The sequence below is a fragment of the Biomphalaria glabrata genome, chromosome 2 (assembly GCF_947242115.1).
Source record: "Biomphalaria glabrata chromosome 2, xgBioGlab47.1, whole genome shotgun sequence".
Classification (NCBI taxonomy): domain Eukaryota; kingdom Metazoa; phylum Mollusca; class Gastropoda; family Planorbidae; genus Biomphalaria; species Biomphalaria glabrata.
The window spans coordinates 7,212,222-7,480,687 of record NC_074712.1 but is presented as its reverse complement, the minus strand read 5'-3'; the positions used below and the strand labels follow the sequence as shown (position 1 = coordinate 7,480,687).

The 268,466-nt window shown below is 34.0% G+C and overlaps 8 protein-coding genes, 1 long non-coding RNA gene and 1 other non-coding gene across 25 annotated transcripts; 4 read left to right on the top strand and 6 right to left on the bottom strand.

Annotated features, from left to right (window-relative positions):
* Nucleotides 1-6,612: 6,612 nt before the first annotated feature.
* On the bottom strand, nt 6,613-18,817 carry LOC106074819 (crossover junction endonuclease EME1-like). Of its 2 annotated transcripts, none has more exons than XM_056018917.1 (9): nt 18,669-18,817; nt 16,905-17,069; nt 16,266-16,352; nt 14,931-15,046; nt 14,035-14,152; nt 12,084-12,199; nt 10,378-10,561; nt 9,912-9,965; nt 6,613-9,197 (listed from the first exon to the last, which is right to left on the bottom strand). In XM_056018917.1, the coding sequence occupies exons 2-9, from the start codon at nt 17,064-17,066 to the stop codon at nt 9,087-9,089; spliced, it is 948 nt and encodes a 315-aa protein (XP_055874892.1). In that variant the 5' UTR covers nt 17,067-17,069; nt 18,669-18,817; the 3' UTR covers nt 6,613-9,086. The 2 variants fall into 2 exon arrangements, with proteins under 2 accessions (XP_055874892.1, XP_055874893.1); XM_056018918.1 differs by having other exon boundaries at nt 18,675-18,814.
* Nucleotides 18,818-18,872: 55 nt separating this feature from the next.
* LOC106074820 (dol-P-Man:Man(7)GlcNAc(2)-PP-Dol alpha-1,6-mannosyltransferase-like) lies at nt 18,873-33,169 on the top strand. Its single transcript, XM_013235675.2, has 9 exons — nt 18,873-19,072; nt 20,067-20,199; nt 21,024-21,197; nt 21,359-21,553; nt 22,292-22,395; nt 23,565-23,791; nt 24,908-25,077; nt 26,263-26,338; nt 27,939-33,169. Exons 1-9 carry the CDS (start codon nt 18,935-18,937, stop codon nt 28,174-28,176), a joined length of 1,455 nt encoding a protein of 484 aa, XP_013091129.2. The 5' UTR covers nt 18,873-18,934; the 3' UTR covers nt 28,177-33,169.
* LOC106074821 (transmembrane protein 178B-like) lies at nt 32,736-72,514 on the bottom strand. 2 transcript variants are annotated; one of them, XM_013235677.2, is made up of 6 exons: nt 72,278-72,514; nt 49,767-49,999; nt 38,362-38,466; nt 37,611-37,748; nt 36,496-36,593; nt 32,736-35,340 (listed from the first exon to the last, which is right to left on the bottom strand). In XM_013235677.2, the coding sequence occupies exons 2-6, from the start codon at nt 49,993-49,995 to the stop codon at nt 34,990-34,992; spliced, it is 921 nt and encodes a 306-aa protein (XP_013091131.2). In that variant the 5' UTR covers nt 49,996-49,999; nt 72,278-72,514; the 3' UTR covers nt 32,736-34,989. The 2 variants fall into 2 exon arrangements, with proteins under 2 accessions (XP_013091131.2, XP_013091130.2); XM_013235676.2 differs by lacking the exon at nt 72,278-72,514 and adding an exon at nt 60,677-60,900.
* On the bottom strand, nt 40,952-41,023 carry Trnaq-cug (transfer RNA glutamine (anticodon CUG)). Its single transcript has one exon. It is a non-coding gene; the product is annotated as a tRNA-Gln (tRNA).
* Nucleotides 70,879-71,445, bottom strand: LOC129924390 (uncharacterized protein in mobD 3'region-like). Its single transcript, XM_056018604.1, has one exon. It carries the CDS (start codon nt 71,443-71,445, stop codon nt 70,879-70,881), a length of 567 nt encoding a protein of 188 aa, XP_055874579.1.
* A 7,224-nt stretch (nt 72,515-79,738) lies between the features above and the next one.
* LOC106074822 (nucleolin-like) lies at nt 79,739-96,212 on the top strand. 5 transcript variants are annotated; one of them, XM_056018907.1, is made up of 13 exons: nt 79,739-79,878; nt 82,842-83,208; nt 85,044-85,173; nt 86,113-86,249; nt 87,018-87,086; nt 87,645-87,786; nt 88,439-88,545; nt 88,789-89,000; nt 89,706-89,768; nt 91,383-91,773; nt 92,988-93,155; nt 94,487-94,751; nt 95,419-96,212. In XM_056018907.1, exons 2-13 carry the CDS (start codon nt 82,869-82,871, stop codon nt 95,471-95,473), a joined length of 2,079 nt encoding a protein of 692 aa, XP_055874882.1. In that variant the 5' UTR covers nt 79,739-79,878; nt 82,842-82,868; the 3' UTR covers nt 95,474-96,212. The 5 variants fall into 5 exon arrangements, with proteins under 5 accessions (XP_055874882.1, XP_055874886.1, XP_055874883.1 ...); XM_056018911.1 differs by having other exon boundaries at nt 79,740-79,878; nt 94,490-94,751; XM_056018908.1 differs by having other exon boundaries at nt 79,875-79,894.
* Nucleotides 96,213-96,693: 481 nt separating this feature from the next.
* Nucleotides 96,694-123,660, bottom strand: LOC106074823 (uncharacterized). 8 transcript variants are annotated; one of them, XM_056018913.1, is made up of 4 exons: nt 123,241-123,660; nt 118,957-119,705; nt 117,379-117,515; nt 96,694-98,489 (listed from the first exon to the last, which is right to left on the bottom strand). In XM_056018913.1, exons 2-4 carry the CDS (start codon nt 119,377-119,379, stop codon nt 98,414-98,416), a joined length of 636 nt encoding a protein of 211 aa, XP_055874888.1. In that variant the 5' UTR covers nt 119,380-119,705; nt 123,241-123,660; the 3' UTR covers nt 96,694-98,413. The 8 variants fall into 8 exon arrangements, with proteins under 8 accessions (XP_055874888.1, XP_013091135.1, XP_013091137.1 ...); XM_013235681.2 differs by having other exon boundaries at nt 118,957-119,682; XM_013235683.2 differs by having other exon boundaries at nt 118,957-119,628.
* Nucleotides 105,873-108,905, top strand: LOC129924455 (uncharacterized). The gene is made up of 2 exons (XM_056018912.1): nt 105,873-106,540; nt 107,113-108,905. Exons 1-2 carry the CDS (start codon nt 106,449-106,451, stop codon nt 108,797-108,799), a joined length of 1,779 nt encoding a protein of 592 aa, XP_055874887.1. The 5' UTR covers nt 105,873-106,448; the 3' UTR covers nt 108,800-108,905.
* Nucleotides 123,661-126,413: 2,753 nt separating the features above from the next.
* LOC106074824 (uncharacterized) lies at nt 126,414-264,305 on the bottom strand. Of its 3 annotated transcripts, none has more exons than XM_056018904.1 (183): nt 264,024-264,305; nt 251,521-251,640; nt 249,402-249,473; nt 248,694-248,869; nt 246,726-246,815; nt 245,472-245,564; nt 245,146-245,250; nt 244,853-245,002; nt 244,553-244,735; nt 242,362-242,482; nt 239,065-239,207; nt 238,709-238,912; nt 238,470-238,604; nt 237,394-237,555; nt 236,759-236,946; nt 236,104-236,230; nt 235,805-235,896; nt 234,836-234,923; nt 234,540-234,668; nt 234,261-234,337; nt 233,720-233,960; nt 233,227-233,457; nt 232,922-233,038; nt 232,525-232,656; nt 232,238-232,432; nt 231,745-231,876; nt 231,269-231,448; nt 230,992-231,120; nt 230,533-230,724; nt 229,969-230,094; nt 229,630-229,818; nt 229,301-229,429; nt 228,720-228,905; nt 227,822-227,971; nt 226,537-226,628; nt 225,945-226,082; nt 224,472-224,748; nt 223,926-224,045; nt 222,491-222,691; nt 221,100-221,231; nt 220,143-220,331; nt 219,728-219,859; nt 218,769-218,954; nt 218,219-218,350; nt 217,745-217,942; nt 216,589-216,714; nt 216,232-216,417; nt 215,954-216,106; nt 215,541-215,726; nt 214,961-215,092; nt 214,062-214,364; nt 212,681-212,863; nt 212,430-212,567; nt 212,024-212,203; nt 211,781-211,918; nt 211,441-211,629; nt 210,833-210,967; nt 210,211-210,393; nt 209,067-209,201; nt 208,156-208,332; nt 207,551-207,679; nt 206,334-206,519; nt 205,401-205,523; nt 204,553-204,741; nt 203,728-203,856; nt 203,428-203,610; nt 203,052-203,183; nt 200,681-200,872; nt 199,793-199,927; nt 199,465-199,656; nt 198,419-198,556; nt 197,240-197,428; nt 196,794-196,925; nt 195,907-196,089; nt 194,752-194,874; nt 193,731-193,916; nt 193,161-193,295; nt 191,684-191,863; nt 191,207-191,356; nt 190,142-190,330; nt 189,873-190,013; nt 189,561-189,746; nt 189,342-189,467; nt 188,149-188,340; nt 187,219-187,341; nt 186,925-187,110; nt 185,421-185,537; nt 184,363-184,539; nt 184,047-184,178; nt 182,533-182,718; nt 182,167-182,313; nt 180,895-181,086; nt 180,158-180,292; nt 179,376-179,555; nt 178,226-178,363; nt 177,311-177,481; nt 176,376-176,498; nt 176,063-176,248; nt 175,362-175,484; nt 174,499-174,684; nt 174,234-174,389; nt 173,633-173,818; nt 173,130-173,255; nt 172,841-173,026; nt 172,568-172,708; nt 172,038-172,220; nt 171,680-171,811; nt 171,084-171,272; nt 170,833-170,973; nt 170,459-170,641; nt 170,195-170,332; nt 169,637-169,828; nt 169,312-169,434; nt 168,549-168,734; nt 167,853-167,972; nt 167,378-167,563; nt 166,991-167,119; nt 166,605-166,790; nt 166,374-166,517; nt 165,525-165,713; nt 164,868-164,984; nt 164,311-164,493; nt 164,010-164,144; nt 163,178-163,360; nt 162,955-163,083; nt 162,246-162,428; nt 161,913-162,032; nt 161,597-161,791; nt 160,584-160,709; nt 159,345-159,527; nt 158,538-158,672; nt 157,897-158,088; nt 157,652-157,777; nt 156,737-156,928; nt 156,374-156,496; nt 155,903-156,079; nt 155,536-155,658; nt 155,230-155,424; nt 154,771-154,902; nt 154,439-154,627; nt 153,875-154,003; nt 153,597-153,779; nt 152,777-152,908; nt 151,675-151,857; nt 151,455-151,568; nt 150,927-151,112; nt 150,454-150,576; nt 149,825-150,007; nt 148,979-149,107; nt 148,416-148,598; nt 148,064-148,192; nt 147,544-147,729; nt 147,160-147,279; nt 146,869-147,048; nt 146,556-146,675; nt 146,026-146,214; nt 145,238-145,378; nt 144,912-145,097; nt 144,647-144,784; nt 144,260-144,442; nt 143,629-143,775; nt 141,335-141,520; nt 140,441-140,569; nt 140,145-140,327; nt 139,708-139,854; nt 138,988-139,173; nt 138,268-138,390; nt 137,695-137,883; nt 136,697-136,858; nt 136,260-136,469; nt 135,370-135,510; nt 135,106-135,230; nt 133,607-133,716; nt 133,130-133,294; nt 132,296-132,474; nt 131,951-132,178; nt 131,765-131,856; nt 131,426-131,521; nt 130,850-130,927; nt 129,114-129,350; nt 128,251-128,353; nt 127,501-127,646; nt 126,414-127,291 (listed from the first exon to the last, which is right to left on the bottom strand). In XM_056018904.1, the coding sequence occupies exons 2-183, from the start codon at nt 251,606-251,608 to the stop codon at nt 127,228-127,230; spliced, it is 28,332 nt and encodes a 9,443-aa protein (XP_055874879.1). In that variant the 5' UTR covers nt 251,609-251,640; nt 264,024-264,305; the 3' UTR covers nt 126,414-127,227. The 3 variants fall into 3 exon arrangements, with proteins under 3 accessions (XP_055874879.1, XP_055874880.1, XP_055874881.1); XM_056018905.1 differs by lacking the exon at nt 264,024-264,305 and adding an exon at nt 253,382-253,520; XM_056018906.1 differs by lacking the exons at nt 230,992-231,120; nt 231,269-231,448; nt 231,745-231,876; ... (23 more) ...; nt 251,521-251,640; nt 264,024-264,305 and adding an exon at nt 230,904-230,920.
* Nucleotides 264,306-264,353: 48 nt separating this feature from the next.
* On the top strand, nt 264,354-267,775 carry LOC106067193 (uncharacterized). Its single transcript, XR_008776392.1, has 3 exons — nt 264,354-264,824; nt 265,113-265,260; nt 266,120-267,775. It is a non-coding gene; the product is annotated as an uncharacterized LOC106067193 (long non-coding RNA).
* The last annotated feature ends 691 nt before the right edge of the window (nt 267,776-268,466 follow it).

Below are 268,466 nucleotides of genomic sequence, written 5' to 3'. Positions count from 1 at the left end.
CTACTAGGGCAGGGGCTAAATTTTAACTAGGTAACACATAGGCTTTCAACTTTGCTAGCTTTTACACACTCAATTCCAATCAATATTAAATTCTTAATTTATCAATGTGCTTCTCAAAAGGCAGACATCCTAAGAACATGCATTACTCAAAGATTATATAGATGGTATTTATTTCCCCAATATATCCTTTGTTGAGGGTTTCCAGGAATTATTTTTTTTTTTGGAATTCTTTATGTTCTTCTCTATTCTATTAGAAACTAGAACCACTTAAAAACTGCTTGATTTATGAATTACATGTAAATATTTCCCACCAGAATTCGTATTAGTATTCCTTCTTCCATAGTGCTATTAGAGAATGGAATGAGTTGCCTGAATCAGTCAGGAAAACCAACAACTTAGAGTTTAAGTCACTGATTACAATTTTTGACTAGTTGGACATGTAGGATGTAATTATCTCTTTTGAAGTAACGTCTGCAATTTATAAATCAATATAAGAATTAGTCTCCTGTAAAATTAACTTACCTGGTACTGATAAAAGTTTACAGGAAAAATTATCAAACCAACTAAACTCTAGAATTTTCTTTCTGTGATAAGCTACTAGTTTACTATAGATAATATTGGATAAATTGTCTTCATAAGAATATTCAAATATATATATATTAAACTTAGATATGTGCTATGAATGATTGTACAGCTCAGACACGCTGCCCTATTTGATTATTTTTGACAGTTTGGGAAATTCCACTTTTCTTATATATAGAGCTCAGAGTTACAGTAAGAGTCCCTTGGTACTGTAAGAGTCTCTTTGTCATGTTCCTTGCCAAACTGGAGGGTTAATGGGTACACTTTGCTACTGTTAAAGCTTTTACTATCCTTTTTTCCCCGTCACAATTTGAAAAGATGTCTGTCCTTCTTCAATTGTGTCATTGGTCAATAGTCAGTGTTTTTTTTAAAGCTTCAGCTTAATTCCAGTGTTCTAAGCAGGTGCTGGGTTTTGTTACTTTTATTTTGTTTGGGTTTTTTACTGTTTAAGGCTGTGAGCTAAAAGAGTGAAATAAAAAAGACAAACTTTTTAATGTTTAAATTATGGTGTTGGCCTATATTAATCTTTGAAATATCTATTTTCGATTATATATTTTTAATTAAAGTATATAATAATGCAATGTAGTGGTAAAGCCTTGTTCAACTATCTATATATTTTTATCAAGCAAAAAAAAAAATTTTCTTAGCTTTAATACTTATTTTGTTATTTAAGTCAATTTTCTTTAAAAAAAAAAAAGATTAATGTAGGCCATGTCTAAAATACATGTATATTTTATATTTATATTAAAAGAAAGACATTTATGAAAAATCGTTATTTTTCCCTTGAATGATTTTGGCAGATTGTACATGTGGCAGTAAAAGGTGTTAAATGTCATTATCATTTTTCATCATTCCAGTCTGAACATTTTGCTTCATTTTTTTGATCGACAATGCAGTTTTTGCAATGTGGCAAAAAGTTTTCAATAAAAAAATATTAATCAACATAATTGTTTTTTTGTTGTTTTTTTTTGTAAATATTTTATGTTTTATATTAATGAGACATAGATCTGAGAACTATCTCACCAGTTTCTTTGGCCATTACTAAATGCTCATTTCAGCAAATAACATTCAAACTCCATATTCCCTTTTCAGAACCATGAAAAAATACAAGCTCTTACGATTTAAGGACAAATATTGAAATACTAAACTAGTAGCAAACTAGGTCCAATATGAGTACCTGAATTGCTTAAAATTTCTGGAAATGTATCTAGATAAAATGTGTTCAGTAATCCTAAATTTAATACCAAACTCTTGTCTTGTGCAAACACTCAAATCACATATAAAATTTTTGACATCATTACATTTGACAAGATACAATAATTATTTGTGGTTAGCACTTGCACTCTCTGTAAATGCAGAAATGAATATTACACCAAATCTCACAAGGCTCTTATTATTTGGCATTTTAATTTTTTTTATGAAATTAAAGTATTTTCTTTCTCCTTAAATTTTTTTTTTTTTTTTGGGGGGGGGGGGGGCTGTTTAAAGTATATATGAACATTAGGGTGAATGCCTGGTGGTGTGTTGTTCATTCTGGACTGTCATCTTGATAGTACTGGCTTTGAACCTGTGGGAAGTTTGGGTTAAGATGTAATAATCTGACCACAAACAATTATTTATACATAGAATCCAAAGCAGTCCCTTACTGACTTATCCCTAGTTCTTCAACTTGGATAGATTTTATCTTATTGATTTGTATCCAGTTTATCCTAACAATGACTCTGGAATAACAAAGAACATTTCATGTTTGATTACACAATAAAACTGACCCCCAAATTTTTTTTTCTAAATCGAAACGTTTCATTCTAAGTTTTAATACTATGTTTTCATTACTTCTTTTATTAAAAAAAAAAATGCTGAGTAAACACTGTCAAAATAAAAAATAATACTTTCTTTGAAACCATTTGCAAAAGTAGAGTGCTAAATAGTGTCTAACTGATTCTGCACATTAGGATGTAAAGCAAAAGTATTTTATTCTGTTTTGTTGTAAAAGTTTCGAATATCCCTTCAGATTTAAAAATAATTACATCTTATCTTATCTTATATAATACAGACATTACTTCAAAAAAGAAGATGATTACGTCCTACGCCTCATGCATTTACTCATGCATATTAACCAATGACTTAAATTCTGCCAAGTCACTGGTTTTCCTGGCTAGCGCAGGCAACCTATTCCATGCTCTAATAGCACTAGGGAAGAAGGAGTATTTGTACAAATTTGTCCTAGCATATGGGACGAGGAATGTGCCTTTATCTTTGTGTCTTTCAGAGTATTTTATTAAATTTTGTTTTTGTATTTGAAGATTATGGTTCAGTGTTTTATGTAGGCCTATAATTGCTACTTTACTTTTGAGTCTTCTGTCCTGAAGGCTTTCTAAATTTAGTGATTTTACTAAAGGTGTTACTCTAGTCAAATGTGAATATTCGTTTGTTATGAATCTCACTGATCTATTTTGTGTGTCCTCTCCTAGGTTGGTGGGAGATGGCAGCAGGCATTGTTCACGTACATTGTGACAAGGCCGGCCAGGTTAAACTAGGCATAGAACCTTCAATTGGTTGGGGGGGGGGGGGGCTTCGCACAGGACTCAAATATTTTTTTTATAGAAGAATTAGTGAAACTTGTCCTCAATGTGTTTTTTTTTTTAATTTTCTATCTTATATGGGGCCACCAAATTCACTTCGCCTAGGACCTCCAATCATTTAGGGCCGGCCCTGATAGTGACCATCGAATGACAATCCAGAGAGCATACCACATGACCAGGCAACCATCCTCTGTCATCTTTTGGTCTATAGGTCAAAGAAATGTCTATTACTGAATGAGCTAGCCAGGAAAACCAGTGACTTGGCAGAATTTAAGTCATTGGTTAATATGCATGACTAAATGCATGACGCGTAGGACGTAATCATCTTCTTTTTTGAAGTAACGTCTGTATTATATAAGATAAGATAAGATAAGAGGTCCAAATTATGGAGGATGTTCCTCTCAGACTTTTCGATATAAAAACAAATTTAGCACCATACCAAAGCTTTACACGGGGATGCTAAAAAAGTGAAATTAAAATGCTTATAAGTCTGTAAGAATATAATAATAAAAAAAATAATAGCCTCATATGCTATGGTATTGGCAAAAAAAAAAAGGGGGTGGGGGTAAAGAAAATGTTATTGTTAGGAGTTTGTAAAAACTTTTTTTTATGTAGAACTATTCGTTTGGAGTTGATATTTTGGGCAATTTGACTTGATTTTGTTTTAAATAATAGATTCCTATTATAGACATGTCTATGTCTATGAGTATGATATGATAGACCTCTAGAGTACTCTAGATCTATTTTAAAAATTCGATATCTTGACGCACAAGAGTTCCTTAGGACATTATATTCGGATGGGATCGATCGTATTGTCAAGATGCTTAAAATAACGATTGTACAGAGATCTCTATTATAAATCTACAGTCTAGATTGTAGACTAGATCTATCTCTAAATATAGATTATATCTATAAAATCTATGTCATATATCTAACTTAGATCTATTATAACTTGTCCCTGGTGTAAAAAATGTTAATAAGTTTAACCGACCTATATTAATACTAGGTCTATTTAGGTTACAGAAATAATAATATATAGCTCAGTGGTGCTGACCTCTGTTGCATACACTGGCAGCGCAAGAAAGCCTACAATAATACAATACTATAGTTATAATAGTATACTAGATCTAGATGTCCACATCTCTAGTCAGTAGTCTTGACACTAGGATACATATTAATCTAGATCTATCAACACAGACCCAATAGAATAGTAAACTAGATCCTTGTCTAGATAATCTGGATTCGAGATCTGTTTTCATTCCAGTCTCAGATTATATAATAATAAAGATTTAAGCCATAAATATATTTCTTAAGAAAAAAAAAAAGGCTTGTCCTCTGGCTGTGCTGTTTTAGTGTTTATGTTCATAAAAAATGGATAGTATTGTAGCTACTTTGAAGGAGTTTTCTGTTAGCATTTGCGTTACATTGGTAATAGCAACTTTTCTTATGGTTTTAATTTTGGCTAAATTTTCTCTAACCAATAAATTTCGTAAGAGAAAAACGAATGAAGAAATTGATGATCAAAGCAGACCTCATTTATCATCTTTGGAAACTGATACTGATGATACACTAACAGAAGCCAGACACAAGAGATTCTGTGAGTTGTGAAATACCAAAATACTAGAATATATTATATATATTCAAAGTTCAGGTTGTGCTGAAAGGCACTTTTGTGCTTTATATTTTATATACATTTGATATGAGACTAAAACTTACGAAATACACAATATATAACATTATCCATTTTGACACATTCAAATTTTTTTTATTAAATAAAAGATGTAGAAAATACTAAGCCATTTTAATTAGTTATAATTCATTAAAAACGCACCAACTCTAAAATAACACATTCTCTAGAAGTATTGTAATACACTTCATTTGATTGAACACAGTTAGTATACAAAACATAACGACACTTTAATTTTATTATAAAACACAAAATATAGTACTTTGAGACCAATGCAGATGTGGAACAGATTGTCTATGGGAGAAAATGATACCATTGTCTCGCACACAGACTGAACAGCCTATATAGTATCATGTCCATTCTTTTACGTTTTCCTGCAAGCTTTTCCCAGTGCTCTCTCTACTGTACCTTGAAGGATGACTTTTGACAGTGAGTCATTCATTACAGTATGACTGAACCAACTCAGCTTTAATTTCTTCATGGTATTAAGGAGTTCCTCCTTTTTGCCAGCCAGAGTGTTGACATTTGGTTAGGCCAATAATAGAATATGCATCCTCTGTTTGGGACCCCTCAACTCAAAAAAACATTAAGAAACTGGAACAGACACAAAATAGAGCAGTGAGAATCATAATAAACAAATATTCATATTTGACTAGAGTAACACCTTTAGTAAAATCACTAAATTTAGAAAGCCTTCAGGATAGAAAACTTAAAAGTAAAGTAGCAATTATACATAAAACACTGAACCATAATCTTCAAAATACAAAAACAAAATTTAATAAAATACTCAGAAATACACAGAGATAAAGGCACATTCCTTGTTCCATATGCTAGGACAAATTTATACATATGCTCCTTCTTCCCTAGTGCTATTAGAGCATGGAATGGGTTGCCTTTAGCTAGCCAGGAAAACCAGTGACTTAGCAGAATTTAGGTCATTGGTTAATATGCATGACGCGTAGGACGTAATCATCTTCTTTTTTGAAGTAATGTCTGTATTATGTAAGATAAAAGTACAAATTAATTTGTTTGACTTGAATCAAATTGAAAAAGCTTCATAGTATGTTTATTATATTACAGTACATATTTTAGGCAATTTAAAAAAAAAAAAAAAAATTAAATATTTTCCCTCTGTAGCACAAGAGCAGACGACCTGTTCGCCTCGCTATCCAGACCCAGTGGACTATTGCGAGCACATTCAAGGGGAAATAAAACGTGTGCAACAAACGGTAGCCACAAGATCCATTGCCAAGCGTTTGACAGAGGAACAACTGAAAGAAGAGAGAGAAGTCCAGAGAAAACAGCTGGCAGAGATTTTCAGACTTATGCAAGAACAACAAGACCGATTCGGCATAGGTAGTATGGATGATATGCAAGAACAGATGAAACTGTATGCTGTGCAATAAATATAGATCAAGTGAAGAGGTGTGTGTTCCACTGACAGTGTTTTTACTTTCAATTTTTTCAAATAATTTTAATGCTTGTGCACAAAATTTATTGTAACATATTAGAGGTAAGGAAATATTTCTTTGCAAATCTTAGTCTTGGTGTAACAATATAAATTTAGCACAAAAGTTGCTGAGAAATAGACACTATAAACTCATTCAGAATACATTCATTCTGTCCAAAGCAATTTTTCTTAAAGATTATAGCTCAATATATCAGAATGTCTACACTGTCTTTTTCAAATTTATACTTTATTCTGCTAGTTAATAATTTTAATTAATTATCATATTTCAGTTGATCTTATTTCATCAGCTATTTTTTTTTTTTTTTAAAGATTTTTAAAGTTTACTCATGTAGTTAAGACTAAATGTCCTGCCTTAAATAAATAGTAAAAATATGTCTCGGCTAAAACCTTTGGCTTGGTAGAAAAGCAATCTACTACTAATGCCACCATATCCCTGAAATTTAAATGTTGTTTATAGTTATTGTTATAGAACAAAAAGGGAGTGATTGATTTTGGACAAGGCTTTTTAACAAGAATCAGTGGTTAAAAAAATAACTCTACAATGTGATCTTATTGTCACAAGGTAGTGTCCTTTTTTTATTTATAGTAAGCCTTGTGTAAAAATGTTCTATGACATTCCTTTAAACTTTATTACTGTGCTGTGAAAATTGCCTATGGGATTATCAGTTGATTGTTTAGTTAAGTAAGAAAAAAAAAATGTAGCATGTATATTTTTGTACACTGCAGATGTCAATGCATTTACTTATAATACAGATGAATTTTTTTAAAGAAGTAATCTCTATGTAAAGAATATGAAAAGAATGATGACATTGGGTTATTTTATGTTCACTTTTTATTTGTTTTGTTAGGAAAATATGTATTTATTTTATCCACATTCCGTCCCATTTTTATCATTTCTGTTTGAGTAGGACAACTACTCTTACATTTTTTAATTTTTATCTGGGAATAAAATGTCACATTACTTTTTTTTTTTTAAATTTTATTTGCATAAATTCAAGTGTTTAATTAAATATTTTTTGTTCTAACCAAAATTGAAAAATGTTTATAAATATTTTATATTTGATATTGCAAAAAGTTTGTTACATGTACAAGCCCTGGGCAATAATATTTAATAGTTTAATCACATTTTTTTTTTAGAAATGTACACAAATCATTACTATACTGTATCTCTTAGGATTTTTTTTCCTGAAAAGATTAAATGTTAAACTTATTTTTGTTGTTAGTACTTGTAATCATGCTGATGTTCGTGTTAGACTAAAGGCTAAAATATTTTGTTTCCTTTGATTGTAACTACTTGGAATTACTGAAATCATAGCTAAGTATTTATACCCATATGTTATAGTAAAATGTCATTATATAACCTCAAATTAGCCTATTCATTATATCATGGACTGGTACAGTGATAAAAAAAAATACATTCATTTAAAGTGAAACATCAAATTCTAAAGTGCAAGTAGAGCATGCAGAATAGAATAGTGTTTTGAAATTTAAAAAAAAAATAAATTTCTGGAGACATTATAGATTACACTATCTCCGTTCTAGTATGATCAAATGTAATGTGATAGCCTCTAACTGGTATTGCGTGACTGGCGATGACCTAGTCATAGCATGTTGTTTTAGCTGTACTGTTTTCTAAAAGTTTGCTGTACTTGTATTTCCTGTTGGTTTTTATTTTGTCTCTACTTCTACTGTAAAAAGAATTATACACAATTTTTGTTCGTCAAAGTAAACTTGTTTTCTTTTAAAATTATTTCACTTGTTTGTTCAGAAATGCAGTATTACTATCAATAGTAATGAAATCAGTATAGTATAGTATAGACATGAAGTTTTAATGGTAGCTCTATTTTTATACATTAACATAAAACCATAGACAATTATTCAAACATTTTATTGTAACCATTGGTACATGAATTTTTAAAAATATGTACAAACATCAAATAACATTTTAAAAAAGGGACAGATACCCCTTTCTTATGGAGTGTGTGGTCATGTGGGAAGAGGTTAGTGATTGGTTGAATTATGTAAGATAAACAGCGTTTCCATCAGCTGTCTTAGATAAGGGAGATGACTTCATATTGCAAGACTGAAGTGTTTTTGTAGTGAGTTAGATTTTGTTCAGAATAGCATTGTATTACTTCTAAAGTCTACTACATTAATTTCATTTTATCTCAATTGGAATTTGTTTGTATTGTAATTAAAGTCCTATTTAGTTTTGTTCCCAAAGAAGTCACTCAAGTTATTTCAAGTTAAGTTAAGATGTATTACACCTACAGCAGTTTGGTTCTACAAGTCAATGACGACCAACAACTATCACACCTTGTGATCTACAGGAGCCGCAGATGATGTAAAGTTTATGTTTCTATGGCTGAGGGTAATGAGTTTGACTTTAGGCACATCAGCACAATTTAGGCCATGTCGTGCCCGGCCGAGGGTAATGAGGGTGTCACATGGCCAGCACCCTGACCAACAATCTTTACTCCCTAATGTACCCATTAAAGTTGGATAGACTTAGGGGTGTCCTAAAAATCCGTCTTCAACAGGATTTGAGACACTTTGGTTCTGAAGCCTAGTGCTTTATCACTTAGTCACAACACCTCTGAATTGACATTTACAAACACTAAAACACTAAGTAAATACTCTCATAACCAAAAGCCTGGGTTGGCACCAAAAAGTAAACATAACAAAAAAAAACTGTAGTCACATCATTTAAATCATGATGCAGTTTTATAACATGGTTCAGAGGAAGTGAATGTTCACATTTTGTTTATTTAATAACCTGGTCTGGATCTTTGGATGTCATAAATGTGTATATTCTTCGAGCTTGTTCTTTTCCTATCTTACGATTAGTGGATATGACACTTGCATTTCTTCGTACCTAACATAGAAAGGAAAGAAAAAAAAAACTAAAGCTATGCATTGTCAATTAATAAAAAAAAAAAATTCCAGAAAGTTAAAAGATTATAGTATTAGAAATGTACAGAAACCAGTCTTCTATCTATGGAGTACAGGTAATGTTCTAAATAAAATGAATTATCAAAGTTTAAAATAGTAAAGTTTAATTTCCTGGTCTTCTTCAACATAGAGCAGAGAAAAAGACATTTTAACAAATAGTCCTCCTGCATCTTTAGGGATAGTCTTGTTCTGGTTCTTATTACTGATAGAGAGTTGGTGATCCTTGAAATCATTCAAATATTAGAACATTTTTGTTTTTAAATCAACTTTAAAAAAAAAAAAAGGAAATATTCAATTAAAAAAAATTTTTTATTGTGTGTACATAACCCATTAACAAAACAACCTATAATATTTTAGAGCGGTAGTCATGTTTTGAAGGATTTACAGATCATAGCCATTACTAACATTCTAAATAGGTGTTAATAAAAGAAAGTTAAATGATGTCGTATATAACATCCTAAATAGGCATGATAGTCAAAAGAAAAAAAAAATTAATTAAAATTTTCACATTGTATAATATTCAAATAAAGTCATTATTAACATCCTAAGTGTGTGAGTATAAAGAAATCATAATGAATTCATAAAGTCTGTGAAGTCATAACTTTCTGAAAATGCATATTAAAAAGAAATCACTTACATTAATATCTGCAATCATTGCTTCAGCTTCTTTGTTATTTTTCTCTTTACAAGCCTACAACAAATAAAGAACAAAGTTTTTGGCTACCATTTAACTTTATCAGTTTCTTCTTTTTTAAACAATTTAATATATAAATAAAAAAAAAAATGAATGAAAACTTTAAGTGAAATGTTGGTTATTTCATTAAAAAAAAGTAAAATTCTATTCAAGCGGATGGTTTTCTTAAATAAATGTATGTAGTTTGAGGCTTAGAGCTAGTATTGAGATAGAGTTAACATTATTGTGAGAAATTTGAAGAACAGTCTACTGTAGAGATTTGTTTAGGCAGCATAACATCCAACTCTTTAACAAGTTAAATGAATGTGGAGAATGTGTTACAAACGGATTGCAGTTTTGTTTATTAATGAACCTTTTAAAAGTTGAAGAAGACGTGACTGAAAGTATAAATGATGAAATACTTTGTTACCTTGTGTAATAAATAGGGAGAAGGATAGACAGCGGCTACTGCTTCTGCCATTTCAGATCCAAAGTTTTTGTACTGCATCAGTTGGTGCTTCCATACTTTACTGAGCCCTTGACCTTGTTTATTTACGTAGATGCCACTGGTAGCTTCATCTAAAAACGACAAGACACTGTCAAACCGATCTTTTCTGAAAGCAAAAAAATTTGCCATATCAACTGAAAAAAAAAAACCACTTAAAAATTGGCACAAAATTTTCTATCTAAAAAAGTTAATCAATTTATTCTTGTCACTTTTAATGAAAGTATCAAATAAATTATCAAGCAGACAATCCTGAATGCCAACTAGTCAATGAATAGTTATAGTTTCATTCATTTCTTTACTCAAATTTACTTGTCAGCATTTTATTTATGGCACAATTTCTTAGCCGAGCCCAGAAATGTGATTACATTTTATTCATGGCACAATTTCTTAGCGCAGCACAGAAATGTGATTACATTTTATTGATGGCACAATTTCTTAGCCAAGCCCAGAATGAGATTACATTTGATTTATATCACAATTTCTTAGCCGAGCCCAGAAATGTGATTACAATTAATTGGGCAACTGTAAAACATATTTCTATCACAACAATAAAGTTAATAAATATTTAAAAAAAAAAAAGATATTTAAGTATATGCTAGAATCACATTCCTACTGACATACTGTGTAATCTGTTACTGCATCTTTGTAACACAATTTGTAACACACAAGTGTCATTAATAAATTAATTTCCACCCCTTACAATATGAAATATTTTAGTATAGGAAAGATGCTTAATACCGGTACTATTTTAATGATTCCGAGAGGTGGCAGAATTGATGGGAGAAATGGGGTTCCTAATACAATATATTTGCAGAGATTTTCATCTGATGATGATGTCATCACCTCTGTAAAGAATGAAATGGAGATAATACATAACAGATTGTACATGGGAGCACCGCTGGGAGAATGGCATAGAGAGAAAAAAATATATAAAAAAAAAAAAAAACTACATATATAAATTCAAAGAAAAACTTTGCATTTTTCTTTCACAATAATATGTAACAAATAATAAACACAATATAATAAATAGATCCTTGCTGGTAGCTATTCTCTTTGATCCAAAGCTAGAAACATGATTCTGTCATGAGGAGCGATCAAGAGCTAGGATCTCCCAATCATGGATATTGATTCTGTATTCCTTAAAGGAGCTCTTGAGACTGTATCTATTGTGTTGGACCCCATGACAATGGTTTCCACTGCACAGGTCGCAAACAAAATTTGTTAAGGGAGTCGATCATTGGACATGCCTAAGAAGTTAGAGCAAATACTGAAATACATTCATCATACCCATGTCCTGATTGTAATCTGCTTTTCAAGTGAAAATCAGACTTCACATCCATCTTCAAGTAATAGAAAATGGGGCTAAGCTCCTATTGGACCATGAAGGAGGAGATGTTATTAATAGATTGATCTAGGTCAACATTCTTTTTAAATAGAATTTGTGTTTAATGCTAGTAGAGATAGAGAGAAAAAAACTTTTTTGAAATTTTTCTTTTATTTTAAATAATGTTGTTTAACATGTTTCAGGGTCAGCATTCAGTAAGATCAAGTTTGAATTGAACATTGAAAATAAACCATTTAAAAAAAAAAAAGGGAAATGAATGCTTAGTTCAAATAAGTGGACTTACTTTGCTGGCTTTTCTCTAACAGATTTTGTGAAATATTTCAACTGTCCAACAAATTCTTCAAAAGTGGCAGTCTGTTGTACAACACAGCCAGTAAACAATTGGAGCTCAACAAAAGCCTTAATGGAAAAAAGCCATTACACTAAAGTGAAGTCTTGTTGAGAAAATATCGGTGTTACAGCTAGATATCTTTAAAGAATACCTTGTACACTACATCTAAAAATTGATTTAAATCCATAGTATTATACTTTATTTCAAAATTTGTATTTTGAGTTTGACAAGCAAGTTAACTTAATAGTTTCATGGTGAAAGTTCTGTCCCTTAATATAAAAAAAAATCATGTAAGTCATCTTTCCGCTTATAACACGCCGGTTATACAAGTTTTTACTTTTACAATCGAATAGCAGCTGTGCAGGGTTAGCAAAATTTATTTTACTCATAAACATAGCATAATGGAAAGTTTGGACATACCGGTGGGTCTTTATACCTCCTATAGTTGGAAAGCTTTATGAACCATCTCATTATAAACCACAACAAAACAAATAGTACCAGTAATAGTGAGAAGTAAGACAGCAACTGAGATCGGTAATGTCGAAAGGTGCACTTGCGAGTATATAAGGATGCAGGTTGTATGATTTTGTTGTTACTTTTTTGTAATTTGTGCAGGTATATGTGTTATGAAGTGTGTGTTTTTGTTTCTATGGTGACGGTGGGAAGAGATTAGCTATGCAGTGTAAATGATGCAAGATAAGTGACATTGTTGTCAGCTGTCTTGGTTAGCCACAGACGAATCTAGAACGCAAGACTGAAAAGACGTGCTTTTGTAGTGAGTTAGATTTTGGTCAGAATACCATTTTATATTATTACTCTTCTATATTGATTTCATTTTATCTCAAGTTGAATTTCTTTCTGTAAACCATATTCTCTTTGAATGCCCCTTCCTAATCCACCTCAGGCAGACCCTACTTCCACTACAGCCCAACATAACCAACACCCTGTACGGCAGTGCTGAACAACTGAAGAAAACGGCACACTATTTTTTCCTTGGCACAGTCTGCAAAAGAGCTCACAGCTCAGCAGCAAAAAGATGGCAAGAAGAAGAAGAATTTGTTTATTTTGTAATAAAATAAAAAGTTCTATCCAGTATTGTTCACAAAGAAGTTATTTAAGTTATTTTAAGTTAAGATATAATGCGCCTACAGCGGTTTAGTTGTCTACCATCAGTTTGATGTTACAAGGAAAGAACCATCAACAACAATACGCATGTGTGGGTTATTCGTGTTTGCGGGTACGTGTACAAAAACATGGTTACTCTACTTCAAATCTGTCCATACTTAATGTAATAAATAAATAAGAAAAATCTTGTGATATTCTAGTGTATGATATAAAACGTACTAGATTGTTTTAGAGTTAGGTCACTTAGTTATGATGTGTTTGAAAAATTCCAATTCAAGGAAAGGATCCATTAGGGATAGGTATAAAATAAACTAATTTGAGCAATGAAATATAATAAATACATTGGTCAGAGTTTGCACCCTGTGAAAACCAGCTACCAGTGTTGCAAGGCAAGCACTTGATTGGAATGTGCAAGGAAAGTGGGCAGACCCAAGCAAACCTAGAAGAGGTCAGTCATCAGTGAATCTTAGGATACTGGAATGACATGGGAACAGATGAAGAAAGCTGCTCAGTTCAGTGGAGAGGTGTAGTTGTGGCACTAGGCTCCCCTGGGAGTGCACAGGATTAAGTAAGTCAGTTTGCATTTCACTTCACTTTAGACATATTTTCATTCATTTTGAGTTTATTCAAATTACTGTAAGAAAATATGAGAATCAAGACCAATTTGCAAAGTAATATCAACCTACTGGCAAATATAGTGAAGTACTGTTTTCTTGCAATTAATCCAAAATAAATTTCTAGCATGATACCCAGAGTTGAAGCCCAATAAGAATATTACCTCTTCTGCTTGTTGAAATGAAATTGATTCATCTAATCTTTCATTTTTTTTCTTCCGCTTTGTTGCTTGGCCTGTTGCGGCTTCCTTGAAGTTCCTTTTATTCTTTAATTTTTGATTGCTGAAAGTAAAAAAATAATTTCAGCAGTGAGAAGCATTATGTTTAATAAAATTATCTCATTTTTGATTTTTTTTTTCTTTTTACACAAAATGTGATTTAGATTTAATCTAACAATATGTATCAGAATTTATTATTATTAAAAAGGGATATAAATGCATAGATAATGAGAAATGAAGAAAACAAATTTTGAAAATCAAAATGATTTTCCATTGAAAAAGTTATGAAGGGGTAAATATGTAATATTAAGTTGTGTTTTACTGATTTCAAATAGCCTCTACAAAGCTGCCATGAAAACATGTCAAATTTTTTAGCTTTATTTCATTAGGTGATATTAGGCATAAGGGTAATATCTGCAGTGTTTCTACAAGAGATATCTAAATAAAAGAAAACCAGTTTTCTGCACTAATCCTAAATCTCTGGAATCGAAGACATAGCCATTTTTATTATTATCCAGTTTTCATTTTGGTGCCAGAGAAATAATCCGTAATTTCCTTCTAGATTAGTTTCTGGGGCCAAAGTTAAGCAATAGTGTTACCTTACAGGGACAACCCTCCATTTTACTTTTACTGATACCTTATAGAACTTCAATGATACAAAGATATACAAAATCTCAGAATGAAGAAGTTAAATAACTCATCAATAATTTCAAACCCAGAAATCACAAATAATTACTCTCATTTTAAAACTTAGAAAACACTTTACTGAATTATAGCTTCTCTTAATTAAAATGTTCTTTTAAGACTATTTCTAGATTCATGAAAACTAAAACAGATAATACCTGAAGTATTTGGTCAGACCAACAATAAATACAGTTATGTTGTGTCCTGGCAAGGATGCTTGTAGAGAACTGACCCACTGGGTTAGTGTCATGTGTTGGGCGTCTCCATGTTTAGACTGAAGATAAACATAAACACCAAACAAAGAAGGCATGTTTATTTTTATATTTAAAAAAAAAATTACTCTTGTATAGCACATCTTTCATGCTCAGTGTGTTCTAGTCCAATCTCTTTAGTGGACTTGTTAATGGAAGGGGTATCTGGGAGAAAGTTCCTGTGCTGCAAAAAACACAACTCAGTTGAGTCTGGATTCAAACCAGAGCTCCCTTGCTAGGTAGCCAAGCCACTTCTACATCCCACTTAGTTGTACCTAAAACTTTTCTCAGTTTTAACACAGCAAATAATTCATTTAAAATGTTTAAAATTCATGAGTAGGGGGGACGGTGGCTGAGTGATTTCCGAACCTGGGGTCCTGGGTTTGAATCTCGGTGAAGACAGAGATTTTGAATTTCTGGATTTTTAGGGTGCCACCCAACTCTAATGAGTACCTGAAGTAAAGGCCTTTGGTAGTTGTGCTGGCCACATGACACTTTTCTTGTTAACCGTTGGTCAAAGAAACAGATGACCTTAACATCATCTGCCTATAGACTACATGGTCTATAAGGGGGAAACATTTAACTTCATGTGTATGTTTATATTCTTTTTTTATTGTCTTTAAATTAATTGAATAATTTACCACTGTTTTTTTTTCCATCTAAGTTTTTAGTGACCCCTGAAAGGAGAAAAGAGGCTACTTTAGTTTAGTATCCCAGTAGTTGTGACCTTCTCTGCAACAGGGGCGTAGCTAGGAAGTTTCCATCATTTAGGGGCCCGGGGGCTTGACCTCTTTGGGGGCCCCTGCATTTTGCGTAATATTTAATTTTTAAAGTAAAAAACACTTATTTGGGGGCTCTGGGGATTTTCAAATTCTCCCCCTCCTCCCTAGCTACCCCACTGGTCTGCAAGAATAGAAAAAAGTGGTGCTTGTTCTGAATTCCCCCCCCCCCCCAAAAAAAAAATTGGAATTGAGTTGGGATTAAACTCTAATCTGGAAATTAAATGTCATGAAAATCATAAAAATTACTAAAGTTTGTCCAACAAAAAATGAATTTTTTTACTTGAAGGAACAAGTAGCTAAGACGTGAAAAATGAAAGGAAGATAGTAATTAAAACTCAAAAGGTAACCACTTGGAACCAGATGGAAATTATGTCATGTTTTAAAGAGCTTATTTTTCAGCAAGGGTGATGGGTTGTTAAGATGATGAGGCAGATCCAAGGAAAATATTAGAAAGGCAAACCTGTATGTATGCTTGTATCATCTGAACAGCTTCTTCAGCATTGAGCACGGCCATAATTTCTTTAGTTATATCTTCATAAACTGAAGACTAAAGAAAAGCAATTAAATAATAATAATGACCGTATTCTCAAATCTAGTTTATGATGAAAACATAACATGATCATGACGTTGTGACCTCCGTGTTTTTCTATGGGGGGCCAAAGATGACTCGTCCAAAGTGGGGAGCTGTCATTGTTTTGGCCACACCAACACTGCTGTTAACTAATTAAAAAAGTAACAGATGGATACTCCGTTTCTTAACAACTTTTGTAAGTATAAGGAAAAAAAAGTAAACTAAGATGTAATTGGTCAGCACTATAACACTTGTCCTAAAGATCCCACATTTTAAAATGTCAAAAATTTTACTACATTACATAACATGAAGTTGACTATTTATATTTACAAAATATATTTTTTTTTTGGTGCTGTTTACCTTTTTACTTTCATTTACAACTTCTACCCTCTTGATGAAAATATAACCTGCCTACATAAGCAACCATTCTAGTCTAGCCTTTTTAAAGACACAATTCTGATCATCACCACAGGCACACACAAAGTTAAAGCTCTTATGTTACATCATTAATATCATCAGATGGCTTACTGAAGCAGAAAGTGGTGGCATCCATGAAATTGTTCTTTCACATCGTTGTGGAACAAAATCGCACCTAACATTGATTTCCAAACATGTGTTTGAGATCAACTCTTTCTGTTTTTCTTGAGGTGTGATGGCAGGGTCTACCAATACGGTCAGTGGTTCAGTCATTTGCTGAAAAACAAAACTAAAAAAATTATATTCACTAGTCGACCGGCGGCGTAGCATACGCCGCTATTTTGCAGGGCCGGCCTTAAGCCACTGCAACCTATGTGACCACAGTGGGCCCCGCAATTTCATAGGACCCGCGCTAATTCTAGGTGTATAAATTAAATCATTTTATTACTTATAACATATTTCCCGCTGCCTCCTGTTGATTTACCATGAGCTCCTGGAAATCTCCTGAAATTGCAAAATATACGAAAAAGTCCTGGAAATATCCGGAAATTATTAAAACTTTCTGAAAACTCATACAAAGCTCCTGAAGTATATAGACAAAAATTGTCATTTTGGGGTGTCATTCAATAAGGAAAACACCTATCCTACACAACATTATGCCATACCCGTAATTGTGGAATCTAATGAAAGAAGCTTTTCATGCCTCAAACTAATGAAGAATTACTTGAGGTCAACAATTCTCGTAGATAGATTGAAATATTTGGTAATTCTTGCTATTGAGCGTGATCTAGATAGGAAATAGAATTTTTATGATATACTGTATGACTTCGCTACACGCAAGGCTCGTAAAGGAATTCTGTACGTGGTAAAGAATGAATAAAATGCAAAGACGATTATATTTCCTAAAACAAACTCTTAATTTTCACTTATTATCCATATCCCTACCCAAACTTGGCCCTGTGAAATCTGTTTCGCATAGGGCCTCACAACGGTTAAGTCTGGCCCTGCTATTTTGTGACGGGTGAATACTACTTGTTCTCCCCCCTTTTTTTTTTCGTATGGTAACTCTAATGAACTCTAGGCCGTATAACTTGCAGAAATAACAGAATGATCTTTCCTCTACTTCTTGTCCAAACTCTTGAGCCATGAAGAGAATTATATAGCGTCATAAAAAGCACTGTATATAACTATGTGACTATAGTTAAGTTAGTTAAGTGTAGTGATATAGATATGATTGATAGATATCTTAAATATCTAATTGTACTAATTGTAGTGTTACTAACTAAGTGTATCACTGTAACGGCTGTAGTGTATTCATATGTATACACGTAATACTATTACTAGTAATACTGTATTGTAAATTGTATTATATTTAATAATATTTGTATCTAATAATCTATCACTAAAGTTAAAGTATCTACTGATGTACTGTAGTGTATGATTTAAGTCAAATAAGTGTATGTACATCATGAATAATCATGTAGATCTATATAATAGTACTATACAATACAGTATTTTGATAATTTTGTATTGTATTGTAACTTGTATCAATGTAATTTTATGTATGCCTGCCCAGTGCTTTAGTTTAGTTTAGTTGTTAGATCTACTATAGTCTATATTGTCTATTATATTTTAAAATTATAATATAGTATTAGTATTATTATATACTATAATATTATTAATATAGAATCTAGTCATTATTATTAATATTATTATAGATTTAGTAATTTAGTCAATTTAGAATCTTAAAATCTTAAATGACTTAATAAAAGTTAAATCTAGAACTAAGAATCAAAGAATGACTAGTCACTCCGACTCACTAGAATAGAAAGAGAAAGATCTACGAGTCTACGTCTAGAAACTTAAGTAACTTACACTCACTAGATATCGAGATTTAAATTTAATCTAGATCTTTTATTATTAGGTAGATCTAATAGGTCTAGATAATATATGATAGATGTAAATCTAGATTTAGATCTAGATTCTAGTTCTAGACCTAGACCACAACTACCAAATTTTGTTTTGAAAGGTACCGCTCTACTCTCTTGTTAAATTTTAATAAACAAGAATTACCTACCCTTACTTCACTTCCGTCTTCCACTCGTCAACTGTTTACAATTTTTCATAACAAATCCTTCATCATGATAAAACTTTTGGAAGCCGGTGTTGTGTTTACAATGATTATACATTTAATATTTTGCCCCTATACTAAAGTTGAGGAAAGTTTCAACATTCAAGCAGTTCACGACATCATCAATTACGGCTTTGATCTTGAGAAGGTTTTCTATTTTTTTATTTAAATATTATAGAACTAGAGTTGAAGTTAGGTCACCACTACGCACTAGCTAGAGGTGCTGAAACAAATGTGCTACATTTAAATGAATAGCAGCACCAGGGACCAAGTTTTTAAGAGAGAAAGTAGTGAATTAAATGCTACGAAAATAAGGGACTGCGCCGACCAAGGCTCGAACCAGTGACCCTGGAAACGACAACACCACCTAGCCCTAGCGATAACGCACTAAGCGAACTTAACCTCTAGACCATCGGAATGTCCAGAAAAAACATTCTTCTGGTCCAGAGTCATTTCGCCCGTATGCAAATTACCACTCCAATGGTCAATGGTCACATGCCCTAGCTAGCTCCTCCCCCCACCTCGCAGCATCCGTTTACGTTCACAGCTTAATTGCTCATACCCATTGAAGCTTCTATATGTAATATATTTATGCTGTCCACTTGTCATTATGAGAGATACACAATTAGATAGAGCCATTGTTTGTCTAATACATGCCTAACGGCTGTCTGTGTCGGCTCTATTGAACTTGTGGGTGAACGGTGCTGCGAGAGCTTGATCTATCTCAGGTATTTCATATTGCTGATATAAAGAAGAAAAAATAGAAGGGGGATCAACTATTCCAGTATATTTGATCACATTCATCACTTCCTGATTAGGAACTATTTTTCCATCAGTACTCAGTTTATTATTCTTTTTTTTTTATTTCTGAGATGATATTTTATAAAAATCTGATAATTTTACTCCAACTATTGGCTTTGAACCGTTTTTAACTTATCCTGTGGAATTCAAATTTTTAAAAATTAGAGTGCTTTTGACTATTTATGTGAATGTTTCTGTTGTCTTTATATGAGAAAAGAGTCCTTGTAGTCACAACAAATTTCCATAAGGATCAATAAAACAGTCTTAGTCTCAGTCTTATATTTTCTCTTTATTAGCCACTGCATTTTGCAACTATAACAAACAACTTTTTTTTTTGTCAGTATGATCATCTGGAGTTTCCTGGTGTAGTTCCACGTAGTTTCTTAGGACCACTTGCTATAGCAGCTCTCTCTTCTCCTTTTGTCATTCTTAGTAACCTGACTGGTGCCACCAAATTTGCTCAACAATATATAGGTAAGTATTGATAGAAATGTAACTTACACTCTTAGACTTTTTTTTTGTATAAGTAGGTCAATTTAAGAATGAAAACAATACAATTGATACCTTTCTAAATTAAGTAAAATTTCCTATTTATTCTCTAGAATATGTTCAACTTTCAAATTTTTTCAAAGCATAACTTTTCACAGTGTTATTGACATTATATTTGTTCGAATTTTTATTATTGATGTAACATACACCTATATTATATACTTGATTTATTCTAAACATATAAAATATTTTGAAAAATAAACTGTTACAAAAAGTATATATACAAATTATTTTTGTAGTGAATCACCAATTAGGAGGATGCTATGTAGTTAGTAAAACAAACAACTACGTTAAATTTCCAAAACAGAAGTCAAGAACTCATTAGCGCTGAGTGAACACAAGAATGTTTCCAATTTGTGGGTCATAGATCCTATCCTCTACTCAGATTTAAACTGACTTTTAATTCAGCAGCCAGGCTTTTACCACTCAGCAACCATGCCCCAGTTTATAAATACATTACATCTATGTTCATAAAATGTACATAGTTGAAGCAATTTATGTTGTGAGTGTGGTTATCCCTAATTAATTACAAATTATCCAAACTTACTAAATACAAAAGCATAATACATTATTTAGTTAGAATATATTCCTGTTTGTGTTAGCCATTTAATAAACAGCAAGAATATTAGTTATAAAGTCATCACACAAGAGGGTCAATATTAAATACTATAAAACAATTGAAAGTAATGTTGAAAATAAATGTATTTATATTTCTTGTTTTGTAATTGCAACTTTCTATAATTCTCTAGCCAGGGGAACTTTGGGATTAGCCACATCCCTCTCTTTTGTAATTTTCTGCCGAGCTATAGAGTCAGGCTTTGGAAAAAGTATCAAAAGATGGCTGATTCTCATCACTATGACACAGTTTCACTTCATGTTCTACATGAGCCGGCCACTGCCCAATATTTTTGCTCTTATTCTAGGTAAAAAAAAAGTGATACATTTAAAAACATTTTTTTTTTCTCTTTATTCACAAAAGTTTCTTTTTTTTTTTTCATGTCCGATAATTTTTTGCATTTATGGTAGATATCTTCCTTTTGACAACAACTTTTATGATAAATAATTGTCTTTTGATGTCTCGCAGTCATGCTGGCCCTGGCCTGTTGGCTGTACCAGAAGCACAAGAGTTTCATCTGGCTGTCAGGGGCATCAATCATCATCTTCAGGTTTGACTTGATTATGTTTCTTGGACTAATCGCTCTTCATGAACTTGTTGTTGGGCGGTTGGCTGTGGTCAAATTTATAGTCAACACTTTCCTAGCTGGTGCTTGCTTGCTGGGTAAGTAAAGAGGTTTGATTTTTGGCTATATTTTATAACGTTCTCGATATATTAAAGTATTTACTATACCATAGAGCAGTGTTTCCCAAACTTTTTCCTTAACTGAACACTTCACACATTCTGAGTATTTAATGGCTCACATTCAAAATTTTTAGAGAGATTAATTTATGTGGTGGCCTAGAAAGTAAAAGTTTCCCGTTCAGACCTTGCAATCTATGGACAGATGATGTTAAGGTCATCTTTTTCTTTGGCCATTGGTTAATGAGCAGGGTATCATGTGGCCAGCACAATGACCAACAGTTTTTACTTTCCCCAGAAAAAGTCAGGTACCCATTAGAGATGAGTGGACTAAGGGGTGCCCTAAAAATCCTGAAAATGTAAAATTCCAGTCTTCACTGAGATTCAAACCCATGGCTTCTGGTTTGGAAGCTAAATGCTTAACCACTCAGCTGCTGTGCCCCCTATGTGGTTGCCTACTAGTTTATTATTCCAGTAGTTTGTGGAACACCTATCAGGCCTCGCAGAATACAGTTTGGGAAAGACTGTCATAGAGCATTTACTAATATCACAGGCATAGAGCATTTACTTACAACATTCACTATATTTTAGAACATTCACTATATCTTAAAACATTCACTATATCTTAAAACTTTCACTATATCTTAAAACATTCACTATATCTTAAAACATTCACTATGTCTTAGTACTCTATAATTTTGTTCTTTCTTTACTGTGTAGGTCTGACTGTTGTTGTTGACTCTTACTTTTGGCAAAGATGGCTGTGGCCTGAGGGGGAGGTAATGTGGTTCAACGTTGTTCTAAACAAGAGCTCTGAGTGGGGTGTATCCTTTGATAAATTGGGTTTGTTCAGACAACATAGTCTCTGTAAACATAGTCTCTGTACAATCTCTGATCGATGCCATTTACTAAGTTATTTTCTTTACAATCTTTCTAGCATGATGTTGGATTTCTAATAACTCAATAGGAAAGTTTATGAACAGATAATTCTTTAATTAAAGTCAATTTGGTTTGGAGAGATAATGTCAATTCTAATGTTACAACATTGTAGACATAAGAAATTCATATGACCTCCTACCTTATTTAGGATGACTCATCAAATAGTAAAGTTAAGCCATAAAAGTTGTTTCTGAGTAAATAACCAGAAGGAACAAAAACTATAGCTACATAAAGACACATTTTAAAATAATGTATAGCATTTAAAAATATCCTTTTTGTTTTTTGAAAAAAAAAAAGTCAAGTTTACAAAATTCCCATAACCCTTTATTTTTTTAATATTTGTTTTTGTGGCCTATAGATTAATTAAGATCAAATTTACAAACTCATTTTTTTTTTAGCTTCCTGAGCTAAAATTCTTTTGATGACCACCAAAAACCTTAGAAATGTTAGTACATTAAATAGTTCCTGCATAATAATCCATTATCCTTGAGTTTAAAGTTTAAAGTAAGAGTACAGACTTGACCTGTGACCTACATAACATAAAATTAACAACAAAGACAATAATTTGATTCCAATTATGCTTCAGAGAGCTGAATGTGTAAATGTATGAGCTAAATCACTGAAAATCAATCTCTGACTCCCATGGCTTAATTTAAAAAAACAAAAAACGATTGGAAGCTGTTTGCTAACATATGTCTATTTAATATATTATAGATTACAGACCTTACTTCAAAAGAGGTGATAATTACATCCTACGCATTTCAGGGGTCAATCTAGTCATGCATGGTAACCAGTGACTTAAATGTATTATAAAATTATTTTTCAATAAAATTTTTAAAAAAATAGCAAAATGCACGGCAAAGAATCAAATGAAAGTTGTTTTTTTTTATTGTTGTAAAAGCATATTTTGGATATATTTTTGAATTTTTTTTTTTTTATTAAAGAGTGTGTAATGCAGCATCAAACAGCTATAGCTTTAATTATGAAGATGTCTACAGTTCTTTAATAAGTACAGAATCTTGGTCATCCATTTCTTTAACATTTTTTTTTTTAGACATCCCCTTTTCTGTGGTATTTTTATTCAGTATTGCCAAGAGCTTTGTCAGCATCTTTTATTCTAGTTCCTGTTGGGGTGTATCTGATGCGGCATGTTACAGTTTTGCTTTGGCCTGCAGTCGGGTATATAGTTCTTTTCTCATTCCTACCTCACAAGGAATTGCGGTTTATTATCTATACATTCCCAGTGTTCAACACGGTAGCTGCCTGTGCATTATCAACGCTGTGAGTATTCTTGGCTTTTTGTTGATTATTTGTGGTATAGTGTTTGTATTAGAAAAGATTTGAATGTTTTAGATAGTAAAAAAAATGATTGAAGAAGCTTGTTCTTGGTGATGATTAAAATCTATGGCCTCCTTCAGTTGTGAAGCCATGATGGATCATGCAATAAAAGTAACGAGATCAAAAGTATGGTTGGAATGATGTCACCTGAACACCCCCCCCCCTCCTGCATGCCGCTGAATGGCAGGTGGATACAGTTTGGGATCAGTGGCATTGCACAGAGTGCCCCACTGTGTAAGGGTCACTGTCTCCTGATTTTTTCTTGAGGATTGACTTCTGAAGCCTTTCCATTATTTGTTAGGCTGCAGAGATTTGGATTCAAAGTTTGCCTTCTTCTAGGTGGGTAGCCACCAAGGCTACCGAGCCCCTCCTGTCTGAAGCTTACTGGTTTAAGCATCAGTTGCTTGACTTTGCCCCTTCTCCTTTTAGTGAGAACAGATCCTCTGGGCTCAATATTTGAGCCACACATGAAGGAGTTGACTGGTTGTCAGAGGCTATTTGGAACACCTACCTTTGGAAGCATTTTATAGGTGGTGGACTGTTTATATCTATGGCAATAACAACCTTACAGAACCAATGATTAAAATTGTTTCATCCATTCCAGGATCACTAGAGCATATGATGAGCTCAGATTTGTCCAATTTGTTTTGCCATTCTTCTTCAAGTACTGATCCCTTTTATTAGTCTATAAAAACATTCTTGACCCATCTGATTTGAGGTCAACCATTAAGATCATGCATTTGATTCAGTTCTATTTTTCTGGGACATACTTTTAAGAGAGTCCTGCAGGTTGCGGCCCTTTTTTGTTTCTCCTATCAAGTGGTGTCCTCAGATGTTCATAGAGCTATTACAGTTAGCATAGTTATACTCAGTACAGGTTCTTTGTCCAAAATCTCTTGTTATCATCTTAGAATTTTACCAGCCCATGTAAACATAATTTTTCTTGTAGTTTGTGTTTTCATTGTATTCATATTTTAAAAATAATCTGTTTCTGAAAGCAAGCAAATTTTAATTTTAAATTATTTTCCTATTAATTTAATTTTTAAAATAATTCCTCAGAGTGCACAATAAAGACAAGTCTGCCCTGAGAAAACTTGTGGCCCTAGGAGCTATTGGTCTACTTCTGCTGAACACAGCCACAACTCTAGGGTTTCTGTTAATAGCTCATCACAATTATCCAGGTGGAGCTGCTATCAAACTCTTACATCAGCTGGAAAAAGATTCTTCAGGTTCTTTAATTATTTAAAATTACTAGACGTTTTGCACAATTGAAATAACATGAATTTTTTATTTTAATGCTGGTATATGTGAGTGGTCACAATTTTCAGACGTAACAATGAAAAAAAAAACTTTTTTTTCTTCAAATTCATTTTATTTTCTCTACATAATCTCCATTTTAATCAATGCATTTCTCTCAGTGATGTTCCTACTTCAAATTGTCCTAATAGTTGGGAGATTCAGTGTCTTTCATAAACCAAACGTTGCGTTCAAATGACTAGAAATTTTTATCTAATGATCTTATCATCACCTATTAAACAAATATTTTATGGAGAATGATACTAAAACATATTTTCAGCTGGGTTTTGCTCAATATATGAATCACAATCCCATTTGTCCAGGAGAGATAGCTTGTTTATAAAGCCACCAATCAAATTACATGTATCAGTTAATTTTCCTTTTTTTTTTTTTTTAAGATATGTTGGATGTGCATTAGAGTACTTTATTACCTAGCAGTGTGTTAATTCAAATCATATTTTTTTTAGGCTTCATAGTCCTAAATCAAGTAATAACATTTGTGGCTCCACTATGCAGAAGGCTAAGTAGATAAGTGCAGCTAGGTCTCAATGATGTGGTTACCCTCCCATGCTGTAGACTTCATAAACTGGTGCACCTTTATTCAAAGGAAGGGGAGCCAGGCCAGCCTTAGGCTGATTTGAACAATGGCTCCAATCTGGGCTCTGAGCCTGGCAAAGGCCCTGCAATTTACATTAAGCATATCACTATCAGTCATGGCTCTTGTCACAGGCTTTTAAAGATGCATGACTTATAAGGTTAACATATTTAGTGTAGGCCTATTGTACGATTGACGTTACTTTAATCAACCCACTGGCACCTATTGCGTTTGAGATGCTTCCTATTTTTGTTGTATAACAAATGTTGGTATAATAATCTAATTAGTAGTAGCAGTTCTTAATGTAATAAAAAAAAAAATTTAGAAGAGGGGGCCTTGCAAGCATCCATTAAATTGGGCCCCGCAATTGGTAAGGCTGACCCTGCGTGGAGCATACCCTAACTGAATGCCCTCTAAGATGAACATATAGGCTACATACACCTGCACCTAGGTTTCTGTGTAGTAAACTCCTCAATTTGTAATATCAAACCTTTTCTTTTATCTTTGTGCATTTTCTCTTCAGGTGTACATGTCCACATTGACGTATTCACTGCACAAACAGGAGTGACCAGGTTCACCCAGTTACGGCAGGACTGGATGTGAGTAACATGGGATGTAGTCAGTTGAGTCTAGTAGTTCTCAAAAATTTTTAACGTTTGACTAAGAGTAACACCTTAAGTAAAATCACTCAATTTAGAAAGCCTTCAAGAGAGGTGACTCAAAAGTAAAGTAGCAGTTATAATTATACATAAAACCTTGAGCCATAATCTTCAAATACAAAAACTAATAAAATACTTAGAAAGACATAAAGATAAAGGCACATTCCTCGTACCATATGCTACAACAAATTTGTACAAATACTCCTTCTTCCCTAGCGCTATTAGAGCATGGAATGGGTTGCCTGAGCCAGCCAGGAAAACCAGTGACTTGGCAGAATTTAAGTCATTGGTTAACATGCGTGTAGGGCATAATCATCTTCTTTTTTGAAGTAACGTCTGTATAATATAAGATAAGATTAAATGTGAGCATCTTGTGTAGTGATTTGTGTGACATTGATTTCTGTATCAGAAATGGTTATTTTAAAAGCTTAGGTTGTCAAGATAAACTGGTTAATGCAATTTCCCATTTGATTTACTACTACTTGGTATGCCAACATTGAAAAAAGAAGTTTACACTTGTGATATTTTTACAAAATATGATGTCAGCTATTTACAATGGCTTGCAGAGATATGAAATCTATCATGTTTTGATAAAGTACCCTGTGAATAATTTTGTATGCCAACATTGAAAAAAAAAAACATGTTATAGTTATTATTATAGCTTTTATATAGCGTTACTTTCATGCTTATAGCAGAGCGCTTCGGTCCAATCTCTTTTGTGGACCAGTGGGGGGAGGGGGTATCTAGGAGTTGGTTTTCTGTGTTGCCTTTAGGCGCTCAGTAAACACAACTCTGTCCGAGTCGGGTGTCGAACCTCGAGCCCCCTTCAAGGTAGCCAAGCCAAGCCAAGTTCAAGCGCACTTGGCCTCTCTACCACACTTCTTGGTGTCCCTGATGGTGCAAGCAAAATGGTAGAGATTTCTGATGTTTTGATGAATGACCCTGTAAATACTTTGATATTTGTTTGTTCTGGTGTTGGTTTAAGATTATAAAACTGATCAAACCAAAAGCCTTGAACACAGAACTAAAAGAAACATGATATTTGCTTTGGAAAGTAATGGCTAATTTTATTTTGCTGGTCATATGACAACTATATCAACTGTTGGCCTCAGAATAAGGAAACCTTTTTTTTTCCCCTGCCCCATGTACCTGTAAATCTGGAAAGGAATTTTTTTTTACCTAAGGCTCAGTAGCCTAGCACTTATGCCATCAAATAACTTCTTTTAAATAATAAACTTACTTCCTAATAGACTTCTGCTAGAATAGTTGAATCTGGTTAATTGGAGCAGATACTTATTTGGACCAAATGCTCAAATATTGATACCGTATGGGGTAATACAGGACATTTTTGTGTCATCAAACCAGCCAGTTATTTGGTCAAAAAATGAAAGTGTCCCAATCTGCTCCAGTCAACCAGAATTAACAGTATCTGCATGTTTCATTTAAACACCCTTAAGTCTCTGTAGGGAAACTACGTACCATTATTGCTTTTATTAGTGCTCAAGCATATAAAACAAAGGCCTTATACATTTATCTACAGCTATAACAAGACAGAAGACTTGGCTCCTGGAGGGCCAGACATGATGCAGTACACACACCTGCTACTTGGTGTCCCTGATGGTGCAAGCAAACCACTGGCAGTGTACGCTGACACCCACACTGTGCTGGCCACAGTCTCAGGGTACAGCGGAATCAGCATTGACAAATCAGCATTCCCACCAATTCGTGTTCAATTGTCAGAGAAGTGTTATATTTTAAAAAAGAATTTGATCCATTAAATGCAATTAGAATGTCAAATTCATTTTAACATGTTGCGTCAAATAATAAAGCTAGAGATAGCACTGACTGATCTAGTTTTACAACTGGGATTATTCTGACCAATCTAGTATTAGTATGAGATTTTATTGACTGATACAGATTATTATAGTATGGTAACTCAGGGGATGGCTTAATTGACTGTCCATGTTTTTAATAAGTGGTATTTTTTAAACAATGGGGGGAAAAAAGCACTCTGACAATATTTCATGTGGCAATGTTTTTCAAGTGAAGCACACCACACTCTTAGCTTTTTTGGTGTATTCCAAATCATCTCTAGTCAGTTTCATTTTGGGAAAACCTTAGCTTGCATTAAATGCTTGGTAATAAATAAAATCTTTATAGTTTAAGACCTGTTGAAAATTATCAATGTATTTGTTTTTTTAATTTCTAAAAATGTGTAGTCAGTAATGCTTGTTATGAGATCATTAATCAGCATTACACATCTAATTAGTGATATAGTATTTTAAAGTCAAGTTCTGAGTATAATTGACTGAAGAATGCCTGTGAAATCCAAGCGTTACTTTGAAAAAAACTTTTGTGGGGAAAGTGGTATGTGATTGACAACTGCTCTTAGTGTCTATACCTCTGTCTTTTGGCTGTTATCAATTTGTTAATTTCAACACTTGTGTAATGAAAAAAAAGGCACAGTAAAACCAAAAAAAAAACACTTTGAATGCTTAACATCTACAGAAATTCTAGATAATCATTGGCTGTAGAAGATCTAATTTTAATAATGACTTCTGGCTCATTATTTTAAATTTAAAACACTAAATTGGATTGGTTTTGTGTTTGAAATAAGGGAATTACTGGGTTTTTTAAAATTCCATTGTTAGGTTTAAGTTGTTTTTTTTTATGTAATGATCAACTAGCAGCCCATTAGTTCAACAAAATCCCACATCCTGGTAGCTGTTTGATCCATCCTGAGTTACTGACATATCATTAACCGAAAAGTTAGTGATTGACCCATAAGAACTGACATTGAATTGTGATTAGTGTTTATAAAAGATCATTGTGAATGACCTAAGACTTACCAGCATAAATACATTTCAGATGTAGCTGTCAATGACATTGAACTGTAACTGACTTTTAAGATTTGTGTACCATGTGATCTGTGTCCATATTTTTTCCCCATCATTTCATGTTCTGTTGTGCAATAGGTACATTTCATTCATCATCTAAACAATGGCATCTTATCATGACAAATTTGTGTTTTTTTAAACTTCCTGTTGCATTTGTTTTCTATATTAAAGGACAGAACTATTATTGAAACTAAATCAACTAGCTTAAAAAAAAAGAGTTAAACCTGTAAAGTTTTAAGCATGTGAATTTAACCACAATTATTTGTTATTCCATTTTTGTAGTGTAAGTTCTTTGAATTTCTTGGAAACAGATTTTTGACATCTGATAAAATTAATTTTTTTGACCAAATAGTGCTACATGTTTGTCCCTTAGCTTTGATCTCTGGTGTTCCTGTGAAAAGGTTGATCTGTTTGAAATTGTTTTTGGAATTGGGTTTTCTTTTTTAAATATTGTTGTGTTGTTTTTTTTTACTTTATAAGTATTTAATATTTTTATTAGTATGGAAATATTAATTTTTAATTTAAATGTAAGTGATTTCAGTGGGCGTGTTACTTAGTTTCTTTATTAGTGGACTTGGTTGGTTGTGATTATTGATTTCAAGTAAAAAGTCTGTTGACTGGTGAGCAAAAAAAAAGTCATGAATGCATTTCAGCAGTAAATATATATATATAACTTTCACATTATCTCACCAAATTCAAAAATGAAATGAAGGTTTATTTAAATGACAGAAACAATTTGATTACAAAATGATATAGCATCTAGTGATGATTTTGAAGTTCTGTAAAAGCTATTATAAAAAAAAAAGTGTTTTGAAGTAAAAGCATTCATTCCTCTGTCTTTTGCAAAGAGAGTCTCATTAACATATCTATCCTTTCTTGATGTTATTGTGCCATCGCTAGCAGTGACATACATGGCCACAAAAACCTAATGAACTAGATTATAAGTTCCTTGAAATGAATGTGACTAAACATATCTTTTTTTTGTTGTGTGTTGCTGTTGAACTGAACTCCTGATAGATGTCTTCTTCAACACCTGATAGAATTTAGATGTTTTCTTCAACACTAGGAATATATGTGTGTGAACTATCACAAACTTAGGAAGATATGAAGCAGATGTCATAATATCATGCAACCGTTTTTTTTATACAATGAGTAAATTTAGATATAATACATAACAAGTTTCTTTTTTAAAAATTACATGTGACAACAGAAAACGGAAAAACTTTATATTCAAAATCAACGGTAAAATGTTTGATTTAAACTGAAATTAAAACTAAAGATGACTTTGGGTGATCCTTTTATTTTACAGTTGAACTGCCCACATTAAAAATTAAAGGAGAAATGTATCCACTTGTACCTACATTTCTTTCAATCATGGACTGTACTTTTGCTGAATCTATAGCATTGCTGGGGATAGGGTGCAAATGTGGTTAGTGCTTTTGAGAAAACACTTTGGGAACCTCTTTGTTAACTCACTAATTGATCCTATATTGGGAATGCACTATCAAAGCTTTAAGTTCAGATGAAATGAATAGTGACATTCTTGAACCGACTTGATATTATTGTTACTGTTCTGTTCCATTTGTGAAAATTTCATGTTACTGTGTCTCTGTTTACATTTTAAATTATTCCAACATTTTCTCTTTTCCTTTTCATTCCAATAGAAGTGAATGTTAGTGGTAACTTCTTTATTTTATACAACTTCTCTTTTTATCAAATTCTTTCATTCTGTGTATTAAGCATTGACAAATCCCATTCTTATATTGTATGACCAACTTTTAAGGAGTCTTGCTATTAGAAACATTCAGTACGTTGTTCTCAAACCTTCATGATCTCATTTTGTAAATTGAAAGGAATAGTCATTAAAGCAGCGGTTCTCAACATTTTAAGCCCCGCGACCCATTTTTACAACCCCTCATTCTTCCGCGACCCCACACCCACACAGCAATAGAAGAATTGACAAAAACAATCCATTTATCGATGGTCTTAGGCGACCCCTGGCATATTGTCAATTGACCCCTAAGGGGTCGCGACCCACAGGTTGAGAACCCCTGCATCAAAGGCTTGTAAAAAACAACTTTGAACTTCAGAACACTAGGAAATATAAAAAGTTATAAAGACTTTTCCAGAGTATTGCAACATAGCGTTGGTTTAGCTATTTCTTCTAGGCTTCTACAAATGCCACAAGCACTGTGTTCCAGTTTTAAATGTAAAGATTGGTTCAATTTGTTTTAAATGTAAAGATTGCTTCAATTTGTTAATGGTTTAGAATTTGTAAGATGTATTTTTTTAAATATGTATTCCTAGTTGAATAACTTTTCATTCCAAAGAAAACTACACTATTGAAATATGTCTAGAATTCAGTGTAAAAAAATGTGTTGACATTTTTATTTTTACTATTTTAAATGTTTACACTGTATGTTTGTGAAGTAATACAAAGTTTTGTTTTTTCCCCCCATAAAACAGCAAACCATGTAAATTTTGCCCCGCAGTATAGCAAAAGGTGGTAATTGTGCCCCACAGAACAGCAAAAAGGGTTAAAAGTGCCCCACAGTACAGCAAAAAGTTGTTTTTTACCCAGCTTTAAAACAATCAGAATTAGTAAAAAGAATATTTTGTCTACATAATGATATTTTAATTGTTTTATCCTTGAACTTTAATAAGGAAACAAAAACCTGTTATTCTGAAGCTGATGATGTATGCATTTTAAATTTGACAACTGCTGCTCAGCCAAATCAAATGTAATCTACGTTCCTAGTGATATTGTTCGACATCACAATTTGTAAACAAAGAGAATTAAATGTGCTAAAATACATAAAATTATTTCAGATTTTGTTTTATGCCATTTTTCATAAGAAGTCTTTCCATTTCAAATCTGAAAATTCTGTATAAAATTTGTCAATGTTATTCTAAGTCCCAGATATTTTCTTAGTCAATAGTTTATGATGTAGATATATGTAGTGATTTCTAAGAAAAAGAAGAAAACTTTAAAATATTATATTTACAATCATCTTGTTTCTCTTTTAATAGCGTAGTATAGAATTGCTGCCATGTTATGTGATTTGCCTTTTGGACTGCCATCACCATGGTGCTGAGTGTGAATCGTGGTGACAGCTATCGTCCATAATCCTGCAGGAGGTTTTGGCCAGGACATAATTATTTTAATTTCTGAATAAATGTCCTAAATAAACAAAGAAAAAAAAAGTGGGATGGATAGAAGCAAACAAGAGGTCTACATTGGGAAAAGAAAAATCACATTACCTTGTAGGAAAAATGTTGGATAGTGTTATTCCATTGTAGCATGATTGCTAAGTAGAAAATAACAGACTGGATAAGTATTTTTACCTAATCACGATATTAATGACTTCATTTTTTTTTTAAACCATAGACATTAGTTTTATTTCTCATGCATTTTAATTAGTAAGAAAAGACAAAACACATTTCAAAATTTGTTTCTGCTGAAAATTTTGAGAAACGTTTATTGTTTGTAATCATATAGTTGTATATAAATATGTTTCATTATACAGAAGTCAAAACTGGTACTAGAAATAAAAACATAATCTTTCATATAAATCATTTCACAAAGATTGAAACACTTGTACATTTACAAGAAATGGAGATATGAAAAAAATAATAATTGAAATGTCAATGACATTTGATTAAAATAGGTTTGTTTAGATGGCCAAATATTTTTCTATTTTAAGAAAATGAATCCAAATATTTAAGTACAATAAATTGTAAAAGTTACAGAGTGGTAAGTAGTAGTGATTAAAAAAAAAAAAGGAATATTTTATAAATATAATTATAATACATGATTTATTGTTTTATTCATTTAATGTCAGAGTTAAAATTTAGTTTTAAAACAAAAATACCCCCCAAAAAAAAAAAAAAGATGTCAACATCATAAAAACTATACATAATTATTGTAACAATGACTTTTCAAAATATTATTTAAAAAAACGTAACAATTTTCAATTAGGCTGTTCGAATATTTCTGTTCAACTAAAATAGTAGGTGCCACCAATCTAAATAACTTAAAAAACTTCACAGCCAAACCAGCTACTTTCTACATGTGGAATGTATAAATATAGTGTAAATAGATAACAAAACAACAAGGTAACACTATATAAACAACTTTTTTTTTTATAGTTTCATTCACGTCTCACTCACAATTATTTTCTGCACCTTAATGGCACAATTTATCAGATCTTGAGGATATAACTTTAAACTAAAAGTATATATATATATATATTATATAAATACAAATGTATAAGTAAATACACAATTCACTCACCAAGGCACAATTCTTAGCAGTTAAAAAATATACACACAAAATTATATTACATATAAAAAAAAAATTTGTTTAAAATGACTTCTTTGTTCCTAATTTCAAAGAAAAAAAATAGTTAAACACGTATTACTAAAACAAGTTTTTATAAAGGTAAAGTACAACAAAAAATATATATATATAAACACCAGAAGTGATAAAGTAGCATTTGAAGATGGAACTTTGCAATAAAAATAAAATAAACGCTGTAGTTATGAGAATTGTAGCATATAGATGTCAACGGTTATGCAAATCATAAAAAAAAAGAAACAAAAATTCCTTTTTACCAAAAAATGGTATTGCTAACACTCATTATTTCTTGCAAAAAAAACATTTACAATGAAAGGAAGTTCTGTTTTGATGATTGGAAGTTATTATAGAACAGCACATAATATGTTAGACGTAAACATTACTATAGACTAATAACTTGTATCCCAGCTTTTTTTTATGGAGTCTAGTAAAAGCTCATGACAAATGATAGTTGAACCCTTTTGTATGAGAACAGCTTAAAACATTCAGGGGCAAGTCAAATTTTTCATTTGTCACTTTACTGCTATATTGTCTTAAAAAAGAAGTTTGCTTTAAGCATGCCTAAACATATGTGTTAAGTTCCAGTTGGAACACATGGGCCAAACATAGAACACATGGTAATAACAGCAGCAGTCTGAACTACATAACACATTCTCTACCTTTTCATAACTCTGCTTCAGATCACAGAAGATGTTTAATTCTGATTTAAAAGTTTTATGACTAAATATCTTGATTTTGTCAATCAGAACTGGGTCATCTGTCTGATCATGATGACAAGAAGACATTAAACTCATGTTAAACCTTATTTGCCTACATGATTTAACTTACTTACAACCAGTTAAAATTCAGATTTCATCAAAATGCTAACATTTTGTCTAATTTATAATCAATTCTGGCTATTTGAATTGTGAAAAGAAAAAAAAAGAAATTTAATTATAAAAATATGGCATTTTCATTTGATAAAATAACTAATCCCTTATAATAAAAAATCTAAATAACGAAACACTTACAATATCATTTGATGAAACTATAATAGTTATTTAAGTTTTTGATTTATCTCATTAAAAAAAATATTTTTTGGCAAACTGGCAGACCATCATTTATATTTCATTTTTTTTTACTCGTTTATGTAATTATATTTAGATGCTGCAGTTTAGAAGAATGTGTCTTAACACAATTTTATGACCAAAAAAAAATGTTTCACAATAATTAAAATTTGTAGATTCCCCTAGACTTCAAAAAATATTAAGTAGAATAATGGGTAGATTTAAGTTTTTTTTAAATTTGGTTTTAAGTAGTTCCACTGAATAATTTGATTTAAAATCTCTGAATGCAATTTAACTTTCCATCTCCCTCCAATGCCACATATCTTTACTAGGATCACCATAGCCAACTGCTGGGTAGGATCTGGCGTAATATTCAGGAGCCATAGGGCCCAGGTAGGCACGGGGGTATCCGTAACTCTTTGTGTAGTAAGGGTCAGTGCCAACTGCATAAACAGGTTCCATAGCAATGGGGTAGTCACGTCCCTTTTGCTTCTCCAGAACTTCGCGGTCTTCGTATTTCTCGCTAGTTATATAACATCCGGCCAGAGAGTAGAACGTTGCGGAGAGAGCAGCCAAGATCATTCCAACCCAGCCCAGTGCATAGGACCATCCATAATTACGTGTAGTGTACGTTTTTAGAGGCTGAGGACAGAAAAGACCAATCAATAATCTCTACTAACAAAAGTAATAACATTAATAAAAACAGTACATTTTTAAACACTTCAACACACCAAAGACTAAAAAGATAAAAATGAATAATAATGCAAAAACAATAAAATATAAATTTTAAACACATTAGAATACTGCTGCAAAGAAAAACTAAGATGTTTATTAGCATTAAACATTGAAAGTTGGAGAAAAAAATTGCACATCACTGTCATTGAAACGCTTAAAATCAAAGGAAGTGTAATATTATGCTAACAAATGCCAGCATTTCGTCTTTGAAAAAAACAGAAAAAAAAAAATGGGGGGGGGGGGGGACATATAACACTGCAATTTTGATCATGAAAGGTGCTTAGTTGTTCTAGGTACATGGTAAGTAATAACAAGTTATATTTTCTTTTCTTTTTTTTCATTAAATTAATGATGATTGAGCTACACAATGGTTTCTAGATCAGGCAGCTCTTCACACAGTCATTCTTTTAAGCAGGTGTTCTGCACGGTTATGCTAATATTTTTTTTCAAAGCAATCTATCATAAATTGGGATGCATGAGGTGGAAAACTTTAGGACACTATTGAGCATAAGCTGCTTCTCAAATGAGAATAGATCTTCTCTTACCTTATAAGTTACTGATGTTACTTCAAAAGAGAAGATGATTACATCCTACGCATGTCCCTGTGTCAATCTAGTCATGCATGTTAATTAGTGATTTAAACTCTGCCAAATCATTGGTTTTGCTGGCTGATTCAGGCAACCCATTTCATGCTCTAATAGCACTTGGAAAGAAGGAGCATACATTTTTTAGTGAGAAGGAGGTGAGGTGGCTGAGTGGTAAATTGCTTGACTTCCGAACCAGAGTACTCGAGTTCAAAACCTGGTGTAGACTGGGATTTTTTATTTTGAGATCTTTAGGGTGCTTCTGAGTCTGCCCAGCTCTAATGGTAGCTGGCCACCTGACACTCTCGTTAAGTTTGGTATTTGTAGACATACACAACAATGAGTCAGATATTAAAGGTGACAGAAAACAAAACAAAATGGAGGTACTAAATATTGTACTCAAACAATTAACTACAGATTAAGGAGAAAACTTCGGACTTTGTTTTCAATGAAACGTGATCAAGCAAGTATTTCCTACCTCCTCCCACGTCAAGTAAAAGTATGGATCTTTCAGTTTATTTCTCTCAATGTACTCAGCACCATGGAAGAAAGCTATAGCAGCAGCCAGTGAGAATGCTAAACATAGACAAATATTTAAAAACTAAAATTAATGAAATTTTTTAAAGCAGGTAAAAGAGCTAAAAGATCTTAATTTAGTTTTAAAAAAACATGTAGATCTTTTAGAAAATAGAATATTTTTTGTATTGGTCATTTAATCCCTTTTTCTCTCAAACATTTGTGTAAACTGGTGTTGGATGGTGTCCCGGGCAATACTTTTCAGCCTTATAGCAGCGCTTGCGTGGAAACGGTGGTTACAGCAGACAATTAAGCCAATAGGGATGCAAATCAGAACCTACATTGGCGTGTTTAAGGACAGCGTCCATTGCATTGGTGGAGATAAAAGAAAAACCCAACAAGCATCTCACTATCCACACACTGTTCCTTAAGGACCGTTATTATGGTGGACACCTGCACGGCTGGTGTGATACAGAAAAGGAACATGGGGGGATTTTACCGATGTGCAAGTCCTTTGGCTTTGCTTCAAATAATCTTGATTAGAGGGATGTACAAACTTACATCTGCTTGGATCTATCCCAGACAAAAGTTTGTGTTCAGACAGTTATAAGGAGGCAAGCTTCCATAAGCCTAGAGTTTCAAGAATCTTTAGACTCAACTCTTAGGACAGTAAGGTAGAAGAAGAGTTTGAAGGGGTTACATTTATAACAAATTCTTTATTTCATGGCACATGAAAAAAAAAAACCTAAGCAAATTAGATTTGCATAAAATTGTTTTGACATTTCTTTAACTAAAATAATTCAGATACATTTAAATGCTCTAAAATTTGAAGATAACTAAAGTGTGAGCATGATGAGATATTTCAATCTAATTAGACTATGGTGTCTGTAAATTTATACATTCACAGAATGATCCACTCAACATTTAGGTAACAGAAAACTTCAAGCACTTTTTACAAATAATTTCCAATAAATGAAAAACAATGTAGGTATAGAGTTAAATTTTGCAGATAGATTTTAATTTTGTTTCATTATGCAGGCATATTGTCTTCGGCAGTGTACAAAATAAGAACCTCACCTGCTGAGTAGGAAAATAATCCTGCAATGTAAGCCCATCTGGAGACCCTCATGCAACACAAAATCAAACCAAACACATAAGCCAACAAGAACAAAACAATGGCAATGATGAAGAATGCCAAGAAACATCTATTTAAATCTGAAAAAAAATTTTAACAATTTTGTTTACATGTATAAATATTTACAGGTCTAATTGCTTAAAATCAATATTGAATATTCTAGATGTCTCTATAGAAAACCATATCATAAACACCATGTTTAATCACTGCAGTTTTGTCTAGCATTTTTGTCTTTAAATTGAGGTGTGATAAAAAGCTGGCATTCTTTCTTAGAGCATTAAAATGTTTGTGAAATAGTCCACCTAACTCTGATGGGTTCCTAACGTTAGATGGGGAAAGTAAATGCGGTTGGTCATTGTGCTGGCCACATGACACCCTTGGTAACCATCGGCCACAGAAATAGATGATCTTTACATCATCAGCCCTATAGATTGCAAGGTCTGAAAGGGTTACTTTGTTTTCATTATTGATGTTTATGTCTTTCTTAACAGCATGTTCAGTAAATGTGCGTCTAGTTTTCTTCAAGTCAAATTTATACAGACAAGAAAAACTGTCAAAGAACATGTAAAATTCTTTTTTTTTCTTTCATTCTTCAACTTACTTTACCCTATGAATAAAAAACATAAAATAATATATTACAATAATAGAATATACATAATTTCTTTTTTAATAAATGAATGTTAATCATCTTACGCAATCTGGAAATGTATTCGTCACTTTTGGATCCTGAAATTTCTGGCATGTCATAGTTGATATTAAAGCAGTAGCCATCAACTTTACCATCAGCTTTGTCTAGAACTGTTAATCAATAAAGAAAAAGAAACAGCTTATTAGTAATATTTGGGTTTACATTTCAAAAAGATTCTATATTAAAATTTTTAAGATTAAACCACTTTTAACATCGTGTAGGCCTATTTATGATTGATATTGAGATCTTTCTTATCAGGGAAAGGCGCCCCTGCAATGGTGTCCAATCAATATATCTAATACTAATTTATATAGTAGAATGTAAGATGTATGTATGTAGCCTATGTAGGTCTTAAATAAAGATCTAAACTGCTTGAACAATCTTGACAAAAATTAGCATGAACACTCCTTGGATAATAGGTGTGATTTTAATTGGGATATAATATGTAAAGTTGCCTAACAAGAGGATCTACTAGTAGATTACATTCAATGAGGCATCATGACATATATTTGAACTATTCAAACACCATACATATAGATTCTTTTTATAATATAACAAAACAAAAACAAAACTAAACAAGAAAAATATAAAAATACTTTAAAAAAAAACTTAAACAAAGTGTAGAGGTATCAATTAGTTTGGATCAGTCATGTAGTTAAATTTGTAATAGATCTAGACCAACAACAATAAATCTGTGCGATTAGAAATATTTTTACCAATTGTTTTTGTTTAGCGCTATTACATGCTTTTAGCTTTCTCAATACGCTATAATCCAACCACTTGTCTGGACCAGTGGGGGAAATGGGGGGGGGGGGAGAGTAATAAAAGAATATCTGGGTGGAATTTACCAGAACTGGTTTTTAAAAGCATTTACTGGAAAAAAAAAGGCGGGGGGAAGGGCAATTTGAACTCTTGGCTACAATGCCTCCTTGGACAGGACAGATGTGCTAACCACTCTGCTAGTGAGGTACTTATGACTACAGAATATTGTATAGTTATGCATTGTTTCAATTTAGAGTTGCGACCTATAAAGGGGACTAATTCAGCTAATAACACCACTTCAGTACAATTCTTTCCCTTGTTCAAGATACCAAACACAATTATTTACCAATAGGTAATTAACTAATTGTTGTTTTTTAAAATTATTATTGATTTTTTTTTGTTGGCATGTTCAACTGTAAAGAAATAATTGTGCAACATTTCAGCGTGATCCAAGATAGGGTGTCGGAGAAATAACGTGTACAAAATTTTTACCAGACAGACAAGAGTCGATATAAATAAGAGCTAAGAGTTAAGGAGGTCAGATACAAAAAAGTTTGTAGCTCTATAAACTATATCTATACTGTCTATAACTATAGATCTAGATCTACAGAGTAGAGACAGTAGAGTCTGGCTAGTAGACACTAGAACTTACGTAAGTGTCGTGATACAAAAATGTCTACAGCATTTTTTTTTATTATCATAAATAATCATATGCCACCCCTGCTTGAAATCGCTGCTGACCTCAAAAGGTGTTGATTGGCGATTACAGATGCCCAACCAGTGACCGCAGCTGTATATCAAGGATTGGCCTCTTAAGTCACACAAGAAGTTGCAAAGGGAGATATGCGTCCCTCGAGACGTAAAATACCAGATATGCCATAAACAAGAAACATGTAACAGTTTTAGCAGTTAAAAAATGCTTGAGAGTATGCGTGTATCCATTCTTTCGAATGATAGTATTAGATCTATATTCAAATATTCACTGTTCAATAAATGAGGTCTCAATAAACTTGGTTCAAGCAACTTCTTATCTTCTTCTTCTTCTTAGAACTTAAACTATATTACTTTCATTACAATAGATTGAGCCTGATTTAAAAAAAAAAATCAAAGTACCTAACTATTGCACAATCTTAGATCTAAACGTTGTGTAGATTTAATCTTATAATTTCAGTGTAGGCCTATATGTCCATAGTAGAATAACAAAATAAAACTACCTAAGTGATAGTAAAGATTTACCTTCATTAACTAAGAGAATTAATTAAACCGATTATGAGAATCAGTTTATCAGAATGGTTGTATTAATATTAGAATAGATTTCAATGAATAAAAGAAAGGAGACATTTGAAAACAATTATGAGCAGTACGTTCGAGGCCCTATGTTCCATGAGGAACTCAAAGGAGTGATGATGATGATGAGCAGTACGTGGGTTAAGCATGACCACCTGGAAACTCTATTTATGTGTAGGCCTACATTTCTTTATCTACATGCAGGAAATTATGCCAAGTTCAAGCTTACAATACCTCTGGAACCTGGACACTGTCATCGAAACGGCTTTAACGATTTTCCTAGAAATTTAACGTTATGGGAAAAGACAGGATTGTGCTTTGTAAATCCGGCTGTTTTAAATCTACATGAATCAAAAAGGTAGCATATAAAATGTCAAACGAATATGTTACCGGTATGAATTTAAAAGATTATGAGGGTCGATTCAGAATTGTATGCGTTTTATTTTATTAGCAATCTTTATCTAGATCCGCAAATGTTCACAACATTCCGTCCGTCAGTTTGTATTTAATCGTGTTAACTTACAATTTAGAAGAAAAAAAATTATTAGGTCCCACCGAGATTTGAACTCGGATCGCTGGATTCAGAGTCCAGAGTGCTAACCATTACACCATGGAACCTGTTAAAGGTGAGGTTGTACATAAAATAGTAGGCCTACAGTTTGTTTGTTTTTTTCACTACCTGGTGTCTGTCTATATTTACCCATGACTTACCTGTTGGTCAGGTGTTTGATTACAACAAGATAACACGAATAGACCAAAAACTTGTAATCTCAATCTATGGATAAGGACCTAGTCTTTGGGTATGCGTAAAATTAGGAAGAAGTGTTGTAGTTTTTTTTTTAAGTATGCTTCCTTGTACGTTTGTAATCTCTTTTATATTCTAAATGGATTCACGCACAGATAATGTCTTTCAACATGTAAAATAGATCTATAGTCTATACACCTTTAGTAAAATCACTAAATTTAGAAAGCCTTCAGGACAGAAGACTCAAAAGTAAAGTAGCAATTATACATAAAACACTGAACCATAATCTTCAAATACAAAAACAAAATCTAATAAAATACTCAGAAAGACACAAAGATAAATGCACATATGTCATGCCATATGCTAGGACAAATTTGTACAAATACTCCTTCTTCCCCATGGAATGGGTTGCCTGAGCTAGCCAGGAAAGCCAGTGACTTGGCAGAATTTAAGTCATTGGTTAATATGCATGACTAAATGCATGACGCGTAGGACGTAATCATCTTCTTTTTTTGAAGTAACATCTATATTATATAAGATAAGATACAAGTAAAATTTTTTTTTTAAATAGTACCTTTAAAATAATCTTATATTGAATGAAATTGCATCCATTATTTCGAATCAACCAAAAGCTATTTTTCTAAATAGTTGCTCGAGGTCTAGAGCCTCCATGATGGATGGCCGACGTGTATAAAGATGCGTAGAGTGCAAAAAAAAAGGGGGGGGGGAGGGGGATTCCAGAAAGAGAGAGAGAAATAGCGAAGGATAGAGAGGAAGAGATAGAGAGAAAGAGAGAGATGAAGAATGATGAAAGAAATATGAAAAAAAAAAGACAAAGTTAACTCTTTCTCTCCTAGCTGACGATACCAACGTTGATTCCACCAGAATGTGGTAAATGATTACGTAGAGAAAGAGTTAAAAATACGGATGCACCAAAAAAAGAGGGGGGGGGGATCCAGAGAGAAATGGAGAGAAAGACAGGAGAGTGAGAGAGAAGGAGTGGGAGAGAGAAAAAGAGAAGAAGAAGATCGAGATAAGGAAAGAGCGAGAGAGAAAGATTGAGAAAGAGATAAATAGATAAAAAAGAGAGAAAGCGGGTCGTTTTAATTCAGTGTAACAGATCATAGAATTGACGGTCTAAAAAGTAAAGGGGATCGTTAAAATGAGGCCTGTTTATTGGAAGTTAAAAAAAAAAGGAATGGATGTTCCGGCCCCAAAAAAATATATCAGCGGGTGTAGCTGGTGTGTAAAGCTGTTTTTTCTAATATGTAATATGCATATTTTGTTTTAAATGTTTTATTTTTTTAAATGTGAATACCCCTGAGCGGCAGGACAGTCTTGTACAATGGTAGATCCGGCACTGGATAAACGTAGGAACTAATACAAAAGAAATGGAAGTGAAGATACAAAGAAATAAGCGTAATGTCACACCGTGAGTAGTAAAATAAGCCTATTTAAAATCTGATCAAAGTTACAGCAGGCCTATGTATATTGCTGAGAACTTGAACCTAGCAAATGATCTCATGCTATGTGTTTAATATGGCAGAATATGACTTTGATAGGCGCCGTGATTCGGAAGGAGATGCCTAACAGATGCGCAAGACGTTGGGACAGTTGGAGGGACTAGCCCTGAACAGAGATGCTTGGGAGATGCTGGTATGTGGCCTATACCACAGACAGGGCCGGCCTTGGATAATAGGATGCCCTATGCGAAGTGAATTTGGTGGACCCAAATGAAATAAAAATAAAAAAAAACAGCGAAAAACTAAAAATCTACGTTATTTATTAAAAACTTGCCCGTCTATATCTAAATCGACTAATAACAGAAATTCATATATCGCAATTTCCGGAGTTGTGACATAGTTAGATCATAACTATACAAATGGTTAGACTAGTAAACATAGAATCACAGTCCTCTACTATGTTGAGATCTAATCCAAGTTTTGCTTTTTTTTTTTCTAAAATATTTTTTTTAGTCCTGTCCGAGGACCCCAACTATTGGAGGCCCTAGGCGGCTGCCTAGTTTGCATGAGCCTCGCACATGACTCTAAATTACTCTAAATATTTTTTTTTGAAATAAATTGTTTTTCTTTTTCGCTGTTTTTTTTTTCTATTTCATTTGGGAACTAACAAATTCACTTCTCCTAGGGCTTTCAATTATCTAACTCCGGCTCTGAATCCTCTGATCAGTTGTACCTCACACGATCCCTGTCTTGTTTCAGATAAACATAAAGTAATGTATTATAAGTTATATTGAGTTGTAGATTTATCGAGGCTCAGTATTCATGTAGTGACAAGTTAAGCGTAATATAGTATCATTTCATTTATGGCCAATGTCTTTACTTTCCAAACCCATAAAAATTGGCTAGAATCAGAAGCGTCCTAAAAAAAAAAATCCCTAGGCTCAAAATTCCAACCTTATCTTATCTTATATAATACAGACGTTACTTCAAAAAAGAAGATGATTACGTCCTACGCGTCATGCATTTAGTCATGCATATTAACCAATGACTTAAATTCTGCCAAGTCACTGGTTTTCTTGGCTAGCTCAGGCAACCCATTCCATGCTCTAATAGCACTAGGGAAGAAGGAGTATTTGTACAAATTTGTCCTAGCATATGGGACGAGGAATGTGCCTACGAGGTTCAAGCTCGATACTCCTCGGTTTGGAAGCCAAGCATTTACCACTCAGCCTCCACCCCACACTTTGCATCCATCAGCCCACTGGATTTAATCTCACTCGGTGACTCATTAAAAAAATAGCACCTTTTTTTTTTTGTTTAACTTGTGTCAAAACACATTTCGTTATGCAAATCGAGCATGTTTTAAGTAAACACAGGTAGGACTCACAGTCACGTGATAAGAATGTAGACAACCATGCATAGTCTCGAAACCTAACCCCCGAGAAGAAAACGGACATCCCTGCTTTAGCAATGGCTCAATGTATGATGTTTTACATGTTTTTTCAAATGCTTCTTCCGATTCTGGACACAAATGCATATTTACATCCTAGCCCACACCTCCCGCAGGACGACGGGAAAGGCTGAGGACAGGGTTTAAACCTTGGACCATATCATATACTCCACAGAAGGATAGTCCAAAGACAGCCATCCTGGTTTTAAATAAAGTGTTCCTTTCAGACCTTACGATCCATCTTTAAGAGGGGGGGGGAAGGGTACAGAAACACGGGAACAAAAAAGTAGCTCTATAAGTAGTAGGCCTATAAATGAATTAGGTCTATAAATGAATTAAGCCTATAAATGAATTAGGACTATAGATTAATTAGACCTATAAATGAATTAGGCCTATAAATGAAGTAGGCCTATAAATGAATTAGGCCCATAAATGAATTAGGCCTATAAATGAATTAGGCCTATAAATGAATTAGGCCCATAAATGGATTAGTCCTATAAATGAATTAGGCCTATAAATGAATTAGGCCTAGCCTTTATAAGTTTAATTTAAGGGGAATTGTTGATGGAAGTAGTGCAGCGTCTGTGTTACATGAGTGGAAAATATGTATCACATCTACATTACTGTAAAGACAATGTTTTCTTAGTGACTGGATTTTTATATGTATTTAAATTGACTAGAACATTGTCTACCTTAATCGACCTTATGCGGGGTAATAACAACTATGAATATGCCGACTTTCGAAATTACAAATAGCGAGGGAACTCAGACGTTAGCATCCATACGATGTCAAGAATAGAATTCTAAGGAATAATAAAGATCTAGACCTTATCTTAAATGTCTATGGTCCTTATCCAATTTTTAATTCCAAGCTGGTCAACCATGTATAGTTCCATGGGTCAGCCCAAAAAATACATGAAATCAAATCATAGACATGTTTGACGCAATACTTCCTGTTTGGTTTTCTAGAAAAAAAAATCGTCTTTAAAAAATACATTAAAAAAACAAACATTTGGAACAAAATGTTTACATTTTAGCATCAGGATCATAGAAGATACAATGTACGACACCGATAAAAAAAAATAATATAATAAAATAAACATGACACAAGAGCTCTTTTGTTCCCTTGGCAAATAAATCAGTGAATAGAATAAAACTTTCTGATGTAAACTTCATGTGTGTGAATCAGTGAATAGAATAAAACTTTCTGATGTAAACTTCATGTGTGTGAATCAGTGAATAGAATAAAACTTTCTGATGTAAACTTCATGTGTGTGAATCAGTGAATAGAATAAAACTTTCTGATGTAAACTTCATGTGTGTGAATCAGTGAATAGAATAAAACTTTCTGATGTAAACTTCATGTGTGTGAATCAGTGAATAGAATAAAACTTTCTGATGTAAACTTCATGTGTGTGAATCAGTGAATAGAATAAAACTTTCTGATGTAAACTTCATGTGTGTGAATCAGTGAATAGAATAAAACTTTCTGATGTAAACTTCATGTGTGTGAATCAGTGAATAGAATAAAACTTTCTGATGTAAACTTCATGTGTGTGAATCAGTGAATAGAATAAAACTTTCTGATGTAAACTTCATGTGTGTGAATCAGTGAATAGAATAAAACTTTCTGATGTAAACTTCATGTGTGTGAATCAGTGAATAGAATAAAACTTTCTGATGTAAACTTCATGTGTGCATTTCATTTGCTACTGTTGTAATGTTTTGGTATGTTTATAGCAAATTTGTAAGACAAATTTCCTCAAGGATAATAAAGATTTATTATTATTATTATTATATTATTATTGTGACAAAATATGTAGATCTTGGCCGCAGCTGGGGCTGGGTAGCTACGGGAAATACTGCATTCCTCATCAATCTGACTCGAAGACAAGCCTTATTATTGTTATTGTAGAAATGGACTAATTCTTTGGTACTGGAGGGTCGTTATTATTATTAGGCCTATTAGTTTAGAAATGAGCTAATATTCATTCTCTGACACTGACAGGGCCAAGCTTCGTATGTGTGAGTGAAACAAAGGTCATTGTAGTCTCAACTGTGTCCACTAAGAAATTTTCTGGTGATGTGGCAGGTCTGCAGCAGTACCGCCCTCTGACAGGCGAGGCGTGTTGTCATTATTCCTTTGGTTGATATAACAACAGGGCATATTGTTATTTTAGTTAACTTCCTTAGTCGCTTAATCTCTAACCTTAGGTTCTCATCAAATTATGGGATAGTGGTACGGCGATGTCAATGATGGTTGCGGATTTTTTTTTTGCCAATATAACTGTAAATCAGGGTGATTAAAATCCACCATAGAAATAACAAGTAGGAACTTATCTAAGCAATTGAAAAGGGGGCTGATCCGTTAGTCGATGTGTAAGGGTTTATATTGTAGTCTTATCTTTCGGAATGAAGAAAAACAAACGTAGGTTTTAAATGTTTTATGTTTCAAATTATATGGAGTTAAAAACACTAGCACAATTTGTATTTGATGTCAAGGCATGCTGAAACAGAAGGACACTAACCTATTTAAAAACTCCTTTTAAAAAAAACTGCTTTCAACTATACCTTCAGTGTCAAAGCACCGCGCATACTATTTCCCAGATGAGACATTTGTTTGCTCGTTAGATGCCAGGGATTTAAGGCTGGGTTCGAGAGTACATATGAAGGCCTTAGAACTTAAGGGAAAGGTCTTCTGCTGGGACGAAGAGTAGGATTTGAAAGTTTAAAAAAAAAAATCCAAGGGAGGCAAGTTGTTAAAAAAAAAATTGACATTGAGCCCAACTCAAACACGTATACTTTTTTTTAGGGACAGTTGCACCCTAGGAAAACATACTGCACAAGAACAGATGGTGGGCAAACTAGAACATGTTGATCAGAACTAAACTTATGTCCGTTTTGAAGGGGCCGTCTACTCAGGTTTGATTTTTTTTTTAAAGATAGAGAACTGTTGAAATCCATATCATATTTGTTGATGGAGTAAAAAGAACCATCCAACAAGAGGCGGCATTTGGCTTTGGTTGGCGCAAGCCCCCGCGATACGGAGACATCATTATACAAATATGGGGGCGCCTCTGCCAAACATCCTAATGTGCTGCATCGATACGCAATAGACTGAAATACAATGTGTGGATGGATTCAAAAAAACAACTCTTCGCAACAAGGACTGGAATTATTTCAACTCTAGTCGCTTGGCTTCCGGAGCACGGAAGTCCCGGATTCGAATCCTAGTGAAGACTGGGATTTTTTAATTTCGGGATCTTTAAGGTGCCTCTGAGTCTAATGGGTACCTGACATTAGTTGGGGAAAAGTAAAGGCGGTTGGTCGTTGTGCTGGCCATATGACACCCTCATTAACCGTGGGCCACATAAACCGATGACCTTTACATCAGCTGCCCTAAAGATCGCAAGATCTGAATGGGAAACTTTAGCACAACAGGCCGCACTGCCTCCTACCTTATAGTGCAAGTATTTTAAGCTAAAATAGGGCGACATTAGTAGTTATTTGATAAACTATATTCATTGCAAAATATCAAGAAATATAACCACCGGCCCAAGTAGGCCTACACTGGATAGGCCTATGTTATGTCATGTTTTTCAGAGTCTCTGGAACGTATATATTTATATTTGAATATATCATTTATTAATATAATGTCTAGTCTTTCTTCTAGCACAAAAGCCAGACAAGACACACTGCCGAATTCCGCGATGCACTTAAAAAACAAAACAATTTTAAAGGCAGTGAAAAATGACAAAAAGAGAAGTGACACTGTGACGAGACGCTGTCAGACTAAAGAATGTGGCACACAGTACGAGCGTGTTGGTGGCAACACACGTTCCCAGATGCCTGCATAATACACACCTCGACTAGAACAGGTTCTAACAACAAAGTAAACACCGTAGAGTACAGTTAATAGCAAGACTGAAGGGAACACTAAAAGGGGGGGGGGGGTCAGACTAGTTGATTTTATTGGTACTATACACTAAGGTTTCACTGTAGATAAACTGATAGGCCTACGCAGACATCCCCCCCCCCTAAAAATAGATCTAGTCTACGTGTTTTGTTGCTTTTAGGACTTTTCTTCTTAGATTATGATCAATTCGTCCTAGCTAAAAACTCCTGCATGACGGTAGAACAGCAGGATTCGAACTGGGAACCATCGTGATAATAAAGAAGCGCATACCACACGACCAGGCAGTCATGTTGACTACGAATATATAAGATATATTTTTCCCCGACACTGATGACAACTTACAGGACAATAGAACCCAAAATCAAAACATTGGTCATTTCTGAACTCACTTTAAGACCAAATGGTAATATCTTCCAGGCAGTTATGTTGACTACTGTAATATATAAGATGTATACGAATGATGCTGTATATTTGAACGGCATTATTAAATGGGTTGCTGCCTGGTTGGGTAGTAGGAGCTGTTGATTTTCATCATTTTTGTTTCGAATTCGAAAGATAATAATAATCTTTATTATCCGAATCGGTCAACAGATACACAATAAGGCCCCTGGAGGAGGGGGGGGGGGCTCAATATTTAATGTAGAGAACCTTGATGTATCTTGCAAACCATTAAGGACAGAAAGACAGCTCATTCCGTATTTTTATTACAAACAGAGGGGGAAAATCATTACAGATGACCCTTGATAGTCCGAGCCTTTTTAATCTGACTAAGTCAGTAATCCGACGCGGAGCCCTCTCGGCGACAATGTATGTTTCGCGCTAAGTCTCGTCTCATCTCGTCTGCTTCTTGAGGTGATACTTTCTTGATTGTCTCCCTGTAATCTCATATTATCTTATATAATACAGACGTTACTTAAAAAAGGAGATGATTACGTCCTACGCGCTACTATTAGTTTACCAGCTGTAGATTTAGTGTTGAAGTTTTTTTATTTGCAAAGTTGGCAAACGTGAGCCTAAAACATTAGGCCTATCTCTTCATGAAGAATCGGAAATTATCAAGAGCTATGACCATGGTGAAAATCCCATTGACATGTAGTCGAGTTACGGTAGCTAGCGACTGTAGCGACCTGCCGTTATGAAAAATTGGGACAAAATAGAACTCATTGTGAAATGAATTGAAGATCACAGAAAACACTTAAATTGATTGAATATCTCCAAGTTAAAGAACAAATTTTAGATCAATAAATTTTTACTTTTCGTCTATTGTTTATTTTATACCATTGGAAGTCAAGAGAATTTCTTATTACTGTACACCATAAATATAATTTTCTTGACATTAACGGCTATATTTTTTGAAGTACAGCTAACTTTTGCCTTTTGGTAATCCTACACCACCAACCGGTCCCGTAAGCGTCAGTCTATCAAGGTTCAACTGTATTTAGGAAAAGACAGTTCATGGAAATGTAGGACTTTGCAGATTTAGTTATTTCAATTCAAGTAATTTGGGTAGAAAGTTGGCATGAATTTCTTATAAATATCGTATTGAAATGTAACAAATGTAATATTAATCTCTTTACACCTGAAATGCCTTGGAGTTCAATCTTTGCATCGAGCAGCTGATTACTTTTGGGGCATTAATAGATTTCGGCTTGATTCAGCCTGACTTGCTTAAGCTTAGAGTTGGTTTATAGGATTTTCTTTGCTTCGTAGCGAGAAACACAGAAACCAGAGCTGACAATATCTTACAAAACAGAAATATAAAAATCAACAACAAACAATAGACTTACACTGTGTGTCGTTGCCAGGGAAACACTCTCGAAACAGTCCCCGGTCACGTGAGTGAGCTATTTTCGCCATCTCCAGATCTGTGGTGTCACGCAGGTTAGCGGGCAGTTTACTCCTGTCCACCCGAAACTCCAACCAGTGGTCGGTGCCAAACGAGACAGACATGAAAACCAAGGTGATTGGTCCCAGGATGGTAGCTATCACGATGAGGATGGTTGCACACACGCTCATTGTGCTGCGGAATGACAAGCAGAATTAATTTGTAAACCAAGTTTTTCATTCATGTATAAACGAAGTATTCATTAATCTATAAACCAAATATACATTAATGCATCAACCAAGTGTTCATGTAGGCCTATATTTAACAGTTTCATTTCTATCTATATACGCATAATTCTCTTCGTGGCCCAACCATGCGGGACACCACGATGAATAAGGCATGGAAAGATAACTTTTATTTCTGTAAGTCGAACTAGAGTTACTCCACGTAACTTTCGCGGTGACAGAGAGCGAAGTTCAGAAAAAAAAAAGAGTGGGGCGTATGTTACGCCGCGGGTCGGCTCGTCCTGTATAATTTCTCTCTGGCTGATGATATGGGCCATGAGCATTATGACTTTTGTTTCTTTTATATGCTTAACAGCGACGAAATAAAACATTATTAAACATCCCGCAGGACTGTGGGAGATGGCGGGAGGGAGGGGCAGGTTTCGAACCATGGACCATCGAGACATCCAGAGCGCATACCACACGACTAGGCAGCCACCCAACACCCCCTATTAGAGGAACAAAACGAAGTGTTGAGTAATTAGTGTAACTATATTGAAATGAACTTGGACATAGAAGGGCATAAAGAAACGATGTGCTCCTACTAGAGTGAAGACAAATCTGTGCCAATGGACCTCATTCACCAATCGTAAACAAACAACATTTAGCCAAGTGATTCTATATATCTTCTATACAAATTGTGTAATCCATAAAGGCTGTCACGTGATACGTATTTTTCATTGTTTTATCAATATTATGACGTGGCTAAATGTGTTTATTTACGATTGGTGAATGAGGTCCATTGCTATCCCCGTTCATATTTGAGCTTTTGAGGCCCAACGTTTCGACCTGTGACATGGCAACGAGCTATTGGTCTAAACTGCCCACTAGCTGCGACGTCGCAGGTCAGTGTTCAGGCATTCTATAACGATTGGACGTGGTTCAGAAAACAAAGCCCACTATCTGAGATACTGGTTTCCAGATCAAGCATCTCGGCATGAAGTTTGTCTTTTAAAGAGGGTTATCTGGATAGCCTACTGGATTTCGACCGCTGTCTCTTGATAAAATATGCAACTTATCAACGGACAGCTGTGCAACAGAGGCGTAGTGAGCAAAACGTGCGCCCGGGGTAAGATACTTTATTGGCGCCCCCCTCCCCCATTTATCATTAACATCACATAGAAATATAGGCGCCTCTCTGGGTGTGGCGCCCCCCACCCGAGGGTAACGCCCGGGGCAACTCCCCCCCCCCCCTCACTGCGCCTCTGCTGTGGAACCTCACAAAATTAACAGTAAAAGGACTAATTGTTTGCAAGTTAGCAAGTTACATGCTTTCAGCATATTTGTCAAATAGTTCACTGGTTAAATAAACTGCCCAACACACATCTCTATTATTATGTAGGACTACTATAGACCTACGTGCCTAGGGCCAGTCCTACAGATTGCGGGGCCCCATGTGAAACGGATTGCGCGGGGCCTAGTCTGGGTAGAGATAAGGATAATAAGTGAAAATTAAGAATTTTTGTTAAAAAATAAATTCGTCATTGCATTTTATTCATACTTTATTAAATGCAAAATCACGGTCAAATTAAATTACGAGCCATCTACAATTGAAGGTAGTTTTCCAACATTCACATCTGCCTTTTAGATTTACTATAGACTATCAAAATATCGCTTTTTATTGTTTTTTAAGAGATCGAGATAGATTTAGATCTACATTTACATGCCACTGACTATTACAGATGATTACAGTAAATTAAGTATTGGAACTTCCTGTTTTGGTTTAAATTCGACAAAATTATTTTTATTAAATGAAAGTTGACAATGCTGTTGTTTTTGTTTTTTTTTAACGCGATTAGGATTGGCGTCTTCCATATTTAATGGCACCCCAAAATGACAATTTTGTCTATTTTTCAGGACATTTTTATGAGTTTTCAGGATAATTTAATAATGTCAGGAGATTTACATAACTTTTTTTTTCGTATACTTTGCAATTTATGGAGATTTTCATGAGCTCCAGGAAAATCAGGAGGTTAAGGAAACCCCGTTATAAGTTAAAATGGTTTAATTTAATTATTTACAGTTAGTGGTAGCGCGGGGCCTAAGAAAGTGCGGGGGCCCACTGCGGCCGCATAGGTTGCAGTGCCCTAAGGGCGGCCCTGTACGTGCCAATATTTTTTTGTAGGATACTTAGCAAGCCGTCAAGCTAACAACTGACATGACATGAAAGAGGCCTACACTTTTAGCCTTTCTTGGTTACAAATCAATTACGACGAAACTGTGTCAACTCGACGATCAATCTTAATTTGAGGCTCAATCAACCAATCTAAAGACGCACGAATAGCATAGCGCGATTTGTGAAGCGAAAAGAAAGAAGAAGAAGAAGAAGAAAGAAAAACATTTTCAAAAAGAGAATACCTCCTTTATACAAATTATAGCGCGATTATTTTTCTTTTAATCACTAATGAATGTTATATTTTTTTTAAAAAAAGGAACTTTTTTTTTTTCATCCCGCTATACCCCCCCCCCACCCCCCCCCCCCCCCGAAAAAAAATCATAGTAAAGCGACTGTATAAATCTCCTACAATTTATAATATTCTAATGATATGCCTTTAGATCTAGACCTAGAATAAGATGCGCAAAATGTTCCTAAATATTAATTTAATTAAATTCTTGGATAGCGGTATACCCTTATGCAAAAAAATACTCGAAGACGTAGAGTCCGTTTAAAATAAATATTTTCTGGTTCTCTAGCCAAATTTAAATTTAGTTCTTATACTTTATTTGAACAATTATAATAATAAAACTACAGTTTTCCCAGTGTGCTAGTAATTCGTTTCCCAACGATCAACATCAACTGTTCAATTTTCTAGGAAAATCGTTACAACCGTTGTGTATATTACTGTGTTCTTTGTTTCTACAAAGTTACGAGTTGAATAGAGGTAATGTAAAAAGAAACAAAACGAGTGTACGATGTTGTGAATTTAACCTGTTTAATGCTAGATTTAATTACCCTTGAACCGAATACATTACTAGTCGAAAGAAATGTCTAGAGCAACACAACATACGAAATGTAGCAATTAAAGAGTGAAACGCAGTCAGTGTTTTCTTTTTTCAAGCGTTTTTAGTGCCCTCGCCCCCCCCCCAGGCCACAAAAAAAAAAAAAGGGGGGGGGGAAGAGCTGCTATTGGTTTTATGTGGTCTGTCTGTCCATCAGTCACGTTTAGATCACAAAAACTAAAGCATCATTGAAAATCAATTACAGAATAGCCAGGAGAAATGTTGACTAGACAACGACAAGGAGAAATGTTGACTGGACAACGACAAGGAGAAATGTTGACTAGACAACGACAAGGAGAAATGTTGACTAGACAACGACAAGGAGAAATGTTGACTGGACAACGACAAGGAGAAATGTTGACTAGACAATGACAAGGAGAAATGTTGACTAGACAACGACAAGGAGAAATGTTGACTAGACGCCAACAAGGAGAAATGTTGACTAGACAATGACAAGGAGAAATGTTGACTAGACGACGACAAGGAGAAATGTTGACTAGATAACGACAAGGAGAAATGTTGACTAGACGACGACAAGGAGAAATGTTGACTAGACAACGACAAGGAGAAAACTTTAGTTGTTTTTTTTTGGATAGATTTAAGAAAAAGGCTTCTAACCAAAGGAGGTGGAGAACATTGGTTACTGTCACTGCAAAGATGCAAAGTGATGGCTGCATGATGATATGTATCACGTGATCAATTTTTTTAAAAAGTTAACCTTATTGTGGTAAACCACGAAATCTACAGACGTGTTAAAATATTAATGTTAAAGTTTGTTTATGTAACAGTGCCAACTGCATGTTATAACAATGTTTATGTAACAGTGCCAACTGCATGTTATAACAATGTTGATGAGACTGCATTATACTCCAACCAGGATACATTATCTCTTGAGCCGTTTGCGATATACATGGATAAAGAAACTTAAGATTAAAGTCAAATAGCTGCCTGGACACTGAGCAATGCTCAACAATATAGGAGACGACAAGGAAATTGATAAGTCGTGTCAGATTATTGATTTTTATTACAGGCTATCGATCTATCAATTATATTGCTATGCCCCCCCCCCACTTGTTCTCAATCACATTGTTTTTTGTTTCTCTTTTTCCCGACCTCATTATTCTGGGAGGGCTAGGTGGTTGAGTGGTAGAGCACTTGGCTTCCGAATCGAGAAGTCTCGGGTTCAAGTCTCGGAGAAGACTGGGGTTTTGATTTTCGAGATTGTTAGTGCGCCCCTGAGTCCACCCAACTCTGATGAGTACCTAACCCTAGTTTGGGGAAAACTAAAGGCGATTGGTCGTTGTGGTGGCCATTTTGCATCCTCGATAACCGTGGACTACAGAAGGGGATAACCTTTACGGTTACCAGCAGAATAATTTTTGGCAAGCTCCAAGGATCTTATTAAGTATCCCTGCAGCCTTAACATGCGTTTTGTTTTCACAGTGACTGTGAGGGAACGGTCATTATGATGTCCAATCGCCATTGTGAATTTATTTCGTATTTCCATGTTTGAAATGTGGTCTATGGTAAACCTAGAATCTTTTTGTAACATCTCGATTCCATGGCTAGGATGTTCCTCTTTGAGTCTAAGATTCGCACCTATACAGGACTGTGGCCATGACCAAGGATCGCATCAGTCTGATTTAGTGCTGAAGGCTACTAGATCAATACGTATGTGTTAATGTAGCCGTAATAATGTAGCCCTTTTGTTCAGTTCAATAGACAATACGACATGGTGAAGTCGTGTGTATTGGCACTTTTGAAACTGTGTGTGAAGGGAGCTATATGATCACGTGACCACACATTGGCCAATAGACACTTCCAGTGAGATGATACAGACTGCATTTCACACACATAAAAGCGAGACCATTTGTTATAGAAGGCGTCAACACCGACCTGCGACGTCGCAACCTGTGGTCAGTGGAGACCTATAGCTCGTTGCCACTTCGTAAAGAGTTAAATTTGAGATCCAGCGAATGTTACTTGTTGGGGTTGTCTTTTTATATGTGTAAATTGTATGTCAGTGATGGCCCACGCTTTGGGGCGGTGTAGAGAAAAATTGTAAACCCAAAAACTATGTGACAGACGAATATGAAAACTAAAAAAAAAAAAAAAATTAATCTAAAAAAAAATTAATCTGAAAAAAAAAAGAAAAAAAAAACAAACTAATTAATCGCAAAAAAATAAATTGACATGTATACATATTAACAGATCATCGCTTCACTTCTTTACAAGTTTCGGATGTTCTCTCATAATTGAGGATTACATCCTAACCCATGCCTCAACCAGGCCCGGACCATCGACACCAAGTCACAACAGTCCAGGGCACACACCACACGACCAAACAGACACTCCTTTCATAAGCCCTCTCTCTCTGCCCTACCAATTTACTTAGGACAGTCCGTCGGAATGGTACTATTTAAAACCAACTCTTTTTCTAACAACTTGTCTTGGGTATTAAGTTTCTAGTCTTTAAAAAAAAGATATTTGACAGCCATCTTTGTAGCTAGCACATTATAACACCTTGTAAGGTTTAATAGTCGCAGCTCTACCGTTTTAAACGATGCTTTAATGTATCAGGTTTCCTTTCATTCAAGTATGTCGCCATAGAGGCAAGGCGGTGTGGGTTTTATTATTCTATGAAGTGTCTTTAAGGGCTAATCTCGCGGGATTTCTTCCTAAGTACCGTGTAACACGATGTCTGCTACGCCAACGCCCTCAGTTAACACCAAATCTGTTAGTCAAATTTTTCTAAACTGCGGGCCACAGTAACCGTATAAATGCAAATAGACCCACTACACTTTTAACTCTTTCTCTCCGTAATTATTTTTTCCAGGCTTCGAAGGAATTCTTCATTTTGCTCATTACTATTTCACTACCCCTGTTATGATTGGGCTTCAATAGCTTTGTTGTTTGTTATCAGAAAATGTTGTATTTGGTATAGAATTAAAGGGAAATGCATGCTCTTTTTATATAACACAAAGTCAAGGTTATAAAATTAAACATAAACTTATTTTAATAAAGTCAAAATCAACGATGGAATCGTCGATTAGGAGAGAAAGAGTTAATAGTAGTAGCCTACATAGATTTATAAAACAGATGTCTGAAGCAAAGGTAAATAAAACGTAGACCTATAGCCTATACAGAGAAGACACTATAAAACGACCAAAGAAGTCATTATTAATTTTTTAAATAACATTAATGCTCTTTTTGTTAAATTTATATAATCATTTCAAATAATCCCCCCCCCCCCAAAAAAAAAATTTTTTTTTTTTTTTTAAATCAGTCTACTACTAATAACATGATGTGTTTTTTTTTTCCAGTTCACGGTGTGTATACTACAAAATGGTTTATGCCCACTCTGTGTTTGCTGAAGCTGTACTTCAGAGTTGATATGGTTGGTCATAGACTATTGCTAAAGGAAAATAATTCATTTAAAACCTTATTTCATATTTTGTTAATTTAAGAGAAAAAAATGTATCCCCTCGCTCCAGCGTATTTCTTTGTCATTTTTTTTATATTTGTAAATTGTATGTCAGTAATGGCCCACGCTTTGGGGCGGTGTAGAGAAAAATTGTAAACCCAAAAACTATGTGACAGACAAACATGAAAACTAAAAAAAATATTTTTTTTAGTGTTTTAAGGAAGATATTTAATTATTACGATTGTCTGATAGAGAGAAGTGCATTTAGCTTTAAAAGAAATACAGTTGGCAGTTTGGTGCATGGAATGGGTTGCCTGAGTCAGTCAGGAAAACCAATGGCTCGGCAGAGTTTAAATCATGACTACATTGACCTAAGGACACGCTTAGGACTTAATCATCTTAATTATTGAAGTAACTGTATTTTATAAGGTAAGATTACACGAAAGAAAGACGAGAATATATGACACATGTAAGTGGACTGAAAGTAGCTATGATATGTTATGCTTGATAAATGAAAACATAACTTTTAACACCCAAATTAATTTGACATCCTACGAGACACAACAGGTTCATGTGCGACGCTCTAGTTTCGTCAACAACACGTGACACACGAAACGTAAAATGCAATAGGTCTAAGAACAATCGTAAACAAATAACATTTACCCAGGTGATTCTCTAACTCTTCTATACAAATTACGATCTAATTTTTAATACACAATGGCTATCACGTGACAGTTTTTTCCCGTAGTTTTATCAATATTATCACGTGACTAAATATTGTTTTTTTTTTACGATTGGTGAATGAGGTCCATTCACAAGTCCACACATTTCGGAGGGATTTCTTCAGCCAGTCCACTTAAAGGAGAATAAATAGGTTAAGTCGCTTATTGGTCATCCAAGCTTAGTAGATTTAAAAAAAATAATTTAATGAATAGAATGGTTAAAACGCCATAAATACGATGGAGTGACGATGTCGAGGCAGACCTACCACAACTGAGAGTTAGGGCATGGAGACGATGGAGTGACGATGTCGAGGCAGACCTACCACAGCTGAGAGTTAGGGCATGGAGACGATGGAGTGACGATGTCGAGGCAGACCTACCACAGCTGAGAGTTAGGGCATGGAGACGATGGAGTGACGATGTCGAGGCAGACCACAACTGAGAGTTAGGGCACGGAGACGATGGAGTGACGATGTCGAGGCAGACCTACCACAACTGAGAGTTAGGGCATGGAGACGATGGAGTGACGATGTCGAGGCAGACCTACCATAACTGAGAGTTAGGGCACGGAGACGATGGAGTGACGATGTCGAGGCAGACCACAACTGAGAGTTAGGGCATGGAGACGATGGAGTGACGATGTCGAGGCAGACCACAACTGAGAGTTAGGGCATGGAGACGATGGAGTGACGATGTCGAGGCAGACTTACCACAGCTGAGAGTTAGGGCATGGAGACGATGGAGTGACGATGTCGAGGCAGACCACAACTGAGAGTTAGGGCATGGAGACGATGAAGTGACGATGTCGAGGCAGACCTACCACAGCTGAGAGTTAGGGCGTGGAGACGATGTCGAGGTAGACCTACCACAACTGAGAGTTAGGGGATGGAGACGATGTCGAGGTAGACCTACCACAACTGAGAGTTAGGGCATGGAGACGATGGAGTGACGATGTCGAGGCAGACCTACCACAGCTGAGAGTTAGGGCATGGAGACGATGGAGTGACGATGTCGAGGCAGACCACAACTGAGAGTTAGGGCATGGAGACGATGAAGTGACGATGTCGAGGCAGACCTACCACAGCTGAGAGTTAGGGCGTGGAGACGATGTCGAGGTAGACCTACCACAACTGAGAGTTAGGGGATGGAGACGATGTCGAGGTAGACCTACCACAACTGAGAGTTAGGACATGGAGACGATGTCGAGGTAGACCTACCACAGCTGAGAGTTAGGACATGGAGACGATGTCGAGGCAGACCTACCACAGCTGAGAGTTAGGGCATGGAGACGATGTCGAGACAGACCTACCACAACTGAGAGTTAGGGCATGGAGACGATGTCGAGGTAGACCTACCACAGCTGAGAGTTAAGGCGTGGAGACGATGTCGAGACAGACCTACCACAACTGAGAGTTAAGGCGTGGAGACGAAAAGCTGAAGAGAGATCTGAATGGAAGGATGTGTTGAAGCAGGCCAGAGCCCCACATGTTGCTGTAGTGCCATTGGGATAGATGGATGGAATGGTTCAAAAGAAATCCTACAATTGACAGTGTTCTATTTATGTAGTGCGAAGCATTGAAGACATCTCAAGTATTTAGCAATAATGGAAATAAGTTTCTTGTCTTGACTACTAGTGGTGTAATAAATAGACATAGATATATACATAGAGAGTTGGTTGGACTAAAAATCCCGAAATTCAAAATCTCAGATTCGAAACCAGGACCCAGGTTCGGAAGCCAAACGCTTGACCACTCAGCCACTGCGGCCACATAGATATATACATTTTCTGAAAATGAGACTTACGAATCTGTGAGTGGATCGATCCTCGAAGTCTCTGGTGACTTATTAGGTCTTTAAATATAGTTAGACGCACCTGGTTTGGTCAACTAGACTGTCTGGTCCGAATTCTATTTCAATTCAAACTCTTTTTTATAAATTCTTAAAACACTATTGTAATTTTCTACTGCTTTGAACATGTATTAGCTTTTTGTAACACTATTGTAATGACAAGGTAGACATATAAAACAAGGACCATAGAAATATAAAACAACTTTGCTGCTCTCGCATTTTCCCTCAGAAGCGAGAATTGGAGAGTTTCAAGATACACTAAGCAATGTCAAGGACAATACATTGTACTTCGAAAATTGCCAACTAAATAAATGTCATAAACAGAAGAGCTTTAAATAAAAATTGATTCTGCAGTGCTAAGCTACAATTTACACAAAAACTGATCCTGTAACTTTTTAAAAACCTAGATTCTTAACACTTCCTTTATTTTGTACACCACACATATTATCTTATAGATTACAGACGTTACTTCAAAAAAAGAAGATAATTACGTCCTACGAATTTCATGTGTCAATCTAGTCATGCATGCTAATCTAATCAATGACTTTAATTCTGTTAAGTCCTTGGTTTTCCTGACTGTTTCAGGCAACCCATTCCATTCTCTAATGGTAATAGAGATGAAGAAGCACTTGTAAGGCTTTGTTCTAGCGTATGGAATAAGAAATGTGCCTCTATCTTTGTGTCTTTCTGGGTATTTTTTTTTTAAGGTTTTCCGCCATGTATGCAAATCTCCAATAAGGAACAAAATTCTGAGGTTTGTATTTTATTTAAAAAATAGATTTCTAATTAATCAATAAAAATATGTTCTATAATTTCATATATCAACAGAAGAAAAGTCAGAAATTCTGAGGTTTGTTTTTTATTAAAAAAATAGATTTCTAATTAATCAATAAAAACATGTTCTATGATTTCACATATCAACAGAAGAAAAGTAAGAACTATAATATTTGTAGGAGACGTATTATCAATGACACCGGGCCAGCTTATAAACACTCATAAATAGCATTGATCTATTACATTTTAGTTTCTAAGTCACATTAACCCATTCCTCTCTAACTTATCTATTTCCACTGCATGACAAATCATCCAATCACGTCGTTTCTCAATCCCGAGTCTATATTTCTTTTAAAAATATTTGAAAACTTTTAAATTGGATTTTTCATTAAATTTTTGACTGGTAATAGAAGAAAAAAAAATTAAATAAAATAAAATAGGAAAATATTTATTTAAAACGTGAAGACCGTCAACATTATCACAATGATTAGGCAACTTATAGAGCAAGCATAACTTTTCCTATCCTAAAAACGTTACTAAATATCGTATTTTACAGGTATTGTATATGTATAGTTTATCAATCTTTACAATAAGCGTTCTGAGCCAGCCGGGAAAACTAATGACTTGTCAGAATTTAAGTCATTGGTTAACATGCATGACTAGATGCATGACGCGTAGGACGTAATCCTTCTTTGAAGGAACGTCTGTATTTTTATAAGATAAGATAATCCTTGAAATTGCATATTGTAGAAGTATTTAAGTCCTGTAACGAAATGCCACATAGCATGCACAAATAAACAATTATAAAATCATCAATTACCTGCGCATAAATTTTAACTTGAAGCCCATGTTTAATTAAACTTCAGGCAACAAGAATTCCACAATGCGAATAAAATGAACAAGGATTCCACAAAAAGAAAGCTACAGTCCGTGTAATTGTCCCCTCAGAATGCCACCACTAGATGTCAGTATCACATTTGAAACAAAAACAAAACTTCTCATCAACACTTTTTCAAACGAGTATCGAGCATGGTAAATCTATCTCTGGGGTGGAAAAAAAAAAGGGTAGAATTACTTTTGAAAAAAAAAAATTGTTTTGACGTAATCACTTTCTGCTTACTCAATGACGACAGTTGGATTTTTTTGTCTCTAACAGGAATTTCTATTGGCTGAATCTTTTTTTGAACTTTGCATATGTGGCAGACGTATTTACTTTGCGTCTGTTGTCGAGTAAATAGAACGACTGAAGAACGTTTGCATGACAAAAAGGAGCTTTTAAAATGGGATGGTCGACAAGACAGTAGCTAGTCCAAACTGGGGTCTTTTAAAATGTACTTTACAAAAGATGAGCATGTATACCTATTGTTAAACACAAGCAAGAAGGATTATTTCATTGATCTTAAAGGAAGTGATATGTTAACCCAGACGATGGTCGCGGTTCTCTCCTGAACATTTCCAAGACAAACTGTAGGAACCGAAGGAGAGTTATTAGGGCTGTAATGATTCCACGCAGTGGCGTAGCTAGGAATTCGCCATTATTTGGGTCCGGGGGGGGGGGCTAGACCTCTTTGGGGGCCCCTGCATTTTTCGTAATATTTAATATTTAATGTAAAAAAAATTTCCAACACTCATTTGGGGGAACCCTTCAAGTGGGGCCCCAGGGGGGGGGGTCAAATTTCCCCACCCTAGCTACGACACTGACTCCAAGATTGTTCTAACTGCGCGGTAAGACTTATTTTGTATGTGTGAGTGAATAACAAAGTATTTAGAACCGATCTGTTTTAGATAATTAGGAGTATTAGACATAGTGCACAAATTTACACTTACACCAATCTAAGTTTTCTAGTTTGATAACGGAAAATTTCTTTTGGGTTTTTCTTAAGTGATGTACCGAGTAGATCTGGGTTTAAAATGATGGTTAGTTTGAAACTAAAATAGCATTCATTGAAGTGTTCAATGTTAAGCCGTGTAGTTAATACAATCTTGGAGTCATTACAGTCCTAAAAATGATTTATTAACTTTTTTTTCCATATTAAAAAAAAAAGGATTTTGCAAACTAAATAATTTAGATATTTACAAAAAGAGATACCTTTATTAGTCTTAGTCTTATATGCAGTTTTTAAATGCTGTCATTATATAATGCGACATTAACCAAAAAAAGAGTAGGCCTACATAATGCAAGTAGAACTTTGGTAAGTCTTTCTGTTGTGTTTAATGTGACAATATCTGGCTGTTCGTGTTTCTTACCTACAGTTATTGTCATAACAATCATAACAAAATGTGCTATTTCATTAAATACAATTAGACATAATTAGACCTATATATTTCAGGGAATATGTGAAAAAAAAAGGGGGGGGGGAGCTATATGTAGTGTGCATGAGACACTTCATTTTGTTAATAGTTGAAACACCCTTTTATTAGAGGACAAAGATTTGAAATGTCATTTTAGTTGGGGGACAAAGATTTGAAATGTCATTTAAGTTGGGGGACAAAGATTTGAAATATCATTTTAGTTGAAGGAAAAACACTTGAAATATCATTTTGACGGAGGACAAATGCTTGGAATATTTCATTGGAGGACAAAGACTTGAAATATCATCAGGGCCGGCCTCAGATAATAGGATGCCCCAGGCGAAGTGACTTTGTGGCCCCAAATGAATAAGAAAAAAAATATACACAGCGAAAAAAAAACGCAATTTATTTAAAACCTAGTGTAGGCCTACTTCAACAATAACATTGGGCACAACTCTCGCTCTTTCTTCTCTAAAAAAAGTGTTTGAAGTCCAAATTGAGGCCTAGGCGGCTGCCTAGTATACCTATGCCAAAGGCCGGCCCTGATATCATTTTGTTGAAAGACAAAGACTTAACCATTAAAAGCCGCACACGGTTTTAAAATAATACAGACCTAATTGTCAAGCCATGATTATAAGCTTGGGTCAATATAGGCCAATAATAAACCGTTGGGGGTTCGATAGTTGGGGATCGATCTGTTGGAATAGAAATGTTTGGGTCAAAGGGTTGGTTTATCAATTAAACACAGTGTTGAATTTAAAAAAATAACTAGTAGACAATCTCATCACACTTGTACACTTTAAAGAACGATGAATGCAGGACAAACATTCGCGTGATTCACATACCTAGGAGGAAAAAAGAAGTTCATTCTGATAGATAGAATTATTATAAAAAAATAGAAACACACTTTAAAGAAACACGAAAGAAACAGTTTTAAAAGATCGCATTTATAACGAACATTCACTGAACTCTAGCACTGAACTGCGCGGTCCACACACAGACTGAAAAGTTTTTAAAAAAAGCCAAATGAAATATAGTTCAGTGATATGTTTAGAGCAAGACGTAAACATTACATTCGATGCTATGACGCCCTAAACATTGAGGGGATACAGTTCCCTACCCACGCCTCAGTTCTTAAGTTACAAACATGGGACTTGATAGCCACGACGCCCTTCAGATAGATATCAGCTTCTTACGTACCCCCCCCCCTCCCTCCAACGTCTCCAATCAGGTATCCCAGGGACGCCCAAACTACGACCTCCGGGCAATATCCGTTCCGTGACTCGGTTCTATCCGGCACTTCTGCTTATTGAATGGGAAAATTGAAGCCGCAGACGCTGAATTCACGTGACACGCCGATTTTTTTTTTTGGCCCGAGACACGTGTATGTGAAATTGTATGGCATGTGGTATGTGTGGGCAATGGTATTGCATGTGGTATGTGTTGGAAATGGTATGACATATAGTATGTGTGGGAAATGGTATGGCATATAGTATGTGTGGGAAATTGTATGGCATGTGGTATGTGTGGGAAATGGTATGGCATATGGTATGTGTTGGAAATGGTATGGCATATAGTATGTGTGGGAAATGGTATGGCATGTGGTATAAGTTGGAAATGGTATGGCATATGGTATGTGTTGGAAATGGTATGGCATATAGTATGTGTGGGAAATGGTATGGCATATAGTATGTGTGGGAAATCGTATGGCATATGGTATTTGTGGGCAATGGTATGGCATATAGTATGTGTGGGAAATGGTATGACATATAGTATGTGTGGGAAATGGTATGGCATATGGTATTTGTGGGCAATGGTATGGCATATGGTATTTGTGGGCAATGGTATGGCATATGGTATGTGTTGGAAATGGTATGACATATAGTATGTGTGGGAAATGGTATGGCATATGGTATTTGTGGGAAATGGTATGGCATATGGTATTTGTTGGCAATGGTATGGCATATGGTATGTGTTGGAAATGGTATGACATATAGTATGTGTGGGAAATGGTATGGCATATGGTATTTGTGGGCAATGGTATGGCAAGTGGTATGTGTGGAGATGGTATGACATATGGCATTTGTGGGCAATGGTATGGCATATGGTATGTGTGGGAAATGGTATGGCATATGGTATTTGTGGGAAATGGTATGGCTCCAAGACCGAAACAAGTTGAGCACCATTGACCTACCTTATACTACCTCGGAACAACCAAGACTATGATTTTTTTTTCTTCATTACACACACTTTCAAAGAAAAAAAAACAACGTATTTGATGGTAAGAGAATAGGACTCTCTAGAAATAGAAGACTGGAAACTTACAGTGGCTTTGAAATGTTTGTTTAACATTTATCCTATGAGGGTAAACAGTAAGTGCAAAGGCGTAGTGGGGGGGGGGGCAAGGGGGGAACGATGCCCCGGGCGTCATCCATGGGTCGGGGGGGGCGCCACACGCAGCCTATATTTCTATGTGATGTTCATGAAAAATGGTACCTTGCCCCGGGCGCACGTTTTGCTCACTACGCCTCTGTGTAAGTGTTACTCTAGGCTTTCTAAACAACTTCATATAAAATTAAATTAGCCGGGATAAAAAAAAATGTAATAATAGGACTACTCCCTCAATAACAAAATCTTTTTTTTCATGATAAACATGTGGTTATATTCCTCGCCTCTCCCTCTCTCAGAATCAGTGGCGGGATTCAAGGAGGGCATCGGACAAGGGGCCTCCATTTTCGTAAATTTAGTTCTGTTCAGCCAGTGCAATTTAAAAAAAAAAGCCAGTCTTGCATACATGTATGTCACTGACAGTTGAAAAAAAAAAAGAGGGTATCGGTATTGGGCCGATACGTTAATAAAAGACAAACGAGGATCTAACAATCAAAATATTACCCGCTTTAAAAGTAGTAGATTTCTTAACCCACTGATAAAGTGGGTCATGAATGAAGGTAGTTACGCATATTTTTTAAACGTTTTCCTCTTTCAGTCTCAGCCATTTGCAGTTAGTGGGCAGAGCATGATAGGCTCAGGGTTAAAAAAAAATACTAAATTTAAATGTTTATCAAAACAAAGTTAGTTGAATGGGTGTGTGTGAGGAAGGGGGGGGGGGGAATCAAGTGCATTGATGTAATGTTTGGTCATAACATCTATCGAGATAACATTTGTCTACGCCTATCTCACAAGAAATGGGTGCAGTCTAAGGATATTACTTTTTTTAAATATATACATAGAGGCGTGACTGTGATACAAGCAATTGGAATGGCATGATTTCATGAGCCTAAAATTAACGCATCGAACGTAAGACGTAAGAAATTATATACAAATGTGAGTTTAAAACAAGGTTACAAAGACAGTTTGTGTGGAGACACAAACTCAAAATCGGCCCCCGAAGTGGTCCACCCAGGCAGGTAAAAAGGAAGGTTTCAATATTTTCAGAAAGAACATCAGAATAAAATTCTATCAAAGACAAACGACAGAGATGAATGGAGAACGAAGGATGACAGATCTTGTGTAGTGCCCCAGCGGTCCAGCAGACCAAAGGATAGTTGAAAGTGAATGGATAGTCAGATGTGAATCTGGCCTAACTGATGTCTTATAATGAATATCTAATTGATCTAATTAATGGTATTGTAAGGGGTCAATCTCTTATTCAAATCCTCAAGAAAAAACATTTCCGTAAAGAAAAAAAAATTCTCCTTTAGTTCGATGTTTTATTGTGTATAGTGAGCATTGCGATTCACGCAATAATGTGGAAAAAAAACTACTTATTAATTGTTGTTTTAAATTATGTCCAACGTATATGCATGTAAATGTAAAAAAAAAAAAATTAAAAATTTGACAACAAATCTTAAACCATTTGCAGAAATGTGTTAAAATATGGCTAATAGTCATCTCCCCTACTAAGGAGCCTCTCTTGATTTTTACTATTAATAGTGAATAGTAAATTTTTATGAAAACACTGCTAGCATAAGTGATTTTAAAAATTAGATTTTTCGCTTTCAAAAAAGAAAAAGTAGCCGTTGCATCAGAACTTTGAATGGTCTAAAATATTATGATGGCGGATTTTCACTCTTTTCTAGTTTACGAGATCTAAACGGGACGGACGGACGGACAGACATTCCACACAAAACTAATAGCGTCTTTTCATCTTTCGGGGGCCGCTAAAAATCAGACAAAACTCAGAACTCAAATGACGTTAGCACGCTCGCAAGGACTCCCAAATTTTAACTTCATGTTCAAGTGATCATGGGCAAACGGCGGTAGACACATGACGATAGAGGCAAAGATAAAGTGAATCTTTCAATGGTGCGGATAGTCTTAAATCCCTGCACACACAAAGTATACTTTACGAAGGTTGGTTAGGGTGCAGATACAAAAGTCATCCCCAAAGTATGCTTGACGGGGCGGGCCGCCCCCCACTGCCGTTCCCACACCACGCCAATTAAGAACACGAAGTCCAAAAAAAAAAAAAAAAAACACTATAAAAAACTTGAACTGGTGTGTTCACTGTATAAGATCAGGACGATAAGAATGTACGCTATTCTACGATCGATACACCAGATTAGCGGTTCCCCTTCATGTATAAATCATGGGGCTACACTGAATGTTATCTTGCCAACGGCCATAGACTACGCAGTTTTAAACTCTGAAACAAAAGAGTTACACATCCGAAGTCGTCTGCTCACAGTAAAGAACTTATTTATTGAGTATTAAAGCACTATATTTGGATGAAGGGTATTTACGACAATGCTTTAGATTAGTATAAGAGTGTAAAAGATTTTTGTTTTAAAATCACGACGCTCAAAGTGTTGCATTTAAAGATCTATCTATCTATCTATCTATATATATATATATATATATATATATATAATTCTTAACATTAGGCAGTGGAAGATGTGAACAACTTTTGGGGGGAACCACTGGTTGAACGCACCTTGATTTAGTTCGCCATAAAATGAAGAAGTAGCTTAAATTGTATAAAAAGTGGGGTAGTTGCCCATTGAGGATATTTTATTTTTTAGACATATAATATATATATATATATTATACAAGGTAGGCTATATACAACTATTGTAGAAAAAGAAAAAACAACTTTTGGTTTTATAACACTGAAAAAGTTGGCAGACGTAACAGTGCCTCAGGTAGCTTGATGGAACGACCTACTTTCATTGTGGTCCAAACAATGTTGACATTGTCAACAACATATTCGTCTCTCACATTCCCCTCACACAGACACACCCGCACACACACACATACACAGACATGTGTTGTTTAAATCAAGGGATTATGTCTTGAGAGTAGGGTTACACGCGTGTCTGCGTGCTTAAATGAAATATGTGTGTGTACAGGAAGGTGAATGCATATACATGTAGATCTATATCCACTAGTTCATGGTGGTTTTGCATTTTAAAAGCTTATGTAGCATTGGGAGAGCGGTGGCTGAGTGGTAAAACGGAGGTCCCGGGTTCGAATCCTGGTGAAGACTAAGATTTTTACTTTCGGGATCTTTAAGGCGCAACTGAGTCCGCCAAGCTCTACTTAATATTAGTTGGGAAAAAGTTAAGACGGTTGGTCGTAGTGCTGGCCACTTGACACCCTAGTTAACCGTGGGCCACAGAAACAGAGGACCTTTACATCATCTGCCCCATTGATCACAAGGTCTGAAAGGGAAACTTTACTTTTTACTTTATGGAGTACATTGTTATTTAATAAACTCGCTTCTGTAAAATAGCCTAGTGCTATTTTCGGTACCATCAAAGACTGTCATGAATAGTCTAGATTCTAGCAAGACGACATAGGCACTTAGCCCCAAGTACATCATTTGTACAGACTACACGTGGATATGTTTAAAGAAAAAAGTTTTATTTGGAGTTGTTTTTTTACGACTATAACCAAACAATGTCAAGGACGATAAACTAAACAATGTCAAGGACGATAATTTGAACCTCAGTGTTGCCAACTAAAAACACACACACAGACATACAGTAAGTGCATTTATATTGAAGCTTGAAGAGGTAGGGGCCCCCACAAAACCTCGCACAGGGCCTCCACGTACTAAAATCTGGCACTTTCATTTCCGTAGACTTTCTTGTAAGTTATTCAAATTAGATCAGGTGACAAAGTTCATCTCAAAGTAACTAAAAAATTTTAACCTTTAAGTCGTTTCAAGCGCATACACGGAACAAAACATTACGCTTCACTTGTTTTTTGTTTCTTCAAAGAAGACTCTGATATAAGGAGTTGTCAAGCAGAAGTGAAAAGTGTATTCCCTTAAACAACTCAGCTCTGAATGCCTACCACAGATAGAGATCCTACTACTTGATCTTCCATTGCATACAGGAAGTTTAATTCCCCTATTTGATCAACTATTTCAGTTATATTTCTGTAACTATAAGTATGTATGTGAGAGGGATTATTAGCCTACAAGTCTTGTTCTATGCAACGTTTACGTACAGTGACTGTCTGTTTTTAAGGAGTTCACTAAGAACGCATTGTGAACGGTCTACTAGAATGATGTGTGGATAGCAGAATGACCAATCGCTTTTACCTACTATTTGCCGCAGACGTTAAGCACTAAACGTAGTAAGCACTGATGGACGCTCTCAGAAAACGAGATAATCGCTATGGAAGGTTTCAAGCCCAGATCCCCTTGGTTTTAGCAGCCGAATTCTAACCATTATGACAATTTTATGAACAGGGGGGGGGGGGGGGGTAGAACAACTAAGACAAGATACACCTGCAGAATTGATTGCCTTAAAAGAGTTGGTATAAACGTAATGATGGTCAAATTCATTGGGAGCAATGTGGCTCAATGGTAAAGCGCCCAGCTTCTGTATCGAGAAGGTCTTGCATTCTAAGCCCGGTGATGACTGGGATTTTTAACCCGGAAAATTTTTTTAGGACACCCTAAGCCCGACAAACTCTAATAGGTACCCGACATACGCTGGGGAAGTAAAGGCGATTGGTCGTTGTGCTGTACTACATAGTCTGTCCCAATGATCTGAACTACTTAAGTCGTAACTCAGTTTTGCCGAAAGGAAAAAAACAACAATGAATGAAATATTTTGTTAAAAAGTGGTGGTCTAAGTTTACCTTCCAATAAAGCTAACATTCAAGTCTCAAGGGTTTGATATGAATGGAATGAGGCTTATAATATTGAGCTATTCGTTAAAATTCATTGGATTGTTAACATTTAGATGTAATGGCCTAGGAAAAAAAAAAACAATGCCGGACTTAACACTAATTCTGCTCGTGTATAAATCGTACCAATGAAACAGCTAAATCTGCTATGTGATTTTTTAAGATAATTAGAAATAAGAAAAGAAAAGAAATGTTTATAATTTTAGAATAGACATTAATTTAATCGTTTTTTAAAATAAACTATTAATCGCAATCTACAAAATAAGAACAAAGGTGACCTCCCCAATAGGATGGTGTGAAAAACTACTACAGGAATTAGAAAGATGAATCAACCCAAGATGGTGTAAACACAGGTGTCACAGGGGACATAACTGGGTGGAGCAGACGACTAAACTCTTTACAGCCGTATTTATCTCATTGCTAAAAAAAGGCGAAAGTTCAGTCATGGCTCTGTCACCTCAGCTCTGTCTGTTTAAACATACTTTTAGAAAACAGAAAAGACACATATAAACGGTTTGTAAAAAAAAATGATCTCAAAACTTTGTTTCCGAAAAGAACAAAGTTGGAGAGTGCTACTAGTTACTTTTATAGATACAGGCATAATAAAGGGCTTACAAAAATGTGGACCTTAACCTCTCTTATTCACAGACCATACAAGAAACATTTAACAATAATATTGAAATATAGTTATACTGTGTTTAAACTATTTGTTAATAGTGTTAACTGTTTGTTTTTTTTTAAAGTAGCCATATGCCCCACATAGGCCGTAACGACCAAAAAAAATGTTTTACTTTTTGCCGACAATATAGGCCATTAGATTAATTTACAACATACAGTGAAAAACTCTATAAAATGCACTAATTGTGTGGAATTACTTGCCAGGGTTATTGATATACTTAGATACAGAAATATTCCAAGAGAGTGTTTTATGCCAATAATTGTTTTATGTCAGGGATTTTGTTTTTAGCCAGGGACTTTTTTTTATGCCAGGGATTATGTTAAAGATTATGTTAAAGATTGTGTTAAAGATTGTGTTAAAGATTGTGTTAAGGCATGATTTTGCTTTCGCGGTTGCACTGTATTTTCTCGCAAGATAAGCCAAACAATCTAAATTAAAACATTGTAAAATAAAAGAGAAACAAGTTCCGACCAGTCAGGGGATCGAATCCACGACATTTCGTTTTATCGCGATGCTCTTTCAGCTTAGCCATCCAGCAATACTTCTATGTGCGAAATTTTTTCTTGAAATAAATTATTCAAATTTTTAAAGCTTTATTTTTGTTTTCAAAAAAACTAGCAACCTTTAACTACTTCCTTCCACCTTTAGGGAGCGCGGTGGCTGGGTGATAAAGCGTTTGACTTTCAAACCAAGGGATTCCGGGTTCGAATTTCGGTGAAGACTGACTTTTAGGATGCCCCTGAGTCAACCCAACTCTAATGGGTACCTGACATTAGTTAGGCAAAGTAAAGCGGTTGTCCGTTGTGCTGGTCACACGACACCATCGTTAAACGACGGCCTTACAAACAGACGGCCTTTACATCATCTGCCGTATAGCTCGCAAGGTTTGGAAGGGGAAACTTTTCCACATTTTAACCATGAAGTTGAAACAAAGCACGATTCACATCTGAGACATTCACGTCTGAGACATTCACGTCTGAGACATTCACATCTGGGACATTCACGTCTGAGACATTCTCATCTGAGACATTCACGTCTGAGACATTCTCATCTGAGACATTCACGTCTGAGACATTCACATCTGAGACATTCACATCTGAGACATTCTCATCTGAGACATTCACATCTGAGACATTCTCATCTGAGACATTCACGTCTGAGACATTCACGTCTGAGACATTCTCATCTGAGACATTCACATCTGAGACATTCTCATCTGAGACATTCTCATCTGAGACATTCTCATCTGAGACATTCACATCTGAGACATTCACGTCTAAGATATTCACATCTGAGACATTCTCATCTGAGACATTCACATCTGAGACATTCACGTCTGAGACATTCACATCTGAGACATTCACGTCTGAGACATTCACATCTGAGACATTCACATCTGAGACATTCACATCTGAGACATTCACGTCTGAGACATTCACATCTGAGACATGCAAATAAATCAATAGGGAGACGCCCATTTTTTTTTTCTTTAAATTTGACATATCAACCACAAATCTACTTTTCTAGTTAATTGTGAAACACTACAAGGTACGAAAACATTGTCAAATTGAAACTAATGCTAATGTGGTATCAAAGATGCTTAAGGATATTCTTCAAAGAATAACATTGGACAGATAATACGTCTGCTTTTAATACATCCTTAATCTTTAGAATCGTAGACATTGCCATTATTATAATACATGAAAAGATTAAACATTTTAATCAAGACTGAATGGATCCCCCTGAACCACTTAGGCCACACCCTTGCTTGTTGCCCACACTTCATTAACCGCCTTTGCAAAATATTTTAATAATCAAAGGGAAGACAAACAGACGGTGTGGACCGGGAATTGTTTAATGATTGAACTATTAAAGGGAAATAAAATTAAATCTACTCAAAGTACAACCAATAGAGAACATAGCTTAGATTTACAATCTACGTGTATAAATTTTAAAAAAATACAAAACGAAGAAACCTGCTAAAATATTGATAGGAATATTTTAGAAGCATGCGTAATAATAATTGTAAATAAAAGTAAATAAATAAAAACATAATAATAACAAATAAATCAGTAGGCCTAATAGTATATGGGTAATTCATAATGATTTATTCAGAAACCAATACTATATTTACCAAATCTATACGCAGACATAATATAATTAGGGCAATAGGAATCTACATTTAGATTAGATACACAAATAAATAGATAATAGGATAAGAGATAAAGGAATGACAGTTTCCAATTTGGAAGAAATTAACTAGAAGATCAGCTCGCATTCAATCTACTTTAAAGAGGCAGTTTTTTTTACCTGTTCTGTTGTCAGTAAATATACAATCCAAATTTGATTAAAGCCAAAAAAAGAAGAAAGGCTAAAATAAATCCCGAAACCTAAAAAAAAAATTGTTCAAATATATTTTTTTACGACATAGAAATATATTTAGGGCTCTCTGCCTGCACGAGTTGTCCCAATCCAGTTTGGTGTGTCGCAACAGTAACAGGTTACCGCCCTTTTCCCCTCATTCGTTGAAAGCTCGTGGCCCAAGCAGAACCTTTGGGAGGTGTGCATTAACGAATTCAACACTCTTCGTTCGATACCTGGCACGCAAACACTGTCACACATACACACACACGCAGAGACATGCACCTATGAGAGTTGACAGGAGGAAAAAAAACACATATACCTCTACGAACCCCCGGCGACACACAAGCGCGCATGCGCAGAGGAAGAAGCCAAAGTAGTGTTTTTCTTTCACCCGCCTTGTCCTCTGCTTGCTTTACTGTGACGAAAATAAAACAATGTCTGCGTTGAATCACATTCCAGTAGCTTTGAAAAGAAAGATCATCTGCGTGGAGTTTAGAAGTAGAAAAAAATAGACAAGGAAGTGCGGCTCTTTTGTCCCTGTGTGTATGGGCTAAAATATGTGTGTGTGTGTGTTAAGGTTCGACAGTAGGCTGTGTAACTTCTTACAAACAAGATTAAATAGCAAAAAAAAAAAAAAAAAAACGAAATTCTATAGCTTTATAAAAGCAGTGATTGATAAGAGCTTAGTGTTTGGGCGAAATCCAGACCCGAAGAATTAGGTATCTATTTTATTTAGACGATACTCAATTCTGAGATTGACTAACTACTTAAATTTTACTTTGGATTGGAAAAGGTGTGTTAGTTGGGGGGGGGGGGGGGGGATAGTACGCAAAACAAAACAAAGGGGGGGGGGGGGATAAAGTACTTATGTAAAAAAAACTACAAAGCTTGGTCGCTAATTTGCTTGATTTCAATACAGATGTTAAACAGCTTTTTTAATGCTACAAAAAATTACTTAAAAGATCGGCAAAGAGAGTTTTATTTTTCAGAATTAATTTGGTAGATAATTTGTAGCTGGCTCAAATGTCTACATAATAATAAGGTGTTTGATCTTAATCACTTGGAATTAACATTTAGAAAAATAATGGACTTTAGGGTAGAGAATTATCTAGTTTGATTTTCATATACCTGTACAATGCTCATGTAGTTTTTCAGACATAGGGTTTTGGGGGTCAGGGATATCTGATATTGTGTTGATTGTTCTGGAGTAGAGTATAGGCCTACTTGTATCATTTTTCTGTCTTTAGGGGTTCATTGGTTAGGTAGTATGTCTTTGATATTAAATAATATTTCTATTACTATTATTATATTTTAGGTTAATCACTTTTCAATTGTTTATGATTTAACACTTGTGAATTATGCTAACTTAAAAAAAAAAAAAAAAAAAAAAAAAGATATAGCGCCTACATGTAGGACTACACTCAGTGGCGTCACTAGGGGGCTGCGGGGAGTGCGGTCCGCACCGGGTGACACCCAAGTAAAAAAAATTCACTTTTGGAATAACTGACAATTTAAAAAAAAGTGTCAGTGGCTAAATATTGGTACATGTTATTCACAATTGATAAAAAGATGTATATATATTTTTTTAAAAATTCGGCTAAACATATTTTTTAAATGAAATTCTACAAATAGTCCAAAACATTACATCATACTTTATATCAAAAGCAGTTGTGAAACCTTACTTTCAGCTGTATATTAGCTGCATGTATATAAACACTGCTTTGATTTTTAACAATGTTTTCATCGAATCTATTGAAATAGTTGCAAGCATTGAAGTATCATTGAAATGTGTGAGCCAAAGTCCCAATCCAATCTATCCCTTAGTCTGTTGGACCGTTGGGGCACCAGGCAAGATTTGTCGACCGTCTTTCTCCATTCCTCCCTTTTTTTTTTGCCTTGTTTAGAACCTCTCTCAATGGCAGGCCTGTCCATTCTTTAATGTTGTCCTCCCATTGCTTTTTCTGTCTGCCTCTTCTTCTTTTCCCTGGCACTGTTCCCTGAAGGAAGGTCTTTGCGAGCCACGTAGATCTTGTAATGTGGCCAAAGGTTTTAAGCTTTCGTCTTTTTACAATAGTTAGCAGGTCGTCAAGGGCTCCGATCGCTACAGTAACCCTGTCTCTGATTTCTTGGTTTGTGATGCGGTCTTTGAATGTGATGCCTAGGATCCTTCTGTAGCATCTCAATTCCATTGCTAGGATCCTCCTCTCAAGCTCTGCATTCAACGTCCACGACTCGCAAGCATATAAAAATGTGGCCATGACCAGAGAGCGCATCAGTCTGATTTTGGTGCCGAGGGCTAAGCCCTTATCTTTCCATATTATTTTAAGTTTTGAAAGGGCTGCTGTGGACTGTGCTATTCGGGCCAATAGTTCGGGTTTTGTTCCCTCATCTTCTTATCTTATATAATACAGACGTTACTTCAAAAAAGAAGATGATTACGTCCTACGCGTCATGCATTTAGTCATGCATATTAACCAATGACTTAAATTCTGCCAAGTCACTGGTTTTCCTGGCTAGCTCAGGCAACCCATTCCATGCTCTAATAGCACTAGGGAAGAAGGAGTATTTGTACAAATTTGTCCTAGCATATGGGACGAGGAATGTGCCTTTATCTTTGTGTCTTTCAGAGTATTTTATTAAATTTTGTTTTTGTATTTGAAGATTATGGTTCAGTGTTTTATGTATGATTGCTACTTTACTTTTGAGCCTTCTGTCCTGAAGGCTTTCTAAATTTAGTGATTTTACTAAAGGTGTTACTCTAGTCAAATCTGCGACAATAGCTCCGATGTATTTGAAGCTGTTAACACTAGTTAGCTTTTCACCTCCAATACTGATGCCTCTTTTAAAGCCCCGATGGCTATTGGTCATAATTTGAGTTTTTTCGGCATTTATTTGCATGCCATATGTCACTGTTTAACAAATGACGACATTCTTCAGGCATAAAATATTATTGAAATCTCACATGCAATTAATATAAATTTTGTAGAATAGGAAAATAAATGTCAATTGAGATTTCTGAAGATGATGATGTAATTTCAGATGTTGAATGTGATAGAAACTTTAGACAAGATGAAGGAAATGTTCCAATGAATCAGATGAAAGACTTCGATATTTTAGGAGATAGTTTCTTCTTGTCGTGTGCCAATTTCACATGAATTGCGTAGAAAATTATCCAGAGCAAAGGGAAAAGTACACCAGTTGTAATAAGAATGGTTTTGATGCCTCCTATTAGGGATGATTTAGTCACTTAATAGCAAGACATTGTATGTTTTTCGTTGTCAACTTTTAAAACTAATTCTATAGAAATAAAATACTAATGAGTAACTTAATTAAATAAGTGTTTGAAATTAAGTCTGAAATTGGAATATCAAAAGACAAATACAATTGACAAGGAAGTCGTTGCTATGATTGATGTAAAGAAGAAAAACAATGGAAGGAGATATTGCACGGTCTGTTTTTATAGAATCAGAATATTTAAAATTTCGTGACCATATTAACAACAAGTCTTTGTTGAATATAGAATTTCCATAAGATGATGGAAATATTTTGCACAATACTAATAACTGAAAGTGTATCTATAATGTTGAAAAGTTTATAAATATTTCAGAAAACCACGTAAAAGATACCCTTCAGAATTACTCTAAGCACCTTTGTATTTTGTTTGACACCACACGAAACACAGTACACGCTGATTAGATTCATAAGTTATAAGATTTTAAGGGAGAAAAAGAAGATGATTGTATCTTAAAATGTATAGAAAGGAGTGAGCTTGAATTTAGCATACGTCGAGCTCAGGAATATAAAAAATGCAACTTCAGTGTATGGAGCCATGGAGGCATACAGAATTTTTTTCCTCACCAAGGCTTTCGACACGGTCAGTCGCAATGGTTTGTGGAGGATTTTGGCCGTTCCTATCCATTCTCAAGCAGTTTCACGTGGGACAAAGAGGCCAGATCAGACACAATGGTGCCCTTTCTGATCACTTCCCAATAGAAAATGGCGTGAAGCAGGGCTGTGTACTTGCTCCTATTCTATTCACTATCTTCTTTGGCGTAATGTTGGGTCAAATGAGGCAGTGATTGCAAGAAGGCATCTATATCCGGTTTCGTTCTGACGGCAATGTGTTCAATCTTCGACGTCTACTATCCTATACAAAAACAAAGGAGATGGTCATAACGGAGCTTCTCTATACCGATGATTGCGCCTTGCTAGCTCACAATGAACATGACCTCCAGAACGCAGTAAACGAATTTGCATACGCTGACGCCTCTTTCAGTCTATCTATAAACCTCGGTAAAACAGAAGTCATGTTTCAGAAGTCTCCCAATAAAACATAGCCCCAAGAATCACCGTAAACGGACAGCCCCTTAATGTGGTAGACCACTTCACATATCTAGGTAGTATAGTGTCAAATGACGCCTCACTTTCAAGGGAAGTTGATAACCGTCTGGCCAGGGCCAGTAGCGCTTTTAGACGCCTTCATGCGAGAGTTAGGCGGAACAGATCGCTCCGCCTGTCTACAAAAATCAGTGTCTACCAGGCGGTGGTTCTCTCAACCCTTCTGTATGGCTCTGAGACATGGACACTATACAGGAAACATCTAAGACTTCTTGAGCGCTTCCACCAAAGATGCTTGCGCATCATGGACATACGTGGCAAGACCGCACTACTATCAGCGCCGGTATGGACAATATAGAGGGACTTCTTTTGGTCCGACAGTTGCGCATATCCCGTATGGGAGACGAACGTATGCCAAAGGCAGTCTTTTTCTTCTGATGTTTAATTTTTTTTTTTCATCTGAATCACAGTGCTTTTTTTTAGAAGAGCCTTTTTGTATATAAACACTTTTCGCTAACGTTTTATGTTTTGTTAAAGAACAGGTTTAATTAGTCACCACATTGTCAACAGTTGTGTATCTTTGGCCTTCTAGAATATCTTACCCCAAAATAATGTAAAGATAGGTAAAATAAATGATCTTAAGCTATGCCTCTAGTGGCTATCATTTCAGAACGAAAAAAGTATTTCAGTTGTACCAAAAAAAATTGCTAGGCAAAAAGCATTTTCTGAAAAAGAAATCTTGAACACATTAAAGAAATTAAGTGAATGTTTTACACATCTTTTAAATAGCTTTTCTGTTGGTTCTGAATAATTTCCTATATTCGTCCATGGTTCCAGACACTGAAGCTGCATTTTCATACCCCTAAACTTTTAAGATATTAAGTGGATCTCATTAGCTTTTTTTGCTCCCCATAAAATATTATAACTTGTGAATCTGACCAGTGTGTGCTATGTCAAACAAACTACAAAGGTGCTAACATTCATTCTGACTCAATATCTTGTACGTCTTCGCTAAAACATTTATAAACTTTGTAACATGACAGATTGTACTTTCAGCTACGGGTTTTATCTACATAACATTTCAGTCATCTCATGGAAAATCTGTATTTTAATAAAGAGTCGTTGTTAATATGGTCACAAACTGTCTAATTTTCTGCTTGTATAGAAACAGTTCGTGCAATATCTCCTTCCATTGTTTTTCTTCTAAACATCAACCATAGCAACGACTTCCTTGTCAACTGTATTTGTACCCGGATGTTCTTGTTTTCCAATTTTCCAATCCAGATAAAATCTTCATACGTCTTTTATTATTCCAATTTCGAAAGTTTATTTCAACCACACATGAAATTAAGTTACATATTTCTATACAAATAGTTTTAAAAAATCGACAACAAAAGAATACTGTTGTGGTTTTTTTTTTTTGTTTTTTTTTTGCTATAAGAACCATCAGAACCATTCTTTTGACAAATAGCGTACTTTTCCTTTTGCCCTAGATAATGTCCGTCGTAAATCATGTGAAATTGGCACTCGTCAAGAACAAAATTCCCCTAAAATATTCAAGTATTTCATTCGACTCATTGTAACATCTTCATCTTGGCTAGAGCTTCTATAGATCTATTTATTAATTGTGAATAACATGTTCCAATAGTTATCCACTGTCGTTTATTTTTTTTTAACTGTCAGTTATTCCCAAAAAGCATTTTTTTTACTTGGGTGTCACCCCCCCCACTAACGGGTGTCACCCGGTGAGGACCGCACCCCCCCCCCTAGTGACGGCACTAGCTCTCACCATAATTTTGTATGGCTCTGAGACCAGGGTGCTCTGCATAATGCCTCTAACGCTTCCATCAAAGGTTCCTTTGCTCCATAATGGGCATACGCTGTCAAGACTACTTTACAAATAACCATGTACTGCTGGAGGCCGGTGTGGACAATATAGAAGCACTACTTTTGACAGCTGCGCTTGGTCGGAATGTTGTCCCACTTGGGGGTGGGGCTGACTGTACGTAAAAGGCGATTTTTTTTTCTGGCGCTATAAAGATCAACTTTGGCGAAATTTCGCCCTTACTGGCATAGAGGAAAGCACATTGCAGCAGATGGCTTCTGAAAGAGACACCCGGAAAGCTCCCACGAAGGCGCGGGACACGCGCAGAAAACCCTTGCAGGAGACAGGCGCAGCATAAGAAAAGAAAACTTGGATCTCCTGCTGACAACGGCTTTGTCTGCATTAGATGTTGCAAAATGTACAGGACCCAACTAAGTTTGCGCAGTCACGTGAAACACTGCACTCACCCTTATATAGGCCTACTTACTCTTTGGAAACGAAGACCTTTTGTGCCTTAAAGGTTACTTATAAATATATTTGAAAATAAATAGGCTCATAAAACAATTATGCTGAATAATAATAAAAATAATAAATCTTGCTTAAAAAGTCAAAAAAAAAAAAAAAAAGAAAAAAAAACACGAACATATGAGCCTAGATCAGGGTTTCTCAACCTGTGGATCGCGACCCCCTTGGGGGTCGATTGACGATTTGCCAGGGGTCGCCTAAGACCATAAAAAATAAGGATTGTTATTGTCTATTCTTCTATTGCTGTATGTGTGTGTATTGGGGGGGGGGGGTCGCGGCAGAGTGGGATATTGTAAAAAGGGGTCGCCGAGCTTAAAAGGTTGAGTACCGCTGGCCTAGATGTTTTGTTTTTGCTTTGTACGTTTCGGGTGTTCCTTCGGGATAGAGTTTCCTTTTTTTTTTTTTCCATTTTAGTCCATATTTCCCACCTCCCACAGGACAATGGGGGATGGCAGTAGGCAAGATCCATAGAGACGACCGAACGACAGTCCAGCGTGCATACTGCAAGACCCGGTAGCCTTTATAGATAGGGAGGTGTCGGGGGACATAGATCTACAAGGCCTGAAATCCCAAATCTGATGAGAAATAAATCTAGATCTACACCGTTGATAAAGCTCTGCTGTACTGGTCAGTGTCTATTTAAAACACATTTCTTTAAATAGCGTTCTAGCTAAAATATCGGAAATATCGCATTTAGTATGCACAAGGTTTGAAATACCCATATCTGATTAGAAATACCCAGTTTTTAAAGAAAGCCCTGCTTTGCCGGTTTCTATGTCTATTTAAAACAAATTTTGTTATATAGATCCAGATTCCAAACGAGAGTACATTTTCTTTTTCTATTGTATAAATAGTCAAAGTAAGGTTTAAAACAGGTTAATGTTGGTCTATCTTAAATAAAGTAAAAAAAAATAATAGATCTACAATATTTATACATTCATTATTAATCTAGCAAGCAGATCTTTGAAAATTAATTTTGTTGCATTTAAACATATCTAGGTGATTAGTCTAATCTATCTATAACCTACTAGGATGTAATACTAAATTCTAGGTCTACCTAATCTCGATAGACATCGGAGTGGACAATGAGTGATGACACAATCACAATGTGAATGATCGGATAGAAATAATAGAATAGATCTTTATAATTATAGACATTCTAGATCTAGAGTCTAGTAATCTAGAAATAGACTAAAGATTATTAATATTATAGAGATTCTATTCTACTAGAATAGGGCTAGTAGTTAGTAGAGATAGATTTCTGATAAAGATTACTATACTAACTATAGTTGTATAGTAAAGTGCGAAGTTCGAGCGCATTAAGCCCGCTGGCAGCAATTTTCAAGTTTGGATTTTTATAGCACCGTAACAGTCTGACCTATGAAAAAACTGATGGTATCTCTGAATTCCTCGTCCTTTTTTCTATAAAAATAGATTGGATTTAATGTATCACTAGGATTAGTTAAAATTAAATACGAAGTCAAAGAGGTGTAGGGTAAGTATCGCCAAGCGTACTTTTCCTCGAGCGGATTTTTCCCCAGTTAGTAAGCTCGATCGGGTTGGTGGAAGGTTCGAGCAGATCAAAGAAAATATATCTAAAAAGATGTTTTAATATTTAATTTTTACTATAAAGTCATTTTCTTTTTACTCCAGCGCAAGAACACCATCCATTGCACCATTTCCCACCCTCCACAACTTCAAATAGTCTCTATAAGCTGATCAACAATCAGACTTTAAAATAGCCTTAATCCCATTACCCATTTCTTTCACTACCGGGTAGTAAAAAAGAATAATTCCACACCTCCTGAGCCTGAGTTTGACCTCACTATGAACTTAGCCTTTACAAGGAAAAGGAAATAGTATGTGTCGGAAGTAAAGAAAAAAGGTGCATGCGCATAGTTTGCTTGGTATTGATGGTGTCATAGCCTAGGTCTAGACTCTATAGGCTATAATTATAATAATAACGGGCTCCTGACAAAACAGTCCTTACAACTTACAGCCCGCTTACCAACCATCAATTTATAATAATAAGCTTAAGGCTTAAACTGAGTTAACAACACTACAGCATCTCTTTTGTCTGAGAAGGCTGTATTTTGGTTTTGAAACCTGACATGAGAAGCTGTTGTTAGTTAAGACTATTGCAGACTGTGCCAAGGAAAAATAGTGTGTTTTCTTCAGTTGTTCAGCACTGCCGTACAGGGTGTTGGTTATCTTGTGCTGGAGTGGTAGTAGGATCTGCCTAAGGTCAGACTAAGGTGGATAAGGAAGGGGCATTCAAAAAGGGTATGGTTTATGGTTTTATAAAGGTGGGCGCAGTGTCTACAAAGGGGAGTTGTGTAGGATTTATTTTATTGAGATGGTAATTTAACAGAGGTGTGTGTCCTGTCCTTAGTTGGAAGATTGTAGATTGCTTTTTGTGGGGGAGGAAGTTAATACTGTCCAGTTTGTTAGACATGTTCATTTCTTTGTACATGGCTCTGCCTGTTTTTCCTGTTGCCCATTGGTTTAGCCACTCCTTTTTGTGGTGTTGATTAATATTGAGATTAACAGGTCTATCTGGTTGTTCCATAGATGATCCTGCCTTTGAAAGCTTATGTGCCCTTTCATTTCCCATGACGCCAATGTGTCCAGGGATCCACTGTAATGTGATGTTGAATTTTTATTTTGTCATCATCTGGTGTATTATCACTATTTGTGTTGTCAACTCTCTTGGGCTCTTTGAGTTGCTGCTGTTAAGTGCTTGAAGAGTGGATTGGGAGTCTGTAAAGATGGTGATTGTATCCCTTCATATTATTTGTTTTCGACTGTCTGCAAAGCTTTGGTAATTGCCTCAATTTCGACTTGGAAGTTTGAGTAGTAGTCGCCACTGGGTGCACTTATTTCAAAGTGTTTATTTTTTCGGGAAGACCAGGAAGGCACCAAGACCAGCACTGATGGTGGCTTTGAAGGCTGATCCATCTGTGTATATATGGATGGCTGTTTTTGTATAGCATTCAATTGTTTCGAGCGTGCCTACTTTGAGCTCCTGTGGATTTGATTCTTTTGTAAGTGTTGTTTATTAAATGTGTTTAAATGGTTGGTTGTTTGTAGTTAAGTCCAGGAATTATGTTTGAGAATCTGGTAATTTTTTCTCTGTTATTGGGTAGATGGTGTTTTAGGGCTAGTTCGTCAGTAAGTTGGATTAGAGTTCTTTGCTTGTTTTTCTTATTTCTCTGTGTTAGTAGTTTATTTGGATGGTCGTCCTCCAACCTTCTGTATCTCTCAATAGCTTCTAATGCTGCTCTGTTGCGCCTTAACTTAAGAGGTTCAATATTGGAATTTATTTCACAGGCTGCTGTGAGAGTAGTTCTTATACCTTCATTGATTAGACGCAAGGCTTAGTTTTGGATTGTGTCTAAAGATGATTGATACGTTTTATAGGCAGCTATTTGTATGGAGAGACAGTTATGCATGACAGATCTGACGTATCCAGTGTATAACTGTCTTAAGGTTTTCTTTTGAGCTCCACAGGATGTTCCTGCTAGGTGTTTTATTATGTTTAAAAAAAAAAAAACGTCTAAGCATAGTAATATATAGGCTATAACATGATGAGCTTTCACTTCCTGTCATCATAACCTTCACCTTTGGCCAGGGTTTGAGTCTTTTATAAGTCTTTTTCTTATAAAATGGTTTTTACAAATTTAAAGAGTTTCCTAATTAATTCTGTCCACAGTAACTTCATGGAGCAATTTAGTTCATATGAACAGTGAAGTTGAATAAAATAGTTTCTCTATAAATTATCGCCGCATCATAATTATTTCCTATAATTTATTTTCTTCACAGAGTTTTTCTAAATAAAAGTGAAAAACAATGTCTGACCCAACAGTTGCTGAGTCAGACAATATTGAGACAGAAGCAGAAAAGCAAACCGATGAAGACAAAGTTACTGATGTTGCACTTGATGCAGATGCAGATGATGAACAAAAAATGGATTCAGCGCCAAACGATGATGTTAACCCTACAGTTGAAGAATCTGGTGAGGAATCTAAAGAGGAAATGATGACAGGAGATGGAGAAATGCAAACAAAACCTGAGTCTGTGAAAAAAGATGATAATGATGAGGAAGAGAATGAGGATGATGAAGATGAGGATAGAGACCCTAATGCTGATCCTAATGTGATGCCTCAAGTAAATGTTAGTTTACTATCAAGTAAGTCGGAATATGTATTTAGATTATGGATCATATCCATAATAATTTAGACTTTAGTTAGTTTGTCATATAAAAGTGGTGCCCCCTGGAAGTGCTATAAAGATCTCTCAGGTGCCATTTTGCCCTCACTGGCATAGAGGAAAGCAACTGGCTGAAGATAGCTTCTGAAAGAGACAGCTGTGTAACTCTCACCAAAGTCTTTGGACACACATTGGAGGTTCATAGGCTGTTGTTGAAGACAGGCGTAAGCAATGAAAAGTAAACCACTAGCGGACAACAGCTTTGTCTGCATTAGCACGTTGCAGCTGGGTGTGCATGGTCATGTGAAATACTGCATTATCTTAAATCTTGGAATCGGAAACAAGGCCTCAGAATTAAATATAGATTTTTTTTTTTACATCGAAAAATATTTGTGCAAAAAAAATTAACATGTTTTTTTTTTCAGTTAGCTTGATAAACACTTTTCCTAAGAGTTATTTCTTACAAAATCTTATTGACTTGCCATCAACTAGAACTGTAAGGCTTGTGTGTGTATACAGTAGACAAAATGTCACTATTAACTCTTAAAAACTGTAATTTTTTTCTCATTCTACCGGAATTTTTTTTCCCCCCACAATTTTTATCACATTTATAAGCATTTTTATAAACGTCATACTGTTTTTTCTGTTTGTTAAAACATAGACATGTTATATAAAATTTTGTTGGAAATTGAATGTACTACAGGATAATTTATCTTTCAATGTTATAGATAGTCACTGGAAAAAAAAATTAGGTAATTTCAGAGATGAAAAAATTTTTTTTTTTAATTTGATCTTTAAAAACTGACTTTCCCAAGTAAAAAAAAGAATATTCCAACAGTCCTCAATCATTATTATTGTATGAAATATTAAACTCTATCCAATTATCTATTTAAAAAACATAACTTTGTCAAACTTGATCAATATTTACACTTTTAGTGAGGTTTCTTTCTAGATCTACTAGGGCCTGGCTGGGGCGACGCCCCCTTTCGTTTACTACTTTTACTAGATCTAGGGATGAATAATTCACTATCAGACTGCTTGAGTCTGAAAATCGCTTTCATTATAACTTTCTAACTCTAGAATCTCTATCTAACTCTAAGACTAAGTCTAAGTCACTCATGTCACTATCATTCGTATCTAAAAAGATATTTAGAGCCTGATCAGCAGTAAAATGGCAAGAAGGCCTGTCAGCCATGATGTCTGATGCAAAAAAACGAAAAATTCACTAGTCACTTACAAAAAAAAAATATTTAGAACAATAAAAACAGCTTAGATCAACAAAGTATCAAAATGAAAAAACTTTCAAAATGGCCGCTCTAGCGTTTCCTTAAACCATTTAAGGGATTAAAAACGTGGATTAGAAAAGAAAAAGAAGTAAATAGGGAAATAGTGATCGGACGCTGGAAGCGTCATTACGTTAGCACGGCCGGGAGACTGGTCGCTGTCAGCGTCATTGCGGTCTTGAAGAGTTAATAACTCCTTCACCCTGGACTCATCCCCCCATTTTCTACCAAAAATAAAATATTGAAAAAAATAATTAATTAAAACTTCTCATTTATGAATGTTTCTATGGGTAATAGTGTCACTAACTTAAAAGTGTCCCTTTTATTTTAAATATTATCAATCTTTTTTTTTTTCTTTAATCCGAAATCACTTGGCATTTAAATTTGTTTTTGAAATTGTTTCAATATGGTTCTATAGTTTTCTAAAACAATCTGGTGTTTACATTTTGTATTTAACAGCTTACCTATGTAGGAAAATTTTTAAATTATAAAAAAAACTAATGAATGTATTCTGTAATTTTTTTTACTCTAGAGCGTAAATGGCAGGTAAAAATTTTCCCACTGAAGTGTGGAGATTTCATGAATGGCCAGATTGGACGTGTCTTTAAATATGCTAAAGAAAGTTTGATGTACATTCTTAGCCCTGGCAGATATGCAAGAGGGTAAGTTGTTCTGTCTTCATCAACTCATTCATCTTGTTTATAGTCACTTATATCTGTTATCAGTTGTTAGATTCTTAGCCCTGGCAGATATGCAAGAGGGTAAGTTGTTCTGTCTTCAATCAACACATTCATCTTGTTTATAGTAACTTATATCTGTTATCAGTTTTTAGATTCTTAGGGTAAAAACAAAGAAAGTGTTTTCCAGGTCTAATCAAAAAAATATATTTAATCATACTTACAAAATATGGTACCGGTATTTACAAAACAAGTGTGTTACCATTTTCATTTTTATAAAAAGGAGAAAGTGAACCATGTTAATTTTTTTTTTTTCAAAAAATCTTCACTTTTACTGGTCTGATCACTTCCCAGGTCCACTTCATCTTCATACTGAATCTAGATTGTTAACTTTATACTGTTTCTAGATTGTCCACTTCTTCATACTGGATCAAATTTAGATTGTCCACTTCATCTTCATACTGGTTATATATTTATTTATTTATATCTCATATCCTATGGACTCGAAGATAGTCCACTATCTTCAACGTAGTGTTGTTTTTTTGTTGTTTTTTTTTCAACCTGTGATGGATCAGCTCCTGTATCAAATTATTTTTTATATTAAATAAAAATAATTTCTTTAGCCCATAGCTAAATAATTTTTATTTAAATGACATTTTTGTAGTTATTTCTTAGTACTAACAGTTGATAACTATTTTTTTGATTGGCATTGCTCCAAAAATGAACTATTCAAAGTTGGTTGTATTTATTCTTCCAAAATAGTTTTATGGATTAAAATTCTTCCTCCTAAGTACATCTTAAATATATTTTCTTATATTTTTTTGTAGGGAATGTGACTCACAAAAAAATATTTTTATACTGTTTGTATCAAATGACATGTACTGGTAGTCGTTACTTGATTGCAATGTGTATCATTTCTACTAGGAAAGGAGAGCTGTATATTTCCAGCGCTAAGAATGCTGCGCAAGTTGTTCACAATCTGATGAAACTAGACTTTCACTCATCAGAAGTCAACATAGAGATTATCAAGAAGAATGATCAAAATGAAGTTGAACTGAAGGGTATGTTACTTGCAATACATTCATACATATGCTGGAGAGATGTCTTCTGTGAGGCACTCACACAGTTTGGATTAAAATAAGAAAATTATTTTGTTCTTATCAATGAAGTTGTAATAGCATATTTTTTTAACTTGACGTCACTATTTGTTTTGAAACACTTTATTTAGCTAACTTGAATATGAAGCAGGAAAAGGTTAAATATTCAGCTTTTCAAAACCCATATGTGTTAGTCTTTTTTTCTGTCTACACCAATTTGTAACTGAGAACATGTTGACAACATTTTAGATATGTGTATTATGCCAGTGTATTAAACCATACAAGAGGGACATGGTTTAAGTGTTTTAAATATCTTTATAATATTTATTTTGTTCTTCAATACCTGCTCATTTTCGCACATCGTTTGGTCTACACCTTCCCCCTTGCATACCAAGCCTCATGCTCCTCTCGATTTCCTTCTCAACATAATCTTGCCTTACTTCCCCCTGTCAATTATTCGAGCAGCCTCTCCTGTTCTATAACCAAATTTGGCCAACAACAAAAAAAAAACAGCTCTATCTTACCCTCACATTATTTTGTAAAATTACTTTTTTATATTTAAACTTAAAAGTTAGTTTGCAACATATTTTAAACATTATTTGTCAGGCCTATCATTTTTTGTATGGAGATATATTTCTGCTATTTCCTGATTGTTTAGTTATTGATATCTAATAAAATATTGCTTGAATTAATACTTTAAAAAGTAACAAGATCTTTCTTTTATTTGTCCAGGTTTCTTGCGGTTTGATACAAAACTTGTTAGAATGTTGTGCATTCCAAATGTTCCCCTCAGACGACTAGGTACATCATTGACTTATTTTACTTGCTATAATTGATTAGTTATGTTAAATAATTAAAGGGCTTAATCCATTGACTCCTACTATCATTTAGCATATTATAAGTTTCTATTTCTTCTTGATTATTGACTCAAATCTGTTTTATTTTATATAATATTATCATATTATTATTATTTTTTTTAAACTTAACTTTTTTTTTTCCAAAAATATCTGTTTAAAGATAGTTCTGAATCCCCTCCCCCACATGTCCACTTAAGTAATTGGACCATCGTGCATTAAACATGCTATAAGCATGAAGTTTGTGCTATACAAAAGCAATTAAAAAAAATAATTTTAAAAGAATTTGCATTATTAATAATAGGCATTCATTGAATGCATTTTATTTGTATGTAAATTCTTGTTTTAACTAAGTGTAAAAACTAGCTCAAGACACTCCTTCAAATACTTAATTTATGCTCACTTTTTATTTTTATTTAGCCTAGTATAATTTACTTTTAAGATTGAACCATTTTTGTGCATGCTATGCTCATGTAATTTTTTTTTTCTTTTTGGCTGTGACCAGGTATAAATAGAAGGATAAGACATCGTGGCATTGGCTCAGTATTTGTGAAAAATCTGCCTGAGGGCACAACCAAAGAAATGTTGAAAGTATTGTTTCCCTTTGCATCAGAAGTAAATTACAACCCTGAGAAATTTAAAGATGGGTAAATAACAAAAGTTAAACCTTTTCTTTAACCCTTTGGACCCTCGCAGTACCCTGCCCTTAGTTTTCTATTCCACTAGGCTCCTGGGGAAAAATGATGCTTTACACAAGCATGCTTAAAAACAAACTAATGGTATTAAAACTTTAAAATGAACTATTTTATTTCGAGATAAATTTATTAGAATCTTTATCTCCTATATTCTTTCTTGGTATGCCACAAGTAGAATAGTCCTCTGTGACATGTTTTTTCTTTGGATTTTTAATTACGGACATTAGGTTTAAGGTAAGGTGCGCGAGACCGATATGTCTGGCTGGCGGGGCGTGGAGTTTTTATGCGCAGACCGATAAATCGGGCTGGAGGGTTCAAAAGGTTAATCTGCCTGATTTTTTAGCTTTGTATCTTTTATTTACGTCTTAAGTGTATTAAATTTTTTAGTTAAAACATTCTGCAGTAAATATAATTGCAGGATTCTCTATAATTGCTTTTTGTAATTTGACATTTTAGATGTACTTGTTGATTTACAAATTCTTTATTAAGAAAATCATTCTTGAGTTAACTTCAACTACTCTAGCTAAGTAAATAATGTATCTTTTGATGTGATTGGTTTCAGCATTAATTAATAAATTGTGTATTGTTTGCTATGTTCTAAAAGGACTGCTCGCTTAGTTTTGGACAACAGAAATAATGTGTTCAATTGTTTGAAGGCGTTTGCTAAAGTGGAGCTTGGAGGCAATGTCTTAGAGTTGCACCCCTTAGAAAGTAAGTGCGACAAATGTAATTTTTTATTGATAAAAACATTTTCTGTTCATATTTTAAATTTATATCTAGATTAAAACAATGTAATTGTAAAATAGTCTTCTTTTTCTTCTATCCAAACATTGCAATACTTCATAACTGAATGAGATTGGTTTACATTGGAACACATGTGTTAGCAATGTCCATGAACACCCATAAAGGCTAGATTGCTGAGATTTAATGATCAATCTGTTTAACTATCTACAGAAAGAAAAGAATCCAACAAGACCACAGAGAAGAAAACTGAAAATAAAAAAGAGGCGGCCGCTGCGGCTCAACCCAAAGTTGTCCAGGAGGAGAAAAAGGAAGCTGAGAAGAAGGAAGTTGAAGAGACCAAAGAACAAAAAACACAATCACCAGAGAAGAAAGAAACAAAGCCAGAACCCAAGCCAGAGACTCCAAAAACAGACATAAAAAAAGTAAAATAAAATTTAATTTTTAAATGTTATCATTTGAAAGTATAATAATAATAAGGCTTGTCTTCGGGTCAGAAGATTATTGAGGAATGCAATATTTCCCGTGGCTACGCAGCCTCAGCTGTGACCTACTCAGATATTAAAATTGCAATGAGACATCCATAGTCATCATATGACTGAAGGCTGCCAATGATTACGAAGAGGGTTTAAAATAACATACTTGATCATTAGCAAATTAGTTTTAATCTTCAGACTTGAAGTAAAGTCTAATTATTTGTCAATGCTTTAATCATATAAAGGTTCTCAATCAAAAAATATACTTTGATAAACTGAAGTTTTTCTGAAAATGTTCAGGAACAAATTATGCTCACTGTTCAACTGTATAATTTTGCCCCCAACACATTTTTTGCGCATCATAATAAATTACTCCTTTTTGTTTTGAAGCACTCTTTGATCTAAAAAAAAAAGAATCTCTTTATTCTTTCCTCCATAACCTTGTCTCTTATTCTCTATGGTCTGCTTGCTCATCATTCTTTCTTCTAAGCAACTTTGTTAGTAGTGGGGGTAACTCAAACTCTGGTCTCCCCTCTTCCTCATGTTTTCCTAATAATTGCCTTGTTGCAACAAATGCACATTTGTTATCATTACTAACTTAGGATATTATATTATAGCTGTTGGCTAGTTAAGTGCTATTGTTTCAATGTTCAGGATGTGGTCAGGAATCGACGCAGAAACTATTGGTTTAACAGAAGGAGAGGTTTTTACCGCGAGGTATGTTTGTTGAGCTAGAACTCCTTGACCTGTAGCTATTTTTTTGTACAATGCCTATCTTTTATTTTTATACTGGTGAAGAGCTAAACAAATAAAACAATGTTTGATTATGTCAACCCTGGGAAAATACTGAGCTTTATCTGGGAGGTGGGGTTGACTACGAAAGTTTGATTTGTGGTAGGGCAAAGAAATTGTAAATATATATTTACAACATATTTTATTAAATTATATAAATTTTTACTATTTGAGCTATGATTGGACCTTATTTTTAATAACTTGGCTGTATAATATTTAGATCTTGAGCTAAAAAGGATAAGTAACCCTTGAGGATTTATGGGTACCATATGGCCTAAATTGTGCCGATGTGCCAAAAAAATAAAATATCAAATAAAACAGGTTTAAATTTTTTGTACTAGTATAATCTATAGTAACAATTTAGATTAATTTCTGTCCTGGCTTGAAAACTATATACATTAAACAGTTTTCTTTACATGGTGAATAAGCTTTTAAAAGATCTATAATGAATTTGAAATGCAGTTCACAAGTAATAAACTTTTTTTTTTTTTAATTTTTATCCTGTAAATGTTGGCTAATAAATATATGTTAACTAAAAGACCTAATCATTCTTTATCAGCCATCTATTGGCTTCTAATCAACTTCAGGTTACTTCTTTAAGTCCTCTGCAGTTCCACCTGCTACTGTGTCTTGCAGGTTTGTGTGCAAGGCAAATGTGGATCTTCTAACTTAATACCAAGCTTTATGTTTAAATTGCGCACTAATGGGCAAATACACAAGAAGGACTTGTGCCAGCCAACTCAATAGGTTTTGTGTTTGAAGTGTTAGAAGTGTTCATGAAACTCAGGTCCATCTCTTCTGTTCTAAAGAGTGTTGAAGAAAATACCAACACATTTACAGAGAGGAGAGTAGGGAGAGTTATATACAATTGTTATGGCTGTGTAGTCTTGTGTTATGCGCGCTGGAATGCCGTCTCGGTTCGAACCTTGCCTGACGCTTCCTTCACCGTCCTGCGGGAGATAGGGGCTAGGATGTAATAATCTTCAATTTTGAAGGAACATCTGAAACATGTAAAATAAATAGAATCATTATACTGTGCCTTGCCAGTGGCTACAAAACTGTAGATAGCAAAAGTAATCTTGGAATCATTTCATAATTAGAGTTATGGCTTGCTTCTCTATAAACCAATACAAGTGAGCAGTAAATTATATACTTAAGGCAATTCAGCGCATGAATTTCACTTTACTTAAATTTTTCCTTTATTGGTTTTAATTATTTTAGATTTGCACAATAAATTAATATGAACATTATTTTTTTATTCTTTCGTCTTGAGATGAGCTGTCTGCCATTTCAGATGTTGAAATGCATTCAGCATTACACTTGCATAGCTCATTTTGTTTTCGGAGACTGTTTAAGGTTGACCACACAAGAACATGAAAGGAAAAAAAAAAACAACCCACTAGCAACCATGGTCGGTGTCCAAACTTGGTTTGCATTGGGTGGACATGCTGAAGTTTGGTGACCATAAGCAGTGCTGAAAGTGAGCGCTGGTGTATGCTAAAATTTATTGATATTCAGGGTCCAATACTTTCTTACCAGGAAAAAAAGGCTGAAGGCCCTGCTGCAAAACCAGTGTACCCAAAGCCAGAAACAACCCCACGTGGTCAGAGACCAGAAACATCTTCACGTGGTCAGCAAAGCAGAACAGATCCATCGCCACGTGGTCAGATAAGCAGACCAGAAGCATCTCCACGTGGTCAGCTAAACAGACCAGTAAGAAGAGGTCCCCTTGGTCGGGACACTGCAGTCAACAGAAGGCAGAATCCAGGTGGTTCTGGCAATCGAAGCTTCGGCAGGAATAACTCCAATTGGAACTCCAGATCTGCTGGGAGCAGACAAAGATTCGGATCTGGCGGAAGCTTTGCCCGCAGTGGTAGAGCTGATAGATTTGATGAGCCAGGTTTTGGTGGAGGTATGGCAGGAGGCTCGGGTTAGTATGATCTTTAAACATTTAACAAAAGAGTCCACCTAGTCAAGCAACTGCTGGTAGCAAGCAGTGCTGCTTACAGTATCTGCTATCATCCAGTGCTGCCCTGATAAATGAGATTGTGTCATAATCTTTTTTGAACAACATACCACTTGCTGTATGTCTTTTGTGAAGTAGCTTCACTGTATTGCTAGACTGTTATCAAGTTGTAGATCTGTGTGAGAGAGAGATTTCAAACGAAATCCAAAAACCTATTATGTAGAAATAATTGCCTATTTCTAAAGACTATAGAGTTTAATATTCATCTAATTGAAAAATAGCTTCCACTTCTGCTGTTTTCTGACTTGCAGTTTGGATTTCACATAGCTATGCCGTTGGCCCCATTTGATAGTAATATATTGTAGAGAATTGATAGTACTTAGGAAAGAAAAGACTGAAAACGAGGGCAGTTTTGTTTAGATCTTTTTCTACTGTAGTAATTGTCTCCTGAATTTTGGTATCTATTTTTAAGAAGTATTTTCTCTGAGTGAAAGCCTGAAGCCTGTGAATAGCACAGTGGAACAATTGTGCATCGCAAGAGCTAAGCTAAGCTTTTACTCTATGCTTGGGAGAGTTTATTTTGTGACTTGAGACAGTTTTATAAGTACTTTGGTTTTTTCCCTGCTTGTTTGACACTGTTTTACTAAAAGAGCATTTGAATGTAGACAGTGTCAGCCTGTCTTTGAAATGTCTGAAATTCTAAAGTTAGACAGTGTCAGCCTGTCTTTGAATTAACTCAAATTCTAAAGTTAAGACAGTATTAGCCTGTCTTTGAACTGTCTCAAATTCTAAAGTTAGACAGTGTCAGCCTGTCTTTGAACTGTCTCAAATTCTAAAGACTCGACAACTTCATGTGCTCTATCTGGGTGTTCTCTACGGAATCTCTGAAGTGTATAATTGAAAGATAATGAAATCGAAATCCAAAAGTTGTCTTCTATCAGGTCCTTGTATTTTCCTTATGTATATACTTAGATATTTATTTCTAGTAAATTATTTTATATCATATCGTTTATTATTTAACATTACAACATTATTGATAATCTATGATTTACTAAACAAATCTATTTATTACAATTAAAATTAGTGCCTATAACTAGCTTTAAAACCTATGGTAACAGTAAATGTTGTTTTTTTTGTGCTTTTAGCATGTTGTGTTCACCATGTTCCTCTATGTGTAGGTGATATGGGTGTAAATGCTGAAACCACAAAGGAAATGATGATGCTTCAAAGCCAGTTGAGTTTGGCCATCAAGAATCAAATAGCCATGCTGAATCAGACCCAGTTTGCTGTAGAACAAGCCAAGAGAAGTGCATTAACCTCAGACTTGGGCACAGGAGCTTCCCCAGGTAGGTGATGGCATTTATTAAACCTGGGGGTTACATATCCTAGGCAATGAAACTAATAGCTGGTAGGGGCCTGTACAAGGAAATTGAGATTTAAAAAAAAGGTTTTCAGACGTAAAATAGTGTTGGGAAGATCGAAATTAGATAGGTGTACTCTAGAGATATCTTATGATTTAATAGGACTATCTTGTATACTTGTTGGTATAAAACATCTGTCATTGTTATAAACCTTAAAAATGTACAAATGTTTAGTTTAGTATTAAAACTGAGAAATTAATTATTATAGCTTTTTTATATAGCGCTACTTTAATGCTTATAGCATGCTCAGAGCGCTTTTGGTCTAATCTCATTTGTGGACCAGTGGGGGGCAGGGGGTATCTAGGAGTTGGTGTTCCGTGCTGCCTTTAGGCGCTCAGTAAACACAAATCTGCCCGAGTCGGGTGTCGAACCTCGAGCCCCCTTCTAGGTAGCCAAGTTCAAGCGCACTTGGCCTCTCGACCATGCTTCCCACATTGACAAAATTTGGGTTTTAACTCAATAAAATGGAAATGCTCCAAATGCAATCATAGTAGCAACTCCAATTCTTCCATTTTATGGTCTCTAACCTAACTTACAGAGTAATTTCCCATTTTATGATAACTGGAAATAATGGGTCAATGACTTCTGAAAATGGTCTAGATTTCCTTTCATTGTCATTTCAGAAGACCACCCTGAAAATATAATCATTTAAAAAAATATTATTGTATCTTAAATTTCTGTTTTACACATTTGATAAATGTTTATCTTTGAATGTGAAAGCAATTCTGATTTTAAAATGTTGATATTTTATACTGTTACCCTCAATGACAATCCATTAATAGTCAGCACCTGTTGATTTGATAACAACCTTTTTGTTTTACTTGGTTATGTGCTTACCTTGAAGAAACTACAGTGTAGCACTAAAGAAGCCATCTTCCAGGTTTCAACTCCCTTACCTAAACCGCAGTGAATGTTGTAGTACAGTTGATTACAGTCAGCATCATTTGTGCTCCAACATTCTCTTTTTTTTTTTGGTAGCAGTGCTCTTGAGACCATCTCCTAAGCTCTCACAAACATACTCAATGTTTGCTGTGTTTTGAGCAGACAGTGAACACATTATGCTTGCAGGTGAAGTAAGCAATGGGATTAAAGTTTAACTATTAAATTTAGGAAAGGATTTATTTATTCGTTTTCAACCTTTTGAATTTTGTTCATAATTTTTTTTTTACATTTGTTATATTCAAAGATCATACTTGTCAAACAAACAAGAAGACTTTTTGAGTACTTATTTGTTAATGAACCTCTTTATGTCAAAGTAGAAGTCTCCAGAGCATTTGGTGGTAACAAGCGAAGGGCCAACCAATCAAGCTTCAGTGCTGACTATGGTGAAGATAGCTTTAGTCCCAAGCGACAAAATATGAGCCTCGGAAGCCAACAACAGTCAAGTTGGGCAGAGGAGAGTGAGGATTATTACGCATTGCAGCAACAGCAACAACAACAACAGCAACTTCAGAATTTGTATTATGAGTCTGACAGACAGTTAGAGAGTTCCCCTGCTTTTGGATCTGGGTATAACTCAAGGTACTACATGTTGTCTGTCTTGATTTGAAGTTGAAATCTTTGGTTCCCAAGCTCTGGATTGAGGCTTCTTATTAGGTTAACAGTCTAACAACATAGAAGATAAGATTTACAATGTTGCCAACTGCTTTAGATTGGGTCAATAGTTCTTTATAGGATTACAATTTTGTTAACATTGATTTGACTTTCTTATAGAACTTTGTCACAACAAACTGAGAATTCAGAGTTTTGAGTTGGGTTGTTACATAAAGCTTAGAGCAGTGACTCTGAATTTTAAAAAGTTTACACATTTATATTGTAATTGATGGAATGAAAGGACATTGTCTAAATGTGACATTATTTGTCTATTGTGTTATCTGAAAGTTTTGTTTTTCTCTTTCCAGACTATGATTTCAATGACATTAGTACAATGTCCAGTTCTAATCTATTTCAGTACTAACTTGTCTAGCAGATTTTAGTTAGAATTTATTTGGCTTTCAGACACATTGAAGAATTGTTTAAAATTATTTAGATAAAAAAACAAATGAGTAGTATCAACTTTAGTTACAACTTTTTGTCTTTTGCAACATTTCTATGAACTTAGAATTAAAACTGATACTATAGTTGTTCAAGCTTTTACTTAGCCTCTTTCAACATTGTATAAATGAGTCGCAATACTTTTCTGTTTCAGAAACTCTTCATCCTTTGGCTATGATCAATCATCACACTACCGCTATAACTACTAGAAGTGGCTGGACCTGGGTGTAGAGGAACATAACTGACAGACTTTGAAGTGGTAGATTCCAAGTGGATGTTGGCTATCTTATGAAATTGATGCTTTTGTTGGAGTCAGCTGTACAGTATGAGCACAAAGTCAATGTTTCTTGTCTAGGTGTGTCTGTATATACAAAGAAGAACTGAAGAGAAATAACTAAATATTGTATATGGCAATGTTCTTTCTTTAAAATAGGTGTCTGCTTCATTTTATACCTTTATTTGACACTTTTTAATTGCTTATTATTAAAACTATAACAAACAACTTCTATAAATCTATAATTTTAAACTTGTTTTTAAACAAATGATTTTAAATGGCTTATTAATTAATTATTTTCTTAAATTGTCATTTTACTTATTTCTTCTAAAAAAAAGTCATAATTAAACTTTTTTTTTTTTTTTTTCTTTTTTGCTGAACTCTTTTACTTTAAAGTCAAGTCTAGACTTGTCCTATTAATTTCGTTGGGAAGTTGTGTGCATGTGAAACTCCTAGATGTATTGTGTTCACTTAGATAATGTAGACGATAGGCTTCATACTGTTAAGTCCATTCCTACTTTGTTTCATGTGTAGTGTCCATGACTGACCTTCCAGGCTACATTTGGTCTTGGGTATTTCTGTCATTTCAGATGTTAGTAACAGTCTTATATGGTCCACATTTTTGTTGTATGTTTTTTATTGATTTGTATTATTAAAGTTAACAAATATCTTAATCATTTTGTTATGTTTCTTTTTTTTTTTCTTGGTTAACATTTGTTTCCTTGTGAAACTGTAGAGCATTGCAATGACCTGCCAAGTACTGTGTATATATAAATGTTGGTGTAAGTACCAGGTAATACAGGAAACTACCAAAGAATTGTTTGTGTGTAAATTGAAGACTATGAAATAATTTGTTGTGTGTAAATAGAAGACTACCTGCTACCAAGATTGTTTGTGTGTAAATAGATGTCTACCAAGATTTTGTTTTTCATGAATAGAACATTTTAGTACAGGTACCCAAGATTGATGTAGAGGACTAGTATCACATCACATACAAGATTTTTCACACTTGTGACTATCATATCACAAGATAACTTCTATTCAGTTAATATTTTTGTAAACCAGAGATAGCATCTCAATCTGAACTTTCATTAGCAGAATACTATCATAGTATTTAAAAAAAATATAGAGAAAACTTGCTTGCAAAAGTTGAACTCAGTTCTAAAATATGTTCATTTTATTTCCTCTTTCCTGAACAGTTTTGGCTAACACACACACATTAATGTAGGTCTAGTACTTTGAGGTTAAACGTATGCATTCTAGCAGAAACTACCACTAATATCTCTTGTACAATTTTAAATAGTGAAATAGTCACTCTTGTTACATCATTATTTCATGTGTAATCATGAAATATTTAGACACACTCTCAGAGGTAAACTTACACATTATTAACTTGATGCCCTGAACTCTGCAACCTAGATTCCTTGACCTTTATTTTAATAAATTCTAATGTCAAGCGCGCACACACACAAAAAATCCTGGATCTAGAGGAAACTACTTATAGACCTTTAAAACTGAAAGTTTCTTTTCTCAATTTGTTACACATTCACCACACGATACAACCAAACAAAATACTTATTTGCCTCCCCTGGACTCTTGTTATGGATTACACACAATCTTTAGGCTCAAAGAAAAAGATTGGTCATGGCTGTGTCCGTCAAGTTAGAGCTACAGTACTACAAAATGGAGTTCAGTTTATTACCCGGTATTTTTTTTTGTTTAAATGCGATGCTATTATTACTTGATTGTGTTGAAATTGAGATCCACCAAAAGAAGTGTTGGTGTCCATGCTGCAACCCAACGTCTGACTGTAGGACTTAATTTTCAACCAGCACTAATTGAAGTTTTGTTTCCTATCCTTTTGGTGGGCATAGTGGCTGAGGGGTAAAGTTATTGCTTCTGAACCTAGGGGTCTTGGGTTCAAATCTTAATGAAGACTGGGATTTTTAGGACGCCCTCGTGTAGACCCAACTCTAATGGGTGCCTTACTTTAGTTGGGAAAGGTTTAAGGGTGAATGGTTGTTGTACTGGCCACATGATACTCTCCTTAACCGTCGATCACAGAAGTAGATAATCTTTACAATATCTGCAATATATATCACAAAGGGATACTTTGCTTTTACTTTTTTTTTCTATATTTTTACAATTTTAAAGCAGATACAAGCCTCGAAGACTTATAGAAACACTCTTTGAATCTTTCAAATGCTATTTAACGAAACAGTCCCAATGTTTTACTTTCTATGAGACGTTCATTTTTGTTAAGAAACGTAAGCGTCGTTCATTTCACCAAAAGTCTCTAACAGCAATTGAATCAGTTCAACTCTGAGTAAAATATCAAGAGCATTACAGGAAGACTTCAGTGCTGTGCACTTGCTAGTGTGTGTCAAGTTTTCGAGACCACCTCCGAGTTGTGTAGTAAGAATAAAATTCTATGATGAGCCATAACGTCATTTTTTTTTTATTTCTCTCCCGATTCTACCCCGAAGTTTGTCTGGTGTTGAATATTGTATACAATTTTTCCGCATCCAGTATTGTTGACAGTGTTCCTGTGTCCAAATTGTTTAGTGTCCTGTGTCCAGTTTAGTTTACAGTGTTTCTGTTTGTGTCAGCTACAATGTTCCTTCAACTGTTATTCTGTTAATAACATTGTTTCATGTGTTTCTTTCGATGAAAGTTACTTGATCTGTTGGTCAGATAGGGTCAAATCATTCAAAGATCCTGACTTGAAATAACGTATATAAATTTTAAAAAGTATGACCCAGATCTTACAAGATGGTGGAATCCCTGATTCGGGGATTGCAAATGCTTAATTAATCATAATACTGTTTCCATTATTGACAACATCTCAAAATTAGTCATACATTTAGCAGGCCTGTCACTTGGAAAGTTGCAATAAAATAGGACTTGGAATTGGATGAATGCTGGGGAGATTTGATTGGTTCTGAAGAGATCTGAAAAGAAACAAATGAAATAACGATAGAAAAAGATTTCGATGCTTTTGATTTGCAGAGTTAAAAAAAAAAAGCTTATGATCGAAGGCAGGGATGATGGGCGTGGCAGGGTTAGCGTGTCCCACTATTTACCAGTGTGTTGTGTAGAAAGTGTTTGCGGAATGGTAAAGCGCTTGGCTTCTGGGTTTCGAATCTGGGGTTTTGAATTTCTGGATTTTTAGGACGTCCCTGAGTCCAACTCTATTGGGTAGGCTACCAGACATTAGTTGGGGAAAGTAAAAGAGGTTCGTCGTTGTGCTGGTCACATGACACCCTCGATAATAGTAGACCATAGAAACAGATGATCTTTACATCATATCTGCTTTGTAGACAGGGGCGGACTGGGTGTCAAAATCGGTCCGGGCATTTGTATACAGTGCGGCCCACAAATTGTATATTATAATGATGGGCATCCAATCATACCTGTCCTTATAATCATTATGTTAATTTTGATAATCTATCGATAACTGCATAGGGCCTACAGTGAACTCTTTATAAGAAAGTTAGGCCTTATGTTGCTTTGTCATGGCTAAGTGTGTAGGCCCCAAAAGGATGAAGCCAACTAGTAGCAATGCCATGTCTACGGATTTAGGCTATTACATTATTTTGGAAAATGTTTTGGTGCCATGTCTACGGATTTAGGCTATTACATTATTTTGGAAAATGTGTTACATTAAATTAGTATCAGACTGTAAAGCCAATGTAGAGCATGTATAAGGTGTTTGTTATTTTAACACGACACTCAGAGGACCACTTTTATGAGAGAATATTATAAAACCTTTAACAATTTAGTACGTGCCATGGTGGCATCCATGCGGTCCTTTCGGTGGCCCACCGGGCTTTTGCCCGAATACCCATATAGCCAATGCGCCCTGTCTTTAGATTGTATGGTATGGCATGGGTGCATTAATGTCTGTCTGTCTGTCTGTGTGTGTGTGCGTGCGCGTGTGTAAGAATATTTAATTTTTCTTGGCTCAAGAAAGGTCCACTAGTACTTGAATGACTTCACTAAATACCTTAAGTCTCAAGTGGAATTTCCACACTATCCCTCCTTGTCACAGTTCCTATAGACTAGCTTGTTCTAAATTTAGACATACACGGGATTTTAAAAAAATATATAGTTTAGATTAAGCGTTTTGGATTGAGTCAGGCTTAAAGTTCGGACTAGATGTTTTTTTCGTGCATTCCCTACAAACCTGCCAGGTTCGGTCACCAATTATACTGAGAGTTTTGGTGTGTGGGTCCCTTTATTTAGAATTACCAATTAGTCAATAAAAATGTACATTGTTAAACGCAATACACAGTTTGACATTATGCCCAGACCGAGAGACAATGGATGCTATTTCATCAAGCCTATTCCCCGAGAGACTTGCCATTTCGTTCTTCCAGCTGAGCACTGAGAAGGGGCTGGGGAGGGCAACAGAATGAAATTATGGCGGAATTATTGGCTTTTTTTTTGTATGACTGTGTCTCGTTGTCACTGATACTGTCACATTGAAAACAAAATGTAGAGATCTAGATCTATCCATCCAGGCATCCATCCATCTATCGCATGATGTACTTAAAAACAAAGGCTTCTATTGTGAGTTCCACATCATGTGTCTCATTGTCACTGATAGCCCTTATTGAAAACAAAATATAGAAACCTTGACCTATTTATCCATATGATCCATCCATCCATTAATCCACCCATTGCATGGCACAAGAAGGACACATAAACTAAAACGCTTGGCTATTTTATTTAAAGAATTATGAATATAACAAGTCATAGAATTATTTTTTAGATTTAGTGCTGATTGTTACATTTTAGTGAAAGGGGAGGATCTAAGGATATTGGGAAGAAGGTTTCCGTGCTGTATGTAGGCGCTGAGTCAGATCGAGTCAAATCTCACATCAAAAGTTCCCAGTTCTTCATCAGGATTCGAACTCCAACCTCTTGGGTTAAGCAGCAAAGCCAATCCGCCTGTTGAATCTATCGAGCTTCCGAAGCCTTTAAAAATCAAAACTATTGTATAGAGGCGGACTTATGAGGTAGTGAGTGGGGCAACCTTAGGGAGGGGGGCATCTATGATAAAGTGAATCTTTTGATATCGTACAAATATTCGTGGCCCTGTATGACACTCAGCACTTCTAAAGCCGCTTCTGCATTCTATGAATCTACCTACCAAAACTAGGTGCACACTTTCCAGTTTTCAACGATCCTTATGCAATCGTAGCCTACACAGCACTGACCTACGACCATGCTTTAAACTCTGACTGAACCACGAGTTTTCGTGTTTGTCCGTGAGAACAAATGGAAACACAATTTAGCCTAATTTATTTTTCATTGAATTTGTTTTTGGCCACACTCTTGCCGAACATGAAGTGTGAATATTGTATCAGCAAATTTAGACGCCAGGGGAGAGGTACAATTCAAGGGACATAATACGCCACACCACGATAACCTCCCTTTAACGGTTGAACAATAAAAGTTTAATGACTTGTTGGAATGATCCTATCGATCTTGCGTTCACCTAATACCCTGACGTTTATACTATTGCTACGTAGCTGGGTTATTGATACATATAAACCATTGCATTTGAATAGATCAGAGGTTCTCAAATAGCTTTGAGGGGAAGACATGACCATGCAAAATAGTGCAAATTAGTTGAGACTTGTTATGCTGGCGAATGCGCCTAACAGATTTTTGGCATTAGCCATTTATTCAATAAAAAAAAAAATTACAGCTGACTATGTTTAACTTCAGCCATATTATCAGGGGCCAGTACCCTCGGGGCCGGTGGTGCAGCCGCGGAACGGATCACTTTGAACAGGATAAACAAACGACAATAGGCCTGGCCTATATTTCTTATGGTCACAATTCTTCTTCTTTCTAATTGTCATAACAGTTTTACCATTTTAAAAAGAGACGTCAGCGGTGTCGGAGACGTAGAATATTTCTATGATTTGGTGGATGATGTGTACGTGTTAAAGCTCACAGCCATAGACTTATGCTCACAGCATATCAATTTGAGTGCTTCTGACATTCAAAAAGGCGAGAAGAATATCAACATTTGAGGCGGTTGTCAAGGAAGGATGGTCTAAAAGTCATTTCCATTTGGATGTTAACGCACATTTCTCAGTGTTCTTTTAAGGATAAACAACACCAAGGTGCATGCATCAGGGACAAAATTAGACTAGTTTGATACGTTGCTCGGCTTACTGTAAAGTCCAAAAGGATTTAGTAGTGGCTCGAACGCACAATGTTGATTCACACCAGTGTCTTCAATACAAGATTTGACAGGCTTTTTACAATTTAGACAATTATTTTTTTATCAATAAGGGTTTCAATGATAGTCAATGCATGCACACTATCTGTTACGTACAGATGAGACTTTAAATGATACAATAATAGACTCATATATGGTAGATTATGATGACTTTAATCTTGAGTTACAATTAATAATGTGTTAATAATAACTTTGATTACATTCCTTCATTTTCGGATTCCATCTTCTCTCCCTTTCAACACGCATTCGCACCATTCCACATGTACACTAAGATGCGCACGTAACACTGTCTCTTACCAGTGATCGTTGGTTCATCAGAGTGGCCACATTTAAAGTTGCTATTGATACAAAATGACAAAGGAAGCTCTAACATACAAAGCTTGTGGACTTCATTTACTGTTCTTTTTATTTTATAGTTTTGTAAGAGTTTTACGTGTTTTTGTCTTCGCTACTCAAAAGGTTGAGAAAAACGCAGTTTCACTATTTTAGTACATTGACCAACTGATAAAATAAAAATCTGATCTCAATAAACAATTGATGTGCACAGAGCTACATTTTGGTAAATATTCATCAGCTCTAACAGTTCTGTAAGTGTATCAGAGCATAAACTATTTAATGAAACACTTTGTTTTGTTTTTTTTCATACGAAAACTTAATAGTTGCTTTTAAGAAGTCATGGCACAATAAGTTAAATTGTTTTTTTATAGCGCATCTCATTCTAATAGCATCAGTGCGCTATGGTCCAATCTCTCTTGTGGACCAACCAGTGTAGGGGGAGGGGGTATCTGGGAGAAGGTTTCTGTGCTGCCTTTAGGCGTTCAGCAAACACAACTCCGCTAAAGCGTGACCTCCGTGACTATGTCGAAGGCGCCGGCTAAAGTCGGGATTCGGACTTGGGGCCTCATTGTTGGGTGTTACGGGCTACGGCCTGGCCTCTCAGCCACACATCCCACAAAAATAAGAAGTTGTAACTAAATGGAGAGTACTGACGCCATTGCTTCTAGAAGGTAGTACCTTCATTTGAATGCTTATTTTATGTTCTAATGCATACATGGAGACTGTCTTTATCAAGGTAGACATATATAACTCTCTTTTTATTTCCCTCTGATCCTTTGCTTTCGCACAAAACATAAACAACAAACAATGACGTAATATCATATAATATTAGCACATCCTTCCTTTTGAAGCTATTATCACAGACGCCATTGCTTCTAGAAGGTAGTACCTTCATATGAATGCTTATTTTATGTTCTAATGCATACATGGTGACTACATTTGTTTTTATCATAGAATACACAATCAATTGAAGGGGGCCCGCCGCTCTTTACATGAATTGAAGCAAACTAGTACCTTTCTATTACATAAAGGTCTACATAGAAACATGTACATAGACTTGTGATCCAGTGTCATAATTCCCACCCAAAAAGATACAATAATAATTATTTTATAAGTTCGACATTCTAAAGTATTTTTTCTTTAGTCTTACAATCAAATATTTGCTTACAAGGCAACAACATTGTTGGGACGATGAGTAAGCTGCAGCTACACTGAAATGCGAACATTCCGCAAGCACGACGCCGTTTTCTCCCCTGTCTTATCCCATTAACGAAGGCTGCGTTAATTAGAACCAAATACAATAACTGCCGTGCACCATCTACCAATATGATATTATCTTTTAGCCTTTTTTACGAGTCAACATTTCATTAGTGTAATAGTCTTTTCAATACATATACAGATAGTTAAACAATTCAAATGGTAAACAATTATTTTCAACGGTTTACAAGGAGCTCAGACGTTGGCGTTAAGTTGATTCTGGGTCTTCGTTTACAAGAGCAATCCCATTGTGCAATGTATTTAAACATATTCGGTACGTTCTGTAAGGGATCCCAGATATGACGTAATAATCTTGAATTCCCCTCCATAGCATAGTCAACATCTAAAGAAAAACAAAACTGTTGGTAGATCTAAACTTGAAGAAACATAAATCCGTTTGACAGTATTCCAATTCCATATTTTCTAGTTTAGCTTTGTTGGTCCCATGGTGCCAAGTAACACGCTATGCAGACCAAACATACACAACATATAAAAACATCTGCTGGGAAATGTTCTATTATCGCTATTTGAGTTAATGTAATTGCCTCCCTTGCCTGACCTCAGTGAAAACATTGTTATCTCCCCTATCCTCGCAATGCTTTAAGTACACGTACTAAGTTAATCTTCCTTTCCCCCTCATTTGCCTTACTTTTTTTTCCTTGCCAAATTACAGGTAGACGTTATAGCTCAACCCCCCCCCCCCACTCTCCGCTCCCACATTCACGAGTGCAAGTTAAAAAAACAAACACAAACTGTTCTAATATGTTCCCCGGGTGACCTGACAATGACAATGAACACTACAAACCTCGACATGTAGCTGAGTACATGCCTATTTGAACATTTTTTGTTAGTTTCATTGTACACATGAAATATTGTCGTAATAACTTTTTTTAAACAAAAATTGTGAGAGGGAGAGAAGAAATAAAGGAAATTGGTAGATAAATAGATAAATAGAAAGACAGAAATAATTTGTTTAAAAAAAAAGGGAAATAAATGCTACTTAATGAGAGAAATGGCTGTATATGTGTGGTTATTCCCGTCTTTGCTTTTTGTACACGTTTTTTTCTTCCATTTCCCAATTTTGGATCAAGTTGAAATTTTGCACAATTATTGAAACTCGATAACAATATTTGAATCAATAATTTAAAATACCGGTAACCAATTAGTTAATCTATTAATTGTAATTACAGAACTGAGATATATGGCAGTGATATTTACGGTTCTTTCTGTTAGATAAGCTTTGTTTAAAAAATATTTTGCTTGTTTGTTCTATATGCCAGGAAAGTGAACGCCCAGACAGGAATTACTTTTACTTACAAAATTTGCTTAGTGAAAAAACAAATATGAGTAAACAAGTTTTTCGAAACGATCTACAACACAGTGTTTCTTTTGGTTTCGGATTTTCCTTCAGATTTGTGGATTACACCTTAGGCGTGAGATTGTCAAAAGAGTTAAGCCGAAGGCTCTACGAACTCTAGGCCTATATGCCTGCTTAAACAAACCGCTGTCTGGAAGAGGTCCAAGCCAATGTGTATATAAAACATTGTTATTTCCAATGTGTCTGACACTCCGGGAGAATGGACTAGAATTCATGGCCGAAGGCCGAGCTCACCGGGAACCCCCCCCCCCCACACACACACACAAGTTAAACGTGCATGATTCGCCCTTAGTGTAACGGTCCCTTGAGGAACGGCGCAGGGATTATCGACAGCGACGTGGATGCTCTCTTTCATCTCCACACCAGGCAATGGGAAAAGCTCTCGCATTCCCTTACACACTTTCACAGGAGTCTTGTTTTACTATTCATTTAGCCTAATCACTTTCTCTAGAGATCGTTTCATCCCGTGTGCCACGTTGAGGCAGAATAGCGTAAGTCCTAGCCCAAACCTCCCGTAGGACGACGTGGGATTGCAAAGGGCACCGTTCGAACCCGAAGTGACAGCCCAGAGCGCATACCACATGACCAGGTAGTCAGCATGGGAAAAAAAATGCAAAAAGTTCTAGCCAGTCAAAGTTTGAGGAACGTTGTCCGGTGTGTTCTGGTGCGTTCTCTTGACGGACTGCAATTCAACAAAATAAAACATCTCAGGCAAACAATGGGTCTGACTTCATCTCTCTTATGAAGCAGCACTGCATAGTTTCAATGCGTATCCTTGCTAACTGCGTTGTCACTTTCATCGCCACGATGCGCTCATGTGTTTCTCTGGGATTCGAGAGACACTTGTAGCCTTGCCATCTTCATTTTCATCATAGCTTTGAAGCTTGTAGTCGATGAATAAGAAAAGAACTCTTCGTAATTTTCGGACCTGTTGAAGTTCCCTATTTCTCTGATCATATTCACTTTCGATTGGCATAATAGCAACCAGGGCGAACTGGCTACATGGGCATTCGGCAAATGCATGGTAGGCCAGTAACCAAATGGGCTTGCAGGACCACAGAAAGGCCGCAAAAGATGACACTATGTTAAATGTTTTATAATATTCTCTTATTAAGGGGGATGCACAGTGAGAAAACATAGATTTAGGTCAAAAATATCGATATTTTAAAATTAATTGATTTTAATAGTTTAAAATGTCTAGAATACGAATTCCCTATCAGAATACTAAAAAAAATACGTTTTATACATCAATTTTGTATTTTAAATGTAGATATATAAGCAAAATTTTGATGTTTTGGTGAAAAATCAACATTTTGTAAGCTATAGTTGATAAGCTAATGTACGCTCTCATCCCTAACAGATGGTATCGATACAAAGGTCTACTTTTCTAGTTCCGATTATGTGCATGGTTTCTCATTCTATAAATAAATAGTACTGCAATGAACTTTCAAAATACGTCACTACCTCTTTTTTTCCCCTATATCCTCATATACACACCCACAAAGCCATATTTACGCATGCGCACCATCAAAGCTTCTATAGTTACTGTAATTACACGCATGCGCACTGAAAAAGCTTCCGTAACTACAAAGTATGCACGCATGCGCACATGACGTGAACCGGTCCTTCTTCTGTAAACTTCCATCACATCAACAATCGATTCATTATTGAAACTCAGAAATGCCAACAAAAGGTTATATGTTTGGAAAGAAAAAACGTTACTGTAAGCCCAGAGGACGACATGCTTCAAAGACAAATGCACAATTACAAAGGTAAGTCTAGATCTAGAGTTTGCTTTTTTTTTTATTTACTAGACAAGCGTGTGCTGACACATAAAATAATGACTATGAAACCTTGGCTCTTTGAGTTCGACAACGTGTTTATCCAATGAATCACATCTAGATCTAGATCTAGAATCTAGATTCTATAGACATTAAATAAATATCATGAAAATGATTGCAAACATAGAGATCTATCCTTTTATAGATCTAGTCTATATTAGGAGCATAGATCACATTAGAACTAGATAATCTCTAGAGATTAGATTATCTGATTATCGTGTATGATGATGTATTGAACAGTATTGTAGGACTTCAACTTCAACTCAAGTCTTGGTCTTAGTTGTTTTTTTTTAGATCTAGTACATATTGTCATATATAGATCTATATTACATGTAACATGTCTCTATACATTCTTTACTTTTTATGATTAATACAATATATGATTTCTAAAATGCATTATAAAATTTAAAATAATCTTCATGTTGTGATAGATGTGACGTGTACTTTCATACTATTGAATTTTTTTTTAAAGACCCTCTAATTTATTTTTTATTTGTTTGCAGCTCTGTTTTGGATACAGCTGGATCTGAAGCAGCAACAACACAGCCTGCAAGTGCAGCTGAGCGAAAAATATCCCTAACTGCAGTTACTAACGCTGATAACACCAATAAGAGGCTGCCTGAAGATTTCATATACGTCATGATGAATTCAATGCAATTGACCACAATGGTCTCCTTGTTGTGCTGTCCACATTGCTTTGACAACAAATTAACTATGTGCATCACACAATCAAAAGGCATGGCTCATTTGATTAAAATCAAATGCCTAAATTGTGAAACATATTTGTGGTCCGACTGGACCTCAAAAAAAAGTAATGATGTTCATCTGGATATTAATGTCCGCGCTGTCGCTGCATTAAAAGAATCTGGAATCTCGCATTCTAAATTTGATAGGTTTTGTGGACTTATGAGTATGCCCTGCATGCACAGAAATACTTATAACAATCTAGCTAACATAGTCAATACCGCTATAATTGAAGCTGGTGAAGAATGTATGATTAGGGCATCTGCTGTTGTGCATGGAAGAAACATTTCACAACCTCTAACTACAGATGAAAGAATAAGTTCAACAGGCTGTCCTGTTATTACAGTTTCTTTCGATGGGACTTGGCATAAAAGGGGCCACTCATCTCATTCAGGAATTGGCACAGTTATTGATTTTGATACTGGACTCGTCATCGACACCGAAGTCCTATCAAATTATTGCCATGTTTGTGATTCAAACTCTGCAGAACTAAACTTTGATGCCTCTAAGCATATGTGTCAAAAAAACTTCAGTGGCTCAGCAAATGCAATGGAGGCCGCAGCAGCATCCAAAATCTTTTCGCGCTCTGTGGCATCCAGAAAACTTGTTTATGGCACGATGCTGTGTGATGGCGATAGTAAATCGCATTCATCTGCCATTACCAACTCAGGATATGATGTAGAAATCTTAAAAGAGGACTGCATTAACCACATCTCAAAAAGAATGTTTAATGCTTTGAACAATTTAAAAATGTCTAACAAAAAAGAACTAAATTATAGGCTTACAAAGCCAAAAATTGAAAAAATTACAAATTACTATTCCAAAGCTCTGCGCCAAAATGCTCCCGACATTCAAAAAATGAAGCTGGCTGTTATGGGCTCATTTTTTCATATGATGAGCTCAGACCTAGATCATAACCACAGGTTGTGTCCTGATGGCGCTACATCTTGGTGTCACTTTAAGAGATCAGAGGCACTAAAACAGCCATATAAAAAACACAACCAGACCATCACATCAGAAATAGGTAAACTGTTATTTCCTATAATGAAAAGACTAACAGACACAGATCTGTTAAAAAGATGTTCTAGAATGGGAACACAAAACGCCAATGAATCTTTTCATTCCCTCATTTGGCAAAGATGCCCCAAAACAGAATTCGCAACATTAAAAACGGTAAGGGCTGCGACATACCTTGCTGTTTTAGCCTTCAATAATGGACCTGTTGGCATCAGATCAGTTTTTGACATATTAGGCATTCCCTGGACACTAAAGAACATTTCTTCTAGTGAGAAAAAGCAAAATGTCAAACTACAGCTTGTTAGAAAAAGAAAATCAATCGCATTAGTGTCCAGGAGAAAAAACTTGAAAAAACGAAGAATTGAGCATGAGCACCGGGCAGAGGTTCTAGAAGGTCCAACCTATCAATCAGGCCATTTTAATGAATAGTTTTTTGTTTTTTTTATTATCTATTATGTTGTTTTATGTAAATATTCCCTTTTTTTTCATTTTTATGGTTACAATAAATATTTTATATCATTTTAAAAACTTTAAATGCGTTTTTCTCAAAATGTATTTTTAGGTGCATGTTGTCCACAAGAATCTCAAAATCTTTAGTTCTGTATAAGTTAGACTAATAATTTTTCACATGTAGTTTATTGATAGTATATCATAGGTAATAGGCTGCAAAAATTTTCAATATGTATAATAAATTTCATAAAAAAATAAAAATAATGATGTGACCTCAGATGAAAAATGGGGTCGGAAAAAAATAAAAATTTAAAAAATTCATAAAAATTAAACCAGTAATAATTTTCAAAACAAAATTAGCCAGTTACCTATGGGATTCAAATATCTATCAGGTGCAATCAAAAAATTAAAAAAATTTTGAGTACTTTAGAATATTTTAAGAATTTTGTAAACATTGTTTATTTTCAAGATGGCCGCCATTTCCATAGCAACCCAAAAGGCTACACTCATAAAATGTGTATGGTTACTCATGTCTCTATATGTTCTATCAAGTCATGCATAAAGCTTTTCTATTTATCTGTAAATTACAAAAATTGAAATTTCATTGTGCATCCCCCTTAAAGAGGTCCTCTGAGTGTCGTATTAGAAAAAATATTTCACAGACTTTTCAGTGTAAATATAATTTAATCGAACACATATTCCGAAATAATAAAATAGCCTACATCCTTAGACAGTTTACTAGTAGGCTTCATCCTTTTAAGGCCTACAAACTTTGCGATTTTAAAGCAACATGAGACCTATATTTCTTATAAGTAGCCTATATAGATCTAATTCTAGTGCTCACTGTATGCATGTGTAGTTATCGATACATTATCAAACTTAACACTGACTTTGAGTACAAGTAGACCTTGAATGGGCCAGTTGGTATAGAAATGACACCCAGTCCGCTCCTGGTAACAACTTAATTTTCAGGACAGGATCTAGATCTAGATCTAAATACTAAGAGGTGCAGTGAGTAAATAGTTACGAACTTATTTTCCTGCTATGTAAACAATTATTGTGTCACTTGTAACGTACTAGTTTAGAGAGTAGGTTAGTTTTGTTAGACAAATATGTTGTGTATAGTTTTAGCGACGGTAAAAGTAATGACGTAGTAAGACAGACTAATGACTTGTCACTTGTAACGTACTAGTTTAGAGAGTAGGTTAGTTTTGTTAGACAAATATGTTGTGTATAGTTTTAGCGACGGTAAAAGTAATGACGTAGTAAGACAGACTAATGACTTAGTAGACTTAGGCGAACAGGAGATCAACATGGCGTTATGTTAGAAGTAGGTTGTTTTGAATAGTAGTTGAATAGTAATTAGATAAAGCGACGTTTTAGGAAGACTGGACGGATTTCCCAGTGTTTAATAAAGTATCATTTTATAGAACTGAATGTTGTTATCAACTATATTCAACTTGTAATGTTTTGTGGCTAATGTTAAGTAATAAATGATACATAGCCGAAGTCAGATTAGATTAGCTAACCAATGCTCCTGCTATTCCCCATAGAGACATCCATAAGTCTGTGACTGGGTTTATTTTTTAAAATAAAACAGTGCACACCTCTCTACAGATTCTTTTAAATCGAAGTCTATCTCTAAAGATTATTGTCTTCCTGTTTTTTTTTCCCGTTTTTTAATACTCCAAGTGAAATTAAGACATAAAACATTAAACGCAGTCATCCATGTGATTTTTTTATCACTTCAATCTAGAAAACTTTAATTTCCTGCGATTTTGGTTTGAGGCTTTGATCTCCAGGCAGACGACAATTACTTCCTGGCATCAGCGCAAGGTTTGTGAACAATTTAATTAATGTAAACAAAAATAACATTATTAACAAGTATTGATATAAGTATTGATAAACAAAGATCTCCACCCCTTTCTCGCACTATATATATATATATATATTTATTATTCACATGATACGTCATGTAGTCTGTAAATAAAGTATTCAAGGGCGAACTAAGTATCTGGGCACTCGGACAATTGCCAGCTGGGCTGGCACCAAATGGGCCGGTCGGACCGCCGCCAAATGATACGCTTAGATTTCACCATAGGAAAAAAAAAGTACTTGTGCAAAGCAGACACTTCAAAAAAAAAGAAAATCGACAGATGGACCTTGCGATATGGCCATTAAGTTTTAGTTTGCGCTTTTTTTTGACAGCAGGTCATCGTGAGGCCCAATTGTCATTGTGATCCAATTTCGAATCTCTTCATTTGTGATGCGGTCTTTGTGGGTGATGCTATAGCATCTCATTTCCATGGCAAGGATCCTCCTCTCTAATTCTTCAGTTAGTGTCCAAACGCAAGCATATAAGAATGTGGTCATGACCAGGGAGCGCATCAGTCTGATTTTGTGCCGAGGGCTATGCCTTTGTCTGTCCAGATTTTTGTTTTAAGCTTTGCAAGTGTTGCTGTAGACTATGCAATTCTGGCCAGTAGGTGCAGGTTTGATTCCTACGTCTGAGACGTATTTGTCCTAGCATGTGGAATAAGAAATGTGCCTTTATCTTTTTAATACGAAGAGAGAATGAAGAAGAACTATAGGACAGAAATGGAAGGAATTACTCCAAACATTAAAAAAAAGGCAAAAAACGAAGAAGAAAATAAATGAAATTGACAGAGAAAAAGAGAGAGAGAGAGAGAGAGAGAGAGAGAGAGAGAGAGAGAGAGAGAAAGAGAGAGAAAAGAGTTGAAGGCAGAGTAGGAGCTATTTAGACATCTTGCCAAATTACATCATAGTTGTCTCACCTAGCAGTGATGATATGTGGTGTGGAACTCTCTCCCCTCACCCACCCCCTCCTAGCTCTTGTGTCATGTCAATGCTATATTACATTTGGACTTGTTCCAGGCACGATGAACGTGAGTGCTCCCTCTCCACACGAACACACACAGACACAGATTTGTGAAAAAAAAAGAAAAAAAAAAGGGGGGGGGCTTAGTATCAATACGCTATACAATACACACTAACTTATCATAAATCAATTCACTTCTATGCATAGAAGTATGACCCGAAAATAGTACTACGGTTTAGGTAATAGAATTAATGGTACATCTTTTCCTATTCGCTGAAGCTATAGACTTCTTATCCTCATTTCTAAAACATAGTCAAATACTCTGTTTTAGTGTCACCCAATAAAACCTACTCGGCCCCAAGGATCACCGTAAACGGACAGCCACTCAACATGGTAGACCACTTCACATATCTAGGTAGTATAGTGTCAAATGACGCCTCACTTTCAAGGTGAGTTGCTAACAGTCTGGCTAGGGCCAGTAGCGCTTTTGGACGCCTTCAAGCGAGAGTTTGGCGGAATAAATCGCTCCACCTGCCTACAAAAATCAATGTCTACCAGGCGGTGGTTCTCTCAACACTTCTATATGGATCTGAGACATTGACACTATACAGAAAGCAACTAAGACTATTTCAGCGCTTTCACCAAAGATGCTTGCGCTCCATCATGGACATACGGTGGCAAGACCGGTATGGACAGTATAGAGGGACTTCTTATGGTCCGACAGCTACGCTGGGCAGGGCACGTTTCCGTATGTGAGACGAACGTATGCCAAAGGCAGTCTTTTTAATTGAGCTAAAAGGTGGTCGACGTAACAGAGGCGCCCCACGGAAACGCTTTAAAAACCAGCTTAGGCGCCAACTTGCCTTAGCTGACATAGAAAAGAGCACCTGGATGCATGCGGCGTCGAGACAGCTGGAGGTCACTCACAAAGGCCGCGGGATACACATTTGAGACCAAAAGAAAATCTGCTGCTGAGGACAGACGCAGACGGCGAAAAGAAAATCTAAATCGACCACCTGCGGACAATGGTTATGTTTGCCCTTTGAGTGGCAAAATATGTAGATCATAGCTGGGGCTGCGCAGCCACGGGAAATACTGCATTCCTCACAAATCTTCGGACTCGAAGAAAGCCTTATTGTTTAGTGTCTTTGAATACCGAAGGACAAACAAGTCAAATATAAATACAATTCTTTAAAAAAATGTTTTTATTAAGAGTAATTGTGTCAATATTTTGTCAGTAATGTATGTAATTAATTTGAAATAGATCTAGAAAAACAATAATACATTTGTGCGATTGGCTATATTTTTACAAGGCTTATATCAACTCACTATGTCTGTCTGCATGGTAAAAAGTTTGTACACGTTATTTCTCCCACATCTAATCTCGGATTAAGCTGACATTTTGCACAATTATTTCTTTTACCTGACAACCCAAAAATCAATTAAAAAAAACACTATTAGTTAAGTAACTATTGGTAATTAATTATTTTGTTTTGTACCGTATCTTGAACAAGGGAAAGAAATCCTACTTGACAGATGTTGTGGTATAAGTTGAATTAGTCCTCTTGAGTAGTCTTGAGGACTCTTGAGCCCTGAGTGAATTTTTTTTAATGCATTATAAAAAAACGATCATGTAAACATTCACCAAGATACCCCCCTCTTCTTCCCTCCCGCTTTCCCAACTGGTCCAGACAAGTGATAGGTCTAGGGTCATAGTGCATGAGAAAGCTAAAAGCAAAACAAAAACAATGGACCTCATTCACCAATCGTAAACAAACAGCATTTAGTCACGTGATCATATTGATAAAATAACGGAAAAAAAAAACTGTCATGTGACAGCCGCTGTGTATTAAAATTAGATCGTAATTTGTATAAAAGAGATAGAGAACCACGTGGCAAAATGTTATTTGTTTACGATTGGTGAATGAGGTCCATTGGTAAAAATATTTCTAATCGCACAGATTTATTAAGTCTAGGTCAATCGTGCAAATAAAGATGACTGATCCAAACTAATCGATACATTTACACGTAGCCTAATATAAGCGTTGTTTAAAAAAAAGTGTTTTAAAAAGTTGTACTTGTTACCAGTAGTTTTCGTTTAGTGTAATTTCATGCTTTTGGCAATCTCAATTCACTTTGGTCCAATCAATTGTATGGACAAGGATTGGGAAAAGGGGGGGGGGGTGGAGTATCTAGGAGAAGGTTTCTGTTCTGGCTTTTTTTAAAGTATTTTTTTTTAAATTGTCCCAATTCATTTCGGAAGCGAAGGCTCAAGCGTCCTCTAGGTTTTATAGCTATCTATTGTTAGGTTTACATTTTTAGGCGACGACCTAATTTTCTACACAAGGCCTATCTCCCCTTAGTTAATACTGTCTCTATATAAAACAAAATAAATTAATAATGAATAATTGATAAAGTAATTGGTCTTTTTTTTCTGATTGATTCTTGTTTTTTTGTTGTTGTGATAATGAATGATTGTACAAAGTGTCAACTTGACCCGAGAATGGGAAATGAGAGAAAAAACTTGTACAGATTCCATCCAGAGCGACTAGATTTATAAAAGCTTTATTTTTAAAAAATGCAGAAAGGTTGTAACAGACAGATAACTGAGTAAATACATAGCAAGATAAATAGATTGATACATAAACAAATAAAGCATACATAGATAAATAAAAGAAATACATTGCTATATATATTAATAGATAGATGGACAGACAGACAGACAGACAGACAGACAGACAGACAGACAGATAGATAGATAGATAGATAGATAGATAGATAGATAGATAGATAGATAGATAGATAGAATATAGATAGATAGATAGATAGATAGAATATAGATAGATAGATAGATAGAATATAGATAGATAGAATATAGATAGATAGATAGATAGATAGATAGATAGATAGATAGATAGATAGATAGATAGATAGATAAATAGATAGATAGATAGATAGATAAATGGATGGATGGTCAAATAGAAAAAAAGAAACAAAAGTAGACAAATTAGTGGGGAAAAAAAATTCTGCCATCCCTCTCTCATTATTTTTTGTTTCTTTTCTTTTCTCATCAACAGTAAACCTTCACATTTTTACTTCTTTTTAAAAGGACCTTCCCAGAGTCCACTATTTGCACGTGACAAAGTCAACAAGGAACACTTAGCTAATACCAAGTTCAAACCCAAGGGATGAACCAAACCAAACATTGAACCCTACAAGCGTTAGACCGCCACCAGCCTCACTGTAGCTCTTAGCAATACAATTGATTCAACTTCGAACTGCATCAAAAGAGAATTAGCAACCAGACTGAATATATATTTAAAAAAAAAAAAAGTTTGTTGTGGCAGAAGTGAAAGGTGACTAAGACATAGCAGACGATATTTTATTATACATTTTTAAAATGTAAACATAACTGACGCCGTCTTGTTGGTCAAAGAAACAGATGACTTTGATGTTATGTGTCATATAGATCGGTAGATCTCAAGGTCACGTAGATCGATAGGTCTCAAAGGGACATTTCCTTAAATAGACAATGGATGGCTACTATGAAATGTGGATTATTAACGTTTGTTCACATTAAAACCATAAAATTTTATAGCCGCTACCACGTAAGCAAATGCCATTGCTTGTCCACTCGAGACCACTGAACACTGACCTGCGACTTCGCAACAGGTGGGCAGTTTAGACCAATAGCTCGTTCCTACGACACAGACATGTGAAGTTGCAACGAGCTATTGGTCTAAGGTTCCGACAGGTTGCTACGTCGCAAGGTATTGTTTAGGCCTAGTCTAACGGTTAATCACCTGGCTTTAGTGAGTAGTCTGTATGCACGTACGACAACGTGACATCTTCTGGGGGGAAAATATAAAAATTTGATCATTGTACTGGCCACATAACACCCTTGTTAACATTTTGTAATATAAACAGTGGAAATCTACTGTGTTATATCATTTTCTCTTGCACTAAATTCTAGTTTGAATCTACTGTGTAGAACGTGTTTCAACTAAACAAAAAATGAAAAGGTCATTTGGCGCATTGATCTCATCTAGATATTGCATCGCATTTTTATTTATCTACCACACGTAATCAACGCAGAAACACACATATACTCTTCCACACATTAACATAAACAGGGCCGGATTTAGACTTGAACAGGCCCTGAGGTTTTCGAGATATGAGGCCCCATTATAATCAACATCAAAATGATTGAAGGTATCCCTGGAGCCATTTTTATTTCATGGTGTGTGTGAAGAGATCCAAGCAAGTGGCGGCCCTTAGCTATAAAAAAAAGTAATTAAAGTTTCTCTTGCAAACAATGTGGTCTATAGGGCAGATGATGTAAAAGTCATCTGTTTCAGTTTCCCGCAGTTAGCGATGGTGTCATGGGGCCAACACAACGATCAACCGCCTTTACTTTTCACCAGGTTATGTCATGTTCCCATTAAAGCTGGGTGGAATCAGAGGCGCCCTTAAGATTCCGAAATTAAAAATTTCCCAGCAATAGGCTATAGCACGACGCGTAGGACGTAATCATCTTCTTTTTTGAAGTAGCGTCTGTATTATATAAGATAAGGTAAGATAAGCTTGTGTAAGAAAAGTTATGTTGCCTATAGGTAAATCCAGCATTGCACACATAAAATCATAATTACATACGCGAACTCAGAAAGACCTGTGGACTAGAACCTACAAAAAAAAACAAAAAAAAACCTCAGTGACCAATGGAAACTACGGACAACGTACTAGCTCAAGTAGCGACTACCACACGAGGACATCACGTTCTAACAACATATCGTCAAAGTAAACCGAGGTGGCTCCGATCTGGCCAAATACTTTGTCTAACGAAATCAATGTCCACTATGACCCCCACGTGCCAGGTCAACGAGTTCTGAGCTTAACATCCGGTTTTTTTTTGGAACTCTCCTTGGGGAAAGACGATAAAAGTACTAGACATATTGGTCAATTTGTACACGTATTTTTAAAAGGTGAAACTATAATTGTATGTAGCAACGTTATTTTAAAAGCGAAATCAAATTTATGGGAGAAAATAATATATTTTTAAAGGAAACAATATTCTTCTAAGTAAAAAATCTTTAAAGGATGAAGACAATGCCAGGAACCTGAATTTGATCATCTTTCGAGATCGAAGATGAGTACAATCTAATTTCCCATGAACGCGAAGCTGATCTAAACTTGTCCAAACACGACGTGGCAACGAGCTATTGGTCTAAACTGCCCACAGGTTGTGACGTTGCAGGTCAGTGTTGAGGCCTTCTACAATGAATGGAAGTCATATCTTATAAGTTCGCCTATTTACTTTTAACCCTTTCAGATCATTAGGGCTGAGGGCGTGCGGTGTTAAAGAGTTACATGAATTTTTGCTGAGAGAACAAGGGCATTTAACTAACTCGTTTGTTAAGGGGAGGTAATGTCTACTGGTCAGACGTTCGTAACGGACTGTCATGGATGCATATAGGTTTTGAGTATTATAGTATTTTCATCAATCAGCCAGGAAAACCAACGACTTAGCATAGTTTAAGTCATTGATTAGATTGACACATGAAATTGGACTTAGGCTAATTATCTTATTTTTTGAAGTAACATCTGTAATATGTAAGATAGGTTTAAGAGATACTTTTCCTGGTAACCTCGAGACTTACTCCTGCTTTGAGTGTCTTGATTTGTTATTATTAAGAATATAAAAACGGCGCTTGCTTCTTACCTGGGATTGATGTAAATTTCCTTGAGGGGCAGATCTCGTGGACTTTCCGGATGAACAGTCTTCTTTTGTCGATGGGGCTCCGTCCTGGCACCTTGCTGGACACCAGCGGTGGACCCATTTATGAACTCGGCATATCTCTGATCATGAACATAAACATTAATTAATGTTACATATTATTCTACCATTATTCATTATCGGTAACATATATATTCTCTTATTTACAGTATAAGGAAATTCTTCTTCTTACTTTTGCCAAACTCTAGTTGGTACAGTGCCGGCCTTAGGCAGGATTTTTTGGGGCGGGGTAAAAAATGTTCAATTTTTTTAAAAAAATCTAACATTCATTAGTCATAAGAGAAGAATAATTACTGTATAGGCTGCATAATGGAGATGTTATCTTTTTTTATTTTTGAAACCGTTTTATTGTTTTACTAATTTTCTTATATTAAGTATGCATATTTTGTTAAAAATTATGTAACTTCTTTTGAAACAGAGGCGACCTTAGCAGAGCGGGGGCCCTGGGCGAGTGTCATACGCGGGGTCCTAAGCTGTAAGACTAGACTATATATACCGTACCACATAAAACTAACGGGCTCGTCCACCTCTAACGCTGTAGGCCTTATTTTTGTTCCAAAAACATAGGACCTTACTACTGACCGTTGGACTACATTACGAACTGTATTGTAATTGTTCTGCATGTAAGATTTTGACTTTAATAATCAACGTAACCAACGATTCAGAAACATTTTGCATGAAAAATCAACAAACTAGATAATAATAATTTCTGCTAATCCTGCTGGAGTCGGAAAGTAACTACTAATTACGGATGAAAACCGGAACAATTACGATAAAACAACGCCAAATAGTAGCTTAGACGGTCTCAGACGGATTTAGTGGAGGAACATTTCTGCCTTTTCGCTTTGCAAACTGGTGGGTTTTTTAAAGCCAAGATGAACTGTTAAACAATGATAGCCTCTTAGAATCGACAGGTCATAAGATGTTATCTTTGCCGAAACTGTACGGTATTTCGAAACCAAAAGTGTCACGTTAAGAGCCTACACGGTAATTTATATTATATATATGCTTCCGAAAGGCTTCCAAAATATGGAGTAACAACCCTAACAGGTCCGAGTTTTTGAGAACTGGTCTGGTTTTCGAAACTGAAGGTGAAAGGGAATCTCCGTTCGCGAGGCCCCCCCCCCTCCCGGGCCTGGGGCCCTAAGACCGCTACTGTTTTGAAATGTCGAGGATCCCTTATTATAGGGTTAGGTCCTGGGCAGCCACATAGTCTTGCAATGAAGTATTTCGGCAATGAGTTAGTATAACTTTTGCTAAAAGCTTTAAGCTTTTAGTAAAATTTATATTTAAAAAAAAAGCGAAACGGAAAGAAAGTAATCTAAAGATATGATATTTTAAGTTAAAATTGTTTGAAACAAGAAAAGCAATTTTTGAAATTCCGAGAGCACTAGAAGTTTGAAAGGTACATTTAGTTTTTTCCCCTTAGCAACGTATCTTATCACGATAAAGGGAGATAATACATTGACAATAAAACCCCACGCCAGCATTCTTTATATTTACCTGAAATTCCGGAGCTGCAAACATTTTCAGCGTAAACTCTGGAGTTGGTTGAACCTCTTTAGCCTTGGGCTTTCCAAAAACGCTCATTCTCGAGGGGGCCTTGACGCCGCCGGCCGAATCTCCGCCGCTGACCTTTTTGACTGGGGCAGACACGCAGCAACTGCACGTACAGCACAGACAGAGGTCTCTCTGAAGTCGGTGCTGCCGGTGGGCGTACCACGAGGCCAGGGTGGCCAGCACCCCAAGGGTGATGAGTCCGATGCCGAAAGTTTTTATCACCGCCGTGTGGGGCGTCGCCCTCTTTAGGGCGTACACCATCAAGACTATGCCGATGTGAAGAAACAGGAGCCCAGAAAGTGCCGTGTAGGACCATAGCTCGTCTCGGAGGTTCTGGGCCACAATTCGAGAACAGTTTGACCCCATGTAAGGTCAGGGCCAACATAAGATTGATGAGATCATTAACAAACACTGAACACTATTTCACCACCATATGCGAAGCAATTTTAGAAATTTAAAATACATTTTCTTAGGAGCCTCTTTTTTTACTAACAAGTCAAGGAATCTATTTAAAAAAAAAACACGATTTAATGTCTTGTCCTAATTTGCAATAATATTTTTAACATCCAAATTGATTTGAATAAAAAAAAACACAAATGACGGTAATATTTTATCCTTTGAAAAAAAAAAAGATGAAATTTCCTGACCGTAGGCCTATATGTCTTTCACCTTTACAGAATACACATTGTAGGCTAATGGGAAAAAAAAGTTAAAGATTGGCAATTTAAAACATGAATTCAATCACGTCTCTTCTCCGGCACAACCCCCAAAAAGTTTAAGCTCTTAGATCTAGCAATTTCTTCGTTATTTAAATGTTGCTAAAAATTTTAAATTGAAATTTTGGCGTCGTGGAACTAAGCGACATACTAATACAGACTTGTAGTTCTCAGAAAAATCTGGTACATACAAAATAGAGAAAGGTATATAAATACAATATAAACGCAACACACAAGAGTTAAAAGATTAAAAACAACACAGTATATAGTTTGGCAGACGCAGACGAGGTGCGTGCTGAGTTTTACGTAACCGAGAAGGCAAATATTTTCCTGACTCGTACCGCCAAAAAACAAAAGCAGCAGCAGATTATAGTTGTCGGTACTATAGCAATGCACGTGAATACTGTTGGAGTTAATAATAACTCGGAGGGTTACATAAGTGAGAAAGAGGGGTGGGGAGAGTGTGCATGATGGCAGATGATCAAAACACGGTTCATTTCCTGTAAACACTTCGCTGCAGACGATAACATGAACACAGATAACCTTTTTTTTTCTTTTTACGATTTATTTGGCCTGATGAGCTAAATTTAATATAGCTTCAATAGTTGCCAGGTGTTTTGAGAAACCATCGTGAAAATTTAACAAAAATTAACAAGAACATATTTTTAAAACATTACCTTACCGAAGTGGGACGAAGATGCAACTTTAACCTCATATGATTGAATTATTTTTTTTAATGTCTAATACAATGTAGTGTTAGTTTGAAAATTCCCTTCGAAACTCAAAAGCTCATTTGAAACGACGGGTGAGTTTTGAGCTCTGGCCCATGGTGATGACAATGCAAGGCGCAAAGAATGCTACGAGGTTACCATTCTATTGTCTCAAAATTCATTTGAATCGCGAAAAATACTCTATTATGTAAGCACAGTGTTTCTCAACATTTGCATGTGCCTGCTTCCCCCCTCCACTCAGACAATAAAAAGTTCATTAGCGCACAGCTGGAGGGTCTGGAGAGAGGGTTTTAAAAATGTAATGAAAATGAAAATCAAATGTAGGCCTGTAAGATGAATGTTCATTGAAGCTAGTGCGTCCCCCCCCCCCCCGGGAGGAGTGTATCATAGAAATTTTTTCTCGTCTTTTATGCATTTGAAATTTTTTTTATTTTTTTGTGTATGTGCAATTAGTCTTGAGCAGTGAGATGGTAGCTTATCTCCCTTCCCCAATTCAGCAAGGAAAAGGGGGGGGGGTCTAGTGAAGAAATGAAAGCTCCCCCAGCAGAGTCCAGGGCGGAGCCTCAACGCCGAGTGTTTTCGCTTTCCTGCTTTTGTTTCAGAAAGTCATTATGGTGTCCATAACGACTTTTTCTCATAGAAGGAAGAGCGGGCTATTATTGAAGCGTTTTCCTACATTTTGAGCTACACAAGGACATTTTACTACCATCAAGAGTCTAGAGAGTACTTAATATCCAAGTAAAAACACAATTAATTAAAAACAAACAAACACAGAGCTCATAAATAAGATATGTGTTGCAAGTGAGTATTCACAGAGCTCATAAATAGTACATGTGTTGCAAGTGAGTATTCACAGAGCTCATAAATAGTACATGTATTGCAAGTGAGTATCCACAGAGCTCATAAATAGTACATGTATTGCAAGTGAGTATTCACAGAGCTCATAAATAGTACATGTGTTGCAAGTGAGTATTCACAGAGCTCATAAATAGTACATGTATTGCAAGTGAGTATCCACAGAGCTCATAAATAGTACATGTATTGCAAGTAAGTTTTCACAGAGCTCATAAACATAAATAGTACATGTATTGCAAGTGAGTATCCACAGAGCTCATAAATAGTAGGCTACATGTATTGCAAGTGAGTATCCACAGAGCTCATAAATAGTACATGTCTTATCTTATATAATACAGACGTTACTTCAAAAAAGAAGATGATTACGTCCTACGCGTCATGCATTTAGTCATGCATATTAACCAATGACTTAAATTCTGCCAAGTCACTGGTTTTCCTGGCTAGCTCAGGCAACCCATTCCATGCTCTAATAGCACTAGGGAAGAAGGAGTATTTGTACAAATTTGTCCTAGCATATGTATTACAAGTGAGTATCCACAGAGCTCATAAATAGTACATGTATTACAAGTGAGTATCCACAGAGCTCATAAATAGTACATGTATTACAAGTGAGTATCCACAAGCTCATAAATAGTACATGTATTGCAAGTGAGTATCCACAGAGCTCATAAATAGTACATGTATTGCAAGTGAGTATCCACAAGCTCATAAATAGTACATGTATTGCAAGTGAGTATCCACAGAACTCATACATAGTACATGTATTGCAAGTGAGTATCGAGGTACAAAAAGCACACTAAAGTCTTCAATGGTGTGATCTTCTTAATCATCTTTGTGTTAAGTAAGACATCTTGACACGCATGTCTAACTATTTTATTCCACGCGAAAGCTGTCAGCAAAAACAACGTTCGACAGTCGGCAGTGGCGTAGCTATGGATTTGTGGGCCCGGGGGCTTGACCTCTTTAGGGGCCTCTGCATTTTGCTCCATCCCCGGTCCGCAGGCCGCACTCCTAACTTCGCATATGAATCTGATTATCGCGTTACGAGGCTGTTGCGTAACTAACACAACGATTAACCAGTTTTGACTTTCCTAGCTTATCGCAGTTACACATAAATAATTAGAAACTGTAAAACGCGAAAACGTTTTCAAATGCCATTTATTCTATATATACAAATTCAACGAAAAGAACTGGGCTATCTTTTTGAATGCACCCCAGGATAGGGAAACTAAAGACAAGTATGACTTCACTGTCAATGTACGCAGTAAGGCACTCACGGAGACTGGCAGGAAGAAACGTCAAACGATGTTTGAACACAGTACGTAGTTTTACTTTTCCACGCTGCCTATTATGGCAAAGTTCTCAATGCAATTATAGTGGACTGAGCTTTTTTTAAAGCATTTTTTTTTGTCGATGTTTGAGGGCCTTAGAAGAGGGAATCCTTAGCACAAGAAATAATAAGTGTCATGGGTATCACTGACTAGCCTTATTACTCAGGCAGGCATAGATTTGAATTATGAAGTCTTGTTTTATTGATTGAGTTTTAATCTCAAACTCCGGCCCTTTGACTCACTTTTATGCCCCAGCTTAAGCCGACAGCTAGTGTAATCTTTGTGATATTTTATTTTATCTCATACATTAAAGATTTTCCTTCAAAAGAAAAGATGATTACCTCCTACGCAGAAAAGATGATTACCCTCCTACGCAGAAAAGATGATTACCCTCCTACGCAGAAAAGATGATTACTCTCCTACGCAGAAAAGATGATTACCTGCTACGCGTTTTATTCTAGTCGTGAATGTTAATTAAACTATTTAAACACTTTCACACTCCTACGTCATGAGTTTTCCAGGCAGCCAATTCCACTCTCAAAGTATCACTGTCCCTGAAGCAAAACGATCAATCAAAAATGCATTAAAACTTACCAACTAAGAATTCTGACCATAATTATAAAACACGTTCCATAAGTCTGATTGACCAAACACTGCAGCTACTTAGATCTACATACTTGCACAGAACTCATTCAAAGAAATGAAGTTTTCCATGTGCTAAGACTGCAGCACAAACACAAACCATCGCGGTGAACTTCGGACCAACATCTGTTGTCGAATGGGCAGGGCTCAATTATCGATCTTGCTCCTTTAACCGATCTGATGTCAAGACTCGCCCGATCGTTCTCTTTTATTTGAAGCGCCTCATAAAGTAACAGTAAAGCATTGGCTGTTTCTAACAAAGTATTGGCTCTTTGTTACACTGTAAAGCATTGGCTGTTTCTAACAAAGTATTGGCTCTTTGTTACGCTGATTGTAACAAAGTATTGGCTGATTTTAACAAAGTCTTGGGTGATTGTTAAAAAAATAAAATAAAAAATATAATAGCTAGATAGTCTCCCGCCGCGAGTTTCGCCGGTTGAGAATAGAAACAGAAAAAAAAAAACCAATGTTAGGACTAAAAAAAAAAGCGTGCTATGTCACATATAGGCCTACACCATTTCACATATAAGTCAAATGTAACACATGCATCACATATCAAAAATGGCACACGTAAGTCAAATGTCCAACACATAGGGGCAAACGTCATATTTCACACATAGAAGTCGCATGTCATGTTTTTGTCATACGTACGACCCCTCCCCGCTCACCTTTTTATAAATTGCACTCGACTTACTAGACATAGGATGGCTGCCTGGTCGTGCGGTTTGCGCGCTGGACTGTTAGTCAGATTTATCGATGGTCCCGGGTTCAAACCCTGCCCGCTCCCATTCCTGTAGTCCTGCGGGAGGTTTGGACTAGGAAGTAATTATCTTCAACTCTGAAGGAACATCCAAACATGTCAAACAAACAAACCATTTTAGGGACTACGTTGGTAATAACAATGGCAATATCTTCGATTCCGAAGTTAAAAGGTAAAGAGTAGTGTTTCACATGACTATGCCTACTTAGTTGCAACCTGCATAGTTTTAAAGGTAAAGAGCAGTGTTTCTTTCATATGACTATGCCTACTTAGTTGCAACCTGCATAGTTTTAAAGGTAAAGAGCAGTGTTTCTTTCATATGACTATGCCTACTTAGTTGCAACCTGCATAGTTTTTTCACAACTGATGCAGACAAAGCCGTTTTCCCGGAGGGAGTCTTTTTTTTTCAACATTTTCTTTTCGTCTTCTGTCTTCAACGAAGGTTTTTCTTTTGGGTCTCAAATGTGTCCCACGGCTTTTGTTTGTAAAATTGTTTACCATCTTTCGGAAGTTCCTTCAGAGTTGAAGATAATTTACCTCCTAGTCCAAACCTCCCGCAGGACGACTGGGGATGGGAGTTGGCAGGGTATGAACCCGGGACCATCTACAAGTCCGAATTTAACAGTCCAGCGCGCAAACCGCACGACCAGGGAGCCATCCGTTAGAGCTCTCCATCTGGTGCCAGCTACTTTCCACTATGCCAGTGAAGGCGAGTTGATATTTATATACCGCATTACTATCATCTGATTCATACTACTCTTTGAAGCTCTCAAGCTTTTTTCCCAAATAAAAAAAAATACAACTTTAATAACCGTTCTATTACAGATTACTGCAACAATTGTTTAAAAAGTATTACCATTAACTAAAAGAAACAATCTTCTCCATAAGTACATCGTAATCGTTATCGCCATGCTGTGATAATTATTGTGAGGTGGTTCTTCTGAGGTTCTAATCAAGGACAATACTTTTCACTACGGTATAGAGTCAAACTATTGGATTTCCGTCGAACACTGTTGGACATGCAAACTTAAAGTGCATTTACTCCCTTTGATTGAAAATGTGGAGAAATAAGTGTAAAAGAAATTATTTGGCGCAGCGTTTAAACCGTTTATGTTTCCACATCTGTTGGACCAGCATGCTCAGCATAAAGAGCTAAATACATGTACAATAGACTAGCTTTAATGTTCATCAATAAAAATGTGAACAGATGAAGTTATTGCGTTTCACTGTCGTATGATCCCTTTCTATTCCAACACGGCTGTACCAGAAAAAAAGGTGTAGACCTCCACATTTTATTTAGTGTACATATCTCGAGAGGGTTAGTCCTCCTAAAATTGGAGAGTTCATAAGGTTCCATAACTCGAATTCTATTGCCTCAATCTAGGTTAGATATTTATAACTACTGCTCAAGAAGAATGAGAAGTGTGTCTGTGGATAATAATATACCCTGGATATGGATGTATTCTCTAACTTATGGACAAATCCCTTAAAGGAATGCACTTCAGAATAACGAATTAATTGTTTTGTTTCTTCTTATTTGAGCTTGCATTCTAGAAAATAATAAATAACTTAAAGTTGTTTTTTAAAATCCATTCCTCGCTTATGAAGCTTTAATGTATTTCCTGTAATGCTTCACCAACAGTCTTTCCTGTGAGCTTTGTACAATCAACTTCTATTTACAGTCCAGCTAATGATTTTACAAGGTCATGTGAGCTGGAGCAACATATCTACATAGGTCTGTGCACAAAAATGTTCACGTATGTCTATTTATTCATTCCTTCTTACTGAATACAAAGAAACATTTGAGATGAGTTCGGCAATTCTCACTGAAGAAGTGTAAGCCAAATGTACTTTTAAGAGGCTTATATTTTGAAAAAATTTAACAAGTCAAATCAGAGTTTTCACTGTGTGGCCAGTTATGTAGGTATTTTTTTTCCCAAAGATACATTAACAGTTAAATTTGTATGAACATTGTTAGAGCTGTTTTCAAAATACCCATCCAGTGCTCACCCATGAAGAATGTGCAATCTGATAGAAGGAATGTAAAAAAGCAAAAATAAAAAGTATCATTTATCTTTAACTTAAACTCTTTACAACATTTAGATTTAACAGCATTCAATTCTTAGCTGGTCATATTTAAGCCTTATTAAAGAGTAACTAGTAATCGATACAGATGCAGGTGCATCACTGTTCTGTCATCACGTAACTTTCATAAGGAAATGGGCTTTAGAAAGGGTGAAATTCTACTTCACTTACTTCCAAGTTGCACAATTTTTGTTTAAGGTACCTAAGCACTTCAAGTAGCTGGGCACACTTGTAAATCAATGTGCATCAAACAAGACACTAACACAATGACTAGACAACATTTGTGTAAATGTAAGGAATGGTTTTATTCATATATAAATAAGTTGATATGAAATAAAGATGCATCAATGAATAGGTGAGTTTATCAAAACAAAAAGAACCACAACATATCTCTCTGAAATATATTTTAGTTTCTTAGGATATCACACACATACACAAAAGTTTGATCTTTTTAATATCACAACTTTAACATTTATCACACAATAATTTTTTTTAACAATTTTTGTTACAATAGACAACAGGAATGTTGCATATAAAATGCATAGCAGACAAATTTTGAAGCAATTTTTGTTACAATAGATAACAGGAATTTACATGTGGAATGTATAAGAAGCAAATGGTATACAAATACATGAATTGATTTACAGTAAATTTTAACAACTTGTAAAACAAGTTTTGTGTAAATAACTCTACAATTCAATAATAAGCAAAGAGAGAGATCCAAAGTCAAAAGTTCACAAGTTAATAAACTCACCATATTGTTGAGCATTCAGTATCAAAACAGTTAATAAAAAAAAAGTATATAAAAATATTTCTATAAATAATAATAACAATAAAAATGAAGGCAGCAGTGGTCTTGTTGTACAATGTTTGTTTTGTTAAAAAGTCAAAACTAAAATTTCAATTTTAATTAAAAATTATGTTGAACAAGACAGTGATTTGTTTGGCATTAACAACATACATAGCGTGATATGTATAATCGATCATTTGTAGAATAACAGGTTTGATTTGTTCATTGTTGATTCTGAAGTTTCTAAATGTCTTGGTCAAAACAAAATAATATATAAAAAAAAAACAAGCTACATGGAGAGTTGTTACAACATGGTTAAGTTATCTGGCCTAGAGTGCTGGTGGGGTTCTAAGGGTTGGTTCACATCTCTGAAAGTGATAAAAAAAAAAAGATTAATTTGATCAATAGTGCCCTTGTGTTAAATAGATAGAATATTTTTTTAAAAAATTTGCAAATGTTCCTTTAGAAAAAATTCCTCTAATCAAGTCACTTAAAAAAAAAAGAATTTCCCACATTCATCTAATCAAGTCATCATTCTATATGCAAAAAGATCTACTTGTTATTCTACTTTACTTACCCTTGGAATATGGGATTCACAGCCGCAGCTACTCTGGGGTCATGATTAGTGTGAGTAGCATGTTCAACTCCTGAGGAACCTAATGTCATGTTGACTTCACCGTAGTCAGGAATGGCTTCATCAGGAGGGACATACATATTTAAGCTCTGTGGATGTAAGCATTCCAATTAGAGGTCTAATATTCAAATCAATGCCTTAAGTCTGTGATTCTCCAATAAAATGACAGTAGGTTCTTCTTCTTCTAGCCAGCTTTATTGCTGCTGAGCTGTGAGCTCTTTCGCAGACTGTGCCAAGGAAAAAAAGTGTGCTGTTCTCTTCAGTTGTTCAGCACTGCCGTACAGGGTGTTGGTTATGTTGGGCTGTAGTGGAAGTAGGGAGGGGCATTCAAAGAGGATATGGTTTACGGTTTCAAAGGTGTGGGCGCTGTGTCTGCAAAGGGGGAGTTGTGTGGAGTTTATTTTGTTCAGGTGGTAATTTAATAGTGGTGTGTGTCCTGTTCTTAGTTGGAAAACAGTAGGTTAATAGTGATTCATTCATATCAGTTATTATATGCAGGTTGTGATTCATTTAAATTAAAGGCTATAATCGCATAGTGTGAATCAAATGAATGATTTTATTCTGGTAGTGATTCCTTTTAAATTAGACTATAACTCACTATACAACACATAATTAGGAAAGTCTTTAGTCTTTTTTCATGTTAACAACAAATGAAATTATAGAACATGTTTAACTAAGAAACTAAAAGCCCACCTGTGTTTCATATTCTCTAAATGCTGCTGGCTCTACAAAGTCAGGATTATCAAAAGCTGAATTTTCCATATATTTTCCATACTGAGCAATGTACTTCATATATCTGAAAACCAATTCAAAATAATGATAACATTCAATCATAGAAATAATAGAAACAAACTTAATATAACATGCCAAAAAACTTTTTGCAGCAGTCTACATTGCTTTTTAGTTAACCCTTAATGTACCAATTTTATTTATTAGTAAAATTTAGTGTTTTGTATTTGAAGAAAGGGTTAATTGATATGATTAAGACAAAGCTGAAAGTTCAGATATCAAGATGCTCAAGTCTGAAACTTTGTGTCCACCTAGCTGAATAGGAAATTAGACTTATTCCCTGTATCTGAGTTGAACTCCATTGAAAACCAGTGACTTGGCAGAATTTAAGTCATTGGTTAATATGCATGACTGAATGCATGACGCGTAGGACGTAATCATCTTCTTTTTTGAAGTAATGTCTGCATTAGATAAGATAACTCCAATTGGTAAAGGGGCATGAAGGCTTAGGCCTCCTGTAGTGCCCTAACAAGAAACTCTGCTGTTTAGTATAGTGCCTCATAGCTTATTCAGTTCGCAAACTATTCCATTTATTATTTAAAAGTTAAATTTTTTTTTTAAATTTTAAGCTTTAAATTTTGATGTTACTTTTTTTTTACCCACACATTGCAATCAAACTAAAAATGTATGTGGGAAGGAAGATCTTGCCAGTGACATGGGTTTTAGTTATGATTTTATGAAGTCTTTATATAATACTATTTTTAAAAAATAATTTAACCAAGCTAGTATACACAAAAAAAAAAACCAACAAAAAACAGACAACTTACCTGGCATAAGTGAAGATGATGACAATAATGCCCACAATGCAAAGCAAGATGATGATGGCGGCTAGGGCAATGAGTGCTGCCCAAGGATCATCCATCCACCAGATGTAGGACTTGGTCAACATGTTACGAATTACTAAATTGCTGCCGTAGGGTGGACGGATGGTTTCAATAGTTGTGTTTAGTGATCCCCCTAGAACATTCCTTATTTTAGTGATGGCATCCAGTGATGTCAAAAGGCTGTGAACCAAGAGTGAAATGATTGAAATGTGATCAATGAGTTATCAAAAAATAAATAAAAAGGAACAACTTAAAATGAATAGTTTATGTCTTTGAAAATTATCCAGTATCACTGATTTAATGAACACAAATATTTTGTCTTCATTTTATGAACATCTAGTACTTAAGATTCTGCATGCCAGTGAAACACAAAGGGTAAAGATCAATGATCAACATTTAAATATATTCCAACTTGGTTGCCATTTATTCTACTTTTTGGAACATGTTGAAATCTTAATAAATAAACATTTTATAACTACTAAAACACAACTGCCTCAAAATCGCCCCCAACAAAAGGAACTAGACAGTCAAACCATGATAAACTGGAATACCATATACAACAAAGTTTTGAAGACAATAACATTGAATATGATAAGTCAAAAAGGGTTGAAGTACATGAGTGAACTTGAGTATTCAATGAAAACTAAAGCACAAAATTGAATTGCTAACAAAAATAAGGAAAGATGAGGAGAATGGAAAGGAGACATAATGAACAGATTTATGTCATAGATTAAAGTTGCTTAGTTATTGCACATTTGAGCTAGAAATGTGTAGAAGGAATAGATTTGATTGAACCTATCATAGAATTAAAGTTGCTTAGTTATTGCACATTTGAGCTAGAAATATACCAGACAACTAGAAATGTGTAGAAGGAATAGATTTGATTGAACCTAAAAGTTGACAATCTTGATTGTATGTTAAAAGTTAGAGAATGAAATGTATTTACCTACTTTATAAAATGTAACACATACTTAGATCATATCCTGGTCAAGACATCAAAATAATTGTAGATCTAGATAGGCTAATTGTTAGTACTCTATATTATCTAAATTGTTTCTCTCACCCACTTTCAACTCAATGTAACCCTATGCTAAAAAAAAAAACTCCCAGTAACTTGGTAACAATAAGGAAAGAGAAAACAAGTGAAACCCAAACATAGGTGGCCACCACATCTGCAGTGTTGACTTTATCACTGGAAGACTAAAGTCAACACAACAGGTCAGTGTCAGTAATACACAAAACCCTTGCTGAGGCACAGGTAAAACCTTAGTGGCTAAGAAAAAAAACTAGTACAAATTACTCTCCTATGGTTTACAAACAAAGTAGAAAACACCAAACTGTGGGAGATGAGTGGACAGACAAATATAGAAGTGCAGATCTTAGACAGGAAGTGGAGATGGATTGGTCACACCCTTAGAAAAGATACCAGCAACAGAGCTAGGCAGGCCTTAGAGTGGAACCCCCAGGGAACAAGACGCAGAGGAAGACCAAAAAGAACATGGCGACGCTGTGTACTTGAAGAAGCAGAGAAGGCTGGGAAACCATCAAAAAGCTAGCAAGAGACTGTGGAGAGTGGCGTGTTTTTTTCAAGGCCCTATGTTCCATGAGGAACTCAAAGGAGTGATGATGATGATGATGGTTTACAAACAAAGAGGTAGCCATGGATACACTATACTCACTTGGTAGCCTCTGGATCAGTACGGTTGACCAACTGATACCATTCTTTGGTCACAGCAGCTACAAATGTAATGTCAGTTCTGAAAACATAAAAAGATTCTTTGATTGTATTTGTATCTTCATTTTTGTCTTACATTTTTCTGATCCATAGCTCTATCTTCTTCCATTTTGTTTGACATGCTTCTTCAGAACTGAAGACCATGACATCCTAGCCCCAACTTCCCACATGATGGCAAGAAATGGCAGGTTCAAACCCCGCCCCCCCAAAAATAAAAAAATCCAGACCACTTGACTAGGCAGCCATTCATTTATTTTTAAAGCAAAGTAAAGTACCCTTTTCAAACCTAGCAATCTGGTCTTTGGATTTATCTATGGTCCCGGGTTCAAACCCTGCCTGCTGCCATCCCCCATCGTCCTGGGGGAGGTTTGGACTAGAAAGTAAATTATCTTCAACTCTGAAGGGACATCCGAAACATGTAAAACATTTTACAATATTGTCTTTGATTTTTTTATCAGTATTTCTATTCTTGTTATAGTTTCATTAATATCTTAAGCTACAATAAAAAACAACAACTTACGATTGAGAATCTACTTTGATTTCCCCATTTTCAATAGTTCTCTTGGGCTCAATTCTCTCTATTATTATAACTAGGTCTGAGGCATTCTGTATGGCTCTGTACAAAGTAGAAAAAACATTGTTGCAAAAAATAAATGTACACCTTTGTCAGCTAACATTAGCATAGCTTAGATCAGACTTTTGATAGTATAGCTTCTAAATCAAGTAAGTTTACATAGTTTAGATCAGACTTGTGATAGAATAGCTTCTTAGATAAAGTAAGTTTACATATCAGGGTTGTGACGGTAGGCTACAACTTCTAAAAGTTGTACACTTAAAGTATTTTTGATTTAAATCTTACGATCTGAATATTTCCTTTTGTGAGATGACATCTGCGTAGGCTTTCTTATTCAACACCATTACAAAACGATTGTTGTCTCTAATCAGGTTGACCTAAACATAAAAAATGAGATGATAAGTTGGCATCAAACAGTGTTTTATAGACTTCTTTAATATAAATAGTAATAAATAGATATTTGTCACTTACATAAACATTGGCTCTGACAGATTTAGATCCAAGGTCTTGAACACTTAGGTCATAAGCCTGAGCCATCAATGTGTATGGGAGTGCCTTGCTGGCCCTGTCCTCTGAAGTAAAGTCTTTGGTGTACAGGTTACCACTGACAGTGTCTATCCTAAAGGGTGGTGGGTTAGATGTGTCAATGTCCAGAGAATATCTTACTTCACCATTTAGGCCTTCATCAGGATCAGTAGCCTGTGGTAGGTAATTAGCAACAAATAAATAATTTAATATAAAAAAAATATTATTTGGTTAAAAATTGGTACAAGTAATTTAAATATGCACAACAAAAGTGACATTTAAATTATGAACCTTCAGTTGAATGGCAACTGTGTCTGTGGATGAAGAGTTATCTACAGCAGTGATAAAAATGCCTTGGGTGCCTGATGGTGGGTTGACAGTGTTTCTAGGATATGGTACGTAAACCCATTGTGGGGCATTGTCATTGACATCAATAACCTGTATTACTACTCGAGCTTCTTTCCAGGTATCTGTGGAGTACAAAAAATAAGAATCTTTATAGTGACTCGAAGCATTAACAAAAAAAGAATATGAATCACTGAAGTAAGAAGAATATAAATATTAATGGTAAAAAATGGCATTCATACTAATCAATTATATGAGTTAAATCTATTTTTGCAGCAATCATGAATGAATCAAGGAGTTATGCTAACTAAAAGACCAAGATTAAAACACCATCAATAAAACAAGAATTCACAATTCAGATCTATGCCTGCCTGAGTGATAAAGCTAGTTAGTGATAACCATCATCATCCTCATCTTTCCTTTGCGTTCCTAATGGAACATATGGCCTCAGTCAAAACAGGCCACCCTCTACGGTCTCTTGCTAGTTTTTTAATAGCTTCCCAGCTCTTTCCTGTCATCACGGCTTCACCTAGTATACTGTGGTCTTCCTCTACATCTTGTTCCCTGGGGGTTCCACTCTAAGGCCTGTCTAGCTCTGATGTTGTTAAGTAATAACCATAACACTTAATATTTCTTATGCTAAAGATTCCCTCTTCTAAGGCCATCAAACATTGTAAAAAAAAACTGCACCCAAAAAAAAAGCCCACTATAATTGCATTGAAAACCTAACCAGCTTAGAATCATTCCTCCTCAAAGATCTGAAACAGTAAAACTACTTACTGTATTTAAACAACGTTTGACGCTTCTTCCTGCCAGTCTCCGTGAGTGCCTTACTGCGTACATTGACAGTGAAGTCATACTTGTCTTTAGTTTCCCTGTCCAGAGGTGCATTCAAATAAATAGCACAGTTCTTTTCATTTTCTATAGCTCTCACAACAAATGTATCTGGTGAACAAGAAAATATTCATGTTAAATCCTGAAGCTCATACAGAATAAGAACAAGCAATAGAAAGAAAAAAAACTTTTTACAAATTAAAAACTTATCTAAGGGGAAATAGCAGCTAATTACTACCATTTATCTTAAAATTACAGGGTTTAGCTCCCTTTATGCTCTATTAAAAAAAAAACACACACTAAAATTAGTACTAAAAAATATAACTTAATTGGTTAATTTTTGGATTGAGTTGTGTATTCTGATTGACAAAGATAATGTAAAAGAAGTGCACTACAATTGAGTGGAGGGAAACAGTCTTGTACCTATTGACTCAGTGATTGTACACAAAACTTGATTGTTTTCTTGATTCTCAACTTTCATGTACACGATCCGATTGATATCACTGACAGCAGTGTTTTCTGTAACACTCTCCCTGAAACAAAAGATACATGGTCATTGGCTATATGTCACATAAAACAATTACTTTAATCTGCACAACTCAAGAACCTGAATTAATGAGCATTAATCTAGCAAAAACATACTTGTTACACAAATATTTATGAAACAAAAAAGAAGCTGATAAATGCTTTCATTTGTTGAGAAAATCAAAATAGTAAAGAAACAAAAAAAAAAAAAGTCAAAGAAACAGATTAATTAAAAATATCACCATACATAGGACATCAAGAATTAATTATAAGGGTGGGACACTAATTCTAGTAATGCTATGTCTCAGTGCATAAGCCAGGGGAGAGAGGGGTGACCGGGCTATTAGGTCACTTTGTGTATGTGTACAAAAAAACAACTACTTGTTTATGACAGAGCAGATTTTTTAAAGATTTTGAATACATGCAAACAAGCCAAAGTTAGAAAGACTTTCAGAAAGATGGATGGTTAAGAAGATTGAAGAAAAGACTAAAAATGACGTTCAAAACTCAGAAAAGTCTTTGTACAAAACTACATAGGGGAACAAAAACTAACCAATCAGGGGTCATTGTTCAATACCAGAAGTCATTAAATGTGATGGTTAGTTAGTGATCGTCTGTATCTTCACTTCGCTTTACTTATTAAACAGCAAGAAAAATAGAAAAAGTCTTTTAAAAAACAAAGCGAATGTAAGGGAAGAAATCATCCACAGTTACAACTATATTCAATAACAAACTAAAATAATTAATTATCAATAATTAATTGACTAATTGGTTAATTTTTAAAATTAATTCATGTTTTGTTACGTAGAATAAATAATTGCCATTTTAACATGATATGAAAATGGGTGTGGGAGAAATAATGAGTACAATTATCTAAGGGGACAAAACCCTAAATATTTAATATTTGTGAATACCAAAGGATTAATTTCACTTGTTGGTATCAAATAAACTGATTAATTACTAGTAATTAATTGACTAATTGGTTAATTTTTTAATTGAGTCATGTATTGTCAACATCAATGAACAATTGTGCAAAGTTTCAACTTTATCCGAGAATGGGTGTGGGAGAAATAATGTGTACAAACTTTTTACCAGACAGACAGACAGAGTGAGTTGATATAGGCTTTGTAATAATATTTTGTCAGTCAGGTTGTTTTATTTGTTCAAGGATTTATGTTTTCTCTAAGTTGTTCATTGTTGGATTAATTGTTATATTAAATGATTTTGAAGACATTAAGATCAATGAAACGATTTTCTACTCTGTGTTTTTTCAGTGTACTTAAATAGAGGCCCAGAGGCACCTCCAAACTTGCAGATGCCAAGAAATCTGGAAGACAATGCTACACTCCTGACACCATACATAAGTGTGAGCCATTAGACTTGTAAAAGGAACTTACAAGAAGATAGGCTGTATGAATCCAAGTTCTCCGTTAGCATTACCAACATAGCTCACTGTGATACTGACATTGGCAACTGAAGATGAATTTCTTTTCCAGTTATTATCACTTGCGATAACTTGGAACTGAAAGCATTACGACATGGCATAACAATCATTAATTCTATCTACCTAATAAACTTTGCTATTGTAACTATATGTCTATTGCAGAAGACTTGTAGTTAACTAAAAATGTTTTTCAAATCACTTGAAAAGCAATGCTTACTGAAAAGGTCTCACTGCCAGTGTCCCCTGTTGTTGCTTGTTTCTTGTAGATCATGCCATCGCTAGTTACTCCAAAGAATCGACTCTGTTTGTTACTCTCTACAAAATCTCTGAGTTCATACAGTACTTGAGCATTAGGCGTCTGAAATACAAAATTTTATGTACTAGCCTCAGAAATATAGAGTAGAGATTTAGAATAATATAATGTTAAGATGTGAGATACAGCCTAAAGTAAGTAAAGTACCCAATTACCCCTTCCAGACCTTGATATCTATAGGACAGATGATGTAAAGGTCATCTGTTTCAGTGGTGCACGGTTAATGAGAGTGCCATGTGGCCAGCACAATGACCAATCACCTTTACTTTTCCTCAATTAATGCAAGGTACCCATTAGAGCTGGGTAGACTCAGAATTGACCTAAAGATCGCAAAATTAAAAATCCCAGTCTTCATCAGGATTCAAACCTGGGTCCACTCTGTTTGGAAGCCAAGCATTTACCACTCGGCCACTGTGCCTAACATACAGGGCTTAAAATATTATAATTATGTTAGATTTAACATAAAATGTAAACATTTACAACTGTAACATTGAAATGTTGAAATCAATATATAAGCAGTAAAATTATAATTTAAAACAGAACACTACAAAGTAAACTTCAAAAATAATATTTAACACTCTTAATGTCAGCAATTTGCTATTTGAAATACAACAGGTAAATCCATATATGTATCATTATTATGTTAACTGACTACAGCAGCCATCCTGTTGCATGAGACCCTAAAGATCTGTAAACATGCAAGTGACTGTTGCATGAGACCCTAAAGTTCTGTAAAAAAATCCAAGTGAATGTATGGTGAGACCCTAAAGTCACATGACTAAGCGACTACTTACTCCTTTGCTCAGTGGCACATTTGTGTCATTGTCAACAGCCGAGACGCTAAGAATATTGGAGTTGATGTCTTGTGTCTCGCTGATGGTGGCCACAAAAGGACCAGGACCAGACACAAACTCAGGCTTGTACATGTTTCTGACAATCTTAATGTTGACTCTTGTGATGTCAGACTTGGGGGTCACTGCGCCATCCTGGGCTCGAATGTAAATCTGTGGTAAAACAGAGAGTGCACATCAACAACAAACCATTGTATTTATAATATGATTGAACAGGATAACAAACCTTTCTACAGTACAAAAGCTAAAATAAAAAAAAAAAACAAGTAGGTCTACTTATATTGTGCTAGTAGGTATATTTTATATCTTATTCTTCCACAGTCTCAAGTCTGAAAAACTAACCAATGAACAAAGCCTCCTGTACAAGTAGGTCTACTTACATCATATTCATCTGCTGAGTCTAATGTAGTCAAAGCTTTAGACAAATAGATCTGTCCATTGTTGGAACCCACAGTAAAAAAGTCAGTATTAAATCTACCTGTGGGTGTAGGGCTGATGGCTGTTTGATTTACAATTGAATATGTCACTCTTCCACTGTCACTCTATAAATAAAATAATTTGCAAAAAAAAAATATCAGAATTACAAATTAACACAAAATCTTCAAATAATGTTAGTATAATATTAACTAGTTGTTCATTTATCCCACAAGTGCAAGTACAAGTACTCCTTCTTCCCTAGTGCCATTAGAGAATGGAATGGGTTGCCTGAATCAGCCAGGAAAACCAATGTCTTGGCAGAATTTAAGCTATTGATTAACATGTATGACTAGATTGATCTAAAAACCACATGTAGGACGTAATCATCTTTTTATTTGAAGTAATGTCTGTATTTCATAAGATATCTGATCCAGCTTTGTTAATGATGATAGTGATTTTAAATGTTTACAGTAACATTCAGAGCTAACAGAGTTGAGAATAGTGAAATAATTCATTTTATACTCTAAGTCTTAGCATATCTATTGATTCAATTAGTCTATTTGTGTAACTTGTAAATATAAACATTAAAAAGAAAATCTCATTCATTTTTTTAAATACATAGGTCAGTTTTATGTATAAACAAATTATAGGAAGAAGCTGGATAGTTTTAATTTACAAGGTGCAAATTACAATAGTCTCTCTATACCCTCCTTTTCTTCTTTCTCATTTTTATGTTGGAGGGTTTAGATAACTCATCCAGTATTTATTAAATGAGCAATAGTTTCCAGATTAGACAGCTCTCCATAGTTGTTTTTTTCTAAAATGTGTGTTTTGTGGCCAAGTGTCTTGTTCAGACCTTTGGATAGCGTCTGCAGCTTTGAAGTACAATAGAATCTAGGCCCGCCCACATTGTGATAAATTTTCACTTTTAAATAATGACACCTGAATTAAATTGACTTACATTAGGAGAGTCAAGATCAATGGCCAACACTGACATTAATGGCACATTGACTTCCTGATACTCTGAAATGTTCTTTATCCACAGCTGCTGGATGAAGGCGGGTGCGTTGGGATTTCTGGACACAAAAATGTTGACATAGGCTTCAGCAGTCCTTGGTGATGGCTGGTTGTCACTGGCTATGACAGTCAGCTGCAAAACAAAAAGACAATACATCCTTACCTCAAAAGACATAAACCAGATTTAAGTTCTAGTCATTCAACTTTCCATTCAGATATTAGCAACAAGATTAACTTTCTAAAGCAAAAAATTTTGTATTAAAATAACTGAGAACAAAAGAAGAGGAACTGAACTAGTGGCATTGCACTGAGGAAAACACATTTTTTAAAGCCTGAAAAGTTAAAGCTATAACATTCTAATTTATATTGTAACATATAGTTTACTTTGCCTTTAGTAAGAAACTGACTAGTTGCACTATGACATTCATCAGATAGACTTAGACTTTTTAGGCGGTCAAACATGTTTTTGATATTTATATATTTAATACTACTACTAAAAAATACTATCTCAACTTACAGTGAAGAGAGAGCTAGGAGCTCTCAGCACAGACTCTGCCAGTGAAAGGATTCCAGTGGTGCTATTTATACTGAAATACAAAGTGTTGATACCACTCCTGTCAATGGTGTAGGTGACTGGTTGCTGGAATTTATAAAAAGTCAAGTTTAAAGTGATAACAAAATAAAGCTCTGTAAATGAAAAAAACACCAGCAACAATCCTTTACGCATCCCCTCCCTTAGGCAAACATTTCTTGTTGATCTCTCATAATGAAAAAGCAGTTTGCGGTGGTGGTTAGTTCAAGATGTATTAAGGACTTTTAATCTGCTGCATTCAATTTTGTGTCTTCTGTAGTGTTTCCTCAAGCAGGAGATTGCCTAATGGAGTAATCTCTTAATGGCATCACTCCTTCTTAGAAGACCTAAAATCAGTAGGCACTAGTTGGGATGAGGATATGGAAATTGCCTTTGATCAATCTCTGAAGAGAAAAAACTTGCCACTATATGGCATAGGAAGATATAAGTAATAATTTAACAGTAGCTCTAGCATAGTTTTACACAAGCTATGTTGCAGGAAGCACAAGAATGCAGTTAAAGTCAATAATAGTTATGGTTAGAGTGCAGGCTTACTACTTTAATGCTTCCTTTGTGGTTATAGAACCAGAGTTATTATGCATAAATAAAATAGAATATTATTAAGATGTGGCTACAGTAGAAAAAAAACAACAGAAAATTACTAACCCCATCAGCTTCTGTTGTATTCAGGTCCAAAAGTAATTTTCCCACTGGGTCATCCTCTTTGATGTAAACATTGTAAGTGTTATTGGGCACAAATACTGGACCATTCATGTTTCTCAACACATTCACTGCAACTGTTGCAGTAGCTGACAATTGAGGCACACCATTGTCTGTCACAATGACAGGGAACTGTACAACAGAAGAAAAAAAAATAAGATCCATATAAAAAAGCTTTGGCAAGAGGGACTTGTTAACCCACCCAGGAGAAGACACCTCTGCTGCTTTGTGGCTATACCCAAATATGAGAAAAGCTTTGGAATTCAACCATTAAGAAAAATCAGGAGCCGATGACCTTAAGTCAGCCTGCAGCACACAGTACTACACCCTGGCAGAACCTGCAATGCTACATATCTCAAATAGTATAGGCACCTGCCCTTACAATAGGTCCATAAGCTGCTGTGTGAGTGACATGGTTCCCATGATTGCTAATACCCAGGCTTTCATCTCTATATTTCTATGAGATGATCTATTAGTCACTTTGTGACTGACAAAGGTGACATAAAAATTTACAAGGTCATTACTATTTAAAGTAGACAATATTTAATGGGGTTTGAGCACCTGACAATCATTTCATCTGCCTGAGGCACATTTATATAGGCAAAGTACACAATGAAATAAGATAAGGACATTAAAAATGTAAAATAGTTATGTTACAAGACTCACAGTGTACAAGTTAGTATTGCGATCATCCAATAAGCTGCGAGTAAGAGAGATGTCACCCGTGGATGGGTTGGTATAGAAGAAAGTGTAGCTTGTCAATGGGTTGTTGTTGACTCGAGATATTGTGTAGGTCAGGTCACCAGCTGTACCCTACATTTGGATAAAAAAGTGTGTTTATTAATTATGTAGTAACAAAATATAATACCATTATAATGGTTATGTTATAAGGAGAATCTTCCATTATACTGAACAGGAGCATTAAGATAAGCATCAAATAGTAAGATTAATGACAATGCTGCCAATGGCCTTTGTTAAAATAAAGTCTGCTATTAAGAACAATCTTTAAAAAGTTATCTTAGACTGGTCCATTACTAAAAAAAAATTGGCTGCTATAAATTAAAATAAGTCTTTAAAAAGAATATTTGCATGAAGACGCTTACAGAGTCTGCATCAGTAGCATTCACATTGCCAAATACACTTCCTAGAGGTTGGTTTTCTGGAATGGTAAAGCTGAAAGAGTTGAGTTTGAAGACTGGTGTGCTGGGATTCCTATCAATATTGATCCTGATAGTTTTGTAAGCTTGTATTGTTGGGTCACTCTGTCTGTATGCACGTACTGTCAGCTGAAAATGTAAAAGCACAAATAGTATAGAATTGAACAAGTATAAAACTTTTCTTTACTTTCTAATATAAATAAAATAATAATATTTTTATGCTGTTTTGTTTTAAACCTTACCAAGTAGGACAAAGACCTCAGAGGATCACTGCTGAATGGGAGAATCTGTGTTATGACACCTGTTGTATTACTTATGTTGAAAGCAGTCTTGGCAAAACCATCAGCTATGAGCTCATAAAGGATGGGACTCTGTAATGACCAAATTCAGGATGAGTAGCTTAAAGTTCTTTTCATGCATACAAGTAACAAGATTATGAGTTTATTATGGGTATTAAGATTATGGGTAATATTATATATAACATATATTCTTTACATTTTCATGCTGAGAATTAATAATCTCAGTTTTTAAAGTCTTTTGCCAGATTGTTTTGTTTTATATGCTTCTGACAATTACATTCTAGACCAAATCTCCCGCAGGAAGGCAAGGGCCAGGATTTGAACCTAAGACCATCAAGGCAAGGGCCCAGAATGTTCACGCCACAATGAGGCAGCCAAAGCATTTTATTTAAAATCAAGTTTTAGTAATTACAAATGTATTCTGGCTTGTGATCTACCCAGCTCTAATGGGTACCTGACTTTAGTTGGGGAAAGTAAAGGCTCTTGGTCATTGTGCTGGCCACATGACTATTTCCTCATTAACTATCGGCCAAAGAAATAGATGAACTCAACCTCATCCGCCCCATAGATCCCATGGTCTGAAAGGGGAACTTTTTTTTTTTTCTGGTAATGCTGGACAACTCTTCCATTAAAATGAATGAACAAAACAAAGACATGAACAAAACCAAAGCATTTAGTTGAGCAGTAAGACATTCAGAATAAAGTTAAAATCTGCTACTGGGAAATAAATAACAAAATAAAATGTACTATAACTATCCTTACAATAATATTGGACTAAATATGATATGATACTATAAGAAGTCAAAGAGTAAGTTGAATCTGTGATTTGATACTTACAGTGGCGCCACCTTGATTAGTAGCATTAGCAGTTTCAAGTACTGATGGAGTTTGAATATTCTCTGGTTTATTGTAGAAGGCAGTTGAAGGTATAAATGATATGCCAGGACTGGATGTAATTGTGACAGTTACTGTGGCTGTGTCTGACAGTGATGGGACACCTCTATCTGACACTACTACTTGGAACTAATAATAATAATAATAATAATAATAATAATCTTTATTATCCGTATGGAAATTTGTCTTACAATTTGTGCATTACACCAAACAAAAAAAATGTAACTATAAGAAACCAAAATGTACATTCATACCAGACTCACTCATAATTTACATGTGACAAAGTTTATACCAGATTGTTCTTATTTAATTATTTGATTGCCAGGGGAACAAAAGAGTGTTTGTGTCTGTTTGTCTTTGCTATCGGTGTCTTGTATCTCTTCTGTGATGGTAAAATCACAAAATCTTGACACAAAGGGTGATTCTTTATTTCGAGGATCTTGTTAGCTTTTTTATAGATGTTTGTCTCAAACAACTGCCCAAATGGGGTTTGTTTTTTGCCAATGATTTTACCAGCAGCATTTAGGATTCTATAAAGTTTATTTTTATTTTTAATGCTCAGATTGCCACACCAGGCAGTGATATTGAAACTTAAAATATTGCAGATGTGAGGGTGATAAAACATAGCCAAGGCCTTTTTAATGAAGAACAAGCAAAATAAAAAAAACAACACTTACAAAAAAAAAGAAAGCTTATATAAGGGATATAATCAAATAATTATTGCCATTTATCTCAATACTGCATGATCCATCTCCCTTTTCCTGTATTAAAAAAAATTAATTAACTAACTTTTTGGTTAATTTTTTTTATTGATTCATGTAATGTCATTGTCAATGAATAATTGTGAAAAGTTTCAACTTGATCTAAGAATGGTAAGTGGGATAAATAATGTGTACACGATTTGTACAAGACAGACAGATAGACAAGGTGAGTTGATATTAGCTGCGTAGCTTGTTTAAAAAAACCACATAAAACAATTCTGCAGGTTATTAAAATAGTTTTTTTTTTGCTTTTGTTACTTTAACTAATTTGTATACTGTCCACCCAAAACCGTTTCTTTATTTGTACAAGAAAGACACTTTTATAATTAAATAATAAACTGTACTGAGACAAGTTTTTAATAGTATAACCCAAACAAATTTAATTAATTCACAACATGGGTAAAAAAAATCAGTCCAAATGGAAAAAAATTAACTCAAAATTTGGAAAAGCCATTTGGAAAATAAATAATAGATGTAAGTCAAAGAACTAAACATATCCAGCAGGGACCAAGCTATTCAGCAATTGAAACGTCTGCACACAGTGCATAATTAAACCAGAAAGAGACTCAGTGCCTTTTTTTTAAGGTAACACATCCCTTGACAAGTATGCCAGAAATGAATAAGGTACCCAGATTAAATAATTTGGGCAACACTGATATAAAGCTATAAGGAATCAGGCTTTAGTGGGTCTCTTGATGCTCTCAATGAAAGGCTAATCAACTTCTTTATGTAATGAGATAGTTAATGCTTAGGACCCAAACCATACCATCAATATATCCCAGTAACACAAAAAAAGGCAGGCTTATCTTTTAAGAGTCTTAATACTGCAATGGCTTTAGGACTGACTGAATAATTCTAAAGCAGATAAAGGGCTACCTCAAGTACTAAAGCATATAAAGGGCTACCTCAAGTACTAAAGCAGATAAAGGGCTACCTTAAGTACTAAAACAGATAAGATCATTTTGTTATGTAATGAATTGAGGAGAAATACAGAGAACTAAACGTGGACCTACATCAATAGTAGTAAAAATTTGTATACAGTGACCTTAAAGTGGCTTATAAATGAATGTCTCCCATCTTAGCTTGGTTGAACAAGGGACAAACAAATTCAAACTTAACAAATGATGTTTCTCTGAGTGATGTAATACAGGATCGTTCATGTCACAGCATGTTTTTTACAATTTTCTAAATACAAACAAAAAGAGGTAATCTTGGAAACCCAGACCCAGATAGTTGAGGGGGAATTTATCTTTATAGATTAATACTTAGTTTGAAAAGAAAACTCCAGAAATTATGCACCAGAAATTTCCACAAAATTTGTTACTGTCAATGTCAACATAGTGAGAGAAACCAAAAAACTTAGTGCTTCCTCATTATCTGGAAGTATGACAATCCATGTAGATCTGTTCAGTTCTTAAAGTAATTGACAACTCTAATACATGTGTATACAAAACAATTTTTCTACTGTTTACTTACTGAATAGACTGAGGATGGCAGATTCTGAAGTGATCGAACTGGGAATATTTGTCCAGCACTGTTAATGCCAAATATTTTCCTTATGTCTGTAGCATTGTTGGTGTTAATAATACTGAAGTCTAGTTTACTGTTCTCTGATTCTGGTCGCTGGAAATGAATACAAAAGTTCTGATTAGACAGGTGGAATGAGATCAGTTCATCACACTAGAAGTAAAACATAATCACTTTTTACTGAGTTGCAGAAAGGAAACTGTTATCATTGCAAACTCAAGTAAACAGTTATTATATTTTTGTTGCTCCTTTAAGTTAAAAAAACAACAACAATTGCTCTGTGTTTATTGAGAATAAATTCATTCCTTTAAGACTATTTCTAATCTTGAAAAATGTTAAAAATCCTTTAGTATACATAAAAAAGCGTTATGATTAAAAAATAAATATAATAAAAGTTCATTTCTTTTTCCAACGAAACATCATTTTTGTGAGTTTACCAAAGAAGTTCATACTTTAAAAAACTGGTGTCAATCTAAACAAACACAAAGACTTAGATTTCAATGACAAAAAAAGATTTTAACACTCTTTTAGTGAGTTAAATACCTTGCTAAATATGGAAGCTTAACATATCTAGCCTTACCTGTGCATCAGGGTCAGCTGCTGATGCAGTCAGGAAAGTAAACAAGACTTCAATTGTGTCCGAGATGGATGCAGTGTAAGGATCATTGATAAAGAAGGGTGCATTGTTGCGATACACAGTGACAAAAATGGTGGCTGTGGCTGTCTTAGGCTCAAGGCTTGGATCTTGTGCAAGTACATAAAGCTGGAATTATTTTACAAAAGTTATATTGGCTTTGAAATCAGCTGTACTGCTCTTTCTGTACCTAAACATACAATGTGGCTTGGTCTTTAAAATTAAACTTACTTACATATGATATAGATCTATAAGGTAAACTTATTACCATGAGATATGTCAACTAGTTACAATATTCTTAATAACTTAACTTACTGACACTAAGCTACTTACCGTGTAGTTATTTGTTTTTGAAGGATCTTGGGAAACCATCTTCGCGACCGTGATAAGACCTGTGTAGCTATTAATAGTGAAGTAATCAGCAGGATTTCTATTTGGATCCAGCCTATATATAATTGTGTTCTCTGGTTGCTAAAAGAAGATATAGTAATGAAGATCATTTTACGTCTACATCAAATAAGAAACTATTCATCAAAAAAAAGTTCTAGCTCTAACACTCTCAAAGGGTAAAAGCAATTAGAATTGTACGATAACATACCAATGGATCATTGTCAGTAGCACTTAAGGCAATAACACTCGTGCCAGGAGGATCATAGTCAGTGATATTTGCATAATACGTTGTAGGTATGAAGACAGGTGGACTAAGGTTACGGTTGAAGTAAATAGTGACTGAACTACTGATCACCTCTGAGGGGACTCGGTCATCAAAGCTTTCAATGAAAAGCTAGAGTGAAACATAGAAAACATATGTAAGGATTATAAAAAGATTACAGGCCAATTCAAATTGAATAAAAATATAGGATCAATGAATAATAAATAAATATTATTACAGGCCATTGTAAACTGAATACTAATACTACTTACCACAACACTGGAGCGGGCATTCATGGATGGACTATTCACCAAGCTGTTAGTCAAAATGATACGACCGGTAGTGTCCTCTATTCTAAAGAAATTTAATGCATCACTTGGTACACCACCTATGATTCTATACTTCAAGGTGCCCTGAGAGAACAAATAAACATTGTGATCAACATTTTAAAAAAAAATGTTAAATGGATTCAACATGTACCTTCCATTTCTTGACACATTAAAATGCAAAATATTTTTTTTTTACTTTTTTTCTTTTTGGTTTGTTTAATATTAAATTATCATATTGCCTCAACCATTAGCCCTAAATAGACTCAAATATGGTTTTTTGAAGCTTCTTTATATAATATCATGGTTATCAATGTGAGCTGAGAATTTTTTTTAGTTTGAATATAATTTCACCAAATTAAAGCAAGATCATTAGAAAATCAGTAAGAATAGAACAACTAATTGGTTCTAGTAATTTATAGGTTTTAAGTCAATAAGTAGTTTAAAATTTTTTTTTCTTCTCCAGATTAAAAGACATTTTAACATCAAACTAAGAAAAGTTAAACGTTTTTAAACGTTTTTCTTTATATTTTCATATATTTCAAACAGAAAATAGAGGTCTTCTAACAGATAATTTAGCAGATTGTGTTTAACAACAGTCTAACTTATGGCAATACAATGTACAGCTATTAAAGTGTTACCATTTTTAGTGCAGAAAGGATAAATGAAAAAGCCAATTATCACACATATATGCTGAAAAGGCAATTATAAAGACATAAAAATATCTATTTTACCACTGGACTCTGCTTGACTGCTCTGACGTTTGCTATTACTTCACTGTTGATAACAGCATTAATGTTGACTGTAGCATTGTATGGCGCGTTGACCCAAGTTGGAGGGAAGGAGACATTAGAGACATAGATTGTTACTGTCTTGGTGGCATTCTTGGCTGGATTACGATTGTCTGTGACTCTAACATCAAACTATAAAGAAGAAAGCATTCAGTGCATAACAGTGCATAACAATTCAACACTACTCAAGAGTTCTGTTCCTAAAGAGAAAATCTATTCACTACTACTGGAATTCTATAACATTACAAAAGTATCACTTATGCTAAATTTTATTTTCAAGATAACATTTTTATCAATATGAATTAAAAATTTCATCTTTAAACATTGCAATTCTTTTCTGAAACTGTAAAGTAGATTTTTTTTTTTTTAAATGTTAATCAGACTAGGCAAAATAGATAGTTGACAATTTTTCTAACTGCTACTAGAAGGGTCAGGAGCAGAAAGTTAGCTAATTTGACATCTACACAACTTACAGTGTAAACCGATGGTCCAGACAATGGCTTGACCAAGATGATATTGCCAGTGGTGCTGTCGACAATAAAACTACTAGTGGCATTGTCATTGGGATTGACTTTACTGAAGGTCAGGCGATCCTGTGAAGTCAATTAAAAGCCATTAACACATATAAATTGATTTGCAATATGAAAAATTTCTTTCTGAAGGAGCGTTTGATTTACGTTAATGTGTGCATGTATTATTCAAATGAAATGTTGCTTCCTGTTGGTACGCTGATTTCAGACTTTACATCCAAATTAAAAATGACACTAAGATGGTTGAAGCTCTTACCCCATCAGCATCAGTGGCAGTCAACATAAGAACCGTATCCCCTGGCGGGAAGTTGTTAGCAATGGTAGTATTGGAAGGTCCAGAGAAAACTGGTGCATTCAAATTACGGTTCACGTTAATTGTTAGGTATTCAGTAACTTTATTATTAGGCCAGTTAATGTCGTAGACCTGAATGGGCACCTAGACAATGAAAATAAAAACAAAAATTAAGTACAACCAGTGGTTCTAAAACTATTCTTAATAAGTCATGTATGTTTTAATATACTTATTAGGAGAGTACTAGGCCCTTACCTGGTAAACGGTTTGATTGTCAAACATTATAGAATTACGAAGAAACAATTCACAAGTTGAAGAGTTGATCTGGAAGAACACAATGGTTGAACTTGGTGCCAACTCACAGACAACTTGACTCTGTCAAAAATAAATAAATGATTGAGAATGAGAATTTAAAATGATGGTAAAAAAAAAAAATAATTATATATCATGTCTCATTGGATTCCCATGTTCCTGTAAGTTCCCACTATATTAATAATAATACTAATTTATTTACAGAGCGCTGTTAAATGTAGGGTCAAGGCGCTCAAGGCGATAGTCTGTAGGTTTCAATATACTTATTACAACAGTCCCACTGATTCTGTAAATTCCCACTATAAAATAAACAAGACAGACTATTACATTTGTATCATTATCTCTAGGTTGTCCTCTGAAAATGAAAGTTCCAGGTGGTATGTTTTCATTGATAGTGGTAGTCTGTGGTAAATTGATAATGTCTGGATTGTTGAGATCTCTGTTGACTTGCACCTCCAGGAGAGCAGTTGATTTCTGAGCAGGAGATCCATTATCTGTGGCTTGTACTGTGATCTACAGTGGGAGATAGTAAATACAATTAAGTAAATTTTTAAATATATTTTTTATAGTATATAAACTAGTAAATAAATATGTAGATCTACATAAATAGAGAAGCATGCAACAACTTTTCTAAATAATTCTTTTCTAAAAATAAGAGAAAGAGAATTTTTTTTTAGAGACCAATACCTATTAAGAACTTAAACTAGTAAGAAATTTTAGAACCTAATGGTCTTGCTACTTGACATAAGTTAAATCATGTCTATTAACATCAGTAACACTGCACTTCAGTACGCCTGCCAGAATTTTAACAATTGAAATTTCAAGTAGTAGCAAAAGGAAGACTTACGGAGTACAATGTGGTTTTATCTGGATCATCTACCAAGGACTTTCTTAAAGTGACAACACAGGTGTTGGGGTCTACCTTGAAATACTCTTGAGCTTTGGCATTTCCGATGATGGAGCATGTCACTTTAGACTGGCACAAGTAACAAATATAATTAGCAACTTTACAAGGGAATTAAAAAAAAAAAAAAGAAAGTACTTTGATTTAATTATTTTTAAAAATAAATATAAAAAACAAAATTCAAAACAAAGAAATATTGCTTTAGAATCTTCTTGCTAGCAGCTGAATATATATATAAAAAAAGAACAGTAATCGCAAAAACTTTTATACTGCAGACAATAAGAATACAACTTACGCTGTCAGCATCAGTTACATTCAGTGGACGTGACCACGATGTGATGCTGGTGTCTACTGGAATGAACACTTTATCCGTGGGTGGATAGAACACTGGACTAAACTGGTTGCGGTTAACATTAACATATTGATCAGTGCATGTCTTTATGAGAGGGAAACCAGTGTCCACGGCACAGATCCTAAGCTGTAAAAATAGAAAGAAATGGTACCTTGCTAGTATATCATTAAGATCAAATGTTTACAGTAAGAAGGATAAAAGTCTAATTAAATACACCACTGTAGTAGGGGACAATATATACACTAGAGTTTACATCACAGATTCTAAGCTCGGAAATAATAAAAGTTCAGAGATAGTAAATCAGACAAAATTTAAGGTAGAAAGAAATAATCTATAAACTAGAGTTCATAGTTGGAAAAAAATGTACATAAGGCTGTATATCATGTAGATTAAAAGTTTAATTACAGTAGGATGGTAAGTCTATATAATTAACTACATCAATACAGATGAGAACGAAGAAGAAGAATTACATCAATACAGATGGCAACAATAGATACATGACTTACTATATACTGTGTAAGTTTAAGTGGGTCGTTTCTCAAATCATTTGTGACGGTGATCACACCTGTCGTTGAATTCACTGCAAAGAAAGACTGCGATGGGTAGACCCCTTCAAGTGTGTACTGAATCTGCCCCTGGAAGTATAAAGAACAATTCACCTGAGCCAAGGGACAGTATACGAATGTTCCATTAGGAGTTGAAGCTTCTACTATTTGTCTTGAAATATAGCTAATCAGAGTAGAAGTTCCTTATTACAGTCTTCTGATGCTATATTCAAAACAAACAGTTTAAGGATAAAATAGTTGACTTTCATAAACAGTTCAATAGAAAATAAAAAGTTTTCTCTTTAAAGTTACCAACTATGGTACTGATTTTTGATAATTCCTAAAATGGCACTATGCAACTAAACCTATTTTTCTGTACTTGTCTATTACATGAAAAAAAAATGTGTCAGAATCTAAAAAATAATCAACCACACATATAGCCATTCCAACTGTCTACTTCCATGTGTATTCATAGACTTTATTCATTATGATTATGAACAAGAACCTTAATGGTAAGTCTAGACTTTCACAAGCCTTAAGTTAATTTTTTTTATGATTTGACTTTAATAAATGAAGACTTATATTAAGAATAAGTTTTTTAAGTACAACTGAATAGAAAGGTGAAAGTTTGATTGATATGAACAATATTGAACTTTATTAGCTCTAGAGCTAGATTAATAGCACAAAAAAGAGGGATGTGGCCCTTGAGAACTCAGGTATAGGGGACAGTTAAGGTTTAGGGAGTGAAGTCTGGTAGGGTTCAAATGTCAAAAAATGCATTTTGGATGTGAAGTTGCTTAAACTCACTGTGACTTTAGGCTTTGTGGCTGTCACTTGACCCAGACTGGAGTTTGGATTGGTAGTGTCAGTAACTGTGATGTTTAACGTTGGCTGGAAAATTGGTGAGCCTTCACTGGATATGGAGACATGAACTGTCGTGGTGGTGTTTTTTGGAACTGGATATCCATTGTCTGTAGCTTCTACTATACACTGTAAGTAAACACAAATAATATGGTCTATTTAGTGACTTGTATAATTTAAATTTAGATGTATACATTTAAATCACGATTACATATCTTTAATACTGTTTCATTATAATTTCAATAATCAATCATTTTTCTAAAGTTCCTCTTTTTCAATGTTCCTCTCTTATGCTCCATTCTTATATTCCTCATTGTAAAAGATAACTATAGTTGTATTAGTTTCCAAGCTAAAACATTACATAATATGAACTGATGATTTTGACTTTAAAAAGGATTAAGGATATGTCCTTACATGTAATAAAAGGTGAAAATATTACTATTGATATCATTTGCTATACTATTATCACTCATCACACAATATTATTGCACACACATCTTAGAATAAAATAATTATAATTGCATCAAGTAAATTTGGAATATTTCTAACACGCTGAATGAGACATTTAGACTTACATCTAGAGTTCCATTAGGCAAAGTACTTGGTGGAACAACCAACAAAAACTCTCCCGTTGTGGCGATTACCCGGAAGCTGTTCAAACAAATTTGTGGTCCAGTCAATCTGTAGGTGATGGTGTCCTGGAGCGACAAGACAAAAATGTTACTTTTATTATTACTTCAGGAGATTTAATTTTTTCTCTAGTTGTCATCAATATTTCTTTTACTTCAACTAATTATAGATGCTTTTATTTTTAAGCATTAAATTAAAAATTCCCATTAGCAGATGAATGAATTTAAAATGAAAAAAAATAAATTTTAAAAGTGTTTTTCTTTTTAAAATTTAAATGTCAATTTCTTTAATATATATAAAAAAAGAGTAAAATCTATATTAATTAATTTTTTTTTCATCATTTTACAGACAACTTCATGAAATATGTGATGCAAGTTCCACTTATTAACATAAGGTTAAATGGATATAAAACCATTACCCCATCTAAAGTGTCATTGGCCTGAACATCAACAAGTTTTGTGTAAGGGACAGTATTCTGTGAGACATTAGCATAGTAGTTGGTGGTTGTAAAAACTGGTGTGTTCACGTTCCTTTTTACATTAATGGTCAGCAATGCTGGAGTCTTAAACTGTGGGGCAGCGGTATCAAACGCATTGATAGCAAGCTGGAGAAATAGAATAAAGAAAACAATAATCAACATGAACACCTGAAAACCAATACAATTGTTAAAAAAGTATTTTAAAACAGAATTTTTTAAAAAGTCAATGTTGAGGAAACCTTTTGAAATCTAACTATTAGGCAGAGTAAATATTATAGGAAACTGGATACCACTGAATCCAATAATCATTTACTGATTCTTTAAAGAATCACTCTTGCTAAACATAACACTTAAAACTATATTCTACTTTTCAATTTAGTTTTACTACAGTATGAACTCTTTATCAACATTTTTTATTTTATCAGAATTAGTCTAACTAATTAACAAAGCAAAGATTCCATTTCTTACTGTGTATGACATGTCCTTGAAACCTCTGAGGCTATTTTTAACAATGACAGTGCCATTGCTCGAGATGTCGAAGAGATAAGGTGCAATGCCATTACCAACAACTTCATAGCCGATCTGTGGAGATTACGTACGGAGACTGGTTAAATTGTATTCAATTAGAGAGCACTAAAATGTGTTTGAAAATACTGTATGTTAATGTTTATTAGCATATCATATTTACAGTAGCTCCAGGCTTAGTTGCCACAAAGTTGTAAATAGAGCTCCCAATGGCTTGGGTCTCTGGAATAGAGATGGTTTCTTGATTAATAATGAAGACAGGTCGTTCCGCTCGTTTAATGGTCACAATAACATCAGTATCATTTGACTTTTGTGGGTTGCCTGAATCTGTTGCTCTTACAACAAGCTGAATAGGATAAAAAAAATGAGAATTTATTTGGTTACATTATAAAATACTACAGACATTGTATTCAGGTTTTGATAAAGATTTTTATTGAAGATGTTCTTTTTGTGTTTTCCAAAAATAATATTTTAGCATGTATAGTCACAGGAGATTATGCCTCAAAACCAAAACCAGTCATTCATCTAGGTGCATCAATATACTAAAGCAGATTTTTAAAATTCAGCTATAAAGATAGTATTGTCTATTGAACATTGCAACCTAATGAAATAATAAGGCTTGTCTTCGAGTCCGAAGATTAGTGAGGAATGTAGTATTTCCTGTGGCTATGCAGCCCCAGCTGTGACCTACATATTTTGCCACACCCAAGGCAAGCATAACCTATTGAAGACTGGATAAGTTGTTACTGCTGTTCCAAAAAAAAAAAAAAAAAAAGTAAGCTTAAAGTCTATGGCCATATCACAAGGTCCCAAGGCCTCGCAAAGATCTTCTTTCAAGGAACAGTACCAGGAAAAAGAAGAAGTGGCAGACAGAGAAAGCAATGGGAAGACAACATCAAAGAATGGACAGGCCTGTTATTGAAAAAATTTCTATACAAGACAAAAGACAAAGAATGTAGAAAGATGGTCAACAGATGTTGTTTGGTGCCCCAAAGGTTCAACAGACTAAAGGAATTGAGGAAAAGTTGTTAAGGAGTTGTAAAAGAATTACATTCTAATCATTTTTAATATTTTGTGCCTGAACGACAAAGCCCCCCCCAAAAAAAATTTATCCCTTTTTAACCACTATCATTTTAATTCCTTATTGGCAATTAATGACAAGATCAAGACAAAAATAAGCAAAATCTTTTTTTTTTAATGAAATTCTGTTAGGTAAAATAAAGAATAGGCAATAACAAGATAATCCTTGATGATATGACACTTACAGTGTAAGCATTGTTAGTACTCTCAGTGAGTGGTCGTCTCAGGTAAATCCTGCCAGTGTTGGGTTCAATGTAGAAGAAAGACAGTCCATCACCTCCATTTTTGTCACTGACAAGAAGATAGCTGATTGTGTCCTGATAAGAATAAATAATAAGATAAGATTTGTTATGTCTATTAGTTGCTTACTTATATAATATGAAGCAATGTGCAAGTTATAGCTAGAAATTAAGATCTGAAAGTTTTGTATGAAGAATTATATGAGAAACTTGTTAGCCATTGAAACACAAATTGGAAAGATTAAAAACAAAAAGAAGGAAATGTTCCTTTTGGTAGTAAATTAAAAATATCAGTTTCAGTCTAGATAGCTTCCTAAAAAATTAGTTTGCACTTTCAGTGTAGATAGCCCTTGAAAAATTAGTATTTATTTTCAGTTTGGATAGTCCCTTAAATATCGGTTCTTCCTTTTCAGTTTGGATAGCTCCATAAAAAATCAGTTTTTTCTTTCAGTTTGGATAGCCCCATAAAGAAAATCTTTTCAGTTTGGATTCATTTTCAGTCTGGATAGCCCCTTAAAACATCAGTAGGCCTATTCTCTTTCAATCTGGATGATCCTCTAAAACAAAGAATAAGTCAGTTGCACTTACAAAAAAAAAAGCCCACAATTATTAACAAATTCATGACATACTGAATAGTTACATTTATTTTACATATAGCAATGACATTACTTTTTTTTTAAGGGAGCTATGGGAAATACGCAGCATCACAATAGTATACATTTCTTTATGAACAATAAACAAAAAGTGACAAAATACTTGTTCTTACATTATCATTATCTGTGGCATTGACACTGACAACGATATCTTGTGTTGATTTAGTTTCTGAGACAGTAACATATATAGGTGATGTTGTAAACTGAGGGCTGTTGACATTTCTAGTGACAGTGATATACACAGTGGCAGAGGCTCTGTTGTTGGGGAATGTGCTGTCGTAGGCTACAAGAGTCAACTGAAAAAACAACAACAAAATTACAAGTAGCAAATGATATGAATTTCATTTAAAAAGAGTGCTTAAAATACTATTAGAAAAAGATAATTCCTTACAGTATAATCTCTTCTGGGTATAATATCCAATCTGAGATCTCTTTTGATTGAAAGAACTCCATTTGTAGCTCCAACTGTGAAGAAACTGTCAGCAGGATCAATGCCGGTCACCAGATAAGTTATGCGCCCCTGTGAAGTAATGGCAAGCATTGGATATAATTTTTTATGAAATAGAAATGATTGGCTGCAAGGTGAAAATACATAGAACCTCTAGCTATAACTTTAAACAAATTATCTTGAGTAATTAGGAATAAAAAAACATTCACAAAGAGAGCTACCATAATTAAAACAATCAAACCCCAAAAAACATTTAATGACATACACACTCAACCTAAAAACACATGTCTTATTTCAAAAAGGTGGAAGCACAGTTTCTTTACAAGATCCTTTTAGCTCATCAATTTATACTTAATTAATACAAACAATTAGGCACAAATTAATTTTCATAGTTTCATAAAATACTCTTTCTTAATCCACAAACTCTAAAAACTATTTACATTAGTATCAGTTTTTGATTTTTAATTTAAAATAGTGTTCAGAGATTAGCTCTAGACATTGGGTTACCTGTAAATTGCTATCTGTAGCCACCAGAGTAAGCAGTGAAAAACCAACAGGTCTGTGCTCATCTACTGTTACATTAAAAATATTGGTAGATCCAAATGTTGGAGAAAACTGGTCTCTAACCAGGTTGACTGTGACTAATTCCTGTGCTGTCTGTGGGAGAATGAGCCTGTCGGTGGCCGTCACATAGAACTGAAGCATAAATGAAACAATAAAATTATTAATAGAATACAACACCAGTGGTTGAATACAATTTCATAAAGTGATCTAGTGTTTCTAAATTGGTTTACTTAGATTGTAAGATAGAGAAGACAAATGAATCTAGAGTGACCAACCCTGAACAGAGTTTGTGTAGCTGGAAGATTAGCCAGTGAGTTGATTAAGTAAATGTTGCCTGTGTTTCTGTCCAAGAAGAAGTAGTTGCCAGAGTTATCTTGATTACTTATCAGAGTGTAATAGGGGATGTCCTGAAAGAAAAACATGATTAAATAGATTAAGTAAACTTAATGAGGTAATATAAAAAAGGTCAAAACCATGAGATACAAATCAAAATTGTAATTTAAAAAAATTCTGTCTTCTTGCATTTAAAGAGTATATCTATTTACACAATTATTTTATCTCTAGATGATAGATTTTTTTATTTTTTTTTAAATCTTAAATTATTTAAAAAAAAAAGATTTTACATTTGAAGTACATTTTATCATTTGTGCTCATTTTTATGCATTCACATTTACAGTTAACAAAAAAACAACAAATTCTTAAATATGCACATGTATAATACAAAAATAACTTACACCATCACGATCAGTTGCATTGACACGTCCGACCAACAGGCCCAATGTGTTACCATTAGTATCTACATCAATGGAGAAGTTGTATGGCAAGAACTGGAACACAGGAGGGTACTGGTTGCGTATGATGTTAAATCTGATCACTCCGGCATTGCTCCTTACAGATGGCAGCACTGAATCATAAGCGTAGATCTCAAGCTACAGAGAAAGAAAACCTTCTTAAGTAGAGGAAACTAAGTATAGCTAAGTATGTACGATGAAAACAACAAAGGAAACACTAGAGAAAAAAAGTTTGAATTATTTACTTACATCGTAAAACCCACTAATGTCAGTGGACAGATTTCTTAGCAATGTAATGCTTCCAGTGGAAGTGTTGATCTGGAAGAAGCTCTCTGCCAATCCTCTACCAGTTGACAAATATTGAATCACACCCTGTTCAAACATAAATAACATCCCTCATGACTATAACTAGCAAATGATGAAGCACCATTTTAAAATGTAGAAATACTATAATTCTGACATGGAGGATCAGGATTTGAGAGAGTGGCTGTTATGCCAGATAAATTAAAAGAAAGTTGACAGAAAGAATAAGATATTTAACTATATACGTTTTGCTCAACTCAAAGAAATATTCAAATTTAAGGGTTAATCAGATAAAATTCATGTATGTATGTACCCTTCGATCATCATCTTGAGCTGTGACATTGAGTACACTAGAGCCAACAGCTTGAGTCTCTAGAAGATTCACTACAGTCACCAAGTTCACAAAGTATGGGATCTTGTCTCTGATTACATTCACAGTGACTGAAGCTGTAGCATTTCTGAGCCGTCCATCATTAGCAACAACATTAAACTGTGAAGGAGGCAAATATAACAATTGGCAAGTCTAAATAAACTTCAGTTTGGCTTGAATAAAACAGCTTTAAGTGTTTTGACCATTTCATATCATCCAAAATCTATCTATATATAACATATTCACAACCATAACTCTCAATACTGTAAGATTTATTTTTCTTTTTTGATATCAAACAAAATTTAATTGATTACCAATATTTAATTTACTAATTGGTTAATTTTTTATTGATTTATGTTTTGAAAAAGAATACTTGTACAAAGTTTCAAATTAATCTGAGAAAGATTTTCTAACCTGATAAGTATTTCTTGAATTTCCATGTAGAGGCTGTCGGAGAGTCAGTTTACCAGTGACGTCATCCACTTCAAAGAAGGCATTAGTCACACTATCACCATCAAGGTAATAGCGCACAAAGTCCTTAGAATAAAAAAAAATCATGTCAAAATCAAAGCTAACAACAAAAATTTAAGAAACAAAAAACGCTAATAAAATAAACTAAGAAGTAAATAAATAAACATAGAATAGTGAGGGAATAAAACCAATATTTGTTTCTATGGACTAGAAGAGCAGAAAAAAAATCAAAACTACAAAAGATAAGACAACAATATAAGACAACAATATAAGACAACAATATAAGACAGCACTTTTGCCACTTACATTTACATCTGCATCAGTGGCGTTGAGGTCCAACACTTCATAGCCAAAGTTTTCATACTCCCAGACATTCAGATTGAAGGTAACTATATTTCTCTCAAAGACTGGTGGGTTTAAGTCTCTGTTGACTGTGATTGTAGCATTGCAAAACCCTTTCTTTGCTGGATTCCTGGGGTCATAGACAGCTACTTCCAGCTGCAAGGTAAGACATACACCACAAGGACATGAACTACATAAACATGATTTCTAATAGCAGAAATTCAATGAAGTACAAAAATATAGAACATATAGAGTTGTTCTTCAGGCAGAAGACACGCGCAATAATATTTAAACAAGCTCTGAATACATAATAATAATAACCTTTATTATTCCTGCTACGGAAAGATCCTAGGTGTCACTTACAAAGACCACATCACAAATGAAGAAATTAGAAACAGGATTACTATAGATATTGGACCTCATGAGGACCTGCTAACCACTGTCAAAAAATATAAACTTTTAACTCTATGGCCACATCACAAGGTCTTCAGGGCTCACAAAAACCTTTCTTCAGGGAACAGTACCAGGAAGAAGATGAAGAGGAAGACAACATCAAGGAATGAACAGGCTTGTCAGTGAATGAAATTCTATCCAAGGCAAAACACAAAGAGGAATGGAGAAAGACAGTTGACAAATCCTGTGTGGTGCTCCAATGATCTAACAGACTAAGGGATAAGTGAAGGTGAAGAAGATTTTCCATAAGGACATATGTCTTTAAAATGCAGAGGATTAAGGTGGGAAGAAGGACTAAACATTTTAGTTTAATAGAAAACTGCTTAATCTGGACACACTTGAAAAAGAACACGTTTTCATAAGATAATAAAATGAAACAGATCTAAGACATACAAACTATATGATAACAAAAGAAAAATAATGTACCTCGAATCTGTTAACACTGGTTGAAGTTAAGGGGATATTCACATAGACTCCTCCAGTTGTTGAATTGATAAAGAAGAAGACTCTGCCTAATCCATTACCACTTGCCTCATAGACTAGTGCGGGCACCTAGGTGAATACAATTTTATGTTTCATTCATCTTAATCATGGTTTGTATTTTAGCCCATATTAATTGAATCCTATCCTTCAATTATTCGTATCTGTGTCTGTAATTTGTCTTTACTTACATTCCCATCTTGATCAGTGGCTACAAAATTAAATAATGGATTTGGGCTGTTGACCATCGCAGTTTCATCCACAGATGTACTGTTTCGTCCTGATGGACAAGTTGGAGCAAACCTATCTCTAGTTATGGTTATAGTAACTGACGCTGTGGCTGTTTTTGTAGGAGTAGCAGAATCAAAAGCAGTGACAAGGAACTGAAATGGAGAAAAATGTATTACAATGATATAGCGCCTTTAAATTATTTAGGTAAAATATTGTGGCTGTCAATGATAAAAGGTTATGTGGATGCGATTATTTATGTGTGTGGTAAAGCTTGAGGTTTACTTGCTGAACATATTATCTACATTTTTTAAAAAGAATTTTTGGGTCACTGAAATATGCATATGTAAAAATCAGATAATTTAATCTGGCTTGTAAAGCAACTATGAACTATGTCAACATAAATAAAGGAGATTTTCTGTTTATAAGTCACTTACTTGTTCATCAAAGAATGGCTCAACAATAGAGTAGAATGTATAAAAATGTGAAATAAAATGATTTTTCTTATCAATCTTCATTTAAATACGACTATGAAGTTCTATGAATAAATGCAAAAAAATCACGAGGAATATCAAGAGATTAAAATGCGTCCAGAAAAACTTACTGTGTATAGATCTTGTGGAGCTAATGCAAGATTCTGAATGACACGAACTATTCCTTCATTTGGACTGATGTCAAAGAATTGATGAGCAGCTGCACCATTTGCATCCCCCGTGAGCATGTAGTACTTGACAGTATCCTAAATAAAGGGAGGCATATGCATATCAATAAGCATCTTTCCTAAATAATTTAGGCTTTTCACTCTGGAACTTAAATAAGCTTTCTGACTGACTACATAATTAAATAATTCTAAGACATGACAAATTGCACATACATTCAAGTGGATCCTTTAAAAGTCCTAATAAATAATATTACTGAATCATAATCTTCAAATACAAATTCTAATAAAATACTCAGAAAGATACAAAAATAAAGGCACATTCCTAGTTCCATATGCTAGGACAAATTTGTACAAGTGCTCCTTCTTCCCTAGTACTATTAGAGCATGGAATAGGTTGCCTGAGCTAGCCAGGAAAACCAGTGACTTAGCAGAATTTAGGTCATAGGTTAAAATGCATGACTGAAAGCATGATGCATAGGACGTAATCATCTTCTTTACTGAAGTAACGTCTGTATTAAATAAGAAAAGATACCTCACACTAATTCCTGATAAGTTCTAGAAAAATAGCAACACTTCTGAAAACTTTATCTTAAATAACGCTGGTGATGTTAAATTATAAATCTAGCATCTCCCCACCCCTTCTTTGTGTGAATAATAAGTTGCAGGTCAACATTTAAATAGAAGTACAACCTCACAAATATTTTTTGTTATAAGAATGAATCTCCTTCGATGTTTCAGATGTCTACTTACATTGTCTGCGTCTGTGGCAGTAACACCAAGTACGCTGCCTCCTAAACTGAAGTAATCTGGAATGGTAGCAGAATAGCTTGGTAGAGTAAACGCTGGGGCATTAGGATTGTGATCCACAAAGATAACAGCATAAGCTTTTCCCTTTAGAGCTGGGTTTTGTTCATCAAAAGCATAGAGTTCCAACTGAAAAATACAAGTGACAAAATGGAATTAGATCAACAATAGTTTGTATAATCAAACATAAAGAAAGATTATTTCATTAAACAAGCAAAATATAAAAAAATCCTAAAAAAAAAAAACAACAAAGTTTATCTAAAGGGGAATAACTCTCCCCTTAGAACTATATCTATCAATAATATACAAGTTATTTCCCTTATTTGATATCAAACTAAAAGATTAATTATCAATAATTAATTGACTAATTAAGTATTTTTTATTTATTTATGTTTTCTTTGGTACAACAAATACTTATTTAAAGTATCAACTTGATCGAAGAAATAGCATAAACAATTATTTAAGGGGACTAAACTGAGTAAATTTACATATCTGTAAATGCTGAAGGAATACTTTTCCTTTTTACAAGTAATTAATTGACTGTTCCTTTACTTTTTTTTTATTGATTCATTTCTTTATACCAATAAAAAATTGTGCGAAGTTTCAACTTGATCCAAGAATGGATGTGAGAGAAAAAACGTGTACACACTTTTTGCAGAAAGACAGAGTGAGTGGATATAAACTATATACAAAAAAAATTCCACAAAATGATTGTATTAGTTCTCAAAGCTTTTTTTTTTTTATTTATTCAGATGATATAACCATCACTAATTTTCATTGTTATTATACAAGTGAAACAGTTACAGTTTCTAGTTTGGGGGAACAGAATAAAAACCTTTTATTTTATAAGTTAAGAGAATATTACTAGACAAGTACTATGTCCAAACACTGTTTTCTTAATAACGCCAGGCCCACCTTCTGCTAAGAGGGAATAAATTCTGTAGTCAACTAATTTATATATGAATGTAGAGCCTTTTGATTTTAATAGGAAGATTTCTGGCCACCACAATATTGAAAGACAAAAGTTGTGCATACAGCATACAATAGTAGATGATGAGTAGACTCAGAATATAAATAGAAAATACAAATTTGAAGTCAAAAGCTTAACTCAACTGATGTGTGCACAAGCATGCAAACACACACAAATGCAGGCAAACAGAAAATTGTATTTAATATCGAACTTACAGTGTAGAAGGCATTGTTGTATGGATCAGATCGAAGTGACTTGTTGACACTTATGACACCTGTGTCTCTGTTGATAGAAAAGTAGTTGGAGTCTGCAGGAGCCACCAATTCATACTTAACTCGGTTCTGGAAAACAAAAGTTGTGTGATTAGTGTATGGTCTCACATAAACAAAAGAATAAAAACAAGTACAAGAACATAAACAAGTAAACAATGTCAATAACTAAACAACGTAAATAACACAAAAAAAAATAAACAAGAAACAAGAAAAAACATTAAAATAATTTTTTAAACAAGACAATACCTCCTTTGTTAGATTTAAAAACATTTCTTTTATCCCGCTCCTTCCCCCTTCTCCCAGAGAAAAAATCCTGGTTAAGCGAATGCATAGATCTAGTACACATTTTAATATTCCAATGATAAGCATTTAGATCTAGACTTTGAAGACAATGAGCTAAATTTTGCTGAATATTAATTTATTAAACTCTTGAATTATTTATACCTTACATTTGGAAATTTCCGAACATGATAGTCCTGTCAAGTACACAATAGTCCTTTCAAAACACCATATAGGATCTAGACCTAGATTTAGTCTCTAGCTAAATTATTTATTTTTACTTTGAAAAATTATAACAGTCAAATTAGAGTTTTCCCCAAATGGCCAACAATAAAGTAATTTTTTTCTCAGTGACATACAGCAACTTTTAAATTTCTAGTAATATCATTAGAGCCATTTTTGTGATCAGCTGTCTGCCCACTCTCAATGAAGGAGGGACTTGAATGAAGGAAATGGAAAAAAAAACTAGGCTAACATAAACAAGTAGAACAACAAAACAACAGATTTATATTTCACATTTATTTTCTGTACACCACAAGACTAAATGGAAAGGTAAAAGGTCAAATGTTTTATTACAAACAATAGTAGTTTAGTAGCCTCCTAACACATACAAGCCTGAACAAGAAATAGTTAACACTTCAACATCTATTGTGACAAATATAGTGAGTTACACTTACTGGTAAAGTAGGAATATCTGGATCCACTGCATTGGTGTCTATTATCTGCACATTCAGTGCCTGGTTTTGGTTGATATTTGTAGTGTAGGGGCTGAGATCAAATACTGGAGCACGGTCCCCTGCCACTCTAGTGATGGTGATGTCTGCAAATGCACTAGAAGTTCTTCCCCTTGGATCTGTTGCTGTTATAGTCAGCTGTTTACAAACACAGAGATAATTCAAATAGTTTTTTTTTTTTTTAAAGATTTAATTCATAACTTATGTAGAAAATACATAATAGTATTTGAAAACAAAAGATAAGCAATTTTTTTCCTACCGTGTAACTATTGTTCTTTGCAGATCTAAGATCAGCTTTAGTTCTGAGTGTTGGGCCATCCATGAAGAAAAAGTTCAAACCATCATCAGTTGAGGCTGAGATGTTGTAGCTCAAAGTCTCCTAAAATAAGAACAAAAACAATTCTTATCAATCAGAGCTGGGTCAGTAGAAATTATGATGTAGGGAATACACATTTACTAACATAAAGTAACAATGTATTGTAAAGAATCAAATTGTGATAAAAAAAAATACTAGAAACTCTAGTGATGAACTGAATTGCAAATTTTGATAAATTTTTAAAAAGTTTTTATTAAATGTTAATATTTCTCTTACATTATCTTGGTCAGTGGCAGTTACTAAAAGAACAGATGATGCCACTGGAAAGGTTTCTGAAATAGTCTGAGCATATCGCTGCGGTGAAAACACTGGTCCATAGGAATTGCGAACAACGGATATAACAACATCCTGAGTGGCTCGACGATTTGGGCGCAAGCTATCATAAGCTTCAATTCTTAACTGGAAACAAAAATTAACATTGTTATAAGGCATTTACTGCACTGAGAGATTTCATAAACAGCATATTCTGTTGATTTATAGCTAATAAATAAAATCTCAAAACTTGTCATGTTCTATATTTAGAAAAACATAAAACAAACAGAAGATTTCAATGGAAAGATAATCAAGACAATACAGTGTTTATCCTTTTATTTGTCCCTTTCTATATTCTTAAATATGTCTGCACTGGATGTGGCAAAATATGTAGGTCGCAGCAGCGACTGCATATCTACATGATCCACTGTACTTTTCATTAATCTTTGGACTCAAAGAAAAGCCTTATTATTTTATTCTTAAATATAACAAATTTTAGAGTCAGTAATATGTCTATATCAAAAGAGTGACAGATCGGGGCCAGCTTCTATTATGTGACCAAAACAAAATAAAAGTAGCCAAAGACCCAATGTAAAGACACCTGGCATGAATGAATCAGGTTAAAAATATGTTCTGCTTGTAGATATTTAACTGGACTAAGGGAAATACTTACAGTATATGATGCCTGATTGACTGGATCAGTTGTCAAAGAGCGTACTAAGCTGATATCTCCAGTTACTGAGTTGACAGAGAAGAAACTCTGGTCTGGGTAAAGCCCAACAAGCGAGTACTGTATCTGACCCTATAGACAAAATGTGATAAATATAAATCATTAAAAATATAGAGTTAAAAGAAAAAGAAACAAAACAAAGTATTATATTTGTGAATGTACATACCTGTAGGTCTGGATCTGTGGCCTGCACTCTGCTGATGACTCCAAGGTTAGTAAACTCACTGATGTTGCGGTTGGCATTGGGATTGGTATAAAAAGGAGGCTGATCTAAAGTTATGGTTACTATAATGTAACAGAGATCTGACTTGGGATTCACTAGACGATTGTCTGATGCTTGAACAGTAAGCTGATGAATAAGAAAGTATGCATTGTCATATAGTTTAGCAGACAATAAATATCAATAATAAAAATTACTTTTTTAACACAGTCAAGTCAATGTTAGCCAGCAATTATAAAGAAGAAAGGCTCAATGAAAGGGCATTAGAAAGCACAGGCAAAGATATTTACAAAATAATGACCATGCAAACCAATTGGTTTGTGTGGGAAGCGTGGTTGAGAGGCTAAGTGCGCTTGAACTTGGCTACCTAGAAGGGGGCTCGAGGTTCGACACCTGACTCGGGCAGAGTTGTGTTTACTGAGTGCCTAACCTAAAGGCAGCATGGAAAACCAACTCCTAGATACAAATGAGATTGGACCAAAGCGCTCTGAGCATGCTATTAGCATGAAAGTAGCGCTATTACCACAGCCACTAAGCCTAACCAATACCCTGCATTGCAGTGCAAAACAACTGAGAAAAACAGCACACTACTTTCCTTTGGCATAGACTGCAAAAGAGCTTACAGCTCAGCAGCAAAAAGCTGACTAGATGAAGAAGATGACAAGAATCCCTGCAGATAATTACTTTAGTAAAAAAAATAAAAAATTATGTTATTTATTTCATGGCAGTCCCGGCAAGCTAAAAGCTTGGAATGAAATATTTGTCTCGTTAAACTTACATTGTATAAAGTTGTTGTTGTTCTCTCTTGACTCTTGAATAGCCAAAGTTGACCAGATTTAGCATTCATAAAGAATATTGGATCACTGTTGTTTTGTGGAGGTGAAACATTAATGAGTGTATATTCTGGAATATCCTGAAAATGAAATTATTGGAGTTAGAAGATCAGTATCACTTCAATATGCAAAATAAAGGGCTTTCTATAAAAAATAATTAAAAAAAAAAAAAGATTTGTATAAAAATATAGTCCAAAAAAAGTGTGCCTTTGTGTACAAAGTAAGTATGTATATATCAATTCTTACCCCATCTTTGTCAGTGGCTGTCAGTGTAAATACCAAGGATGGTACAGAAGTGTATTCAAAAATGCTAATGCTATTAGACTTGAACCGACACGCTGGTCCTTCTTGATTTCTGATAACAAAAACTGTAACAGCTGCCGTTGCTACTCTGTCTGGATCAGCTTTGTCTATTGCAGTCACATAGAACTACACAATAAGAAAAACACAAATCTCGTTATAATCATACAAAACCATTTTGTTAAACAAAACAAATAGAAATAACCAGGTGTAGTTAGACAAATTTATATGTAGTTAGACAAAAAGACATAAATAAATGGTGTAGTTAGAAAAATAGACATAAAATTATGTGTAATTTTAAAATAAGACATAAATTAAGGTGTAGTTAAACAAACAGACATATATTTGGGTGTAGTTAGACAAATAGACATAAATTTAGGTGTGATTTGACAAATAGACATGTATTTTGATGTAGCTATACAAAGAAGCATTTTTCTTTTGTATTTTGATGTAATTAGACAAATGGACATGTATTTTGTTTAGACAAAAGGCTATGTACTTACTTGGTATGATGGAGAATTATCATAGAGTACAGATTTGGCTAAAGTTATGTTGCCAGTGTCTGGATTTAAATTAAAGTAAGCTGGTGGTGGATTCACAAAGCCATACTGAATAGAACTCTGAAAAGTCAACAAAATTTGTGTTAACTACTTAGGCTACAAGGAACAAATTAGTTCAAATCAAACATTGTAACAATGGAAAGAAATAGACAACTTAAATAGACCACTGTGGGACATGAGATGCAGAAAAATTTGCAGGTCACAACTGGGTTTGCAGTCATGTGAAACACTGCACTCATCCTTTATCTTCAGAATTAAAGACATTGCCATTATTCAAATTTTACATTGTTTGTTTTACAATTCATTAATATTCCTTTGGAAATGATTTTTTTTTCACTTAGTCTAAACTTCCTGCAGGGTGGCAGAGATTGAGGAAGGGGAGATTTGAATTTGGGACTATAGTAACAACAAGCCAAAGTGCATAACACATTATAAGCAGCCCAATATATGCAATATAAATATAAAAATATATTGAATTTATTAAATAACACAATGAAAGAGATTTTTTGGTGAACTTTAAACCAAAAACATAATGAATCCATTCAATCGGCATTATACTCTAGATATACTCCTGAGTAGGTCTTCAAAACAAGAACTTACTGTGCTAGCCATGTCTGCATCTGTAGCTGTAAGCTGAGCAACCCAACTGTTAACAGCTAAGGTGTCGATGATTTGTGCAGTCTCGTTCTTTATGAAAACGGGGTAGATACCAGTATAGTTCACCGTGATGGGAACATCAGTAGTTATACACTTCTGTGGGTAGCCATTGTCACAGGCCATGACTCTTAGCTGTAGATAGAGAAGGGCATACGTCATTCATTTCACAAAATGTACAATTCTAACACATGAATGGGTCTATGAATGATATCAAAGACAATTAAAGACATTCTATGGTGGCCATGGGGGCACAGTTGATGAGTGGCAAAATGCTTGGCTGCTGAAATTTCTTGATTTTGTAGGGTGCAGAAATTTAAAAATCTTGCGAAAGTAAAGGCAGTTGGTGGTTGTCCTAGCTATATGACACCCTCTTTAACTGTGGACTGTATATCACAAGGTCTGAAAGGGGTATTTTTCCTTTTTTTACTTTAACTATAATTCTAACTGTAACTATCATTATCTACTCGAAATCAATTAATTCACTACTGAAACTAACCTTGAGCCAAACCTAGTACTAAGAACTTAAAAAATATGTATATTTAGTAATGTGTGACTAAACTAAAACCTAGTTAAGATTGAAAAAAAAAAAACTTGTGATGTGATACCAAAGCAAACATAATTATGTAACACAGATATAAATCTAGTAATGAGAAACAGAAATAAAAACTACTAATATGAGACGAGTTGAATTTCACTATGTGGGATTGACATAAATAAAGCTAGTGATGAGAAATAGAAATCAAACTAAAAGAGACAGAAAAATAAACCTAGAAAAAAGGAAACAAAACTTACAATGAAGCTTTTAATGTTTGTTCCCTTGACAGATTTTCTCAGACTGATGAGGCCAGTGGCAGTGTCAATGAAGAAATACACTGAAGGTCCAGAGTTGAGGTCTCTTTGTTGGGTTTCATTGATGATAGAATAGCTGATGACATCCTGAGGAAAGAATACATCAACATAAATTTGTGTTAATGTGATGTTAAAACCTAAACATTGACTTAAAGAGTGAAGCTAATATCTTACCCCTGGGTCTAAATCAGTAGCTGTCACAACCACAACAGATCCATAAACAGGGTGGCTGTCTTTGATTTCAGCACTGTATGATGGCAGTGTCCATGTTGGAGCATATTGGTTTCGCAGCACCGTGATGTTACAGAGTATTTCCACTCTACGATTTGGTCTCAAGGAGTCATACACTCTCACAGCATACTGAAACATCACATGACATATTCTTGGATGTTTTTATATATATTTATAATTATAGATAAATGAACAACTTTTCTAAATTTTTTATTTAAACCATAGTTCTAAGATAAGAGATACAGAGTTTCATATGTTATATCTATATGTAGTAAAAGCTGAGCTTTTATAGTAATTTTAAAATGTTTTACAAGAAATCACAAACTTACGTTAAGCTGGGTTTCTTTCATGGAGCTGTTTCTAAGGTTCTGAGTCAGTGAAATGAAGCCCAGGTTACTAACATTGAAAAAGTAAGGGGCTGGGTAGAACTCACCAGTCTCTTCAAACACTAGCGGACCCTGGAGAGAGTCACATTGGAATGAGTTTACAAATATATATAAAGGCATAAAAACAAAAGAAAAGTATTTGACCTGATAGTAAGTAACATGACAGTTACCTATCACACGTATTCTTAAAATATTTACTTTAAACTAGACAAACTACTCTGACCTAACATACTATACTGAATACTGAAATTTTATGTTGCATATAGTTTATGACAACCTAACATGTTGTGTAGACCTAAAACTAGTCATAAATGTACATTGCTTACTAACCAAGTTTCTGGTATCGGTAACATTCAGTACATAATTGATATTTCCCAATGGTCTATTCTCACTTATTGTGTCCACACATGGGCCATTGTTAAACACTGGGTTGCCAGGGAAACGGATAACTGTGATGGACACTGTGACAGGTGTTTGTCTTTGTGGAGTGCCATTATCTCGAGCAAAGACATTCATCTAGAAACAAGAAACATTTTATATCATGCCAGATTTTTATAAAAGTTAAAAGCTTTGTGCTGCTATAACTATTGTTTCAATAATAGAGAATACAGTTGAAGAAACTGAAAAAAAAAAAGGTCTAGAAACAAGAAAACATTTATTTTATGTCATGCCAGATTTTTATAAAAGTTAAAAGCTTTGTGTTGCTATAAATATTGTTTGAATAATAGAGGATAGAGTTGAAGGAAAAAGCCTTTAAAAATTAACTTTTCTTAACCATTAATATTCAACTCAAGACCAAACTTACTGTGTAAGTGTCTTTTGGTATTCCTAGGAGACTGTTGGTGATGATGATCTGTCCATTGCTCAGTATGTTAAATAAGTTCAAGGTATCACTTTCTCCAGTGGCATAATATGTAACAATGTCCTATTTAAATAGAGAGATAAACAACAAAGATGGAGCTTACTGAAGTTAAAATAAAAATGTTTTCCATATGTAGATTGAAATATTTCATCATTCAGAATTAATAAATGATTGTTGAACTTTAACAAACTATAGTCTAACTTTATCGTACCACTGTCTAACTTTAACAAATATAAGTCTAACTTTTAACAAATATATTTCTAGCTTTAACAAATATATGTCTAGCTTTAACAAATATATGTCTAACTTTTAACAAATATATTTCTAGCTTTAACAAATATATGTCTAGCTTTAACAAATATATGTCTAACTTTTAACAAATATATTTCTAGCTTTAACAAATATATGTCTAGCTTTAACAAATATATGTCTAACTTTTAACAAATATATTTCTAGCTTTAACAAATATATGTCTAACTTTAACAAATATATGTCTAACTTTAACAAATATATGTCTAACTTTAACAAATATATGTTTAACTTTAACAAATATATGTCTAACTTTAACAAATCTTCCATCTAGCTTAAACAAACCATTGTCTTACTGGGAAACTAAAAATACAAACCAACTTTCTTTACCTGAGTGTTATTGTCCTTAGCATTAACAGTTAAAATATTTCTGCCTACTGGGTCTGTCTCATTGATAGTCACTGCGTAGGAGGCACTGTCAAAAACTGGAGCGTACTCATTACGATTGACCGGGATGTTTACAACTTCATCGACATAGTCTAAAGGATACTCTGGATCATAGGTTCTTACATAAAACTGTAGGAGACAATGTGTACATAAAAAAATATTTAAATATGTTTTCACAAGAAATCAATATTTTAATTCAATTTTAAAGAGAAGAAAGTCCATTAGATTAATAGGCTCTAATTACTCAAAGATTTCTTGCTAACTGAAACTGGCCTACAATGTCATTACTATTATCTGATACAGCCAATAAACACAAAATTATTTCTGAACCCTTCTATTGGGGAATAGTTATTAGTTGCAAGAGCACAAAATTCAAAAAGGTAGTGGGGAGGGGAAGGAGAGAAATGTCTGATAAGTATACGCAAATGACAAGACAACAACCTGGCATCATGCTTCTCGAGGCTTTAAGGGAGAATGAATTTTGTTGCTTTCCCCCTTCATCTCAGATGGAGAAGATGGTGACTGTGTCTCGGATAGTGCTTTATAATCACCACAATGATATCTCTTTATCATGCTAAGTATGATTAATAAGTGGTTAGGCGAAATGATGTACACGCCTTTCAACAAACAACTTTAGTGTGTGCATCACAATTCTTAATTATCTAGTATGCCTGTAGGGCAATTAAGTACTACAACTTCTACTTACCTGGTATGTTTGTAAGTTTCCAGCAAGAAGACTATTGACCAATGTGATTGAAGCATTGTTCCTGTCAATGTTAAAGTAGTATGCAGCAGTGGTGTTGCTGATCTCTTCATAAACTAATGGACCCTGAATAAAGAATAAATAAAATTCACATTCAATTTACAAACATAAGCATGAATCTTTTTACAAACTCTAGTGTGACTACTACACTAATTCATAAATGACTGTTATTGCTACAGCTATAAAAAAAAACTGTAAAAAAATTTCAACTACTGAAACTTTTCCAATATCCATATAGTTTGAGTGAAAGAAAAAATCATTAACTTACTTTGGCATCTTGATCAGTGGCAGTGACTGTCCTATAGACAATTGTCCCAGTGGGAGTGCTTTCTGACAGTGTAGGGACATTGTAAGGGGTTGACCTGAATATCGGGTGGTAAATGTTTCTTATAATGAACAATGTGACATTAGCTTGTCTAACATTGGGTGGCTGCCGGTTGTCACTGGCTTGGACTGTCAGCTAGAAGCAGAGGCACAAACAGGAATTTTATTGAACAGTTCTGACATTTCTTTTGCTATAGTAAAAGGCTTTTCTGAGCTCTATTAGAACTGAATAAGGTTATTTCATCGAAGAGTTACATTTCTTTTTTTTTATTGTCAGTTACTGCCCTTTTCTAAAGTCTCTAATCTTTATTTCACGGTAGCATTGCTAACCAAAAGGGGAAAAAAAAAAAACAAGAAAAGAAAACTATTAAATTTGGAATAGGTGGAAGAAAAATTTTTGACTTTCTGTTTCGAATCTTTCCAGAGACTTCATTTGGGCTAAAGAGATATATTCTTTAAAAATACTTTTTAGTTGACAATGTCATGTTGACTATGCACTCACAATGTATGAGCCTGATTTGTCTGGATCTTCATAAACTCTTTTCATGACAGAAATTCTTCCAGTCAGAGGGTGAATGTCAAAATATTGTAAAGGTTTTTGATCTACGCCAGTTCTTACAAAACTGTATGTAATAGTATCCTGCAACAAAAAAAATGAAATTTAAAAAAATGTGCATCAATATCAAAAATATTTAATAGATAAGCATTAGAAGCTTGACATAACATAAATAAGAAAAGATGTTTAGTTTTATGTTTTCTAGCTTACACCATCAGCATCTGTTGCGGAAACATTCACAGGGTTATATCCAATAGGCTCCAGCTCATGGAACGTGGCATTGTAGCTGGGCAATGAAAACACAGGGCTGCTTGGGTTACGAGTCACACTGACTGACACTGTGGCTGTTCCGCTCAGCTGTGGTCTGGCATCATCATAGACCACTACTACAATCTGTAATAGATATTAGATATAAGTATGAATGTATTTTTACATAACAGAACTGAAAGATTGCCCACTAGTAGGATTTTTTACAATTAACAATAATTACAATTAACAGATCATTCTTCACAGTGCTTCCATTGGACAAAAAAAAAAAAGCCTATAAGAAATAAAATATTAGGTACAAACAATTTTTAAAGTACCTGATAGACAAGGTCATTATCTGGCTTAATGTTCTCTTGTACATAAATTGTTCCACTACTGGCAGGTAGAGAGCTATTTCGCCTTACTCCAAAATATAATGGAGCAGAATAGTTTCCAATTATTCTGTATTGCAGGTTACCCTAAAACAAAAGAAATATAAACATTAAAATTTGCAAAATTAACATTTCTAATTTTCTTTTAAAATGCCTACAAAGACCTAAAGACAAAGTTCAGAGTCTGAATTTCTTACCACTCGGTCATCATCGAATCCATTCACTGTAATTTGAGGAAGAGTGAAATAAGCAGTTTCTGGTATGCTCCAGTTGTAAACCACTGGTACGAAATATGGAGCCTTGTCAGCGGCCGTTACAGTGAATGACATAGTGGTGGCACATGTCAATGGAGCTGGGTAGGCTTGGTCGCTTGCAATTACAGTAAACTTTAAAAAAAAAAAAGTAATACAATGTATACCTGAAGTCTTTGAAAGTAAATTTAAAACAAAATGTAACACAATGAGCAAAACTGAGAAACATCTTAAAACAACTGGATGCAGAAGAAGAAATATGATTCACATTTAAATTTTCAATCATACTTAAACTAAACATTTTCAATATTATAATTGTAGCATTTTGTCACCAGACTAACAGCGGTCTCAAAAAAAAGCCTAAGCCCCAAACTAATCCTAAACTAACTCAATCATTACCTATATACTTAACATTGACCTACATACATCACTTCATGCTAAAGTTTTTTTCCATTTCTAAACAAAATTAGCCAGATTTTTTCATCCACCTACTACATAAAACTCATTTGTCTTTGCACATCATAAATTCATTTTAAACTTACAGCAAAGCTGGTGATTCCTGAAGTGCTTATGACATCGATAAGCTTGACCTGTCCAGTAGTTGGATCTACATAAAAGTAACGTCGATCATCTGCATCTGTAGTGTTAGCATCAAAGGTGTATAGGATTGTGTCCTGAAGACGTAAAACATAACGATGAGTTTCTTATCAGTAAAACATAATGATGAGTTTCTTATTAGTAAAATGCGGTTATGGTTAGTTTCCTATAAACTATAAAATGCAATGGTTTCAATATAATGAGTTACATACCAAAGCCTTCAATGAGATAAAACAGTTAATTCTGCTAAAAAAAATCTTTAATTGCAAACTAGTATACATTGAAATAAATTTGAAAAGTTACCCCATCTAAATCTGTTGCATTCATCGTGTAGATGATGTCTCCTATTTTGGCATTGACGTCAATAGTTCTAACAACTGTAGGATCTTTACAAACTGGGCGGTTGGGATTTCGGACAGTGGTCACAGTCAAGACTTTCTCATCAAAACTGTCAGGGAAGACGTTGTCATAAACTCTGAACCTCAGCTGCAACAACACAATTTTAAACACTGGAATGAAACTCTCATCCTCTGTGTTCATTGCAAAAAAAATAAACCCATTTAATGCTCTAACAGCACTAGGGAAGAAGGAGCATTGGTACAAGTTTTTCCTAGTATAGGGAACGAGGAATGTGTCTTTATCTTTTTGTCTTTCTCAGTATTTTATTAGATATTGTTTTTGTATTTGAAGATTATAATTGCTAATTTACTTTTGAGTCTTCTATCCTGAAGGCATATTTGTATTTTTAAGAATGACTAAGCTTTCATTTACATGCATCAAAGCTATTCACAATGTAAATAAATCTGTAAGAAACAAAATGTTTGGGTACTAACCTGGTAAGTAGTCTGTCTTAATGCATCTTCTCTAAGTTGACGTGCAAGCGTGACAAGTCCTACTGCATTGTTGCCAACTCCGCTGTTTGCAAGACTAAAGAAATCAGCATAGCCAGATATAAGGGTGTATGTCAGATTTCCCTGTAATGAAATTAAGACTGTGTTCTTCAAGTTTAAAAAAAAACAAACCCTAATAACTTCTTTAGACAAGCAGCAAACCAAATGATAGTGTAAAAAGGTTAATTTTGTAATAAAATCATAACAGTTGCTAACCTTGATATCATCATCAGTAGCACTAAGGGTAAACACTTGACTTGCTGCTGTTCGAGCAACGTCAATATTTATGGTGTCAGGAATGTTTGTAAATCTTGGAGGTTTCGTATCTCTGATGATGTTGACAATAGCTGTAGCACTTCCAAACCTGGCTGGATTCCTTTGGTCTGACACACTGAGTTGAATCTGAAACATTTAGCAGTGTATCATTAGTTGGGATTTGAGTTATGTGCAAATATGGCTATTTATTATGAGAATATGATAACAAAATGAAAGTGATCTCCCTTACAACATCTCTGACGGAATTACTGTTGAGCAGTGATGTCTTAAGTCTAATGACTGCAGTGTCAGGGTTCATTTCATAGAAGTTCAAGGCTGTAGCATCTCCACTGATAGTATAACGGAGTGGTGAGTCCTACAATAGGAAATATAAAAAAAGTTTAAAATTTTAGCAAAAGAAAATCATATAGCTAGGATAACGAAAAGTTAAGAAACTAAAGAAAACCTTTGCAAAACATTGTTAAATTTGGCTATGCATAATAATATCTGAAGTATAATGTTAGTGAGGATCAGAAGTAGTTCAATATTCAATATACTGTTTAAACTTTGAAAAATTGAATCCGAATTCCAATAATTTTTTTTTCTTGCAAATGTATACATCTTCAATTTTCAAAAATTTACATGAAAAATAATTATAGTAACTAATGATTCATGTTCATAGATATATGTCTACAAAATTATTTTTGGTTTCATGTTTGTTTGTTTGAGCATAGAAGGAGATGAGTATCTTACTCCATCTCTATCTGTGGCACCAATGTTGCCAAACAGTACTGATCCCACTTGTTGAGTTGCATAGATTGTTATCTCATAGTTGGTAATGTTGAATGTTGGTGCATTGGGATTCCTGACAGCTGTGATGGACACTGTGGATGTTGCTCTGCTGTTGGGGTAGGCTGTGTCATATGTGATCAGACGCAGCTGGAAATTTACAGAGACAACTGGTTAGTATAAGAATCAGGTGTAGCATGGATTAAAATATTAAGTGTAAGGAAAGATTGAATGACATAAACATGGAACAATTGTGCTCTCTGAGCAAAATTTTCTTTGTGATCAAAAAAAAAGTAAAGTACACCCGACTTTTAATCTATAGGGCAGATGCTGTAAAAGTCATCTGTTTTTATGGACTACAGTTCACAAGTGTGTCTTATGGTCTGCCCAACCGCTTTTATTTTACCGACTAATGATTGGTACCCATTGCTGTTTATTGAATTAAGGTTAGGTTAATTTAGATGATCATCATAATGCTTTGCATTATGCATGGTCTCATTCTAAAAAATTCTCAAAAAGAGATTAAACTACAGAATTGTACGTTTAAATTGAGCTTCAGACTTACTGAATAATTTTGTGAAGTATCCTGACGCAGGTAGGCACTATCTTGAAGTATGATGTCAGCAGTTGCTCTCTTATTCAAAGGATCTTGATTGATTGTTGTGAAACCAAAGAATGCTGGTGCTGTACTGATACCAGTCACTTCAATGGCCAGACGTCCCTGTTTACCAAAAGTTAAAAAATCAAATTTGAAACATATGAAAATAAACAGTAAAAAAAAAACAACAGCTAATAATTTTTAAAAATTCTTTTAAAAAATTAAGTCTTACTTTAAGATCTTCATCAGTTGCAGTTACAGTCGTAACGACAAAGCCATTCTGAGAAGTTTCATTGACAGTACCAGTATAAATTTGCTGAGAGAACCGTGGAGGGTAAAGGTCTCTTAAAACACTGACAGCAACACCTGAATAGCAAAACTTTTCTGGTTGCTTGTTGTCACGAACTTGAACTTGGAACTGACAGAAAATGATTGGAAAGCAATGTCAACTTTATATGTTATCATATGAAAAAAAAAAGAACTTTAACTGATTATTGTAAATATTGACAAAAATAATGTATTATAATCTTTTTCTTCTTCCTCGTTCTCATTATTATGTTGGAGCGTTCAGATGAGTATAACTCAATATATGAAATGAACTGCGCAGTGGTTTCCAAATCAGGCAGCTCTCCATATAGTTTTCTTTCTATGGGGTGATTGGGGCCAGTGTCTTGTTCTTAGTAAAGAATGCCGTTTAGAAGACATGGTCAGTATTTTATGGTGATACTCCACATGGGCAGATTTCACTGGTTCCAATTTTGAGCTTCTGATACATATATTGTCTCATTCTGTTGTGTCCAGTTTTGAGGCAAAAGATTAGACGTTGATCTTGTCGGGATAGCTTATAATAGTCATCATCTTTCTTGTGATTTGGATGAGAGCTTGTCCATTCATTTTTATGAATTATATGAATCTGATGGGTTTTTTTAGCAGCACATTGTTGAAGTTTTTATGCCTCCTGTTTCAATTTCACGTACATTGTTTCACCAGTCAACTTTAACAAAAGGGAATGATTTTGTATTACATTTATATCTTATATAAATTCAATTCAATACTGATAAAGTGTAAAGTTTGTATAAAGTAACACAGACTTACATCATAAGTGTTGACCGTGGTACCAATCAGAGATCGGATGAGCGTTATGACACCAGTACGTGGGTGAATATAGAAATAGGAGAAATCACCAGAATTGGCAACAAAACTATACTCCAAGACATCCTATAATGAAAAATTGTATTGAATGTGTTAAACTCTGAAAAAATCAAAAGCCAGCATGCTCAAATGCCCATTAAAACATTGGCACAATGTTGGTAAATGCATGTTTGAATATTTCTGTTTTGTTTTTCAATTTTAATAATAATGTCTAATATGTAAGCAAGTTTCAATTTCTAATCTGTTGATTAGTTTGTAATGTTTAGGCCTAATTAGCTGACTAGTTTCACTTTAAAAGCTTAAAATACAAAACAATACAAGTTTGAGTGAAAAAAGTTTTTCTTTAAACACATAATTATTTGTCATTGTTAATTTTAATATCAAGATAGGAATAATGTTCTATTCTATGGTATTTTACTTCTCAAGCAATGATCTTTTCCCTTTGCAATTTCTCAAGTGACTAAAGAAGTGAATACTACTAATAAACTTTTCAATATCTGGTAGCCTTCTTTAGAAGAAGAATAAGAGTATTGTTTATTTTGTAGAGCTCTTGTTCAACTTTGAAACATATTCCATGACTAATAAAGATAACTTAATGTGTAACTATAGTCTTTGTTTTGATACTTTCTTAAAAGTAACATTACCCGATCAGCATCAGTAGCAAACACAGTAGTAACAACTGATCCAATGTCAGTAATATCTGGGATAGGTACGTTATAAGTGCTGGTATTGCAGACAGGTGCATTCAGGTTTCTCAAAACATTAATCACCACAGTAGAATCAGCAGATTGCACAGTCAGGCCAGTGTTGCGGCTTGCTCTTACTATCATCTATTGGAAGATACAATAGTGAACACATAGAAGTCCAAAGAATCTTGAAGTGATATATAGAACAATAAGAAAGGTAATTATTCCTTTTTCTTAATGATTCATTTTCAAAGGCTCTGATTGAACTTACAGTGTACTGTGTGATAGGATCTCCAGTTAAGTTTCTGATGACCACAATCTGACCACTAGATCCACTAAGGTTGAAGAAGTTAGTGGCAGGAGGGAAGCCTACAACTGAGTATGTGACAGAGTCCTGTGCAAATACAAGCAACATATCATAACATACTTTACAATATAACTGTATAATGAAATACAATGAAAATACATTACTTTTAAATATGATATAATATATAGGCAGGTACTTGAAGACAAAACCTTTTATCTAAATGTAATAAACAGTTTTACATAGTTATAATAAAAGTAAATAAAATAAATATATTATAAAATAGAAATTTTTAGAATCAGTTCATGTTGAATTTATTCCCTTTAAAAATAATCTTATCAAAAGTTATTAACTCGCACATATAAAGTGTATTTGTGTTCATAATAGATGATGAAAATGCTAAAAACTATTTAGAAAATTTACTGGAGATTTTGTAAATCACAGCCAAGCTGGAGAAATTAGAGTAGAATTTTTTTTGTCATTGCAAAAAAACAAACAAACAAACCCAGTGATTATTAGATACTGATGTCCCTGTTTTTTTTTATGTTAATCTCCTCACTCCATATTAAAAACCTGCTGCTGTATTTATAAAAAAGAAATATTCTATAACTCTATAGGTTTCTTTACTTCCTATAATAATAATAATAATAATAAGGCTTGTCTTAGAGTCCAAAGATTAATGAGGAATGCAGTATTTCCCGTAGATACGCAGCCCCAGCTGTGACCTACATAATTTGCAATATCCCTCATCCCACATCCCTTGTTTTCAAGGGAAGTTGATAACCGTCTGGCCAGGGCCAGTAGTGCTTTTGGACGCCTTCAGGTGAGAGTTTGGCACAATAAATCGCTCTGCCTGCCTACAAAAAAAAAATACTTCCTATAGAAATATTTCAACAACTTACACTTGGAAAGGCTAAAACTGATCCAACAACTGAAGAAAGAGAAATATTTTCATTCACTGTCCAATTGTAGTTTGGAACTGTGAGAGTGGAGACATCTTTCTGGATAACTACAGTCAGGGTGGCAGTGGAGTCCAAAGAGGGAGTGCCCAGGTCATACACTCTGATGATCATCTGAATATAACAAAAACCAAGCTGAATAAAACTTTAAGTTAGCACCAGATGTGTCTATGATTTTATCTTAAACTTCTCTTTTTGATCTGTTAATGAAGAGACAGTTAAACAAAATAAGCTTCCGAACTTGTAAATTTTTGGTAGCAAAAAAAGCAAGGGAAGCAATTAAAATTTATCTGACATATAGAAAATATAACTCAGCATTCATTACTCACATTATCAAGATGACAGTGTATAATACAGACATAGAATTATTCTGGTAACAATTATTATTGAAAAATGAATGATAATTGAATTAAAACAACAACACAAAAAAAAATAAAAAAATTTTGAATTTTGAGTTGATTACTTATTCCAGATTGAAACAAAAGTCAAATTTTGAAATTTCTTGCTTCGAATGAAACACAGATCAAAATTAGAGTAATATAAATGATAAATACAGAACATTAAGACTAACTGTAACCTTATTATAATTGTAAAAAAACAACAGCTTTGTAAAAACAAAAAATAAGACTACAATCTCTGTTCACAAATAAGCTTAACAAAAGTTTAATTAGATATATTATTTTGGCTGTTGAATTGTTTCATTTTCAAAGTTGCACATTTTTATATAAAATATAGATTTTCATTAATTCAAAAGATTTTTTTTACTCTTAGAATTAAAGCATTTAACCAGTTGAATCAATTTTCACTTTTTTAGTTGCACAACAATTCAAATTAAACATTCTTAGCTTCAATACTTACAGTGAAGTTATCAATATTGACCAGATTTCTATTATCTATCAATGTTACATCTCCAGTCTCTGGATGCAGGAAGAAGTAGTTGATGCTGTTTAGTTGACTTCCACTCACTATTTGGTAACGAACGGTGCCCTCTGGACCCTGAGGATAAAAGTAAGTAAATTTTTTTTCAAAATTCTTTAAAAAAAACTGTACCACCTAGACCTTTAAGTCAAGTAGGCTACACATTCAAACTTCATTTTGATTGGTACAAATGTTAATTCCAACTTAGGTCCTGAGATCAAATATAATTTCCATGCTCTCATTCACTGCTGCCCTGCAGAAAGTTTGGGATAGGATGTAATACACATTTCTGAAGGAAGATCCAAGACACAAAAGTGAAGTGAAGAAAAAAACTGAGAAGTGTTTGTTGTTTGGAAGTGTATGCATATGGTGAACATCACATTGGGTCAGGATGTAGGGGACTAGGATCAACTCATTGGAATGAAGCTGGTTAAGTATTTTGATTTGGTCAGTTTTACACTGAATTTGTTGAAGCTGATATAATTCTAAGTACTGCATGCAGCTTACAAAATGGAACAGAAAAGTAAGACAAAAATGGTGTTGAGGAAGGTGCAAATGATTGTGTCTTGATTGCTGCCATCATTTTCAATTCTTATTACATGTATCAGAGTGATATGCAAGCTTGTTCTGCTATAATAATGACATTAAAAAGCAGCACAGTTATATACCAATTCTATATAATGTACTAGTAATCACATCTAAAGATAATGTAATAGTATGAAATGTTGTCTTGTGTGGATAAGTTCAAATGGAGGTAACACTCAAACAGCAAAATATATCATAAGTGAAAGGCTAACAATACAAACGTACCGTACTCAATGTTGTTAAACTATGTTGATTAACAAGTTTAATAATAATGAAAATAATCATCAAATGTCATCAAGCTAGAACTCTTATGTCCATAAAACCTGCCTCTCTCTAAAGCCAACAAAACTAGTCTGTTTACTTTTCACTATTCTTCCTCAAATCCTAGTTTTTACTAGTCATGTCATTGTCTCTAAGTAAAAAAAAACTTTCATTTTTAATGAAACAAAAAACATCCCATCTAGGAACTAATCTAACTTTAACTATAAAACTACTTATGTCTTACAGTAAGATCCGGGTCTGTAGCCTTCAATGAAGTAACCAGAGATCCACTGCTGGATGTGTATGGAATTCTGACAGTAAGACTTGTTAAAACTGGGGGATTGAAGTTTCTAGTCACATTGATATAAACAAAGGCTTCGGCAGAGAGTGGGGGTATACCAGCATCTTGTACTTGTACGCGAATCTTAAGTAAAAAAAAACAACAGTATTAAGCAAATTTAACATTTTGTACATTGTTAAATAGTTGTTGTTTTTTTTAAAGATCATCTTAATGAACTGTTTGAAATGTGTATTCACTTAAAGATGAACACACATTTCTAGAAGAGGCTGAGAAATTTCATCAACAAAAATGATTATAATAATAAGCTGTCTGAAAGTCAATAGTTAATATCAATATAACAAATCACACTGTTCACAACATTTTAACTTTAACTCTTTCTCTACATAACTTAGTGCAATGGACTTCCTAAAACACTAATTTGGCAAAAAAGATCCATTTTGAGCATTTTTCCTTTTATGACAGCCTATTGATGTTAATATCATTTCAATTTTAATTTAAACTAGTTCTGATGAGCTCTGGCTAATTTATGCCATGTTTTAATAGTCCAGGTTGTCTATAAATATATTCAATTTCCTTCATGTTATTTATAAATTGATTTTTTTTTTTACACTTTTTGTCTATTGTATTTGTCAAATGTATCTATTTCAACTAAACATAAATGCATCACAAATAAGAACACAACAAAGACTAATACCAGATGCAAGTGAAAGTAAAAGACTACTCACTGTAAAGTTGTTGATTGATGATGTCAGTAAGTTGGAGCCATTCTTGAGGCTAATGACACCATTTTGATTAATCTCAAAGAATGATGGAGCATTGCCATCACCTCTAATGCTCAATGTGGTCTTATTGAATGGGTCCTGTGTTGTTTTAAATTCAAAGTTGATTAAAACATTCACAACAAGCTAGATGAATACTTTCATACTTTTTTTTATTTCTATTATTTAGTAAAAAGAAAAACCCAGCTTTTCTGATAAACGTTTTTCATATAACCTGATATACTAAGTAATTTAAACTTCCCCTAAGAGTTGAATGGGTTAAAATATCTTCTAATATTCACCCAGAATCATGGTTTACAACAGGACTCAATCTCAGGTATCTAATTCAGCAGTATAAGCCTGTGTCATTTTGTAAACCTCGTACAGAATGATGGGCATGGCAGTGGGCATGGTTAGAACTTGGGACAATCAAGACCATAACTACAGCCGAGAGCACATACCCCACGACAAGGCATCCACCTTACCAACCACTGAGGTCACCATTTCCTGAGGGAAGGATTCATTTCTGCCCTAAAATTCCCAAATCTATAGGGATTTAAATGAAATAGATAGCCAGGTTCTTCATCATATCCCATTGTTACACTAAGATGCTAAAAAAAGAAATGTTTTAATGTATTGTTGGTAGGTTTAAAACATTCATCTTTTAAATTCTGATTGTGATACTAAGCAAAACTTTTACTCACTACTTGATCATTGTCTCCATAAGTTACAGTAAACACTGAGGTTCCTTCAGGGTAATTCTTGTTGATAGTTCTCTGATAAGTGTTGGTGTTTGTAAAATATGGAGCAGTATTTCTAATGACTGTTATGGTGACTCTAGCGTTGGCTGTTGCAGTCAGTTGTGGCACACCATTGTCTGTGGCACTCACATCAAACTGTATCACACAATATCAACATAAGCTTAAAGACTCATCGTACTGACTGTTGTATACTATCTTAAAATTTCTTTGCTTTTTTTTAACATACTCTGTTGATTGATGACTTATAGACACATTCACACCCTGTTGTAATTTAATTTATAGTTCAATAGTTACTAGATCTAGAAAAGAAAATGAAAATATTGGAGCATCTTTAGCACTTTGTACAATAAAAATAAATTTGTTGTTTTCCTTTCCTAGGCATATGAAATGATGAATTCCAGGTTAAAATGTGGGGTGCCATTTTTTCTTTTCTATGCTGTATAATGACTGGACATCCCCAAACAGATAAGGGACAGTTCAAAATAAAACTATTCGTTCATTACAGTAGGTAATTTTTTTATATCACTTATAAAGCCATTCATTTAGTGCTCTGAATTTACATATTTGCAGAGTGGGACATTTTGACGCAGCCGTTTTTAATGCTGTGGTTGCTTTGACATTTGGGTGCTCAATTATCCTTGTTTTGTATGCTTGTTTGTATGCAAACATATTTTGATATGTAAAGAACTGTATAGTTATTTTTGTCATTAAGATTTTGGCTTTAAGCTTGTTGTGTAATTATTGTTTGGTCACTTCTAATGTTTTTAATGTCACTTCTAATGTTTGGGTTTTGATTTTTCCAAAAAAAAAAATAGAGTGGGAGAGTATACTAAATATAGAATACTACAGTAATAGTAGAGTGACATTTTTTTTTTTGCCAATTACCATTAGCATCTTTAAATTTACTTATCTATATCTACAATCAAACAAATGTTTGACTTGTATAGTATTAGCACTTAGGCCATGCAAAGAAAAAAGTAATGGATAAAAATGTGGAGAGTATAAGTATGTGTATTGTAATGATCAATTACTATTTATAATGTAACAATATTTATAAATAATGTTAATTAGTAATACATTTGAAAATGTTACTAACTGGTATTTAATATTTAATATTTTATGACAAATTTTTATGTTTAGTTTAAGAGTGATAAGATAAGATCCAAGTTACACATGTGGAAACAGTATTTACAAAAACAAACTATCAGTACTTACAGTGAATGTTGTGATAGTTTTGTCAGGGAAAAAGACTTGCCACCTCTTGGAGTACACTGCCCCAGTTACTGGATTAACCTCAAAATAGTCTGCAGTTTGTGATGTTCCAGGGTTCACCAAAGCATATGTCACTTGATTATTTGGTGCCTAAACAAAAATAAATAATGTTATAGAATAAGATATATGTTGATACATTTTTTTAGATCACACAGTTTGAACTATAATTCAATTTTTTCTTTAAATTAATTAAGCACATTTCAAAGACTTATTGAAAGACTTGTTCAAAGATAAAAAACTATTTCATAACAAACGATATTCAAGAAATACAGCTTCAAAACTCTGGCATCAACATCTGTGACCACTTACAAAGACATCACTATCAGTAGCAGACACATTCAGAATAGTCTCCCCTACAGGTTTTATCTCCAGGATTGTCTGAGTATACTGGTTCAGTGTAAAAATTGGTCTAGCCAGATTTCTGTTCACATTGATGTTTAAGCTTTTTATTTCTCCAAGTTGGGGAGTTCCATCATCCAGAATTTGAATTCGAAGCTGCAAAGAGAAAAAAAGTATGAAGAAAATAAGATGAAGTTGATCCATGTATTTAACATATTAAGATACAATTTAACTAGCCCAAAAGTTATATCAAGATACAATTTAACTAGCCCAACAGCCATATTAAGATACAATTTAAGTAGCCTAACAGCCATATTAAGATATGATAGCACAACAGCCACTGCTGGATTGGATGTGTCTACTTGATGACTAGTGTGTCAGGATGTGATAGGAAGTAAGCAGCAGATTTTTAACTTTCTTTCCTAATCTATGATACCTTCGTTGATTTGACCCCATTCTTTCAGATGAATTGACAATATTATCGTTGATGCTTAAAAAATCAGTTGTTTTGTTTTCTTTCCTACCAAAATTTTTAAATTCCTTATAATGAAATCTTGAATAGTTTCTTGGAAAAACATATGAATTAAAAAAATTTTCAGTATGCTTCTACCAAAAACAATGTTTTTAAAAACTAAAAAGAAAGCTTTTTCTATATTAATTTTCTGCATGATAGTGACACGGGATAGTGAGCTCACGACAATTAATTTATATGTTTTATATATGTTATACTTTAAACTTTGTGAAAATATGAATAACTATAAATAAAAATTCATTTAGTTCAAATTGTATCAAAAGGTATTGCATCCATCTAGTCTAGATTTAGTTCTAAAGAGATTGTATATAGGTGGCAAGTTTTTATTTTTAAAATTTCATATTGTTTTTTTATGAGCATCAATTTGTTTTATATAAAAATGGCATGCCTTCCTCTTTAATTCTATACCAAATATAACTTTTTTGTTTTTATAAAAAAAAGTGGTTGAAGTTTAATCATGACAGGGTAGTATTATATAAATGAGAAAAAGGGATAATTCCGCCGGAACGTAGAAAATAATTATGGAGAGAAAGAATTAATCTTTCATATAAAACGAGCTCATCATATTCAAAACAGAATCAAAACACAGTGTGGAAACTGTGGATGTGTATAGCTTTTTTATTTATTTTTTTCCTTAAAATGTTTGAAATGAAAGTGCTGATACTTCAGTGCATAAGACCTTTCCCCGGAAGTACAGTATTTTTTAATTCTTATTTTATTCAGAAGATATTTAAAGTATATTTTTTTTTAAACTGACATGTTTTTATTTTTAAAGTTGTTTATTTGTTTGCATTAGACCTATATCAAATTTTTATTTTGATTTACCTCTCTTTGGTTAGGGTAATTTGGTATCATTTCAAACTGGATTTTAGGAGCCATTGGGTTAAATAGTTATATTTAGTATGATACAACAATTAACTATGATAGGCAGTTAGCAAGCTCTAATACTAACTGTGTAAGTTCCTTGTGAATTGAAGTTCAAAGAGTTAGAAAGTCTGATGGCACATGTGACTGGATCCACTGTAAAAATGCTTGATACTGGAAAGTCAGGCAGCAGAGAAAACTTGAACTGGCTGAATGGTACCTAAAGGGAAGAAAAAAGCACAATCATAGATTCAGTTTTGGAAACTGAACATGCAAACATGATTATCTTATCTTATAAATACAGATGCTACTTAAAAATAAAAGAAATCTTTTAAACAGCGCTGAATGTATAAACAAAAACAATTGATGCTAAATTAATTTTTAAAAAATTGTAAAATATGTACCACTGAGTCAGGGTCACTTCCATTACACCTGAAAACTTCTGTATTCAGAGCCGTGCTACTATCAAGTGTGATGGACACTGGATTGATGGTCAATGTTGGGGCATGATTACGAATGACATTTACTGTAAGGGTGAAGACACTGCTGGTTAAAGTGCCATCATTCAGTCGGAACTGAACCTGAAATAAAAATACATTCACAATGTCACAATTTTGTTACAATTTTTTATAAACATAATCGTGTTAAAAAAAAAGAGTACTTTTACTCAATTTAATTATTTTACAATAGTACAAAAGCATTTGAAGGGTTTAATGAGGTCAAAGGTTTACTAAAAGTGTAATAATACAAAAATACATAATAAAATTATATTTAAATATATACAGTCATACATTTGTTAAGACATTCTAATATTGTTTTCCTCTTCCCCATTGCAAGAACTAATTCATAGCAAGAATCAATTCATAAAACATTATATACTTAATGAAAGAAAGAGTCGGGAAAAAACAATAAACAAGTAACAAAGTGAATGTTTTTTGTTTTAACCAACTAATTCTCTTAAGCATCAATTAAGCAAGGTCATTGAAAGCATGTACAAGATGCACTAATTACATTTTTATCCTGTAACAATATTTCTATTATACAAAATTACAATGAGATTAAAAAAGGATTTGTGTAGAACTATTTCAGAATTCAAGACAGATCATCAATTACATACAAGACAATTAAGACAGATCATGTGCTACATATGCTATTTAAGACAGAACATCTGTTACATACAAGATTTAAGACAGAACATGTGTTATATACGTTATATAAGACAGAACATCTGTTACATGCAACATTTAAGACAGAACATGCGTTATATACATGATTTAAGACAAAACGTGTTACAGCATTTAAGACTGAACATGTTGTCACATACAACATTTAAGACAGAACATGTGCTGCCTACAACATTCAAGACAGAGCTTTATGTTTTCAAAATCCAAAACAGAGCATCTCCTAGATACAAATACAAACGAACAAAGATATCTATCTTCAATTCTTTTTTTTTTTTTACCTGGTATGGGTCCCCTGTTTGTCCTACTAGAGTCCTACTCAAATAAATACGTCCTTGTGTGTCAAAGTAAAACCTATTTGTATTTGGACTGCCAGAAGCAAATTCATAGCTGAACACCTGGAATAGAATAAAAAGTATTCAGCTGATAAAAAAAAGCAAGCCTTTAATTTTTAAATAATGCCGAATTGTTTTAAACTTTAATATTTAAATATTTTAACCTGATGCTAATAGTCATAATGTCTCTAGAAACAAAAAAATGCTATGGTTAATTAGCAGGCTAATGGTTGATTATATTATGTGGGTGATACAAAACTTTATTATTTCATATTTAAAATAATGAAATAATTAAAAAAATGCAGTACAGTACGTAATTTACAAAATATACAAAAGTATTTTACTACATTAAGTGAAATTTGTTTTGGAAAACAAAACATAAAAGGGTGGTAGGGTAAATATTTAATTGTTGATATTTTAATAGATATTTTTTTTTTAAAAGTTATAGATTCTCATTTTAACCTAAATTGAAGTAACTAGTAATACATTTAAAGAGTTATGTTTCTTGATTACTAAAGTAAGATTAGAGTAGAAAGTACGGGGGGGGGGGGGGGAGTTAAAGGTAAAAAAGCAGCTTTTCTGGCATCTTTACATATCTATAGATAATCCTCAAATAATAAGATTGCATTTTAAAGTTTCATTTAATTCTAGACTACATTTATGCATATTTCAAAAAAGCTTCCAAAAATTTTCCTGAGTATGCCAATTGTTGCATACAAAGGCTATATTCTTCTTCTTCTAGCCAGCTTTTTGCTACAGAGCTGTGAGCTCTTTTGCAGACTATGCCAAGGAAAAGAGTGTGCTGTTCTCTTCAGCTGTTCAGCACTGCCATACAGGGTGTTGGTTATGTTGGGCTGAAGAGGTAGTAGGGTCTGCCTAAGGTGGATTAGGAAATGGAATTCAAAGAGGATGTGGTTTGCAGTATCATAAGGCTATAGGTGCAGTGTCTACAAAGGGGTAGGAGTGTGGGATTTATTTTGTTCAGATGGTAATTTAATAGAGGTGTATGTCCTGTTCTTAGTTTGAAGATTGTAGATTGCTCTCTGCAGGGAGTTAATACTGTCCAGTTAGTTTGGAATGGTAATTTCTTTATACATAGCTCTGCCTATGTTTCTTGATGCCCATTGGTTGAGACACTCCTCTTTGTGATTGTTGACTAACATTGACCTTAGGGTGAGTTAGTTAACAGGTCTTTCTGATTGATCCATAGATGATCCTGCCTTTGATAGTTAATCAGCCTTTTCATTCCCTATGATGCCAATGTTTCCAGGAATCCACTGTAATGTGATATTGATATTTAATTTTGACATCATATGATGGATTATTAGAATTGGTGTTGTCAAGTCTCTTGTAATGTTTGAGGTGCTGCTGTTAAGTGCATGGAGTCAGTAAAGACAACAATATACAATGGCCAGATAAGTTTTTTAATGAAAACTCTAAGATTACTTACTGGACTGTCTGGATCACTGGCTATAGAATTCAAGTTGTAGATGGAGGAGCCTGTGTCTTGTATTTCTAAGATTGTAATATTATCACTGCTTTTAGACCATTGAGGTGGTGACAGGTTGCGAACAACATTAACTGTCAGTAAACCAGATGTGGGATCACAATAGCCATCTCTTGCCAGGAATCTCAACTGAAATATTGCAAAAGATTTTAGATCTTGACAAGAAGTAATCGCCATTTAAAGTATATCTTAAAGACAGCAGTGGTTAAGCCATTGCTGAAAAGAAGCATATCTTACCAGGTATTGGCTAGAATCCAGAGTAGTTTTCACTTTCACATCACCTGTTTGAACATCAAAATCAAAGTTGGCAAATGCCAGGTTGTCATTAAATCCTTCTAGTGTTGTTCTGTTAAAGCGACTCTGAAAGATGATTTTAAGAAAATGCATATGTAATCTAAAACTAAACAATATAACTTTATAAGGATTCTTATTATTTTACTTTTTTTAACTGACCAAGTACTATTAACATTCCAGATATGAACCTTTGACTAAACAAATTTTGAATTGAATAGAAATCAAATCTAAAAATGTTTTACTTTTTATTTTTTTTTATTTTCAATATATTAGATGGGGAGGTGAGTTATTGGGAATTCAACTATTTTCTTTGAGCTTAGACTCCCTTATAGTGACTAAACGAAATCAGGTTCAAAATATTTATTTTGAAATATTTTAAATATTAGTTCAACCATTTTTTTAGAAAAGTCTGAGCCTCATTTTGATACATACAATGATTCACAATATAAGCAATGAATAAAATTAATAATCTAATTTTTTAAAAATTAATTTAACATTAAATTGTGATAAATAAAAGTATTACACAGTTTTAAAACATTAAGAAAACATATGACAACTTTTCCAAGAAAAGATATAATTTCTTTTAGATTTAACTGTCTTAAAATTAAGTATTAAATTTTGTGAAATGTTATTTGCTGGATTGATTACACTCCTGGCTGTTGTTTATAGTACAGAAAATAAAAGAAACATCAAACAAATAATAAGCAATAATTTTTTTTATATTACCCTTGGATATATTACACATTCACATAATATAAAAACTATCTATCAATAGTGTCAGCATGTAGTCACATAACGTAAAATAAAAAAAAACAGCTTTAAAAAAATAATTTAAAATTAATAAAAAAATAAATTAAATCATAATGTTCTTACATTTGTGTCATTATCAACAGCCTGCACTCTGTAAATGACAGTACCGACAGTTGTATTCCTGTTGATTGTGATACTGTTGGGCAGATTTGTAAACCTGGGACAGTTCCTGTTTCTGAAGACTCTTATGTTAATGGTGGCATTCTGACTTCCAACTAATGAAGGAAATCCACCATCATAGATTTGTGCTGTAAGCTGATGTAAAAAAAAAAAAATTAATTAAATTAAAAAATTAATTTTGTAAAATAGAGCCTTTTTAGCCCCCACTCTTTAAAATATCATTTTTTGTAAAAACTCAATGAAAGTGAAAAAAAATCTGTATTTTTTCCAAAAGTAAACTACTCAAGATTTATTTATAAGCAATTTAATGTATTTTGTTGTCAGGAAAGAAAAAAAACTACTGAATTTTTAAGCATCAAGGATAATATCGTTGATTAGACTGCAGAATGGGGTAAAATCGACGATGGTATCATTGATTAGCAGAGAAAGAGTTAAGATGCTGTTTCAATTTTGTCTTCAATCTACTTTTTTTTTATGTGTATTAAGTGATTATATATATATATATATATATAGGCTCAACTGATAGTATTTCATAAGTAAATTTTTTTATCTAGAGGGTGTGACATGGGATAGTGGTCTCTAGACAATTAATATACATGTTTTATATATGTTGTAGGCTACATTACGTTTTTGAAAATATAATTAGCTATCATTAAAAATACTTTTTATTCAATATGGATCATAAAATATTTCCTGATCTCGTTTTAAGGGTGACTTGTCCACAGTCTGTAATTTTTTATTTATAAATTCCATTATATAAAATAAACTTTTTTTTGGTGTTATAAACATTAATTTTTATTATCTAAAAAGGATGTGCATTCCCCTTTAATTGTATACAAAATAAAACATTTTCTGATAACAAACAAAAAAGTTCTTAAAGTTCAATCATAACAGGGTAGCGAAATATAAATGAGCAAAATGAATAATTCTGTTGCAACGTGGAAAATAATTATGGAGAGAAGAGTTAAACAGAACTAATCCCTACCAGAGTCAAATGATTACCTTTCACATCATTTTCTTTACAAGTAAACATTAGGCATAGAAGAGGCTCTATGAAAAATAAATGAACTGTACTTTATAGCTGACTTATACAACTTTATTGAAAGAGAAAAAAAAATTATATTATAACAACTTACAGTATATGATTCAGAAAAAGTATTATCTAAGGTCAGATCTTTATAAGCATACACTGCACCATTGGGGCTAATAGCGAAATAAGAATCTGCTGACAATTGTCTGAAGTAGTAATCTTTCCAAGGAGACTGAAAAATAGGTAAAAGAGGATGAGGATGTGTTTTTAATGTGCTCTATTACAGAAAATTTTCTTGGCATAAAAATAGTTTTGAAAAACTTACATAAAGATCATTATCAGCACCAAGTAATGTTCCTATTGTTATACCCAGAGGATCATTTTCATACGCCTGGAAGTTGTAGACTAGCGTTGTAAAGAAGGGAGGATTGAGGCCACGGTTTACATGGATGTTTACTTCAGTCAAGTCTTGACGACGTGGAATGCCACTGTCTTGTACAAGAACTAGAATCTGTAAAGAAAGTATTAATAATATAATAGTCTAGAATGTTAATGAAAAAACTGACATAAAAAGACTTAAGACTAAAGGCTGAAAGTATTTCACCTTGATGACAAATCAATACAAATGTAGTCATACCTGGTAGTCCTGATCAAGTGTGTTGCTGACAGTGTTAGACAAGATCACGTTGACATTATTGTTATCAATCGGGCTGATAGTAAAGTAAGTGTTACCATTGGCACCTCCTATGATAGAGTAACTCAGTGTACCAAAAGGACTCTATAGGATATAAGAAGATCAAGATTTATCATCACTAATCATGTAGTCTATTCTAACATAAATCTGGGTATTAAAAACGATTACTTTTTAAACACAATTTTCAAGTGAATACAATCTAAAATACTGACCAGAGGGTCTGCATCAGTTGCTCTGATAGTCCCAACTACTGTGTTGACAGTCAAATTCATGGGAATAGTGAAATTGTAAATTGCTCTATCCCATCTTGGAGGATTCTGGTTACGAACAATGGTAATAGTGACATCTGAAGGGTTGCTGGTCAATACTGGGCTACCTTTGTCACTACAGCGGACTTTGAACTGTAGAAAAAATTAGATAATGATTATTTTAATGCAATTGTGTTTCAAGTAGATTCCTTTCTTTTGATTCACATACATATTTAAAAAAGAGGAGTTTGAATATCTGAATGCAGCCAAACTACACTTTGCAATCAGCACATTTGGAAAAATAGAGGAGGTGGCTTAAGCCCTCAAATTTGAATTAAGTCAAGCAAATTGCTTTTAAAAAGCTAGCAAGGAAAACTGATACCACCTCTCCTCCCCCCAACTGGTCCACACAAGTGATTGGACCACAGCACATTGAGCAAGCTATAAGCATGACATTGTGCTAAACAAAACAGTTGGTTGGTAAAAATATTTCCAATTGCACAAATTTATTATTGTAACTCTAGATCCATTAAAAATGAATTATATGATTGACTCAAACCAATTAGGCCTATATAAAATTACACTTCATATAAGCTTTGTTTTTTCTTTAAATAGTATTTGTTAAATTTCACTTTTGTTATGTTCTACGAGCTAAGAAAAGGTAAAGAAATATTAGGAAATTTTAACAATAATTTGGCTTGAAAAGATACTTAGTGCATTTAAAAAAAATAATATCTAAAATTTTAAAAAAGATCTATTGATTTTCATAGAAATATTTAACGACAAATATTTTTCTCATGATTTCGTAGTCAACTCTCTCTTTTTAAAACTGCATTGGTTGAAGAAAGCATTTCTAAATGTGTAATTATGGTAATGTTTATTCTATGAATGATCAACATTTTATTAATATACTTTTGGTAAGAATATTGCTTTTTTTTCTAAACACAAAATACTCCACCAGAATAAAAGACCACATGTGTTTCCTTTAACAAGTATAGTTATGAATACAGGATACAAGAAAATACCTACATTGTATTGGTCACTGCCATTACAAGGTGGTTCTCTGATACTTCTCTTGGCAAAGATCAAACCAAATGTTGGGTTCACACCAAAACAATCAAGGCTTCTATCATTGGATGTACCATTCAGGAGCTCACATTCCACTACATTGTTTGGAGCCTTCAAGAAAAAGATTATTTATTAGGGAGAAGATATCACACAGAATTCAATTATGATAAAATTAAAACACTTAAAACAAAATAATTTTTAAAATGTCAAATTAACAATATAATTAACAATATGGTATTAAGAATATACAGTGTAATGCTAATGTAAGAAGACTGGGGACTTAGAAAAAAAGAATTGCAGATGATAAAGTGACTGGAATACAAAAAGAAATAAGAACTTAACTTGCCGAAATTTTGATTAAATAAATACAATTTGGAAGAAAGAAAAAGAACAATAATGAAATACTTAGAGACAGAAATTTAATAAAAAATATCTTACTGTAGCATCTCGATCATTGGTAGTAACGGTGATGATGGTTTCTCCATAAGGTTGGGTTTCGGGGATCTGTTGGAGGTAGCTTGTTTTATCCAAGGTTGGAGGATAGAGGTTGCTACTGATGCTGACGATACCAACAGTGGTGTTGCACAGATTACCCCCATCACATACTCTGATACGAATCTATTGGGAAACAAATGATAGCTAACAACTATGTACAAAGAGTTCTTCAGTATAAAAAAAAATTCAGACTATTGTTACCAGCACTATAACTTTTACCATGATGTGTTAAAATATTTGAATGAAAAAAAAAAAGGAATGCTCTAAATCTGAGTAAGATTGTAAAAAGGTTGTAATTGTAAACTTAGGAAGAGGATTTAGTTGCTTAATAAAAATTAGGTCTTCCTTCTGATATTACAATTTCTATTTCCATACCAAAGCTTGCAGCAGATTGGCAAGGAATGATTTGTGATCAGTATTTGCAATCAGTAATATTCATGAAAAATACAGTTCTTGTATACCACATTACACTACTTTTAAACAAAATTATTGTAAATATTCAAGGGTGATCGGACTTAACAATGAAACATATAGGTTTTTTTAAAAATTAAAATTAATTTTTATTCATCTACATGTTTGATCTATTCATTTTTCTCAGTGATGCTTCCACCTCTCCAACCTAATCACATAGCAGGCCATTTTAACCTCTTTCCCAACCTAATCACATAGCAAGCCATTTTAACCTCTTTCCCAAACTAATCACATAGCAAGCCATTTTAACCTCTTTCCCAAACTAATCACATAGCAAGCCATTTTAACCCCTTTCCCAACCTAATCACATAGCAAGCCATTTTAACCTCTTTCCCAAACTAATCACATAGCAAGCCATTTTAACCTCTTTCCCAAACTAATCACATAGCAAGCCATTTTAACCCCTTTCCCAACCTAATCACATAGCAAGCCATTTTAACCTCTTTCCCAACCTAATCACATAGCAAGCCATTTTAACCTCTTTCCCAAACTAATCACATAGCAAGCCATTTTAACCTCTTTCCCAACCTAATCACATAGCAAGCCATTTTAACCCCTTTCCCAAACTAATCAAATAGCAAGCCATTTTAACCTCTTTCCCAACCTAATCACATAGCAAGCCATTTTAACCTCTTTCCCAAACTAATCACATAGCAAGCCATTTTAACCTCTTTCCCAACCTAATCACATAGCAAGCCATTTTAACCCCTTTCCCAAACTAATCAAATAGCAAGCCATTTTAACCCCTTTCCTAAACTAATCACATAGCAGGCCATATTAGCCTCTTTTTTTCTAACTAATCACATTGCAAGCCATTTTAACCTCTTTCCCAAACTAGCAATTGTGCTCAGGGGATAGAGATTTTCATGTAATGATGGCGTAATTCCCATAAGTATAAAATGAAAGCTGGAGTAGACGAGAAAATTTAGAAAGAAAATAAAAGTCTTACTCTAAATACACCTCCCTGACTTCCTCCAGTAACACTGGTTGCAGTAATTCTGCCAGTTGTTTTATCAATAGAGAATCTGCTCTCAGCACCATCATCTCCAATAAGATCAAAACTGATCTGTCCAAATCTTGTGGTCTGGAAATAAAGAACATTTCTTTAGTGCCTTGTTGAGAAATATACTAAAAAAAAAATCAAGAATCATTAATATTCAAATAAAATAACACAAACCGACAAATAAACACACCCTTTGCATTTAAGTTTTATCTAAATCAGAATAAAACAACAAACTTTAAAATTTGATATGATACCCAGAAAACCAAAAAAAACTGAACAAAAAATAGCTCTATACATCAGAAGTTTACACATTAACAAAAAAAAAATACATAAATAAAAACTAGATCTTTCCACCTAAAAGTTGATATCATATTTTATCACATTTGGACTTTACATTAAATACTAAACAAATATTAAGAACAAATTGGTCAAACACAGAATGTATTAGATTTTATCTTTCATCTGTAAAAGATGGTGTAAAATAGGTGAATGATCACAATCTGATAAATATCTTACTATGTCATCATCATCCTTTGCAGTTGCGTTGAGCACATTATCCCCTACTGAAAGAGTCTGTAAGGTTCTAACATAAGGTGTATTCAGGAAATAAGGTGCATGATTACGGATAACATTGATGAAAACATAAGCGTCTTGTAGTGAGCATAAAGGTTGTGGAGCCAGGTCACACACTCTAATCTGTAGCTGTAAACAAAACACAAAGAAAAGTTACAAAATGGCAAGAACATTTCTTAAATAAGATCAAAGTCAGCCAATAGCAATGAATAAACTGCCTTAAATCACAAGATACATTTTTTTTGTCTCTAATAATAATAATAATAATAATTTTATTTATAAAGTGCTGTTAACAAACAAAATGTAGGCTCAAGGCGCTGTAATAACATTACAAACACATACACGACATTAGAAATCAAAACTAATCTAAAAAAAGTTTTAAACAAGTAGGTCTTAATGTTCTTCTTAAAAGTGGTATAGCATGTCTGTCTGAGATCAATGGGGAGAGTGAGTTCCAAACCTTTGGTCCGTTCACTGAAAAAGCCCGCAGACCGTAGCTTTTGAGGGAGAAACGTGGCACCACTAAAAGCGTTGAGTCCATTGAGTGCAGGGCTCTCTCTACATTTGTAAAACAAACTTCCTCCAGCATAACTAAGAGATTATTATTATTGTTGTTATTATTATTTTGTAAGTCAGGAATAAAATTGTGGACCATATATTTTCTAGGACGAAAATTATTTCACTCGTCCATTTCATTAGGACCAACTTGTTTGGCTTCTTTCAGATGTAGAACGACTATGGCTCATCTCATTTTTTTTTCTTTGGATTGTAACGCCCTATTCTGGAGAGACATCCTCATCCACATGTGGTGGAGATGAAAACCTGGGCATTAGTTAAGGTTGGAATGATATTACCCACACAGCAGTTACCCCTCTCCATGCAGCAGATGTAGGCACAACTTAATGTTTTAATATACATACATATAATGAAGACATTGCATTTGTCTAATAAAATTTCTACTTACTATGAAGTTGTCTGGAGTGCCAGCTAAATTTAGTGGACTCTTGAGGTAAATTTGACCCAATGAGTCAGTAGCGAAATAGTTGGGTAATGTTACTTGAGTGAAGACCAATTGGTTAAAGGGAGACTAGGAAAAATAAATTTATGGATGAAAAGTTTATAAGTAATGAAACATTAATAATTATTAATCGGAATAGATTGTTTACAATTTAAAGTAAATATATATTATTTAAAATTTAAACTTAGAATATATTGTTTACAATTTAAAAAAAAAAGTAAAGTTTTCCTTTCAGACCTTGCGATGATGCCAAGGTCATCTGTTTCAGTGGCCCATGGATAACAAGGATGTCATGTGGCTAGCAGAATAACCAACCAATTTTACTTTTCCCCGACTAATTTCAGGTACCCATTAGAGCTGGGAGGACTCAGGCGCCCAAAGATCCCGAAATAAAAAATCCCAGTTTTCAAATAGATTCTAACCATGGACCCTCTGATTCAGAAGTCAAGCACTTTACCACTCAGCCACCGCACCTCCATTTACAATTTATACTGCACAATTTGAACTAAGAATATATTGTTTACTATTTAAACTAAGAACATAATGTTTACAATTTAAACTAAGAACATAATGTTTACTATTTAAACTAAGAACTTGTTTACAATTTAAACTAAGAACATGTTTACAATTTAAACTAAGAACATATTGTTTACAATTTAAACTAAGAATATATTGTTTACTATTTAAACTTAGAACATATTGTTTACAATTTAAACAAAGAATATATTGTTTACAATTTAAAATAAGAACATAATGTTTACAATTTAAACTAAGAATATATTGTTTACTATTTAAAGTAAGAATATATTTAAAATACATTAAAATATTTTTAACAAACATGCACGTTTTTAACAAAAACTGCATTTAGTTAATTAAATCATTGTAAAATTTCAAGAAATAACACTTACATATTTTGATATACAATGCATATGTAAAACATCAATGTCACATCATTATTTAGTAGCTATTGTGACATGTATTAGTTGGGAAGCCCGAAGTACATGGTATATTCATGCTAAGGATGTTTCACTCATGATGCTTACTGCGTAAGCAAGTCTACATTATTTATCTGTTACATTCACAAACAAAAAGGAAACTTACCAGTACATCATTATCCTTGGCTGTCACTCTGGTGATCACTGCTGTGGCTTGATCCTCATACAGAGTTAAGGTCTGATTGCCCACTAAGAACTCTGGCCTGTAAAGGTTTCTGTTGACATTGATGACCACTGAGGCTACATCACTCAGCTGTGGTGTACCACCATCCAGAACTCTTATCTCAAACTGCAGTTAAGTAAAATAACACCATCACAATCATTGCAAAGAAAACTCAAATGTATCTGAATTACACATGAAACTCACAGCAATACAGCAACAATAATCAATATCACAAAAAAAAAAACAATAAATTAAGACCCTCATCATCATAATCATCATTCACATTCAATCACAATCTCACACATTACATTCAATCACAATCTCACACATCACATTCAATGCTTTGTAATAAAATAAACATCCTTGATGAAATGCTATGACACACATCCTTATCATTACAGGAAAAGCAATGCCTATGAGACCATGTGATATATGGGGGCAGATAATGTAAAGCTTATCTGTTTCCAGTAGCATAGCTAAAGTCTTCACCAGGATTCAAACTCGAGACCTGTCAGTTTGGAAGCCAAGTATGCTACCACTCAGCCACCACACCCTTTCATTCGCAGTATGCTCACACAATGTCACACCACCACAGGGTTTGTATTTTAAAAAAAAAAAACATAAAAGTCATAATATTAACATCGTATAACCAAAGTTGACAATAACATTTTCTGATACTGTTAAAGCACTTTTTTGATACTGTTAAAGCACTTTTTCGGTCTGTAAAGAGTATGTGAAGATTATTTTTTTTAACTGAGCACTACTTTTAGATGACACCATAAAATAACTTAGCTAGTAAGTGTAAGCTACAACTGAGAGCAATGATTTACCTTGTAAGTGTTCTCAGTTCTTTGATCTATTGGTTGGATCAGTCTAATTAGCCCTGTTGTGTTTTCAATACTGAACAGCTGAGAGTACACACCATCATTGATAATTTCATACTTCAAAACTTGATAGCGTGCCTATATAAAACAGAAAAAAAAAACAGAAATATAAAGTCAACACATTCAACAGTTTATGCCATAGACAAAAAGTGAAATATTTTAATAGTATTATTTAAAAAAAAACATTTTAATTAAGTTCCAAAAAAAAATAATTGTTAAATGGTAAAGGTCATTTAGTCTGGATTGAATAGAATTTCTTTTTGTTTCCACTTTATTTGTTGACTAATATGATTTAATATTTTAGTAATTGGTACAAATGATTCTGAAAAAAAAAAGAAAATTAGATTAACTTTTTAGTGATACAATGTACTTAAATTGACAGTATAACTTACAAAAGTATCCTGATCACTAGAGGCCACTCCAGCAGTGACTACTACTGGTACTGAATTTGAGCTACTTATATTGACAGTGTAAACAGATTGACTGAAACGTGGTGGAAACAAGTTACGATTCACATTGACTGTACATGAGATTGAACCACTTTTTCCTGAACCATCATTGTTGGTCGCTGTGACAGTGAACTAGAAAAAACAAATTTTTAAAATATTTTTTTCTTTTATAAAAAAAAAATAATATCTCCGAAGATAAATTTATTTCTCTATTAACATATGTGCAATGTCTACAACAAATTGGTAAGTTTCATAATCAATACAAGGCATGGGCCCATATGAAGAATTCTATCTAATATCAACAAGATGTCAGAAATACAGTTTATAACGAGAGTAAAGTTTTATACAATTTTTGTTTGTTTGTCAAATGTTTTACATGTTTCAGATGTTTCTTCAGAGTTGAAAATAATTTACTTCCTAGTCTAAACCTCCCACAGTATGACCAGGATGGCAGTGGGCAGGGTATGAATCCGGGACCATCAACAAGTCCAAACAACAATCCAGTGCCTATACCACACCACCAGGTAAATTTGTATTTGCCACTAGTGATAAATGCCAATTTTTTTGTCAGCATGTCAAAATAATAGCAATGACTTATCTTATATAATACAGACGTTACTTCATAAAAGAAGATGATTAGATCCTACGCATCATGCATCTAGTCATGCATGTTAACCAATAGCTTAATTTCTGCCATGTCATTGGTTTTCCTGGCTGACGCAACCCATTCCATGCTCTAATAGCACTAGGGAAGAAGGAGCATTTGTAAATCTATCCTAGCATTTAGAACAATGAATGTGCCTTTATCTTTGTGTCTTTCTGAGTATTTTATTAGGTTTTTGTTTTTGAAGATTATGATTTAGTGTTTTATGTATAATTGCTACTTTACTTTTGAGTCTTCTCTCCTGAAGGCTTAAAAATTATATTACAAGTTTAAAATTATATTATAAGCTTAAAGTTATATTAAAAACTTAAAATTATAGTAAAAGCTTAAAACTATATTAAAAACTTAAAATTATAGAAAAAAAATTAAATTATAGTAAATACCTAAAATTATATTAAAAGCTTTAAATTATAGTAAAAGTTCATGAACTATGTCAGATACTACAAAGAATTACTTACAGTGTAAGGAGTCTTGTTGGAATCATCCCAATAGAGAGGTACAGAGATATACACTTGGCCTTGTTGGTTGATAGTGAAATACCTTTGGTCATTAACAGAGTTGAACTGTATGCCCCATGTTACTGTTTGTTGTGGGCCCTTAAGGATAGTAAATTAAATGGTGAAAGCATTGGAATCTATTGCTTTCATATATTAGATGTTTTGCAAAATGTTATGCTTCATACATCCCCCAGCATTTGGAGATAGTCCATTTTTCTCATATTACATTTTTAATATTCTCATTTGGGGTGAGCAGAATACAGAATAAAGTACAATACTTGAAATTCAAGGAGTTTGTGAGAGTTTGCAGGGGGACGGAAGTGCAGACTCAGCCACCAGAGGAAAGGCTGCTTGGACCAGATGAAAGAGAGGATGAAGTGCACCAGCATGGCTGTTGATGCAAGTCAAGGGTAAATGATGTGGATGAATATTCTCATTTTGCCTACTATTTGACCATTGGCTGTACATGATGTATGTTTAGTGAATATAGTCTCTCGGAGTAAATTAGTCAATCAACAGGACATTTTACAAACTGCTAGCATATTGGTTCAAACAATTATAACTAGTGCAATGAAAATAGAAGCTAAAAGAACAAATATTTTAAGTTCTTCTTTCAAAGTCTACAGCAAAAAAATTGTAACAAACTTTCTTACAAATCTTATATCAACTCTGTCTTTTGGGTAAAAAGTTTGTACATGTTATTTCTCCCACACCCATTCTTGAATCAAGTTGAAACTTTGCACAAATTTCTATTGGCATAGACAAGACATGAATCAATAAAAAACATTAACCAATTAGTCAATTGGGAATTAATTATTTTATTTGGGAAATTAATCCTTCAGTATTTGCAGATTATGGCTAAATATGTAGGGTTTCATACCCTTTTATAATTGTTCACATTATTTCTTCCACACTCATTTTTGGATCAAGTTGAAATTGTATGAAATCTGTGGATCAGGGGGCAGGGGACAGTTTTTTTCATAACAATGCCACTATGTTTAACTTACAGCACTGTCCTGGTCTGTAAAGTTGAAGCTGAAAATTGGATTGACTATAGGATCATCTTCAAACACTGTGATGCTAATAGTTCCTTGATTGTTGTTAATTAATGGTGAATAGAGATTGCGGTTTATATTGATATGGACTAAAGTTGTGCCACTTAGACGAGGCTGGCCATTGTCCCTGGCAACGACACGCACCTAGTGAAAAAAAAAAAGCAATGAACACACTAAATCAGAAAAAAAATAAGAAAGAAAATCTGATTTACATACCTGTTTAATTATAAAATCAGTTTAAATAAAAACCAAGTAGAATTAGTAGAAAAATAATATTTACATTGAATCGAGGAGTGTTGTCAGTTCTCAAGTTGCCGATTAATGTTATAACACCATTAGATGGATTTACAGAGAAAAAATTGGATGCAGCATCATCTCCGATTGCTAGATATTCTATATCCCCAAAGTCTTTCTCCTGGAATAAATTGTTACACAGTAAGAGTGATTACAAGCTAGTACAAATGAATATGGTAAAACAAAAATTAGTACAAAGCTAATGGCACAGATACATAGCTAAAAAAATATAGTGTATTGTTCAATGTATCATGAAAACTTGAATAGGTCTTTATTACAATTTGATATATTAGAAATAGATTTCTAAAAAAGAATCATTTTTGTTTTATTAATATTATCATATTTTTTAATTACATACAATTCTGAATAAGGAGTTATGCATTCTGTTGTGTTGTCTTTATATGAGAAAAATAGTCCTTGTAATCACAACAAATTTCCATAAGGATCAATAAAGCTTTCTTAATCTTAACAGACAAAATCAATTGAATTTAGTCTGAAATCCATTAGCCCATTAATCTGTAATGAGTACCCGACATCTGATTAGAAAGTGAAGAGTATAACTTATTGTGATTGTTTAAAAAAGAACTTAGCATTCAAACTAGAAAGTTATATTCTGCTAAAGGTACATTTTTCAGAAACACTTTCAAAATTAGAATGAGCTGATTAAATATAAGAAGAGTATATTTGAAAAGTAAACCCTTCTTGCTGGATATTAACAAGTAACAAGAAAATCAATTGAAATTGACTATAAACATTATTATTGACTACAAGACCTAATGAAAGGGACTATAAGAACTAATGAAAGGGACTATAAAAACTAATGAAAGGGACTATAAGAATTAATGAAAGTGACTAGAATAAAGCAAGTACTTACTGGAGCATCACCATCTGTGGCATTGACATCAAACACTTGTGATAAGCTCGCCAAGGTTTCATCAATGGTTATGGTGTATTCAGCATTAGGGAAAGCTGGTATGAAATCATTTCTCACAAATGTAATGACACCAGAGGCCTGTACATCTCCACTAAGACTTGGGGTGGCCACATCATTGACAGTGAATTGGAACTTTAAAACAAAAAAAAAACCATTAATTAATATTGATAACATTTTAGAAAAGTATCCTAAGAACTAGTGGTCATATTAATACATAAGAACAAAAAACTTGTTAAAATATTTGTCAGAAATTGAGTTCACAAAATGTTTCAAAATATTTTAGAATATGAGTCTAAAGTTAATATAGTTATTGTGTTTAATTTATTGCAGTCTAAGAAAACTGATCATCATGAAATGAAAAAACTATGAAAACTTTGTGGCAAATAAACGAAAAGAATTCATTTTGTTCTAACTATGGATTTCATTATATTGTTAGTGAGCCAAAAATAATTCATTTTGTTCTAACTATGGATTTCATTATATTGTTAGTGAGCCAAAAAGAATTCATTTTGTTCTAACTATGGATTTCATTATATTGTTAGTGAGCCAAAAAGAATTCATTTTGTTCTAACTATGGATTTCATTATATTTTTAGTGAGCCAAAAAGAATTCATTTTGTTCTAACTATGGAATTCATTTTATTGTTAGTGAGCCTCTCTCATCTGTAAGATGAATATCAAACAATGTCTAAGTGCAAATTATTGGTGACCGGTCACTTCATCCCCGGTCACTTCATCCCCGGTCATTTCATCCCCAGTCACTTCATCCCCGGTCATTTCATCCCCTGGTCATTTCATCCCCCGGTCACTTCATCCCCGGTCATTTCATCCCCGGTCACTTCATCCCCGGTCACTTCATCCCCGGTCATTTCATCCCCTGGTCATTTCATCCCCTGGTCACTTCATCCCCCGGTCACTTCATCCCCGGTCATTTCATCCCCTGGTCACTTCATCCCCCGGTCACTTCATCCCCTGATATTTTCATCATCTGATAATTTTATCTAACAAATTGTAATTTTAAAAAGCATTAAATGAGCAATATTTAATGTATTCCTTTTTTATTTAAATGACAGAGAGAGAGAAAGAGATAGAGAGAGAAAGAGAGAGAGAGAGAGAATCACACCCTAAATATACATGCAAGATTATTTCCAATAAGCACTCAATTAATTTTAAGGCTATAGGAACCTCATCATGACGGGTATGTTCACATAACTAGAGGCCCCCCACCAGTTTCGCTATCTAAAGTGAATATCAATAAACAAAATACATACTTACATATACATGCAGAAATGAAATATCGATAGAACTAAAGTCATATAACACAATTTGTAACTTTAATGTTTATAAGGAAGTCCGCCTTTATTAGAAAAACCTTATTACAAGGCTAAAAATGACTCGCCCATTTTCAAGAAAGAGTGATTGAAAAATAAAATAAAGTGAAACATGGTCGTACTTTCACCACAGCTTGGCCTTTGATGATAAGTTATCAGCGGCAAGGTCATAATTATTCTAATCGCACTTCTATCTCTCAAAAGATTCCCACTACTTGCACTACACCTTGGCCTTTAATCATTACGCTATAGATAAGTACACATCCAGATTTACCATATAATATTAGATTTCTCATTAAGAATACAAAGTGGAAGAGGAAACACTATAAACGCATTAGTAATATGTCATTAAATGTCAAAAAGAAAGCATTCTACATAATCATATTTATATATAAAATATTTAATTGGGGATGAAATGACCGGGGGATGAAGTGACCGGGGGATGAAGTGACCAGGGGATGAAATGACCAGGGGATGAAATGACCGAGGATGAAGTGACCGGGGATGAAGTGACCGGGGATGAAATGACCGGGGATGAAGTGACCGGGGACCAAATTATTCACTGTACGTATAAATTTCAACAAAATTTTTGGTTTTCCATTTAAATTTATGAAACAACCCATTGTTTTCTCATATAGTATTTAGGAACTTAAATCTAGCAAAGCCAAAGAAGTTTGGGAATCTCATGTGAAGGATTAATCTAAATTTAAAAAAAAATTAATTCTGAAAAGAAATTCCCCCAAAAAGGATTGCAAATATTGTCAAAATGAAATTCATTTAATAAATTCTCCCCCTTCCAACATTACCAAAAAAAGGCAAATGTTTAAATTTTAGGCAAGAGTATTTAATTAGTTGCACACATTTTTTAAATTTAAAAAAAAAATGCAGCCATCAAAGTTTTATCTGAGTTTCCCCATTGAATTCATAAACCTACTATATAGAATAAATACATATTGCAGGTGATTAAAATGAAGACATTACTGTGCATTGTGTGTTACTCCTTGACAGATACAGATTCCCTGCTGTTGTAAACTGGCCAGTGTTGGGATGCAGATTGAAAAACTGGATACAATTGGAGGGATTCCAACTCAGCACTTTATACTCAACACTTTGCTGTAAAATGAAGAATAGTATTAACATTATCAGTTAACCACTAAACTCAAAGAATGCTTTAGCTAGATCATATCAGATTGGAAGATCTGGTAGAGAGTTTAACGTCGATAAAGTAGAGCTAAAAGTAGTAGTACTAGATCAGTTCAGAACTCAACTCAAAGATTTTATCCAAACAACATTAAATTCTGTATTTCAGTTACAAATTATATAAGTTATAATGATGTTGAAGAAGATTCATACTAACCCCATCTGGATCAGTAGCTGTTAGATTAAACATGTTGGTACCATATGGTGCAGTTTCATACACAGTTTGAATGTAATTTGTTTGTGTGAAGGATGGTTTGCTTGGGTTACGGTTGACACCAATGGTCATAGTTGCTGTTGCTCTGTTGTTGGGCCTCACAGAGTCATATGCTACCAAACACAACTAAAGAAAGAGAATTTTTTAAAATGTCAAAAACAACATATTTAGCAGCAAACCTTTATAAAGTCTAGATATAGCCCTCAGATGTCTGATGAAATACAAAGAAAGCCACTAGTGTACCTGGTAGGAAGTGGTGTATGGGTCAGTTGTCAAACTTGATCTGAGATAGATTGAACCAGTGCTGCTGTTGACTCCAAAATAACTTGGTGCAGATAGTAGACCACAGTTTGATTCATACACAATGGAACCCTGGATTAGAAAATGAAACCATGTAGGTCCTATATTTTTAATCAACAGACATTCAACAGAATTATTTAGTTTTAGCAGAAATTATAAGGTTTAATCAGAAGTTAAGTTTAAATACAAATTGATGTCAATATTAAAAACTATATAGATCATTAAAAGGAAAATACTTCTAATGTATTTATTTTTAGCTGTATGAGATACAGATAGCTCTCTATGAAAAGAATATGACTACAATAAAAATAAATTGAAATTAATCTGCATATGGTCTATCAAGATGTCACTACTATTATTTCACAAAGAATATCCCCCTATAAAATAGAGAAATAAAGAAAAAAAAAGTATTTAATAACATATTACTAACAAAGTAGTAGTAAAAAGTAAAGTTCCCCTTTCAGACCTTGTGGTCTATAACAAAAGAGGAAAAGTTATTTTACTTTGCTAACTTTAGTTTGATAAAGCATTTGATAAAGATAATGACAGTCTGTATTGAAAATAACAGCAATAATAAATTGTGATTGGTAAGAGGTAGGCATTTTTTTTTTTGCCATTTTACACCTCTGTTTATATCACCCTCTAAAAACCTATCCTTGCAAACTGACAACTGGAACTTGAGAAAAGATATAAAAAGTTAAGAAAGTCAGTAAAACATGTAGATTTAGATCTTTTGGAAAGAATGCTAAATATATTTTGTAGATTTACCTGTAGATCTGGGTCTGTTGCAGTGACTGTGAAAACGTTGGAGTTGGCAGCTTGATTGAAGTTGATGTTTGTATTGTAAGTGTTGGGATTGACAAAATATGGAGGACGATCACCAACAATATGGATGATAATGGTTGCTGTGGCACTCTTGGGAGTCCCAATGAACTGATCACTTACAATTACATTGAACTGAAATAAAAACAAAAAAGAATCATAGGTAAGAAAAAATAAATAAATTTTGGCATAAAATGAGAGTTTTAGGTTTCTGATACATTAGGCCTTTTTTTATGTTTCTGATATTTTTTCAGAATTGAAGATTATTGCATCTTAGCCCAAACCTCTAGAAGGATGGAGGAAATAAAAGTTGGCATGGCTCATACTCGGGACTATGGAAACAACACACCAGAGCACATACCCCAAAAACCAAGATAACATTTCAAGTGCCTAAGATTTAATATCAAAGTTGATGTATTTGACAGATATAATATTGTATATTATCTTATAAATTAGTTATTTCCTTCAAAACAGAAGATAATTATGTCCTACACATATTCACTTGTTAATCTAGTCGAGAATGTTTATTAGATACTTAGAGACTGCTAGTCATTGGTTTTCCTGCCTGATTTAGGCAACCTGTTCCATGCTCAAATGATACTACGAATGAAGTTTTTGATGTATTTGAAAAGCTTTAAATTGTATTTAATGTATTAAACAGGTATAAAAATATTGTATTTAATGTATTAGACGGTATAATATTATATTTAATATATTAGACAGGCATAATATAGTATTTGATGTATTTGAGAGGCACCAGGGATCATAGACAAGTAAGAAATGAGTAGGCCTACCTGAGTTGTGTTGACTGGAATAGTTGACAGTGGCCTAGCTACGCTGATTAAACCAGTGGTTGCACTGACACTGAAGTAGTCTGAGCCGGCTGTAGGGGCCTGCACTGTGTACAACAATGTGTCCTGAACAGAACAGAAAATGTCTAACATGATTGTTTTATATCAGTTTTGAAAATTCTGTAGAAATGAAGGGCAAACAAACATATGACCTCATGGACAAACAAAGAATGTAATTTTCATTTGAGACATAGCATGTGCATTTTAAACATCAGAGAAAACTTTTTGTTGAGGGAAAAAAAATACTCTAAATTTTTAATAAACTTCATCTCTTAATACCGAATGTAAGGCTGAGTGGCAAAAACCACTTGGCCACCTATTAAGGGGGCTCAAGTTTAAACTCTGACTCAAGCTGAGTTGTGTTTGCTGAGTGTCTAGGGGGCAGCACTTATGCCTTCTAGGTATTCCTCATCTCATAAGTCTGCAAAAGAGATTGGACCATAGCGTACTGACAATGCTATAGCATGAGAGATGCATTACTTGCCTACACAAAAATAATTTTAATAGCACATAAAAATACAAATAAATAACTTAAAATTTCAAGCCAAAAATAAATCTTTGAAAGTGACCCTTATAGAATATTACACAGCTACATTACATCATCTAGAACAGTTTCAGATCTTTGAATCACTATCTGGGGAAGATAAACACTTTGCCATCAAGAGAAATGCTGGTCAATTTAACATGACCACCAGACAACAATTAGCTACAAGTTAAGATAAATAAAATGCATAACATTTTTCAGTGAGAGCATAGCATTTAAAATTATGGAACAATTAAACCAAGCTGGCCATTCCTGACTAAATCAATCATGTTATTAAGACAAACATTTAATTTTCCCCAAGGACAGAAATTGTTATCTGAGTTAAATCTTACATTATCTGCATCTGTGGCACTTATTTGTATGGTAGACGTTCCGATGAAAGCATCATTGTTAATAGTTGTCTCATAGATAGAGTTGCTCAGAGCAGGACCATTTATGTTACGCTGTACACTGATGGTGACCGTGCCGGTAGCTTCCTGTGTGGTGACTTGGAACGTTTTTACTGCTTTCACTAAGAGCTGAAATAAAAATGACAGACACACTGAAAGAGACTATACTGTATTGAACCATACAAATATTTTTGTGAATTATTCAAAACTCCAATTATATCTATGTAGCATCTCTTGAGAAAGTTAAATCTTGGGTACTGTCACATGTTTATTATGTTTGATTGACTTGATGATCTTAAGATAAACTTGTGACATATGCGGATTCAGAGATGCCGTAATTATAGTTCAAACACTTTAAAAAACAATAAAGTGACAAAGTGCTGATATATTTTTTCAAGAATTTAATTCTTTTAAAATCAAACTTGAAACAATAAATGTATGTACAGTTCATATATAAAGTAGATACAGGATACAATAATAATGATCAATAACTATTTACTTTCAAACTAGCAACTTCTAGATCTAACTTTCTAGCTCTTTCCTTTGTCCCAAGCTACAACTTTTCTTTTTATATTTTTCTTTAGAATAATCTAGAACCATGGCACCTCAATATCCTCAACCCTTTCACATTTAATTTTCTTCATTTTTTGTTTTTAATTTAACCTATGTTAATTATGTTTCTCAACTGTAGCCTTGAACTACGTTTTAATCAGCGTCTCTCTGGCATCTAAGTGTGATGATGTGTGACCTATTTTGAGCTAGGTAAACTGTCCTCATTTAGTGAACGATGAGGTGTCACCAAGGATGTGACAGCTACATAAACAGGTCTTTCTAAAAATTTGGCCATTCACCAAATGGATATATGTAGCTAATAGGTGAATAAGTTTTAATTTTAAACAAAAATAAGGAAAACAAGGTATGTCTTTCTGGCTGTTATAAAAAATATTCAGGGAGTGGGAACAGAATATTTACTAAGAATTTCTTGATATTCTTAATATCTCCTAGCTTAAGGGTAGATCATAGTTGAAAAAGTTTAAGTTTTAGATGCCCTAGACCTTAATTAGAACAAAAAAAAACTGGCTAAAGATCAAGTATATATATGTTAAATCTTTCCTATTCTCATGCAGAATGTGTATGAAGCTCAGAAGCTAATAACTTACAATGTATTGTAACCTTTTGGCTGGATCACTACGTAGGTCACGGATAACAGTCACTTGTCCTGTTCCTGGGACAACACTGAAATATGTTGGGGCTGTATCCGTTCCAATAACACTGTACGTAATGTCAGGCTGAAAAAAAAAAAAAGAATTTAACCAAGAAAGTGGTGAAGAGAATGATAAAAATGAACCAGCTCTTACTCAGACTTCCTCAAATACAATAGATAGTATAAGCGATTCCAAAATGATCAACAAAAATTTATCTCTGTACCAGAAACAAATGAGACAAATGTTGTGAAAGATGAAAAGAGAAACTAAAAAAACCTGCCCTCATGAAGTATTTCAAAAAAAATAGAGATGATATCTTTGAAGCTGAAAATTTTTTAAAATCTTAACAAGATATGGGCCCCAGAAAACCCCTTTAGAAGACTTACTAATGTAAAAACAACTACACAGCTCATTTCTGATATTGAACTAATTATCTGAGCCTTCCAAATTGATAATGAAAATGATGTGGGAAAAAACCCAAGGGGAAAAGCTACAATTTATTCCCCATCTAAACTTTGGACTATATGTTAGTCTAAGTCAAAAAGATTTGAAAGACTTACTGTTGGTGAAGCAGATATAGTGTCTATGACAGTGTTCACACCTGTTGTTTCTGGAATAGTTACATTTCTATTATCAATATCAAATCTGAGTCTGTCAGAATCTGTATTGACATTAATCTGTACTGAGCAGGTGCTGGAGAGTGAAGGGAAACCCCCATCTCTGGCTACAACTTGAATCTGAATAGGAGGAAAAGAAAAGTTTTAGTTAGATCCAAATCTCAGAAAATGCAGTGTATAATTGTATATCAGTTCCTATTGATGTTGTGTATCAGTTCCTATTGATGTTGTGTATCAGTTCCTATTTGTCACCACCTCAAAGTTGGTGCCATAGAGTAGAAACCCTAATTCTATATTGTAAATGTTAATTCCATATTGTGAATATTATTCACAACTCATGTTGCCCTAGGGTGAACACTTTTGACCTTAGGTGAACCAGAGAGTAAAAGGCAGTCAGTCAATATAGAGAGTTCGTAGCAAGCACTTGATAGAGTCACTTAATATAGTCAGTTGAGTTAGTTGTTTAAAGAAGTTGGTTATAGATGAGTTACTAAGTTGTCATTATTTTATTCGCCATATTTCTAAGAGGATTAATACTGATCATTCCTGAATTGAGTTGTGTATCATATTCACTATATGGTGTTATGACTTATATTAAACTTATTAGTGTCTGCAACATCAAGTGTCATTTCCTTATTCTGTGAATTATAACATGAAACCAATGTCACCACCACGCCTACATAGATAAACCGACAATAATAGCACAGCATCAAAACATAACCACAGTGACATTTATGATGTCAAAAATACAGCGGTGACACTATTGATGTTGTGTATCAGTTCCTATTGATGTTGAGTATCAGTTCCTATTGATGTGTGACCATAGCAACAAATGAAACAAAAAAAAAACTCACCTGGAAACCAGAGACACCTGAAGATGGCAATGGAGCTCTGAGAGAAAGTGAACCAGTTGATGGGTCAATCAGCCAATACTGCAAGATTTGGGGGGCTGAGTTTACGAGTGAGTATGTCACTGTGTTCATAGGTGGCTGTATAAATAAATAAATGGTGAGAGTTAGTTATATAATATTCAGTTTGCATTAAATACATTATTTGTACTTTCTCATGCAGATGAGCTCATACACACATAACCATAGAATGAAGTACTATGCTTTAAAAGCTGGATTAAATGTCTTGCCAATAATTTGTTTTCTTTACAACTTTTGTTTGTAAATAAAACTTTTTTTTAAACTCAAAACTACCCCGAGTAATAAAAATAAAACAAGGTAAAATGTAGAAGCCTTTAGTTAATCTGAATTCCCAGATAGCAGACATCTGCCTAGAATGTGGCAGGTTTGACCAGTGTTGGCTAAGAATAACGTGGAGAGGGACTATCAGGGTGGCTTAGGATGACTGGTAGGCCTGGTCTAGTTGACCAATTACACCAATTATTTGGCAGGAACAATTCAACTTCTGATAGTAGAAAGAACACAGCATAGGGGACAAATCTAAAAACACCCAAGTTCTTTTAACAGACACTATCATTGACTCTGCTTTATATTGACAGAACCATTGACACTTTCAATTGGGTGCCTGGTGAGTGAAAGATAAAAATTTTGACTTCTGAACTAAGGGTCTTGGGGTTCAAATCTCAGCCCTTGAGCCCACCACCTCTAGTGGGTACATGACATTTGTTGGGGAAAGTAAAAAGGTTGATCATTGTGCTAGCCACATAGCACCATTGTTAACCATGGACCATAACAACAGATGACCTTAACATCATCTACCCTATAGATCACAAAGTCTAAAAGAGGTACCTTAATTTACACATTTGATGTAACCCCCCCCCCTACTTTATGACAATAATGTGGCATTTTACGTCTCGAGAGACGATCTTTTCCCTTTGCAACTTCTTGTGTGACTAAAGAGGCCAATCAAGGATTTATGACAGTAGCAAATGTTTAAACTACAACAAGATTTAAGTTCTGTCAACAGCCAGCATTTTAGACCCATCAGAATATGAAGCTTTTATTTTTCCAAAATAAAATATTTGCTTACCACAGGGTCTGCATCAGTGGCATTGACAACTACTACTGGAACTCCCAGGGGCTTAGTGTAATTGATAGTTACAAGGTTTGGATTGACACAGGAGGGTGTAGCAATGTTACGAGTGACATACAGGGTGACAACAGCTGTGTCATTCAAAGGTGGGCTGCCTCCATCAACAACAGTAATGAAAACCTAGGACATAAAACAGAATGTGGTCAACAAACAGACTCTAATATTTGATTATGATTAAATCAGTTTTCATTGTTATTTATCTAAGAATCTAAGAAGGTTAGGAAAGTTGGTAAACTGAGCAATGTATTGTTGTTTTTTGTGTTAATTCAAACTTTATATGCAACACTTTTTTTTCTTGATTTATCACAAGAAAAAAACAACTCAATTTCAAATAAACTGATTTATTTTGAAAAAAGGGCACTTATTTTAAATCAATAAGTCTCCTTAATACCAATATTGTATTATTATTATTAATAATATTATTATAATTAATTAATTATAATTAATATTAATAACTGCCAAAATTTAGTTTCAGAACTACCACATATATATCAAACAAAATTAATTATAAATAATCTAGGTGTGACATTTTCATACTGAAGTGTATTGCAGTACCAACCTCATATTTAGAGTCTGACTCAAGAGCCATGTCTGCAGTGTTCTTTACAAAGATCTGTTTCAGTTGATTATCCACTCTGAAGAACCTGGCATCATTTCCACCAGAGATGTACACAAACAGGCTATTAAATGGGGCCTGTTGAGAGATATCCCACACAGTTTACAGTTACATTGTTATCATGAAAAATGAAGTCAGAGCTTAAGATAAAGCACATTTTTGTTAATCAGTTAAAGCCAGGTCATACATATACAAAAGTTTTTCCTCTAAGTGTCCTAGGAGTTACACAATGGAAAGAAAAACAAGATGAATGGACAAGCCCAAAAAAACTGTTAAATTGTCATAGTTTAAGGTTTTAGCTAACAAAATGAGTTAAAATCTCAATGAAGACAAGTAATTTTAGGGTATTCTGTGTTGATCCAACCTGATATGTTGAGGACAGTAAAAGCCTTAAGTCATTTTGTTTGTTATACAATATCTTTGATTATGATTAAAAATATCCCTGATTAATGTTAAAAATAATATATTTCTCCTTTCTTTGAATCAACAACTATAACATGTATAATAAGTGTACTTTAGGATTATAAATAAGAACTATTGAAGCAACTCACATCAACATCATTATCAGTGACAGCATATGTAACTAACAATGTGTTGTCTGTAACTGTGCGTGAAATGTTGGCAATGTACACGTCCTTATCAAAGTATGGAGCAGTATTGTAGACCACAGTAACAGTAGCAGTGGCAGTGTTGGTGGCACTACGAGGAGGGACACCTCTGTCACTGGCCGTTATTGTGCACTAAAGAAAAAGAATAGAAGCACCAGTTGAATGATAACATTTTCCAAAATAAAATTATCACTGCAAACTAATTGTAAGACTAAAGCAAAACAATAAGGTATAATTTAATTTTAAGATTGATGTAAGTATAGTGTATAATGAATATACTTACAGTATACAGTGTGGGCCGTGCTAAATTCAACCTGAGATCTTTCTTGACTGAAATAATTCCAGAAAACTCATTAATTTGCATGTACTCAATGCAATCAGCATTTCCAGATAGTGAAAAATTGCCTTGATTGCTTGGTGCCTTTAATGAAAAAAAGAATTAGTATTATTCATCAACAAGAATTAAATCCCATAATTCATAATTATTTACATCAAGGATGACCTTAAGCTTTTGGATTCTGCTTACACTTGTATCAGCATCAGCAATTCTGACTTGAGTGACTGAAACTCCTATTGGCTGAGTTTCCAATATCCTGGCATTGTAAGCAACAACATCAAATCTGGGATCATTTAGATTTCTAGTGACTGTGACTGTACACACTTTTACGTCTGTTTTACCAAGTCCGTCTCTTGCTTCAACTCTCAACTATAGGGAGAAACAAACAAAATTACATGATAATACAGGAGAAATAATTAAAATACATGACACTACAGGAGAAATAAATAAAATTGCATAAAATACAGAAATGTGTTATTGTCAATTTATGTTCATTCAACGTTTTTAATTCCTATTTTTAGACATTGAACTTGTGCCTATATTGAGTGTCTAGGTGTCTACAAAATAAAAAATAATCAATTTTAAAACAAATTACCTTATAGATGTCAGCACTGTTTGAGGTGAGTCCGCTTCGAACTGTTATTTGCCCATTTGTACTGTCGATGTTAAAAAAAGAAGGTGCTCCATCATCACCTATTAGGCTGTATCTTATAGAAGCTGTTCCGAAACGTGGCTGAAAAAATAAATTAATACAAAATATAGTTTATGTTTGATCTTAAATGCATATAGTTTGAATTTTATATGAAATCCAGATTGCTACCATAAAAAAGAACAATCTATGCTTACCAAAGTATCATTATCAGTAGCAGAGACAGTCAGGACAAGTGTCCCTGTGTTAATATTGGCACTAATGGGCTGGTCACAGCTTGCAGTGGAGAAGACAGGGCTGTACTGGTCTCTGGTAATGTTCACAATGACTGTAATGGGTACACTCACTAATCTTCCTCCATCTACAGCTTCCATATTAAACTGTAAATGTCAAGTAAATAGAATGATATAAATAAGTATGTTTAAACACAACATAAGCAGCATAATGCTATTTGTATTCAGATATTTGTGTTGCTGAATAGGTTTCCAGTATGAGTAATGGAATACTTAATATAAACAAATGTTGGAATAACCTCAATGCTGGCACCAAAATGTATACTACCACAACTACTACTAATAATACAATAATAATGATTCAAATTACACTGTTTAAGAACATAATGTAGTCTTAGGGTGCTATGAGAATATACAAGACAAACAAGCAAAAGAAAAAATATTACTTTAAAAAAAAAATTATTTAAGGGAAAGAACAGTTCATTAGTGCCATCTATCTGAAAATGGCAGGGGTTAGCTCCCCTTCTGATATATATAAACAAAATTAATCAGTTATAATTGGTTAACTAATGGGTTAATCTTTGGATTGATTCATATATTGTCTTAACTACCAATGGAAAATAGGAGAATAAATGTGTTAAAATGAAATAATGGAATTAAATCTATATATACACCTATATCTCTCATTAAGTAGCATTTATTCCACTAATTTTGATTTCAAACAAAATAATCATCAATTTTTTATTAACAAATTGATTAATTTTTTTATTGGTTCATGCCTTGTTAGGTACAATGAATAATTGTGCAAAGTTTCTACTTTATCCAAGAATGGGAAATGGTAGAGAAAAAAAATTCAAACTTTTTTACCAGACCAGACAGAAAGACAGATATAAGCTTTGTAAAAAATGGTTAAAAAGGAGAACTATTCTTAAGTTTTATATGTGTGTCAAACAAGTTTTTTTCCCCTTAGTCTTCTCTCTTACTTCTTAAAATATTAAGGATCAGTTTGGACAAACCTATGACCTTCAGATAAATTAATTAGATCTTTCACAAAAGTTGAATGATGATAAGGACATGAATCAAGGATGTAAGGATTCCTTCACAGAGCATGTACAGTACACCCATAATAAATCACGACCAGTAATTTTTCAAGCTCATTAGGAGGTCAAGAAAATGACCAATGATACACCTGACCTTACTTAATACAGATCTATCCATGTCTTTAATGTTGCCAGTTTGGACTTTGACAAGATGTAGAGCCCTAAAAACTTAAAATGTTTAAATAAAAAGTCTTGAAAAACCAACAGTTTTATAAAAGCATTTAAAAGCAAACATTGTAACTTACTGAAACACCTGATATAGTTTCTCCTGTTAGTGGTGACTTAACACGAATTATACCAGTATCACTGTCAACTGAGAATCTGTCATTGGTTTGTACCATTCTATAAGTAATTGTGTTGTAAGGAGGAGCTAAATCTGCATCATTAGCTTGCACTGTCAGGATGCTTGACAGCACAGCTTGGTCTTCAGGGATGGTCACTTGGTACAGGGCTTGACCAAATGTAGGGGCAACCAAGTTTCTGTTGACATTTATAACCAGAGTCTTGCTGTCACACAGATTTCCTCCATCACATAATCTGACATTCACCTGGAGGAATACGTTCAAGTTTTTTCAATAAGTGACTGCATTAATATACAACTTAAATTTAACAAGTTAAATAAAAAAAATATCCTTTTTACAAACAAAGCTTACATATGAGAAAGAACCGTACAATTACTGCCATATCTTTAAACACAGAAGATTTATCTCAATTAATTAACTAATTGCTTAAGTTTTTTATTAAATCATGTATTGTCATTGGCAATTAATAATAGTGCAAAGTTTCAACTTGATATGAGAATGGTAACTGGGAGAAATAATGTGCACAAGATTTATCTCAGACAGACAAAAGTGAATTGATACAAGTTTTGCAAACAATTAAATTAGAAGAGAAGAAAATTAACTTTTGGTTATCAACCTTTTGGTGCTGCCTTTCCTGAATTAAGGTGGATTTTAATTTTCATCTACTTATTTCTTTGTTGGTATCTACCAGATACTTTTTTTTTGTCTAATTAATATTACCTATATTATTTACTCCATTGCAGCATCATATTCATAAACAATTTAGGCTTATATAAATGTATGTATTAGAATATTTAGGATAAAGTTGGTACAGAAGTTCATGCATATAATAATGAGCTTACTCTGAAGGAATCAGGACCTGAGCCAACAAGAGACTGCTGAAGACTTACAACTCCAGAGCTGGGATTGATTTGGAAATAACTGAGAGCAGCACTCTCCCCAGTGATAGAGAATGTGTCTACATTGAATGGGGTCTGAAAATAGATGATGAACATTGATTACAAATAAATTCTTATTATATCATAATTATTTTACTAGGAAGTGTAACCCAGTGGTGGATTATGCCAGAATATATGCACTTTCTAAAAAATAAAAAGCAACAAGTTTTCAAATTATTTTATAGACTCTTTGAGTTTCTTTTATGAAAGAGTCCACAGGATTATCAGTAAACAAGTGCATTTTAGCTTTAATAAATTTTGATTTAGCAAATAAAATTCATGTAGCTTTTTAGCATGGGGGGGTGTGTGATTGAGTTGGGAAGGGCTTGGCTTCCCAGGTTCAAAACTCAGTGGGGACAGGGATTTTGAATTTCAGGATTTTTAGGATGCCTCTGACTCCACAGGTGACCTTAAGTTAATAGATCAAAAGGTCTGAAAGGAGAACTTTACTTTTTAGCATATGTTGATTTTACAAATCACTTACCACAGTATCAGGATCAGTATAGTCCACATCATATATAACATTTCCTGCTGTAGTAGATGCATTGTAATTGATAGTGATGTTACGGTCAAGGTTTGTAATGGTTGGAGCAGTGTTTCGAATCACAGTTACATTCACAGTAGCAGGTAAGCTCTGTAGTCCACCTCCATCAGTAGCCAGTACTGTGAACTGTATTCAACACAGAATACATCAACATTAAAGGGATATTTTTATATATGTTAAAAAAAATCTATAAATTTATACACGCAAGATTCATTATATCTTTTTTTTTTTAAAGCAAAGTTTGTAGCAATATAAATGTGCAAGAACTTCATAATAGAACCACATTCAATATTTACAATTAGCAATCTCAAAAGACTTATAACCCATTAAAACTACGTATAAATAAAATTTACCCTATAGTTTGTGTTGGTTTTCAAATCTGTAGACAGATCTCTTAATATCAAGATGTTGCAGAGATTGTTTACAGTTGTAACAGTAAAGTAGTCCGCCCCCTTTGTGGCTAGTAAATCAGATCCAAAAGAGCAACTGAACTGGTTGTATGGAGCCTGAGGAGAACATTTAGATCAGCTGCCAATTTGTAATTGTTCCAGACCAAATAAACAAATAAAATATATAAAGCTAATAGTTTTATTACATTTTGTTTTATTCACATAATGTGGGAAAGACTTACTATTCTATCAGCATCTGTTGCTGTGAGGTATACAATAGTTGAAGCAACAGGTTGAGTTTCCAAAATAATGATGTTATAAATGGCTGGACTAAACTGCGGTGCATTGACATTTCTATTCACATTCACCGAGAAAACACAAAGACTTGACCTTGGTGGTGAACCTTGATCAGCTACTTGGACACGAAGCTAAAATTTTTTAATTTAAAAATACAGGTTTTTTTAGTAATGATTATAATGCAACAATAGTGAAAATTTAGATTTGAAATAAAATCTAAATGAATCATCTAATATAGTAATTTTAAAATTGGTTATGATCTAAATGTTTAAATAGTTATGAAAAAAATGCAAAAGTAATACTTGGTATCTTGTAGCATTATCAGTAGCAAGATTTCTATTCAGGACAATATAGTTTTGAGAGTTCAAGGTAAAAAAAGAGCCTGCATTATCATCTCCAATGATCTGTAGAGTGATGTTTCCATATTTCTGTAAAAGAAGATTCAGAAGAATAACATTACAGACACTGCTTATGAGAGTATCTATACAAAGTAGGAAAACAATATGGGGGAGAGAGTAAGACTAAGTCTGTGGCATTTTATGTTTTGAGAGATGATCTTTTCCCATTGCAACTTTTTCAGTGACTAAAGAGGCCAATCAATGATACACAGCTGCAGTCACAGGTTGGGCATATGTAATCACCAGGCACCATTGTACTTTCACCCTTTCTAATACTGTAGTGTATGGCATCTGCATTTCGGGACCCTTCTTTAATGCTCGCTTTTCATGTGGATCTATCCAGTGCCACTTTTTCCCAACTGTTAGTGTCGATTTTAAAGAGCTTCATGTCACGTTTGCATACATCAGCATATCTTAAAAGTGGTCAACCAGCGGCTCTCCTGCCTTCTATTAGATCACCATACAGAAATGTCTTGTGGAAGTCAATGTACTATGAACGTGACCAATGCATCTGCTGCTGATAACAGAGCAGACGTCCTGGCACCCTGCTTTGTGTAGCACTTCCTCATTGGTTATTTGATCTTGCTACCTTACTTTTAAGATCGGCCTTAGACATTGGAGGTGGAAGATATTTAGCTTTTTTTCCTGCCATGAGTAAGTAAAACTAAGTACAGCTCACATAAACTCACATTTCTGCATCAATACTTTTTTTTTAAAGATAAATTTGAATCAATTTAAAATAAGCAAGCATTTGATGAGAAACAAAGCAATTTTAGTGACTAAAGGATTGGTCCAAGAGAATCAAGGCAGTAGTTTATATAGGACTATAGTCTAACATTAATAGTTCTAGTTTAAACAAGCATACTGTAGTGGGTGGGTAAGAGTCTAATGCTGACAGCTGACATACTTTCATAGGGTGTGGGTACTAAATGTAGTGCATGGATCAGAGTCTAAGGCTGACAGCTGACATATTTCAAAGAGAGTGTGTACTAACTGTAGTGCATGGATCAGAGTCTAAGGCTGACAGCTGAAATATTTTCATAAGAGTGTGGGTACTTACTGAAGTGGGAGAGTCAGAGTCTGAGGCTGACAACTGGAAGATGCTTGTCCCCACTGCTGCACTTTCTTGAAGGGTTTGAGAAATGGGACAGTTGGTGAAACTTGGAGGATTGTTGTTTCTCAGAATGTTGACAGTCACTGTAGCAGTTACAGTATTAGTCAGAGGTGGGGTTCCTCGATCACGTACTCCCATAGTCCACTGGAAATGAAAAAATAAAGTTAATCAAAAGATAGCAAGTAGATCATGCAGATCACATCTTCATGTGTAGTTAAAATAAAATAAGAAAACTCAGAAAGTGAGGAGCATTTTTTATTATTATGGAAAACATCAAAAGATAAGGATTAGCCACTCAGAGAACAATATGAACCTTTGAAACACAACACACCTCATTAATTCGTTATTTTTTCAAAAGTTTCATAATTAAAGAGTATTATTTATGTAAAACAAACTTTTTAAAAATTAAAATATACATACAGTGTAAGAATTTTGTGATGAGCCAATCAGACTTTTAATAGCAGACACTTCCCCATCAGGAGTCACACGGAAATACTCTAGAGCTGCTGAACTGACTGGACTGTAGAAGTAGGTCACAGTGTTGTAAGGAGCCTGTGGGAAATAAAAAGATTTCATTGTTATCTTCAGTTTTTATGCTATAGTTTACACACAGATGTTAATCTCAATATCTGAATGTTTCATCATTTAAAAATCAGATTCATGAGTAATGTAACTTGTAAGATTATTGCTTTTTTTTTTTTTTGCTCAATTGCCTCAATAATAAATAGTCTAAATGGGAAAACATTTTTATGCTAACATTTTTAAACTGGTACTTTTGCAAACAGATTGTCTTTTTAAATTTGCATATATCCCTTAATAGATTTATTTATAATTTATGTAGGAATTTATATGATCATTTTTTAAGTATTAACACTGATAACTTTCTAATATATAATTTTTTAAATTATACTATTTTTAGTCACATTTATTTTATTTAAAAAAATATGGCAGGTTTATTTCTTAGACTGACCTGGGAGTCTCCGTCCGTGGCTGCCAGTTGTCCAATTGGTACATAAAGGCCTTGCTCCTCATTGACATTGTAAGTGTACTGTGTGGTAGTCCACTGTGGAGTGTTCAGATTTTTGTTGATACTTATAGCACAAACTGTGGTACTAGTTTTTGGTGGAACTCCGTTGTCAAAAGCCCGAACTCTTAGCTGAAACAAAAAGACATCAAACAATCAACATTTATGAGTATATCCATACATGCAGCCCAAGCGTTGCTTATCAGCCTCAATGGGAAGCTTGGGTGGAAACAGAGAAGATGATTAGGCCAACAGGGAAGCAAAACAAAACTCCTTTTCAGGTACCTAAGAGTTTCCTTAGTGTGTTTAACCTTTGACCTGGCCTCTAACCCAAGCATCTTGGGATATGAGTCATTGATAATAGTAATATTTAAAAAATTACATCTGCTTGGATCTTTACCAGACAGAACAGTTTGTTCAGACAAGCAGATGGAGGCAAGCTTCTATGTGCCTAGAGTTCCATGACTCTTTGACTACAAAGAAGATCCATGCACACATATATTTCTAGCATCTTTTCTTGGAAGGATATCAGTAAATGAGATAAAAAGAGGATAAAGGGGTAAGAGCAGAGGCCTACATGACACCAGCTCTGTCGACAGCTCCTGTCAAATTTACAACAGAAAAAGAAGCTGTTTTTTTTTTCAGTTCCAAGATTTTAAAATCTTGTCAGGAGGAGAGTAAGGCCTATGAGACAGTAAGTTGTTCAAGCTTTCTTGTTTACAGGAGCCATTAGAGTGCAATAAGAACAATTTCAAAACAAAATTTCAATTTGTAAAGGAATCTGTTTTTTCAAAAGAGTGGGGGTGGAGGGGGGGGGATAAAGAAATATTTTTTTTATCATCCTGTTTTCTTGTCTCCACCTTACCCCATTTCCCCCCAACAAGGCCACGATTCATCAAACTTACATAAAGGATTGTAGCTGCTGAGTTAGACAGTGAACTTGTTAGAGTTATGATGCCACTAGTATTGCTGAATTGGATATATCCAGGGGCATCTCCATCTCCAATGATTTCATAACTGACTTTCTCAAAGGTATTCTAAATAAAATAAAACATGTAATTATTAGTTAATATTATCACATTTTTCATAAATCATGTTTTAAATAAAAAGTTATGAAAAGAGCAATACATTTTGTAGAATACATTTAGAAAAAAAAAGCCTTATTTCCAAGTTCATTCTCATCAATTGTAATGCACAGATAATCTCTTTAAAAAATATTGGAGAAATATATCATTAGATTTAATATAAATAGTTCAGAAATGCATTTATTACCCAAAAAGTTTTTAAAAAATTATATATATATATGTATAAAAATCTTACTTGTCTGTCAGAGTCTGTTGCAGTGACTGAAGTCAAAGTTTGAGGAGGGACCAGATTTTCATTCACTGTTCTACTACAGTTGGTAGTAAACTGTGGTGTATATATGTTTCTGTACACATTGACTATGACAGTGGCTGTGGTGGGAGACTGTTTTGGTATGGGGTCTTTGTCTCTGGCTATGATGTTTAGCTGAATGAGCAGAGGAAAAAATAATGAAGCCAGATTAATGTCATAGAGACTTGAAAGAACCAACATAGCTGCTATATGGGGGCATGGTGGTTGAGTGGTAAAGCAATTGGCTTTTGAACCAAGGGGTTTTAACCCTGGTGAAGACTGGGATTTTTCAATTTTTAGATTTTTAGGGCACTCTCTAAGTCCACCCAAATGTAACTCTTATAGTTATACTGCATTATTATTTATTTTACTTAATTCATCATTTAATCGTAGGGGTTAGAATTGGATATGGTTTTTAGTTTTGCTAAGGTGCTTTCTTATGATACTTTATCATTTACAGGTTTATTGAGGTAAAATAATATTAATATAGCAGATGCTTTGAATGAATACATGTTCTGACATGTATAATACTGAGCTGTTGACAATAGTAATAATTTCATCAATTTATATTTCTGATTTTAAGTAATAGAATTGAGTTCACAAGAAAAAATGTATTTAAATAAATTTTTTTTAATTTCTAAGAAATTCTATTATAATTTGGCTTCTTTTCAATTGAAATATTTACACAATTATCACAATTAAAGCAAATATATACATTGAAGCATACCATTCCATTGTCTTTCATAAATGTTAAATTTTTAAAAATAAATTGATATTAATGCTTTAAACATAAGGAAAAAAAGAGTAAATTTGGTATTCCCACGAAACAAAATAGTTACCTAGTTCTTTTTAAAAGGTTTTCAGCAGGGTTTATAAGTAAAAAAAAGGTGTCACTTTACTCACAGTGTATTGTGAAGCTGTGTCAAGAAGTAATGATGTCCTCAGGGTGATTGCTCCAGTGTCAGGGTTCACCAAGAAGTACATCAAGGCTGCATTGTTACCTAGTAAATAATAGTTGACTTGACCAGCAACGCCCTGTTCAGATAAAAGAATAGGAGGAATTAAATAGTATGACCAACTATTGTGAAAAGTAGGGAGTAGATCGACAAACTATATTTTTATTAGGGGGGGGGGGGAGAGGATCATTGTACCTAACAACCTCTGCTGGTGTCTTCTGGTAACTGGGATGACTCCAACACTGCCAGGGGAGTCTGGCAGCACATGCGTCACCCAAATCGAGAGGGCCCGTGGTGGAGGTTAAAAAGGTCGGAACAAATGACAATAGCGCAGTATGGGACACTGCCAAATAGGTGCGTACTTTGCCCGGTTCTGGCCAAATTTTGATGCCCATTGCCGACACTGAAGGGAATCAGAAGAGACGGTGGCGCACGTCTTGCAAGAGTGTCCACAGCTCCACCAGCTGCGGGAAGACGTATCCAATGGAACACCTAGTTTGTATGGAAGCTATGAGGCACTACGCCGAACAGCAGAGTTCCTTACCAGGGCACTACGGGAGACCTAGGTTTCCCTGCCTTGTCACCTATTGGAGTTCATCTCAGGCAACTAGAGTAAGTTTATCCATTGAGTATTCCCAAAAGACCTCCTCCTACCCTGCACCAGCATGCTGGAATGGTGTAGAGCTCTGCTAGTTGCTGTGAGGGGGAAGTGCTGTGCTTGGTTGACATCAGTCCTGCATTCTTAGGGACCTAGTCTAATGCTATATCACCTGTTGACCTGGAGACTAATCTGATGGTATAAAAAAAATCTCATGTTCGACTCTAGCTTTGTGCTGATGATGAAACTTTTTTTTCTTTTCTCCAAAGTTCTCTTTTAGAAAACTTTAATGCTCAAATTAGTCTCTTCTCTACCCTTCTTTTACCATTCTACACAGGAAAATTCCCATCAAGTGCCAGCACTCTCAAGATTTTCTAACAGCCCAGCTTATAAAAATACTATACAAGATGAACATTTCGAATGGGAAATCACTACATTTATGTGTTGTATTTTTTTGTTCACCAGATTTTAGTGTTACTTACTGAGTTAGATTATAATTGCAAAATTTAAAAAAAAAATACAAAACAGACCAATTTTCTATTGTGGGATAAAAATAATTTATTAACAAAAAATTTGTAGAGTTTCAAACCACATCTACTAATAATTTAATTCAGTTCAATGAAGAAAAAAAAGGCTGGGAGGGAGTGAGGATAGATTACTGTGCAGATAACAACATTCCAATTTAGGCTCTCCTCTTTATTAATATTGAGATAAGCCTACAAAAACTATTATGTACTTACAGTGTCTCCATCCGAGGCTGAAACACTGGTGATTTGAGTCTGAAGACCAATTGTCTCTAGAACTTCAACAGTTTTTGTATATTGTTGACCTGCTCCAGGATCCTGAAACTGTGGACTCTGAAGATTTCCATTGACAGTTACAACAAAGACATTGTAGGCAGACAATGGAGGACTTCCACCATCATAAGCTCTGACTGCAATCTAAACAAAAGAAATTTAGAAACCAATAAATACATATGCACAAGTAGATGAGAATAGCAAAAAGATCTTTTCTTATAGATTACAGACGTTACTTCAAAAAAGAAGATAATTATGTCTTACACATTTTATGTGTAAATCTAGTCATGCATGCTGATGAGTGACTTAAATTAGGCTAAGTTATTGGTTTTCCTGGCTGATTCAGGCAACCCATTCCATTCTCTAATGGCACTAGGGAAGAAGGAGCACTTGTATGAATTTGCCTAGCATATGGAATAAGACATGTACCTCTATCTTTTTGTCTTTTTGAAAATGTTATTAGGTTTTATTTTTCTATCTGTAAATTATGGTTTAGTGTTTTATGTATTATTGTTACTTAACTTTTTATTCTTCTGTCTTGAAGTGTCTCTAAGTTTAGTGATTTTACTAATAATGTTTCTATAATCAAATGTAAATATTTGTCTGTAATAAATATCACTGTTCTTATTTGTATTTGTTCTAGTTTTATTGTTTTCTTGGCTTGACAAGATACCTCAGACAGAAGATGCATTGACCTAATAGTGACCTAACAAAGGTTAGATAGATAAGCTCTTTCAGAGCTTATACATTAACACACTCATGATTGAGTTTCTTGATACTAATCCTGAGAAAATCAAAACATTACAGTCATGAACATCATAATGATTGCATCAAAGCATGACACTTAGACAAAAAAGATGCAAAGAAGCTCCTAGTACTTTGCCAAGCACAGAAGTGTCTTGCTTTTATTTCATGCTATGTGTCAGATGTTCCTTCTGAAATTCAAATTATTACATCTTAGCTGAAACCTCTAGAATGAGCATGGAGTGGAAGTGGGTAGGGTGCAAACTAAGTGCAAACTCTGGACAATGATGAGGACAATCAACGGCAGGATCAGGCACTCATTAAAACATTAAAGCTAGTAGTGAAACAAAAAAAAAGCTGACCTTGTGATTATTTCAGTTCAGCTCAGAAAATAATATTTACCACTAGCAGATTTTCCCTTAACAAGATTTAAAAAAAAAAGTTTTTATAGCTCAGGAATAGTCCTAGAGTGATAGGCTTATTTCTTTAGCCCATCACCAAGAGAATGTTGCATTTTCTACAATTGTTTCTTAACATAGAAATTAAATTGACATTTATTTTTTTTTGAATTTATTAGTCTAATTGTAAAATTTTGGGTCAGCAAAATACAAGGGTGACCTTTAGCATTACTTACAGTGTAGGATGACTGTGTTAAAGATGAATTAACTGTAAGAAGTCCAGTAACTCTGTTCAGAGCGAAGGCGCCATCCACAGTCTGACGTACAATTTCATAGTTCACAATATTAAATGGACTCTAAGAAAAAAAACAACAAGACAATATAATGTGAATAGCTACATAGAAGAATTAACACAAAGCTGTATGTCCAATTAATTAGTTTCTTGCCATTGTAGAGAAGACAAATATTTTACTTTTGTTTCTAAATATAGAAAAAAAAATCTGTCATAAATAAAGGATTTATTTTGTTGCATAAATTTCTAAAATTTACAGTCACAGAATACATTTTTTACAAATTATTATAGATAAAATAGATTTCAAATTTGAATGGAAGATAGAAAAAATTATTATTTGTATGAAGGAAGAGAAAAAAAAGTTTTAAAAGGGTATAAGAGATATACAGATTATTGCTGAATAAAGAAAAGAGAGATACTAGAAAGAGAAAAAGATTTGAAAAAAAATGAATGTAAATTAGCTTAAAACCAATGATGACAATCTAATTACCACTGTGTCAGCATCAGTCGCATTCACATCAACAACTGCAGCATTAACACCTACACCAGTGTTGAGTGTTCTGTCATAAGGCAAGTCCACAAACACTGGTGGATACAAGTTACGGTCAACATTTACTGTCAGAGTACAGGTTGAGGTAGCTACAAGTGAAGGTGTGCCTCTGTCTCGTGCAGTAACATAAAGGACATAGCTGCTGGATGTGTCTAAATGCAGATCTCTCTGCACTATAATGTTACCAGTGGTCTCAAGCACTTGGAAATAGTTTGACCTGAGAGGTTTAAGAGTTAAACAAATGTTAAGTGAATCTGTCGAGGTAAAATATATATATATATAATATTAGCTTGATTTAAAACTAGGTGTGAAATGAAGTTACCACTGAAACTTCATAAAACCAAACATCTAAAAATATATATTTATAGCATTTATATAGCACTACTTTCATGCTTATAGCATGCTCAGAGCGCTTTGGTCCAATCTCATTTGTGGACCTGTGGGGGGGAAGGGGTATCTAGGAATTGGTTTTCCGTGCTGTCTTTAGGTGCTCAGTAAACACAGCTCTGCCCAAGTCGGGTGTCGAACCCCGACCCCCCTTCTAGGTAGCCAAGCCAAGCCAAGTTCAAGCGCACTTGGCCTCTTGACCTAGCTTCCCAAAAAGGCTCCTTCTGTCTCGAAAGAGAATCGATGAACCCATATTAATACTAGTGTTTTCCTTAAGTTGGGGCAGAAGCTAGAGTGACTCAACAAGATTATAAAACAGCAAACTTTATTACAGTTCATGCATAAGAATGCATCTTTTTGAGTGCTTTCTGATGGACAAGAGAAAGAAAGCTACCCTAAGGATATCTCAGTCCTTTTGCTCTCAACGAGAGTTGCACAAGCTCAGTCTGACAGTCTCCATGCTGTCTTATCTTAGGTCAATTTCCTCCCATATACTTTCATTGATATCTAGTCCAGATATCCCTCATGCAGTCTTTGGGCATCTTTGGTAAGCTCAGTATTTAGGATGTCCTTCCTGATCCAAGCTAAATTAGTCTTCTCTGACTAAGCAAAGCATAGACACTGTCCTTATTGGTCAATTTCAAAACTTCCTGATTAAAGACATGATCCTTCCAGGAGAGGCACATTTTATGTCATAGGTAGCACATGTGAAAACTATTCATTCTATGCTCTTTATAAATGTATGTAGACCAGCTCTCATTACCATTAAGAAAAGTGCTCACAGGCATCATAGAGTAGCATTATAGTTGCCATGGTCAATTAGGCAATTTCCTGTATTTTAGTTGCCATCAAATGGAAGTGTTTAGTTTAATTCTAGGTCTAGTTCTCTGCTTTGTTATACTTTGTGAATTAAAATCATTCAGAAAATAGTCATGCTATTAACTTATTGGATTATACTACTTCAATCTGAAACAAATCTTTTTCATTTGATTAAGCAAGAATGTGAAAAAGACTGCAATGACTTACGCTGGCAGGCTAGAAACCAAAGAGTAAACAATTTCTCCATTAAGCCCAGGATCATTATCGGTAGCCGAACAGTCAGAAATTGCACCACCAAGAGGATTGTTTTCATTGATGGTGATAGTCTTAGTATTCGTAGTGAATCTAAAATAGAAAACAACCCATTAAATTCTGGAAATGAGGAAAAAAAACATACATGGAAACTAGAAAATATTTCAGGATTAAAAAATGTATTCCTACAAAATGAAAAAAAGAGTACAGATTAGAAGATGCATATTATAAATTTAGGTGCTTTATCAAAACATTCTTTTACCAAAGACAAGTAAAAAAAAATGTTTCATAGACAAAGGTTACATTTTTGTGTGCATTATATTGCTTTTTGCAATACTATTAATACAAGCAGAAAGACATTTTCTGAGACCATTATGTAACAAGCTCTTGGGCAAGCTACTTAAGCAGTTTATCAATTTTTTTTTTCCTTAGTTAAATATATGCTGCTTTTTTTTGATGTGCTATAAAATCTTGATACATTTTTTTTTTTCAATTAGCGTTAGTAAATGAAATATACTTAGAGATGATAATATAAATTGCCTATTACCTTGGAGGATTTGAATTTCTGTTGACTGTAATAGTGACAAGAGCAATGTCATATTTTCGAGGGGATCCATTGTCTTGAACACGTACATAAAGCTAAAAAGATTGAATGAAATAACTATTGATTACCCTAAAAGTTAATGAAATCATAAAGAATGTATCAGTAGAAGACAACAGTGCAGAGTTTTGGCTATGTGCTGAAATAAATGTAGCAAAAAAAATCTCTCATTAGTAAATATTTTTATTATGGCAGAGTTTTAATATGTAGTCAACAGGATCATTCAATACTCCTATCTCTCAAAATAAATATATAAATAAATATTTACAGACTGCATAAAATTTTATTTTAAAAAATTGTTATTGTCTTTTACAAATAAATTTGATGTATATAGAATTACTACAAAAATTATGTTCCTAAGTATAAATATACATTGCATGCATATTATATAAGCAAACTACTAGTAACATTATTTGTTAGGCCTAAATATTTTTTTTTTATAAAAAAAATTAAATCAATTACTTATGTATTAAACAAAAAGGGATTTTATTGGTCTTTTTATAAAAGCTCTGTATGGCACTAAGATATATCTGATGATAATAAACTTTGGTGCAATGTGGAAAGTTACAAATACTAATATGAAAAAACATCAGAACTTTGCAAACAGCTGTCTATGTTGGATATTGGGAATTATCTTGCTGAAGACATATATACTGTTAACATGTGGAAGGAACCAAGCAGAAATCCATAGCCCAAGACATTTTAAAATGAAAATGAAGCTGGCTAGTACCACCTTGTGAAAATTAACTACCAATGTTAGGATGCAGGCACCTGACTGGTATCTACAGGGAAAGAGTAAAGTTGGCAGGCCTAAACAAACTTGGAGGAAGTTGATCATCAGCAAAGCTGAGGCTATTGGAATGGCATGGGAGAAGATTAAAGCTGCTCAGAACTGAGTTCAGTAAAGAGGTGTCACTGCTGCTCTATGCTACCCAGGAGCTCACACTGGATAAAGTAACAGGTCAAAAGCTTTAGTCAGCTTTGAAGACAATGAAACTCCAGAGCTCATATTGATAGCAAGCCACAAGTGTTAAGAATATAAAGATACAAGTGACAGCTACAAAAGCTTTACATTACTAGCGCCATAGAGAATAGTTAAATCCAGTAGCAGAATAGTTCTCCAAGTGTCAAAAGAAAAAAGCCTCATATATTAAAATATTTACCTGTCATATAAACAGTAAAGATGTTTTTGTATAATATTAAACAAAGGTTGTTTCCAGTGACTACTTACATAATACTGTGTTTGAGTATCTACGTTGATGCTATTTCCATTTACAACTCTCAGATCTACAGATGTTGCTCCAGCATTAGTAAATGTAAAGTAAGATGATGATGATCCAGGATAAGGAATGATATCAAATGACAATTGATTGAATGGAGCCTGTAAAAAAAAATAAGATAGTGAAACAAACTCCCATAAATTTGTGTAGCAGTAGTGATCATGCAATTATTTAATACAAAAGATTAATTCATATAGATTAATTTGTAAACAAAGCATCTTTTATGGATTGGAATCTTAAAAAGATTGAATCATAATTTTTCAATTAACTTAGAAAAAGTTTTAGGAAATCCTGACTTTATATATAATTACATGCATAGTAGTCAAATAAAAAATGTAAAGAAAGGGTCTACAGTATTTTTGTTACAATTTTCAGATAATTTTGTTTTTATTTAAAACATAATTTTTCATAATGTAATTAAAAGATTCAGCTTCTTTAAGTGTTTATGTTTTTTTTTTTAAAGAAAAAGATTGGAGATGTCCAATTTTTGTCATGAACTGTTCTGTGTGCTCCATTTTAGCCACTGTTTTCAAACTTGCTAGTATTGGAGCTGGACAATTATATTCCTATGGGATTTAGAGTATGACCCTAAAGTGATCTGGGATAAATAGACACCACTGACATCAGCATGAATTTTATGAATGCAAAGAAAAGGTTTTAGCATCTCAAGGGATTTTCAGGGAAGATGAATCTCAATACCCTAATATTTCCAAATCTCAAATCCCAACAAATCAACATAACATCACAACAACTCAACTTCTCAACATTACCACAAATGAATAGAAAGTTAAGAGGGCTTATTATTACCTGATGTGTACCAATCTATTTGTACATGAGAATCTAACTTACAGCATCGTCGTCTCTTGCGTTGAGTGTCTGTACCAAAGCATTGTCAGCCACATTTATTGAAACACCAAAGTTGTAAGGAGTTCCGACCCATCTAGGTGCATACAAGTTGCGCTGTACATTTACTGTAATAGTGAATGGGTCAGACTGTAGAGATGGTGTGCCTCTGTCTTTGGCTACTAAAGTCACCTGAGGATTAGACACAAACTCTCAATAAGAACTCTATTACCAGGTCAGTTATTTTAATTCTTTTCTTTTTATCATAGATATTTTTTTCAAGGATAAAACAATAATATACAAAATGTTATGTTCAATAGTTTGTACTAATTATACCCAAATTCGATAATTCTATATAATATTTTGAAAAAGTAACAAAGTAGATAAGAAAACAATTGCATTAAAGATGCCTGCATGATCATTTTTAAAAATAAATTTTAGTGTATTTACAGCAACAGACAAATTTCCTATAAAAATACTAAATTTATACCTGGTAAAACATTTGAGCATTTAGTAAATTCTATAAAAAGTTTAGAAGTTTTAATTCAATTAAATATTGAATAGTAAAGCCGTTAAAAAAAAGTAACCTGATAAGATGTTGCATTGGTTGGATCTGTGAAGACTGGAACTTTGACTTTGAGGTCTCCTGTAGAAGGGTCCACCTGGAAGTACTCTCCCCCTGAGATGATGTAGTAGTCTATCTGATTGTTGGGAGGCTGAAGATAGAAAGCAGCATCCATAGATAAAACTTAACAGGACAACTATCAAAATACAACTAAAATTTTATCTTTAACCCTTAAAGTGCTGAGATTTTTTACAATGAGTGCACACAAAATGGAATTACAATCCTAATGTTTAGAGGCTAAACTACCACACGCGTCTAAAGGGTTAAGCAAAACATGCTATGAGACATTACCTGTGAGTCTGCATCAGTGGCAGATACTTTGTACACAGAAGTCCCAGAAGCAAGGTTTTCAGGTATGGTAATAGAGTTGGAGAGACCTGAAATCCAATTAGGTTTCTGCAAGTTTCGTGTAACATCAACAAACACAAGAGCTGATCCACTCCTAGTAACAGGACCATCATCAGTGGCCACAACACGGATCTTCAGACACAAGGAAATTAATGTTATATTCATTTAGATTGAACTTATAATAAAACTAATTCAAAACAAACAAAAAACTGTAAGGCTAATAATATTTTCACACTATAAGAAAACATATAAATTATAATCTCAACTATGTTGGTAACTTACAACAAATGAGTTAATGGGTGTGCCAGTAAGAGCCTGTGCTAATCTTATAGTTCCATCATTAGGATCAATGTTAAAGTATGAAGCAGCAGTCTGATCTCCTACTATAGAATAGACCAATTTGTTGTACTGTGGAATAAAAAGGAATACACTAAAATAAACTTGTTTCAAGGGTGTCCCCTAACAAGAAAGATAAATTATCAAAGATAAATCATAAGCCAATCATAACAAGAAATATAAATTATCAAAGATAAATCATAAGCCAATTATAACAAGAAAGATAAATTATCAAAGATAAATCATAAGCCAATCATAAAAAGAAATATAAATTATCAAAGATAAATCATAAGCCAATCATAACAAGAAAGATAAATTATCAAAGATAAATCATAAGCCAATCATAAAAAGAAATATAAATTATCAACGATAAATCATAAGACTATCATGAATCAAACATACATTTTTGTTTCAACTAACGACAAAGATAAATTGATGATAAAGTTAATCACACACACGTTGATGTTACCCTAGCAACAACTGACATTTACAATTTAATTTTTCACTTGCCTTGACATCAGCATCTGTTGCTGAAACTTTGATGATGCTGGAAGCAACGCCCTGATTCTCAGGAATGGTCACTCGGTAAGTTTCATTAAAGAAAATTGGACTTAGCAAATTTCTCGTCACGATAACTTTAACATTTGCTTTGTTAACACCAGACCTTGGTGGCGTCCCTCGGTCTTGCAAAGATATGACCATCTACATAGGAAATCATTGAATTATATTTTGTACATTACAAAATGGAATGATTGTATTTAGCAATATGTGACTTTTTATAATTACAACTAGGAATCAAATGCATGCATGAATCAATTTCTACAGTGAGCTATTTATATTGAAATCAGAATTGTTGATCAAAGCCAGACCCTGCTACTTACATTGAAATCAGAATTGTTGATCAAAGCCAGACCCTGCTACTTACATTGAAATCAGAATTGTTGGTCAAAGCCAGACCCTGCTACTTACATTGAATTCAGAAATATTGGTCAAAGCCAGAGATTGTTTCAGTCGTAGTATTCCATCTGAGTTGACCAAGAAATATTGTTGAGCTAGAGGATCACTATCTATAGTGTAGACCAAACTGTTCCATGGACTCTGTAAATTCAAATATCATATATTTTATGTCATCTTAATGCGAAAATAAGCAAATAGTCTTTACACTTTTGACTTAATTTGCTTCTAGAAAACATGGACTACATAACTAAAAGATTTTAGCTCAATAAAATATATATATTTGACTTACATTGGCATCTAAATCCCGAGCTACGAGCTGAACAATGGAATCTCCCAAAGCAAAATTTTCAGGAATCTCTTTCACATAAGTCACATTTATAAATTCAGGTGAATACAGGTTTCTATTAATAGAAACTGTCACAGTAGCTGTAGCAGTTAGACCACCACCATCTGTGGCTATTACACTCAGCTGTAAGATCATGTGAAAAAAAAAAAGCAATAACAACTGAATAATTGTACTTAAAAATAAATAAATTAAAATATTGAATGGTAGACTCCCTTGCCAGTAAACCTCTCCTTTAAAGCAAGTCTTATACAGTACCTTCCCATGGTGACACACAGAAACTGAGGCTCTGAAGCCTCAGGCTAACCTGCTAGGGAGGAGGTTTGGCCCCAAAATGTGAGGCCGTCATGCCTTATTTTCACAATAAAAAATACATTCAAAAAGATAGAAATTACAGAAAAAGTCTAAGTACATCTACATACCACTAATGCATTGTCTGTAACAGATGCAAGGTTAGAGTTCACTCTTATAGTACCAGTGCCGGAATCAATGCGGAACAAGCTGATTATCTTACTATCTGGAAGTAAGCTGTAGGTCAGACCAGCAAACTGTGGCTAAAATAGTAGGACATTTTAATTAAATTAGTGAAACAAGCTACAAGTTAAGGACTACTAAAAAGCTAATTAAATTTCTTATGCTGACATAAAAAAGACAAGTGTTACTTAATGCAAAAAAAAAATGCTATCAAGATAGATAATGTTGCAAGAGAATTATTCAATGAAGTATAAAAACATGTCGATATTATGATAGATGAAGGTATGAAAATACCAAGAGCTATTCATATAAAAACATATGTCCATACTATGATGAGGATGTGAAAATAGCAAGGACATTCCATCTATCCCATTAACATGCCTACCCCCATAATCAGTATGAATTTAAGTATGGATATTATAAGAAAATGCATATTCTTACATATTGGCCACCAGTGTCTGGATCGGTGGCTGTAACACTAGTTACTACTGCATTGGTTCCTGCATTTTCATCCACTGGAGATGATGTGTAGCTAGTGGCATTAAATGTTGGTGGCCTGTTCCTGACTATGTTGACTGTGACAGTAGCACTGCTTGATAATGATGGTATGCCTCTGTCTGACACCAGGACATTCACCTGAACATGATGCAGAAAAATGTTAATTCAACATTTATTCACAAAATGTAAAAGCTCTACCTCCCACCTCCATGTATCAATGAAATACTTACTGTATAAACATTTATAGTCCTTTCCAGCTGTAGAGAGTTGGCAACAAATAGTGTACCATTCTGCTGAATGTAAAACAGATTGCTGCTTGGAGAAGTGCTGCTAATGCTGTACTGCAGCACATTGTTTGGAGCCTAGAGACAAACAGAAATGAGATAACGCATTAAAAAAAAACACTATCAAGAAAATATATGATTTATTCCTTAATAAACAGATGGAAAGGTATTTTTTTTTATTTGTTTGTTTTATGCACTTCATAAGAAAATCTGAATTAAATATTTGTTTGTTCATGTTTCTTAACATATATATCTTTGGAAAAATCTTATTAGAGTACAGACTCCCCACTTTGTTCCAGAAGAGTAGATAAGATTTGTATAAAAATGCATAAAAAATTCAAACCGTTGAATCACTGTCTGTGGCTGGGATAGTGACAAGCCCAGAACCAACAGATGCTGTCTCTGGTATGGTCACAGAAGGGTTAAAGGTTCCAATTATTGGACCATTGTCATTGACATCCTGAGAAAAAAAAAGGATTTCTTAGCTTAAAAAAAAAGTTACAAAGAGATAATTTTAAAAATTCAGGTGATATTGACTTACAATATAAAAATATTTCTTCATATACATATTGTTCTTAGAAGCTAAACAGCTTCATGACAAATGAGTATAAATTAATAAGATGCTATAGGTCTCAGTTCATGACTCACCAGAACATGAACTGTGATTGTTGCTGAAGCAAAGACAGAAGCAGAATTTTGCCCATCAACAGTGGTGAGTATAAATTGATACAAATTTTTAATTTCATAGTCCAGTGAACCTTTCACTGTTATGTTGGCACGGTATCCAATAGTCTGAACATTGAATGAATCTGAATCTGTATTCCCTCCAATATTACGCAGAACAAAAGTTATACTTGGAGTACTGTCTGCATCAGAAGCCTTTGAAATAAAACAAAAATATAAATAAATATTCATGACTCCTTCATTCATAACAATGTAAAAAAAAAAAAGAACAAAGTCTTATTCAGAGTTATAATCAGATATATTTGAAAATGTCTAGGCTTTTTCTTTATATGAATTTATTTTGGAAGCAAACAGATAGCACATTAAACTATACACAATTTGAACATTGATGAAACTTTCAGACATTTTTTTTCCCTTTTAAATGCCAAATTTTCTATACAAATTTTAAACAGCTTACAAGCAAAGAAACAACTGGAGCATTGACAATGTTTTCATAGATATAGACTTCTCTACTTGTGTCTTCAAATAATGGAATATTGTCATTCACATCAAGGATGTTTATAGTAACTGGCACAACAGCATCACGACTTGGGCTTCCACCATCAGAAGCTTTTACTAAAATGATGTATTGTTTTTTGACCTCATAATCAAAAACATAGTTGGTAGTCAGTTGTCCGGTGCCAGCATTGATGTTAAATCTGTATTAGCATAAAAAAAAATTATATATATATATATATATATATATATATATATAAACATGGGCTGACTGGTGAAGACGATTCATTGCTTTTCTTTAATATATATTTGATTTTCACAGATTCTTCCTTTTTTTTTGCATGATGAATTAGACATAAGAAATTATTTAAGATCAAGAAAACACTTTCAATAAGGTGAAATGAAATGTCTAATAAAGGTACCAAGAATAATTTGATTTAACTAAAATATGTACAGTAACAAGAAAATATTCTTTTTAAAACTTTCAGATATAGAAAACTTACAAATATGAATCTGTTGCTAGTACAATGCTGTAGGTAATAGCTGAGTTTGGACTGTTTGGTAGATCATTGTCAGTTGCCTAGAAATTCACAAAACCTTTTATAAATTGTCACTTCATAGCATCGTAATATTAGAACTAAAAGTAAAGTCTTGAGACTAAAAAAATCAATATTTTATTATTAGCAAAATAGTAACATCTTGAGAGAAAAAAAGAAGAAAATTCAAATATTTTCACAGATAATAGAAAAAAACACTCAAAGACAAAAAAATAAAAACTTTACCAAAACAGAGCCCAAAAGTGTTCCAACTGCCTGTCCTTCTGTCACATTAAATAGGTAGGCTGACTGAGCAAAAGTTGGGTTATTGTCATTGATATCTGTAATTCTTACAATAACTTGGGCGAACGCCGTCTTTAAAAAAAAAAAAAACACACACTATAGTTAAAACAATGTTTTAAAGATTTTAATTGAAAATATATTCACACAATACTGTGACACTACAACACATTTATTAGATAGCTCATGTTTTATAAAGAGACACATCAGAGAAGGCTTATTTTAAGTATCAAACAACTCACATTGGAATTTGGATCCCTGACTGTGACAGTGATGTTATGCTCAGGAATGGTTTCTCTATCAAAGGTTCTGACATTCACCAGAGTTGCTCTGTTGAATGAAATAAATGATGGAAGAAAAGTTATTAACATTTTTCAAAGATTTTGAATGAAATCTTGCTAAGATCCTAATACTATTCAATCTTCACAGATCAATTGTACTACAAAGAAATATTTTTAAAGTAATAAAAAAAAATGAAAAATAGTTTTAAAAAAAAGTACACAAAAAAATCCATGAAACAATTTTTATTACAAGATGGAAGCCAGTTAACTTATCCAGTGTTTACAAATGAAAACATGAGAAAGATGGGGATGGTGTATCCTTAGGTATGAAATAAGGTGTAGGTGAAATAGAGTTTCTAATAAATAGAGTTTCTATGTCCAAGTGGATAGTGGATTTAAGGAGAGTATAGTGTGACTAACATTTTAGAAATTTTTTTCTTTCCTGGTCTGAGGCTATCAGCTATTATTCTTATTTATCCAGTTTGTTCTGTTTACTTAATCTTTGTGGTCAAAGAATTTCTTACAAAAGGCCTATCCCAGATTTTGTTGCTTCGGTGTGCAGGAGAGTCATTTCTTTAAATGCTCAACTATGAACAGGAAGCTAAACAAATTAATTTGGTTTCTTTTTCTGGTGATTTATCTCTGCAAACTTCTATAGCATTTACTCTAAAGATGTTTGTTAGACTTATAAAGGGGTTGATTCCAAGTAAACACCCCTAACTACACTAGGGTTTGGCTTGACAATCTAGTTATTTTGTAGATTCCATGAATAGCAAAAAGGTAAATTTGACACCTTAATAAAATATTTTCTTTTACTTACCAAAAACCTTTCATGCTATCATTCTGTATAATCAACATAAATACAAGAAGGATGCCTATGCAAGCTAGAATATTACCAAATAAATGTACACATCACAGTAAAGCACTCACCCATTTAAGCTAAAGAAAGTGTTTGCCTGTGCAGGACTTTCCTGACTCAGTGTAAATGTTAAGGAAGAGAATGGCGTGTCAGGATCTGATACCTAAAAGCAAATGTCTGTATGTATATCTAGTCATCCAACAAAGTAACTAACTTGCAAAAATAAATAACTTAAAAATGTTTTCAATAAAGTTCCCATTAAAACAGAATAATGAAATGATTACAACCATAGATACATTTAGGCTTTTATGTAATTAAATTTGGGTTAAAGTGGGATTCCAAAATGAAAAAGCTACATAATAATACTCACGGGTAGAGTAAACAGTGAAGAACCATTGAGTACGCCTTCACTGACATATATAATATACTGGTTAGCTGAGAAAAAAGGTGCCTGGTTGCTTGGAGGTGTAACAGTGACCAAAACAACAGCTTGTGTGCTTAGAATAACAACAATGAAAAATCAAATTAATTTCCCATCTAAGAAACAATATATGAAATAATATAAAATTTATAGTAGTATAACAAAGCATAATCTCCCTGGAAAGAATCTAGAATACAGAAAGCAAATGCAGAGAGCTAGAGTCTACCAGAGAGATACATTCATGAGGTGTTGCCATTTTTAACACAATACTTACCTACTAGGCCTAAACAAAATGCAAGAGCATAGAAAAAAATTCTTCGAGAAATTAAGAAGTCTTTTAAAAAACATTTCTTCGAAGATTAAAAGGCCTTCCAAAACATTTCTTGAAAAATTAAGTAGCCTTGAAAAAACAATTCTTCAAGACAAACAAGGTAAGAAGATTAAATAAATGAGTCAAAGAATACAACTGCCCATTCTTCAAAAAGGACAAAAGATGATCAATGTGTGAAGTTTTGTAAGAATCAGCATTGATGTCCTAACCCTACATAAGATTCAAAGTAGTAGTAAAGAATGCAAATAACCTCTGCAGAAATTCAATTATTACCTTCTTGCAGGTGATCCTTTGTCAGTAGCAGTGACATAAACTCTATAAACTTCTCCAGCCCTGACAGAACCCTGTAGGCTCACTGAGCCATTGAGGTTGTTGACAGCAAACTTGTTAGTAGCATTTGAAGGTGCAACACTTGTCAAGGTGTATTCTGGTGGTCCAAAGTCAAGGTCAGTGGCTGACACCTGTTGTGAAGATATATAGACATAAATTCTGAAAACTTCCACCAATTTATTCCATTGTTTTTACATACAAGTTGGAGATAATGGAAATTACCCATGAGAACATGTTTAAGATTACAATTTCTTTTAAAACCACCAAGACAAATAATTAAGAATGGGTTCATAGATTATATTAAAGACAAAATTTACACAAAAAAAGCATAGCATGCCCAAAAGAAACAATTATAAAATAAATTTATTGAACATTAATATTTTATCAATAATTTACTAGCTTAGATTAACCATGAAGATATATTGTTAAAGTTCAAGACCGTTAGCTTTGAACAGCATGAGAATTTAATATTTAGAAAAACCTAAATAGAGCACACCATCTTATCTTAGACATGAAAAAAAAACGCTACTTGTCAATGATCTGTTGTTATGATCTTTTGTAATTAAAAAAAAACTTACAGAAAGAATAATCTGAGGTGTTGCATAGTCCCCTTGTGGTACAGATGTAATATAATTTTCTGGTGCTGTGAAAATGGGACTGTTATCGTTGAGATCTAAAACATTGATAGTCACAGTTGTGCTTGCTGAAAAGAAGGGTGAGGTTGGCTTGGTGACAGTCACCTGCAAAAGGAGAATAAAGTACATTTTTGACTAGCATTTAATAAAGTTTTGTCATAACTTGGGGCCCAAAGTCAAATCACATAAGTAGATAGTTTAGGCACTACTGCTCATTTACATTTCTAATTTCTTAAGATCCTATAATGCCCAGTATCTATTCTACTGTAAAAAGGCAATCCATGGTCTGATTGGGAAAAAAAAGAGTTCAGTTGAATTGTTTCTTTGCAGTTTATTGCCACTGAAGTGGTGATCAAACATTGTATGAGATTAATGGAACATATACTTAGACAAGACAAAACATGTTTACTAAAGTCAGCCATAACACAGTAGCTGAAAAAAGGAAAGCCAAAACATGCCCTTCCATGCAATGTCATCACACCTTTCTAGACGACCTAAAATACATGGGCATCAGGTGGGAAAAGGCTGTGGAAGTTTCCTATGACTAATTGGTACAGGAGAACCTAAGTATAAAAAACTCTTTGTAAAGTTGATTTAATGCAAGATTAATCATTATTAAAATTCTAAGATCTTATCTTTTATGGTTTGAAAACTTAGAAATATACTTTGCTGGATATTATTTTACACTGCACTATATTGTCCATATATTCTTGCATATAACCAGCACATAAATCAAAGCTCTAAGCAAAATGAATAATATATGTTTAGTCTAGGATCAGTCTCTTTTGCCAACAAGGTAAAGCAAGGGAGGAAAAGATTGTTTGTCTCAACAGAAAGAACAAATCTAAAGTCTATGTAAAAAAAAATGGTAGCATGGGAACAGTAAAAAATGTGTTGATGCAAAGTAAAATTTGTAAGCAATTTTGTTTCTTTACAAATTCTTAATGAAGAAAAAAAAACCATTGTATTGTTAAGTTAAAAATGACAAATTTATTTGTACTTGCTTAAAATAAACTTACTGTAAAAGTATAAATTTTGTTTGTCTCAAAATCAAGAGCAGCACTAGTTAATACAACATATCCATCTTGTGTGACACCAAATGTAGTTGTTGGGTTTGTTGTAATGGTAAATGGAACTTGAGGATCTGAAGCAGACTATGAATATGAAACAAAAATGTTAGCATTTAAACACAAACAAGTGAATGCAATAAATTATTGTAGCATAAACATTTCATCTAATTTTTATTTTTAAAGCATACCCTGTCAGGGTCTGTAAAAGTTAACTTGAGAAGTGTTGTATTGGCTGTTGCATCAATAAAAGGTCTAGCCCCAACTGGAGAGTTCTCATAGATGTAGCCTGTGTTTGAATTGTAGGTGATGATTGGTGGATTTAAATTAGCCAACTCAACAGACACCACTACTGTAGCGTAGTCCACTCTTGCTGTAGGTGACAGCTCAACTGCCTGCAATTACATAGGGCATTTGTAAGAAAATGCATTGAATAGCATCTCCCGTTCAAGAGCCTAATATTAAAAATAGTAGGCCCTATGTGTACAAGAGAGCATTGAGGAAGTTGTCTAGTAAAATAATATGTTATGCAATGTAAACAGCTTACCTCAATAACTAGTTCCAAACTTGTCATATTAGTTCTGAATAAAGGTTTATTAGCTACTTTGTCTATAACACATCGACTTTGTTTACCACTGTATTGGGGAATATAGCTGACACTAAAATAACTTTCATATCCTGCTGGTTCAGCTGTTTAAAAAATATATAAGCATAAGATAAATTAAATATATTTATACAAATAGATAATGGTCAAAATTAGGGGTGCACCGGATAGTACTTTTTGATATCCGGTCGGGGCCGGATATGACCGGATAATAAAATTTGATATTCGGCCGGGGCCGGAGCCGGAGATTTAAGTGTCTTGTTAATAGCTTGTGTTGCTGAACATTTTACGAAACTGTTAAATAACATACCTATATTGGTTGGTTTTATTTTTTTTTCTTTTATATACCTTATTGTTTTAAACTCTGTTACTGATTGATTTATTCAAGCTTAACAGTATTTCTAAAAATCTTTATAGCATGGGTGTGTCTGTGTGTATGTACGATGCCACCAACTGTAAAGGATGTGTGTAGGAAGGTCAATGTAAATAATGTTAGTATATATTTAAGTAGTTACTAATGTAAATCTCATAAGTAAAGTGCAATCTGCCTTGTATAGTGGCCGGATGTATGTGTTCATGAATTTCAGACCAACAACCTGGTCAGATATACCTAGTGAGCCTACACATGTAGTCCTAATTAGCAATTAGTGTAGTGTGTATTGTTGTTTGTGTTAACCATCAAGCATTGCTTTTTCCTTGAGCATACGCACGCAATAGAGTTGGGTGTCAGTCAGAAAAGATAACATATTGGCATGGTCAGACAAGCATGTAGATAAATTATACCCGTCCACTAGTTAGAGGTCAAAGGTTGGGGTTTTTTTTACACTCCAGCATATTGTTTCTTTGTTTGCTAGATCTAACTGCGGTACTATTATTCAATTTATTTTATGCGATTTTAAAATTTACTGAAAGGTTTTCCGTTATGTGTAAAAGTCGTCCTAGCCTGATACACAGTGGCTAAGTACGCATCTTAAGTAAAAAAAAATAGTAATAACAAGGAGTTTGTTTGTAAAATGTTTTGTTTGTTTGTAAAATGTTTTACATGTTTCGGATATTCCTTCAGAGTTGAAGATAGTTTACTTCCTAGTCCAAACCTCCCGCAGGACGACGGGAGATGGGAGCGGGCAGGGTTTGAACCCTCAACCGTCGATAAATCCGAACGACAGTCCAGCGCGCAAACCGCACGATTGTCACAAATTATTAAGAATATTATTATCAAATCAAGATACATATTTGCAGGAATAATATTCAAGTTAACACGTTAGAAAAATTATTTAACCGTAATGTTTATTGACAGTGTAATATACTTTGTTAGCACGTTGTGTTTTTTCATTCTGGCTTAATAAATGGTCAATGTCTATCAATAAATTGGGTGTCAAGGACCAAAGAAATAAAATAAAGAGTAGGGGGTGTTTAGCTCTCCATTTAAAGATAGCCTTGGTCGTGACTTCTACAAAATAATTAGTTACTGGCTTACTGGGCTATATAATCTCGCGGTTTGTGTTCTGTGTAGCTAAAGGTCACTCGTTTAGGTGTGTGTGATCTTTAGTCCAGCTTACTAATTGAGATTTATGTTCAAGTAACTTGGCACACTTGAAAAGGTGTGGCCTCTAGCCCAACTACGTGATTAAGATTTTTCTCCAAATAAGCAAACTCTTTGTCCGGGTACCCGTGTAGATGTTTGGCTTGAAGTCCAGTCCACCCCCCCCCCCCAATTAAGATTAACTACTAAGTAAACAAACATAGTTCCCTCGTGTGACCTCTAGAGAGTGCTTACGTCCATCGTATCTGACTTGTGGTCACCAGTCAATCAATGAACTCAACGTGATGGACTAAACAAATAAAAGGGGGAGGGAGTTGTTCATCTGGAAATATACCTGGTTACCTTAGAGGTGTGGCTCTTGTAGTCCAGCCCCCCCCCCCCCAATAAAAGTTAACTACTAAGTAAACAAACTCAGTTCCCTCGAAAGGTGTGACCACTAGAGAATGGAATGTCAATACGCTGACATTAAACCTACGTCCATCGCATTTAACTTGTGGTCACCTGCCTATAAAAAAAAACTCAATGTGATGGACTAAACAAATAAAAGGGGTGGGAGTTGTTCATCTCTACCTCTGGAGATATACCCGCACAGCTAGACAGACGTCTGGTCAGCATGACGTAGTCAAGGAATGTAGCTTTTTAACATGTTAACTAACCTACTCAAAGGTCAAGACAAATTGAAAAAAAGTGTCAGCCATTGCTGCTCTGTATGTAAAGCGCATTTATGATGTAAAGTTTCATTTCTATTTATATTAAGTTATTAACATGCCTTGTCTTTATAATAAACGATGTTTGGTGCATATTCATAATGGCTCTATTTTTTTAAGCACATTATTTTGTTTTAATATAAACATTAATACATTCTACAACAGACATTAATGGAACGAGGTCCACTTTATGCATATTAAATAGGTGTATTTTTTACTATCCGGTTTACTATCCGGTAGTGATATCTGACCGGAGCCGAATAGCACCGGATAGTAAAAAACGCCAGATATTCGGCAGAAGCCGGAGCCAGAGCGACTATCCGGTGCACCCCTAGTCAAAATAAAATTTAGCTCTAAAAAAAATTTTTAAGTATGTAAATAAGCATATTATATATATATACATGTCATAATTAAATGACAAAGGAAATGTCAAATATTTAGAAAGTCTCTAGAGATAAACCAAATTGAAAACAGAATTGAGAAGCAAAGTAAAAAATTAGTGTGGCTGGTGAAGGATAAAAGTAAAAGGGGTTATGAGTGACAAGCGAGAGATTGTGAAATAAGTAGGAGAGAAAGAGATGCAGAATGGGGGTGAAGGCAGGAGATCAACTAAGAATAATTAAGCAAAATTTTAACTTGATCTAAGAATGAGAAGTGGGAGAAAAAAAAAGGGTCAAAACATAATAGCGGAATTAAATCCACATATACATCCACATATCTGATTAAGTAGCATTTATTCCCCTTATTTTGATATCAAACAAAATAATTAATCAACAATTAATCAATAATTAATTGGTGATTGGTTAAGTTTTAACTTGATCCCAGAATGGGAAATGGGAGAAAAATTTTTTTCGTAATTTTACTAGACAGGCAGACAGACAAAGTGAGTTGATATAAGCTTTGTAAAAGAAATTATTACTTACATAAGACCACAATAAATTAACACTTTTAGTATAAAAAAAATATTATAAGGTAAAAATATTCTCTTACTTCGACTAATGTTACAAGCTACATTTGAGTTCAAAGTGTCTCTATCTTGCATTAAGATTAAAACCGTGGATGCTGGGTTTGCAGTATCTGGAGGGTCGGGTATGAACTCTAGACTTTTAGCCTGGAAAAACAAATAAAATTTTGCAATTATATGCATTAATTATGCAACAGTAAGAAAATATTTAAACACATGCTATTATTATTATAAAACTATTTCTACAATAATCTTGTAATGATATTAGTACAACAGTAACAAAGATGAATAACTCTATTATTGATGGCAGAAAACAATGGAACAGGTTCAAGGTCTGTATGGTATCATTTAAAATGAGTTGTTTTTTTTTCTCTGTTCATTAAATAACTATAAGTGTTAAAGTTCAATACTTTCAGATCTGCTTATTAATATAGTTGCATTTAGACTAATTTTTAACAATGTCCTTAATTATTCTGTCAGTGAACAATTCATATTTAGTAGTCAGTGCCATTAGAGCATGAAAATGATTGCCAGAATCAGCCAGGAAAACCAAAGACTTAGTAGAGTTAAATTCTTTGATTAACATGCATGACTAGATTGACACATTAATTTTCATATGACATAATTATTCTCTCTTTTGAAGTAACATCTGTAATTTATAAGATAAGATGAATTTCTCACAGACACATTCATCAAACAAGTTATTAAACTGTTATTTATTTTTTAAGCACAGAAGATTCATTTATCAAATTTTGGAAAACTATTTTCTGACTTGTAAATTGACAATAAATGGATTTGTTTTTTTTTTACTACATAATGGAACAAAGGATCGAGAAGAAGCCAACAGTGAAGACTAATGTCACATTAAACATGGTACCTAATATTAATAGTCGATGTAAATTTTTTTATGTTTTTGGATGTTTCTTCAGAGTTGAAGACATTCTACATCCTAGCCTAAACCTCCACGAGATGACAGGGAATAGCATTAAGCAGAGTACAAACCCGTTATGATCAAGATGACAGAATGACAGTCCAGCATGCATACCACACACATACACACAAAAACAGCCAGCCATCCATCCTGCCATCAGTTACTCATAGGCCATGAACACCCAAGATTTTTCAAGTAGAACTAAAATATCCCTGATGCAATAAAATTGATGATTGTGACATTGTTTCCAATTCTGGTTCTTTCTAAACTAAGATCAGAAGTATTGTTGGACTCCTTCAGTCGTAGAATGACTATGGTTCATCTCAAAGATTTTTTCATGTGGCTGTGAAGCCCTACTTTAGATAGACACTCCTGTCCACAAATATCACAGGTTAAGGTGGCTTTTGCTTTGGTGGTTGAGGAGTTGGCCATTTTTCACATGGCACACTGTTCTTCCAGAGCTAAGGCCTGTGTTTTTTCGCTGTTCATAGCTTTTTTGGTCACTGTCTCTCTCCATAAAGTGAGGTCTAGAGCTATGTCTTCCCAATGGTCAGTATCAATGTTCATTGATTTGAGGTCCCATTTTATTACATCCATGTAATGAAGGTGGGAGCGACCAGTTTTTCTTGAGCCAGACATGAATTGCCCGTTGAGAATGACTTTAGAGATGCAATTGTCCTCCATCCGGCAAACATGTCTAAGCCAGTGCAGGTGGCATTGTCTGAGGACTGTAAAGATGCTGGGAATACCTGTTCACACAAGAATCTCAGTATTGTGCTGGCCACATGACACCCTTGTAAACCGTAGGCCACAGAAACAGATGACCTTTACGTCATCTGCCCTATAGACCACAAGGTCTGAAAGGGGAACTTTACTTAACTTAGTCCACCCAACTCTAATGGGTACCTGACATATGATATGTTGGGATAATAAAGATGGTTGGTCATTGCATTGGTCAAATGACATCCTCTTTAACCATCACTAACCTCTTTAATCCTCTCTAAATATTATTAATAAAAACAATTGAGTTTTACATCATTTACCTCCATAGATCGCAAGGTCTGGCAGGGTTACCTTACCTCTATACAAGGTTTAAATATTCTTTGCATATACTAATTTAAAAAACAAACTTTAAAAACGTAGTTAAAATGTCAAGATCTGAGCATAAACTTACCAATGAATTTTTACTATTAAAACTAAACAGTGTATGTGTAAATGTGTATTCATGGTGTGGTTATGTATATGTTGTTCACAAAAGTATCAGATTTAAAAAAGTTCACACTTACTGAAGAGTTTCCTGAAGTGACTGAAGTCAGATACTTTGGCCTGATACACGACTTGCTGGTAGGTTGTGAGCTTTGGATACAACTTGGATAAATAAATTCTGGACCTTGGTCATCTCCATCAGTAATTGTTATTTTTATAGTAGTTTGGTTGGCTCTCTGAGCAGATTGAGGACTTGCATTATCCTGAGAAAAAGAATAGAAAAAAGGACATTTTATTAGTAATTTAAAGCAAAATTTGATTTTATAAACAAAAATTTCAGTGAATACATAATGGTTGAAGAAAACAATGGGGGTACTTACTCTAGCAGTAATAATTATATTATAGTAGACCTTTGAAACATCTCCTTGGGCTGCGGCATACATACTTTCAAAGTCTAGTGGAGCCAAAACACCAACTATACCTTCTTGTTCTGATGGTAAGTTGAAGTAGAGTGTGCCATTAAGATTAAGCTGTGGATATTTGCACAAGGTTATAAAGCTTAGAATAAAACTATATAATATATATATAAGCAATATATTTGTGTTAAATCTAGGCTAAAGAAAAGTTTCCTAAAATTTCAATCATGTGCTGTCTAATTTACACCTATATTTACAGGAGAAGGTCCGGAACTGAAACTGTAGAAAATTTGCTTATTAGGTCCTTCATCAAGATCTGTAGCACTGATTCCTCGGAAGACAGTCACACCAACAGGAGTTAACTGAAATATTAATTTCCTTTTCGCTATTTATTTTAAAAATTTTAAGGTTAAAAAAAAAAAAAAACTAAATTAAAAAAAAAGAAGCAATGTACTTAAACAGATTTCAATATATTACTAAAAATAACTATTCCAGATTTGTAAAATATATATAGGCTATATAAATTGTATTTTAAAGTGTAAATAGAAGAATATGCATACATAATAACACATTTATAACTCACCTCATTTACACTTATAGAATATGGTGAACTAACAAATACAGGGGTGTTGTCATTTACATCAAGAATTTGAATCTTCAGTACTCTATAAATAGCCTGAAAAATATAATATGCTAATGCTTAGATAAATTATCCCTTTAAAAAGTAATTAAACTATTTGCAGCCTTCAGGACAAGATTTGTTGAAGATAAATAAATGTAGTAACAGACAGAGCTTACTGAATAAGTGGCAAAATAGGTTTTCTATATTTCCTAAAAATAATTATGGATCTAAGATTCCTCATACACTGATAAATTATAGCACTAGCTCCAGCTGGAATAACCTGCCCAGTGTGCAGCCAAACATTCCGGGCTCACATAGGTCTTACCAGCCACATGAGGAGGTAAAAAAACCCAGTGTAAAACACTCAGCCCCCTGGATGACAAAGTGGTCATCATCCAACCATGAGGAACAAATTCTATATTTATATATATATATACCAGTGAAAGGTATATTGTGTATATCAGAGCATTTTCCAATTTATTGTTTTAGAAATCATAAATCTGCATACGTTTTTTTTTTTGTACTATTATTGATTGAATTAAATTGCATATATTCAGATTTGTCAGCAATGGATAGAGACTTCTAAGAAAAAATATTATTGATTAAACTTGATTTAGTTTTGGAAAAATACACAATTTTCATAGTAACTGATAATTCAAACACTAATTTCTAGAAAAATTTCAATGTTTGTTTGAGCTCTCAAACTAAACTGAACTGGGTTTTTAATTGAACTTGGTCCCAATTCAGTAACAAGAAAAAGACAAAACATTGTACATCAGCAATACCATATAAAATGAATATAGCATATTTGTTGAATGTTATACTTTATTCAACTATAAATAACTTTTTAACATAAACTAGTCTCTAAATAGCTAATTGCAACCTTAAGACAAATGAAAAACTAGTATTAAACATTAATTTATTAAATGGCAAAACTATAACATTATTTGTTTCATAGATTTCAAACATTTTGTCAGAAATAAAGATTAAAGTCCTAGCTCAAACATCCTACACTATTGCAGGGGTGGGAACTGGGCAGAGTTTGAGCTCAGGACCATGGTGATGACTTTCTGAAGCCCATACTTCAAAGCCAGGCAGTCTTTCATAGACTTTCACCAAAACCTTTGAATCATTTCAAATTGTATTAATAGCTGTAAGAATGTGAAACAAAACAAAAAAATGGATTAAAAAATTATTTTTTTTTCCCATACTCACTGAATTAGAAGTAATAGAAGCAGCATCTGGAAAGCATACCAACTGATACTGAAGAATATTCACATCATCTTCTGTACTAGAAGTTGCACCCTATAAGAGTATTCTTACATGTCTCACATTTCATTTAACAACACATATAAAATCAGCAAATGTCTATTTCTACTTTTTAATATTTAAATTTCAGCTAAAAATGTCTTTTTTTTTTTAGCAATATAAATAAATATAATCTATATATATAATTCTCTTCATGGCCCAACCATGCCGTACACTATGATAAAGTCATGGAAAGATAACTTTATTTCTGCAAGTGAGACTAGAGTTACCCAATGTAACTTTCGAGAAAACAGAGAGAATGGCTCAGTAAAAAAAAGAGGGTTGGGGGAGAACAAGTAATCTTTCTCTTTATACATTCTATATATTTGATTTCATTTATGTGTTTATTTTTTACACATGTCAATATCTGATATCATTAAAATAGTTGCATGTTTTTTCTGTAGCTTTGTTTTGATTTTGCCCCTTTGTTTCCTAACCATGATCACCATTTCACATATATTTCGTGGAGTCAACAGATCTTTCAATGTAGTCAAAAGTCCTGCATCAGGTAACTGTTTATTTCTGGAAAAATGTCATCGACGAAACTGTTGCTCTTGTCAAGGAAGCACAGTCATACACTCTGCTCGACAATATGCTGCCTACATGAATACTTTCGGTAAATAGTGGCGTATGCTATGCCGTGGGTTGACTAGTTGTAAATAATATAAACGGCTCCTTGTTCCATGATGATCCTGTTAGTTTGCATCGCCAATTACTAGTATTGTGTTAGTTAAATTCCCCTTTCAGACCTTGTGATCTATAGGGCGGGTGATGTAAAGGTTATCTGTTTCTGTGACCTATGGTTAATGAGGGTGTCATGTGGCCAGCACAATGACCAACAGCCTTTTCCCAACTAATGTAAGGTACACATTAGAGCTGAGTGGACTCAGAGGCACCCCAAAGATGCCAAATTTAAAATCCTAGTCTTCACCAGGATTCAAACCCAGGACCCCTAATTCAGAATCCAAGCACTTTACCACTCAGCCACGGTGCTTTCGTTGGGTTAATTAATGACATATAATTTGCATCTCCTTCATTATCTAAGATGTGCACAATCTCATTTTCTCTGTATTCAAAAGATGTCTATGGACACCAATCTTGATTATGAAATGCTGATTACATTTAGAACACAAGTAGACCTGGTTTAGCTTTCTTTGAATTTAATTTTGAGGCTATATGTCATTCTATAATTTATTCTGTTTTCTTTAAACACTCACCATATTTTTATCTCTGCAGTATTCAAGTTATTGAATTTTAATCCTGTTCTTCAAACACAACTAAAAGAACTTAAATCCAGGAATAATATGCATATAGGTTTGAAAATTGAAGTATTCTCACATAAATATATGATCCTCAAAAAATGCCAGAATAATGCAGTGAATCAATCCTACCACTTTTTAGTGAACCAAAAGTCTCCAAGACATTTGTTGTGGAAAACATTTTTAGTAGTGCTAATGAACCAGTCATATGCCAATTAGTTGTTTGTGAACCACACTATTGAATGAATTATTGTGTGAACTCATTTAATTAGGGGGAACATTATTGTGAAGACCACTTGTCAGATGAACCATTTGTAAAATGAACTAATTGTTGGGAATAAATTGTTATCAAACCAAATGCCTGCCCATTTGTTAATGAGGGAATCCCAACAACTAATTTTAGCAGCATTTTCCTATATGTAGTTCCTATATGAGCTGATGCATGAATCAGATGAATTAGGGATTTAAACTGGAGACCCTCAGTTCTGAAACCTATTGTATGGCTCATAAGTAATAAATATACTGAAATTAAAATCTTTAAAAAAAATATTTAAAAAAAATAGCAGAGATTTGGAAAAGAAAACCTACAAACATATAGTATAAATATTTGACTTACATCTCTGTCAATGCCTTTAATCATTGTAACTTGGAATGCATTTAGTGTTGGATTAAATGAAGTTGAAAAAAAGTCATTGAATGGATATCTTGTAGTTAATATTTTGTCTCCAGGGTCAAAGTTGACATCCACTCTTGCTGGTTGTCCATTTGTGAACACACTTTGTATATAGTTAGCTAGAAAAATATTAGGTTTAGAATATGTAATGTTTTCACCAAAAAAATATACAAATAATATTTTTGTTTAATACCTCTATACTTAATTTCTTTATTCATTTCCAAAATATTATAAAATAACTCTTATCCTTTTAAAACCATAGTATTAAAATAGACAATCTGTAACACTTATGATGGTTCATAATGCAGAAGTTGTATTAAAAAATATATGGAAATTAAAGCTAAACATTAAGGACAGTATTGAACTAATCATGCAAAGACTTTGAAAAGAAAAGACAGTATTCTAGAAAATGCACAAGTTTACAATCCTAAGCACTAAAGATGCAGAGAAAGATGCAAGAAAACATGGAAAGTCACAATCATGCATATCAAATCAGACAGAGAACAGTAAGAGCTTGAGAGAACTAAAAAAAAGGCATTTAAGAGCTCCAGAAATCTTTAGGACGAAGGATGATAACATTGTTCTATATTTGTGATTATCCAAAATAATATACATATATGAATAATAAAAGAAAAAAATAAAGCAATTTACTTGAAAATGGCAGAGAAGAATTTAAATCACTCTCTGGAAACTTGATGACTATTGTAGATTCATTACCACAGGCTGAAGAAAAAACAAAGTATTTTAAATAAAAGTTTATTGTTTAAAGGTTAGCAGCAAGTTAAATCTACCTAATCTACCAAATTAATTTCAATCCTTTAAGACATGAAAATCTTTGAAACAAGGTTTTAATAATTTAGGTTTCAATAATTTAGGACACTCTTAAATAAGATTTGAAAAATTGGTCAAGGATCAAGTTCATCATAACATTTAAAACAACATGACATAAATAGCAGGAGGGGTGTTTGCAGAGTGGAAAAAGCTTTGCTTCCAAACTGAGGGAGTCTCTGGCTTGAATCTTAGTGAAGACTGGGATTTTTTTTATTTCAGGATTTTAGGATGTACCTGAGCTCACCCAATTCTAATGAGTACCTAATATTAGTTGGAGAAAGTTGGTCTTTGTACTGGTCACATGATACCCTAGTAGGTTTTCTGCCATAGAAATGGGATCTTTACATTATCTGCCCTATAGATCACAAGGTCTGAAAGGTGTAATTTACTTTTTTTTTTACATAAATAGCACAATATATTCCATGAAACATATCTGATTATTTCAGAAACTTAGGATCATCCAATTTTTAAAAAATTGGTGAATAAAAGTATAGCAAAAGGCTTTCATCTTTAAATAATTATATATTGTTTTTTAATGTCAAAATGTGATCACCAAGGTGGTGTATATTGATTTTCATCTAAAATGTTTGGAGTCTTATTAAGTAATATAAATGATAATTTTTCCAAATATTCCTTTTTTAAAAGACAAAATTATATCCTTATATACATCATTTGACTAAAGCAAGACATTCTTGTTACAAAATGGAATTGAAGTAGTCAGTAACAGAATAGCCACACTCTCTAAGAATAATAAATCTAAAACACCAATATGATATTTCATTCACTTGCGTTTTTTTTTTACTTTTTTATGATAGTGATTGATAATAGTTACACTATATTAAAAAAAACAAACTCAGAGAAACTTTTTTTATGAAAAATTTGTTGTTTACACTAAAGGGAATATAATACAATATTTGAAACTTTTAAACATCTGTGGCATAACCTTGATCAATCAAGCATTCTACATTGTATGATTTATTCTAATTTATGTCTTGAAGAGTCAATCACAAAAAAGTTAAAGATACATCTGCCATATCCACAGAATTTAAAGCCAACAAAAACATTTTAGAAGAAAAATACACAATTTGCCATTATTTTGACAACTAATTGGAAATTGTTTTTTTTTTTTTCAATGGAAATTTTAACAAGTGCTTTTTCTTTTCTGTTTTTTTTTGTTTTTTTTTTTGCAAAATCACAGACTGTACAAAAAAAAATTTAGCTGCTGAGGCAAGTTTCAGATGCAAATGAACTCTAACAAATGCTTTACTGCCATTCCTATTATTATCAAAAAAAATTTTTTTCCATACTAGAAAAAGAACTACTTCTAGATACTCATACTATATATTTAGATTTTTGTTCAATATTCATACTCCTCTGTATGCTTCATACTATTAAGTTTTGTTTGGCGATTATTTATTTATTTATTAATTAGAGACATCAGTTTCCCATGTTATCTATAGAAATTAGAAGGTACAGCAACTAGAAAATGTATCTAGTATTCTCAGGCACTATAAAATGTAATATGGATCTTATCTATTTCCCACTATATTTTGAGTCCACTAGAATCAACAAAATGTAAGCTATAAGACTCTACCAGCATGAAGCTCAATAGCAAGTTGTTCAATAAAAGCTGAAACATGCTGATACCTGTCGAGCAGCTAGCTCTACACATTTTAAATTTAACTTACCTGTTGTTACTATTCAATGCAGCAATTCAATAAAAAAATAGAAACCAATTTAGTGAATAAATCTTATGCTTTACAGCCATTTATCTCATACAAATATATAAATAAAAGTCAATTTCAATAGTAAGTTATGTATAGAAGAAATTTTTTTTTTTCATTTCTATGCAACAGCAAAAAAATTTTTAATCTCAGTAAAAGTTGATAATCTAAATTACTTTTACATTTTTAAAAACCTATATTTAAATAGTTCTCACCATTTTGTGCTGAAACCTCTGTGTTGATGTGAAAAAAAACAAAAAATACAAGTGGAAACAATGGTGGCAATCCTTTAGTTTGCCCCATGGCAGCTTAAAACTGCCTATACACAACTTTACCTGTAGAAGAAAAACATTTTAGTAAACTTTAAAAAAATTGAACCATTAGTATTTTGATTTCAAACATTAAAAATTTAAGATTTAAAAGTAATAAAATTATAAAATTTAAGATTTAAAAGTAATAAAATTATAAAATTTAAGATTTAAAAGTAATAAAATTATAAAATTTAAGATTTAAAAGTAATAAAATTATAAAATTTAAGATTTAAAAGTAATAAAATTTAAGATTTAAAAGTAATAAAATTTAAGATTTAAAAGTAATAAAATTTAAGATTTAAAAGTAATAAAATTATCTTTCAAAATCAAACCAAAAAAACAAGTTGGGGGGAGTGGAATAGGCAAATATAATCTGCTTTAACTAAAGAAAACTAAATTCAATAATGGGCAAAAAAAAAAGGGCCTGATTTTATTTATATTACACAATAATCAAAAGTTCTAAACTTAAAATCATGCCAGAATGACTGTATGCATTGTGTGATTAACTTGTGAGTTTGGTGAAGATTAATGAGGAATGCAGTATTTCCCATAATAGAATAAAAGAAAGATAAATAGTTACTTGCAACATATATCATAACTTGTAATTTGTTATATAATATAAAAAGAGCATTCTTAGACTACAAGTTACCTAATATATCAATTCATATAATAATAATTTAGGGGGTCATTTTCATTTTATAGCATCTTTGACAAAATATATATTTGATTTTACAGGTTTTACAAGTGAGATTTTACATAATATTATTTTCGGGTTGACAACATTGTCTAATATATTTTTAATATATTGTTATAAAGTGTTGTTTTTTTAAATTAAACTTTTCTTACTGAATAAAGCACATGGTGCTCTAAAATTACTCAATCAGATGAATTTTTTTAAACTTTAAAGTAAATCATTAAAATAATTATGCTCAAATGCAAACCCAATCCCGCCATGTATACATATATATATATATATGCCATGTATAGGCCTACATATATATATATATATATATATATATATATATATATATATATATATATATATATATATATATATATATATATATATATATATATATATATATATATATATATATATATATATATAAATATACCATGTTCAAGACATTTCTTATGAAAATCAAAACTAAAAAATGTAAGAAAAAGTATTAAATCATTATGAAATTTAGTCTCAGATCTAGATCCATGCAGATTCAGATTAATTTGTTTAGCATTTAAAAATTACAGCTACATTATGCTAATTAACTAGAGTAAAAATGATGAAGACAAAAAAAAAGATCTAGCCAATAATATACAGTTTGAAACTCTTCTTGCTTTATTTTGAACTGATAAACAGAAAGCAGCAAATATCAATAAAATTTGTTAGCTCTCTTAAATATAATTTAGATGTTGTACAAGTTCAAACCTGTAAGTTAAAATGGACAAAAAAAAATAGAGAAAACAGATTTGAAACTCTTTTTATTCAAAAAATTATGTACTGATATTTAAAAAAAAATTGATTTTAAGGCTAATTATTAACTTATGATAATGTTAGTATTAAACAAAAGAAAACACTATTGCTGTTCTTATAATTGTAAGCAGCATCAAATATTTTGTTTAAAACATTTCCAATATTTACTTAAGATACACAAAAAATCACAATAATGTTTTTGTTTAATAGGTTACTCTCTAGAAATATGTATCCACTTTATGTAATATAAATCACAAGTAAAATAAGCTTTTAATTGTTAAAAACAAATCTTACTGTGACTGAGAGGTGTGTACAAAATGTTAGACTGTCTGGTTAAATCATAAGAAATGAAATTCATGAACAAGGCTTCACCCTGTGAGAAATGCTGTGCCGGTATACAAATAGCTTATCAAAACTGGTCTAGCTAGTTTTTACCATGACTTCTTTGAATCTACCTATGCTTGTCATATACCAATTTTAAAGGTATTCACTAAGCAAATATCTTTTAAAAGCAGGTTGAGTGTTATTAATAGAGACACAGTATTCTTAATTGTGTGACACAAAATCATCAAAATAGTTTAACATTTATACTGAATGAAAAGGGTTGAAACTGTTAGTGAAAGTAAAAATAAAAACTGGGACTACAGCTTAATAGGTAACATATCCAGTAAAGCAATAAGGGTGGGTATGACAGAGCTTATGCAGGTGGGGGTGGGTGCATTTTGACATTTTTGAACAGAACGTAATAGAAGGGTGTGGACAACTAGTGTGGGAGTCAATACATGTGTTAGCTTCAATAACATTTTTTCTTATCTTATAATGTAGTGGGATTCCTTAATGACAGAAAAGCATTAGGTGTGTACCAGTGAGATGTATTTTGTCTGGTAATTTTAAAAGATAAAATCAAAGGGAAACTATGCTTGAGAACATTCCTTTTTTTAAGATCTGCAAGACTTTAGACAAATATTTCAATATAGTATACAATTAATTAAACCCTTTTCTGCAAGTTTTTTAAAAGAAAGGACGACACAAAATATATTTTAAAAAATTACTCAAGTTGCAAATGTTGTTGGCTATGAAAAAGATATCCAATTTCATCTCTTTTTTTTTTTTTTAACATTATTTGATCAGCTATGTGTCACAGTCCAGTTTTAGAACCTCTGTGACATGAAGTGACACTCAGTCACCTATTGTAACATTCCGTGCGGGCAAGCACGAAGTTATGTGAATAAGTTAAAGGACTCTAAAATAAGGGTAAAAGTTAGTTAGTGAAGAACTCCAGCAGAGAGTGGATGTACGATTTTCTCTGTCTGTAATATGTACCTTAATGAATTTGATTTAATGTTAACTTGAGAGTTTTCTTTGGATTTATATTTTGAACATTTCATTGATGTGATTACTTATTCCACATGGCATGAACAGCCAGTATTTATTGGTGTATATTTTGTGACGGCTGAAGTCGCCAGTATTTTCTGTAATTTATCCTATATATAATAAACGTTGAGTCTGCTACCAGTGTGTTCATCAGTAATTATAAATGTTGTCATTGGAGACCTTAGTATATTAGTAATGTTGCGCACTTGCAAATCTAGTGCGTCTAATAAAGTACATCGTTAAGAGGAGTATTATAGTCGTACCAGAAGAGGTACCTACAACACACGGACACACCCACGCCGCTACGCCTACAGCCAAAACCAGGTAGCGACATTTGGTGGCCAGTATGGCTGTTAACTAACAGTATGGACCTACAACATAGATGACATTTGGCCTTTGGTGACCAGTAAAGGAGTCTTAAAAGGATCTCAATCGCCTCTATAGTAAACAGCGCAAGGCTACACGTTAGACCGGTACTTTTTTCTCAAGATGGCGGCTAACTAAACAAGTACGAAATCCAGCCTGCCCACAAGATCCATTCAAGTAACACCTGCATCCTGAGATCCATTCAACGCCAACCCTGTTCCTACATCTACCTCTGACATCTGTCCGGTGTGAAACAGAAGACGACTCGATTCCTATCTAGAGCTACAGATGTCGTCTGAAAGAAAGAGCCATACCATTCAAGACATCGCTTGATGACACTAATGACAGATTCACCGCTTCATCACTAGTGCTCGCCACTATTCATCATTGTGGATTACTTTGAAGTACTAGACAGAACTTGTATCAACTATAAATTTGAGCATTTGAGCCATCTTATGGCATTGAACTGGATTATTTTTCTTCTACCACTTTAATGCTCATAGTAACGTGTATTCTTAAATTGGATTACTTATAGTATACATGGATTATTATTCTTAAATTGGATCACCTATACATGGATTATCATTCTTAAATTGGATTACCTATACATGGATTATTAGTCAACCACCCAAGCTATTTGAGGATTAAACTACAAGAGTCAACAAGAAAAAAGTCTGTAAGTCATTATTAACAAATTAAATACATGCATATGATTATAAAGTAGATCTACATGGATTTTGCTTTGATATAGCAGTAATTAAACTTGATTGTTAGTAGAGTTAGTAATTGATAACTCTTGGCATTTTTGGAGCCATATTTTGATTTCATTTTTCTAAGTGTTCTTTTAAGGGTGGCTGGAGAGGGACTATTTTATGAACTATCATAACAATAGGATCTATTAGGGTCTATCCTATTTGTTCTTTAACCTCTATAAGGCCCAATGCGTTTGAGGCTCTCCTTGTTGGTACGGAGGTCATAGAATATAGTGGGAAATTATTTATTTAGCTGTTGAGTCTTGTTTGTATTTCTGTCAGTGTATTTAATCTGTATCTATATTGTTGTTTGTTTAAAAGTCCTGTATCCATATATCTGTATTTCTCCTGTGACATTTCTACTTTTTATTAATTTCTTTAAAAGCAGACTGTGTTGTTCTCTATATTGTTTCTGTGTTTGCCTTTTTACCTATACTGTACATATATTTTCTTTCTTTTACTAATTTACATTTTTTTACTATTTTACTCTGGCACAACAGCACACATGTATAACATATATTGATATTTGTGAATATTGAATTTGAATAGTTTATAATTGAGTAACTGAGTAAATTTTGATCTAGATCTATACATTGGACAATTATCACTACATTCTTTCATTACATTGTAACCATTGATTGAATTTTTTATATTATTGTGTAATATACACATGTTAAATAATTGACACACACTGTATTGACAAGTATAACACAGTACATTCCTTTCTCACTTAATTAACTACACAAAGCATTAAACATGTCTTCCTATGACAAAATTCTAGAGCTAGTGAAAGTCATGGAACTAGAGGGGGATAAAAAGAGGGAATTCATAGAAAAAGAGCTAGCCAAAATAGAAAAGAAAGAAAGGGAAGAAAAAGATAGAATAGAAAAGGATAAAGATAGGGAAGAAAGAGCTGCTGAAAGAGCTCATCAGAAAACATTAAAAGAACTAGAAACTAGACAAAAAGAACTAGAACTAGAAGCTGCCAAAACTAATCCCAACATCAATACCCAACAGTCTACAACAAAGCCATTCATCTCTAAATTCCACAAATATAATGCAAAAGATGAAACACTTGAAAACTATTTAGTCCAATTTGAGCATATAGCCTCAACCTATAGTCTTAACAATGAGGACATGGCCAAACACCTACTAGCAAATTTGTCCGGAGAACCCCTCAACATCATTTCCACTCTAACAATAGACCAAAAGAAAGACTATGCAGCAGTAAAGACTAGATTACTAGAACACTTTGGAAAAAATTCAGACTTTTATCGTAAGCTGTTCAGGGACACTAAATTGAAAAAAGATGGGGACTTCAACAGGATAATATTCGACATGAGGACTAACATGATAAAATGGTTAGAGCTAGCAAAATGTGACATCAAAGACCCGACACAAATCCTAGACATGCTACTCATTGACAATGTCCTCAACAACGTGACAGACTTAGTATTTACTTTCCTTAAGGAAAAAAAGATCAAGACAGAGACTGAACTGATAACGAATCTAAATCTATTTAAAGACAGTCACCCTGGACACACGATTGACAAAAGAGACCTACACCAACTAGTAGCCACAGCAACAACATTCAACAACAACAACAATGACAAATTCAAATGGTCCAACACCAAGACTTGTTTCAATTGTGGGAGAAAAGGTCACGTAAAAAACCAATGCAAAGCTCCTATAAACTACAATAACAATTACAGATACAGAAGTTACACTAGTTTCCACAACCCAAACAGCTACAAACAAAACAACAATAATTACAATAATAGACCACATAGACTACACCAGAGTGCAAGTCCCAATGAAAGAAGAAATTTTGCAGACAGTTACCAACACAATAACCATAATAGAAACAACAGACAATCTAGGAGGGACACATACAACAATCAGTCTAATAACCATCTACACAGAAATAATAATAGTCATGACAATAGAGAAGAATTAACAGCCTACATGCATTACAATAAGCCAAAATTGAACCTATACCCCTCATACGTAAATGGAATTAAAGTAGAAGCCCTCAGAGATACAGGAAGCAGTGCAATATTAATAAATTCAAAACTAGTAAAACCAGATCAAAAACTGCCAGAAAAGATCAAACTTACATATGCCAATCAAAAGAAATTTGATATTTGTGATACAGCCAGAATACACCTAGATACCCCATGGATAACTGGAGAAGTAGATGTTATTATTTTAGATACACCAGCACAAGATTTAATAGTTGGCAATGTCAATGGTGTAAATGATTTAAGTAAAGAAGAAATTATAGAATGGGCAGCAAAAAAGGGTGAAATTTGTGAACTATCTGCTGCACAAAATACAAGTCCTACTACAAACCACTTAACTAATGATAACATTATTAGAGTAGAGAATTTATCAAGATACACTAGATGGCAAACAATTATGGGAGAATTCAGCAATGTAGCACATGTTAAATGGGTAGATATAAGAACTCAAGATAGATCAAATAAAATTGCATTTGTACACTTAAACACAATAGAGGATTGTTATAGAATTATTAAAGCATTCAATAATAAGTTATTTAGAGGAAGATATATTAATGTGAAATATGAAAATGTTTAACTTCACAATGTAACTAGAAACAACCATTCTCAATTAGGTCAACCTGACATTTTTTCTTGCCATGATTCAAATAAGTCATGACACTTTATTGTTACACTTTTCTTTTGGGTCATGATGACATTTATGCTTATGATCAATAACAGATCATCTATTTTCTACTCATTGTATTTTATTGTCAACTTGTAATATGACAAATACCAGATGTGTTTATTTTGTGTGTATATATTGTATTTCATTACTGATTGTGCACAGCAATGTAAACAATGAGATGTAAACAACAGTGAACTACTTGAACTGTTGACCTGAATCTTTTTTTTCATAACAACTCACAGATGTAAATATTGTCTAAAATTTTTACACACCTGAATACTACAATGAATGTTTGTAAACATGGAAATTTGTTTACTATTGTACTTCAATACTACACTCAGACTATTTATAGTAGTCTTATGCAAGGTCAACCTTGAACTGGATTGACATGTATCTGAAAACTTTTTTTTTATTTTTCTTGATGATGACAAAACTTAGGATAATATTTTGACACAGCACATCACAGTTGTAAATAAATATGAAATTTTTCTTCTGTAATCATTTTGAGTAAATTTACTCAGTGTGTCAAATGATACACATTAATAATGTTGTGCATCTACAATTATAGTATGACATTGGATGTGGAATAACTTGTATATTTTTTCTCTTTTTTATATTCATTAACATGTGATTGTTTGTACAAATTTTTTTTTCAGTACAAATGTATGCATAAAGTTTGTTAACACTTGATGGAGGTACTTTTCATTACAATTAGTGTGATATTTCAGTGATTTTGCTCTCAGTGAATTAAGTATATAAATGATTTTTTTGGACTCAGTAATCTATATGATGTTATACATAATTACTAAGATTATATAAGATGATATGAGCAATTGAAGTGAACTTACAGCACTTGATAGAATAATGGACTAAGCTCATATATATTTGTACAGTGGTATTAATGTAAAATATATTTGTCAAAGATTTTTGGTCAAAAATCTTTTTGGAGTGTGGGGCGTATGTCACAGTCCAGTTTTAGAACCTCTGTGACATGAAGTGACACTCAGTCACCTATTGTAACATTCCGTGCGGGCAAGCACGAAGTTATGTGAATAAGTTAAAGGACTCTAAAATAAGGGTAAAAGTTAGTTAGTGAAGAACTCCAGCAGAGAGTGGATGTACGATTTTCTCTGTCTGTAATATGTACCTTAATGAATTTGATTTAATGTTAACTTGAGAGTTTTCTTTGGATTTATATTTTGAACATTTCATTGATGTGATTACTTATTCCACATGGCATGAACAGCCAGTATTTATTGGTGTATATTTTGTGACGGCTGAAGTCGCCAGTATTTTCTGTAATTTATCCTATATATAATAAACGTTGAGTCTGCTACCAGTGTGTTCATCAGTAATTATAAATGTTGTCATTGGAGACCTTAGTATATTAGTAATGTTGCGCACTTGCAAATCTAGTGCGTCTAATAAAGTACATCGTTAAGAGGAGTATTATAGTCGTACCAGAAGAGGTACCTACAACACACGGACACACCCACGCCGCTACGCCTACAGCCAAAACCAGGTAGCGACACTATGAAAATATCAGGTACTGAGTTGACTTGTTTCTCAAAAGAATCTCAAGTTTTGATTGTATATCTAACAACAACTTCAACACTTAAATGGCGTAACATCTTAAAGTTATAGAGTTGAAGTTGCAGACTGGGAGTCAGGAGAATTGGTGTTCATCAAATTACATTTACAACAATCAAAATGAAGTTGTAATGTAGCTCAAAATTTTTTTTTCAATCAGACCCTCTCTCCAATTAGCAAAATATAAATGTAGTAAATGTTTTTCTTCTTTTTATTTTATTGACACATCCCCCCCCCCTTTCTTATATTCACAATCAAATTACACAAAATATACATTTGAAAATGTCAACTCTTATTATAGCCAAAGGGTGTAGAGAGCATTTTTAGTCAAGTAACATCTTTACTTTAGATTATAATTAGTTGTGTAAGATGAACAGATTGTTATTTTCAAACTGTAGGGATAGAAGAGATGAACAATGTATTTTATTTATCATTAGAGTGCTATCAACATGACATGCTTTAGAAACAAATGCTTCAAAACAACTGTATTAAATATTAGATAAATGTATACAGGGGGCTCATCAGCTTAATTTATTTTCTTAAAATATGATCAATGTTTTTAGTGAATAAAAAAAATGTCCTTAAAAATAATAGAAAAAAAAGATATTTTAAATCTTTACATTGTCAAGAATGTAGAGTTATATGTTACAACCAATGCCTATTAACTACACATTCCAAACACCCCACCATGTTACTGTCAATACTCTTTAGTTTTAATGTTTTGTATGCAACTAGAAAGAAGTTTGCTCAATTTGGGATTTATCACACACCTTGTGTGTCTTTAGACAGAAACTGAATGTCAACAACTCAAAAATAATAGGCATGTTGATACCAGAATTGTTAAGTGCCAAGAAAAGCATAGGAAATCAATTTTCACTAAAGCTGAAGCCATTTTACTCCTGTGCGATCATGCTATAAACATCAAAGTTAACAAAATAGAATGAATGCGTAAAGACTTTATGTAGCAAACAGCTCTGTCAGATCAGGTAATTCTTACCCACAGAAGAAACAGGAAGACAGTTGTTTGTTGCCATCTGCCTTTTAGATGCAGTAAAGGTTCATAGGAGGGGTTAGAGCTTAATGTTTGGAGACACAGCAAAGATGGGAGACAATGACATATGAGAAGATGTGTTTTGAAAAAAAATCTGAGTGGAGGAAAAAACTTGTGAAAAAACATTACTCTATATCTAGAGTCTAGATCAGCAGTTCTCAACCTTTTTTGTTCGGCGACCCCTTTTTACAATTCCTCACTATGCCGCGACACCCCCCCCCCCCCCCGCCAACAGTAAATCTGATTTTCATTGCCAAAGCTTTATGTTTAATCATGAAACAATATGTAATTATATTCTCTTTATAATATCTCTTTAAGATATGCATTTATTTATCTTACTATTTCTAATTCATGTTATTCACAGTGCATACACATGTGACGTTTTTCTGTATTTAGACATGATAATGAACAGGCTGTTAGGCAAATAATGTATTAGTGCAAATTGAAGAAGAAAATGCAACACAGACAAATTGGGACATGACTACAAACACTTGATCCAGATGTCTGTAATAGAGAAATTTTTCGCTGCATCTTTATTAATGAGTTCAATAAACTATTTCTGTTTCCTAAACATTTTCACTTTTGACTTTCATTGGAGTTCTGGCATGTGCAAATGGGATGTTAAGTAATTTGGAAAGTTTGATGAAATTTTGTCCGCAAAGCATTAGCAAATGGCATCACTGATAATTCGACTTAAATAACTTTGCTACAATTGACATACAAACTGATGGGGCAGGCAGAGGAAACATTGGTGAATGTCTTACGAGAGTGTCCAAATGCTGCGGGGAGACAACTGAAGGGTCACTTGAACTCCATGGAGGCTATGAGACACTACGTTCAACAACAGAGTTTCTTACCAGCACTATGGGAGGCCCACAACAGAGTTTCTTACCAGAGCACTACAAGAGGCCCATGCTTTTCTGCCCTACTACCATTAGAAGTTCATCCAAGGTTCATGTTGTCCAATACGTTATTCATTTCTATACAAAGTTTACATATTAATGGATGCACTGTTCAACCTTTTTCAAAACGTACACATTTTGGTTCACATATTACAGATTTAACACCTTAGTATTTTAATTAGACACCCTATATGAACTTTATAAGTGGTGAACCTTAAACTTCATTTATTTCTTATTATTATTGATGATAAATAATGACTCTTGACCTTACGTACGACATACCAGAGCTTTACAACACGACCAGGCTTATGCATTAAGCGCATTTACTTAAACTGTTGAAATTTGTTCTCCTGCGACAATTAAAATGTTTGAAATGAATTCTGATTCTGCTGTTTGCTACATCTATCTTCGAATAACAATAAAAATAGTAATTTCCGTTGTTCCAAACCATGTATGTGTCAAGTTTTTTAGATTAAGCCATACTTTTGATGGTCTTAAATGACCCCTGACAAATTGCCAATCGACCCCCAAGGGGGTCGCGACCCACAGGTTGAGAACCCCTGGTCTAGATCCAGGTCAGTGTGGCTGCCTGGTTCTGCAGTATGCGCACAGCATTGTCATTCTGTTATCTAGATTGTCTCGGGTTCATACCCTGCCCGGTACCATTCCCCATCATTCTGCAGGAAGTATGGACTAGGAAGTAGATTATCTTGAACTTTAAAGGAACATCCAAAAACATTTAAAACATTTTCAAACATAAAAAACATTTTCCCAAAATAAAAACCCTCAGAAAGTGTTTGCAAAACAAGAAATGATTAGATCAAATACAAATTAACATAAAGTCTTATTTCAACTATGTGCATGAATAAATGTTGGCAAGTCTATTTAACAGCTAATAATTCTCTAATATACTTTTACTTTTTCCGAGAGCAAACTAGATAAACTTTTTAAAAAAAGGAAAAATGTAAATAGAAGGTTATGAAAAGTTGTGTTTGCAATATGTACGTTACTCTATACATATGATTGTATAAAAAGATTACAAGGTAAATCAAATGTGTGAGTTGCTTTAATAAAATCGATATCTGCCATATGCTTAATACATAAACTTTTTTCATCTATCAGGTTTGAGAAAACACCTGATTAACTTAGAAAATCTTGTATTTCAGATTACAAGATTAAGCAGAATTTGCAGTTAAATATTTTCAATGCCAAAGTAAAAAGTTCACATTTTTTTAGATGGACAGATTGTCACAAGGGCTGATATCAAATTCTCAAATCACTATGAAATGGAAGGGGTACAAGGTATTCAGCACAAAAAGTGTAGGTTAAAGATAAAAAAAAAATTCCCATTAGAATGTGAAATCAATTGACATTATTCCAGAAGGATATATCATCATATATTTAGCTAAATATCAATTATCTTGGCACGCAGCTGTGAGTGTTGGAAGTTTTTGGCTTTGAGAACAAATGCATTCAATGCACCTATATCTCAAACATTCTACATGGAAGGCCATCTTAAGATTTAACAATAGCTAATGTTATCACAAAATTTGGCTCTCATAAAAGTCATGTGAAGGAATTCCGTAGGGGAGTGTTACCCAAACGTTTTCCATAACAGAACACTTCACACATTCTTAGTATTTAAAAGAACACATTGCTTATTTTTTAAAGAGATTAATTCATGTATTGGCTTACTAGTTAATTAATCAAGCAGTTCATGGAACACCTATTCAGGCCTTGCAAAACACCAGGGTTCAGCGGAACATAGTTTGGGAAACACTACCCTTTAACTTCTTAGTCTAGAAACAAATGGACACCTTATAAATACATTATGTGACCCAAACCCTTTTTTGAATTATGTTGTTGATTAAATCAAAACCCAGAATAGTCTCAACCATCAAGGAACCTACAGTCAGAAGTGGATGCAAACAATCACTTCATCATTTCTGATTACTGAGTGCAAGTCTTTTTAAAAGCCATTTGGTTTGATGGGGACAGGTTTGTTTAATAAGTCACATAATTTAGATCTGCTTTGAATAGGATAGATTTTATTTATATCTTTCATTTTTCATATATAGGGTAGAAATCTACAAGTACTAATAATTAATATAGAGTTTTGACCCCTAAAATAGAGCTCAATATATTTGCAAAAATTTATTTAAATCATCTAGTTCTAGAGTTACATAGGATGTAAGTCTAAGGCTGGTACTCACCAATTTGAACTATTATATATGATAAATTGATTTTAATTTAAAAAATTTAGTTCCAAAAACAATGGCTTGATGCAGTGTCTTGGCTATTCCCCAATCGGTTCAAGCAATGATATAGTAATATATATCTTTAATCTACACCTAGGTCCTATATTATTCTAGTTGGTGACTGCTATTTCACTAAATTAGACATTCGACTGATTGGTGATAGATCTAATATAGATCTAATTCTTGATAGTCGTAGACTAAGTAAAGGTTTACACTAGGCTACTAGGTCTAGTAACTAGACTCTATATATCTATCTAGTTCTCTATTTCTGGAGACTAGTCTTTTAGACTAAATGATTTTTTCCTATTCATAGGCACCACACCTAGATAAAGTATTCATTCCTTTTTTCTCGTGCTCAAAGCTAAGAGCGGCCACCCTACACAGTTTTGATTATTTTAATAATAATAACTAATGTCTTTACCTGTAAAACCGGTTTCTCGAGCTCAGCACTCACAGCCATTTTTAAACCTGTCTCTTAAGCGTCCTTCGATATCTAATAATAGAATCTAGTAATTCCTAAGTAAGGGTATTTCCGATGAATCCTAGTCTAGATCTAAGTAACCGCAACACTTTCTCAAACAAATTTGACCTATCCATGCAGTTCTAGATCTTGATCTAGAGATCTAGAATCTATTAGTCCTCATAGTCATAATCAAATTATCCATAATAATAAATCCGCTACGGTACACTTAGAGTACTTAGACTGACTATTAACTTAATACAGTACACTTTTGACTTTATAGTCTGGACAAACTGGTTAGTAACAGTTAGTATGAGTTAGTAGGCCTAGATCTAGAACCAATATACCATGAAATTAAAATGATGAATAAAATGAATTGATTATTACCATGTAGGCCCTATCAAATCAATCATTGTATCATCTTAAAAACTTGATCACTTGCGATGATCTTATTATTTATAACTACCTTTGCATATTCATCTGTCGAAATCCCATAATGCCGGCATGTAGGCCTATATATGGCCTATATGTGGATTGTCTATAATTTATTTTTTTTATTGTATTGTATTATTATTATTTTGTAGAGGCTTGCTCCCAGGGGCAGACTGGATGTCAAAACCGGCCCAGGCATTTTCACGCAATCCGACCTACAAATAGTGTGTCAGATGATGGGCGTCCAATCATACACGTCCTCAGAAGCATTGTGTAAATTTTAATAATGTATCGAAAGTAGTAAGTATATGAATATTATAATTTCTTTGATGATTTTGAAACTATCTGATGAGCGCTATTACTAAATGAATTATATATAAAGTATATACTTGGAATGGGGAATCTGTTATTGTGGAAAATTCTAGCTACCATATATATATAATAGGCCTACATTAGGGCCTACCATTTACATTCAAGATATCTGAAGATCCTCCATCAACAAATACAAATATTCCACCTCCATTGTTTAACTGCCCATCTCACAAGGTCAATGGGGCAAGGTGGCTGAGTGGTTAAGCGCTTCCTAACATGGGGTCCTGGGTTCAAATCTCGGTGAAGACTAGGATTTTGAATTTCGGGATTTTTAAGGCCCCCTTGGGTCCAACCAACTTTAACGAGTACCTGACTTTAGTTGAGAAAGTAAAGGCTGTTGGTCGTTGTGCTGGCTACATGCCACCTTGCTCGTTACCCATTGGCAAAGAAACAGATGGCCTTAACATCATCTACCCTATAGATCGCAAGGTCTGAAAGAGAACTTTACTTTACTCACATATACTGCTTTCTCAATAACTTGGTAACCTAGTTTGACTGCATCTTAAAGCTGGCTACTCACACACACACACAACAGAACATGTCCACGTGTTTTTAATATCCTTACGTTCAGTAAAAGAAATGCTGTCATGATAATCTCATATTTTAAATTTAGCAAAGCCTCTTTGTACTTCGACTTAAGTCAATAACTTTGTAGTCTTGGCATTAGCGTTACTTAATTATGACGTTGAGCCTGTTCACTCGTAAATGCTGTCATCATAAACTTGGTGAATCTTTAGTGCTTGCTAGAAAACATTAATAAGTTTACTAAATTTTTTTTTTTGCACAGGAATCCAGCAACCATTGGCAAAAAACAAACCCCATTTGGGCAGTTGTTTGAGACAAACATCTATAAAAAAAAAAAGCTAACAAGATCCTCGAAATAAAGAATCATCCTTTGTGTCAGGATTTTGTGATTTTATCATCGCAAAAGAGATACAAGACACCGATAGCAAAGACAAAAAGACACAAACACTCTTTTGTTCCCCTGGCAATCAAATCATTAAATAAGAACAATCTGGTATAAACTTTGTCACATGTAAATTATGAGTGAGTCTGGTGTGAATGTACACTTTTGGTTTTTTATAGTTATAATGTTTTTTTGTTTTGTGTAATGCACAAATTGTAAGACAAATTTCCATACGAACAATAAAGATTATTATTATTAATAGTTAGTACTTATTTTCTGCTTCTTCTTTTTATATTCTTTTCCATTTTGATTCCAAATCAACACATTTCAACACTGTTCAAGATAATAGGCCTAATTGTGATTTGTGAAGGACTTCGTAGCGGGACCAACTCGAGATCATGCGGCAACTTCACCAAACCAATAAGAATTCGTATGCGACTGGACATGTCATCTATAGGACTTAGAACGTTGTTGTTGATCCCTTTATAGACTCATCCGAATATATTCACACTAACGTCTCTATAAGAAATAAAGGCCTTAAGTTTCTTGTTTATCGTTTAGTGACGTCCACTAGAAGCACTATATATATATATATGTATGTATGTATGTATATATAGACATACGGATGAAGGATATTTACGACAATGCTTTACATGAGTGTTAGACATGGTTAGACTTAAAAAGTGTAAAAGATAATGTATTAATCACGACGCTCAAAGTGTTATCTTTAAAGAGAATAACATAAATCTTGAAACAATTTACTGACATTCATGAGGCCCTTTCGGTGACCCTACCGGCCAAATGGGGTACCGGCCCACCCGGCATTTGCCCGAATGCCCATATAGCCAGTCCGCCCCTGCTTGCTCCCCTATATGACAAGTTTAATGAGATCTCCCTGGCATTCTTCATAGAGTCACATTTGTATGTCCTAAATTGGGCAATATCAATTTTTTAGGAGGGTCACAAAAGACAGATTATTAATCAAAAGTGAAAGCATTATATATAGTTATATATAGGCCAATCAGTGCTGCCCAATTAGCCTAACTAAGTCAGCCTGGGGGGGGGGGGGGTATAAATTTCAGACACATATATGTCACGGGTCGAAGCACAGAAAATAAAATTGTCGATTTTAAAGGAACCGAAGACATGCGTCATAACTTGATAATGCACTGTAAGTAGAAGTTTTGAGATCTGGATAATAACGCCTCACGGGCCGAGTGTGGCATGTTTTTGGGGCATCACTGCACTAAATAGAACTAGGACTATTACTACATTTTATATTCCTGACTGAGGACTTTTCAGGCAGCTATAGTATCCCTGGATAATGTAAAAGAATGGACCGGCTCATCTCTTGATATCTTGCTAAGAACAGCTGCTGACCGGGAGGGAGGGATTTGGTTACGCGAACTGTCACAGCACCCCTGCTACGACGAAAATCAAATGACAAAATCAAGATGAGAGTAGGCCTATCGCTTCAAAAAAAAAAAGGGGGGGGGGGGGATTTGCATGTTTTTACCTACATTAAGTGTGTGTATGAGTTTTTTTGTGTTTTTTTTTTTTTTGCAGGGAAAGGAAAAAAGTGTGTGTGTGCGTGTGTGCTGGCGCTGTCTAGTGTAAACGAATATCTTTTAGATGTCAATTTCTATGGTAACAATTAAAATTACTTCCATATAGTTTTTATTTGTTCTGTAAATTTTATTTAAAAAAATACTTCTGAACAACCAAAGTGGACCCTTGTGGAATGTCACCAAAGAATGCTGACCACGTTCTTCAAAACTGCACTCTTTGTCAAGAGGCCGGCCAGAAAAATAGACTGGCCCCAAAACACCTCTATAGAAAGAAAACTATATAGAGAGCTCCCTGATTTGAAAACCACTGCGCAGTTCATCTCGTCGGCCTATATCGGTCTAGTCATCCGAACGCTCCAACATAACAATTAGAACGAGATAGGAATAAGAAGAACCGAATTGGAGAAAGTTTTAGGACATTCATAAGAATGCGACAAATAGGCCTATGTTTGCTGTCTCCAGCTCTTTTTAGCATATTTTTGGAGCATATAATGATGGGAACTCTTAGTATTACTATAAACGGGTAGCCTAAATACGGAACAAGAAAAGCATAAAAAAAAATACTTTAAAAAAACAAGAAGAACAACTAGCTTTGGATCAGTCATGTAATTAAATTTCTAATAGATCTAGACCAACAACAACAAATCAGTGCGATTAAT

What these genes read in the sequence shown, in the direction of transcription:
- LOC106074821 (XM_013235676.2), bottom strand. Translation starts at nt 60,705, where the DNA reads ATGGGCTTCAAGTTAAAATTTATGCGCAG. An exon ending in CGAATACATTTCCAGATTGC is followed by an intron (nt 37,749 to 38,361) that starts GTAAGATGATTA and finishes ATTTTTTTTCAG; the next exon opens with ATTTAAATAGATGTTTCTTG. An exon ending in TTTACTTGACGTGGGAGGAG is followed by an intron (nt 35,341 to 36,495) that starts GTAGGAAATACT and finishes TTCTGTCCTCAG; the next exon opens with CCTCTAAAAACGTACACTAC.
- LOC106074824 (XM_056018904.1), bottom strand. Translation starts at nt 251,608, where the DNA reads ATGGGGCAAACTAAAGGATTGCCACCATTGTTTCCACTTGTATTTTTT. An exon ending in CACTTTTGGGCTCTGTTTTG is followed by an intron (nt 234,338 to 234,539) that starts GTAAAGTTTTTA and finishes GTGAATTTCTAG; the next exon opens with GCAACTGACAATGATCTACC. An exon ending in ATCAAAGTAGATTCTCAATC is followed by an intron (nt 130,928 to 131,425) that starts GTAAGTTGTTGT and finishes TTATGTTTTCAG; the next exon opens with AACTGACATTACATTTGTAG.
- LOC106074823 (XM_056018913.1), bottom strand. Translation starts at nt 119,379, where the DNA reads ATGGGGTCAAACTGTTCTCGAATTGTGGCCCAGAACCTCCGAGACGAG. An exon ending in TTGCAGCTCCGGAATTTCAG is followed by an intron (nt 117,516 to 118,956) that starts GTAAATATAAAG and finishes GTTCATGATCAG; the next exon opens with AGATATGCCGAGTTCATAAA. An exon ending in GAAATTTACATCAATCCCAG is followed by an intron (nt 98,490 to 117,378) that starts GTAAGAAGCAAG and finishes GTTTCTTTTCAG; the next exon opens with ATCTCTTCAGAACCAATCAA.
- LOC106074819 (XM_056018917.1), bottom strand. Translation starts at nt 17,066, where the DNA reads ATGACTGAACCACTGACCGTATTGGTAGACCCTGCCATCACACCTCAA. An exon ending in CATTTCAACAAGCAGAAGAG is followed by an intron (nt 12,200 to 14,034) that starts GTAATATTCTTA and finishes TTTTCCATTAAG; the next exon opens with GCTTTTGTTGAGCTCCAATT. An exon ending in GTTAGAGAAAAGCCAGCAAA is followed by an intron (nt 10,562 to 12,083) that starts GTAAGTCCACTT and finishes TTTTGCTTTCAG; the next exon opens with AAAAGATCGGTTTGACAGTG.
- LOC106074820 (XM_013235675.2), top strand. Translation starts at nt 18,935, where the DNA reads ATGATAAAACTTTTGGAAGCCGGTGTTGTGTTTACAATGATTATACAT. An exon ending in TATTTTTGCTCTTATTCTAG is followed by an intron (nt 21,198 to 21,358) that starts GTAAAAAAAAAG and finishes GATGTCTCGCAG; the next exon opens with TCATGCTGGCCCTGGCCTGT. An exon ending in AGCTGGTGCTTGCTTGCTGG is followed by an intron (nt 21,554 to 22,291) that starts GTAAGTAAAGAG and finishes TTTACTGTGTAG; the next exon opens with GTCTGACTGTTGTTGTTGAC.
- LOC129924390 (XM_056018604.1), bottom strand. Translation starts at nt 71,445, where the DNA reads ATGGGCGTCTCCCTATTGATTTATTTGCATGTCTCAGATGTGAATGTC.
- LOC129924455 (XM_056018912.1), top strand. Translation starts at nt 106,449, where the DNA reads ATGCCAACAAAAGGTTATATGTTTGGAAAGAAAAAACGTTACTGTAAG. An exon ending in ACAAATGCACAATTACAAAG is followed by an intron (nt 106,541 to 107,112) that starts GTAAGTCTAGAT and finishes ATTTGTTTGCAG; the next exon opens with CTCTGTTTTGGATACAGCTG.
- LOC106074822 (XM_056018907.1), top strand. Translation starts at nt 82,869, where the DNA reads ATGTCTGACCCAACAGTTGCTGAGTCAGACAATATTGAGACAGAAGCA. An exon ending in CCTGAGAAATTTAAAGATGG is followed by an intron (nt 87,787 to 88,438) that starts GTAAATAACAAA and finishes ATGTTCTAAAAG; the next exon opens with GACTGCTCGCTTAGTTTTGG. An exon ending in AGGTATGGCAGGAGGCTCGG is followed by an intron (nt 91,774 to 92,987) that starts GTTAGTATGATC and finishes CTCTATGTGTAG; the next exon opens with GTGATATGGGTGTAAATGCT.